The sequence below is a fragment of the Myodes glareolus genome, chromosome 23 (assembly GCF_982192425.1).
Source record: "Myodes glareolus chromosome 23, mMyoGla1.1, whole genome shotgun sequence".
Classification (NCBI taxonomy): Eukaryota; Metazoa; Chordata; class Mammalia; order Rodentia; family Cricetidae; genus Myodes; species Myodes glareolus.
The window spans coordinates 56,112,877-56,400,600 of NC_142048.1; the positions used below are offsets into that span (position 1 = coordinate 56,112,877).

General features: G+C 47.7%; 2 protein-coding genes and 5 long non-coding RNA genes across 11 annotated transcripts; 3 read left to right on the top strand and 4 right to left on the bottom strand.

Moving 5' to 3' along the window:
* The first annotated feature begins 6,452 nt into the window (after positions 1 to 6,452).
* On the top strand, positions 6,453 to 80,992 carry Tubgcp3 (tubulin gamma complex component 3). 2 transcript variants are annotated; one of them, XM_048456195.3, is made up of 22 exons: positions 6,453 to 6,623; positions 12,607 to 12,714; positions 16,819 to 16,886; positions 20,641 to 20,718; positions 21,378 to 21,589; positions 23,379 to 23,551; positions 25,157 to 25,275; positions 25,902 to 26,027; positions 29,085 to 29,153; positions 29,483 to 29,615; positions 30,791 to 30,957; positions 39,116 to 39,226; positions 39,516 to 39,624; positions 40,820 to 41,009; positions 43,212 to 43,347; positions 43,977 to 44,045; positions 49,226 to 49,361; positions 57,250 to 57,338; positions 57,440 to 57,571; positions 61,477 to 61,617; positions 65,508 to 65,624; positions 78,657 to 80,992. In XM_048456195.3, the coding sequence occupies exons 1-22, from the start codon at positions 6,548 to 6,550 to the stop codon at positions 78,729 to 78,731; spliced, it is 2,634 nt and encodes an 877-aa protein (XP_048312152.1). In that variant the 5' UTR covers positions 6,453 to 6,547; the 3' UTR covers positions 78,732 to 80,992. The 2 variants fall into 2 exon arrangements, with proteins under 2 accessions (XP_048312152.1, XP_048312150.1); XM_048456193.3 differs by lacking the exon at positions 78,657 to 80,992 and adding an exon at positions 66,360 to 67,411.
* A 1,386-nt stretch (positions 80,993 to 82,378) lies between these two features.
* On the bottom strand, positions 82,379 to 105,666 carry Spaca7 (sperm acrosome associated 7). 3 transcript variants are annotated; one of them, XM_087900799.1, is made up of 8 exons: positions 105,484 to 105,666; positions 104,992 to 105,178; positions 97,968 to 98,054; positions 92,878 to 92,988; positions 91,914 to 92,021; positions 89,962 to 90,033; positions 83,747 to 83,845; positions 82,379 to 82,545 (listed from the first exon to the last, which is right to left on the bottom strand). In XM_087900799.1, exons 2-8 carry the CDS (start codon positions 105,089 to 105,091, stop codon positions 82,532 to 82,534), a joined length of 591 nt encoding a protein of 196 aa, XP_087756925.1. In that variant the 5' UTR covers positions 105,092 to 105,178; positions 105,484 to 105,666; the 3' UTR covers positions 82,379 to 82,531. The 3 variants fall into 3 exon arrangements, with proteins under 3 accessions (XP_087756925.1, XP_087756924.1, XP_048312595.3); XM_087900798.1 differs by having other exon boundaries at positions 105,460 to 105,666; XM_048456638.3 differs by having other exon boundaries at positions 97,998 to 98,054; positions 105,460 to 105,662.
* A 14,267-nt stretch (positions 105,667 to 119,933) lies between these two features.
* On the bottom strand, positions 119,934 to 123,097 carry LOC148118367 (uncharacterized). Its single transcript, XR_015736165.1, has 2 exons — positions 122,674 to 123,097; positions 119,934 to 120,849 (listed from the first exon to the last, which is right to left on the bottom strand). It is a non-coding gene; the product is annotated as an uncharacterized LOC148118367 (long non-coding RNA).
* Positions 123,098 to 184,215: 61,118 nt separating this feature from the next.
* Positions 184,216 to 185,954, bottom strand: LOC146890531 (uncharacterized). The gene is made up of 2 exons (XR_014998612.2): positions 185,791 to 185,954; positions 184,216 to 184,450 (listed from the first exon to the last, which is right to left on the bottom strand). It is a non-coding gene; the product is annotated as an uncharacterized LOC146890531 (long non-coding RNA).
* Positions 185,955 to 189,653: 3,699 nt separating this feature from the next.
* On the top strand, positions 189,654 to 196,631 carry LOC146890530 (uncharacterized). Its single transcript, XR_014998675.2, has 3 exons — positions 189,654 to 189,997; positions 191,444 to 192,421; positions 194,383 to 196,631. It is a non-coding gene; the product is annotated as an uncharacterized LOC146890530 (long non-coding RNA).
* Positions 196,632 to 214,337: 17,706 nt separating this feature from the next.
* LOC125414329 (uncharacterized) lies at positions 214,338 to 221,535 on the top strand. Of its 2 annotated transcripts, XR_014998674.2 has the most exons (4): positions 214,339 to 214,673; positions 214,778 to 215,637; positions 216,327 to 218,473; positions 220,295 to 221,535. It is a non-coding gene; the product is annotated as an uncharacterized LOC125414329 (long non-coding RNA). The 2 variants fall into 2 exon arrangements; XR_007236223.3 differs by having other exon boundaries at positions 214,338 to 214,673; positions 216,327 to 221,535.
* A 40,925-nt stretch (positions 221,536 to 262,460) lies between these two features.
* LOC125414556 (uncharacterized) lies at positions 262,461 to 273,415 on the bottom strand. The gene is made up of 7 exons (XR_015736133.1): positions 273,110 to 273,415; positions 271,578 to 271,644; positions 270,839 to 270,905; positions 270,055 to 270,151; positions 268,409 to 269,269; positions 267,332 to 268,296; positions 262,461 to 267,090 (listed from the first exon to the last, which is right to left on the bottom strand). It is a non-coding gene; the product is annotated as an uncharacterized LOC125414556 (long non-coding RNA).
* Between the last annotated feature and the right edge of the window lie 14,309 nt (positions 273,416 to 287,724).

Genomic DNA, 287,724 nt, shown 5'->3' on the forward strand with positions numbered 1-287,724 from the left:
GCAGGAGTTTGCTTCTCAGAGAGAGAACACACAGAGTTCTGAATCCTCAGACGACCTTGCCCCAGAGACCGGGGCTGAGACAAAGATGGGCCAGTGATGGGCAGAACCACACCTTGGTCAGGACTACTTAGTCATGTGTACCTCTGCCTGCTTAAAACTAAAACCTATGCCAGGGCCCTGAAGATAGACTGGGGGGCTGGGTGACACCAAACCCCTTGTTTGTCTTCCCCATATGGACACACTGAATAAATCTTCTCTGATTTTTGTCATTGCTTGTCTCTTTAATTGGTATACCGGACACAGTCTCGTTTAGACTTTCAGAGCCCAGGCTTTGAGTCTGAAAACTTCTGTAACAAAATTTTAATAAACTTATCCTGCAATTTAGAGGTTATTCCATTTCTTTATTTACAGCTGCTATTCCTAAATGTCTGCAGGCAGTTTTAGATATCTAGTGTGTGTGTGTGTGTGTGTGTGCGCGTGCGCGCGCGCGCGCGCGTACACACGCTCGGATCTCTACTGACTGTAAAGAGGTTTCTCTGGTGATGGTTGGTAGCTACTTACACACCTCACTGGCACTTTTTAAAAATTAACACTCATCCTCTCACAATTCTGTAAGGCAAACACGCTCACTTATGTTTTAAAGATGACAAAAACCTGAGTCTCAAAGCAGTTCTCTGCTGGGAGTTTTGCCTCTGATGGAAAGATTTGAAGGGCTCCTTGGAACGCCATCACTTCCTGCTCTCCCTGCCGGTTGCAGAGGGGTAGGGCCTTATAGACTTTCTGAGAACTAGACAGTTTCCTAACCTTAGCTTTTATTCAGTAAGACTCATTTGCATAAGCATGAGAACTCCTTAACAATCCCTTCTTACCAGGTTTCCCTACAGTCAGCTGGCTCCAATTCCAGGTCTCTGGTCTTAGAGTAGCCGTTTAGCAGCACTGGCCGGCAGAGGGCAGCACAGGCCAGCTGACGGATGGCTTCTCCTAGGCTAGCATTGGCCTCAGCCGCCAGCGTGAAGCCCGTTGAGTCCAACGCGCTGCTGAACCTCCTCGGGTTGGGTGTCCCCGGGTGCTACAGCTCAGGTTCCAGAAAGAAGTAGGTAATTCTCCCTCTCTTCTGTCGTACTCTGGCGACGCTACAAAAGTCGAGAAGATTCTGGACCACAGGTAGATTTTTTTTTTTCCCTCTAGCACCTCGCTAGAGACACCTAGCGACGTGTTATAATAACTGGAGTATGGGGTTTTTCCTGCGTGAACTGTATTAAAGAACATCTTTCCAAAATAGTTTTGACCATGGCAAGGCTTTTAGTTGGCTTCCTGGGATCCATGAAACGGTCACAGGGGCCAGGTGGTGATGATGGTGCACGCCCTTAATCCCAGTGACTCAGGAGGCAGAGGCACAGGCAGGCAGATCTCTGTGAGTTTGAGGCCAGCCTGGCCTATCAAGTGAGTTCCAGGACAACTAGGGATACACAATGAAAACCTGTTGTGAAAAACCAACCAGACAAACAAACACACAAAAAAACCAACCAAAAAAAAAAAAGTTACAGGAAACTTGAATGTCCTTGCAGCACCCCAGGGGCTTTGTGACGATCAGATACTACTGGTTAGAGAACTCCGAGGATCACACACTGTACTCTGGGTTGTGGGAGAGGTCACCAGGTGAGGATTTTTTTAAATTAAAAATTCAGCTTGATATAGATTTTTTTTAGCTCCTAACTTATTAATAATGTGTTAAAAGGAGAAGCCCTGATGTATGTTATAGTCAATCATGACTTTAGTGCAGACTTTAGAATTAAACTCTTGTTGCCAAGGTTCATGTTTGCGTCACAGTGCCCATTGGGGGGCATGCTGTGGTGGTAACCTGACCAATTGAGAAGTCCAGCTCTGAAGATGGGCCCTGTAGCAGGAACTTCAGCAAAGCCCCTCCTCCCTACAGGCCAGTCCCGTGGCCAGGAGGCTGTTGTTTCCATTTGCTGAGAGAAATGTCCTCTCCTTTAGGTCTTACCCAGGGAGGAAAGCATTCAAAAGTGGACTCTTGGGTTACTGGAGTGCAGTTCCCAGCAACTTTGGGTAGGTCTCAGACTCCCCCTCTCACGGTACTGGCGGTAGTCACTCGGCAGCTCTGTTAGCTGTGCTTCAGAGTGCTCACACCCATTGTGTTGAACTGTACCACTGCGCTGAACAAACAAACAAACAAACAAACAGAACCTTTCTCCTATAGTTGCTACAGCCAGGATATTTCATCATAGCGATGACATAATTAAGATACCCATCAATAGAGTTAATAGCTTCATGGGCTATTGGGGGTGGAGCCTATTAGAGGAAGTATGTCACTGCTGGTGCCTTTCAGGATGCATTTTCCCTCTCAGACTCTTCCTCTCTCCTGCTCTGCTTCCTGGACACCATAAAGAGAGCAGTCTTCCGCTATAATCTGCTATTTCCTGCCATGTCTCTCGTCTGGGCGACAACATCAACCAAATCCTGCCCAGATTATTCTTATGTGTCTGGAGGGAAGCATGGGGATTAACAAAGAGGAAAGAAAGAAAGAGACAGACGAGAGACAACTGATAGAGTCGGGAGGGCATCCAGTAAGTACTGAGATTCGCCTTGCGTTTCTCATTGGCTTTATGTAACCCAATTAAAAGAGGAGGGGGAAGGCAAGAGGCTTCTTTACCAAGATACAAAGAACAAATAAATACCTTCTCAATACCCAAAGCATCAAGTAACCACATCCTAGGTCAGAACACGCTGTTAGTCGTCATACCTTAGGTCAAATCTCCTGTGATATAGTCTTGAAGGAGCAAGAAGAGGTCTGAACTCTCTGAGCGTCAGTCAAGGGGGAATGGGTCCACTTCTGTGGGCTCCCACACTTTCTGGGCCTCAAACCCAACTGGACTAAGCGACCTTAGGCTGAAATCCCTGAAACCATGAGCCCCAACATTTTTTCCTCTTTTAAAATTATTGCTTTCAGGTTTATTATGAGCAGTGGAAAGCGAATTCAAATATTCATGTCATCCAAAGAAACACCCACCGTGATGAACCCAGTCATGCTAACCAACAAATGCTGACAGCACAGTGTTGTCTGAGCAAGCAGTCCTGACAGCAGACTGAAGTATCTGGGGTTTCCCAACAAGCCTTTCTTCTCTGGCATGGCTTTGAACCACATGTCCTTTGGCAGTGTCTTGACTGTGGGCCAGCTCTGACCACCAGTCCTCACTGATTGGTTCTTGAGCTGGGCTGAGGCAGCCAGCCACAAGGGCTGCTGGTGGAGATAATATCTCCACTTATTTTATATATTTTACCTGCATGTATGTAAGAGCACCATGTGCATGCCTGGTGGCTCAGGTAGTTAGATGGTATCAGATCTGCTGAAACTGCAGTTACAGGTGGTTGTGAGCTGTTCCGTGGGCGCTGGGAACTGAACCCAGGTCCTCTGAAAGTGCGGCTAGTGTGCTTAACTACTGACCCATCTCCCCAACCAGTTATTATTATTGAGGAAGTTAGCTCTGGCTGCCTACAGACTCACTATGTAGATGACCTTGCCTTTAACAGAGACCACCTGCCTATTCCCCCAAAATGCTGGGATTCAGGGCATGTGCCACCATGCCTGGCCTTTGAGTGCTTTTTTATCATTGGCCAAGTTGTTTTACAATCATGACTTGATTGACTTGGAAAGTATGTGGAGGGTTTGATGATAGCTTCATCCAGTTACGTCCAGAAAGGTCTCAGATATATGCAAAGCCCTGAGGTCACAGACTCTGGAAAGTCCTTTGCTTCTGCTGTGGCCTTGCATGTTTGTCACTGACATCTTTCTCTGGTACCTGGCATGGTGTGAACAGGTGTGGGGAGATCCCCACTGCCTGTAATGCAGTGAGTTTATCTCATGCAAACATCCCGTTCTACTGGGCGTTTTCACCTGTGTACTATTATGATGATTGCTTCCTAAGCTGTATTATCAAATTGATAATTATAATGTTAGTTTAAATGGAGTTTTGATGATAAAAAATAAAACAAGAATGTGCCACACAGCTAGAGCACATGGTTTCTATTCAAGCTATTCTTCCTGAATTGAGGAGGTTAATAATTAAGAAAAACAATTGAGTCCCAATAGCGCAACGAGCTTAAATTCTTTAACCTTAATGCTGGGAGAACGTAGGTGCAACGTAGCTGAAACAAAGCTTTGAGAACAACTTAAGGTTAGACTAGATGTTTTTGTGAAAATAGCTTTGAGGTGAAAAACTCAAGAAGACAATCTAGTTTTAGAAAGGCACATGGCTGAGTGAGGGACTTGTTAAGGTCAGGGAACAAACACAAAGCAGCCCAATTATTATTAGTTGATGTACTTTTCTCGCTAGGATTGGTTAATGACCAAGGGTGATGATTAATTCCTTATACTCATTTCTGTCCTCGATTTTCTGATATATATATATATATATATATATATGTATATATATATATCAAACTTAAGGGTTTTAAAAAGTAGATCTGACTGATTCTTTTTTATATACAAAAGTTTAGAATTGTGATTTAAGATTCCTTATAAGATGATCTTTCAAGATAATAAAGCAACTGGCCCTTTCTTTGTATCTTCAAAATGCAGCCTGTCAGTAGAAGACCTGACTGAGAAGAATAGCTTGCTTGCCCACACAGTTAATCTATAACAAGTTGCTTGGGTATGAATGTATGTGGGTTCTTGGAATAATCTGTTTTTCACCAGTAATACATAAAATGTTTAATTATGTAAGGGAGATGAAAACCATTTTTTTCCTGTATCCATTATAATCATTCACTTGAAATATAGAATGTAACCACATTATAATTCCTATATTGCCTGAAAAAACCTTGTTGCAGTATATAAGCTATAGAAAAAAAAAGTATACAGTAGGAAGAACACAAGAATACAGGAAGAACACAAAAGAATAGAGAATAAAGAAGGAAACCATCAAGAGAGTGTGTCTTTTTTCCTAACCCCCTCAGATAGAAAAGTCTAGTATGTGCCGACACTGGATTTCCCTTTGAGCCCTGTGCTGTCCTGAGGCAGGCCTCCCAGGCAGCAATAATTACTAGGCAGGCACACACACACATTTATATTTTCCTAGTGGGTCAAACTTTTTGTTATTATGGTATGTGTTTACGACTTAGTATAGATTTTTAAAATTCCTTTTGTGGGGGTGTGAGCACACATATGGAGGTCAGAGGACCAGCTGGGGAGTTGTTCCTCTTCATACACCATGTGAGTCCCAGGGGCACACAAGTCATCGGGTATGACTTGTCCTCAAAACTGTCCTCAAAACCATGTTACAATCCAAACACTTGCCTGGACCAGCTACTTAACTTTCGATATGTTGCTATCAGCTGGCCCTTTACTTCAAACACCCACACACTCGGGATTTTCCTGGCTCATTGGCTGCCCTCACCTGATTGTCAACAAGTGGATTAGATGTTTGAGTATTCAATTCAGTCTAGAAAGCCATCTTAAGACTTCTTGCTGGGATCACTCCTATTACCAAGGATAGTGCTAGGACCCGGTCAGCAAAACAAGTCATGGGGATTGAAGATGAAGAACTAGCTACTTGGGTGATAGAAACTGACGTGGAACCCGGGGCGGGGGGCAGTAGGAATGGGTGATGTCAGTTGCCATAGCCATATTCTAGACCTTCTGTTGTGGTGTGGCTGGCACAAAGTATGTTGGTGCTATGAAGAATGGGGCTGACGGCAGAGGCGTTGACAGAGTCGCAATGAGTCAAGGGGGCTGAAATCGGGAGTCTCCGCTGGCAGTTTTCCACCGTTGGCTTCCATCGGCTGAGCCTCCGCCTCCAGGCACCATTTGTCCAGGGAGCTTGTCGGCTTTCTGTACACCACAGAGCAGGCAGGAAGGGTGGCTACGTGATCCGCGAGCAAAACACGAATAAGGCCATGCCTTCCTTTAAGACATGAGCCCCATTGCCATCACAGACCTGGCTGGCCAAGAAGGCCACTGTGCCTTCATCTGTTGACCACTGTGCATCCCGGCAGGAGCTGCGGGGCTGGGCTCTGTCCTTCTTGAGTGTTCCAGGGACACCACGGAGCTCTTTGGGCCGGCATCCCGGTTCCCAGGACTACCTCCCGGTGACGTCAAGGGGCAGAAGTTCCAGACCCGTGAGAAGTCACTTCCGAGAGCTCAGCACTGGAGCCTTGCCGCCGACGGCGCCCCTGTCACCGTCCTAGGGTTCACGAACTCTCGGACTCCGCATCCAGATGTGACTCCAACCTGGGCCGTTCACAAAGCAGCGCTCAGACCGCAAGCTGCGGAAGTGTACTGCCGCCAGGACCCGACGTTACCGCGAACAGCACACAGCTACACCGCTTTGCGGGACGCTGCCACTTGTACCCCACGGAGAGGCGGGGGGTGTGTCGTCGCCTAGAAGGCGCTTGCGCGCATCGCGCGGGAAGCGGTGCATTATGGGAGGCGCGCGCTTTTGCCGCTTCCGCGAATATGGCGGCGCCGTAGTCCGGGTGCGGGATCCTGGGGTACGGGGAGGCTACGGTACGCAGTCCGGGCGCGGTAATGGCGACCCCGGATCAGAAGTCGCCCAACGTCCTGCTGCAGAACCTGTGCTGCCGGATCCTGGGCCGGAGCGAAGGTACGCGTGGCGGGGCTCAGGGCATGGAGGCTCAACGCCATGACCCCGGGCGGCCGGGTAGCTGTTATCCCTGGCCCCGGCAAAGGGAAGGGGTGCGGCTCGCGGGCTTTCCCTGGCCTGGGAACCGATGCCCGCGGGGCTTGGTGTTCGCTCCCAGGTCCGAACTGCATCGCGGCCTGCAGCTCGGCCTCTGCGCGCTTCTCACTCTGCTGTCACCTCTGCCTCTGGGGTGATGCTCGCTTATTCCAGCGTAGTTCGAGTAGCGGATGACGCTCCTGAGTAGCCAGACTTCAGGGCAGTTCTGCCTACTTTACCCGTGCTGGAGCCGTGGTAGTCGGGGGAAAAAAGGTCAAGGATCTCGTCTCTTGAAGCTTCTTTTTGGAGATGAGTGGGGACGCGTCATGAGGGAACAGTTTTGTAATTCACATGACTGGATTACTTGCTCCTATGTCTCAGAATGTAAGAGATAATTCGCGCAGGTTGTAAAGGAAGACTTTAAACACAATTGCATTTTAAGAACTGAGAGGGCCTTTTGATCGTCCATGATTTGTAACAACATTTGTAACAACTTGTCAACAAGGGCAGAGGATGAATTACTATGTGTCACTGATAAACTATTAACACAGTTCTTTATACCTTGCCGTGTTGTTTATTCATTTAAAATTTATTGATATAAAAAATCCTTCTGTGCGAAATGTGACTAGTGTTTTGGTGGGCAGATGGTGTTTGTGCGTGATAAGCGCTATGGGAAACGGTAGGGTAAGCCCATAGAAGTGGAGGGGAAAGTAAGTCTCCGGGAACTAAAGCCGCTATCCCAGCGACCCAGTGAGAGTGGGTGAGGGTCGTTCCAGCGTCTGGGGAGAGTGTGAGTTGAGGGACAGTTTACCTTTCTGGTTGAGTGTCCCAGACATAGGTGAAATCATATATCCAAGGTTATTAGTTATGACTTAATGCACCCTAACATCATTTTTCCTTTATTGCATGGGGTCTAAAATTTTACCTTCCAGAAAGAACCTTATAGTCGTAACTGGATTTTGAAGTTATTCATTATGAATTTCTAAATTTGAATTTTTTATATAAAAAGGTCCCTTTTGATTGATAGAAGTTTTACAGCTTACAGGTGGTTTTTAGCAAATACTCTCCCATCCTCCCCTATTTATGATTACATCTGAGTTGGGAGTCACTGGTTTCTCAGAGATACAGGGTAAAATACTGTGCACAGCTCGTTAAAGATGACACTGGCTCTCTGTGGATGGAGTGGAGGGTTGCCGAGGGGCCTAACTTCTCCGTTCTCACACACTTTGTTGGAGTTTTATCCTGGTCTGACAGGTGTGTGGCAGTAGCTTGTCCTTGGTGCTGTGGAGCAACTTTTCGTGACTTCTTTCTAATGGACATTCTAATGCTGTGTGTGGTACCTTTCTAATGCTGTGTGTGATTCTTTTTGTTTTCTCCCCAGCATCTGCTATGTCCTTGCTGAGCTGCTTCTTCCACCCTTAAAGTTTTGAGTGTTCTCTATGTTTCGCCGACGAGACCTTTGTTTAGTGCTCTGAAAATGTTTTTTCCCAGCATTTTAACCCTTAACAGTTTTTTTTGCAGAGCAATAATTTTCACGTTTCTAAAGTTTTTGAGATTAAAAGATGTGTATAGGTATTTTACCTGCACATCTGTTTGTGCATCATGTATACGTGCGATCTGCAGAGGCAGAGGAGGGTGCAGGAGCTCCCGGAACTGGAGTTGCTGATGGTTGTGAGCCCATATGTGGGTGCTGTAAATTGGATCCTGGTCTTTTGGAAAAGCAATCAGTGCTCTGAACTGTTGAGCTATCTTTCTAGCCTCCAAGTCTTGATGAATTTCAGTTTATCTGTATCAGAAAGGGGAGGGGCAGGGAGGTAGCTCCGCAGGTAAAAGCACTTGCTCTGCCGTCTCCAGAGCCATGTAAAAGCCTTGCATGGTGGCATGCGTTTGTAATAACAGCACTATTAGGGCAACGTGGGAGGCATAGATGGGAGAATCATCTGGAAGCCCAGCAGCCAGCTGGTCTGGAGTTTGCTGCTGCTGCTGAGTGATAAGAACAGCAAGAGAGACTGCTTCCTTAGGAAGGTGGAGGGCAAGGCAAGGACTGAGTCCAGAAGATAGCCCTTTGATTTCTGCATGGGTGCTACCCTCAGTCCCATAAATAAGAGGAAAATATTTAAAAATGATCATGATTTTTGTACCATGTGAAGAACTGTTACCAAGTCCAAAATCATAAAGATTTCTTTCTTTTCATCTTTTCCCCTAGGAGAGGCTATATTATATTTGTTAAGTGTGTTATGACTTAGATTTTTACTATATGGTACAAGTCAAGATTCAGTTTTGAGTTTACCAAAGGAACCCCTCCCCCATCCACACTTGCTTCATTCTTGTCTTGAAGACTGAAGGTGTTGAAATCGAACCTTAAAGAATGATAGTGTGGGCTGCGCCAGACCAGTTAAAGCCAACATTTGCGAAGGAAAGGGCCCCATGTCAGGATGGTTTTTAAAGCACCTAATGTTCCAGAAAGGTTTAGATGTACAAGAGAATTGCACACACACAGTCCTCATTTGCCCAGCACCGTCTCTTTTTGCTTTGGCGTCTTGCTTCTTGAGGTGTACCGTCACAACCAGTAGTAATACAGTGATGCTGCTGACATAGAATCACAGCTCCCGCTTCAAAGGGAGTAAGAGACAGCTTATGCTGGAGCCAGACATAAGTGACTGTGATCTGGGAACACAGATTCGGGTCACCCCTAGTGCCTTGTCCCAACATGTTCACAGTTTCATGAGGTTTAGTAACAATAAAATTTAGTAACAATAAAGTACCATCAGTTGAGGTACTTTTCGAGTATATTGGAGTGAACAGGTGGGTTACAGCAAAGCGGGGAATCTGCTATTGGCTCAGGCACTATTTGATGACATTCTCATCTTAGGGTTGGTGGGGCTGGGGTTCCCTGCATTCCAAGACACTTACCTACTAATCACAAGGATGGCCTTTAAGAGGGCCCGAAGGATAGATGGCCTTTAAGACAGCTTAGCTGCAGACTCACACCTTACCTGTGCAGTCACAGACGTTCTAATTCATCATCTTTGTAGAATCTTTACTTTTTTAGGCTTACTTAGGTGTTGCTTCATACTTACACTTCCTTATAGCTTGAGGCTCCTTCTTCTTACTCTTCAGATCTTCTTGGGCTCCTCTGGACTTGGGTCTTTCTTGATTTTTGTTTTTTGGTGAGCTTGGCAAGTTAAAAGTTTATTTTGTAGGCTTGTTTGATATATTTCCCATGATTAGATGGGATTCTATTTTGGGAATAAAAACCATAGAGCAGAAGTACCATTTTCATCATGTAGTGGCCTTGACTGCCAGGCTGGGGCTTCTCTCTCACTGACCAAGGAGAGTCTGGCCGTTATGCCTGGAGTGTGTGTTTCCAGATGAATATTAATATCAGATCTTTCAAGTTTCTGCAGCCTCAGTGCCACTGTCCCCTCTTAGTTTATTATTTCTTAATGCAGACTTATAGTTTAGTTGTTCTGTTTTGAAGATTTTATTGTATAAACTAAGATTATTGATTTCAAGTCTGTCTACTATATCATATTTTCATTAAATTTATTTTCAGGTTTTAAAATTTTCTTGGCATATGTATTATGAATCGATTGTTTCCAAGCAGTTGTGTGCTAGATAGTTCTGTGTCAGCCTGACATATGCTACAGTTGTTTGAGAGTAGGGAATCTTGATTGAAAAAGAAATGCCACCCTAAGGTCCAGCTATAGAGCATCTTAATTAATGATTGATGGGGGAGCATCCATCCCGCTGTAGGTGGTGTCATCCTTAGACTGGTGGTTCTGGGTTCTATTAAAAGCAGACTGAGCAAGCCAGTAAGCAGCACTTCTCTGTGGCCTCTGCATCAACTCCTGCCTCCAGATTCTTGCCCTGCTTGAGTTCCTGCCCTGACTTCCTTCTGTGACGGACAGTGATGTGGAAGTGTGAGCCAAATCAATCCTTTCCTCCCCACCTTGCTTTTGGTCATGGTGTTTCTTTACAGTCATAGAAACCTTAAGACACTTGGTGATTTTTCAGATTTAATACTGATTTTTGGTTTAATTCGGTTAGTGTTGAAGAATATATGATTGCTAATTGCAGTTTCTTTTATAAAAATCTGTGTGTGTATGGGGGAGGGAGAGCAAGAGCGCTAGTACACGTGTTCATTCATGTACGAGAGTGAGAGCACACACATGTGCAGACAGAGGACAGCCTCTGGTTCCAGTTCTCACCTTCCTCTCTTCGAAACAGAATCTCTTGTCGCCTTTCCCTCTTTTTGACACAGAACCTCTTGTTTGCTTCTATCTGTTAACCAGGCTAGTTGGCCCAGTTTTTCCCCTCCCCCTCCTCTCTGTATGCAGCTTTGTTTTGTTCTGTATGTTGTCCTCAAATGTCTGATGATATTTAAGCATGAAGATGTCAGTGCAACATTTGCCAGGTGCTATGCTTTTTCATGGAAGAATTGTTGGGGACCTCGCTGCTTGCTGGGAGTATCACCTGCCATTGTCTTTTCTCTTGACTTCTCTAGTCTCTGAGGTCATCCTCTGACTTTCATCACTACTCTTTGATGATTTGCTGTGTGTGCTGTATCCTTTGAGGTTTGCCTGGATGGGGATCAGTGCTTGTCAGGAGGATTGGGGTTTGGGGAAGCTTTGACTCTCCCTCCACATCTGAAGCTCCTTCCCTTGGTATCCATGTGTGTGTCTCTAGAATATATATGTATGTTTATAATATTGTATGGGAGAAGGAGCTAAGAGTTCTACATCTGGATCCACTGGCAACAGGAGTGAGAGCCACTGTGCCTGGCTTGGACTTCTGAAACCTCAAAGCCCACCTCCAGTGACATACTTCTTTCAACAAGACCATACCTCCTAATCCCTCTCAATAAGCTCCACTCTCTAATGACCAAGCTCTCAAATCTATGAGTTGAGGTGTGTGTGTGTGTGGGGGGGGTCATTTCTATTCCAACCACCACAGAGGATGAGACTTTTGGTGACAAACAGCAGAAAGATATGGCTTAAAGTGACATGTTTGTCAAGTTGACAAGAGGCGAAATTGTGAATAGTCTTAATTATCACCGTAATTCATTATAGACCCCCCTGAAAAGGCAGTCTCAATGAGAGATTGTCCAGGTTGGCCTGGTGGAATGTCCATAGGGAATTATCTTGATTTGTGGGCAGTCTTGCTGTGGCTGTCACCATCACCTAGGCTGAGGATCTTGGCTCTATGAGAGTGGAGACAGGGAGCTGGCTGCCTGCATATAGTCTTCAGGTCGTTACTTTCTTGACTGCATGGAATGTGACCAGCTGGTTCAGGTCACTGCCCTTTGACTTCCTACGGTGATGGACTGTAACTTAGAGTTGTGAGTCAAATGAGCCCGTTCCTGCGTGAGTTGCTTGTCAGAGTTTCTAGCATCACAGCTCAGAAAGGGAAGATGGTTCCCACTTCCCTTGCCATCCTGTCCTTGCAGACATTGGCTGCCAGTGTCATCCTGGAAGGAGTGCCACGTACCTATTGCTCTGGTGAATTTATGTCCTCCTTATTTCAGCTGTGTTAGTCTCAGTTTTATGTATTTCTTTAAGGAAGCAGAGACAACAACCTATGTTGTAACATAGACTGTAGAAGTATGTGCATAAATCCTGCCCCTTTCTTCCTGGAGCTGCTCAGAGATCTTGGCCAGGCTTACTTTTCTGAGTTCCTTGTCTGGGCTGTGACTTTAATCACTCCTTTTAAAATGGCTGTCTGTCCAGTTTGGTTTTCTTTCAGGACTTTTCTGTATATCTGCTATCTTTCCCAAAGTTTACAGAACTCTTTCGCTCAGTCGTTGATGTCATTATGGCTTTTCTGTCCTTTCAGTTAGGACAGGGCAGAGTGGCTGTGCCCATGAAAACTGTCCTGCTGTAACTTGCACCCTTTGCTCCCCTTCCAGCTGATGTCGCCCAGCAGTTCCAGTTTGCTGTGAGAGTCATCGGCAGCAACTTTGCTCCAACTGTTGAGAGAGATGAATTTCTAGTAGCTGAAAAAATCAAGAAAGAACGTATGTATTTTTGTTAACTATTATGTGTTGGATTATGAAACTTGTGAGAATTTAAGAAACTATGTGACATGTGTATGTGCATGCTTATGTGTGTTTGCATGTGTTTAGACATGTATCTAAGTGTATTTGTATGTGTGGTCACATGTGTGTGTGGATACATGTATATACAGTATACATGACTGTGTTTATGTATGCACATGTGTATGCATGTGCATGAGTATATACTTTTCTCAAGCATGTTTTAATTATAGGTACCATTAGAAATAAGGACAGTTTAATTTTGTCTTGGCATTAAAATGTTTAAAATATAGTGAAAGTTTATTTTAAACGTGTCACAATACTTCTTTTGTTTTAGGATACAAATGCCTCTCTGGTGTCCAGTATCTAATATAACATGACAGTAGCCTCTCTCTGTTGTTGCTGTTAGAGTTTCAGCATTTCAGAACTGTGTGAGCATTTTACTTCTGCGGTGGCCCTTACGGCCCTCTCAAGCGGTGACGCCCTGGAGAAGAAGGTTCTCCACTCATGACCCTTGGTTTGGTAACAGTAGTTGAGTTGGCTGAGGTTGGTTCCGCCACCCGCTCAGCCTGTGGAGTGCTTTCTGGCGTCTAGGCTCTCAGAGGCAGGCAGTCTCCTGCAGTCGTGGGAGAGCTGCTTGGTCCTGGTGGGGAGTTTTTTGCTGGTGTGCTGGCCTGCTGCAGGGGGCCTTCCGTGGGACTGAAGAACCTGCCTTTGCTATTAGCAGATTCTTCCTACTGAGGCCTATTGTTAAACTGCCAAATGAAGTGGGCTTTGATTTTGTTTCTAAATGTTTGCAGTCTGGCAATGGCACTCCCAGGAAGTCAATCTGTATGGCATGGATTCCTGCCCCAAGATGCTGTATTAAGAACCGCATGGACTGGCAGTCTGTGTGGCTGTCCTTTCAGGACTGTAACACGGAGCCGGGAGTGTTGGCTGGTGACAGATCTGAGGCTGTGGCTCTGGAGGGATTGTGTCTAGTGCCTCTGCCTACTGAGGACTTGAGCAGTGTGACTCCTTAAGGCCTCAGCGGCTAGAATGGCAGCCTTGCTGTGACACTCAGTGGTCACACCTACAGAGTGCACCTGCGGTGGTCCTCTGTCAGCTGCTTCACTGTCTTGGGTTTAAGTTACCCGTGGCCAACTATGGGTGCAAAATAGTGGTGGAAAAAATACATCCCTGAAACAAATGATGTGTAAGTTAAATGATCTGCCATCTTAAGGAGTGTGTTGAAGTCTGATGCCGCTCCATTCCTTCCTGCCTGGCCTAGTAGCCAGTGGCCTAGTGGCCTCTTTGTTTAGTCTGTCTGTGCTGTGTGTGCTGCCCACCTTGTCTCATTAGTCGTGGAGCTGCCTTCTCTGTCACCAGAGTGAGGGTTGTGTTAGCAGTGACCTGTGCTTCTCATGGTCCTGGCTGCCCTCAAACTTGCCATCCTTCTGTCTCACTTCTCGAAAAGCTAGGCTAATAAGCATGTATCACCATACTGAGCCACCTTATTTTCTTAGTGGCCCCAAAGCATAAGGGTGCTGAACCCTGTAAATCAGATATGCTGAAGAAAGTCAGAGCGCTTCCTGAGAGGTATTGGAGATTTCAGACATCCCCCAGGGCTCTAGGACCCTACCTCACTAGTTAAGTAAGCAGAAGAATAGCAGGGGAGGGGTTCTGGCCTGTTACTAAATATTGAAGCTTACTTTCTTCTCATGTCTGTTTAGTGCCTTGTGTCAATGTGAGCTCTTTCCATGAGCTCCAAACTGCTTGCATTCTAGATTACCACCCAAAGCCCTGCCTAATGTGTGCCCCGTAAACATAATTTCCCTTATGGATTTGATTTTATGGGCTTCTGGTGAGCTCATTGCCAGTGTATGACATAGTTATGTTATTCATAACTATAGATCTTCAGGAAGTCACATAAGTTGTTTATTCTTGTGGAAACTAGTGCACAGCTTCCTCTGTGAACGATGAACGTATATGTTGCTGGTTTAGCACTGTGCATGTGTATGCTACCAGCAAGTGTCCTTTTGCTGTTCTTGTCCTCTTTGGTGACACTGTTCTCACTGCCTGTGATCCTCTTGTTGTTGGCCTGTCCATATCATCATTCTCCAGCATTTGAAACTGACTATGGTTGTTGGCATCCTCTAGAACATTACAGGAAATTCATTTCCATGGCTGACTTCAGTTGTAAATATCAGTAAGTTTTGGGTTGACACCCATTCCAGAGCAGTCACGCAGGGGAGGGTTCCGTCAGTCTCCTCGCCTCTCACATTGGCAAAGTGGAGTGCTTTGTAAGTCAGGACTCTACCTTTGCTAGTGACTTAGCAGGGAAAGCGGTGCTTGCTTGTGAATGCTCAGTTGCTGACTGTGTGACTGTCCTGTAACTAACAGTTTTCAGCTTCACAACGAGCATCAATTCCTCAGTGTTATGGCCACCTTTGTTTGGAGTCTGTTTTTGTTTTTTTGTTTTTCAGGACAGTATTTCTTTGTATAACAGTTCTGGCTGTCCTGGAACTCACTTTGTAGACCAGGCTGGCCTCGAACTCACAGAGATCCATCCGCTTGACTCTGCCTCTGAATACTGGGATTAAAGGTGCATGCCGCTACCTCCCAGCCATTTCAGTTGTAACAGCTGTGTTACATTTCACTAGGATTGGTTTTATTGGTCTCCATGGTTAGCTGTGTTTTCTGTAGGAAGCTGAACAGCAGCTGTGGCTGGTTCATTGTCTTTGTGTGCAGAGCACCAGGGTCAGATCCATTCCTGTGTATATGTGGTTAATTGGGTTAATGCTGGGTACTAGGGTTAGAGTCATTCCTGTCTCTATATGTAATTTGCCAAGCATGGTGGTACAGGCCTTAATTCCAGCACTTTGGGAGGCACAGTTCAAGGCCAGTCTGGTCTACATAGTGAGCTCCAGGCCAGCTAGAACTACATAGTGAGTACTTTTCTCAAAACTCAAATTAACAAGCAAGAGTTCTATGTTTAGTTCGTGGTTAGTGCAGGAGCCAGAGTCAGCTCCATCCTGTGTCTGCTGCATGGTTAGAGCAGGAGCCGGGGTCAGGTGGCTAGAATTCACTATGCAGCTTAGCCTGACTTCAAACTCTTACTGCCTCAGTGGTCTGATTATAGGATTATGTGCCCAACATTCTCAGCTTCTGAGTTGGCTTTAAATGTGGTGCTTTGTCTACTAGCAGTGCCGTTTCCTCTGTGTGCAGTGTGTTCCTCAGGGGAGTCATGTCTGGTGTGCATCTTGTGCTGCATTGGGGACAGAGCATAGAGTGAGTTTGCCATTGGCTACCGCTGCTCATGATGATTTGTGCGCAGAGCTGGAATATCTAGACAATTTATTAATAAAAGGAAAACTGATAAAATTAATTATTAGTGAAATAACAACAATAAAAGAATAATAAAAATATTGAAAATAAATTAATAATAATAAATAAACCGGTATTTAGTTTGAAACAGTAAGCGGTTATTTTTATGCTGAAGCAAGATGGAATACTGCTGCACATCTTAGCAGAATGTTAGAATGGGACTTTTTTTGAGACAAGGTCTCGTCCCTATGTGCCTTGGCTGGTCAGCAAGGCTGGCCTTGAACTTGCAGAGATCTCCTGCCCCTGTCTTCTGAGTGCTAGGATTAAAGACATGCAACCACCACACCTGGCTAGAATGTGGCTTTTTAAATCAGATGAACTAATGTATGGTGAGATTATGAATTACTGATTTCCTAGATAACTCCTTGTTCTTCCCCCACTTCCTCCTGCCCTCCTGTCCTCCCTCCCTTCCTCCCTCCCCCCTCTCTCCCTCCCTTTCTCTCACCCTCCCAGTAGCTGTTATTAACTAGTAGAGTTGATGATAGTTGGCTTCACTGTGGGTCAGTCAGTATTGGTAGACAGACCTTTCCTTATCCCAGCCTGCTAGTCTCCATGCTTTACATACACAGGCGGTCAGACTGATGCTGATAAAAGTTTCTCGTCCTATTCTTTGGATTCTTCCCAGCACTTCCAAGTCTGTTAGCACAGAGGACATGATTTCCTAACATTGAATCTTGGTGTGTGCAACTAATAGACTCAATTCCTTTTCTAAATTTTCAGTTATTCGACAAAGGAGAGAAGCAGACGCCGCGTTGTTTTCCGAGCTGCACAGAAAGCTTCATTCACAGGTGCGGTGAAATATTTTGGATGTTGAAATGGAGGATGACTTGGGAATGCGTGGATGTCCTTGGGTGATATCTTTTGAAACTCCCCTGTTTTGGCCATTAGTGTAGGTAGCACTTCTTCTTTCGAGGGCCCGTGTCAGAACCATTAGGTGAACTGCTGATGTGTGCTTTTGAGTAGGAATTGGATTCTCCAGTTTGCACTCTAATTGCTTTGATGACATTGCCAAGAGTAGGTGCGCTGGTGGATGTCCAGGCCTGTCCCCACCACAGCCGACGCTTCCATGGCTGATCTCAGGTATATGAGCAACTCATTTAATTGCTGCAAAGGGAAAGAAAGTTTTGAACCCTTTATAATTAGATACGGATACTTGAAAATTGTCCTAATCTAATATTTTGATAAAGTCCTGTCAACCTCTGTCTAAAGGCTGCTTGTTCCCCAAGGTGAGATTTTGTGGTTTCTGACTGCAAGGAACCAAGTTCACCCAGGTCTTTTCTTCCTTCTGTAGAGCGGCCTAAGGACCCAGAGTTCAGTGTTTGCTCTACAGCTCTGTCAGCCTGAGACAGTGCCAGGGGGGCCAGGACTGTGGAGCCTGAGCTTGTTTACGGTTCTCCAGTTCTGGCCTCTTTGTGCCCTGGAGTGAGCTTACTGCCTGTTTGCAGAGTCGATTCCTTAGTGCAGCTTATTGACTTGGTTCACTGTCTGTGGAGCATCTCTCCATCTCAGACAGTGCTTACGAAGTAAGAAATGAGAGCTTTGTGTGCAGTCTGCCTCTCATGGGGGAGTGGTTTCCAACTGCAGTATCACTTTTGGTTTTCAGTCAGCCGTTGTTCCCCTGGGAATGACTTCTGCTCCTCAAGTGTGACAAAGGGGTTTGATGCGCTGTGGTTAGGGAGCTGCTTGGCCTTGCTGGGATCACAGAGATAGTTTTCTGCAGCAAAACCTGTTGTGTCGACTGCCACTGGGCCGAGGTGCGCTTGGGAAACTGAAGGTTGTTTTCTAAAAGTTTATTTGAAACTCTGTTTATTCCTATGCTTCCTTGATTACCTGTCTATCATCTGTCTATCTACCTATCTACTTAACATCTATCATCTGTCTGTCTGTCTATCTATCTATCTAATCTATCTATCAATCATCTATTTACTTATCATCTACCTGTCTGTCTGTCTGTCTATCTATCTATCTATCTATCTATGTTTTTTGAGATGGTCTTTAACTTTCTAACTACGCTGTGCTGAATCTCCCTGCGTGGCCCACGTCGGCTTTGAGCTCACAGCAGTCCTCCTGCTTCAGTGTTCCTTGTTCTGGGATTACAGGTCTAAGCCACCTCACCTGGTTCCTAAACACTGTTGTAAATGGTAGCTGGCTTTCCCCAATTCATAACAATGCACAGCTAGCCCACAAAACCAGCCTAGTTGAATTTTCCATTCTGAAGATGAACTGTGTTTTAAAACTTAGGAGACAGTGGCCTAATTAATACTAAAGCAGGAAATATGCCCAGATAAGTAGCCATTCCTTCTTTTTGATTAAAAAAAAAATCCAACTTTTCAAAGAACAGAGGTCATTGATACTATTTTGTCCTGTTTTCTGATCAGTGAGGGTGTCTCATCTGTTGTGTGTGTCCCAGGGCGCCCTGGGAGGAAGGGTTCAGGGTGCACACTGTTTTCAGAGCTAGAGCAGGGAGGGTCCAGGTGTGATATAAGGCAGTGGGTTCTGAACTGAGTTCCAGTGTGGCTGGTAGCGGGGCAGTGGCTTGTCTGGGGACAGAAGTGCAGCGCGCAGCTGGGAGTGACTGACAAGATGGGCAATGGTGCAGTAAGCCCAGCAGCCCCTGCGTGTGTGTGAAGGGTCACATGCCATGCGCAGCTCCCACTAAGCACGCACTCCTCAGAAACCTTTGTTTTCATGGTCCTCCACTTTTGGATGTTGTTTGTCCACACTTAAAATCCAGTTGACATCCAGTGCATGAAGCTGTGTGTCTGTGTCAAGGCCCTTACCTGGTAGGAATCTGAGGGTTGGCTGTGGTGAGCTCAGCCCTCAGCACTTTGTTTACCCAGGCTGATTGCTTGCGCTCTGCCTGGGCTTCCTCTGGAGCTGGCTGTAGTGCCGGTGAGGTCGCTGGGTGGGGAGGGTAGAGACTGAGGGTGAGCAGTGGCTCCTGGTGGCCATGCAGCGCTGCATCTTGATGTGTTGTGCCCTTCTGCGTCCTGGCGATGCCATCTTGCCTTCTTGGATGATACTGGCTGCTGCAGCTTCTCGTTTTCCTGTTCCTCTCTGTACCTCAGTGCACTCTGAAAGCTCTTAAGTAAACCCCTCACTGGTGGTTAATAGCTGCTCCCTGTGTTGTGGTTAAAAAAGAAAAGGATAGGACTCGCTTTCTAACATGTCACTGATGGATTTCTGTATGCGCCCCCTTCCCCCAACCCCGCCACTTCTCCCCAGTCACACCCTTTCTGAAGTGAGCGCTGGGTTTCTGGTCTTCACTTTATCACAGAGAGAGGTCTTCCTACCATTTTTCCACTCCTACATGCCTTAGGGAACTCCCATTGGGGCACGAAGCCTGGCATCCTCTGAGCTAATTTTTCAATTTGTGTCTCTGTGTATCCACACACGTGTATAGGCAGCCTGCCTCCCCTTTTGTGTTCATTGCCGTCCTGACTCCTCTCAGCAGACCTTCTGTCTGCTGTCCACTGGGTGTTGAAGCTGGGCAGCCAGGTTTGAGTCCTGTTACCCACCCAGCATTGTGAATGTTTGCTCTCCTTTCCTTTGTGGATAAAGAGTCAGTCTGATGTCAGGAAGTGGTCATTATAGAATGCTTGGCCCTGGGGATGTTTCTGAATGACAGCTGCTACAGTTGACTGACTGAGACGCGGATGAGAGAGACGGGGGGGGGGGGGAGAGAGAGGGAGGGAGAGAGACAGAGGTGGGGGCACTGTGTGGGGCTTGACTGCTGGCCCAGGGCCTGGCTAATTCACTGACCCTGAGAGGCCTGGCTCCTTTCCAGACTGCTGCAGTCTTCCTTCTGTCCTCCAGCCACTGCTGCTGGTGAAGCGCTGTGTCCTGAGGAGCACAACTTGGGCTCTCAGCCCCTACCTCATATGTGCAGGGCCTGGGTGCCCAGTTTTAGTCCATGGTCTGTTTATGCTTTCTGCTCCTCATGGCAGAATCCCTGGAGATTCCTCTCCAGTTGTGTGATTTGCCCACATATCTGTTTCTACCAGAGCAGTTAGGGGCTCACCAGGGCGAGGCTCTTTCCATCCTTGTCTTCTCTTCTTCATAGCGTTCCTTTCTGCTCTAAATGGGACACTAATCAAGAAAAGCAGTTCATCCCCCCCCCCCAAAGTCACAATCAATATATGTGCTTGGCTGGCCTGAAATTCACTGTTGATGAGGCTGGGCTTGAACCCACAGAGATCCACTTGTCTCTGGGTCCTGAGTGCTGGGATTAAAGGTGTGTGCTACCACACCCAGCTTAATCCTCAGCTTTTGATAATATTTCTTTTACCAACTTTGTGTTAAGTTTTATTAATCAAAGTCAGGGTAAGTTCAGGATTTGCTTTCAGGGAGTTAAGAACCTGTGGTTGCTGGTTACAGGGTCTGGCTTCCCGCTTTCTGAGGGTAGTGCCATTTGTGACTCATGAAGGGAGCTCAGATTACATGTCAACAGGTTGGTTTTAAAATGTATGCCTATGCTGGAAATAAGTATAAACAATAAAACAGGTAATAACTCTTGTAATATTATTTTTAATCTATAAACAGGGAGTTTTGAAAAATAAATGGTCAATCCTCTACCTCCTGCTGAACCTCAGTGAGGACCCTCGCAAGCAGGCCAGCAAGGTGGGTGAGCGCACCTCAGCAGTGTCCCATGGGATGCATCTACCGTGTTTTCATAGGAGGGAGGTTAATAGGAGAAAAGCAAAAGGCCCACCAAGCCTAGGAGTCAAGTTACTTCTTCTTTTCCAAGGGCAGTTTCTAGAAGATGTGTTTACAAGTTGTGTTATTCTGATGTAACAATGTGCACTGAACAGCCCGAGTTGTTAAAGAATTGACACTGTGAAATAGGACCATCCTGAGCTGGGAAGCCGAGGGGGCTCATGTTCTTCCAGGTGTGGGGAGCACTTGTCATTGTCATATCAGCAGGCTTCCTGCTGTAAATCCCTGTGCTCGTCCCTGATGTACAGTCTAATACAATAGAATGTTCTGCAGGCATTTGGCTGACAAGAAGCTGAGGAGTGTGGGCGGAGGATTTGTTCCAACCTCCTTGTTAGGTAGCAGTGATAGACTTGTAAACTTGTTTGTGTTTTCTGTCGGAGTTTAGAGAACACCTAATACTGTCAATTATAACAGTTCTAAAGTATCTCCACTGGCTTGCTTGAATAAGTGTGAAATTCAAATCCAGTTCCAGAAATAGCATGGGGATGGGAATATAAAGGTCCTGTGGTTGGGCAAGGTCCTGCAATTTCTTACCTGTGTGTTTTCAATGTACTTCATTTCAGGTAACTAGCTATGCTTCATTATTTGCACAAGCATTACCAAGAGATGCTCACTCAACGCCTTACTACTATGCCAGGCCTCAGACCCTCCCCTTGAACTACCAGGACCGCAGCACACAGGCACAGAGCTCTGGCAGCTTGGGCAGCAGTGGCATCAGCAGCATCGGCATGTGTGGTCTCAGTGGCCCCACACCTGTGCAGCCTTTCCTCCCTGGGTAACTTGAGCTCACATACATGTAAACACACACACACACACACACGACATGATAGAACCAGCGGCATCCAGGGGCTTATGTGTGTCTTGCCCATGTTCCTAGGGTGTTGTGTCTGTCTCGGTGTTGGAGGTCTGTCCCCAGGTTTTCAGCTAGGCTCTTTTAAGAAGCAGCAGGGTGAACTGTCTTCAGGCTGTGATTTTCAGACTCACAGTTAATGCTGTGGGCAGAGGATGGAAACCTGAAATGTGCAGCTAGGACAAGGCAGTGTGGGCTTTCAGCTTTCTCTCCAGTCTGCTTATGCTGAGATAGCATTCAGGGCTGAGAGGAAAGCAGGTCTCTATGCAGTTAATGGACATCAGATTCTTTTCTGTTAAGTACACGTTTTGTGTGTAGGTAATCAGATGGCTTAGCTTCTTACCTTCGTCATTCCTGGTGATCTCAGTATCACAAGGTTGAGCTGGATAATTTTCCAGAGGAGCAGTGGTCAGAGAATAGGCATCAAAAGCATGCTGTATTCCATGTGAGCACAGTGGAGTCACAAGTCACTTTGACTTATAAAGTGGTACAGAGGGTATTGAATGTGGATTGCGTGGACCACACACAGGTTGCTCTGTGATGAGCCTGTGACATTTGCCAATAGCACTTAACAGCTGGCCCAAAGCCCATATTTGGCTGAAAGAGTCTCATGTGTGACCTTGGAACTTAGAGTGGTTATTGTTGTCATGAAAAAGTGACATAGACAGTTTTGAGCTGAACTAGGCTTTTAGTTTACATTTACAATGCTTTTTAGATGTGTAGTATTGCTGAGCCTGTCTCCACTGAGGGCAGTGCAGGGCAAGAATGGCAGTGCTCCTCATCCTGAGGGCAGTGCAGGAGGGGCGTGGTGGTGCTCCTCATCCTGGGGGCAGTGCAAGACGGGCGTGGTGGTGCTCCTCATCCTGGGGGCAGTGCAAGACGGGCGTGGTGGTGCTCCTCATCCTGGGGGCAGTGCAAGATGGGCGTGGTGGTGCTCCTCATCCTGGAGGCAGTGCAGGAGGAGCGTGGTGGTGCTCCTCATCCTGGGGGCAGTGCAGGAGGCGCGTGGTGGTGCTCCTCATCCTGGGGGCAGTGGAAGACGGGCGTGGTGGTGCTCCTCATCCTGGGGGCAGTGCAGGATGAGAATGACTGTCACACAGCACCCTGAGGGCAGCAGGTGCAATTGAGAGCCCTATGGCTCCTCCAGTCTTCCAAGAAGCAGTGGTTTTGTTACAGTTGTCTCTGGAAATCAACATCAGGTTCTTAGATTTTCATGGAGCAACTGTGATATGTTTTCCAGGTTACTTTGCCGCGCATTTTATGTATTTGTATATTTTTCAAATGAATTAAAGCTGAAAGATCTCTTTTCATAGTGTGCCTGCAAATGGTGGGGGTGGGGGCTGGTGGCCAGCAGCTGAGACAGGGTCCAGGTGTTGAGTGAATGAAAGGCTCTGATGATCTTGATGTTAAAACTACTTTAGAATTTCAAACTGCTTAGGTGTGGGTATATGTATGCTGTGTGTTTGCTGATAACTCAAGTAGGGTAGAGAAGCATGGAGAGCAGGAAGAGGTGTTACCTGGAGTAGGTCTACATGCTGAGTCTGCATCTGGACAGTGCGGGGGGGGGGGGAGCGGGGGCTGGAGCTGATTGTGTGGGCTCTGTGGTTTAGGAGACTCTGCACTAGTGTAGGAACACAAGGACAGTTCCTGGCATGTTTCTGTCTCTGGTGGACAGTCTGGTTGTCTGAAGCCGAAATGTCTCTTTTTTCTCTAGGCAGTCTCATCAAGCTCCGGGAGTCGGTGATGGCCTTCGGCAGCAGCTGGGGCCGCGTCTGGCGTGGACACTGAGTGCAAGTCAGTCTTCTTCACAAACGCCTACCTCCAAGGGTTTACCGAACGCCCTTTCTCGCAGCATGACGAGGTCAAGGAGAGACGGAGACCCAAGTGGTAAGATGTGTTTTGGTATTTAGAAGCCATTTTACTCTCGTCTTAAAGCTGGAACCTCACATGCAGTGATTCCTTAGTTTTCATATGATAAAACCCAGAATCTCTGCTGCGTCCTGCTACCTGCCCCCTCTTGGCCATCTGTCTGATTGATTTGTTGCCTCTGTTGTAGTCTGCCTTTTTGTCCCAGTCCCCTCCCCATCTCATTCTATTGTCCTTCCTGGGAAGTCACTCAGAGCTTCAGGAAGATCACTTCTTATGCCCAAATCCAAGCTCTGTGGAGGATGGCATCCCCTGGGTCATGGTACTGTGCTTAGCATGGTGCCGGTAATGTGAAGGAAACACACTGGCGTTTCTGTGCTGGGGAGAGGAAGACCTCTTTAAGGGTTTTTTTGTTTGTTTGTTTGTTTTGTTTTGAATTTGTTTTTTATTTTTAATTTTTTTCTTTATTTTACATTCCAACCACATATGCTACCTTCTCAACTACATTATTCTACTGTGTGTAAGGTGGGAACTCAGAGGGTGATGCTTACTTACCCTTGTGTGGAGCAAGCCTGTGCAGTGCACTGTCCTCAGCCTGCAGACCTGTTTCCCCGCGTAGCCAGAGGGGACCTGAAAGTAGATGAGAGTAAGGAGGAGCAGTGGGTAGGTAGGGACAGTAGTGGTTTCGCTGCTTTAACCTGGCGCACTTGCTGAGGCATAAATACTTACCTTCAGCGACAGTTTTAAAAACAGTAACAGTCTGAGTAGTTCTTGCTGCTTCCAAGAGATGCAGTTTAAGAGGATTGCAAATAGGTTAAAATAAGTGGTTGGATAGATGATTGTAAAGCGAACCACAGAGGAGAGAGGTGCCTCTGTCAGCATAGACTTCAAGTAGCCAGATGGAGGTGGGCCTTATGGACAGCCAAGGTCTGCTCCAGAGTCTGTCCGCACTAGGAGAGTTTACTCCTGCTCATGTCAAGGTGGACAGAAGAAGAAAGAAAGAGCAGGAAGCCATGTCTCACAGCTGGCTGTTAGCTGCTTCTTTGTAAGGACACGGTTAGCCTGATGGATGACTGCAGCCATCCTGCGCTCAGCCAGGGGTGTGCTCCAGCTGCACTCCGTGTGGTGCCTCTGCATCTGACTGCTTCCGAGTCTCCCTGGGTCTCCTCGGCATCCTGGGGTTCTGGGTGTTGCTCTTCTCGCCCTCATTTTTAACACCTTAAGTTTCTTGTAGCATTTGTTCAGAAGACCTGAGAAAACTGATGTCTTTTCTAGCCGCACACTCCATTTCTACTGTAGTTCACCTTGCAGTGAGCTGTTATTACCCAACCCCCTATCCTGTGACTACTTCCTATGGTTGGTTTGTGCTGTTGTTACCTGTCTGATGGTCATAGGGAGGCTTGTCTTCAAAGACTTCAGAGGGGACATTCCAGGAGCCCCACCCCTCTCTGAGAGACCATACTTTCTGTCTTACATTTCTCTTGCTTCTTGAGCTCACTTACATTCACACACCTCGGTAGAGTTGATATATGTGGTCTGGGAGCAAATGTATAACACAGCTAAATAGTCCTGCAGCTCATTTTACATGGAGAGTGTTCCTTACTGTCTTTTAAAAATCCTTTGCAGGCACTTTGGAAGTTACTGAAGCAGCACTTGTAAGAGATATTCTCTACGTATTCCAGGGCATCGATGGCAAAAATATCAAAATGAGCCACTCTGAAAACTGTTACAAAGTGGAAGGAAAGGTATGGGAACTGGATCCTGCCTGCAGTGTTCAGAGATGAGAACGCTCAGTGGGGTCCAGATGTCAAGCTTCTCACTGACTGCTCACTGACTGACATTCCTGAGTCTTAGTAGACTTGGCGTCTGATGAGTTTCACAGCTGGATGTGGTTCTTGCCCTGCCCATTTGTGGCTGATATGATCTGTCACAGGTCCTCTGTGGTAGTGCTTGCTTCCCCCATGAGTCCACTGATGGGGTTGCTGTAGTGAAGGTGGGGACCCAAGGAACAGAGGCCATTGTGGTGCCCAGTCCTGGACACAGCATTCCAATGCCGTCTTTCCACATCCCTGCTCCCGTTCTTGGCTTTTCTCAGCAGGACAAGGGTCATCGCTCCTTGTGTCTCTGAGGATTGTCAAGGTCCCTGGTGGGCACGCCCCAGAATGGTATCCCAGGGTGACACAGCAGGAGTCTGGTGTCCTCTCACTGTGTCCTCTCTGTTGCCATGCTTTCTCTCTTGGTGGTGTGGTAGTCTCTTCAGACTTTCTTGTGCTGGGTGATTAAGGTTAGACTCTTAGAACAGTGCCTGGGGCTGATGATGGGTTCTAGCGTTCACTTTTGAGTTTTGATTTCTGGTGTGTTTACTTTTCAGGCAAACTTAAATAAATCTTTGAGGGACACGGCAGTCCGGCTTGCGGAGTTGGGATGGCTACATAACAAAATCAGAAAATATGCTGACCAGAGAAGTCTGGACCGCTCTTTTGGACTTGTGGGTCAGGTATGTTCATCACTGTTAGGTTTGAAGTGCCTGATATCTTTAAGGTTTGAGTCAGAGCTCTTGTTCAGGACAGTCCTTGGTGACGGATGACGCTGTTAGTCAGGGTCTGCTGAGAAGATGCAACTCTGGGAGCTGGTGAACGGGTAACAGATGGAGGTCAGAGGAAAGAGCTCCAGCCGCCCTGGAGGATAAGGAATGCCCCACATTGCTAGTGCTACAGTCATGGGAAGTGGGAACCTGCTGCTGTCACTCCCAGATGCCCATGGCTGAGTCACTGATGGACCTGCATGTCCCTTGAAGCAGCTACCTGCTCCGACTGCTGGATCTTGAGGGGAGCAGCAGATAGAAAAGTGTGTGCAGGAGTTCTTCCAAAATCCCAGCCTCTTGCATAGGTTTGGTGTGTGAGCTTTTGGTCTCGGTTGCATTCTTAGGCAGTAGTTGTTGCCAGTGATATCTACAGAAATGTCTGGAGAGGATCACAGGCAGCACAGAGAGGTGCTGGAGTGTGGCTGGTGGCCAGGAGCATGGCAGGGGCAGCGTGGCTGGTGGCCAGGAATGTAACAGGGGCAGTGTGGCTGGTAGCCATGAGTGTTACAGAGGCAGTGTGACTCGTTGCCAGGAGTGTTACAGGGGCAGCGTGGTTAGTGGCCAGAAACTCAGCTGGAGTGTAGCTGGTGGTCAGAGAATGGGAGGGGCAGCTTGGCTAGTGGCTTGGAGTGTAACAAGGGCAGTGTGGGTGGTTGCCAGGAGTTGGACTCTGAAGTGAGACCTCCGAGATGGGGCTCAGCTTCAGTCTGTCACTTGGCATAGGTTCTGTCTATTCTTCATAGTTTCCTTCTGTAATAGGAAGGTGAAGAGGGAGTGCATAGTTAGCTGCTGGTCCCGAGCCTGCCAATGTCCTCTGGTACTGTCTGCTGTCCAGGGATTGGCCAGCTGACCACTGCCCTTCTTCCTGAGGGCTGACACTAGAAACAAGCCTAGCCGGGGCCAGAGCCTTTACTGACTTCACCTTTCATCCTGTCTGCGATGACAGTTCCTTTTTTCTGACTGAGCGGAATTCAGCGGCATTTCTCTATCAGCTGCTGTGAATAGTGCTACAGTGGTGGACACAGCACGGCTCTGCCCTCAGCATGCTGACCCTGCGTCCTTTCAACATGCTGACCCCGCGTCCTTTGGACACAAGCCCTGTGGTGTGGTGCTGGCATCTGGAAATTGTAATTTTTAATTATGTGAGGGGCCTCTGCATAACCCTGCCCCCAGTTCCGGTTTCTTGTCTCCATTCCTGACAATGGCGGCTCTTCCTGGAGTCAGGCTGCTTCTCAGGTTTTGGTCTACATGTCCCTGGTGCCCATTTTTTTTTCAGGTACCCATTGGCTGTGTCTTGAGAAATGTTCAATTCTCTCCTTTAAGATTCAGACTGAGTCTCTTCACCTTTGTGCATTCTGGGTACTGATGTTTGCCAGCTGTGTATCTTAGACATCTTATCACTGCAGTGTCATGAGAATCTTACAGTATTTACATCTTGTTCTCCTATTGAATTGATTACCCTGACAGTCTCTGAAATCAGCAAGCTGGTATTCATTCACTGATTCTGCAGAAGCAGAAGTTGTTCTACTGAAGTTTATCTTGACATGTTCTGACAGTGGGAGGCAGCCGCATGTAACTCCTGAAAGTGACTTTCCATCTCATTTCCTGCTGTGAAGTCAAGAAGTTATGGCTGACCACATTAGATTTGTTGAGTGCTCTTGTTGGGGTGATCTGCACCCCTGTTGGGTGGCTCTGTGTCTGTTGCCCTGGGTAGTAACTGTGCATGTTCTCTCTGAAGCCTCAGAAGAGCTCATCTCACTTCCAGTATGGTTCTCAGCATCCCTTCTCTCTGGCAAGCCCAGGCAGCCCAGCCCAGCTAACCACGCACTCTCTCTGGCTGTAGATGACAGTGCTCATGGAACCCTGCTATATGGACGTTTAGATATAGAGCTACCTGTAATTTCAGCTGTGTAGTCTGCAGGTTTGCATTCTCTATGCAATACTGCAGCTTGAAAGCTCTTGATCAGTTGATGAAACTGTTTATGTTTTAACCTTATATTTGCTTGTGGTTCTGCCCTCTTAGAAGATGGGGTGGCAGTTTTGTAGAACATGGTGATGTGCCTGAGCAAATTCCACACTGCTGTCTCTGGGAGCACTAGGGAGACTAGTAGTCTAGTAAGGACTTCTGTGCCCCTGTGCAGATTATTTCCTTATATAGAACAGTGCGTGTGCACAATGATGGGAGATGTGGAGGGTCGCCCTTCGTTGGGAACCCAGGCTTTCACCCCAAGGTCCGTGTTCCCTCGGTTGGGGCAGTTCATCTTACCAGTCTGACTTCAGAAGTGCTGTGTCTGCAAAGTTGGCATGCTTATCTTTAAAACTATAGAAGTTTAAAATGTGCATTTTTTGTTCATCTTTAGCTGAAAGGGCATTTTATTCCTCTGTTTGTTAAAATAAACCCATATTTTATGAGGTTGTGAATCACATTAAGGTGTGTGGGAAACCATGGAACTGCATATTTATTTAAAGAGGATAGATCTTAGCCTTTGCTGATGTGTTTATGGTAGCTTGTCTTACAACACAGACTTTGGGCTGAGTGCTCTGTTGATAGCCTTGGGTTCATGCCAGGAGGGTCTTATCATTATACTGTAGGCCAGTGGGGATATTCTTTACTGCTTCTGAGAGTGTTCAGGCTGGAGATGCAAAGAGAAGTGCTCAGTACACTGAGTGGGAATGTGAACCACGTCCAAGCTGGGGCTTCTAGAAGTTCCTCATGCTTCAAAGAGCATTTCAGGAACTCTGGCTCTAAAACTTAAAGGGCCATCCTCCAAGCTGACCACACCTATAGCTTCATGAGAAAAAGCCACATCCCCATTTCTCTTCACAAGGCTCGTGCTTCTGTTATTGGAACAGAGGCTGCAGGTCCAGGATTTCTGTTCTGCTGAGCTTCGTGGGGAGGTGTCTCCTCTCTCAGAGAGAGCCATTGTGTGTGCATGGCCATGCTTTAACCTCTTCATCCCTCCCATACAGAGCTTTTGTGCTGCCTTGCATCAAGAGCTCAAAGAATACTACAGGCTCCTCTCTGTTCTGCACTCCCAGGTAAGTGCTTCCCATGGAATCCTTCCAGTTCTCAAGGGTTAGAACATTGATGCTCTAGAGGGGATTTTGTTACTTCATACATATACAAGAGTAACCATTTCCATAATGCAAGATTTGTTCATTGCATCTTAGAGCCAATTAATTGCTCCTTTCAGGGTCCTGTCTACTGTATGAAGTCTTAGTTGTATGCAGTACGAAAGCGCTGTAGTGTTACAACGGGACCTTTGACTTTGTCGTTAGAATAGTTATGGCTTGTTTTCACTGTGTGGCTTAAGGGCTTATGGGATGTTCTCAGCTACTTCTGTTTAACCTCTCTCTGTTGTTTTCAGCTCCAGCTAGAGGACGACCAGGGTGTGAATTTGGGACTGGAGAGTAGCCTCACACTGCGGCGCCTCCTGGTTTGGACATATGACCCTAAAATAAGACTAAAGACCCTTGCTGCGCTGGTAGATCACTGCCAAGGTCTTCTGAGTTCCTTTTTTCTGTGCTTCTAGACTTTAGTGCAAAACTTGTTTGTAGGTGGGGCCCGAGATTCTGCTCGGCTGGAGGGTACACTCAGTGAGCAGATAATAGATATGGGCTCACGGGGAAAGTCACCCTGTACCAGTGTTGTCTGCTTATTAACCTGAGCCACTCAGGGTGCCACCGGGAGGAAACTGGGAAGGAGCTGCATCTGGTGACCAGGGCCTACCTGTGCTCCTACCTGCTCGCTTTACCTGGCAGCCTTCCCTGCCTTCCCATGCTCTCCACTCTTTGCTGCTCTCCCCCACTGAGTTGCCCAGGACCCGAACTTACACGCACCTGAGTCCAAGTTTACAACAGACTCTCCAGGGTAGCCTCCCTCACTTGTGCTAATTCTGTGAAACAGAGAGAAGTGGAACAAAACTAAGCCACTCCTCCATCCCTTCTCATACCACACCTCTGCCAGCTGGGCCCCTGCTGCCATCCATCTTTCCTGTGGCATCTTCACCTCTTTAGTAGCTAGTTGGTCACCAAAGCCTTGTAGCTGTCTTATCTGTCCTGTTTGGACTTTGGCAGATGTTGTTAAAGGAACTGCTCCTGGGTCCTAGGTGTCTGCTTATCGGCCCCTCTGCATGCACCCCAGAGCAGTCTGTGTAAGACTCAGGGCCACGTAAAACCCTCAGCTTCTAATACAACACTGATAATTGTGCTTGCATTGCTGGAAGCCATTCTGCCACTTCTGCCCTTCCACAGAGGTTCTGCTGGGCCCTAGCTGCCTATAAATGTCAGGTTGCACTGCCACTGGCAGGGAGCAGGACCTTGTGTGCCACACCCCACGTCTTGTCATTATTGCTCCTTAGACCCTTTGCTTTTCATGGATACTTAGGTGTGTACTAAACTGCAGTGTGAAATGGGAAGTTCAAGTGTCTAGACTGGGCAGCTGGTCACTTTTATAACTGAGAAACTCCTTGGCTGACTCCTGCTTGAGTGTGTGCAGAGCCTGGGCCTTTCTCATTGCATGCTGCTGCTAAATGTAAGGAGTCCTTAGTAACGGAGGGGAGCAGATGCACATTGTCTCTGCTACTTGACTCTTTTGTTTAATGTTAAGTGATTGGTTTATGTCATGAATTCAAATTTGGATATTTATTTCTGTGTGCGTTTCCTCATTCCCCTAGGACGGAAAGGGGGTGAGCTGGCCTCTGCTGTTCATGCCTACACAAAGACAGGAGACCCCTACATGAAGTCCCTTGTGCAGCACATTCTGAGCCTAGTGTCTCACCCTATCCTCAGCTTCCTCTACCGATGGATATATGATGGGGAGTTGGAGGACACTTACCATGAAGTAAGTACCAAGACTTGGGGTTAAGGGCTGTGAGCACTGCCTTGTCCAGTAATGTGACTTATCTCAACCATTTCATTTCCTCTGAACAGGACTGTGCCTGTACCTCATTTGAAGGCCATTCACATTGGGCATTGTGCCTTATTACATGGTTAGTGGTAAGCTGTTCTCTCAGGATCACTGCTGGGAGCTCAGCAAGGTGCACGTCAAGGCTCACTGGCTGACTGACCAGAGCGGCCTGGCCTCCCTGGGGCCTGGTGGCACAGCTTGGGAGGTGTCTCTTCACTTGGCCTCTTTATAAGCTTGATCAGCTGTGCTGCTGATGGTTTGAGTGAAGCAAGCTGACGGATGTGCTTGTCTCCTTCTGCAGTACAGTAGTTACGGTGTGAGGCAGCACGCAGAGCCATGCAGCAAACAGGACTTGGCAGTTGCTGGGGAACAGGCTAGGGACATCACACTCAAGCGTGTTGTCAGTGGCACTCAGAAGTGGAACGGCAGACATCTGATAAAAGTTGTATCATATACTAACACATACTAAGACGTTAAGAAATAAACAGATGCCACGCTAAATACAGCATTCATCATAAAACTGCCAATGTTTACCATGTAAGTGAGTGCAGGAGAGGTATTTTTCAGGGAAAGGGAAGGTTGAATTTAGGCCACATGCTTGCTAGACAAATGCTCCACCCCTAACCTGTGCCACCACCCTTCTTTCTGGAGTTCTGAAATGTGTGGTACAGACACTGACTTCTTGTGATTTAGGACGGTACGCACTTGGGTGTTCTTTTGAGGACACCTTGCTGCTGGGAATGTAAGACTTTAGGCCTTGACTTATTGTGTGCCTATATGTGCATGCGTGTGTGCGTGCGTGTGTGCGTGCGTGTGTGCGTGTGTAAGCCAGAAGTTAGTCTCATGTATTGCTCTTCAGGCACTTCCACCCTCACTCCTGAGACAGGGTCTCTTACTGACCTGGAAGTTGCTGAGCAGACCGGGCTGGCCATCCAACATGCCCCAGGAACTGGCCTGTCTGTGTCTCTAGAATTCAATTTACAATTACATGCCAATGCATCCAGGGTTTGTTTTAATGGTATTGTTATTTTTTTTCTATGTTTTTTCATATAATATTCTGATTATGGTTTCCCCTCTCTCAACTCCTCACAGGTCCTCCCTACTTCCCCGTCCATACCCAAATCCATACCCATTCTCTGTCACTAGAAAACAAATGAGCATCTAGAAAATAATAAAATATGATAAAGTAAAAACAAATTTGTCAGAATAGTACAAAACAAATGAATAAACAAAAGAAAAAGAGACAAAGGAAAGGCACAAGAACTATACATACAGAAACACACAGAGAAATCCCATAAAAACACAAAATTGGAAACTATATATCTATATTTGTCTATATCTAGATATGTAGATATATCTATTTTGGAAAACATATCTATCTAAATTGGAAACTATATATATATGTACTATATGTACTACAGAAACTATGTCTATCTCTATCTATCTATCTATCTATCTATCTATCTATCTATCTATCTATCTATCTATCTATCATCTATCTGTCTGTCTATCTATCTATCGTTTCCAATATCTATATATAGAAAAAAAAAGGACCTTATCTTATTTGAAATTGCACATGTTTAAGGATAGTGCCCAGAGTCCAGAAAAGGACTTTGACTCCTCTGGAGCTGGAGTTAGTAGGAAGCTGTGAGCCACCAAGTATGGGTGGTGAGAATCAAGCTTTCGTTCTCTGCAATTGCAGTACCTGCTCTCTCCAGCCCTGCCCAGGCTTTGTTTTCCTTCACCCACTGAACCGGCTCTCCAGATCTCAGTTTTGTGAGTTGCTAAGCGAGCGTCTTTGTTGAGTGCAGTAGAATTGGTTCATCTCGTCACTCAACAAACAACCCCAGTTCTTATTCTTCTCATGCTTTTCTGTTTACTTAATTTAAAATTCCTAGAAAAGTCCCACAAGTTCTGCAGACACCCCTGGGTCCTCCCCAGGGTTACCCGAGACCCAGCATGCCAGTACAGTGTCTCATTAGTATTCTTACCCATCCTCACCCCCAAAGGCTCTACAGTCGGATGCTAATGCAGCACCCCTGAATTTACACAGGGCACCTGCATGGCCAAGGCCCTTAGTTGTTTGTCTGCCAGTTCCTTGCCCAGTGACCCTTTGTTGGTGAGTGATGACTGACAGGTAGCAGTGCCTTCTGAGGTTGGGGCAGCGTGGTCTTTGCGAGGGTTGCTGCGCTTGCCCCTGCAGTTCGCTTTACCATGACTAAAAGCCGCTCCGTCACTGCTGGGTCTACCTCACTCAGCCTTCCCTCTCACCTGGATCTGTAAAGGTCGGGCCTGTTCAGGGCATTCTGTGGACTAGTGTAGGACACGCCGCAGGGGGCAAGATTCGCCCAAGCCTGTTTCAGTCTGGAATATTGGGTGACATTTGGCCATTTTCTGTCCCTGAGTATAGGACCCTGATGTCCTTCATTGTCTGGTGAATTCTATAAATAATTTTTATTTAAGTTTTAAGTTGCTTCTGGCAAGATTTTCCTTAAAAGTCAGTAGCTTAGAGAATTACATTGTGCATTTGATTACTGTGTAATGAAAATTTGAGGACTTTGCCTCTTTAGTTCCTATAATTCTTCCTTGGCATGGCTAAAGTGAGTTATAATTTGGTTGTGAAGCTGACTTTCTTTAAGTGCTGACTGAGTGGCTGTGTGTGAGCTGTGCAGTCACGGATCTCGTGTGGTGTATGGACTGTCTGCAGAGGAAGTGCTTCTTCAGCAAAGAGAACTGGAAAAGGAGCCAACTAGAACCTGTGAGCTGAAACCCCTGGCTGCTGTGGTCAGCCTGAGTGCCTCACAGTGCCTGCTGAGCAGTCAGTCACCCCGTGTGTCTGAGAAGAGGAGTCCGGCGAGGACTAGTCCGTCAGATGTGAACAACAGCACCCGAGAGCGGGCTGGGGGCCCAGACTCAACAAGAGGGAAGAGAGAAAGCCAGGGAGGGTGGCATCCTCTGCTCTGCACGCTGCCTGCCACTGCGGGCCTCATCTCTGAACCATGACCGACAGACACCTCCCTTTCTTCAGTGTGCTGTCCCCACAGCAGCAAATGGTCTGACTGCTCTACTGCAGACTTAGCAGAGAAGAGACACACCCACTCCTGGAAGTGAGATGAGGCCGCCCCAGTGTGACATACGGGGAGAACAAGGAAGGGAGGGAAAAGACAGCTTGAGCCTGTGGCATGGAGCTGATGAGCAAAATCATTTATTATCCGTGTTCAGTCGATGAGAACCATATCGAGAGGTCCACAGAGAGCAGTGAGGCATGTTAGAACAGGTCTGCAGAGAGCCAGGGACAGGGGCACCGTCTTCCACTGCTTGCTGTTGAGCTCAGCAGCTGCCTTTCCATGAGAAAGCCAGGAGGTGGCGGGTGCATGGAGTAACATCACTGGGAATTCTGCAGCCAGTGAAAGTCTCGTGCAGAAATGGAGAAAAGAGAGACTTAAGTAAAACCTGAGAGTGTTCTCAGAATGCAGAATTTCTCAGATGGATTTCCAGAGAAACAGGAATGTGCTCAGACCTCCAGGAGCCCTGTCGGTCTGTCAGTGATGGAGATAATCCCTGGGGAAAGGCCATGCTGTGATGCTTGTTCAGTGAGTCTGGTACAGATTCACCACCAGGCCTTCTTGCACTTCAGGAAGTACAATAGGAGGGAACATGGAGTCTGTTTTATGAGGCCACTATAGCACCACACAAGACAAATACGTGGCCACATCCCTTAGGACTATAAATGTGGAAAGCTTCCACTCAGTACCAGGACACAGAATTCAGGAGCATATTTAAATTCTGCCTTATAGCAAGGGAATTTATCTCCATAATAGAGAGGTATGAGCCATGGCTAGAATGTGGGAACAGTCTGCTCTGTTGATGCTAACATCCAGCACAATTTGATGATAAAATACTGAACCTTGATCAGAAAGGAACTTTTTTCTGGAACAGTAACAGCTAATGCCTGGCTGGTGAGAGGCCATCTGCCTTTTCACTGGATGAAGATCAAGACAAGGTATCGGCCATCACGACTCCTACTCCGCATTGTGCTGCACGCTAGCCAGACAGACGTGAAGAGGAATCCAGCTGAGTAGAAAAGAAAGGAAGAAATAAGCTTTCCTCATTCCAGATGACATGCTCTTACATACAGAAAAGCCCAGCATGCACTGTGTAGGTGTGCACTGGGAAGGGGGGTACACCTGTATCTGATACTAGGGTTCTCAAACTAACAACCCTGCTAGTCAGTGACAAAGACCCCGTGTGCTTCTCTGTACTTGGTAAATTGTAAACCGAGGCACCAGGAGGCAAAATAGCTCCACTTAACATCACACATGATGCAACATGATTTCTAATTGGTGATAATAATAAAACCAGGAGTTATATATTAGGGAGTGAAAGTTGAAGGATCAGATCAGCAGATCAGCTAGGCACTAGTTCTCACCTCTGCGAGATCCTCAGACCAAATGGAATGTCCTGTCTCTGTAAGTCCTCAGACTGAGTCCTGAGCTCGTCTCCTCCTGTCTTATATTCCTCTCTTTGCCCAGCCATATCACTCTGTCTCCACTTCCCTAGTGCTGGGATTAAAGGTGTGAGCCACCATTGCTTGGCTCTGTTTCTCTTTTAGACAGATTTAGTCTAGTGTAGCCCAAGGTGACCTTGAACTCACAGAGAGTTCTGACTCTGTCTCCTGAGTTCTGGGATTAAAGGTGTGTGCCACCACTGTCTGACCTCTATGGCTAGCTCCATACTCTGATCTTCAGGCAAGTTTTATTTGTTAAAACATAAACAAAATATCATCACACGTATTGAATACTTAGGGGTAAGTTCAGGCAAGGACCAGTCTGGTGCCTTTTGAAATACTAGAATTGAAGTTTGCCTGGTCCATGACCTTCGTGACACAAGGAGCTGACTGAATTGTGCCCCGTTGAAAGTGCTGTGAGCTCTTAAGTACTAAGTTGGAGTCCCGTCTGCAATAGCAGGCACTTTGGTGTGGGAGCTGTTGTGGTCTGTGCTGATGTATAGGATTCCTAGGAACTAAGTTGCGTGCTAAGAAAATGTCCCCTTTGCTCCTGTTTTTGGGGTGGGGAGTGTACATTTGTCTAGCAGTTAATGAGAAATCAAGGTACAATGACTTTTTTTTTCACTAGATTCTTTCTGTGTTTGACATAATGGTAGAAATTAAAGGACCTTGAGGGGAAAATACATCAATATAATGAAGGCTTATTGCAATTATATTCTGACCTTGGTTCTTTCCTCTGCCACCATATATGTCTCACAGAGTTCATTATATTCTAAAGAGGAGTGCAGCCTTTGTGCGCACTCCTAGCTGCTCTAGAGTGACTGCACGCTCCCGTGCACTAGATGAAGCACTGTGTTCATGACTTCCGAAGGTGACTGAATTGCCTGGGAGTTTTTTATGGTTTAAATTAAAATTTCTTATTGTTCACGCTGATAGAAACCCAGCTGCACTCCAGCTATCAGGATAAATTGGTGTGCTGTCTATAAAAACTAGCTCTTGTGTTTAAGTGAATAACAGAGAAATATAATTTATATGCAGTTAATCTAATCTATTGAATGACAAGCCAAAGGGCAGTCATAGCACAGCTATGGTAACCGGAGAGATGTTCACGGTGGGTTTGTAACGTTTTCTTGCTTCTCTCAGGGTTAATTTCAGTACATGTTGCACTGTAACCTCAGCAGAGTGGAGACTTGGCTGTATATTTTCAGTTACAAAGGTAACATACAGTAAAAGAGTGTAAGGTAGGTTCGTTAGTTGGAAGCAAATGACTCTTTCTCTGTGGTTACAAGAATGCCAGCATTCGTAAGCTTGGCCTACAGAGTCAAGCGGGGACCTCCTCATCACTGACAGTTACACAGCTTGGCTGGATTTCTACAGAAGAAAAACTGTTAATTGCTCTGGGAGAATAATGCTGTCTTAAAATACAACAGAATGTTTAACTGGTATCAATTATTAAAGCTTTTCTGATTTACAAATTATATGTGCAATTTAAAAGTTCTGATAGTTATAAATGCGTCCAGCAGAGAGTTGGGATTTTGTTAGTAATCTGATCATGACGGGTGATATTTGTGTGTACTCGGTTCCAACTGGACTGTGTATTACGTCATGCATAATGTTTTCTTAGAAATAGATAATGAGTGTCTTTTCCTTTAAATTATTTGCAAGTTTTTAAAATGTTCTTTGAAATCCTGACTAGCTATTAGTCTGACTTGTGTTTGTAAATGCACATTTGCATTTTGTTTTTCCTGGAAAGATTAGTGGTTTTCCTCAAATCCTTGGAGATCTATGACAATTAGTAAGTAACTTCATTTTTAATGATTGCATGATCATTATAGATTATGACATATTCATTTGGTTTTTGAATTTTTTTTTCAACAAAGCTGGCTTTAATCATCAATTGTGTGATTGTCTAAATGGAAAGCCCAAGAAAAACCACCGTTAGAACTAATGAATCTAATAGTTTCAACTTTTGAGTTACATTGTTTTGTGTGTCTATTTTTGAGGTAGGATCTTACTATGTAGACCAGGCTGGCCTCGATACTTGCAGTAACCTACCTACCTCCCAGCTGCCAGCATTAAAGACATGCACCACCACCCCAGATAGTCTCTGACATTTTAATAACATGTCAAAAATATAAAAAACTTCTATAAAAAAGATTTTACTGGGCTGGAGAGATGGTTCAGCTGTTAAGAGCACTGACTGCTCTTCCAGAGGACCTGGGTTCAACTTGTGACACTCACATGGCAGCTCACAACTGTCTGTAACTCCAGTTTCAGGGGACCCGAAACTTCCCATGGTAAAATACCAATGGACATAAAAATAAATAAATAAATAAAAGGAAAAATTTTACTAATAAAGGATAATATTTTATTTAGAATAACATGATAGAAATAGCAAAGCAATAAAAATAAAGTGGTAAAATATATTTCTGTATCTGAAAATGGGAAGATCGTATGAGAGTTGGGAAGCCCAAAGCTGCAACAACAACAACAAACAGAATAGGACAAACAAAAACATGGAGCATTCTGCAAACACTGGGAAGTGTTTAACTCTGGAAGCTGAATCTGTAACATGCAGTGATTCCCAGTTTTAAATGTGTAATGCCTGAAGAATCTGTGTACTAATAAAAATCGAAATAGAAGGGTAGGCTAAAGACAGAAAAGGCAGTTCACAAGAAGAAAACAGGAAAGGGAGTTGGCAGTATGGCAGTATGCTAAACTTTATTTAGCTAAGGGTACAGAATGCAGGGTACCCTGCTTGTGGGGGTGCCAGCAGCATGGGCGTTGAAGGTGTGTGACGTCATACGTACAAACTGAACATCCCTCTCCCATCAGTTCTGCTTCCAGAAAGCAAGGTAGCAGGGATCAGAGCAGTGGTACTAAGCCTTATCTACACTCCAGTTTATAGTGTAGGTAAACTGGGGCGGTGGCAGCTGGGTCTTTCCCTGCTACAGAAAGTCCTTCCTGCGATGTGGGTGTAGGAGGGGAGATGACCTGGGACTTGGATGAGAGTGACATGAGGGTCTCTTCCTCTAGTGCCCTTGGCTAGCTGGTTGTAGTCAGCCTTGGTGTAAGAGGTCCTGTGTGCTGTGGGCACTGCTGCAGGTGGCAGTGTGTGTGCTGTGTGCATGCTTAGGTGGTGCTGACCCCGCCTGCTGTGTGGCGCTCTAAATGGAGGAGGTCAGGAGCTCTTAAACCCAGGGCAACTGGCATGAGCGCTAAGAATGCTGTTGAATTCCATGTTGAAACCACGTTCAGAACTCCACGAGCAGGCAGAAGTCCTGAGAACACGGGTCCTGGAGGCTCTGGGGGGCTTCAATGGTATCCATGCTGAGACAAGCTCCTGAGTCTCCACAGAAAGGCGCAGCTTGTTCTTGTTGTAATTGGATTATAAATGTCTGGAAAGATGATCAACTTACAAGAGCTTTCTGTCCAGAATGCTTTGCCAAACAAGTTTGTTTTATAAACGAGTGGACTCCTGGTGTCTGAGTAACTTACTTATAGAATAATTATAATAATATTTTGTTACTAGTAGCTAGTATTTTTCACAAATATTTCTAATGCTCAGTGTTCCTTTACTCTTAGTTTTTCGTGGCATCAGATCCGACTGTTAAAACTGATCGTCTGTGGCATGACAAGTACACATTGAGAAAGTCTATGATCCCTTCCTTCATGACGATGGACCAGTCTAGAAAGGTAGGGCTGGGCTGGAAGACACTTTGCCATTGTCTGTTGTCATTACTCAGAATGCGTGAACTACGTGACAGCAAACTGAGTTCCAGTTAAAGCAGTTTTCTTGTGTCTTGCTAATGGAGATGTATGTTTATCCACGTGTTTTCTTGAGCACCAAGAACTCACTTGATAGAGATCCAGTGCTCATATCTTGTGTTTTTAAATCAATAGCTAATAATATGTAATTTATGAATATTTGGATGTTTAGATCACTAACTTTGTATGAAGGTAATCAGCTTATTTTCCTTTTTAGGTCCTTTTGATAGGAAAGTCAATAAATTTCTTGCACCAAGTTTGTCACGATCAGACACCAACTACAAAAATGATAGCTGTGACTAAGCCTGCAGAGTCCCCTGGTGATGGTATGGCTCTTGATGCTGGTGATGGGAGGGATGGGGATAGTGATCGTGGCTGTGATGGTGTGGGACAGTGGGAGCGACACCGGTGGTGACATGTTGCTCAAAACTCTTTACTCCGTAGCGTGCATAGGTAACCTGGATCATACACAGCATATATGTACTTCCGGGAAATAATCTATTGCTATGTGGGTGTTCAGTTTTTTAAAATATGGAGTTAACATTGGAGTAGCATTGACCATTTCCTCCTTAGTATTTTGCATTACTTTATTCTCCTTCATAACAAAAAGATAGTGAATAAATACAGCCAATGAGAAGGCAGTGTTAGCCTCATGACTCGGCTTCTTCAGAGGTTGGTTTCATTGTGTAGGTTCCCGTCAGCTGGTAGAAATCTGTTCCTCTTCCCTCTTTGATTTCTCTCCTTGCTGCCTGACTCAGCCTCCATGCTCCCCTTTCGGGGTATTTCCAGCCTCCCAGTACCCTTGCCATCTTGGTTCTCTTACTTTGCATAAGATGTTGTGTTGGCAGTGGTGCATGAAAACTCCAGCGAAAGGCTGGGGCAGAATTTAGAGAATTGGGGAGCGCCTGTCTCTCCACGATGGCTAAGGGCAAGGCCATTCTGAGGGCTTCTAAGGTTAGGAGGCAGCCTGTGCAATTCCTGAGAGCCACAGCATCTCACACAAGTAGCTTGTGTTCAGACTTCCATTTATTTTATGGGTAGTCCTGGGAGAAAGAGGGGATCGGAGCCAACTTGGGGGAAGATAACTGTGATTAAGAGATGGAAGAGGAGTCGGTAGACTGTTTGTAGTGCTGGAGTTAAGATCTTTCTATCATGTTAGAACATACAAGAGGTGTAGGTGGACTCCTGGAGTCTCCTAGTCCTATTGGGATTCTGATGCTCGGATGTGGCTGTGAGACGAGTTAGTGAGACTTACGTTAGTTACAGCCTGCACTGTGATCCTTGAGCTTACAGGCAGTGAAATCAGGTGCCAGCATCTGCTCTTGGTGAGGGGGACCCTGACCTTTCAGTCTCAGGACTGCCTTGCCTTCCCCGACTGGCTGTCTGGGGTCTGCACAGATGGGTTGGCTCTGGGTCCATGTATGCCCTAACTGTCCTTGTTAAGATGCACATTACACATGGGTGTGTACCTTTCCCTGTTGTTACACATGGGTGTGTACCTTTCCCTTTTGTTCTCTACAGCTGCAGATTTAGTCACAGATTTAGAAAATGCATTTCAAGGGAAAATTGATGCTGCTTATTTTGAAACCAGCAAATATCTACTGGATGTCCTCAATAAGAAGTACAGCTTGCTGGAACACATGCAGGCCATGCGGCGGTACCTGCTTCTCGGCCAAGGAGACTTCATAAGGCACCTAATGGATTTGCTGAAGTGAGAAACTCCGTCTTTAAAGGATGCAGTATCTTTAACATGATAAACACCTGGTGATTTTTCTTTAAAGGAATAATGGTTTCAGGAGACAATGAATTGAATTTTTAGAAAGTCTGTGTTTAAAACAAACTACATAGATACTATTTTCGTGGGTTAAATTCTACTTTCTTCTTTGGTTGCCAGAAGACTGTCAGATGTGTGCCTTGCTGAGTTCATGGGCACACCCCCTGTCCCCCTGAGCACCTTGACATGTGTAGTAGCTCCCTGAGTGGGTGGAGTTAGTCACAGTTACTGTGGCTTCAGTTTGAAACTAATTTGATAATTACATATTTTAAATTGACTTTTAGTTGATATGTTTTATGCAGCTTGACAAAGCATTGCCCGTCTCTCTGTGCTGCCTGCTGTCCTCTTCCTTGTTGCAGCATCTGTACCTGGTGCAGCTCAGGGCTCCAGACAGGGCTGTTGATGAATGGGCCACATGTGGTCACAGCACTGAGGCCTTTGTAGGGTGTTGCCACTTGCCGTGAGTCAGTGTTCCCTTTAGGATACACATTTAAACTTCCCTCTTAGGATGAAAAGGGAATGAGTTACCATTACACCTTGCTTGTGCTAATGAAGCTGAACCGAAAAGCATGCATTCAGCTTTTCATCAACACCGTTTAAGTGTTTCACGGCAGGACCTCTTAAAGGAGCTACAAAGTTTTGCAGCTAAAGCTGAATCAGGAAGCATCTAAGAGCATTTGCTTGCCTCTAGCAAGCAGAGCAGACCCGAGAAATTGCTGCTACCAAGAAAACATGCTTTACTCTATTCTTTCCCAAGCTTTCTCAAGCTTTCTGTGGATTCAGGTATCCACGTTGGGCACCATCTGTAGTGAGGGGCTGCGGGCAGGCCTGCTTTTCGCCTCACCCGGCTCCCGCACGGCTAGCTTAGTCCCAGAAATAACAACACACAAATTGTATTCATTTAAGCACTGCCTGGCCCATTATCTCTAGAGAGTTAGTTACTGACTAACTCTCATATCTTGATATTAACCCATTTCTAATAATCTGTATAGCACCACAAGGTGGTGGCTTACCGGAAAAGATACAGCATGTCTGACCTGGTGGTTGGCTCCATGGCATCTGCCTCATTGCCCTCTTCCCAGCATTCTGTTCTGTTTACTCCGCCTACCTAATTTTCTGTCCTATCAAGGGGCCAAGGCAGTCTCTTTATTGACCAATGAAAATAACACAATAGACAGATAACCCTCCTCCATCAGGTGTGCGTGGTGCACATGTGTGAGGGCAGCATGGAGTGTGGGTGTGCGTGGTGCACATGTGTGCAGGCATCCTCACCAGGCAGCATGGAATTAGCCATCTGGAGAGCATTGCAGATGCCGTCTTCACAGGCCCTCCCTGCCCCTCCTGGAGTGTCATCTGACAGTGCTGTCTTCTCTTCTCAGAAGTGGGATTTAAGTGTAAGGGGAGAACTCCCATTCTCTCCTGCTTTCCCCTTGTCTCTGCCTAGCACTGCATAGGCACACCTGAGATGATCACCATCTCTTGATCAGAAGAGTGGGCGCCTCATGTTTGTAAACACAGCCCTTAGCACTGAAGTGTGATGGTGTGGCTCCTCTGGGCCCTTTTGAACTATATCTGTACTTGTGTAGACATTTTATCTTCATAGGAAGTTATAATAATCCTACCCTTAGGCCAGTCATAATTTGAAAATTTCATCAAAATATATAGCATTGTAAGTACTTTCAGCCTAAGCTGAATGAAAATTAATGTTTTTTAATATTTTGAAGAACTATGCTTTCTACAACCCTGTATGCAATTGATGTCATGAAGCTTTTTTTTTTTTTGATGAAACAGTGTTAGAGAGTTTGTTAAAGGTATTTTAATAGCTATTAAGTACAGAGGTAAGAAAAAGAAGCACTTAGAAGACAGTGAAACATTCCAGATCATGGTGTGTGTGCTCAGAATGGCTCGCTTGGTTGTCTTTACAGTGAGCAACACAGGGTTTTGGTGCTAAACTCTTTAAAAGGCTTCTAAGAAACCTGCCTAAGACCACAGGGTGATTGCTGGGGGCACCATAATGAGTTTATAGCTACATTTATACCCTTCCCATTGTCTTCTCAGTTTTTGTACTTTTACTTTTTTAATTCATAATTTTTAAAAATTCAAATAACAATAACTTTAATTTTGAACACATTTCTTAAGACCAGAACTTGTTCGCCCAGCGACGACTTTATATCAACATAACTTGACGGGGATTCTTGAAACTGCTGTTAGAGCCACCAATGCCCAGTTTGACAGCCCGGAGATCCTTAGGAGGCTGGATGTGAGGCTGCTGGAGGTATGTGAGGCTGCCGGGGGCGTGTGTGGGGCAGTTGAGTCTAGTGTCCTCTCCAGTATCTTCCTGTTGGGTCAAGCACTAGTCTGGTTGGTCGTTCCTGGAAACTAAGCATCCTGGGTGTGCTCCGCCCTGTATTAGAGGAGGCAAGTTCTTCTTAAGTCACATCATCCTTCTAAGGGGACAGCTTCCAAATTGGATGCTGTGCATGAAACAGGTTCCACAGAGCATGGGGACATCATGGATGCTTAGTGAAGTGAACCACACTTAATGGTAAATTGGAGGTGATGCGCATGGTCCGCAGGCAGGGACCACTGGTGTCTGGAGGTGCGGCTGTGAATGAGAGTCTCACTGACTGCGTCACTGCTAGAACCCGTGCTTTTCTTGAAATGCAGGCTTTGGGGGTTTTGTCCACAGCGGTGCTGTAGTGTTTGCAGAGCGCATGTGACGTGCCTTTCTTCTCACCACTGTGGGCGCTGGCGCTGAGGAGGCAGATCTCTGTTGTACAGCAGAGCATTAGTGACTTAAAGCCCACCCATTATTTTACTGCCTTTTTTAAGAGCAGTTACCAGGCTCTTCAGCAGTAAGAACAAGCCTTTCGGTCACTCATTGTTTTGTTTTACTACTGTTAGGTCTCTCCAGGTGACACCGGATGGGATGTCTTCAGCCTGGATTACCACGTTGATGGACCGATTGCCACCGTAAGATCATTCTGTGCACTTGTGTGTGATCTTCACAGCTGTTTGGATTGCTGGCATTTTATTGTTTCAAACTGACTTCTTGTCTAAAAACTAAGGTTCAAAGTAATTGTACCGTTAGGGTTTACCCACTGAATGAGTTGCTTAAGCCAAGACTGTGTTTCAGATAATTATTAATGAGAGCTGAAATGCTCTATTATTTTAAGAATTCTTAGAAATATCATTTGTTCTGTCACAGATTTCAGCAAGTGCTTAATAAATGCATTGTTCGTTTTATGCCATTATTCTTAGACTGTAGCAACTAATTTAGGATAATTTGAAAGGAAGCATAAAGTATATTTTCGGGGAATCACATTTTCCTTCTCAGATGAAATTTGATATTAGCATTGATTTAAAGCTGATGAGTCCATAGCTATTGAGTTGTTCACAGCTCTTTCACCCATGTTGAGAAAGAAGGGCTGCGTCTCCTACCACAGCACAGAAGCTTGAGGTTCACCTTTACATGTCTGACTTTAGGACTGAGTCAGTCCTCCTAACCACAGAACCTCTGACGCCTAGTCATTTCTGTATCTGAAATGCTGGGGAACTACATTGTATTTCTTTTTATTGTTGGGGCTGTTTGCTAAGTATGGTCTGATTGGGCTCTAAAATCATTTCTCTAGTGCTTGGTGCAGAGTGACTTCTTGACTGTCCCTTCTGTGGGTTAAATCATGCCCTTGTTATGATGATTATGAAAGCCACATTCACAGAATGCCATGTGTCTAAAGTCCAGTGTGGCCCGAGAGCTGTTAGGGAGGTTTCTTTGTCTCACGAATCTCATATTTGGCTTTGATCAAGTCAGAGCTACTGGTCTAAATGCACAACTATTCTTCAGTTTACTCTTTCGCCATATTCATAGTGGCCTTTCTCCTTGGCTTGTGTCCTGAGTACTGGTCTAAGTAGCGGTTAGTGTGCAAAACCGTGTAGTATTTCAGCAAGTTATTTAGGACTTCATATTATCTGCTTTGTTAGTTTATGTGCATTATGTATTTTCATTCATGAAGGATACAATAACAAGGCCCAGGATGTAGTTCAGGGCTGGAGAGTACTTACTTATGAGTCAGGTCCTGAGTTCCCTCTGGGGCCCCAGAGCCAAGGATCCCTTAGTAAAGATAATTGCATTGGTTGTTGAGGAAGTGGAAGGGCTGTGAGGAGGAGGGAGGAGTGTGGTCCAGGTGTGTCATGTCAGCGTTCCATTGTGTTCTGGGTACGGCTAAGACTCAGGTTCTGAATACAGCTTTAGCAGGACTGAAGAACAGTTTATACCACAGCTTTCTTTTAACCACGCTTCTGTGACAGCTCTTCATGGCCCACAGGATCAATCGTAGGTCAGCTGTGTTGTTGTGACAGCAGCCTGGGCTGCCAGATGGAGAAAGAAGAAAGGACTCTGGGGTTGTTTGGTAGCTCAGCCAGGAATAAGTGTGGGAGTGCTCTCCTGCATGACTTTTGCTTTTCTGTTTGTGGGTGGCAAAATTTTATCAATTGCCCTAACTATAGGCATATTAGTACACAAGCACACGTGCTCAAACTAGTATTAGACACTGTTTGTCAGATATAATGGTACCCAGAAGTCTCTGAGATGTAGGAGGGCAGGGAGCTGGCTGCCCAAGCTCAAGGACTGTAGCTCAGATCTCCAGCTCTCATGCTGAGTGCCCGTGGCAGCCCTCCCGCCATCCCAGTCATAGATGGTGTGCAAATTCTGATTGGTCTCAATAATAAAAACCCAAGTCAAACTTAGGGGTGGGCACTGAAAGATCAGAGCAGAGAGCAGCGGCACCAGTTCTTCTTTCCTCAGGTCTTGTCTTTTTCTGCTTCCCATGTAGATTAGATCCATGTACATCTCTTAGGATCCTCTTTGTTGTCTAGGTTCTCTGGGATTGTGAATTGTAGGCTGGATTTCTTTGCTTTATGTCTGGCAGCCACTTAAGAGTGAGTACATATGATATTTGTCTTTCTGGGTCTCGGTTACCTCACTCAGTATGATGTTTTCTAGATCCATTGATTTGTCCACAAATATTAAGATGCCATTATTTTTTTCCTGCTGTGTAGTACTCCATTGTGTAAATGTACCACACTTTCCTTATCCATTCTTCAGTCAAGGGGCATTTAGGTTGATTCCAGGTTCTCAGCCACTAGTTCTTAACCTCTACTCAATCTTCAGACCAAAGTGACGATCCTGTTTCTAGGAATCCACAGACTGAATACTTGTAGTTCCTGTCTCCTTCTGCCTTATATTCCTCTCTCTGCCCAGCCATATCCCTTCCTATCTCCACCTTCCTAGTACTAGAATTAAAGGTGTGTGACTCCTGAGTGCTGGGATTAAAGGTGTGTGCCATCACTGCCTGGCCTCTATGGCTAACTAGTGGCTAGCTCTGCACTCTGATCTTTAGGGTAAGCTCTATTTGTTAGATCACAAACAAAATATCACCACATATAGGAAGCAGAAATGGGAGATTACCCAGAATAAACTGACTGGCTGGAGTAGTTGAATTATTGAGCTCTGGGTTCAAATAAGAGACTGAGTCAATACTAGGGGGAGAACAATTGAAGACATCTGCATGCACATGCAGCCATAATACACACACATGCAATTGAAGACATCTGCATGCACATGCACCGATAGTACACACATATGCAATTGAAGACATCTGCGTGCACATGCGCCCATAATACACACACATGCAATTGAAGACATCTGCATGCACATGTGCCCATAACACACACACATGCAAAAAGAAAAACATGAAAGACAAAAGGGAAGCCTATTTTATAAACACAGTTTTTTTTTCCTGCTTTTCCCTTGGTTAATTTGTGTGTTACCTGTTTCCGTTCTATTCTCATTAATTGAGGTTGTCATTTTTGAACAGAATTTAATTATAGTAGGAATATATCTTGTAGCAATCATATAATTACATCTTGTATAATAGCAATGTTAGCTTCTTTAATTCTAAGATATAAAATGTCAGTGAAATTTTGGATAAGTCTAATTTGGGACATTGTAAAATTCACAACCCAAGTTACTGAGGAACACATTAGCTAAATGCAACTCATTAACTATGTAAAGTACTTCTGGTTGACCTTGCTTTTCACTAGCCACAAATTATTTGCGGTAAAGCCCATCCAGATCTAAGTGTGGTGAGGTCACTGAATCTTGATTCCGGTTTCAGGAGGCTGATTTGGAGGACTTGGGGCCATGCTATGTGCTAGCATCCGAGGTTGGTGAGGAAGGCTGGGAATGGGGCCTCATCAGGGCTACTTGTTCCCACACTGAACAGGATGGAGACTTGCTTGTTGTTGAGATCTCTGCAGATGTGGAGTCTGGAGTTTGCTATATTTCTGGACCATAGTCTCCCTTAGGTGAGCAGTGTAGCCAGATGGTAAAACTCTTATGGGTGGCACCTGCTTCCAGGTCAAAGCTGATTGTGTTCCTTTTATATAGTCAGTACTTGAAAGATTATGGCTTAGATGAATTTTTAAAATCAATGAGAATAAGGTACTTCAAATACCACTTTATGATGTATTGTGTATATAGAGAAGAATCCAGTAATTGACTCATGGCATCTAACTCAACCATGTTTAATCTCTGTTATCACAGAGTGATAATTAATAGTGTAGGAAACCAGTGGTACACAGATAATGCCCTAGACTCTTGGGTTGATTTTTGAGTTACTTGAGAGTAGTTTCAGTCCTGTGTGTCATTGTTTCCTTGTCCTCCATCATCATCACCATCATCATCATCACCATCACCACCACTACCACCATCGTCATCATTGTTGTCATCATTGAGTGCTTTCCAGAGCCTGCCATTGAGTGGCATAGGAGGGAATGAATAGGCAGTCCTTGTGACTTAGATGTGCAAAGGACACAAGATAAGTTGGCTTGCAGTTAGAGTTCTGTGCACTGAAGTGTAAGGAACAAGGATAAAGTTCCAGGTGACTCAGGAGACATCCTGGCCTGGAGTATAAATGGACCGGTGGTGAGAAGAAAAGGTAGGCTGAGCACCACAGGGTCTCAGGTAGTCAGAGGACAGGCACGGACAAGGCCAGGGTTTTTGATACCAGAGCCCTCTCCGAGAAGAGTGTGACCTTCTTCCAATGCTGAAGACGTGTCCTGTGCCTCAGAGTCGGTGAGGCAGCTGTGACGGAGGGTGCATGTATGTGCTTCCTCTGGTGGTTCTTACTTTAACTAAATTGTGTGAGGTTTGCCTAATGTTTAGGTATGACTGGATAGCCTGGCTTTTTATTTGTGAAACCTAGCCAGTGCAGGAGTTCTGACAGGAGGTGGGCTTAAGGTGCTTGCTTGGGCAGCTACATCATGGTACCAAAAAGAGGTATTAGGACAGAGTAAGTAAGCCTGTAATGATGACCTCAGCATGGAGATGCTGCTGGGCTTGCCTCTACTGTCATCACCAAAGCAAGTGAGCCCGCTGTCAGTGTCTCTTAGAATTTGGGGGTTACAGTCAAGGGTCCACATTTAGACCGATAGGGGCTTGGTTTAAAGTTTGGTCAAGTTACGGCTAGGGATGGCTCAGTGATTAAGAACACTTGCTGCTCTTCTAGAGGACCCACGTTCTACTCCCAGTACCTAGACAGTGACTCACAACCTGTAGCTACAGTCCTGGGGATCCAATGCCCTTTTCTGGCCTTCAGGGGCACAAGGCATGCCCATGGTGCACAGACATACATGTTGGCAAAACATAAAGAATAAAATAATTTTTAAAAAAAGCTGGATGTGGTGGTGCACACCTTTAATCTTAGCACTTGGGGGCAGAGGCTGGTGAGTCTCTTGGGTTTGAGACCAGCCTGGTCTACATGGGGAGTTCCAGGACAGAGAAACCTGGTTTTGACAACCAGAGAGTTAGGAAAAGTCCTGGTGATCTGTCTTCCTGTCACACTACCCTCACCCTGTGCCCAGCTCCAAGACTAACATACACGTACTGTTGCTGCTGTTAGAGTCTGCCTGCCTGGCCTGTGAGGGAGCAGGTGGCTGTTGTTGCACTCTGGTTCCTCTGAAGTCCACTGCCTTTCTTACCTCTGTACCACAAAGAACATGCTGGATCCTGTGTGTGCTGATGGTGGGAAGGTGAGGGCCTGGACTAGGAGATTCTTTGCGCAAGAGCCAAGCCCTGTCTTTTGCCTCTGTAGGTGTTCACACGAGAATGCATGAGCCACTACCTGAGAGTGTTTAACTTCCTGTGGAGGGCCAAGCGCATGGAATACATCCTCACGGACATACGGAAAGGACACATGTGCAATGCGAAACTCCTAAGGAACATGCCAGGTAAAGCCGGGGTCCAGCTGAGTCTGCGCTGCCACACTGCCATTCTTTTGGAGCTGTGCTAAAAGACCTCGCTCTTGGGCATTGGGTTGGAGCATTAGGTCTTGACTTCATTAGAGAGTAAGAGAAATTAAGTCATAGTGGATTTTTTTCCATACCATGAAGATTCTTTTAAAATCATACTTGTGTGTTTTTTTTAAACTAATGTTCATGTTTAATTTAAAAAATCGTAAAAAATAAAAAATGTCTGTGAGTGTCTGAGTCTGTGTATGTGCACCATGTGTGCTTGGTACACACGGAGACCAGAAGAGGGTGTTGGATCCTCTGGAATTGGCATTGCAGATGATTGGGAGCTGCTATGTGGGTCCTGGTCATCTGACCAGATTCTCTGAAGGAGCAGACAGTGCCCTTAATCACTGAGCCGTCTTCCCAGCCCTGACTTTCTTTAGTCACTAATTTTCAAGGAAGAAAAACCTTTCAATAGGTCCTTGGCTTATTTAAATTCACTTGGTGCCTTAATTATATTCTCTTTGAGGTGTTAAATTTTATTTTGACCATAAACCAGGATGTGGACATGTTTTATATTTTATAATTTAGAGCTATAGTTATGATACTTAGGCCTTTAGTCTAGATTTTGTTCATGTTATAATATTAAATTACTTCAGTTATGAATAATTTTGAGTTCATTATGTTGAAATTGATTATGAAAACATTTCATAAACCTCCCTAAAGAATAACTAAGCTGAATCTCCCCTCTGATTAGTAAAATTAATCATAAATAAGATGGTGGTTGTTGGAAAGAAGAGGTTTCCTCATCGCTGCTGTGGTTGTCTGGCTCTAGACAGTGATGGCTGCAGCGGGTTACAGGCATCCTGGCCACCCAAGTGTGGCCATAGGAAAGAGTGGCCTTTACCAGGGCTCTCAACACAGCTGTCTAGTCCTTGATGGTGGTTCCTGGCTCCTGGTTGGTGGCCGAGAAGAAAGTAAAAGGAGGTGTGGAGGGTCAGCTTGTCTTCTTCACAGCCTTCTCTCTCTCTCTCTCTCTTTCTCTCTCTCTCTCTCTCTGTCTGTCTCTCTCTCTCACACACACACACACGGGGGGGGGGCTCTTAGGCCCTCTAGGAGGAAGAGCAGTGACTTTGTGCAGAGCTGAGGCTAGACTTGTGCAGTAAGGTGTCTTGTCTTCTCCACGTACCCAAGTCTGACCCTGCAATTGTATTTCCTTTCATTTAAGCTGTTTGCTTACTCATTGAGATGCAAAATGATGTTTACACATTGGGCTTTTAGGAGTGTTAATCCTCTGGTAGTGTTGGCAACAAAGCACACTGGTTGGTGGCATTGCAGTCTGTTATGTGTAAGATAGTAAAGCTCTCTGAAATGTAAGTAAGTGGCTGGAGAGCCGGCTTAGTGGTTTAGAGTACTTGCTGCTCTTGCTGAAGACTGAGGTTCAATTTCTAACACCCACATGATGGTTACAACCACCTATTACTCCAACCCTAGAGGAATCGATGCCCTCTTCTAATAGGCTCTGGCACTAACCTACATGTAGTACATATACATACATGCAGGCAAACTGACAGCCTCTGACGCCAGCATGCATGCTGTGCATATGTGTATACGCAGGCAAACTGACAGCCTTTGACACCAGCATACATGAAATGCATATGCATACATGCAGACAAACTGACAACCTCTGACACCAGCATGCATGCTGTGCATATGTGTATACGCAGGCAAACTGACAGCCTTTGATACCAGCATGCATGCTGTGCATATGCATACATGCAAGCAAACTGACAGCCTCTGACACCAGCATGCATACCTTGCATATGCATACATGCAGGCAAAACACTCATACAATAATAAAACAAATACTACTTTATCATAAAATAGTAAAAACAACTATAAAGAAATATAAGTAATAATTCTGTTTGAAATTAGTGTGTTTGAAGTACCACATTATCCCTGGACTAAAATGGTAACATTCTGCTTTTCTCTGGCCTTTCTGACTCCCGAGTAGGACTGCTCCTGCTGGTTGGTGTCTGCAGTGAGGCCATGCACCCTGCTGAGTGCGGTGTCTGGTCTGGAGGCACCCTTTCAGGTGCATCAGTCACCAGTCCGTCACAAAATCTCTCTGGAGGCATTGTGGAGACCTTATTGTCACATGTCCTTCCCTCCAGTGGAGAACAGTCCAAGACTGAGTGAGGGAAGTGGTTGGCCCAGGATTCTTTAATTGCGTGTCTGTTCTTGGGTTGACTCTTAACTGTATTGGAAGGCAAAAATGGAAGCCTTGGAGAAAATGAGTCAAGAACAAACTGAAATGAATCAAAGATGGAAGGCTTTGTGGAGGAACCCAAATTTCTTTCAGTACAGAAGCCATGGAGGAACTTGGAAGGAGGCATAGATGACAGTTTTCTGGTCACTGCATTATAGGAAGCTTTGGTGACAAGAGGTTGGGATGGGTGCTGAGGAGTTAGCCTCCTCCTGTGTCACAGCCTCACTTGCCATGCTGCTCACTGCTCCTTGCTCAGCCTGTGCCTGCAGTAGACAGGGAAGGTGGGAGGCCGAGCCCGCTCACTGTCTACTGAAAAATCCTGGGAACCAAGGGTTAGCTTTCTGCAGTCATTCCATTGGTTTTCCTTAACCACACGTTATCACTTCTGAAGTCAGCATGTTCCTCTGTCTCGACTCTTCAGGGTGTCCGAAGCTGCTGAGCTGCAGCAATCAGTGACCGCATTGCCTGCATGTATGTCAGCCACAGCCTTGGTTGGGTTGCCTTTGGAAAGATGGCCCGGTGGTTCTGGACAGAGCTGTAGGAGGGCAGTGTGCATTACTAATCACTGTAGGGAGAGGGGCAGGCACTGAGACGTGACTTGGGCCTACAGGCTGATGGGCAGTGCAGGCCGTCTGCTTGGCAGCTGTTTGCTTTGTGGTGATATAGTTAATAATGATGCATCTTACAAAGATGGTACCTTAGATGCCTTCCTCTTCCAAACCTGTGTCCGGGTAACTTGATGTTAGTGATCAGATGAGTCCTTGTGACCAGCAGTGAGACTGCTCTCTGCCTGCCTTGGGTTTGACTACATAGTCGCGGGACTAAATTTGCAAACAAGTCCTCAGAACTGCACACAGCTTGAGCTCAACAGTGGGTTGTTGTCTTTGTGAGTGACACTTGCCTGTAATCCTCAAGACCGAATGATGTTAGGGGGACATGAGGGCAACTGGAATGTTGAACAAAGACATGGAGAAAAATGCCGGTTCCTAAAACCCTTTAAGTCCCAAGTGTTGGAAAATGAATCAGATAGGTATTTGATTGAGCCACCTTAAACAGCAGAACCAAGGAAGTGCAAGTTGGGGAGGAACTTTAAAAAGAAATCTTGGACTTAGGGAGGTGTCCCTGCTGTAGGAGTGTCTGCCTGGAGCAAGGAGCTGCTCATACAGCTCACACTGAAGATCTTCGAGTAGCCTTTAGAGGGCAGTAGACAACCAGGAATGAGTCTGTCTACCTGGTGTTAGGTAAGCCCAGGGAAGGATGGGCATTAAAAAGACATCTGAGTATTTCCCTGCATATGCTTATGTGCACCGTGTATGTACACCATGTGTATGCCTGGTGTCTTCAGAGCCAGAAGAGGGTGTTGGGTCTCCTGAAATTGGCATTACTACAGTTGTGAGCTGTTATGTGGGTACTGAGAAACTCTGCAAGAACAGGAAATGCTCTTAACCGCCAAGCCATCTCTCCAGCCCCCAGTAGACATTCCTAACTCTGTGTGTAAAACTAGGAGTTAGCCCAGCAGTGTTCATTGCACCACAGTGCTGGTGTTGCACCGAGACCGCTCTCGTGGCTGGGCTGGTTCTTCTGGACCAATCATAAAACATACTTTAAGCATGTATTTTGTATTCATTTTCAGGGTACTGGGTAGAGATCCAAGGGGTAGCAGGTGCGGGTTATATTTCCAGGTATAAAGGAATATGCTGTGCTTTTGAGTAAAGGCCATATAATCCTTAGAGCCTCACAGCAGCTGGTAGACTGTTTTGATTCCTTGGCCAGGAAGGACAGCCATGAGGGTAACAGATTTCAGTTGTGCCGGGAGGGGTTGTGTTCTCAGCTTCATTTTCCAATAGCCAGCGACCTCATATCAGTGGTCACTACAGAAGAGTATCTCTTTCACAAGACAAAGTGACAGGTTTTCCTAGAAAGAAAGCTACATATGTCATGTAATGGGAACTGGAGAAAGATGGTCTATGTTAACGCTGACCCAGGTGGCCCTGGGCTTGCAGTGGAACTGGAGAAAGACAGTTTGTGTTAACACTGACCCAGGTGGCCCTGGGCTTGCAGGTCTTGGGGGCAGGATGTGAGTACTGGGATGAAAGTGAATCCCTGGAGGCTGTTTCAGAAAGTACTCAGTGTGCGCACATGTATGTATGTGAGGAAGCATACCTTAGTAGACATGGGTGTTTTAGTGTGTACTGCTGTGTTCCAGGGAGGATCCCCAGAACATATACCATCATGGTGGGAGAGGTGGAGCCTTTTCGTTCTAGCTCTGGTGAAAACCTGCAGTAGATCTACAGAGTATTTTCTTCTGAGGGTACAGCCATGGGTAACTGAGTGCCTCTCGACAAAGGAAGGTTTTGTCCTCAGCATGGAAATCAGAAGTCAAATTGTGTGACTAGACAGCTAGGTTAGCTAGCCTGATATCAGAAGAGAACCCACTCTGTTATAGGCCTTCAGGAGGACTGGAAAGCATAGCATTCTTGTCAGATGTGTGTTCGCCATTGTGTGACTTTTGCTGGGGAGATGTGAACAGACTCTGCTCGCTCCAGACAGGGACCCAAGGCAGACCACAGTAGTGACCTCCCTGAAGTTCAGCTCTGCACACCAGTGAGTTCATTGGGGTGAGGAGTATTGGTAAGGGGCTACTTGAAAGAGCACATGTGACTCAAAGGCAGCTGCGTCATCAAAAAACCCACCATGGCTTGGGTACAGCTAACCCTAGCTGTGTCTCTGAAGCTCTGCACCCCTGTAGATGCGCAGGCAGCTCAACAGGTTAGCAGGTCATTTCCTGGCAGTCGTCCCTGCTCCTGTATAAAAGATGAGCCTGCAGATTCTCTTGACTAGGGAGGTTTATATTAACTGGTTCACAAACCTCCCTTTGTCTGGTGGGACTGTTTCAATTCAAAGAAAATGACTATGTAACAGCTGTATTCATGGATACAGATTTCAAACTGTGGGGGAGACCTATGGAGTGTGGTACTCTTCTGATGGTCTTTTGCTGGATGCTGGTTAGGCACATTCCTAGTTGACGGATGCTAATAGTCATAAAGGAAGTGGCACCTGTGGTGTGGACACATAGTTCTCTTCAATTATCTGGGATCCTAATGGAAGCAGTAAGAACTCTCTGGTGTTTTGTAAGGAAGATAAAGATGTATTTCAAACAAACAAGTTGTGACTTCTAGCCAGAGAAGCATGGGAACCCTGGGGCCTGTCCCTGTAGATTTCTTGGGCTGACGACTTTTGCACAAAAATCCCTGGTGCCTGACACTCTCTGAGGAGTTTGTATTCAGCCTAGATAGGGAAGGCAACAGCAGAATTCCACCCCAATCTAGGTCTGTGATCCAGTAAATTTAATTGGGATCACTCATAGGACTAAGGGTAACTTCTTTGTGGCTAAACCACGAAAGAATTTCCTTCTTCCCTAGCAATTGATAATTGCTTGTGTATCCTGGAGAAGGGCTGATAAATCTCATGCAGTGTGTCCATGAGGCTGTTAGTGGGCTCAGCCTGGGAGAGTCTGCAATAATCACAAGGTCCTCTGATTTGAAGATGTGCTGTCCATGTCTTGACCAGAGGGCAGTTTTACAATATCCTGGTTTGGTTTGCTTACTCCCAGGCCCTTGCCTGTGTCAGTGCCTTCTCCTTTCAAAGAGTAACTCAGGGCTCTACCAGTTCTCTTTGCATTAAAAAAAGCTCTAAACAGTACTTGTTTCATTTTATTTGGATTTATTTATTTATGGGATGTGTGTGTGTGTGTGCGCACGCGTGCAAAAGACAGGCCAGCTCTGGGGAGTTGTTTTTACACTACTCCCATGTTGGTTCAGGGCTTGAGCACAGGGTGTTAGAATTGTGGCAAAGCCCCTTTACCTGCTCTTGAAAAATTTTAAGAGTCTTTTGTTATTGCCAAACATGAGTTATATAGGATTTGTTGACGGAGGTTTCTGTCCTGCCTGATCACGCAGCTGTTCAGTCCCAAAGAAACACACAGAGGCCTACATTAATTATAAACTGGTTGGCCTATTAGTTCAGGCTTCTTATTAATTAGCTCTTACATCTTACATTAACCCATAATTCTTGTCTGTGTTAGCCATGTGGCTTGGTACTTTTTATCAGTGAGGCATTCTTATCCTGCATCCTCTGCATCTGAGTGACAATTGCAGATTAAGCCTTTCCATTTTTCAGAATTCTCCTGTTCTGGTCGCCCAGCCTGTACTTCCGGCCTGGCTACTGGCCAATCAGCATTCTTTTCTATTAAACCAATACAAGTGACAGATCTTTACAGGGTACAATACCATTGTCTTATAGCAAGGATTTATACCTTTTTTTTTCCTTTCTCATGAAAGAAATGGTTACGTATCTTCATGTGGGTCAAGTTGGTGACTGTGTGTCAGGAGTGCCAGCCCTCCCTTGGCGTGAACCCTCAGCAGGCGACCCTTCTGTGTTTTCCATCTCACTCCAGAGGCATGCTTCCTCAACCCCTCATCAGGTTCATTAGGGTCACACTTGCCACTGCCTGCTCGTGTGACTACTTGCACACATGTGCACAGTCTATATGGACACACTGATTTATATTTATGCACTGGACTACGTTAATTATTTGTTGAAGAATTTTAATTTTCTTTTAAACTTGGGATCATGTTTCCGTCTTTTCTCTCTTGATTAAATGTGTCCACTGCATCAGAACAGCATTGGCACATGGTCTGTAGCCATTGAGGTGTGTCTTTGATGTCATGCTCTCGCTAGGACCCACAGTCCTACAGCGGCCCTTACCTGTCACTTAGCATTCCTTTGTTGGGACTGCTGTAGTTTTTAGGGCCCATCACCACAAGCTGGGTCACTTAAAACATCAACTGTAGGTAAGAAATCCAAAATGAAGGCTCAATCAGTCCCCGCTCTGCTCCCTCTGAAACCTAGGGAGGCCTCTCCTGCTTTCTCTTGCTGCCAGCTCTGGAGTCCCTGCCTTTTCTTCCTACTGAGTTAGGACAGCACCTGAGGCTACCCACCCTGCAGCTGTCCTGTCCCCAGATGACTAGGGGAAGTAACTAGTCTGTGTGTGGTGGATGGACCAGTCACAGAGAAGACATAAAATAAGGCTCTATTTATGCACAATGTTCACTTCCATAAAATAAACTTTTATACTTAGCTGTGTGGTGTGCCCATGACCAAGCACAGAGACCAGAAGAGGACATCTAGGGTTCTTCTCTGTCTCTTTGCACCTCACTCCCTAGGCTGTCATTCAGTCAGTCCCTGACCCTCCAGTTCTGGCATGCACAGCCATGCCCAGACTTTACATGGGTACCGGGGATCTGAAATCACGTCCATATGCTTGCAAGGCGAGTGCTCCTACCACCAAGCCCTCTCCCTATCTCCGTACTTACCTGTTAAATATGGTTGTATCTTGTTTATGCTGTTCCTCCTCAGGCCTTATCTTCAGTAAAGTAATATGTTTCTCCTGGATTGTGTAGCCAGGTCCTTTAGCTAAAGCACAGAAGTGGGTGGAGAGCTTGTTTCCTGCTTGGGAGTCTGGAATAAGACTTGTGACTTCATGAGAGGGCAGCATACAGGCAGGGGTCCGTGCTGTCATCAGCCCCTCCCCCAATGACGCTCTGTCCCTTGCAGAGTTCTCCGGGGTTCTGCACCAGTGTCACATCCTGGCCTCCGAGATGGTCCACTTCATTCATCAAATGCAGTACTACATTACCTTTGAGGTAAGCTGCTTCCTGCCCCGAGCAGTGTGGCTCGGTGGTGTGATGGGTGGGGCTACCTTGAGAAGAATAGGCCTTCCCAAAGTCTCATCTCGTCCTTTTAGGTTCTCGAGTGTTCCTGGGATGAGCTTTGGAACAGAGTGCAACAGGCCCAGGACTTGGACCACATCATCGCAGCACACGAAGCATTCCTGGACACCATCACCTCCCGCTGTCTCCTGGACAGCGACTCCAGGGTGGGTCTTCACGCCTACAAACCAGGGCTGAAACTGTAAATACAGCAGCTTGGAAATTGGCAGATACTGCTGCATCAGCGATTATTGAGAAAGGTTTATTAAACTAGGTGTTTGAGGGTCACATTCTGAGGAGAATTGTAATAAAACTGGTGAAATGAGAGCGTATTCCACCATCTGATGTGGCTGGACAGCAGCAGTGAGCAGCAGTGCGCTGTTGATGGTGTAGGAACAGCAGAATTCGTCCCTCGGACCCCAGCAAGGCATCTGGTTATTAAAACAAGTGGTGGCGTTGATGAAAGCCCCAAAGGATGCAGATATACCCTAGACCGTGCACCCCCATCTGGTGTCATGTTCTTAGTCTAGGGATAGTGGGGTTTCAGTCAATGGTGTATGGCTGCGTGAAATTATACAGACTGTGCAGAGCTATGAGCATTCCCTGGCCCAGGTTGTTTTGCTGAACTCCTTTCTTGTAGAGGCCCTGTTCCAGGAAGGTGCTGAGTAGCAAGGTTCTGGAGTTCTGGTTTCATTTAAAGAGATTGAGAAAGAACATGTCCTGAGCGTGAATCCGGGAAACCGCATCTGGGTGAAGCCTCCAGAGCATTCTTTACAGTGTGCACTGCTTGAGACATCCCAGGCCTGCAGGGAGCGCTGCTGCCCATGCTCTACCAAGTCTTTTGTGTTCTGTTCATCTACATTAGCCTACTGTGGTGGAGAAAGTATTGGATAAACTGAATTGTTAATGAGTGTGCAACAAATAGTGACCCAAGGCACTGTGGAATTTGCTTTCTACATAACTGAAGCAATGGCATTAGAAGTGCTTAAATACTTGAGCATACTTAGTAACTCAGGAAATGTACATCTGGAGTGGTCTGGGGTCCTGTTGAGCATTTCCACTAAGTCCAGTCTCTGTGAGGTTGATATTGCAGTGGGTGTCTGTCACACCTATGTTTGTTATGAAGGTGTCCTCAGACATTCTCTGTGATGTGCCATAGACATAGAGCACTCACTCGTGGGCCAGAGTCAATGTTCAAACTGGTGACAGGCTCTTCTCGTGACTCCAGGCTTCTTCTGTTTTCAGAGGCACAGTGTAAAGTTGTGGGAATTAAATAATATGATTCACCATGGTAACCATGTAGATGTCTGTGCTACCCTTTTCAGACTGTTTCATGTTGTTTTGCATAGGTTAAACAGGTGCGAAGTCACTAGATTTAATGTTGGAATTGCTAAGGACTACACCCACACAGGCAGCCTACTAAGTGTGCTCTCCACGGCTGTGTGAACATGGGCGCTGAGCCATAGGAGGATGGGAAGTGCCTGACACAAACTGAGTCACCCTAACTCTTGCCTTTGTAGACTAGCTGTGGGTATGAGCAAAGTCCAGAGAGTCTGCTGCTGCCTGCCTCTAGGGCAGTGGTCACGGGGGTGTTTGGGGTGGGTTCCAACCAGCTTCACTGAAGGAGCTCTGCCTTAGGCTCCAGCGGGCCTGGAGCTGTGCCTTCATGGGTGCTCGTTGTTAGTTTGCTTTAGAACAGGGTCCTGCTATGTAGCTCAGACTGGCCTGGAACTTGTGATCCTCCTGCCTCAGCCTCCAATGTGTTGAGATTGGAGGTGTAAATGGAGATTGCACTTTTATTTCCCTGCCACCCAGACTCCAATAATGACACAAAAACTATATTACCACACTGTTTGGCCAATGGCTCAGGCCTATTCCTAGCTAACTCTTACATCTTAAATTAACCCATTTCTATTATTTTACATTTTACCGTAAGTCTTGTGGTTTGTTACCTCACATGTTGCATCTTGAGCTGCTACATGGTGTCTGTCTGACTCTGCCTTCTTTCTCCCTGCATTCAGTTTAGTTTTCCCACCTAGGTCTATTCTGCCCTGCCATAGGCCAAAGAAACTTTTAACCAATAGTAATAAAACATATTCATAGCATACAGAGGGGAGTCCCACATCATGTGAGCAACCACACCTGACTCGGGGGATTTTGTCATTGTTTGTTCCTAAGAAAGAAATGTATCATATAAAACAGAGTAAGGTGATTTGTTGTGGACATACTAATTTCAAGTGTGGTACTTTCATTATCCCTTGGTGGAAAAGTCAGTGATACACAGAGCTAGTAGTAAGGGGGGGTGGTCCAGATAATGTGTGTCTTATCCTTTGTGCAGTCCAGGGAGAAGGTGCAGGCTGGGGGCAGCTTGGAGTGTGCAGTTGCAGATTGATGAAGTAGACGAGTGCCACAGTGCACACTTCACTTAAAGGAAGCATCAATTAGTGACCTCAAGATTCCAAAACTGTTTTTTTTTTTTTTACATGACTGCAATAGAGAAACAAACTAGGGAACTACATCCTTATTAAAATTTAAATGGAACCATCTCCATTCTTTGTTTTCTAGTTTTGTCATAAAAATAAAATTCTGACAAGAACAGGATGATGCTTGAACCTGTGGTCAGCAACAGCCATGTGGCTGCCTGTCAGGAATGGCGTCACCTGATCAGGTCCTTTTGGCTCTCTGCATTGCTGTGTGCTTTGAAGACCCTGTTTCACATGAGTGCACTGTAGTAAATGAGAACCAGGGATCGTTCATTTTCAGTGTCTGTTCTCAGAATTGCTCAGGAAGGGCTCCAGTTCTGTTTCACTCCACAGTTAGCTCAGCTCAGTGGTGCCACCTGACGTCTCAGCAGGATGCAGTGCTCCACCCAGAGATGGGCAATGAGGGTAGCTTCATTAACTGTGGAGTGGGAGTGGGATGTCTGCTTCTCTCCAGCCAGGCTGGAGTACGCCTTCCAACGTGTGATGGTTTGAATGAGCATTGCTTCTGTGTTTGAATGCTTAGTCCCCAGTTAGTGGAACTGTTTGGCAAGGATGAGGAGGTGTGGCCTTGTTGGAGGAGCTGTGTCACTGGGGCTGAGCTTTGGGGTTTCAAAAGCCCATGCCAGATCCTGTGGATGTAAGTTTCTGTCCCACCCAATCCTGCAACTGTTCAGTCCCAAAGAAACACACAGAGATTTATATTAATTATAAACTGTTTGGCCTTTTAGCTCAGGCTTTATTATTAACTTGTTCTTATAATTTAAATTAACCCATAATTCTTGTCTCTATCTAGCCACACGGCCTAGTACCTTTTCTCAGTAAGGCATTCTCATCTTGCTTCCTTTGAGTCTGACTGGTGACTGTGTCTTCATCTTTCCTCTTCCCAGAATTTTCCTAGTCTGGTCACCCCACCTATACTTCCTGCCTGGCTACTGGCCAGTCAGTGTTTTTATTAAACCAATATGAGTGACAAATATTTACAGTGTACAAGAGCATTATCCCACAGCAAGGCCCAGTGTCTCTTTGCCTGCTGCCCGCGGATCAGACTATAAAGCTTCCAGGTACTGGTCCAGTGCCATACCTGTCTGCTTCCCACCATGATCTTGGGCTAACCTTCAGAAACTGTAGGCAAAACCCCCAATTAAATGCTTTCTTTATGAGTTGCCTTGGTCATGGTGTCCCATCACAGCAATAGAATAGTAACTAAGACACTAAAGCAAGGACTAGGAGAATCTGGCTCATTCTTCTGTTTGTATAGTCCTGGCTTTGGAGATGTGTGCATATATCTAGACACACAGAAAGCGCACATGTGGTATTTAGTGTGTGTTCACACTTTGTACAGTAGATGTTAGGTTAAACAGTCCATTCTCAAGTCAGTTCAGCCCTGTGGGAATCCAGGAGCCCCCGTGACAGCATTGACTGCTTTGGCAGGGTAGAGGCCTCGTGACCCAAACTCCTCCAGCATGGTTATCCTGGGGACCAGTGTCTCAGGGTTAGAGGGGACAAAGCTCTAGTGTCACATCTTTATGTGGAAACACTTTGCTGGCATGTTGAGGGTCCGCTCATTTAAAAATGCCATGTCTTTTCAGGTACTTTTAAATCAACTCAGAGCTGTGTTTGATCAAATTATTGAACTTCAAAACGCCCAAGATGCAATGTACAGAGCCGCTCTGGAAGAATTACAGAGGCGGCTACAGTTTGAAGAGAAAAAGAAACAGCGTGAAATTGAGGTATTGCGTGAAACTCATGCTTTTGCTGTTGGGCCAGTCACCATGGGTGGCAGCAACAGCTTTTCTGCTGAATCTCTGTGTATGCTGAGGTGGCCTGTAGTCTACTCTAGGTCAGGGGAAGTTCTAACTGCTGTCAAATTGAGTGATGTCCCGGTGTCCAAACTTGACGCTGCCTGTACTGTTATCTCCAGAGTCAGCCTGGTGCTGTGTCACTGACATGAAGCTGAGTGATCCGGCACCTGGCCTCTTTACTGATGCATGAGCTAGGTTTCCTTAGGGCATTTCTGTTCCCAGTGGCCGAAAGTGAGGAAGACCATTACACAAGTCAGGCTGGTGCCAGGGTTTCTTCTTCTTCCTGGCCTGGACGGTCTGCTCTTTCGAGGTGCTTGTCTTGGGTAACGAAAGGCAGGTTGTTTAGTCAGCATTTAGGTTGATTTTACTTTTGAGTTTTTCCTGGAAAGCTCACGTGAGGGGCCTGGCAACCATGTCACAGGCACTGAGGTGTGGTAGAGTTGGGAAGCAGGAGAATGTGTCCTTTTGGTGCTACTGGGTTATCTCCTGGCTGCAGTGCTTTTTGGGTAATTCTGAAGAGCCATGAGATTTGTACATACATAAGACCGAGCAGCCTGTGTGTGACTGACAGACACAGGATTCCACCTTAGCCACCTCTGTGCCGTTGGTAGAGTTGTCATGGCTTGACTTGTAAAGTAATCATAATACTGTGACCTCGGTGTCCGGTTTTCACAGGTGGTGGGCATAGCACTTACCCAACACCAGTCAGCTTCAGTCCTGCTGGCCAGCTCCCTTCTGAGCCCACCCTCTGGGAAGCTGTTCTATGTGCCACCTCACCCTGAAATCAGTCTTTAAGAGTTTACTGGTCCAGACAGGCGTGGTGGCACACACCTTTAATCCCACCACTCAGGAGGTAAAGGCAGGTGGATCTCTGAATTCAAGGCCAGCCTGGTCTGCAGAGTGAGTTTCAGAACAGCCAGGGCTATATAGTAAGACCCTGTCTCGAAAAAAAAAAAAAACAAACCAAAAATCAAACAAACAAAAAAAGATTTATCATTCTGACAATAGCATTGTGCAAGTGGTGGTCTCACCAGATGTCAGCTACCAGCCACAGAAGGGCCACGGGCACATAGTCAGTGGGGGCATACTGGGTATGTTTTGGAGGCACTTGATCATCTAGGGAGAGCTGTAATGCTGAAACTGCCTGCAAAATTTATTGAAATCCAAAAGGTAAAATAATTTTGCAGCAGTCAGTCAGATGTGGTCCACTGGATCTGTGAGAGGTGGGACTGGCTCCTGAAAGGGTTTCGGCATCTCCAGTGCCTTGCTGCGGAGGTTGGCTTCCGCGTTCTGTCATGTCGCTGCTAGGTGGAGCAGTCCCAGAGGTCCTTCCTTCTGCAATTCATGGCTCCTCCCTACTCTCTTCCCACTTTTCTTCTCAAAACCCCTTCTGTTATTATGATATTTCCAATTCAAATTTAGGATTGAAGGGCTTTTACTTCTTTTAGTTTTAAAAACTACATTTTACACATTGACACTCCTGGATTCTAGCATTAGCATACTTACTTCCTGCTGCCTGCGACTCCCACACTTCTGTACACACCCGTGTTCAGTGAGATTCTGGGACTCTATGACTTCCCTGAGGGTCTGTCCCACTAGGCAAGAGCATTCAAAGTCACGCTGTCCTGGACCGTGAAGTGCCATCTCAGTGCGGATTAACTGACTTCATTTCTTCTGCTCTCTGTGTAGCAGAATGTGGATGTGACGCTCCAAAATTTTTATTAGTTGATGCACCAAATGGAAAGTATGTCACAGAATGTTTGAGATCATTCCAAGAATACAGAGCTCTGTATTGGTTTAATAAAATTACAATAACTCACTTTTGCAAAATAAAAGAAAAAATAATTAATCCAAAGTAAAATCTGATTAAAGATCTGTGTGGCAGATCTGTCCATTCATGAACTCTGAGAGCTTCGTAGGTGAGAATGAGACTAGGCACTGATGGTCCCCCAGTGTGAGCATGGCAGGGAAATAGGGCAGAGAAAGCAGGTTCTTTTGCAGAAGTGCTTGGCATCAAATCCAAGATAACCCTGAGGTGAATTATTGGAATGAATGAGTGAGTTTGTCCAGCTGTCTAGAAAAAAAATTAATCTGCAGCAGTCAGTTTTCTTTCTCTCAGTGGCAGTTGGGATGAACGTTTAAAAAAATACCATTAAAATAAGTGTAATGTGCACATTTCGATAAGGAACTCTTTTCGACAACTTGACTTTCTTGAATTCTTGGTATCCAGCAAGTCTCGGGGAGTCAGTGCCCTATGCTGATGTTCTTCCAACTGTAACAAAGTATCCTGATGAAGCAGCCTAGAGGAGAGAGGGTTTGTTTCTGTTCACAATTCAGGTTCCTGTATACAGTGGCAGACGTTTGAGGAGCTGTATCTGCCATCAGGAGAGCAAAGAGTGACGTATGCCAGGGCTCAGCACTCTTTCCTTTTCATCCTCCAGGGCCCAGCACATGGCTGGTGTTGTCACAGTCGAGGTGGGTCCTTCTGCCTCAGTTAACAAGGTTTAGAAAATCCCTCAAGGTTGCCTATAGGCCAGCCTATAGTCTAGGCAAGTCTTCACTGACACTCTTCCCAGGTAATTATACATTTTATCAATTTGATAAGTAAAATTAATCATTACAACTTCCTGCTTTGTCTACTTGACACATGAATACATTACTCTTAAGCCACACCCTTCTGTCTTAGTTAGGGTTTCTATTGCTGTAATGAAACATTGTGGCCAAAAGTAAGTTGGAGAGGAAAGGGTTTATTTATTTGGTTTACACTTCCACATTGGAGTCCATCACTGAAGGAAGTCAGGGCAGGAACTCAAGCAGACAGGAACCTGGAGGCAGAAGCTGATGCAGAGGTCATGAAGGAGTGTTGCTTACTGACTTGATCCCCATGGCTTGTTCAACCTGCTTTCTTAGAGAATCCAGGACCAGCAGCCCAGGGTTAGCACCACTCACGATGGGCCAGGCCCTCCCCCATCAGTTGCTAACCAAGAAAATGCACCACAGGTTTGATTACTGCACAATCTCATGGAGACATTTTCTCAACCGAGGGCCCCTTCTCTCAGGTCACTATAGCTTGTGTCAGGCTGACGTAAATTGGTCAGTACACCTTCTGTCCCTTGTCCCCAAAGTCTCTTGCTACTCTCCTAATGTAAAGTACAGTCCCATTTTAAAGTCCCAGTGCTGTAGACGTTCAGTGACTCTATCCTGTGAACTCCTATAGATCAGAAGCAGCTCACTTCCAACATATAATGGCATAGAATAGACTTTCCTGTTTATTCAAAATGAAACAATCAAGGACATGGCAAGGAATAATCAGACCCAAACCTCAGACCCAGCAGTGCTAACACCACACCCTGCTGCTCTTTCTGTGCCCAGCATCTGGGCTCACGATGAAGCTGGCAGGACTCCAGAGGATTCGGCAGCCCCATCCCTTCAGCCCTTCCACTGGTGGCAGCCACAGCTTCTCTCTCAGGCTTAGGCCAATCCACTTCATGCACACATTTTCAGGTGTGGACTACAATGCATGTGTGGCTGAAAATGACCTTTTAGAATGAGAGTAAATGGATGTGTCTCTAGGGAGACACCTTAGTCCAAGGGAGACTGAGAGGAGATCCCCCCTGGAGTCAGGAGTGCCAGCACTCGGAGCTGACTGTTCTCCTTAGCCTACTGTCTGAATGAGGGACCATGGACGGACACAGGGCCACCTCTGCCATGGCGCACAGAGAGGGAGTGGGTCTCAAAGTGGCGTGCTCAGCATGTGGTCCTGTTGGTACTACATCAGCAGGCATCCAGCAGTTGAACTGGCTGCTTTAATTACCCAGGGCCAGTGGGGAGTGACGGCGGCAGAGGAAGAGGAGGAGAACAGGAGGATCCGAGAATTCCAGGACTCCATACCAAAAATGTGTTCACAGCTGCGAATACTGACACACTTCTACCAGGTGCGTATAAGTACAAGCCAGAGTGCCCTCTTCCATGACTGCGCTTGCTTTCAGATGATGGAGATCTAGCTCATCCTTGTCACAGGACCGGCATTCAGGGTGGTGTGCCTCGGGAGCTGCTGGTCCCCCTGAGAATTCATCCTCTCTGGGCTCTCCTCGGGGCAACTGTCCAGCTCGGAGGATGAGAGCCTTGATGGGTGATTGGCACTGGGAACCTGTGACTTCCCATGCTCTTCAGAGTGACTGCACTGAGTGTCATTGCCTTGGAAGGTGCAGGCAGAGTGGACTTGTTGAGAGATCTAAGCCATGACTACTCATAGGGACTTTGCTACATCAGCATCTGACAGACCTTGTGTCCTACAGGAAGGCTGCCTCTCACACTGGTGTGGAGCCCCAGTAGTGGTTTCGAGCTTGAATCCGTTCCCCTGTAGAGTGATGACCCAGCATGCATTTGTAAGCCAGTGAGCTGCGAGAGAGAACCTGTGGAACCCTGAGCTCTATGCTCACCACAGAATAAGATGCCTTAGCATCTGTGATTCTGCTTATTCCTGTGGAGTGAGTGCAGATGGGATGTCAGGTGGCCAGGTGCTCTTGCACAGAATGTGTGCATTGCCTGTCTAACTGATGGGAGCGACACGGGCTGAGGGATTCCTGCTAGAGGCTTGTTGGTGCAGTGGCACTGGGAGGGCCTACTGGACAAGGTGTTCCAACTGACTCCTGCGGTTTCCATCCTAGGGTGTTGTGCAGCAGTTTCTGGTGCTGCTGACGACCAGCTCTGATGAAAGTCTCCGGTTTCTCAGCTTCAGGTTGGACTTCAATGAACATTACAAAGCCAGAGAACCCAGGCTCCGGGTTTCTCTGGTCGGTAGGGGGCGACGCAGTTCCCACACGTGAGACTTTTGCGGGGTTATTAGATGCCCACTCAAGCCCAGACCCTCCAGGCAGCTGGAGCTGCAGGTGCCCCGTCTGCACACAGGCCACAGTGTTTCAGCACTATGTCTGCTGGAAGAAGTCGCGTTACCCTCTGGACTTGAGTGTAATGTTGCTGAGTTCAGCAGGCTGCGCACCTACAACGTAGTCTTCGTAGTTGAAAGACGCTGTGATGTGTTGGAGCATCTTATTTCCATCACGTAATTTATATTTGTCACTTTAAAAAACAACAGTTTCTTGCCAAAACAAAACAGAAAACCTAGGACAGTGGTGTGTTCCTAAACTAAGAGTAACGTCATGCTATTTTTTAGCATCCTTTGTAGAGACAGTTTTGTTACCATGATCACACTAAGTTGGAACGTGTCTCTAAGAAAATGCATACATGTTTTACTTTGGTTTCAGTGTTTGAGACACTAGCCTGCGTAAGGACATCGATACCCAAGCATCGCCTTTACACACTTGTTCTTACTTTCTCTTCCAAAGTTTACATTTTTATATTTAGTTTGCTATTTCAGATAACTTGTAAAACAGTACAAAAAACAAGGCCATGTGAGGCAGGGGTGGCTTGGCTGGCAGCGCCCAGCTGTGCAGGCCACCAGCTGAGCAGCGTGGGTGCAAGTCAAGCAAGGCAGAATTGTTTTATTTTCAAATTGTGATAAGTGTCGGAAAGAAATCGACTTGGATATTGGAGGTTTCCCTTCTCCTTGCCTATTTTTTCATTGTAAATATTTATATACTACTGACCAGATGATGAAGGGAACTGTTTTTTTGTAAAAATGTCCTATCCGATCACATAATTATGCCTTTTTTATGTTACATAAGTGAGAACTTAGAGAATTAAAAACCATTATCTTTCAGATGTTGTGTGTGTTTCTTGAGTAGTCTGGAAAAACTGGCCGCTTGCTGGGTCTGTGAGTTGGAGCTGCTGGAATTTGATTAACTATGTTATAGTTCACGTTTAGTTGTGAAACTCATAGACCACTTGGAGTTCAGAACTCGAGAGAGAAAGCGAGCGTCCCTCTGCCTGGTCCCTTCCAGCAGACGGCTCCCCCTGCTCTGTTTAAACACACTGGGGAGTCCTGGCATCGCAGAAGTGAATCCACGGTGATGGCCAGAAGTTCTTGGTATATAACTTTAACTTAATTTTACCTAAAGCTGAGTGTAGTGGTGCGTGCCTGTAACCTCTATCTGAATGGGTAGAGGAAGGAGGACCAGAAGTTCAGGGTCATCCTTTGCTACACAGGGAGGGTGAACCCCCTTGGGATATACAAGCCCCCCCCCAAAAAAAAAAGTTCATAAAATCAGAACTTTGAAGCAAGTTTCCCTCCCATAAGACTTTGCAGCAATTCTGGTGTGTGATATATTTCCAAGAGACATCTCCAGTGTCACTTGATCATGGGCACTGCTTTGTCTTGTTCTGGTCCCAGTTGCTCCAGGGTTAGTCCTTTGTAGAAGCCCAATAACCAGCTCTAGTGGCTCTTTTCTCAGGGGCAACAGACTAGGGAGAGGCTGGCCGACCTGGGCCTCGCCGTGCACGGCAAGCTTTCCTGAGAGCTGAAGGAACACACTCCTTCACCATACAGAAGGGGGGCGTGGGAGAGGTGTGCATTTCCCGTGGGACACAAACAGGACCACCAGTGACCTCATGGTTGCATGGCAGGGGGACAGCTATGCAACAGGCACTTCATCTTAGCAAAAGATAACTGCAAAAGAGAAAAAAACCTGCCAATCTTGTTTGTGGTGGCAGATGGCACTGTGAGTAAGCCGCTGGGCAGATACTCAAAACCACGGAAACACTGCACCCGCCTCTCCTGGGTAGATGCTACAAATGATGTTTTGACAGTGAACGAGGAGATAAACACCTCTCAAAAGACGCGCATCTGTGCGAAAACATTTTGAAGATGGGTTTTCGGAAATGTTATAAAATTTTATGATTTCGTCAGTAAGGGTGATGTGTGTTTCTGCTTCTCTTTGTCTCAAACACTTAAGAAATTCGGAAATGCGGTTTTAAGATTCGTTCCAAATGTTCAAGGCAGTGAAGTTTTGGTAGCTGCTCCCACTTGTCAAAATTCTCAGTTGAGAACATTTACCCCAGAGCATGGGTACTTGCTGGTCCGACTGGAACAGAAGCGTGGCAGTTTGTTGTCCAGCTGGTGAGGAGGCATGTCTCCAGCCTGCCTTCTGACCTGCTGCAGTCAGTCCTTCTAGGGAGCTGTCTTCTTCAGGCATTGCAGTCATAGGAGCTGAGGTGGCATAGAGGCGTCGCTTCCCATCATGCAATGCAGTGTTAAGCCAAGTGCTTCAGAGGTAGGAAAGCCTCTCCAAGCCCAGCTGGTGTGGGAGAATTGTCTGTATTCTGTCAATCATGTTTTAAATAAGCACCGATTGGCCAGGCAGGAAGTATAGGTGGGTCAACCAGATAGAAAGTAGAGGTGGGGCGATGAGAACAGAAGTATTCTGGGAAGAAGGAAGCTCTCCTCAGAGTCCTGCCCAGACTACACCGTAAGGATGTGACCTGCCCCGTTGAAAAAGGTACTGAGCCATGTGGCTAACATAGATAAGAATAATGAGTTAATATAAGCTACAAGAGCTAATACAAAGCCTGAGCTAATGGGCCAATCAGTTTGCCACAGGGGCAGCATGACCGCATGACTTGAGCCAGGGAGAGCCAGAAGCACATGGAACCCTCCCTATGCTGTGCAGCCTGAGCAGAGCTGTCCCCAGGGAGCCCTTTCTTGACATTGCCCAAACGCTCTTCGAGGGACAGAGATGGGGTGACTTATCTGGGAGATGAGGGAAGCTTGGGTGGTGGTGCCCATTGTGTGTCTTTGCTGGAAGAGAGCATCAGATCCCGCAGCCGGGATGCCTGTGCAATTGCTATCAAAGTCAGTTACCTGCCGGCCTGCATTCCAACCCTGGGATCTTTGAGGGATGCTATACGGAGATGCTATTTCCTAATATTGTTAGGATGCTGTATTGACCCACTTGCCCTGTGGGATAATTCATCGAGATTTTGCCAAGTCTGAGCAGTCAAACTTTAACTGCTCCTACCGGCAGCCCCTGCAGAGCGTACATTGACCAAGGGCTGGGCCAGGCACTGGGGCCAGGCAAAACATCACTCAGCAAGCAAGGAAGCAGCAGCTTCAAACTAGATTTCTGCTAGCTATGTGTCTGACATTCAGAATACACCAAGAACTCAAAACAAACAGAACAAACGGCAACCAAAACAACTCAGTAAGAAATGGGCTAATGAAGAGTTCTCATAAGGAGAAATGTAAACAACCAATAGACACGAAAGACGTTCAACCCCATGCTATTGGAGAATAAAGTCAGAAGGACATTGAGGTTCTGTCTCACTGGTCACAATGACAGCTGCTCAGGAAGCAGCAAACGCTGATAAAGATGTGGACGAAGGGAACCATCTACTGTTGGCTCTGCTGTGGGAATCAGTGTAGAGCCTCCTCCAGACGCCAAAGGAGGACGCACTGTGTGACCAGATAGGCCCACTGCGTGGCCCAGATAGGCCACTCCTGGATGGTAATCCAGACTCCAAGTTCGCACATCCCAGAGACACCTGCCCATCAGGGTCTAAAACTACTCATAAGGCTAAGCAGTGGAACCGAGGGAGGTGTCTTGTGGTCTATCACATAGACACAGATGCCTGACCATAAAGAATCAAGTTAAATTGTCGGTAGGAAAATGGATGCAACAGGAGATTAATCACGTTAAATGAATTAAGGCAATCTCTGGACAAACACATATGTGAGTTTTTTCCTCTCTAGATGTTAAAGATGTATAAAATTGTGGATGATGTGAGAGTAGAAGACAGAGCATCTAGGGGAACAGAGACTAATAGAGAAGAAGAAAGAGGACACAGGTCTATAAAAGGAAGTATGTTTAAAGCATTTGCATAAACTTGGACAAAAGTAGCCTTTGTCACCTATTATCACTATTTAATCTTTATAAGCCAAGCTCAGGTAGTAGGTTGGTGTCCACCGTTGCTATGGAGCCTCTGCCCTTGGGAAAGAAGTGAGTTTGGCTGGCGTCATGGGATGTGTCCAACTGGTGATGCCCCCGCTGAACCGCTGCCCCCGCCGAACTGCTGCCCCTGCCGGGCTGCCCCACTCCACAGGTCATCTCACGCCCTCCCTGCAGTGGCTCAAAGGGTCTCTTGGGGTACTTTGCACACTTAATTTTCTGTGAAGCAGAGAGTGGCCAGGCGTCTCCGAGAGAGCCTTGTGAGTCTGCGCTGCTGTGTGGCTCTCCAGGCTTGGGGCTCGGAGACCGAATTCTTTTGTCGCCAGACACTCAGCATTCGGCTTCCCTCTCAAGGGTTGGATCAGGTGAGGTGGAGAATCTGGTCTTGTCCCTAGGATCTGTGCCATGCTGTGCTCAGACTGGATTTCACAAGGACAAGTGGAGCAGACCATGGGAACACCTAGTCTGGAGGAACTCAGGAGGACAGCTTATGGGATGGATGTGGAGTGTCCACTTTCACTTCTTTCAGTTGGGCGCCACTGAGATGCCAGGATGGGGCAGCCTGAAGCTAGTGCCCGGGGCCCAGGGTGAAGGCGCACGCTCCCCTCATGCCAGCAGCTCTGCAATGGGGCTGGACCTGCACTCCTTCCCTCTGTGGGGAGTCAGGCTCCTGGGTACCCTCTAATCAGGCCTGATCTGTTTTCCCTGCTTAGAGTCCAGTCCTAGAGGCATCAGGGCTAAGGAATGGGGCTGTGGCCATCTATGTCTCTCTCTCAGCCAGCCCTCCTCAGCTCAGTACACCAGTGGGAATGAGCCTCATTCTTACTTCTGTCAACCCCACATTTACCTCAGGCCAAAGACCTGTTCAGTGCTGCTGGAGCTAGTGTGAAACTCTAGACTGGGATGCTATGACCAGCGAAGACCTCACCCAGTCACTGTCTCCCCCCCCCCTTCCCTCTCTGCCTGCTGCCTGCTCTAAATCCTGCTCTAAGTCTGGGACTCCGCTGTTCCGGAGCAAGGCCCTTCTCTCTGGTGAATTCTAAACGGAAGTCACACAGCTGGCTAGTAAATCAAATTTGATAAATAAACAAGCCGTTCTTTCGAGTATTGTCCTTAGGTCTTATTTCTCTTGTCTCCCTTCATTAGAGGTTTTGATTGTCATCTCTGTGGCTCAACAGACAGTACAATCTGCCCTGTTAATTTTGTAATTGAGGTCTGTGCAAACATATTGCCACAGCCCCGGGGAATGTTTACCCATCCTCAGCTGAGCACACAGTACAGTGCGTTGAATAAGATCCGACTGAAAAGGCACAAATCAAGCATTTAAAAATAGAACAAGGACTCGGAGCGCCGAGTGTCAATATCCCCATCAAGTATCGAGTGATGGCAAGTGTGGGGGGGGGCTGGTTCCGTGGCTCCTCGTGGCTCCTGGGGTCTCGTCCCCAAAGATACCGTCTGTTGAGCAGACAGCAATGCGCAGCATGGCTCGGCTGAGGAGACCAAACAGTTGCCTTTCTCTTTAACTCAAAGCTGACACTTGTTGCTATGGGTTCTCGTGTCTCTGAGGAGTGGAAACCTTCGCTCTGGTAGGCTTGGGGGCCAGGTTGATGAATGAGACCCTGAAGAACCACGAGGCTCAGAGCAGACCCTCCCGAGAAGGACAGTGCTCAAACTTAATGGACCCTGAGGCGAATGACACAGTACCCTGCGGTCGGCCCCAGTCCCCGGAGGTCTGTGCGTATGCAGGGTTAGGGTAGGGTCCCCACAGCCTGGGTTGGCCTGTGGGACCTGGAAGCAGCAGCAAACCTACATGCTCCTCTGTTCCCTCACTGCAGCACCAGGCAGAGATGCATGTGTGTGTGCAACCTGACTGTCTTTAACACATCGGCAAGCATCTAAGTTGTCAAGTCGGGGGAACCCAGCATCCTTTAACTGTGACGGCACTTTAGCAGGTCTCTGCTCTGATTCACTGGCTCTTCACTCTTAAATTTTCATTTGCGTGTTAAGCTCCTTGGGGTCACAGACCGTTAGCTGCTGACCTGAAGGCGGCAGGACTACCCGAACCTCAAATCCAAGTCCCCGTCTGAGGGGAAGGAGAAATGCTCGACCTGAGCTGGGAGGGGCTCGAGCTGTGACCGAAAGCTTGTGCACAGGGCCTGTGGTGAGCACGTCTGCGCAGGGACAAATAGGGAAAGCCCTGTATGCTAAAGGGCCCGTGATTCATGTCAGAGACAAGAGCCTTCAGGTGGGGATGTGGGAGAGGACCTGGTGGGCAGTGGCCCTCTAGTGGCCTCCAGTCGGCTAGGACCTCCCTGATTGGCCAGGTGGCTGCTGTTTTTGGAGGATCCATGGGGAGGCAGTGCAGGACAGTGGTTGTGGTTCTGGACCAGGGCAGCAAGGGGATCAGCAGCAGAATGCTGACCTGTGTCTCCCAGGCAACAGCAGGGCGGTGTGATGGTTCATCTGCCAGCATGGCTAGCTCTGAGCATCCACATTTTTCTGATCCCGGCTGGGTGTCCCAAAGTTAACAATGCACTAGACAGAGAAGGCGAGGGAAAGACTGTCATCCTCAGGAACGGGGACGTCCTCCTTTCTATCTTGTCTGAGCCTGCAGCCTGGCTGTTTGTGTCCCCCCATGTCTGACTTGCTGGTCCTAATGATCATTGAGTCAGCGGGCCAATTTTCCTACTAGTTCTGACGATCATGTCTTCGAAGTTGTCACCTCTGTTTTCCAGTCTACATCAGTTTTCACAGCCACAGCTGTCACTTCCAGTTCGGAGGAAAGACAGACTCTGCTCCAAGGTCACCATGGTGGTCAGGCAGGCAGGTCACACCGTGGGGGAGCTGGGGCTGCCTTGAGGGCCCCTGCCAGCCACGCCCTGCCTATCTATCCACCTGCCTGAGGCCTGTGTTTGCTCACGGGTGTGTGTGTGTGTGTGCATGTATGTGATACAGGACTGCAGAGCCACCCTTTGTAATGCTCCATTGCCTGTGACTGTAATTGAGCTGACTAGTGTCACATGGGGACTTCAACTAGAAAACATTTCTCAGTCACTTTGAACAGAATGGCTTTTTAACCCGCCTCACTGGCCCGACATTTCCAGCCTTGGAGACGCGGATGAAAATTTGCTCCGTAGGGAAACAGGGCAGCTACTTCTGCTGTCAGGGAGTTCTGAGGATGGGAGACACAACTGCAAACATCTGGTATGGTGGACGCGGTGCGTGTCCTGGGAGAGCTGTGGGATCTACGAGGTACAGCAGTTGCCTGGAGATGGTAGGCAGTATTGACACTGAAAGCAGAGCTCCTATGCCAAAAGACAGCAGGCTTATTCTGGAACCAAACATGAGTGACCATGGACCAGAAGCCCCCAAGCACCGTGTTCCAACATGATAACTGTTGTGTGAAAGTTTTACAGAAACAGAACCTCGAAGACTGCAGAGAGGGTGCAGAGGTTAGGGTGAGCACTGCTCTCACCGAGAACCCAGGTTCTGTTCCCACCGCCCCCCAATCAGGGGGCTCACAGCTACTGTAACTTCAGCTCCTGAGGATTCAAGTGCCCTTCTTCTGGTCTCTGTGTGCACTATACCCACATGAGCAAACCCACAGACAGACCAACATCTGCATATGTATGTTTTCAATATTAAAATTAAGTGTGCTGGCAAGTGATATGTCAACTTGACACAAGCTAAACCTATCTGAGAGGAGGGAACCTCAATTGAAAATAACCTCCGTGAGATGAGGCTGTAGGCAAGCCTGTAAGAAGGGGCTGTCAGCAAGCCTGTAGGGCATTTTCTCAGTGATCCACAGAGGAGGGCCCAGGGCATTGAATGTGGGTGGAACCATCCCGGGCTGATTATCCTGAGCTCTATAAGAAAGGCTGAGAAAGCTATAAAAAGCAAGCCAGTAAGCAGCATTCCTCCATGGCCTCTGCATCAGTTCCTGCCTCCAGGTTCCAGCCCTGTTTAAGTTCTTGCCTTGACTTTCCTCAATGGACTATGGCTGAATATGTAAGCCAAATAAAGCCTTTCCTCCCAAACTTGCTTTTGGGTGTGGTGTTTCATCATAGCCATAATATCTCTACTAGGACAGAAATTGGTATCAGGACAGTGGGGTGTTGCTGTGACAGACCTGACCATGTTATTTGTGGGAGGACAGTGGAATGACTTGGGAACTTTGAACTAGCAAAGCCATTGGGTACTGAGAACTCGGTGAGCTATGTCCTGTGGGAGCTTAGAAGATAGGAATGTCCAGGGCAATGCAGGTGGAGGCCTGGCTTGTGAATTTTCAGAGGGAAGCAAAGACTACCAGGCCTTTTGTGTGAAGAATCTGTGGTGTCAGGTCAGCTGGGGCTGATCAGCTGTGATTAACAAGAGGTCAGAGCCACTGAAGTAAAACCTTTGTGTTACGTGGACAATGGATGCTAGTCAGCTGGAGCTGAGAAATTAGCGGTGATTAAGAGACCAGCATCGTTGGTGAAGTCTCCTGAGAAGTGTTTCCTGAGAGTCGGCACATTGAAGCCATGTTCCAGGGCAGCCTCGTGCTGGAAGCTGAACGAGGTACTGGTTTTGAAAGCATGAAGGGTTTGGGGAGAGCAGCTGAGGCGTGGCCTTGTGAGAAGCTACAAGACTATTGGTGAAGGAGCAGGTGGAGTGGCAGTTGAAGCCCCAGGATTCTGGGGGTCATGAAGAAAAACAGAGCCTTTGCACCATGAAGAGAGTCTAGGAGAGGCCAATGGTGAAACCGCAGCCCGGTTTCAGCAGAGGACCCCAGCATTTTGGAGATGCCAGTACCACAGGATGATCACCAAGAACAGTAGCAGCTGTGGAGCGGAGCCAGCCGGAGCCTGGCAGACAAGCTGTGTGTGCTGCAGAGGGCGGAACCCGAGACGTGACCCGAGCCCGCTGGAGGAGCCCGGAAGATCGCGAGCGGATCCCAGACATCAAACACTGAGTTATTTACACTGTTGGAGTTTGGTTTTTCTTTCTTCAGTTTGTGACTGCTCCCTGGTTCTTCTCTCTCGAAGTAGGAAAATAATTTAGTTTTGATTTTGTAGAAGCCCACAGGTGAGAGATTTCAAACTTAAAAAAAAAGAGGGATTTGGGAGTTTTACATGACTTTTGATTTTAAAAGAGACTAGCTATTTTTAAAGAGATAACTATCAAGGTGTTTGAATTTACAAAGTTGTAGGACTTGGTTTATAAAATATTTCGTAGTATGATGTCTTTATTAGTGTGTGATCTTGGGGATGAACAAGAAAGGAAATGTTCTATCTTAACAGAGATGTGCTTGTGTGTCGTGATGTGGGATTCCCCTCTGTATGCTATGAATATGTTTTATAACCATTGGTTATTAAAGAAACTGCTTTGGCCAATGGCCTAGTAGAGTAAAGCCAGGCAGGAAATCTGAACAGAGATATAGAAAGTAGGCTGAGTAGAGGAGACACCGTGTAGCTGCCAACAGAAAATGCTTCCAGCTGCAGCCAGAACCTTACCAGTAGGCTACAGCCTCATGGTGATACATAGATTAATAGAAATGGGTTAATTTAAGATGTCAGAGTTAGCTAGAAATATGCCTAAGCTATTGGCCAAACAGTGTTGATATGGTTTCTGTGTTATTATTCGGGTCAAGTTGACAGAAGGTCAGTTGTGCTGGCCAGTGTTATATCCACTTGGCTCAAAGTAAAGTCACCCGAGAAAAGGTGAGACTTTCTCAACTTCAGTTGAGAAAATGCCTCTACAAGATGGGGCTGTAGGCAAGCCTGTAGGGCATTCTTTTTATGATCCACAGAGGAGGGTCCAGACTTTTTATTATTATTATTATTATTATAATAAAAAAGCAGGCTGAGCAAGCCATGAGGAGCAAGCCAGTAAACAATACTTCTCCAAGGCCTCTGCATCAGCTCCTGCCTCCAGGTCAGGTTCCAGGCCAGTTTGAGTTCCTGCCTTGGCTTCCCTCAGTGAACTGTAACTCTAGAACTGGAAGCCAAATGAACCCTTTCCTCCCAATGCTGCTTGTTTCTCGTGCTGTTTCACCACTCAATCACAACCCTAAATGAAGAAAAAAATAGTAAATTAAGACACTAAAAAACAGAGTGGTGGGGGCAGGGGCCGGAGAGACGGCTCGGAGATTAAGAGCGCCTGTTACTCTGGCAGAGGATTGAGTCCAAGTGTCCAGCTAGCAGCTCACAACAGTCTAAGTCCAGTTCCAAGGGATTTGATACACTCTTCTGGCCTATGCATGACACATATACATGAAGTGTAAATATCCGTACATTTAAAGTTAATAATAAAAAATGTGAAACACACTCGTGGAAACGCTGATAGGTGGGCTCCAGAAGCGAGGAAGTTTCCACTGTAGGCCTCAGATGCTATCTGATGACATCATTAGCCTATGAATTGGTGGAATTCAGGGTCAGTATGTTCTAGGATTTACCTAACGGTCACATGGCTATTATATCAGACACAGAAGTGGACAATTAAGGGGACTGAGGATAATTTGGCTCCCAACCTGTAACATTCCAGCTCTCCACAGTCAACCCATCAGCCTAGCAGCATGTTTAGCATAGGTAAGCCCCCAAAACATCAGTTATAGCAGCTGGTAAGCAACTAACCGTATTGGATACTGAAATATTAAAGTTGTGTACTGCTAAAGCATCTGCTCTGCGGACTCACACACGTGAAGTGCTCAAAAAACAGTTTAAAGTCCCTGTACAGATCTAGGCATTTTGTTTATCTGAGCCAGTTCATGGACTCCGTGTTAGAGCTGGGCAAGCCCGCAGCCCCTGCCCCAGTGTGCCTAAACAGAGCCTATCAGACACAGACATGCTCATCTCTGTCCTGCCCATAGCTGTTTGCACTGTAATCCCAGACTGAGCTGCGGAGTCAGACATGACCTTGATCTGACCTTTCAGAATGCTTTGCTGAGCCTGGCTCTGCACAGGGCATGTCTGTGAGGACCTGAGATGGTGTCACACCAAGGCTGCCCTTGGATCGGCCACAGAGGATTTGTGGGTGCTGGCCTCCTGAGAAGTCTGGGAGGGCGTGTGTGCCACAGGAGAGAGCACGGTGGGGTCTGTTCATGAACAAGGCACAGAGTGTGCAGGCAGGGAGTGTGCACATTAAGCCGTGCATTAACACATATGTAGGGTGTGTTTCCAGTCAGATTAAAGAAGCCCTCCCTAGGGCAGCAACAGGGCAGGCTGAGATGCCACTGGGCTGCCTGGGGACAGTGAAAGTGAAGACTGGGGTGCCACTGGGCTCCCTGGGGCAGGAACAGGACAGGCTGGGGCACCACTGGGCTCCCTGGGGCAGGGACAGGACAGGCTGGGGCACCACTGGGCTCCCTGGGGCAGGGACAGGACAGGCTGGGGCACCACTGGGCTCCCTGGGGCAGGGACAGGACAGGCTGGGGCACCACTGGGCTCCCTGGGGCAGGGACAGGACAGGCTGAGATGCCACTGGGCTGCCTGGGGGCAGTGAAAGTGCAGACTGGGGTGCCACTGGGCTCCCTGGGGCAGGGACAGGACAGGCTGGGGCACCACTGGGCTCCCTGGGGGCAGGGACAAGGCAGGCTGGGGTGCCACTGGGTTCCCCGGGGCAGTGATAGGACAGGCTGGGGGCACCACTGGGCATGTCTTTTAATCCTGAAAAAGGGAGGGTTGGGAGCACAGTGAGAAGGGTCTTCCCAGAAAGAGGTCGTGAGCACTTCAGTGAGACCCAGGAACAGAATGCCTCCCATCCCCACCCAGCCCCAATGATGGATTTGTCTCTGTGGGGGTTGTTTCCAGGTCCCCGGAGATGCCCAAACTCCAGAACATGAGAAAATTACATTTGAAGTAAAAGGGTAAGGGCATCCGGGACTCGGCACCCACCTGTCCCAAGCAGCAGCCTTCTTTAAAGACCTCACAAAAGATACCTGCGTATTCCCCAGGTACTGGTGGGCACCCTTTCCAGCCACAATGGCAGGAGCCAACTGGCCGCATTGCATCCAGAGAGAGATGTGTGCTGGTGTTTAGTTCACTTCCTTCTGTCCGGTCCAGGCCTCTATCCCAGGGCATGGTGCTGCCCACCTTTAGAGGGAATCTTGCTTCTCCACTGAAGGCTTTTCTTGAAACACCCTTGCAGATATATCCAGAGCTGTGTTTCCATGGTGATTCTCAATCCAGTCTAGTTGACAAAGATGAACTGCCACAACCGTGAGGACATGGAAACCCACCCAGACCTGTAATCATCCATGAAGCTAAACAGACCTGGCAAAGCCGCTGCCCATGCAGCCTGGACACTTGGTTTGCAAAGGAATTGCTACATGCCCTTGTGGTAAATGAATGTGTGCAGCTAAGCATTGTGAGTGAGGCTTTGCTGGTGGGAGGAGCTTAGCCCTGGAAACGCCATTGTATCTGCATGTCATCGGGAGAGGCTTTAATTGGTAAAGGCACATATCCTGATGGTTTTGAACTTAGAATGTTTTGAGTTTATGATACACACCCAGCAAGAACTGTATCTTGAGTTTTGGTGTTTTCCCAGGATGGTAATACACAGTACAACTCTCTAGAGGCACGGGGACAATGGGACCCTGATATCAGAGCCCACAGTGCTGTGCCCCGTCTTGCTCAGCTGTGCTGTGCAGGAGGTAGATTCGTCTTCCCTGACTAAGGATGGTTTGGGAGACGGAACATGCCCTAAGTAAATCTTGTAGTTCAGCGTTCTCAACCAACCGTTTTGCTGCCTTTAAAAAGAGCTGGTTAAGCTGAGTGGTGGTGGCGCATGCCTTTAATCCCATCACTCTGGAGGCAGAGGCAGGTGGATCTCTGTGAGTTCGAGGCCAACCTGGTCTACAAAGTGAGTTCCAGGACAGCCAGAGCAGTTATGCAGAGAAAGCCTGTCTTGAGAAACCAAAAGCCAAGAAGAGCCATTTGGAATCCATTCATACAGTTAAAGGAGAAACCTAAAATAATGTCATCACACGGGGCCTTTTGATCCGATTTTCCTGGGAATCACGTGTCTTGCTCCAGGGCGGGAGAGGAAATCTCCCTCTGCCTCTGCGTGGCTCCCACCGTCATTCCTAGGGGATGTCGGTGTCAGTGACAAATTCCCAGCAAAGCAAGTGGCATCAGGTCCTCCACTGCTCTGAGCTGCCACTTCCCGCCCTGTTCAGCTCTCCCCGCCTTGTCAGCTTGACCTGAAGGGGCAGCACAGGTAAGGGTGCCCTTCCCTTCTTACCCTTGGCACACCTGGCCTGGATTTCAGCCACTGCAGCCTCAGGAAGCTTGAGGCTGATAGCTGCTGCTCTACGAGGAGCTCTTGGTCCACCGTGGGCAGTCAGTGAAAACCCCGGGAAATCTCTTCCCCTTTAAGAGGTGATTTAGGGCTTTATGTGTGCCAGATAAAAAAGAGCATCATTAACAAGAGGGACTCTCTTCTCTTGGTGCTCTCTGCCCCCACCCACTAGGTGTGGAAACAGCCAGGCCTCATGAGTTGTCCTTTGAACACTTTTTCTTTCATTATCTGTATTATTCTAGCTACTAGGCCAATATAGCGTTCCATGTCTGGAATGGTGGACTGGCTTGCAGCTTAGTTATTCTGCTGAAAACAGAATCTGTCTGTCTGTTCTCACACATTAGGAAACTATCAAGACAAAACACAAAGGGTCAAGACTCAGACAGGCAGGGAATTTACTGATAAAGGCTCGGCACTGGGCCCACCACCTGAGTGTTCTCTAGATCAGTGCCCATGTGCTAGGGAGCTAGCAGCACTTCCCTAGGCAGGGGTGGGGGTGGGGAATGTGATTAAAGCTTGTTTGAGTTCAGGATTCCAGGTGCCAGGATCTCAAAAGAAAGAGTGTGTGAAGTGACACCTGCCACCCGGTCTGCCTGTCCTCTTCGGATGTTTAAGAGTCCCTAGTTGTCATCTTGAGTGAAGGTGAGCAGAAATGGGTGACCTCGAGACCAAGGCCCAAATACGGACATACATCCTGTGCAGGAGGACAGTAGGCACACCAGGCTCATCATGGTAATGGGCTGGGTGAAAATGAAGAGTCAAAAAGATCCCACTGCCACAGGGGTCTAACACTACGTACAGTCTGTGACGGCAGACTGTGAGACAGAGATGGTGGGGCTTGGGTAGTGATGGGAACACTGCAGAAACACACCTATCTCTACACCCAGTGCAAATGTTACTCAGAAAGAGAAGATAAAACAAACGTTTCCAGATACCCCAAACTCGGAGGATCTTCCTGGTGGACCCACAGTAGATGCTAAAAGGATCCTTTGGTTGCAGGGACACACACAACTCAGGAGTGTCAAGTGTGTGTGCGGAGTGAAGGGGAACAAAAACCCAGGCCTGTGGAAAGTTTACAAGACAAAGAAGTGCATAAACAATAATTTAGGGGGTATTTAAAAGATATGCATTGCTAAAATGTGAGAAAATGTTGCAAAGCTGTTATTAAATGGAATTAAGCATTCTGTCTGCATAAATCCTTCATTGTGTTGTTAGTTATATAGTTTATCGTTATTCTGAAGGTTGTGCTAGGTGCTAGTGAGTCAGGCATGTACACTGTATTCTCTTACACAATCTTCAAAATAGCCATAAAATATCTAATTAATGACGTAATGAAGAGGACTGGTATAAGAGACTTGCCTAATCAAAGTGAGATAAATGACGGGGAAAATCAGGTGTGTGGTACAATTGACATGCCATCAACACAAACATATCCAGGATGGAATCACATTAAATATAAATGGCCTGCATATTTATATAAGGAGAGAGGGGGGAGAGAGAAGAGAGAGGGGGGAGACAGGAAGAGAGGGAGGGAGAGGGAGAGAGGGAGAGAGGGAGGGAGGGAGAGAGAGAGAGAGATAGAGAGAGATGGAGAGAGAGGGAGAGAGAGAGAGAGAGAGAGAGAGAGAGAGAGAAAGAGAGAGGAGAGAGGGAGAGAGAACAGGGATACAGGACTAGGCTACATTCCTAGATGCAGGACAAGATGAAGCCCAACAGACAGAAGAGGGACACTGTGCAGAAATAAAGGCTTAAATTCACCCAGGAGAGCAGACACACTGGCAGAACTAAGGAGTGGACATCTCTGTGAACTCTGACACACTTTTGTTGGTGACAGGAAAACAAACTATCAGTGCTTGAACTGCGTGATTAATGAACTGTGACTGACCCTGTAGGACAGTGTGGCCAACTGTAGAACTCGCTTTTCATGCTTCAAGAGGAAAATCTGCCACATGTCCATGAAGTAAATATCAAAACAAACAAACAAACAAAACCCGCTGCAATCATACTTTTCAACATCTTCCCCAGACTGTGGCTTGTGACAAGGGGTCAGTCCAGCTGCAGTTCACGTCTAGGGTAGCAGTGCCCATAAGTGCCCCGCCATGTCTGTACCCCTGTGTGACACTGTCCAGTCAGGTCCGGTGCCAGCGAAGGCTTTTCACCCATCAGATGCACATTTTACACGGACTGCCCATACCCAGCCCATCTCTTGCATTTTGCTAGCTGACACTAAAATCTTTGGTTTTTCAAGACAGGGTTTCTCTGTCTCTTTGGAGCCTGCCCTGGAATGTTAGTTTTTAACTCCATGTGAATGCCCCCCAAGAGGAAGAGCTGTGCGTCTCTACAGCTCTCAGGGGATGCCCGAGAATAACCAAGTTTTAATAACACCAAGATGCAACATTTTGCCCTGTCACTGCAGAGAGACTGATGGGGTCGAAGGGCTTTCTCCTTTCGGTGACAGCTATAATCTGCTGTGATTAGAGCGCAGGCGTGGAAAGCGAGAAGACGGTCTGTGGCAACTTACGAACCAGGCAGAACCCTGCAAACCCCACATAACTCAATGTAGGCTTGCGTGGAAAAAACAATTGTCTTTTATGAATGGATAACAATGAATGTGTGCATTTCCTAAGCACGAGTGGTGTGGAGCTCGCCAGTGGCTCCACGCATTTCTAACAAGCTCAGGAGCGCCTGCGCCATGCCGTCCTCCTGGGCTTGGTCCTCTTCTTCTAAAAGATGCTTTCTGTTTGGAAAGAGGAGATTTTCCTAAGCAGCTGTGTGTGCCTGTCATCCCTACTGCTCCATATCCCACGGCTCGTGGGCGAGACTGAAAACAAACAGCCCGAGCTTTCCACGTGGGTGACCAGCTATAGGAAAAGAATTTCTGGGCAGGCAGGGTCTCCACTTGCAGAATCAGAAGCTTTGCAATCTTCTAGGGGCCACTCTGGGGCTCTCAGGGATGTACAGCAACCAGATGGCCATCCTCCCTGCCTGCCACTCAACTATCCTTGGCTTATAACCAGATTGAGGGACCCCCATGGGTTATGGGCCCCTATGTTGGAAGGATTGGGGTTTCTTGACAGAAACCCATGACTTTGGGGTTCTGTGGTACCCTTTGTCAAGGGTGATGTTTATGAAGCTGGAGGAGGCCTGTGAGGGGCTTTAGGGGTTCTGATGGAAGAAGTTGCTGGAGACATCAAGTCTCTCCAAAGCTATTGCAAAGTCCAATTGAGCCCCAGAGACTCTAGTATAAGGGACAGGGCCTTACAGGCCCTGTGGGAATTGACCAAGTCCAAGAGACTCTGTTGGCTTGTGGAGTTAGTTAAGTGGGTATTTGGATATCCACCAACCCTCATCACCTCCCTCTGGCTGTTATCAGATGTGGCCCTCCCTCAGGAACAGGCAAATAGGACCCGAGAGCCACCCTGGAGCCAGGCTCTGGCTTGTGCCTTGCAAGATCACTAACTCTTGACACCCAGAAGGGAGCTGAAGTTGCACCACGTTGAGTGCCCAGAGCTACAGCTCAGGGATCGGACCACCGGCCAACATCTATGTAAGGTCCTCATCATGACCACGCTGGGACTCAAACCCAGGCTGTGCCATTCCCACTATCAGGCCAATTCCTCTCCCCATGAGAAGGCCCAGCAGATGTGCTGGTCACGAATGGGACAGGCGTGGTGGTTGGGACCATGGTAAGGGTGACAAGCACTCTGAGGTCCTAACTGTTTCTGGGAGAGGGAGAACCACACTTGTGCTTTGGTTGAGGTGGGAACCCTTCAATGACTTGGCCTAGGACCCCTTAATTTGGTCTCATCCAGGCAAATACCCATGCAACCCCCTCCCCCTCGGCTTATCCAAGAGCTGCTAGGAAAAGCCTCACTGGCAAGTGGTGTTCTTAGTTCAGCTCCGCCCAGCAGGGGACCTGCAGATTCGGGGCCACTTGCCTCTTAGTTCCAGGCTGTCTTCATATCTTCCTATGTTTTGAAGGATTCTGTCCAGAATGGACACTTTCCTGTTCTTATCATTGTTCGAACTCTTCTTTTCTGTGGGGAAAAATATACCGTGATCAAACTTTGATTAAAAAAAAAAAAGCAGAGTGTGGTGCCCTTTCTCCTTAACCTCAGAGACCGAACACAGGCTGAGTATTGAGTTCACTGGCAGAGTCCTTGCCTAGCGTTAATGAGGCTCTAGATTTGATCGGTAGCAACGTGGAACAACAATTTAAATAAAAACTTAACTCCTAAGACCCTGTGAGAAGAATGAGAAAAACCACGGCGGTCCAAGAGCCTGGGTGCTGACTCTGTAATCTATAGCATGACCTCCTAGAAACAGGGTCTTTGCAGATATAAGAGATTAGAGTGAAGCATGCCCCGGAGCTCTGCATGCCCCTCAGTGTGAGTGCTCATTCATTCATTCATTCATTCAGCCTGTCAACCACACCCGTGCTGTGTCAGGGACTCAGACAGCAAGGAAGGGCTTCCTGCTCCCATAGAAGCCATTTTCACAATGGACATACACACACCTGACAGTGGCCGGCTCATTCCTGTCTCCAGGAATCCAGTGGCCCTGACTTCCACCTGACAGCTCTCTTTTAATTTTTAGGAACAAGCTAAATTAGGAGCTGTCTTACTGTTTCCATTTAGCTTCTTCTAAAAATTACAAGGTGTGACTCAGGCTGTGGGAGGTAGGGGAGCCATAGTGATCGCCAATGCTGGGCTCAAGGAAAGCTCCAGATGGGACTGAAGGCTCTGTCTCTTTGTCTCTCTTCCACGAAGGAGGGTGTGGACCACAAGGTCAATTTCCTTTCTGTTTTAATGCTCCCTCCAACCCCTGGTGTCACTGGGCATGTGGCAGCCCTGTGACCTTCTGTCATTTCAGTCTTAATGAAAACAGTCATCCCCTGAGCTGTCCAAACACCCAAGAGTCTGGCATTTCATACCTCTAGATGGACCACCAAGTCTCTCTGGGCTAAAGGAGAGGAAAGCCATGGCTTTGGAAGCAGAAAGTCTTGCCTTAGACCAGAGGGAAAGAACAGTAGACTATCTGCCTTCAGGTTTTGCAGAAGAGTGGTTCCTGGATGCCAATTGATACCCAGGCCCAAAGATGCTCGTGTGACACTGTGTACAACCTGGTGGGGTTCTCTTGACTCTTGGAAGACATCCAGATGATTTATAAGCAATAATACATTACAAATGTTATGAAAATACTTTGCTGTATTGATGAGGCAATCAGGACAAGAAAAGGGCATGTGAGTGTTCAGTACAGAGGACATTTGAGGGAGGGGATATTTTTGATCCCCAGTTGGTTGAATCCGCTGATGTGGAGTCTGAGGCCCAAGGATGAGGAGAACATTATAATGAATAAAACAGTGGCTGAGAATCAAGGGGCAATCTCGCCTAGCCACACTGCCACAGGCTGTTGCGGGGACAACTTTGTGTGATCACTTTATCTGGGGGAATCCTTGTTAGGGTATGTCCCCGGATCCACTGCGTCTTTCCTCATCTCTGCATCTCCTCTCACCTTCTCATTCTTCCTCCGCCACTGACAAAACTTCTGGGTGCTGGGGACTCTTCCTCAGACCACACTTAGAGGACACACTTCAGCCGGGCTGTCATTCTAAGTCAGCCGCTCTGTTTTCTTCACTGCACTACCTTGATATTTTATGTCTTCATTTCTTTTCTCACATGTGTGAATGATTTCAAACATTTTAGTGCAAACATTTAATGCTATAACTTTTCACAGAAGCCCTGATTTCTCTCCCACAAATTTCAGCATGACTTTTCATTTTTTACTCAATTAAAAATATTTCCAAATTCCTCTTTTGACTTCTTTGCACAGTGGGTCACTGAGAAGTGTGCTGTGTAAATTAGCAAATATTTAGAAAATATATCCCATGTCGCTTTACATCGCTGACTTCTCATTTATTTCTGTCGTAGATGGAGAATGTTTTTGGTTTGCTTTTAATTGTTCTAAATTGTTTGCTGCTGGTTTCATAGCTGAGACGCCACATGTGCTGGTGAGTGTCCCATTTGCAGCTGTGAAAAATGAGATACTAAAGTCAGAGAGAAAAATCAGACAAGGACTATTGGTGCTTGGATTTGTGGCTGCCAGCCTGCTGCTTGCTTTGTATTTGCCTGATTTTGCCTTCCTTCTCTTCCTCCTCTTCACCTCCTCTTTCCTTTCTCCTCTTCCTCCTCCTTTTCCTAGTCGTTGTCCTCCTCCTTCTCTTCTTCCCTGTCCCTGAATTGTTTGTTTATGGTTCGATTTAATCTGACTTGTTATAGATGCCTTGGACCGTTGGTGCTGACTTGGACTTTCTGATCCATCGCTAACTCACTCCTACCTGCCTTGATGCAGTTATTGTCCTTCCGTGTGCTAGGACCTTAAAATGGTTTGTTGCTGCTCCCTGGTGCTGCTGGGGACATGCATTTGTTTTGAATATTGGTTACTTTTACACATTTCCTCCCTCCATCCCTCTCTTCCTTCCTTCTTCCCAGCCCCTCCATCCCACTTCCTTCTCTCTCCAACTTTTCTTCCCCGCTTTGGCGATAGAGTGCTATATTAGAGTGCTTGTAAGTAACAGACACCATGTGTCTTTCCAGCTACATTTATCTATCTATTTTTGACGCTTTCATATCTGTGCAATCCACAGCTCAGCCTCCCTCTCATTATTTCTAATTCCACAGACCTGCAGACGATGCTTATTTTGGCTTTCATTGTCTTGAAAAACCGAAAGATGCTGTCATTGGGCACAGAATTCACATTTCCATGTTTCAGTGACACTAGCCCAGCATTTCCCAGAGAGTGTGATTTCTGACAGGAAGTTTGGTATGCTCGTACAGAAGCACAGTGAGCCCACCCAACACACATGCCACATCATGGCCGAGCTGTGTGCAGTCATCAGTCACACCGCGAGAGAAACGGCTTGTTAATTTATCCTCAAAATGGTTTCCATGGAATGTAAGGCCCGTGAGCATGCTCTGTTCTCAAAGAGACGCTGAGCAGTTTAAAAAGACACGCATACACCCATTGTGCTTATTGCTTGTCAGTGGGGACTCTAGCTGCTCCTACAGTTAAGTGGTGGTGAGCTGTGGTTTTGTGAACGTGGGTGTGCAGAAACACCTTCCAGATTGCTCAGTTCTTTTGAGTGCATGCACAGAAGTGTAATTGTGGCACCATACGACACATGGCTCACATCCTGAACGTCTTCTGAAGGGCAGCACTGTTTCCCACTCCCAGTTCACAGACAAGGCAGACTGTTCCTTTCCTCTACATCTTTACCCACACTTGCTGCTGTTCACCATGTTGGTGGCAAAGATGACACCTTGTTGAAATTTGAAGGAAATAATTATTTATATAGTGAACACACTTGTAAGGTTCCAGTGCCTGAAATAGGTCCACAGGTAGAACCAACTCTTCCTATAGGACAGAGTGTGCTATAATCACAAGCCGGTTCTGAGTTCTGCGCCATTGTGCAAGAGCAGTCTTTCTTACTGTCCTGCACATGGGCCAAACACGTGCTGGCAGGCGAACATTCGTGAGCTTTCAGGGCTTTCCAGAATGGCTCGGTTGCTAGAAGAGCACCCCCCTACACACACCCCAGGTCTGAACTTGCAAGTTACTCCTGTCCTCTGAAAGATGGATCCTAGTGTGAGGACAAGATTCCACGTCTGGGTTCTTCACAATCATGAACTGTGGAGAATTTCCTAGGGTCGAATGCTCCTTGTAAAATATGAGTGCCAGACACTGAGCATCCATTCCAGCTGCCTGGACCATTTCCTCCCACCTTCAGCCACTGAGGTCTTCCCATGTCCTTCTCTTCATCCCCAGCTCCTCCTCATCAGGTGGCAGCTTCCATACCAGGCAGTGCTGGCGAGGAGGAGCCTCCTTCCCACATTACCCTACCGCAGATCTGTTCCCCACGTCCTGATAACTGGAGGTCGTGGTGTCTTTGCTAGTAGCTGCTGCCTACTGGTGTGTTTTCTTTGGAGAATTGTATACGCAAGTCCTTCGGAAGTCTTGGATTGGGCAGCTTGCTTATGCTATGTTTTAATTCTCTGAATGTTTTAGAAATTACCCCTTTAGAGGGGATACGACCTGGAAGTTATTCGGCCTTAAAAAGGAAGAAGATTATTTAGTCTAGAGCAACACTGATTACTAAGTACAGTATGGTGAAGAAGAAGACAAATCTGTGTGAGTCCACTTATCCGGACACCCTCGTAGAGACAGAAAGTAGAGCAGTGGTTCCAAAGGGCGGGGGAGGGGAATCAAGGGGTTACTATGGAGACAGTAGTGGTGCTGGGTGTGCATTTGAACTGCAATACCCCTGAAGTGCACAGATAAAAGGCAAATTCCACTATGGATGTATTTTTAATGAGCAAAAAGGCAAATGGATGAAAATGTGGGAGAATGAACAAAAATTTCACAAGTAAAACAATCATAAAGTAGGAAGAACAAGACTTATGTCAGAGAAAGTAAGGTGCAGTCCCTAAAGCTTCAAACGCAAAGCAGGCTCTTTTTAGTCTTGAGCGCTGAAAGTCATAATGAATATAAAACATCCGTAAAAATCTATGTGTCAAATAATAGACATCACTCTTAGGAAGTAAAAATCTACAAAAGTGTATCGAGACATGTGCAGAAGACATTTGTAACAGGATAACAATATAACACTCTCAATAGAAGAGTCAGAGAACAAAATAGTGTGGCCGACACAATAGAAGCCACAAACACGCGTTGAGTTCCCGAGGCTGGTGACAGTAGGGTGCAAATCTTTGTTATCACTGTTCACGGGACATTCGTAAAATTCATCACGCGCTTGATGCCCATGGGGGAATTCATACGGTGGTACTGTTACAAACGATGCTCTCTAAACACGATATGATGAAACTGTAAGTTATTTTTAAAGCAACATTAAAAGACATTTTTATTAGAAAGCAAGTAATCCCAAAAGTAAAGCCTAAAACAGGTAAAGAAATCTCAACATCATAAAGGGTCAGTTCTTTCCTAAATAATCTTATAAAATGTCATACAATAATAGAAAACATACAAGCTAAATCATCTTATAAAATGCCATACAATAATAGGAAACATACAAACTAAATCATCTTATAAAATGCCATACAATAATAGGAAACATACAAGCTTTTTAAAAGGGAAATTAGACACAAAAATAGAAGAATAATCAGGAAAAAGTGGGAGGTGGGGAGAGATCAGAGGGTATGTACCTCTGAAGCTAGCATACACCTTTATGAAACCCTGTGGCACCAAGATATTAACTTGTTGCACAAGTCAGAAAAAAAAAACCCGCCACACATCTGGGGGTTTGGTGTATTTTAAGTGTAGGTCTGCAAATCAAGGGGATGAGATGGTCTTTGAGTAGGTCATGCTATAACATATGTGTAGCCATATTTAAAGAGATGAAATTAAGAGGATGTTATCCCGATAAATCCTAAAGCAGTTAGAGACCCCATGGGGAAGAGCAGAGGGGATGGTAGCTTCTCTTTAGCGCTGACTCTGGTTTACGCTATATTAAAAACAAGACTGTTTATTATGACAGAACAAAAGTGACAGGGTTTTTTTTTTTCATGAAAGAAATAAAAGTATCCTCAAAAGTAACCCAATCAGGGCTGGGGAGGTGGCTCGGCAGTTAAGAGGGATTACTGCTCCTGCTAAGGGCCCAGGCTCAACTCCCAGCACACACCGCAGCTCACAATCACCTGTAACCCCCCGGTCCAGTGGAAACAATGCCCTTCTCCAGACTCCAGGGACTTCCCCACACATGCAGGCAAAACACAATACGTATGGATAAAATAAATCTTAAAAATAAAGCCGACTGACAAATTTGAAAAACTCATTTACAATGAGTATCACAGACTTGGTTTTGTTTACATGTTTAACTGTCCTTTAAAAAAATCACACTTCAAATTTGGAGAGGAAAAAAAACTCAAGAAATTGACAAAAATGAGACAATAATATGAACAGATTTCCAACAACAACCGGAGAGCAGACTTTAAACAGGAAACAAAAAGCCATATTCATAACCAGAGAATCGCAAATGAAAAGCAACCTTGAAGCCGCACCCCTGCCTCCCACGCATGCTGTCTCCCCATGTGGCTCCCGTGTGGCAGGGAAGGGCAGTTACTGTGGGTTTTGTTCTCACCATTAAAAGAGATGTGTGGCTCAATCTTGGTCCGAGAACTGTGTTCGTGGAGGTTCTCGACGGTACTTCTGTCTTTAAAGAAGAACATGAAAAAAAAGGGGAGGGGGAGAACATTTTCTGAATGATCCACTGGCAGACACCAGGAGTGCTTGTTTTAAACACTGAATGCAATGCTACCACTATTCCTGAGTTTTATCTGAAAATGAGCTAAGAAGCCACCATGTGAAAACCGTACATTCTCCCCTCCATCTTTTGACTCCTCCATGCCTGGTTAAGAGTTGGTCCCACAAATACATTTCCGAGGTATGAAAATCCCTACGCTTCAGACTGTTCACCACAGCTATTATCTGCTTGCAAATACCCTGCCTGCAGAGGCCTGAGGTTGTGTGAACTAAGGGGAGAAAGGCAAAGGGAGAGAAATGACGGAATGGATCCAAAGTTGTACATGGATGTGTCACCAAGCCTCCTGGCTTGCTTGCTGAGCAGTGTTGCCATCCCTGGCTCTCGGTCTTTTAGGGGAACTTAACCTAGCAAAAAGGAGCTAGGCATGGGCAGGGAGTCACCAGATAAGCCCCGAGCACCTCGGGGGGTGGGCAATGAACATGGGAACGGCACTCAAGACCAAAAACAGAAGAACGAGGTCAGCACAGAAGAAATGGCTGTAGCATCAGCTACCGTCAGCATTAGTGCCCAGCATTAGTGACTGTGTGAGGACTGTGAGGAAATCGGGTAGCCAAGCAAATGTGGCTATGGCTTAGATCATAGTCCTAATTACTCAATGATACTAAGTAAATGTAGAATTATTGTTCGGCAAACACTGTGCCAAACCATCAGGCAATTTGCACAAACCTCCGAGTGGGACACACTTGGGATTGGTCAACACTCATTTTAAATAGGATCATGTTTGTGTTTACACGAAACTATTCCTTCGGTCTGTTCCAACACCAGAGGCCAGGCCTTGGAGGATCTGTGTGGGGCGTGGATTGTAAATCCAGGACCCAGGGCCCAAACAGCTGTATAGCGGGTCCAGGGGTGTGTGTTGATGAATTCCCCTGCCCCATGCCAGGAGCCACCATGCTTTGGAGCCTTGGTCTTGTTCTGTATTAGAGTCACACTTCAGAGCACTACATCTAAGTCTTACACGCTGTACAGACTCTTTTCCTAGTCCTAACCCTAATGTGATCTAAGCTTTAGGGTAAAACAACAACAACAACAACAACAAACCACTCTGTCAGACCTGAACATCAAACTTCTAGAGCCACAGTGCACTGGTTCTGCTAGAGGGAGGCTTTTCCTGACTCCCAGGGCCATGGAGTCTTGCTCGCTCCTTCTGCCACAGAGGAGAGGTGCATTGGCTGGAAGCTTGCAGAGAGGCCTCTCTTCCACTCCTGACTTCCACAGACCTGGGCAGAGACATTTCTGCTGGCTGTGGACGGTGAAGTCCAGGGCAGAGCTAAGGAACCAGGGGACCCTCAGCCTCAGCACCAGGTACTTAGCTCAGGTGGAGCAGTCATCAAATGCTGTAGTGATAGTTCATTTGTATTTTAATAATTAAAGCTTACCTGAAGATCAGGGAGTAAAACAGCCTCACTGGTCACCCTTACAGACCAGGCGGTGGAGACACACACTTTTAATCCCAGCAGCCACACTAGTTTGCCATAGAAACTGGGCAGTAGTGGTGCACGCTTTTAATCCCAGCGCTCGAGAGGATTATAAAACGGGAGAGGGCAGCTCTCAGACACAGTCTCTTTCTGAGATTCCTGGCTCAGGATCACCATTTGGGACTGAGGGAGAGGAAAGAACCAGTGGCTGGCTGTTTTGCTTTTCTGACCTTCAGGTTGAACCCCAATTTCTGTCTCTGGGTTTTTATTATTAGTGCTACAAAGTGCATCAGATGCTGGCTCCCTGGTAGTCTCTGAGCTCAGCAGGGGAGATGGCTAGATCATACTTACCATAACTCTCGGTTTTATCCTTGCTCACAGTCGAGGAGTCTACGTTCTCCAGTAACTCATGGTAATTCTCGGAGCCATCTTCTTGGTAGTTTTCATCAATACCCATGTCTTGGATGAAGAGGATGAAAAGAAACAGGGAAGGGTTTGCTTGTTACACACTTGTTTTGGGGGTGCTGTGGGCACTAAGCCCTATTTTACCATGCTGCGCTGGAAGGATAGCCCAGTGTTCAATTCCTAGTTGAAAATGTGTGTTGGGGAAATTAGTGTTTCACTAGTCAGGTGTTATCTAACTACTGGGAGCCCAGTGGTTTATGTCTAGGCAGATGTGGAGTGAACAAACTCTTACAATCTCGTCACATCTGAACATTAAAAATCAACAACAACAACAACCACCTCCAAGGGCATGTTGAACCCTCCTGCCTTTGAGTGCATTTCCCACAGAGCCTCGGGGCTTCTTAGCCCCAGGCCTCTCCTTGCCACTGTCCGTCACTCTATCTGTCTGCACAATCGTGCAGTGTGGAAGCTGTACTTTGCAAAGCATATACTTCGTCTCTGCCTGCTGCACTTCTTGGTTTGGGGCACGGCATATACTGACCTTGGTTTTATCTCAGCCCCAGGGCATAGCAGAAGAGCTGTGTACCCCTTGGAAGCTGTCGGTGAGCGTGCTGTGGGATGGGGTGTGTTAAACTGTAACAACCTGGCTCGTCTGTAAGCCTGTGTTCCTGCAGTGACTGGACGTCATGGACATGCTGAGCCCCAGGGTACGCATGGATGTGACTCAGAGATCACCTCAGAGTGAAGCAAGACACCCTGCCTCAGAGGGGACTCCCTCCTTGGTCTTAGGCCACAGCTGCTCTTGTGTTTCCAAAGCTGGTTCCGGTAAATGCTGACATAAAGTCACACCATCAGCCCCTCAGATCTCTCTGAGTACAAGCACATAGAGGGGTGAGAAAGGTATACTTGCTTTTGTCCTTGGTTTGTGCTGTGGTTTGTGTGGATACTTTTGTTGTTCCTGATGTTTCAGACACTGCCGATGATGTGTTTGGCTCCAGAATCTCTTGGGCTAGAATTTCATCTTGAGAAAGTACAGAAGAACATGTTAGAGCCTACGGTAAGGCGGGCTGCATGGCTTGTGCAGTTAGCACTTGAGGCGCCCTGTGAACACTGTAGCTAGAAAAAAGAACCCGAGGAAGAGGTGGACCCTCTACAGAACCTTGCATGGGATGGTCACTGCCTCCCTAAATGATTTCAGAGAAGTGGGTTCCATCTGGATATCTTCTAAACCGCGCCCCAATCTGTTGAATGGCCCCACATCCATTTTTAGTTAGTTCTGTTGTCTGAACGTCCCTATGTCCATGTTTTAATTAGTGTTTTCACCTCTGTGACCCACTACCCGAGGTGCAACATAAGGGGGAAGAGGGTAATTTTGCTTCCAGCTTCAGCAGTTTCGGTCCATTGTGGCATGCACGAAACTGCTTGCATGATGGCAGCCAGGAAGCAGAGTGAAGATCATTTGGAAGGAACTCGGCAAAGAGACATTCCTTAAATTCTTGTAACTCAATCTCATCTTCCACAGCACAGTTCCATCACATCTTAACAATCAATTCAAATTTGGAATCTACCGGCAGATTAAACCAGTCATCCTGCCACAGCCTTAGTGAGCTCACCATCTCTGGAAATGCCCTCTGACACACAATACACAGAGCTGTGCTTCAGTAATCCCCCAGGAATCCTCTGTAAGGTGCAGCCCTCCCAACAAAGCATCTGATGAGGCCACCATCTTCATGAGTCCTGCTTTCTAGGGGCCATTGCTCGGACTTGTTGATTATTGACACTCCCTCACGGAAAGACAGGGTGGGAAGAGTCACTACACTCTTGCCTCTGTATCAGCCACCGTTTGCGCGCAATTCAGCCCTAATTGCACATGGCCTCCGGAATCCTGGGGAAGGCATAGAGTATAAAGCCAAGGGAAGGTACAGAAGGGGCCTCCATCTGAACAGGAGAAGCCACCATCCATGCTGGGTGAAGACTTTCCAGTCCTGCCTCACAGTCCCCAGGGACTCCTGCTAGTAACCCCTCCCCCATGCTCCATAAGCAAACTCACTCCACTCATTCATTCTCCAGGGTGAACTTTAATAGAACAGAGCTTTAGTGTGTGGGGGAACCTTATGAGAAAGGGTTAGACACTGTCTACCAGGAAAAGGAATATTCATAACAGCCTCAATCAAGTCAATCTGACAGTTAAGATTACCCATAGCCAATAAATCCCTTTGTCAACTTTACACACAAACACACCTCCTTAAGTCACAGTGTTCCATGGTTGACCTGGCTCATGTCGGTCTCCTGACCGCGAATTACAGCGGTCTGGCTCCTAAGTCCCCATAATCTTTTCAGTTTCAACATGTCTAAAGTCTGAACGCAAAGACTCTCTGAAGGCTGCAGGCAAGTGTCATCTAAGTCTCCACAAAAAGGGGCAAAGTTGCTTCCACATGCAGTATCACAGAGTACACATTTCCATTCCCAAAGAACAGCAAGAAAAAGTGCACCAAAGCAAGACCAACATCTAGCAGGGAAACACCAAGTCCAGTAGATCCATGTCTGGCACGGGGGCAACTTGTGCTAGGTGAGCTCAAAAGAGCTTGGTTGTCTTGTCCCTATGGCTTGGCTGTTTGCAGTCTGCATGGCTCCTTTCTGGGGCGGTGTGTATTCGTTGTCTATGGCTTTCATTGACAAATATTCCATGTCCCTGGGTCTCTATTGCAGCTTAACGTTTATAATCTCCTTTGCCCTCTTACATGGAATTTGACCCTGCTATACACTTCCCCAGCTTCTCAATCTTTCCTTCAAAATAGGGTTGGAAGCTTCTATGGAACTGCAACTCTTCCATTCCATGTGCCTACAAAGCCTCACCAGGGAGAGCAGACCAATGTGAGCAATATCCGGGTCCACGTGGATCCTGGCTACATTGGCGTCTTAGGGTTAGGTGATGGAGCACTGTGAAAATAATACTGGGTAGTAACTTCTCAGGCAGCCCCAAGGTGAACAGTGTGCCCCAGGGGCATTATTTTCTCCAGAGGAAAAACGTTTCAGTGAAGTTTGCCCTGTAAACCGTGAGCACATGTTGGATCTGGACAACTTCCACAAGGTGTTCGATGCATCAGGGGACCTTGGTTTCTTTTTGATAGTCGTACTCTTTTCGGAAACCATGTCTTCCTTAGCCCCCACTTAACACAGGCTTTTCTGATTAGCTTGCAAACTTTTCATGTCTTTCTGCTCTGCCCCCCCCCCCCGCCCCCGGCTTTCACTGGAAACTTGTCTGAAAGCATCCAGTAGTAGCCATGCCATAGCCTAAAAGTGAGACTGATGTACAGTTCTCTCAGCTGGGTTAATTAGTTCATTACCTTTAACCCAGTTTCCCATAGAGCTGCAAGTCATGCATAAAAGGCAGATAAGTTCTTGATGAGAATGTGGACGACTCCAGGGCAATTCTCAACAGGCTCTTCATATCAACATGAAGCTTCATAAACCTGGTGTCTTGTTAGGGTTTCTAACTTTGCTATGATGTAACACCATGACCAAAAGTCGCCTGGGGAGGAAAGGGTTTATTCCACTTCCACATTAGAGTCCCTCCCTGAAGGAAGTCAGGACAGGAACTCAAGCAGGGCAGGGACCTGAAGGCAGGAGCTGATACAGAGGCCATGGAGGGGTGCTGCTTAGTGTCTTGCTCCCCATGGCTTGCTCAGCCTGTTTTCTTATAGAACCCAGGACCACAGCCCAGGGGTGGCTCCATTCGTAATGGGCTGGGCCCCTTCACATTAATTACTAGTTAAAAAAATGCCCGGAGCTCCCCAAATCCAGCTGGACTGGGTCTGAATGAGCATGTGATCAAACCGAACTCTCTGATTGTGGCTGACAATGGGTCTGACTGAGAAGCCATTGATAAAGGCACTGGGACTTGTTTTTACAGCATGCTCTGGCTTTTTGGGACCCAAGTTTATATGGATGCACAGCTCCCTAGACCTGGATGTAGGGAGGAGGGCTTGGACTTCTCACAGGGCAGGATTCCCTGCCCTCTCTCAAGCAGGGTGGGAGAGGGAGGAGGGGGTATGGGGGAGTGGGAGGGGATTGGGAGGAGGGAAGGAAGTGTAAATAATTGAATGGAAAAATAAAATTAAAGAAAAGAAAATGCCCTAGAGGATTGAGCACGGCCTGATGTTATGGAGGCATTTTCTTAGTGGAAGTTCCCCTCTCTCAGAGGACCTTAGCTTGTGTCAGGCCGACTTGAAAGCACCCTTGAAAGCATTCCTGACCCCCACCACCTACATTCCTATTGCACCCTGGTATTCTGACCTCCCAACAGAATCATCCATTTAGCCCAGTTTATGTTATCCTAAGCTTTCTCTAGTTGACATCTTCAACCTTTCCAATTTTTCCCCCACACCAGTTCCAGAGGCTAAGGAATTAACCACCAAGGTTTGTCATAGCAGTGGCCCCATGCCATTGATACCAATTTTCTGCCTTAGATTTTGTTCCTGGGACAAGTTACCCAACACACATGACTTAAGAGGGCAATGTATCAGTCTGTAGCTTTTGACACCATTCATTCTGGGCCTTTGGTGAGGCCAACTCTTATGATGGTTGGGAGCACGTGGAAGGAGCCACTTGTGTGGTGCCAACAGAAAGCAAATTAGAGCAGCAGCAAGGGGCGAAGGACACATAATAATAACATATTTCCTCCAACGAGTCCCATATCCCAGAATTCTGCCTGCCCCTAATAGTCTATTCAGGTTTAGAATCCATCTGCAGATTAAATCATTCGTTAATCAGAGCATCCGTGATCCATTTGTTTTGGGAATCCCTTCACAGGCACACCTAAAAGTGTGCTGTCCTCAGCACCTAGGTACCCCTTCCTCTCCTTCAGTAGAGCATCAGGAGTAGCCATCATTACTCATGTGTTAGAGACTTGGTTGCCAGAGTGACACCATTGTGAAGTGATTGAGCCTTTGGGGGATGTGTAATAGGAGGCCTTTAGGTCAGTGGGGGCGTGGCCTCTTTTCCCCTGGTGTGCCCTGAGTATTTTGCTTCACTACACATATATCCAGGACACATGGGCTTCCGCTACAGGACCAAGCATCCAGGCTAAGCAGCCCAAGCATTTGGGCTCCAAAAACTGAGCCCAAAGAATCCCTGTTCTTCTCATAAGTTTGTCACCTCAGATACTTTGTCACAGTGTTGGAAAACTGATTACTACACCCCCCACAACCAAGGGTAGAAAATCTGGCTCCAGGCATGGTCATGGTTATCCCTATTGTAACTTGGTCCCATCTCTGTCCCCTCATATGAGAGAGCATCGTGTCTTACCTAAACTGTGTTTTATTGACTATTCTCTTCCTGTTTCTCCTGTGAAGCCTCCAACTTAAGAGCCCTGGACATAAAACCTCAGACTCGGTCTGATGCTCTTCTCAGTCAGATAGAATCTCGGGTGATTTTCTTCATCTCTGACCTTCAGTGACCCCTTCTGTAAAATCGGGGTTAAGCTTCTCTCATGGCTTTTATAAGGTACCATGTATGGGTGTGGGACCACAGTGGGAGCTAAAACAAGCAAGCATCTGGAAGCAGCCTCCATCTCGGTAGCGTGATGCTTTTTGGGACCAGGGACAGTGCTGGGGAGCCACCTGGAGCCCAGGGTGGACCTGCTTATTCTAGCATCAGGAACCTGGTCCAGACAGACTGCAGTTAGAGTTGGTGTCCTTGTCATAGTCTTTGGGATATGGATGCCAGAAAGTGTAGCAGTTTATGTGCACCCGCGCTCCATCTCTGTGGGACGGTGCTGGCCAGACCAACGGTACTCACACTGTATGTAGGTAAATCTGCCTCTGATGTTGGCACTAAAGCTGCAGGAGAGGAGAGCCTGACTCAGGACTCAGAGCAAGTCACCCCGACGTCTGCAGCTGGTGACAGGTTATTTGGGGAAGGTCCCAGTCTCTCACTACATACCGGGTTCTGTATGGGGAATCCTTACCAAAAACTTCAGGTATGCATGGGAATCCTTACCAAAAACTTCAGGTGCATGGGAATCCTTACCAAAAACTTCAGGTATGTCTTCTGTTGTTGAATTGAGCACATCTTCAGTAAGTGGACCTGGGAGTGGAGGGGGAGAAGAAAAATGTCTATAGTTTAATAGCATCCACTGATTTTTTTTTTCATCCACGTCTCTGTGACAGGTAGTTGTAAGGGATGGGCCCAGCCTGCTGGAGAGGAAAGATCCCACAGGGAGTGCTGCTTCCCCATGTGTGCTGAGGGAAGCCTCTGGGACTTGAGTTTCTCACTTGGAAAATGGGAATGGTATTACCCATGGGACAGCTGTGTGGGTGGAATTCATGATTTCCCCAAGTGCCCCGATTAGTGACTCTTGGTCACTAGAGTATCCTTGTGGATGGTAAGACAGTGTCCACGCTCAGGGACAACTCAGCTCTCTCACAGAGACAAAGAAGGAAGAGGGTCGTGTGCTCTGTTGTAGGAGGCAATGCTTTGTCTCCTACATGGCTGGTGATGCTATCTGGGCGGCCACCAGGCTGGGGAACTCCATCCTGGGATCCCATCTGAGCAGCCCAAAGCCCAGCTTGGCACACAGGGAGAAGCAGCCCTTGCCCTGCCTCTGACTAAGACTTTCCATGTTGCTTTGTCCTGTGACGAGAAAACACCTCACAAGTGTTTTTCTCTGAGCCCCAGGTGACCCTGCACGCTCTCTTGTGCTACCTGAGGTTCTCTCGGGGGAGGGGAGGCCAGAGGCTGGTCACCTCCTTCCTCCTGTGTGAGCAGAGCCCTCCAGGGGGTCTGTCTGCTGGTAAGAAGTGGAGTCCCTGGTTAGTGAACTGAAGAGTTCTGGATGGCAGTTGTCTCCAGGGCTGTCTTATCTGTGATGTCTGCTTCCTGAAGGACAGGAGCAGCTGGGCTGGGCGTATAGGGTCTGGCTCTATCTGGGCACTGTGGGAATTCTGAGGACCAGTTTCTCCTCTGCAGCGTCCAGCACACACTTCCTCCTTCCGACGTGACCTCTGTTTATCTCGGGGTCTGTGCTGTCTCTTGATCTGATACATCCCTTAAGTTTGAGCTCAGGGTTGGCCTCTTCTTCCAGCTCCCAGGTCCTGGGCCCCAAAGATGGCAAACAGGGCCACCGTCCCTTCTCTTTCTGAGGCACAGAGCTGTCTGGGAGAACTAAAGTTGCAGTTAAACCAATGACAAAGCTGTTCTCAAAGGCTTTAATGATGGACAATCTGCATCCCAATGTGCTCATCTGCACGGCTCAGAACAATGGGAAATATGTAAGGAGGTCTGTGCCGGTGATGACAATTGCTTCCCAGTGTGCTGACCTCGGTAAACCAAACAAACAGTACAGTTCTCTCCGCATGAGACATTAATGGATCATTACGAACGGGTACAGCTGCGCAGCGCCAGCACTTTGTTAAAAATATTCTTTTCATCTTGTGTCTGTCCCGTAATCACAATGGAAGCATTGTGCAAGTCAGCCGTGCGCACATGCGTGGTATGTATGCGCATGTTGTCCATGCCTGTTAACGTGCATTGTCAAGTGTAGCTGCTCTACCGTGCTTTTCCTGTTGCCACCTCCTCCGGAGAGTTGCAGCTTCCAGACAGCACACATCCCCAAGGTCAGGACACTATGATGTCTTCTCAGTGCCCACGCCAACATTCCAGCTCCATGAAGTCCGTTGTTGCTTTCCGAGTTCACTCAGGTTAATTGAGTGAATGTGAGCGAGCCCTTCTCCGTTACAAGGGTTTTATCAACTTCTGTCCCTCCTCTCAGTGGCCAGCACGCCCCTGCATGGGACCCACACACTGTAGCACACACAGCTCCTCTCCTGCCAAGCAATGGGAATATCTCGGATGAGAGTAGTCTACCTGTGTCTCTCTTGGAGCAATGTGAAAACTGCTCTTTCATCGGCCCCTCAACTGAAGACCTAGAGTATCACATGGGGTAATAACCAGGTCTCAAGCTGTGAGGATCTTGAGATTCACCTGGATTCTATCCAGGTCATAAACTGGTTAAAAAGAAAAATCTTAGAAGTCACCTGGGTTAAATCTGGATCTGAAGCTGGAGAAGATATTGGGTGTGGTCAGCCACAACAGCAGCAGTACAAGCTCCTCAACACACACCTGCTGAGCATTCTCTGGGACAAGCAAGAGCTGGGTTTGGCAGCTAGACATAGGCATGGACATGTGGCAGTTGCAGAGACATTGGTAAGGGTGTGTGTGCTAAGCCAGCCTCAGACCCGCCCAGCCCCAGTACCTCATAACACTTTGCTAGTGCGCTCACATCTTAAGGAAAAGGAAACTGGTAATGCTGGGATATTTCGTGCCACCGTTGGGCCATGGAGACCTTCCTGAGAAATGGAGCTGGGGACCCTAGTTGGGCTCATTTCGTGACTGTTGGTCCTTGATTATCTCCGAGGAAGGCTGATGAGGAGGAAGGATGTGGCTTGAGTGTGTTCAGAAGTGTGTCCGAACAAGAGTCACATGGGGCCCTGCTTGGGCTTGACTTCAGCTGTCCTAAAGGGCGTTCTGAAACAGTGGATATACTTCAGTGTGGATTGGGTATCTCAAGGCAGGATAGAAAGACAGAGAAAATTGGGGGGGGGCATGAGAAAAACAAAGAGCCCCCCTACCTCTGGATTTTGTTTAGGAACCACAGAAATGACTGATCCAGTTATCCGCAAAGAATAATGCTCCTTTTTCTAAGTGAGAAATGGTGCGGAGACGGCTGAAAGCTGAAGTGTCTGGGATCTTTTGAGCTCACCCTCATTATTCTCCCTAAGCAACAAACTGCTCCTCTGAGCAAAGTCTCACAAACAAGCTCATCCACATTTATAGTCCAAACTATGCCTAGATGCCCAAGGCAACTATTGGTAGAAATTCCTTAGTCTTCTTGGTTCCTGTTATGACCAGCTATCTTGTCAGCCTGTAGGTCTGTCTAGTGTACCCCAGAGCACCTTGTGATCTCATGTACTAATGCAAAATCCATAGAGGAAAACAAAGACAGATGACAACCTTTGGATGGTGTAACTGGAAAACTCACCAGGGTCATATATATAGCCAAGGTTAAGATACTTTTAAAAACATTTTGTTTTAAAAAACATTATGTGAACTGGTGTTTCCTGCATGTATGTCTCTGTGTTGGGTGCCCTAGAGCCGGAGTTACAGTTGTGTGTTGCTGAGTGGGCTCTGGGATTTGAACCTGGGTCCTCTGGAAGAACGGTCAGTGCTTTTGACCACTGAGCCATCTTTCCGGTCCTTGGTTAAGACCCAAACGATCCTGTCTTGAGAAGCTTGCACTCCCTCTTGTGTGTGTGTGTGTGTGTGTGTGTGTGCACCATTCTATTTTTGAAGCGTCTCTCTCAACACTCAGTGAGTTCTGTGGCTTGTGGGGCTGTGTGAACACCCGAACCTCCCCAGCCTGGGCTCTGGGTGCTGAGAGAAAGCAAGAAGCGATTTAGAGGCAATTTCTAACCTTGCTAGGGCCACCACAATTAGTAGGACTGTATAGAACTTGTAAGTCACCTAAGCTAAGATCTAAGACACTTGCTGTTAGGAACGAGCTTGCTTTTGCACGCTTGTCTTCCTGCTCCTTCCAGAGAGGGACTAACTGCCTTGGGTCTGTTAATAAGCCTGCTGCTTCTGCTGCATTGTCGGTGGTAGGCTGAGGAGGTGGGTTACTTCTTCCTCTGCAAGTGTGAGGGCTTGAATTCAGATCCCCTCAGAAGCCAGAAAAAGCCAGGCATGGTGGCATGCACCTACAAGCTCCAGCATCGCATTGAGGGAGAGCAGAGACAGGCTGATTCCTCCGAGCCTGCGGGCCAGCCCTTGAGGCTGACCTCTGACCTTTACATGCCTGTGCACACACGTGCACATGTACAGACACTTCTACACAAATGCACACACCCGCACCCACTAAAATAATACAGTCACAACTCTAAGCTGTGTAAGATGGAAGTTCAGGAAACTTGCCCCCCACTATGGTGACCGATAATTCATAGTCTCTAAGTTTTCTCTGTTCAAATTACTCCTTATGCGTGTAATTAAAACTCCCGTGACCCAGGAAGGAGAGACAGACTTTGCAAGCAGGCTTCGGCCCAAGTGATCTGTGTTTCATCAGGGAAGCCGCGAGACATAAAGGATGGATCTTTGTTAAAGAGAGAAGAAAGTCATTTTTTCATAAATAGTTTAAAAGTTATTTAATAAAGAAGAGGGGGAAAGAAGGGAACAAAAAGCCCCTAAGTGGGTAGGGTAAGGTGTGAGGATCTATGAGAAAAAAGAGAAATCTAATCTCCCATGGCTGGACTGGGTAAATGGACAGCCATTGTCAGGTTCTGAAATGAGCTCTGGTATCAGGCGTGCGGCCATGTGGAACGGCCTCGGCTTCTCTCTGTGCTGAAAGGGCAGAGTCCTTGGCCTGTTAGCCTCCTCTTCATAAGAGAGTACAAGTGTTTTCTTTACCTGTTGAGAAGCCTCCCATATAGACAAAGGCTCCGTTCTTACCAAAATAATTTCCTGTGCTTCGTGTTGTCTTTTCAAACTTTTTATTACTTAAGAATGTGGAACCCTCTCAATATTGAGAGAGTGAGAGTAGGTTATTTCCCCCCTTTAACCACTATCTACCTCCTCCCTTTCCCTGAAAAGCGCTGTCCTTTAAGTTAGCTGGGAAGCTAAGCACTGTTCCATAGAAGACATGAGCTCAGTCAACTCTTCAAAGCGCTTGGCATTTTTTTGACACCTCTGAATTAAATTCTAAATTCAGTCTTTCTGACCTCAAGCTAACTTTGAAATTTCCCAGAGGCCCCTGGAAAGTCTCCGGGGATTTGTTCTGTCATCGTGTGAAAGACAGCTCTTCAGCTAATTAGTGACTGAAATCATACAGGAAAGCTCCGTGGAGTAACGTAGCATGGAATCCTTTGAGTCCCACCTTTGTGGAGGTATGTCAGGTGCCAGCAGCTGTCTGAGAGTTCCAGAGGTTTGCCTTGCCTTTACTAGCCGCGATAGGTCCATGGACCGTGTGATTGGCCATCGTGTAAAACACTGGCTGCTGTGAGAATGACCACCTCCTCCTTCTGACCTCAGAATGGTGGGCACGCAGCAGGTTTGAGAGCCTAGGTTCTCTGCAGACACTCCTTGTTTTTCCTGGATGCCTTTCTGAAAGCAGGTGTACTCAGCTACAGTCCAAGCGTGTCTGCAGGGAGTCTCGGGACACTGACTAAGAGGCCAGAATTCGCCTGCCGATATTTCCAAGAGTGTCTACTGGCCTTTGGGGTCCTCATGGACCCAGGGAGGAGAAGAGGGGTTGTTGAAGTGTACAGACTGTGGCCTGTTGGAGCAGCGCCAAGTGGCTATGCTCTTGGAGCCTTTGTCTGGAGCATCATTGGTGTGTTATCCACTAACTCTGAGAAACTTTGAAATTACCCTTGTTTTTGTTTTGATTTTTTTGTTTTTGGAGGTAGGGTCTCTTCACAGCCCTGTCTGTTCTGGGGCTCACTAAGTCGACCAGGCTGCTGGCCTTGAACTCACAGAGTCCTGCCTCTGCCTCCTGAGTGCTGGAATTAAGGATGTGCACCACCAAACCCAGGTTGAAATTGTACTTTTTAAAGCATATTTATTCTTTTTTAAAGATTTATTACTTGTTTCTGTGTGGGTGACTGTGTGTTCTGTGTGTGTGTGTGTGTGTGTGTGTGTGTGTGTGTGTGTGTGTGTATGCACACACATACACCTATGGAGATCAGAAGAAGGTGTTGGATCCTCTGGAGCTAGACTTATATATAGCTGGTTGTGAGCCATCCAACCTGGGTGCTGGGAAGCAACGTCTACTCCTATGTAAGAGCAACAGCAAATCCCATAAGGGGAATCACAAAACTAACTGTACTGTTCAAAAGGCAAAGGATGAGGAGGGACTGACTGGGAACTGCTTCTGGTCGATCTTTCTCACTCAGTCTGCCTGACCTAGGCTCTGATTTAGCCTCCTCAGGTGTGCCACACCCACACCCACACCCACGGAAGTCCTCACCAGTGTCTGATCACCTGTTCCTGAGCCCCAGCACCTTCCCTACTGATCATTTCTGTCTGCCCACAGTGATAACCCCTAGGTCAGTCAGGAAAGAATTCCTCAACCTCCTAGCACCCTCCATCCACCACTGCCTAGTCCCAGGCTGCGGATCTTTCTGTCCTTCCTGGGACATGAGCCTCACTCCCTCTATGACCATCCAAAGTATTATCCACCGTGGCTAAAGTAGTCCCAGATGGCCTAGATGCCCCTGCCCCTGCTTCCCAGCGCTGGGATTAAAGGCATATACGACCACCTCTGGCTACCTGACCATCATTAAGAAGCACCAGGAATATTGTATCTTTCACTGGTATTGGGTGGAATAAAGGATTCTGTTGACTTTGCTAGCGTGACAAGGATGGCCGGTGCTGACCAGTGTGCCTCCTCTGCCCTCACCTGTGGTCTCAGACTTTAATGGTCTCTTTCCCAGAAATGGTTTTATGACATAAGAGACCTTGGCCACAGAGGAAGGCAGTGCTTCATACTGTGTGCACAGAACAGATCCAGAATTCATATGTCCTTTTAAAGTAATCTTTGGGTATATTTTACCCACTTCACAGAGTCATAAGTTACTGGGACAGTGCTGATTGCTCCCCAAAAGAAGGATATGTGTGTGTGTGCACGCACACACATGCTCATCTGGTGTGTATATGTATGTGTCTATATATGTATTGTATGGTGCATACAGATGTGTGTATAAAAAGTTGGGAAATGTGCAGTTATTAAATCTGAGGATGGACACACGGTAGTTTGTGACATTATTCCTCTCTCTTGGGATACGTTAGAACATTCCCGTTAAGTTAATATTTAGCGGCTCCCTGGCATTCCTGTTTGAAAGATATTCAAAGATGGAAAACCTTCCAGTTCTCTTTCTTCCCCAAGTTCCCAGGAAAGAAGAGGGCACAAAGGAGAAGGGCCACTCCCACGGCATCCAGGCCGAAGTTCTGTCCACCCACCTCCGTGCGGCCCTACCTGAAGTCGAATTGGAGTTGATCGGCTGTAGATCACTTCCATACCAGCAGCACAGCAGGAAGACAGATAAGAAGGTCTCTACTCCCCTATTCACTGCCATGGTCCCTCCAGTCACCGGAGGACGCCCTTCCCTGCAGTCTTCAGCTTCCTCAGCCTTGGTCTCCTGGATACACGGAATGTCCGGGACCTGTGACATCACCACCAAGAAGTGATCTGGGTTCTTTCCCCATTACAGAGTGTGTGCTATGTCATGGACTTGTGACGGAATGGTTAGGAAATGAACTGAGGTCCTGTCCTGCGTGGGGTTCATTTCCCTGTGTGGTGCTGTTGACCCATTCACACCCCTAAACACCCCTCGTGGGCCCTCCCTGTGGGTCTACTTTCACAAGCCTTAGTAGCTCTTGTGACCTGCCAGGAGCCTACCCATGGCCGTAGCCCAGCAGCTAGAATCAAGGGGCAGGAACTGACCTGGTCACACAAGGCCAACCGTACCTTCCAGATTCAGTGCAGACCCTAGGATGGCTGCCACCAGTAACTCTCGGCTCTTTATTGTTGGTGTAAGGAGTTGGCCTGTGAGGCTTTCTTGGGTAGACGTAATCAATCAACCTCAGAGAATGAGAGTGAGGAATTTAGCTTTTGTGGTAGCCCCAAAGACACAGAGCACTGTGGACCACACAGGTGTCATGATCTGAGCCCTCTGAGCTAATAAAGGATCTGAATAGGACCCGGGCATGTGACCACAGCTCTCCAGGTGTAACTCAGTTCAGTGACTGAAGACAAAGGGACATGGCCAGGCCCTGGTATGGTAGTGAACCCCTCTATGCTGGCCCAGCAGGATGTAGGACCCAGCCTCGCAGAGAAGATTCACCCCAAAAGATAATCTGTATGGTCATCCCCAAACCTGGTCTCCTAAAGTAACCAGTGTGTCCTGTCATCTGTAACTGTGGATTAGAATCTGCAGGGCTGATTCGTCCAGCGGTCCAGTGTGACTTCACGCCTCTAACTTGCCGTATCCTGCTTCTTGTTCTCTTGTGGTTCACTGAGCTTGGCCACTGCTGGGGAGACAGCACACCACTAGAGTCAAGCCCTTCCTGTATCACATTTGCTAACCCATTGGCCAGACTCGAGAGAGCTGCTCAGAGACGGTATCTGAGCTGCTCAGGCCACAGAGCTCTTACTGCCTGTTTGCAGAGACACTGGGTTTATCGGATGGAGGCAATGGGGTATCAGGGTACCAGTTGCTTCCTGGGATTCCAGTTTATAGATAGTCTCCCAAATTTTCCTCTGGTTTTTGCTACCTGTTAGCAAGAATTATATACAACTGCCCCTTTGCATGGATTTTTTAAAGTATTAAAATAAGGAGGGAATTCAGAATATTGATCCATTGGCAGTCATTTTATTGAAAGCAGACTTTAGCTCACTGGCATATCTGGCTTGGGACAAGTAGATACCCATCCTTGCTGCACTCTCAGTGGACTGGCATGAGTCCCAGGCATTTGGTTCCTGTGTCTTCTGAGAAGGTTCCAGGAGGAAGAGGCAAATACTGTTGTTGTTGTTGTTTAAATAACTTTAATTTTAAAAATATTGGTGGGGGTTGGAGAGATGGTTCAGCAGTTAAGAGCACTGACTGTTCTTCCAGAGGACCTGGGTTCGCTTCCCAGCGCCCATATGACAGCTCACAACTGTCTGTAACTCCAGTTCCAGGGAACCCAACAGGCTCACACAGATATGCATGCAGGGAAAACACCAATGCACATAAAATAAAAATAAGTAAAAATTTAGAGACAGGGTCTCATGTATGCCATCTTGACCCTGAACTCAGTGTGTAGCCAAGAATGGCTGAGTTCCTGATTCTACCTCCCAAGTGATGGAGTCACAAGTGTGGACTGCCATGCTCATGCTATTGGGCCTTTTCAAAGAATGATTTGTGTGGGTGTTTTGAATACATGGATGTAGGCGCACCACAGAAGAGGGTGTCAAATTCCCTAGAACTGGAGTTATAGACTGTTGTTAGCCCTCATCTAGGTGCTGGGACCTGAACCCAGAGACTCTGGACAAACAGCCAGTGCTCTTAACCATCGAGCCATCTCTCTAGCCCCATAGCACTTTTTTTTTAAAAAAAAAAAATAAGCAGACTTTCCTTAATGTTTTGACTTTTGGATATGTATGAATTCAGAAAGGTTATAAGAGCAGTCATCCTCATTTCTGGAGTTTAGCACCCACGACACCTTGGAACATTCCATTGTTAAGAGTAAATACCGTGACACATACTTACCATGGAGAATTCAAGTGATAGAAACACAAGAGGGTAACTGTTTAGAAAATATCTCAGTTCCTGCAGCAGGTCGTGACCTGTGGCTGTGGAACCAGCATCCTACAGAATGTTCCTGGGGATCCCAGCTGCTTCCTGCCTCGCTCTGGGTTCTGAAGCTTGCTTAGGCTCCTTTTGTGCACAGCACTTACGGGAGAAGAGCAAAGTAGTTTCCCTCCTGTAGAAATTCCTTCCTGCTTACAATGCTCCTGGGAAAATGTCTCAAGTCTAGTGGCACTCTGGACGGGCCATGTTCACTGTGATCAAGGCTCCTGAGTGGTCAGATTGCATGATTTATTTCCTGGCCCAGCCACGAATCAATTAGTGGTCTGGACACGTCACTTGTTCTGAACCTCAGTGTCCTCTTTGTCCAACCACCACAGTTTCTCTGGGTGAGCCACGGCTTCCTCCTAACAGGCTAAGATTTCTGAGAAGCTCAGTGTTAAGAATGGCTGGCATCTCTTCAGTCCGTGGGCTCTCCCTCTGTGGGGCTCAGTGGGACAGTCTGAATCTGGGCTGGGCTGAGCTATTCTCAAGCACTCTGGCCATTGTCCTCTCTCAGCTGGGGTGACATGGATGACCTGTTTCTCAAGGTTGGTTCTGGTATATTCTCATGATCTTGCCAGAAGAGGATTAAGGGTAAGCCAGGCCAAAAGCCCAGCAGGGTCTCTCTGCCTTCCGGGTGCCCCTTGGTGAATGCAGGACAGCTGAGCATGGGATGCCCTTTACCCCGCAGACCCTCAGGTCAGAGACTCCCAGCTGAAGATCCTTCCCAAAGCCCTTTTGTGTTGTTTTCACTTATGAAAATATCCCACAGACCCATAATTTGGCAATATACATACAACCAATTGTTTTAAAAACAGAAGTGATGCCGGCTATTATAATGTAAACTGTTTTCTAAATGAAAGAATTAAAGGAATGTAATTGGAGAAGCATACAAACAGTGGTTAAGACGCTGCCTCTGGGAAGACATAGTACAAGTTATAATCTTCCTCTATGGGTGTGCGTTGTTGGTGTCTAATCAGGCATGTGAATGGATTCAGGTGTTCCGTCCTATTAGCTGGAAATTGCTCTGCTATTTGCCGAACTGTTTGTGTTACATTGTTACTGGCTCTGAGTTTCTCTTTCTCTGGAGCTCCTTCCTCTGGCCCCTGCAATCTATATAATTGTCTTCCTCACTTTTGTCTTTAGGAAGCTTTAAATAGAGCTCCCTGGATGATGTGTGGTATCTGAGGGAGCATTCTGGAGCCGCACAGAAGAACCCTAGAGCTGCGGAGCTGTGACAGATACTGCAGCAAGCAGAAAGGACCACTTCCATCTCACAGGGCCACCATGGGTCTGCCACCAATAGCCTGTTCCCTCTAGTGAGGGTCACAGGGGAATCCCTGCGGACCAGCCTCTGTAGTGAGGGTTTGACCTCAGTCCACCATGATTGCTCTCTGTTCCACGGATTCTTGGACTGAGGGGTTAGTGGCAGAAACACCAAGGGAAACTTGCCTTTTCTGGGGAAGCAACAGCGAAAAGTTTGTTGGGTAAGGAAAGCCTTCCACATCTTTCTGCCTTCATTCCCTCACTGGTTTTCCTCTCTCTCCCTCTCATGGAGTGTGCTTCCTGGCAGGCTCGGGGCTCCGCACTGACATTCCTGGACATCAGACTACTGGTCAGTTTCTCCAGTTCAACACCCCCAACATGTGCTGGAGCCGGCAGTCAGGGCCACTAGTACGGGAGCTGCTCCAAACACAGGGCCCTGCAACCTGGCAGGTTCCCTCATGGTGGTCAAGCCCATGCTCTCCAGTGTGCCAGCCTTTTGGATTCAAAGGAATCCAACAGTACCGTAAGAAGAAACTTCCACAAAATCAAATGAAGTCACTGCCCACACACTTCTCCTGGGTGAAGTGAGACAGACAACTGCATTGTGGTGTGGCCATTAGAGAGTCCTTATGCAAACTATGGATCCTAAGGCGACAGAACCTCCTGCCACCTCTGTCACATCCACAGCCTGTCCTTGACCACAACACGGAGCATGACTCACAGGTGTGCAATGAACAATGGAGCAGTTGTGCAAGAGCGGTTCTGCCGGAAGCGAAGACATCACTGAGAGAACCCAGTGATAACTGGGAAGCTGGGAGGGATGTAGGAGAGAGAAGAAGAGCTGTCAGAGACAATCACTCAGGGGCAGGGGCACGGTCACTCAGGGGCGGGGGCATGGTCACACAGGGGCGGGGGTACAGTCACTCAGGAGCTGGGGGCATGGTCACTCAGGGGCAGGGGCACAGTCACGCAGGGGCGGGGGTACAGGGGCAGGGTCACTCAGAGGCAGGGGCACAGTCACTCAGGGGCAGGGGCACGGTCACTCAGGGGCAGAGGTACAGTCACTCAGGGGCTGGGGGCACAGCTCATTTGCTAAAGTGCTTGCTTTGAATGAGAGGTTGAGTTCCATTCCCCAGAACCCATCTTGAAAACAACAAACGAAAACCCGTGCAGGCTCATACTTGTAATTCCAGCACTAGGAAGGAGGCAGAGACAGGTGGGTCACTGGTGTTTACTGACCAGCTATCCTGACCTCTTCAGTGAGGGGCACTGACTCAAAAAAACAACACACAAACAAACAAACAGTGGATGGGACCTGAGGAATGACATGAGCAGCCGAGGTTGTGCTCTGGCTTACAATACACACGCACGGGCACACAGTACACACGCACGGGCACACACATATCTACACACACGTTTTCTCAGACAACTGGTTATTTGTAAAATACTACTATAGAGGAAGCTTCTGTTAGCAGAACTTAAACTCAGTTTTCTTGTATGTATGTATGAATGTATGTATGTGCATGTGTGCATGCTTGTGCATGTGTGTGCAAGTATGCGTGTGCATGTATGTGCACACATGTGCACACCTGCATATATGGGGGCCAGAGACTGGCACCGTGTGTTCTCAGTTATCCTCTACCTTCCATTTATGCATCAGGGCCTCTCCCAGAACCAGAGCCTCCCTGCCTTGGCCAGACAGACCAGAGCTCCAGCAGTCTCTCATCCCTGTCTTCCCTGGGCTGAGATGATTATAGAGGAGAGCATAGAGCCTGTGACTGCTGAGATTACAGACGAGTGCCATGGAGCCTTTAACTGTGGAGATCTGAACCCACAGCTTCACACTTTCGCTGTGAGCACTTAGCTGACCGAGCCGTCTCCCCAGTCCCCAGCTTTCTTCTTTCAAGAGCATCATTAACGGGAAGGACAGAGTTCAAGAGACTGACAGCGAAGTGCTTGCTCACAGAGCTCCAGCTGAGAGAGTTGTGACACCTCTCCCACAGCCCTGCAACGGAGGGGTGCAGGACTTAAGCTCCTCAGATGTCCTCTGTGGGGTGCAGCATCTGCTCCCAGTGTCAGGCCTCCAGTTATTTGGGGCTAGTAGTGACTGAGGGCAAGACTGGATGCTGGGGAGACAGCTCAGTTGATAAAGTGCACGCAGAGGGGCCATGCACAATTTGGTCCACCAGAGCCCAAGTTTAGAAAGCTGGGCATGGTGATATGTGCTTGTAATCACAAACCTTACATATGTAAGGTTTGTGAGATTAGGGACAGGCAGATCACTGAAGCTTGCTGGTCAGCCAGTCCATTGTAACTGGTGAACTCTAAGTCCTAGTTAAAGACCCTGTCTAAAGACAATAATAACAGCAACAAAGGTGAAAGTTGCCTAAAGCCCTACACCGGATGCTGCATCTGATCTCCACATGCACATGCACATGCACATGCATACACGTATGTGCCCTTACACACACAAGAATACACATATACTCAATGTGTGACGTTTTAAGGTTTAGTTTTTATTTATGTGTATATGTATGAGCCTGGATGAGTTTGTGTACATCAGAAGCCCAAGAAGGCCAGACAAGGGGGTCCATAGATCTAGGTAGTTATGAGCTACCCAACATAGATGCTGAAAACCAAACCTGGCTCCTCTGTGAGTGCAGCAAGCAGTTAGCTGCTAAGCCACCTCTCCAGCCTGTGAAGAACATTTTAAATTTAAATCCACACCTTACAGTAGGTTTTCTAGGTTTTCTTTCCCCATACAACGTGTAACTGTTTCCTGGACAAGCAGATCTGGCAGTGGCTGGCTCCGAGTGGCTACCCTGACTGGGGCTCATGGCCATGGAAGCAAAGCTTAGGGGCCCCCTCGGGGCAGAGTAGGGTGAGCAGCTGCCGAGGGCCTCTCATTGCCAGACTGCTCTGGGAAGGGGGATAGTGTTGGCAAATGACAAAGAAGAGAAAATTGGTGTTACACCCCATAGTTAACGTGACAACACGCAGCTAATGAGACTTAATGATGCCTCCCTGCTCATTTTTGTCACCCCTTGAGAACGTCACTTGTTTTATACTTAGCCTTACAGTGTAGGATTAGCTTTCCGCTAAAGTGAATTAGTCAAGGCTCTTTAAAACTTAGAACAAAGGTGCTGGAAGTGTGTGGGGCTAAGAGGAGGCTGAGCCGTGTGCGCCCGCAGGCCGAGCCTCACCGGCAGACAGGAGCTTGGACTAAGGCATGCCAACTGGGACTAAAGTTTTATGTCACACTTAGAGAGACCCTCACCTTACATGGGATGTGTCCTTCTACCTGAAGTTGTCATGGAAGAGATGACAAGCTTGTCGGCGTTCTCAAGACACAAAGATCCCAACCCCAGAGGAAGAACAGTGTTCCGAACATCTTATATTTCAAAACACAGAGAGCCAGTCATTTGTCACATACACAGAGATACAAACACACATGTTCATTCATACATACACAGGCATAGATACTCAATACGTATACACATGTGCATGCACACAGACTTCTCCATACATATACACATACACATATGTGCATTCATACATGCTTGGGTATGCATGTGCAAATAAATCCATAACCCATACACATATGTGCACACACATGCTTGTGTGAGCATGTGCAAACACACACATGCACATGTCACAGGCATACATACACACATGTGCATATTTCATACCCTTTCTTTCTTGCCTGGCATCTCAGTTCCTTTCATCTCCCCTCGCAGCTCTTTCCCTCTCCTCGGGTGACATCATCCAACTCCAGGGCTTCAGGGAAGAGGTAGAATCTGCTCTTTTCCTCTCTAAGGTCAAATGTTGTTCTCAGTGACTCAAATGGTCCCAAGAGGAGATTGGGAGAGTCTCATGGTGAGCGGAGGCTAACTTCGCAGGATGACAGGGTGGTTCTGTGCTCCCTTCTTTCTGAAACCATGCCCAATACGACCCACTCCTCCTTGAGCATCCAGAGGACCTATTCCTACAACAGTGCAGAAGAACATGAGCCTGCAGCCTCGGAACTAGAGGGCTGCCTGGGAGGTACCAGCAATGTGTTTAGAATTGTCTGCCCTGGCTCCGGCTGACCTGACTGCAAACCCAGCTGGGACTCTGCAGTTCACAGAACCAACCATAGATGTCGACACAGTACACAGCTCTTTGAGATCTGGCCTTTTTCATTGGCTCAGGTGGCTGAAGTTTCACCATTAATTAGACTTTTTCCTTTGCTTGAAATAGTTGTTTGTGTGGGACCACTTGAAAGCCATGTGCTCAGTGGATAGAACACTGTCTTGCCAGTGAGAGGGCTGCAGTTTGGAACCCCAGAACCCAGGTAAAGCCTGCCCAGGTGGGACACTTGATAAATAGCAGTTGGGAATTCCGTGGTAGACCATCTGGAATCAGTGCCCTCTGGGTTCAGTGAGACACCTTACTCAATTTTTTAAAAAGTGGAGAAAAACTGAAGAAGGCAATTGAGAGCGACTTTGGATCTCTATACACACATGTACCTGCACACTTGTGCCTGCACACGTTTGAACATTTATACACACAGACACACAAATACACAAAACGGGGAAATTATATGCTTTGGAAAAAGGTAGCAATCAATAATGGGTCAGCCTTGATGTTAAAGGATGAATTAATTTAGGAAATAGGTTTCCATGGCAATGCGTTTGCGCGCGTGCGTGTGTGTGTGTGTGTGTGTGTGTCTGTGTATTTGTAGGATGGACAGATATAAAGGAATGGGGAAAGAGAGAGTGTAACACAAGCCGCTAGGGTCCCACAGGTTTGCTGCACCCTGGTGCACACACAGAAGCCAGCTCCTAACGTTGTTGCATCCGGTGCCACGCCTCTACGGTTTCCTTTGGGTGGTCTCACTGTCTCAGTGGGGCTGAGGGCTCTGTGTAGTTAAACCTCACACAGACAAAGATATGAGGCAAGGGATTCTGGGGATAGTCACATCCCTAGCACCTTCATTTGAAACTGGACATTCAATGAGGCTGTTTCTTCATTCGGATATCTGGGCACTCTGGGAGGGGAGCAGGCCAGACTGCAATTCCATTGTAATAAACCTTACCTTTGCCCTCTGCTCTCAAAGGCTGCTTCATCCATTAGTGCGCCTGACCCAGCCACATGGAGCTGGAAGTCTCCAAGTGGGCAACGGCTCCATGCAAACTTGTCTTGCCCAGGGTGATTTGTAAAAACAAGCCAGCCTTGGGGTTTTGATTTCCTTTCCATCGATTTACACTCGCAGATTTAATTCTCTGTCTTGGAGATGGCTATTCAATTGAAGCTCTGTAGTGAGGAAGCCATTAAGACAGGAGTGGTAGGGCTGCTCCTATCCCAGTGGGATGAGGAACATCGGGTTAATTTCATTTCAAGATCTCCTCGGTGCCCAGAGCTTAGCAGGATACAGACCAAGGCCGAGTGTCAGCGCTTGCATAGAGCCTGGGATGCAGGCCTTCTTCTTGCTCCTGAGCCTACTTGGGCAGAACCTGGGATGCTAAGGCTACAGGAAACCCAAGGCCGTGGGACTTGTGTGCTGTCCTCATCTAACAGTGGAGAGGCCCCGAAAGCTTTGCATGCCCTCGTTCACTTTTATTTAGACTAATTGCATGCAATTTTAAAAATTAATTTTGGTCTTCAAAGTGTCACCGTTCTTCACGTTAGAACCAGGGTGAACGCAGCGCTGGCCGGGGCAGGGCAAGTGTTCAAAGTGCATGTGTTGCTTGTCTTTGTTCATAGGGAAGGTGTGTGTCCTCTGCAGATGGCCAGCGTGGTTCTGTGCTGTGCAGGCCTGTCCTTAGGGAGAGAAATGACATAAGGAGATAAACTTGCTGAAACCCAAACTGGTGTAAATAATTTAAAAAAAAAATTCAAAGTTTTCAAATCTTATTTTGCTTTAAAAAGAATTAAATGCCATCACAGTTTGTTCTGGGCTCTTTCCAGGAGTTTTTCTCTGCCATGAGAATTTATCATGATGATGATATGCCATTCCAGGAATACCCAGTACCCCTAGGGCAGTGTTTCACCACCTTCCAAATGCTGCGACCCTCTAACACAGATCCTCATGTTGTGCTGACCCCAACCATAATATTATCTCCATTGCTACTTCAAAACTGTCATTTTGCTACTGTCATAAATTTTAATGTAAATGTCTGTGTTTTCTGATGATCTTGGGTGACCCTGAAGGGGTCCCAGCCCACAGGGTGAGAACCACCAGTCTATACCTTTATAGCATCTTTGCATGGCCCCTCTCTTGTCTGATGAGGCAGTAATACCCTCAGATGATGAAGGTGTGCAGAAACAAGGCCCTCAAAGGAGATGAGGTAAGGAAGGTTAAGGGAAGGTAGTGGAACTTGCTGCTTCATGGTTCTACCAAGTAGCCCAGGGAATGTCAGCAGGGCAGGAGGTGGGTGTTGATGTTGAATTCGGAGTGGGTTTTTATCCAGGGTCAAACACAAGGGAGGAGTTGAATGCCTTTCTCCTATAGTCTTTGGGAGACCTTGGCCTCAGGAACCTGGGAGAGAGCCGCAGAAGGTGGGACCCTGGTCACCACCACTTGAAAGATGCTGTTCTGGCTGTACAGCGAGCCAGGGCTGCTCTCCATATACCCTGACATCTACAAATGGAGCTTCACTGTCCCCACGGCCATTCTTCTCACCCTCTAGGCACAGACCTCAGACCTCTAGGTGGCGTCTTGTCTCAGTTTTGGTAACTACTGCAAGTAGTTACCCCCCCCCCCCCATACCCACCTGTTGTGGGAGTATGTTGTGTTGGTCTCGGCTGCTGCTCCCGGCTCCTGCTCCAGCGACTAGGCTCCCTTCCTGACGGTTTATGGTGTATGTAAGTTTTACCCCCCGCCAAATAAATAACCCCTTAAAACATAACTGGTGTGGGATTGATTCGTTAATACCCACCCACCCCGAGGACTTGGGGCCCCTTTCCCCATGATTCCACCCTGGATACCTGCAGAGAGGAACCTTACAGCAGTCCTGGTCTTACATGACTGAGGGTTTGTATGCTCTTACTCCCGCGAGAAACTGGTTTCTGCTAAGCCTGTTGCTTCTTCAGCTGACTAAAGGAATGCGGAGTGCTTTAGCCAGTCCTGAAGCCCCATCTGGGAAGGCCTCAGGGTGCGCATTCACGACTGCTGGAGATCACAAAGGAGCCTATTTGTATTCTTGGGGAGTCCGCTCCTTCCATCCTTTCTGTCTTCTCACCCACAGACATGAGTCACCTGAAAGCATTTGAAGGTTTTAGTCTTCTGAAAACTGAATCTACATCTTTGCACAATGGGCTCTGATGGCCAGGCAGGATCCTCCTGCCCCTGAGGGAGAGGCAAGTCGGGAGAAGCAGCAGTATACTTTAGAGGGCTACCCAATATGAATTTCTGAAATAGCTCTAATTCTTTGGGGGAAACAAGTATGTTGATGATGCATCAGGCTTGGTGCCCTCTCGGAAAGCCCGTGGTCCTCATGCTGTGGTGCGGGGCATCTCAGGCACGCTCCGTGACTCTGTGGATAAAGACCCTAGGTCAATTCTCCTTCCACATCCCCAAGAGTGCCCTATCCTCACGGTACTTGTGCTAAAAGTCAAACTCCTGGGTATTTGCTGTGTTTAGATGATGACGTCAGAGCACAGGAACTTGCCGGCTCTGTGGAGCTGGTGCCTGAGGGAGTCGTGGGTGCCCCATTGCCTCAGCTGAGGGCTGTTTATGCATTTGTTACCAGAACCCTGGGTTTCCTAGAGAGATATGGAGCACTTTGCTTGCCCTCCGAAGCTGCAGTTTCCAGATGTGATGGTTTGAATGAGATGTTCTGGAATGTTTGGTCCTCAGTTCATGGTGTTGTTGGGTGAGGTTTAAAAGGTGCGGCCTTGCTGAAGGAAGTGTTTCATTGGGGGCAGGCTTTGAGGTTCAAAAGATTTGCCTTTTCTCTCTCTCTCTCTCTATCTCTCTCTCTCTCTCTCTCTCTCTCTGTGTGTGTGTGTGTGTGTTTGTGTGTGTGTGTGAGAGAGAGAGAGAGAGAGAGTGCTCATGTGTGTGTGTGTGTGAGTGCTCATGTGTGTGCTGGTGCGTGTTTCCCACTTTCCTACTTCTGGCTCCAGATGTTAGGTCTCAGCTGTTCCAGCCAACCACACCCTGCTTCTGTCACACTTCCCTGCCTCGATGGTGCTGGCCTCTCATCCCTCTGGGACCTTAAGTCTAGATAAACCCTCCCTCCTATAGGTTGCCTTGGTCATGGTGTCCATCACAGCAACAGAAAGGTGACTGACACATGGGCTGTGTCCCACATAGACGGCACCACTGTCATTCACAAATGTCACAATTCCCTTTACCTGGGCTGAAGGTCACAACTGGTTAACTCGTCAACACACCTGAAAATGCTTTAAAATTAACATGGGAAGGTAACCCAAATAAACCGTAATAAAAATGAATTCCAAAACATGTTTCAGCATGCAAGCATCCAATATAGCCACAGGCACCCAGAAGATTATAATTTAAGTAAGTAAAGGCCACGCTTGCTGACCGTCACTGGCACTTCATGTTATATGTGTTAAAGGAGCGATTCACAGACTGTGTTCCTGCACACATAGTGGAGTGGAAGGATCCCTCAGGAGGCCACATATGTGGACGTGTAATGTCTCTACATAGATACAGTGGTAGGGACGTCCATATGTCAGATATGAATGACTTTTCTTGGCTAGGCTGTGGTTTTCCTAAATGATCAACTGTTTTGTAAGATTTTGAGGAAAGAAAGAACGAACTGGTCTTAATTTACAGGGACTCATTACTTGGCTGGAAATCTAGGAGTTGCTGAAACCGTGTGTCAGAGTTCTTCTGGTGACAGACAAAGCACACTCACCTTTGGCAGATGTGAGCAGCGTGTTGCCTCGAGGGTCGTTCTGAGAAAGGACCAAGGCCAGCTTGGTCTATACATGAGGGCTTTCTCTTAGGAGTAGGACACATTGAGTAGGTGGTGTCATATGTGCGGAACAACCAAGAGATAAGGAGACAAGACCGGGTTGGAGTGCCATAGGGGCTCCCTGTCCTGGCTGCTTTGGCTTGGATGTGGCCCCAGGGGCGCCAGGTGGAAGGAGGCAGAGGAAATGTAACCATAGCAGGGTGGTCAGGACCAGGATAGCCCAGGATGGCCCTTAGGAGGGTCCAATCCCACCTCCAGCACATCTTTCCAGTGCCTGAGAAGTGAGCAATGACTCTGTGGTCCTGAACTCAGTGGTGTTAGACAGATAGCCTGCCTGCCAGGGAGGGGATGTCGGATCCTGTGGTCCGGCCAGCAGACCAGGGAAGCCACGTTCAGAAAACCATTCTCCTCTTGTCCATCACGGAGGAGCATCTGCAGTGCACTGTGCTGGCAGGACTTGGAGACCCCTGATGCACCCACCCCTTGCCAAGATGCTGGTGTGCCGGCTCAGAGGAAAGTACAAGACCCATGGTTCCCTGGACTCAACTCTGGGCCGTGGCCTATGAATCACACTCTCAGCCAAGATCCATGCTGGTGAGGACCTCAGGACCGGCTAGTCATGACTGCTGCCCGGCCAGTTTCCCAGGTCATACACAAAATGCCAACATCATGCAGCCCCCAAGCTTCCAGAGTGCAGAAGTGATGCCCATTCCTCTCTGTCTGGAGCATGAGCAGGGGCCAGTTGCTGGCTGGCAGAGGGCACATACTAAATACTCTGAGTGCCTCCAGAAAACAAAGGGTGGTCACCTGGTCTTCTGGAGTCACCGCTGAAATTCACAGGATGAAGTCTGAGGACAGTGGCCGCCTAGCAAAGGGGTTATACATTTTGGTCATGACCTCCTTGCATGTGTGTGTAGAGGGGCTGTATGTGTTTATGTATGTGCACACATGTGTGCACATGGGCAGAAGTTAACCACTGAGTGTCCTCCTCAGGGTCTAGTTTGGAACCAGAAGCTGGTAGGCCACTGAGCTCCAGAGATCTGCCTATTCCGGCCCCTTCTAGCATTGGGGTTACCTGTGTGTCCTGGATTTTTACATAGATTTGGGGGGATCAAACTTTCATCTTCATGCTTGTACAGTGAAATTTATCCATCGAGCCATGTGCTTGTTCTCCAGCCACAATCTCCTAACTTTACTCCCTTTGCTTCTGAGTATTCTAGGGGGTGAAATCTGCTTTGGTTTGATCTGTCTGACTTGTCCAAGTAGCACTGCCCACATGTTCATGGGTGTATGATCATCTTCTGGAGCATGGCCATCCTACTACATGTTCAGAATAGAGTGGTTCTCCCTCCTCCAGCAGCTATTCACTGCTAACAGTTCTTCGGTAAGGTGTGGGGCCAGATTAATCTTCTGCAGGTAACTAGAGCTGTTTTGTGTTTGTGAGTGTGATAATTATTGCAGGTCAAGAGGGTTGCGGTGCACGACACACCTTCCCATCCTCCCCATCCTCCCCATCCTCCCCGTCCTCTCTGTCCTCATCATCCTTCCCATCCTCCCCATCCTCCCTGTCCTCCTCATCCTCCCCATTCTCCCCATCCTGTCCCATGCTTCCTCTCGCCTGCAAGAACCACGCGGGACACAGGATTCTTCTGCAGTAAAGCTTTAATGCCCCTTGGGAGAGAGGGCATCAGCCAACATGGCGGAGACCCAGATAAGATGGAACCCATCCCTTATATAGGAAACAGACCCTGCTTTGGACGTGTCACTCTTGGATAGGTCCATTGTTCCCAGTCCCAGGTGATGCCTCGGGAGTAGGCGGGGACTCAGTGGGAAATTACCGAGCACATGTGCGTTCATCTGGCGGTGAAGCCGGATGTCAGCGCCATCTTGATAATGGAGAATGTGGCTGCGGCCTTCTACATCTCCCCCTAATTTTACTTCTTTGCAGAAAGGCAACTCCCTAGGAAGGTAAAGATAGAGGTCGCACTTCCCAAAATGAAAACATTAAAATGGGCTTACACGGAAACTGTCCCTAGGCTCATGACACCTGGAGCCTATCCGGCCTGCCCTCTGCCAATTTTCTGGGAAAGGGAATATACGGCAGAAAACCCTTAAGCAAAGCGACTTATCTCTCAGAGAGGGCCATTCTCTGTGCGATGCTCTTCAGCTCAACAACCTTCAGGGCTAGCTAAGCCAAGCATTCCACCCTGTGCAATGGACCACAGTCCTAGGGGTGCAGGAGCTGGTTGGCTTAAACCTTACTGCTTTAACATAGATAGCCACATATCAGTAGAGGCCCCCTGTTCCAGGGCAGCCAGCGCTTGTGCAATAACCACTTTGTCCCTACGATTTTGGGATTTGAGTCAGCAGACCATCCAGAGGAGAAACACTAATCCATAGCATAGGACTGTTCCAAAACATTTCCATCCCCACCCATTCTTTGAAGTAGGGGAATGAGAGACATGGCCCAGGACTGGAGTCCTACGGCCAAGCTTATAAATCATCTCTAGGACGGTAGGGGGAGGGGACCCAGAGTCATATTGGTTGTAGAAAGTCAAGGAAACACCGCCATCCTATGGCTGACTGGTAACAGCTTCGGGAAAGCTGAGAGTGTCCTCCATCGGTGCTCTGTCATCCATCTGCAAAATGGCAGGAGGAACAGCAGCCAGGTCCTCAGGCGAATCCGTGTGTTGTGGATCATTTTTCACTGTTCGGGTCAATCGCTCTGGCAGCCAGAATGGGCTTTCTTGATCCTGTGGGAAGACACAAACAGCTCCCCTGGATCTCAATAAGATGGGATCCGGGCCTTTCCATTCATTAGAAAGCACATCTTTCCACTTAACCAAATCTTTGGGCCGCTGCGGATCCGAACAATGTCGTGTTGTAGCATTTTGGCCATTATCATCCAGATTTAAAAAATTTATGGTGAACAGAGCCATGGCGATGGCCATTCTTGGCATTGGGGGCAGTTCCTTTATTATTTCCCCCCTTTTTGTTTAAATAGATATTTATCCAATTTTTAATTTAAATAACCATGGCATTTTGTAACCTATCTTGAAGATACCCATAGTGTTTAGCAGAAATAACTGACAGGATAAGGGAAACTGATAGCAAGCAATAGTACAGCAACAATAACATTGCAATGTACAGCAACAACAGCATAGCAATAACTGACAGACCAAGGGCAGGAGCTGGACCATCCCTCAGGAACCCGCCAGCTCCGCAGCAATCAGGCCAGACAGCTCCATAGCAGAGGCTTTGTCCTCAGGTCTCTGGACAGATGAATCCACAGCATGAATAGTAGCATTTCTAGAAAAAAAAAACATAAACTCTTCTCCCAAAATAACATTTAAGAGTATTAAAAAACTCAGTGTAAAAATTTAGCACAGTCAGTACTGGAAGTAGGCTGGTCTTGAACTTAGAGACCTATAGGTCTCTGTTCTAAAGAGCAATCTTGTTTGGCTGTGTCATTATAGTAGGCCTTAGAATTAAACCATTTTAAATCTGGCACAGATGAGATTATTGTTTCAAAAATATGAGAAAACCGTTTTCCTGTTTCCAGCCTGGAGTCCTAAGATAACGTGGCCATTGGGGAACCCATATGGGGATCTCTGTTTTTTACGGTATGGGCCGTGTTGCCCCAGTGGCGCCTAGGAAAAACCCAGGCCCTGTTTGTAGATATTAGATTTAAGATTTATTGGCTCCCGTATTTCTTGCTGGTACGGTGGCCTTGGGTTCCAGAGCCCGCCATCCAAGGGCTGTGCGCGGCCCTGGGCCTGCTCGCTGTGCGGATCCCCGTGTCCCAGGCCAGGAAGTGGTGGCTCCACCCCCAGGCGCCCCTGCCTTCCCCGCGGGGCTAGCCTAGTTCTCTGAGGCTGTGTTGGTGGGGGAGTGTGGCGGGAGCCGACACTCAGACCGTGGCGGCACAGGCAGCAACATCTCAAGGTCCGCGCCAGAGCCGCTGTGGCTCAAGGGGCCGCTGGGAGAGGCGGCGAACAGGGCCGCTTTCCTACTAGCCAACTCTCAACACCTGTGCCACAGCAAAAGCAGCTGTAAACAAACTTTCATAGACCCAGCCAATAACCCAATCATTTTAAAAATCTAAGGGCCCTTCGCATCCACCTCCCTGCGGATCCTGAAACACCAGACAAGCCAAGCGTATACACAGTAATCTTTTAGGAGGACTTGAGTTCTTAAAATGCTAAGCAGTTCTTAAAAACTTAAGTCATACTATGTAGATGTAATACGGTACTGTCTGTTTACTGCATTTAAACCTTAATTGCGCTTTTATTATGATAAATACGACCAGCCCTGCCTGAAGTCAGCATCGTTTAGCATAGCCAAATGGAATCAGAGCCATTTTACCCTCAGAGACCCTCACAGTTTTAGGTACATTGCAAGCCTTTTGGCCCGGCTGCCTGTGGCACCGCTGTGACATCCTCCAGGCCAGGCACCAACCGAGCCGCCCCAATTGAGCCAGCGCAACGTGCTCCCCACCATAGCCATAGAGCAAAGCTCTGCTCCAGCCGCCCTCCAGCCCCAGCTGCACCCACTCCGCGCCCAAACCGGTGCATGGAGCAAAGCTGAACTCAGAGAAGCAGGCTTGAAAGGACCTCATTTAAACTTTTAGGGAATTTGGGCGTCGTTAGTCTCTTGGCTGCTTCCTGCTGTTATTGGGCCGTTGCATTCTTAGGGGTATACACTACAACATTTCAGGAGGTCTCGGTGATTCAAACCACATAAATCCCAAGTACACCCTTAGGCTCTCCTTTTCTGTGGAGACGAAAACAGAACCTCTTTTCCAAAACATCATATCCTTAGCAGTTTCTAAGTTTAAATATCTTTCTCCTATCCAGTACACAAAAGACAACACATATAACATAACATAAAGCTTTTGACCTTGTAAATCAGCCTTCTCCCCCATCTCCACTCTCCCAAAATCACCGGGAGGTCCTTTTTAACTTATTTTCTTTTCTGTCTCCCCCATTCTTTACCGGAGGGTCCTTTTTAACTTATTTTCTTTTCTGTCTCCCCCATTCTTTACCGGGGGGTCCTTTTTAACTTATCTGGGTGCGCGCACAACCTCCCACTGCTGCTCAGTTTCTGATATGCTCTCTGGACTTTAGAACGTACCTCTCTGAGCACGCATGCCTACAGTTCTGAATCCTCCTTGTGTCCAAGGGGTCTCCGGTGGTGCAAAGTTCTTCTTTTTCTTCTTCTTCCCGGGTATCAGCACCAGATGTCCCATGCTTCCTCTCGCCTGCAAGAACCACGCGGGACACAGGATTCTTCTGCAGTAAAGCTTTAATGCCCCTTGGGAGAGAGGGCATCAGCCAACATGGCGGAGACCCAGATAAGATGGAACCCATCCCTTATATAGGAAACAGACCCTGCTTTGGACGTGTCACTCTTGGATAGGTCCATTGTTCCCAGTCCCAGGTGATGCCTCGGGAGTAGGCGGGGACTCAGTGGGAAATTACCGAGCACATGTGCGTTCATCTGGCGGTGAAGCCGGATGTCAGCGCCATCTTGATAATGGAGAATGTGGCTGCGGCCTTCTACACCATCCTCCCCATCCTCCCCGTCCTCTCCATCCTCCTCATCCTTCCCATCCTCCCCATCCTCCCCATCCTCTCCATCCTCCCCATCCTTTCCATCCTCCCCATCCTCTCCGTCCTCCTCATCCTTCCCATTCTCCCCATCCTCCCCATCCTCCCCGTCCTCTCCATCCTCCCCATCCTTTCCATCCTCCCCATCCTCTCCGTCCTCCTCATCCTTCCCATTCTCCCCATCCTCCCCATCCTCCCTGTCCTCTCCATCCTCCCCATCCTTTCCATCCTCCCCATCCTCTCCGTCCTCCTCATCCTTCCCATTCTCCCCATCCTCCCCATCCTCCCCATCCTCTCCGTCCTCTCCATCCTCCCCATCCTTTCCATCCTCCCCATCCTCTGTCCTCCTCATCCTTCCCATCCTCCCCATCCTCCCCATCTTCTCCATCCTCCTCGTCCTCCCCATCCTCTCTGTCCTCCCCATCCTCCCCGTCCTCTCCATCCTCCAGCTTTTACATTCTTTCCTCCTCCTCTGTGTTCTCTAAACCTAAGCCAGTGAGAGAAGGTCCCATTAGGGATGAGCCCTCTCTCTCTCGTTCTTCACTCTTAGATGAGATTTCAAAAGTAAGTTGCTCAGATTCCCTAATGGTCACTGCATGTGAGTTAATGAAGTGGGTGGCTTTAGGGCATTTTCCTTCCGAGTCCTGAAGATCATTCTCCAGGTGTGAGCAGACTGTGTAAGACTGGGTCGAGGTTACTCATTTTCCCATCAGTGTAGGAAACACTGTGGTTTATTTCAACGGTGATGTCTCTAAACACCCACTTCTACAGCCAGAGAAAACTCTCTTTCGGATCTGCCCCGTCAGGCAGGAGTTGTGAGCTGTAGGTCTTTGGTGGGCGGAGATGGGCCCAGCCACAGTCAAACACATACATCTACCACGCTTCTATCTAACACCCAGACTTAGCAGACCCTTTTGAAGAGAAAACACACATATACAAGAGCAATTCATTTGCAAATTTCTAGCTTTCTAACACTGGTACCAATGGCTGTACCTGTGTTATGTGATAATTATATATTCATTGGCTCTGGCTTGCTCTGCCTCCATTTGAATAAGAACCAAAGAATGTTCCTTACTGCATCGACCCAATTCACATAATAGCATATTATAGAACAGTGTATACCTTTAATGTTCCCATTTGAACTTAAAGTTTGCTTTTGACCAACCCAGAGTGGTTGGTTATCCCTCCACACGAGTCAGCTAGGATGTGCAGTGTCACCTGTGTCCTTCATTGACCAGAGAGGACCCGGAAGCCTCTAAATTGTGCCTCACATCTTCGGTTTGCTTGTGGATTCACATCATCACTGCAGTGTGATAGAGCACAGGGCGTGCCTGCGCCTGGAACCACAGCTGCTTCCCTGGTTTAGGGTGCAGAGCCTTTTGCCACAGCCTTGCACCCCCCCCATACACTGTGTCCAGTAACCATCCAGAAATGCATGCCCCAGAGAAACTCAGGGCTTTCATGCAGGGTCAACAGGATCAATGCAGAGAAAAGAGAAGGGTAATGACGATTGTGTCCCGGGGAGGGACCCTCGGAAATTAACTATGAAATGATGGCATTGAACATGGGCTCTTTTGTTCCCAAAAAACGCAGAAAGCACCAAGAAGTTGCCTATTTTGTCTTGCGGCACAAGCTCTCCGAGGAAGCATTAATGACTCTTCCACAAGGCATCTGCTGGCTGCCTGCTAGAGGCCCCAGGGCTAACTTCTGTGGAAGGTTAAGCGGTATGTTCCGCTCTGGATTACCACTGCCATTCAACTCATTAAAAGAGTTTATGGACTTACAATATGTCTGTAATTTATAGCCTGCTTACTGACAAAGCTCCATGCTAACGTGTGTCTAATTTGCCAAGGTTATCTTGAGTTCCATTCATCTCCCCCACTAACAATGTACCTCTGATTCCATGCTTCCCGGATGAGGTACATGCAGTTTCATATTTAGCGCTATCAATCACAGGTAATTACCTCCAGCTCCCCCAGCTTAGGGTGGAGAGTGGCTTCTCTGTAGCCCTTGGTGACAGCTGGCAGGGCTACACCGCCAGAGGAGGGCACCATGCCTCAGCCTCCCCAGAAGGGGCCTGTTTCTGTGGCCTTGGAACTCACCATGTAACCCAGAAGAAATGCAGTCACCAGGGACTCAAGGTTTCCCTGTTGCTTACCGTGGTTTCTGTGGGGAAGGAAAGGATGCTGTTGTCTGGGTCCTGTCTGGGATCTGGTGAATGTGGCCAGGTGTCATCCAATGTGACAACTCCTGGCACAATCTGAATGCCTGGCTTGACCAGCCTTTCCCTGTCTGTGTAGAGCTGTGCCATGGACCTCCCAAACTCTTATAGAACCCGGCTGTGAGAAGGGCCTGGGGCAGTGGGATTGTGGGATTTTGGTGTGTGCAACCATGACCTGAAGACTTGGCGCTGCTTGCCAAGTCTCTGCTGGGGATGCACAGCCAAAACTGAGGGCTGGGCTACTGGCCCGGAACAAAGCAGGCTACCTATCCAACCTCATTTTCCTAAAGAAGTGACCTTACTGCCTGCTTTGACCCTGTGTGAGCATGTGTGAGTGCGTGTGTGTGTGTGTGTGTGCACATGCATACACGCATGTATGTATGTGTGCATGTGCATGTAGATATGCACACATATATGGAGGAGTTGGTCTTCAAGAGCTTTCCTTCTTGTTTTTTGAGTCAGGGTATCTCATTGGTCTAGAATTCAGTGAGTAGGTTGGGTGGCTGGCCAGAAAGTCCCAGGCATCCATCCCCCTGTCTCTCTCTCCTTGGCACTGGGATTACAAACAGGTGACATCACACCTGGATTTTCACACGGGTTCTGGGTGCTGAGGTTAGCTCTCCATTCTCACAAGGCAAGCCCTTTGAGCCGTGCTGTCTCACCGGCTTGTACTTTGTGGATTTCTTGGTGAAAAATACCAACCTCTCAACATGAGAAGCATAAACTGAAGCTACAAATACTCTCCGTTCCATTGCTCCCCCTGGACCAGGTTTTCTCTGCCTGCCTGTTCCTGAAGTTGTTTATGAAATAACCACTCTGAGGCTTAATACTAATTATGCAATCTTTGGCCTATTAGCTCAGGCTTCTTATTAACTAACTCTTACATCTTAAGTTAACCCATTTCTATTATTTTATATTTTACCACGAAGCTCATGGTTTGTTCTTGCTTTTTGGGTGGCTACATGGCATCTCTTTTAAGCTTTAAGCTCTGTTAGCCCTGTTAAGTTTCCTTTGTTTCCGAGTTACATGACTTTGGAGAAGTCAGACAGATTCTCTGCCCTCTCTGGTTGAAGAATGTGAGCAGACTCATGACCTTTGCTTCATTTAGAGAAGCATTTTCTCGGTGCCACGCCCAAGTGTCCTAGTGCTAACTTCTGAGAGGATAGACACTGCAGTGTCTGTGGTGGTGTGACTAAAAGCAGCCCCCATAGGCCCACAGGGATAGGCACTATTTGGAGGTGTGGCCTTGTTGGAGGAAGCATGTCACTAGGGGGAGGGCTTTAAGGCCTCAGACTCTGGAACCTGGTCAATGTGCCTCAATTCATAGCCTGCGGCCTGCAGATCAGGATGTAGAACCCTCAGCTCCTTCTCCAGCACCATGTCTGCTTGCATGCCTCCATGCTTCCCCACCATGGAGAAAATGGACTGAATCTCTGAACTGTAGGCCAACTCCAATTAAATGTTTTCCTTTTTAAGAGTTGCTATGGTCATGGTGTCTCTTCACAGCAGTAAAACCCCAACTAGGACAGAATCTAACACTGTATCTGAGATAATGTCTTACCATGTTATTCTTGCCATCTTAGATATGGAGAAGCACCTTTGCCAGCATGCTGGGCTGTGCAGGGTTTCCAAATATTGGTGTGTGCTGCTGTGCAACACTAAGTCATCCATTGACATCACCCTGGCCTTGTTGGGAAAGTCTATAGGAATTAGTTTGCCAGGTTTTGGGTAATAGATTCACATTTTGTATGTGACCTTGAAAGTTCCAGCTTCATCATTGACAGCAATTTCTGTTGCAATTGCTCTTTATGGGGAAGATTGATGCTATCATTTCAGGAGAAACTATCTGTGTCTGAAGCGCATCTGTGAAAATGTGGCCAGTTTAGCTGGTAACTCACCTCTGACCTCCTTCCCCCACCCTGGACATAGTCATACCTGACTATGTAGCGGAGGTATTTTTCTTTCTCTATGTGGTACTGGGGTGGAAGCTGGGGTCTTGGGCAGACTACACAAGTGCTATGCCAATCAGCTACATCCCAAACCTGGGGGGGAGGAATATATAGAGATTACCAATTTCATTTTTTCCTAAGGAACACTGATCTATACTTTATAATATGAACATTCTCATTTGATAGTGAAAACATTGTAGACTGAGAGTAGTCAAAATGAGGCCGCTTACTTCATGACTTTGTAAAGCCAGACATTGACCTGAAAGGCAAGCAAGCTGATTGAGTGCAGGGAACAATTTAAGAACGCTAACACGTGACTCTCCAATTGAGGGAACAATTTTCCATGCCATCTAGGCCTTATCTCAGTCCCTGCAGCTTAGGTTTGTTTTTTCACCCAAAACCCTGTGTGAATTTGTCATGACTATTCCATAGCCCATCAGCTGCATGACCTTGCAGGCCAGCTTGGCTCTTTGGTAATTTCATACTTTACATTTCTAGTTTGGGTATCCTTGATCGTTTGGAGGGACAGCTAGGCTAACAAGCGTTAACAGGGGTCTCATATTTTCTCTCCATTTGTATCTGACCTAAGCTGGGTCAAAGCACCTCTGAAAATGAACCATCTGGCGTGTGACCAGCTGCCTGAGTAGGTGGAGTCAGTCTGAGGGGCAAACACAGCACACCCTAGCAAGATACAAAGGAGACTCTGAACTTCTACCAGCGGAACCTTCACCAAGGCAGCCCAGATGAGCATGAGGGCACAGCCTATGCCCAGAGATCCTGTTCTGCCAAGACTCACAGGCTGGGAATGAAGCTTGGAACTTTTACTGTTTTGCCAACCTGCTTCTCCTTCTCCTCTTCCTTCCTCTTGGTCCTCTGGAAGAGCAGCAAGACCTCTTAACGGCTCAGTCATCTCTCCAGCCCCTATTTTATTTCTAAATTGCCCTACCAGCATGTATTATATGCTGAACACATTCCCACCAATAACCTACAAGCCTTTTCTTGCTTCTCCTCCATGTAAGTCTCCACATCCCCTTAGACTAGTCTGTGTTATATATGCACACATGATTTTATGTATTCTTGTAAAATCTTGAAACCATGCTTGAGAAGAACCATACTGTGTTTGCCTTTCTCAATCTGATGCTCCTGCCTCTGCCTTCCGAGTACTGAGGCTACAGCCGTGTGCCACCATGCCCAGCTCCTAGGAGACAGGCTCTTTTGCATGCCCAGTTTCTAGCAATTTATTTTTGAGACAGGTTCTCTTATATCCCAGGCTGGCCTCCAACTCACTATGTAGCTGAGGATGACCTTGAACTTCGAATTCTCCTGCCTCTACCTCTTGACTACTAGGATGGCAGGCGTGGACCACTATGCCAGGTTTATTCGGTGTTGGGGATGGAACCCTGGGTGTGAAACCCAGGGCTTTGTGCACGTACACCAGCAGGTATTTTTATCCACTGAGCTACATCTCTGGCCCTAGTACACATGCTTAAAAACAACAGCGAAAACTCAGGCTTTTTTGCTTTCCATAAAACACCCAGGACCAGGCATGGTGGTCCCACTAGGTCAGAGTGGGGTTTTCCTGGCTCCATCTGCCCCTTGACTCAGCTGCCTTGGCTGTTCTGCAGGCCACGTGCATAGGTGTCCTTCTTTCTACTTCAATCAATTCCTTGGCATTGTTTTTGGATGCAAAGAAATTAATAACCCAGGGTGTGCTTCTAAACTTAGACCATCCCATCCTTAAAAGTCAGGAAAGTCTATGAATTTGAGGAATGGGTCAAGGGAGTCATTTACGCATTCATTCATTCATTCATTCATTCATTCATTCGTTTGTTCGTTGAAACTGGGTCTCATGGTACAGGTTGGCCTTCAAATTCCCAGGTAGCTGAAGCTGACCTTTAGCCTCTATTGCTCTGTGTGCTGGGGTTAGAAGTGTGCTAGACCTGGGAGTTCCCACAAAGCAGCCCTGTGGGAACCTGGACTGTCATACAACTTGTCCCGGGAACAGGTTGTGGTTGTCCCTTCTGTGAACCTCCCTGCCACCTCCCTCCCCTCCCAGGAACTCACCCTACCTCCCTGCACACAAAAGGCTGCACACTTAAGGCCCTCTCCGCAGACTTCTTTTTAAAAAGACATCTCTCATTTATGCCGGAGCAGGGAGAAGATTCATTAAAAAGAAAAAGATAAAAAAAAAAAAAAAAAGCCCCCATCCCAGGCTTGATGACAAAGGGCACCTCCCTGTTTGGCTCTCCCCAATGGTGGGACCTAATTACCAGCGGCCCTGGCGGGCTGGGCCTGGGCTGCCAGCTCTGCAGAGTGCAGCTCCTTTAATTACACACACATTTCCCTGCTCTGGGCTCTCTGGCAGCCCCATGGCCGGCACCTGTGCTCTCAGACCTGGGGCCCGGGTCGTCCTGCAGATGTCGAGGCTCCTTTGTTGATTTCCTATTAGAGGCACTTAATAGGCAGGGGCTGGGGACAGCTTTGCCGAGCGCCTGGCAATGGACGGCAAACATTGTTCCCTCGGTGGGTAAAGGGTCAAATGGTCTCTCCCCTGCCCAGGCTCAGCTGGATAATTGCTGGTGATTAGCAATTTTAATTACCAGGTGCGAGGGGTCGCCCCTCCCCCATAATTGGGCAGGTTCTTAATAGTCCTGTGGCTGCAACCAGGGAGTGCCTTTTACCAATATGCTCTGGGCCTTTTAAAGTTAATTAAATTAAAGCCCCCGAAACCACCAGAGATGGGTTGGGGATCTTCCGTTCCAGATACCAGGTTTCCAGTAACATGCCTCTTACGGATGAACGTGAACACAGCTCTGAGAGCAGAGATTAACCTCTGGTAAGCAGTGTGCTCCCCTGTGCCTGCAACCGTGGTGGCCCTGGAAGCCTTCTCTTGACTGTCTTGGATGGCAGCCCTAAGACACCCCAGCGTGCTAGTTTCAACCTGATTTTTGGGGGCATTACAGGATTCCTGATTTTTTCCTGACCCAGGGCACAGCCTCAGTCTCTCCAAATGGGTCTCACTTACATTTAACCAACACAAGTATTTATTTCAGTTAAGCAAATGCTTCCCAGGGCCAGAAGCTTGACAATTCTGGTCAGAGGAGAAGAAGGAGGAAGGGAGGAGCGAAATGAGGAAGATCGAGGAGGGGATGGAAGATGAGGAGGAAAGGAAGGAGAGAGGGAGGAAGGGTAGGCGAGAGGGAGAGAGTAGAGGAGGAGAAGGAAGAGGTGGTGGGAACACACAGCCCTGGTTGATCTCTAAGTCCCAGTTTCTTCTGTGGGACATGCTTTGGGAGCACTTTAGCTGGTAACTTGGGAGCACAGTGGAGCCTGAGGAGAGATGGAGGGAGGGCAGATACACATAGGCGAGGGGCTGAGAACAAGAGTGAAGACCTTGTTTTCAATGGTGCCTCTTCCTGCTGGGGGAAGATGACCTGGGCTGGAAACCCTCCCAGAAGGCCCTTGACCCACAGCTGGCCCCACACCAGTGGCATGCAGGAGGCAGATGAGCTATGGCCACGTTCTGCCTTAACCTTGGTTTCTCTGGCCCTGCGTTTAGCAGCTTTAATTAAAATTAACAGCTCCCTGAGGAGCATTCAGACAACTCTGTGTCCCCGAGATTAGATTCTGCCATAGCCTGTGCCTCAGAAGCCTTCCTTGACTATAGCAGTGTCCAGTCCCACTTCGGGTTCCCACAATCCCCTGAGGGCTGTGAGGCTATCAGAGTGCCTAATCACGGGCCAAAGCCTGGGGAGCTTCTGGTGTGAACACTGTGAGAATGAGGGCAGGGAGCAGCAGGGGGCCAACTGGGCCCAGGTGTTAGGTCCTGCAGGCTCACAGGCATGATCACGAGGACACACAGGAGGTTGTCTAGGTGAGTGTAAAAGTGAGTCACCACCCAGACATGGAGTCCATCACCCAGTAACTTGTGATTAAAATTTATCCATGTCTCCCCTGCTCCACCTGTTGACTTCCTGCTTCCTGTCCACTGCGTCGTGGGTGAATACCAGGTTCCACTCACATGAGTGACGATATAGAGCCCTGTCCTATTTCTGCCCACGGTCTATCTTCTGCTCTTCTACTGAACTGGGAATCTGGGGACCTGTGCAGACCCTAAATCCCTCTGCCTCCCCCGTCAAGGTGGTATGTGCTGTGTTCCGCTCTTCATTAGGTAGCCCAGCCTTGGAGGACGCTGGGTACCTGGATCTCACAGGGCCTGGACAGCAGCTAGAAGCCTTGGTTTTCCCCAGCACCACAGCATCACCATTCCTTCTAGGCACTAGGATAACTGGTTCCCCCCAGAGACATCACAGTGGCCCCTATTTGAAGACACTAATGAGTAGGGCAGCTTACTGTGGCCCCTTTGTCTGTGGCAGGTCCTGGTATGGCAGCAGGCTGAAGGCTCTCACTAGCAGTACAAGGGAGACCTGCTGGCACATAGGCAAACATAATGTGGGTGTATGTGAAGTCTTGACTAGCAGGCAAACAGCACATTGCTCTGGGTTTTGTGTCTGCTTTTAAAAAAATCATTATGCAGCACTTGCTGGCACATGCCTGAATCCCGGTACTTGGGAGGCTGAGGCAGGCAAATCTCTGTGAGTTCAGGGCCAGCCTGTTCTACACAGCCCATTCCGGGACAGCCAGGACTACAGAGAGAGAGAGACCTTATCTCAAAAACAACAACAACAACAACAACAACATTCACCATGTGGGTCCCAGTAATAAAACTTTATGTCATAAAGCTTGGCAGCAGCGACTTTTAGGCAGAGCCATCTCACTGGCCTTAGTGGGCACTTGACTCTTGCAGAGTGACCATGTAGGTTAAGATCTGAAGATGGGTTATCTGGAGGGCAAAATACACCCGAAGATTACATTAAAAGGACATATGAATTCTGTGTCTGTTCTGTGCACACAGTATGAAGCACTGCCTTCCTATGTGGCCAAGGGCTCTTAGTCATAAAACTATTTCTGGGAAAGAGACTATTAAAGTCTGAGACCACAGGTGAGGGCAGAGGAGGCTTACTGGCCAGCACCAGCCTCAGGGAGGTGTGCAGAGAGGGGAGCCCAGAGAGAGGGAGAGAGGGAGGGGAAGGAAAGGAGGAGGAAGAGGAGACAAAAAGGGCGAGGGAGAAGGAAGTAGAAAGGGAAAGAGATGGAGAGGGGAAGCAGGGGAGTAGGGGAGGGAGAAGGGGAGAAGAAGGAGACAGAGAGGGAAGAAGAAGAAGAAGAAGAAGAAGAAGAAGAAGAAGAAGAAGAAGAAGAAGAAGAAGAAGAAGAAGAAGAAAGAGAGAGAGAGAGAGATCCTGCCAGTGACCTCCTAAGTGACGCCCACTGTGCCACTGTTAGCCAGCTTGCTCTTGTCCCAAAGGAAGCCTGGCTTTCTTCGGTACCTCAGTGGTCACTAAGCTCCGGAAGCTCCGGTGCTGATGACAGAGGTGAGGGCTGCTCTCCACACCCACCTGGGAAGTTTGTCCTTGAGCTACAAGGGAGACTTAGGCTTACCTCAGTTTTCTGTGCTGACTTCAGCCATGACTCTGCTACCTGAAGACAAGCCTGGCGGTTCTATTGCCATCCATCACCTGCGGTGCCTCTCTATACTGTGGACTGTCTCCAAGCGGACTTCCTTGCTGTGCTCTGAGAACACAGGTATTGTGCCCTGAATTATGATCTTGCTGTGATAATACACTGTATTGATTCAATAGAATGACTTGCCTATTCTGTCTTCTCTCCCCCAGCTCTGAGAAGGGAGGCTGGCAATCAGGAACAGAAATATTTTGGACTTTGCATCTTGTGGCATGAAGATGATTTTCTAACAAGTTCGGTAATTGAAAAAAAATGTCTTTTTTTTTTTTTTAAACAGGGAAACGTGGCTCTGTCTGAACCAGGACGTTGAACTTCATGAAGCCCTTGTTCCAGAGTGATGTTAAATTCTGAGTGTCTGGGTTCCAGAGCAGGAGAAAGCTGACAGTGTCGTCCTGAAGTTATGGTCGCGCAGATGGGACTATGAAGAAGCTGCTGCCTGGGTCCTGGGGGTTTGTGCTTCAAAAATAAAAGGATATGCTTCCTTCTCTGTACTGCTTTGCTGTCTTCCAGTCTCTGGGCCCTAAGCGTTCTGACGTCGCTGCAGAAGGTCTAAAGTCACCCGTATCACGCAAGTTTGCTTTCCCATATATCCACACCCATGGAAGCAGGCTGGATTCCAGAGGGACACCTGGCAGGTGTAAGCGAACATTTGTACAAGGCACCCCAGGTCGCTGGGGCTATTTTCATTAATAGGTACTTTTGTAAGCCAATAGGAAGTTATTTTCCTTCAAAACAGTTCCAGCCAGGTCTCACTAGCCGCACCCACCTCTGCGCCATGAGGCCAGCGATGATTTGAGGTTTCACAGCTGCTGTCCCCGTCGGTCTGACAAGCAGAGGCTGTTGTGAAGGACGAGGGCAGCGCTAAGCTTCTGTTCCTCCTGCTCGGCTTGCACGGGGTGCAGACAGCCCTGCAAATACAGGACCCTTGCCGGTGTGCTTCTCCACCCAGATTCCCCTTTACCATGCGGTTTTTCTTCCTAAGGTCAGGGTCACGCCATCTGGGGTGGTTTCGCCTTGGCCAGGAACATCAGCAGAGGTACTCACAGGTATCTCGGGCCTGGATGCAGGTGTGTCTTTCGGGGACTCAGTTCACTTCAGGAAAGCAGTTGCCAACAGTTGCTCAGACCCAAGAGAACCCACCACACTGGGCATAGGCTTGCTGCTTCTGCCCCACATGCCTCAGAGACCCAGATACAAGAGTGGGAACTCGGGCTGACCGCCGTTTCCATGGTTCCACATTGTTTCCATCTAAAACCTGCCCAGGAAGGCTAGTGGAGGGCTTTTCCACAGGAAAGCCTGAGTACAGATGAGCTGGGAGCTTCTAGCAATGTGAAGACGAAGGACCAGGGTACTTATGGCCAGTGTCCACAGCTCAAGCAGGGCCCGGCGTGTCCTGTGTGTGCCCACTGTCGGTCACGAAACTTCAGTTGGTCTGCAAGAGTCACTCCCCATAAAAATATCTTTGTTCTGAATTTGTGATTAGTCTTCTAGGAGATTTACTAGCTGGATGGTGAGTTAAATACCTGTCTTTCCTCTAGGATTTAAATGGGAAAAAGATTTTTAAAAAATTGTTATAATACACATATAACATAAAATACATATAGTAAAATATAATATAAAATACCCATATTAAATCAAGTATAGACATACATCTATACATATATAATATATAGACACAGACATATCCACACAGATAGGTATAGTTATAATGGGCATTCATGTATGTATGTACTTGAGCACACAAATATACATATATGAAAAACATCCATACACTATATCTACAACATAAAATAGATAAATATGCACTCATAGCATGTACATGTATATATATAAATATATGCATGTGTGTATAATACAAATTGCGCACATATGTATTTGCATATAATATGCATTTATATCAAATGCACATTTGTTTTGTATACACACACATATATGGAGCATACAATGTGCACACACTTGAACATGGCATATGTGTATAATTGAGCACATAATACATATATGCAAACACAGAAGCATACACTTCTGAACCATCTAAGAGTCAGGCATTCCGTAGCCTTGGAGACACTGTCAGGCCATCTCTATGTTCATCCTGTATGGACAACTGAAGATGCCATTGTTGTAAAGTACTAGACTCCAACTATGCTCCTAGTTTGACTTTGTCAAGCTACCTTGCTGCAGGAGCTCCTTCCACTCCTTCAGCCAATAGCTGCTGAGATACCAGCCCATTGGGGCGTGGTCTTTCTCTCTTTAAAAAAACAGCGGCTGTCCTCCACTCTCTCTCTGGCTTCCAGCTCCACTTCCGGCTCCTAGACTCCTTTCCTGATCGCGCAGAGGGACTGTTGTTTGGGACAGTAATCTATAAGTTTTTTCCCCTTTGAATAAATAACCATTCTATTAATCATAATTCAAAACTGGTGTGGGATTGTTTGTGACTTACGCCTTCACTACCTGATACTGGGGTACAATGAAAGTCCTGTGGACTAGGAACTGGGTTCCAGGCATCGCCAGCAGAGCAGAAGTCCCCGGGGTGGAGACGAGCAGGTGAAGCTTCAGCAGAAGCCTCTGCTTACTGCTTTCTTCCTCCCTTAGCTACGGCTGAGGATGTGTCTCTCTGAGCTGCTGCATCCGCATCCCACTCACAGATCCTGCATCCAGAAAGGATGCTCTGATCAATGGTTGCTGCATGCCAGCTGGACCAAGAAGGGTAGTAGCTCCTCCCACCCACATCCAACCTGGATACATACCAAGATCAGGCCAAGGGCTTATCCTGCTACCTCTGCTGCTAAAATTCTAACAGATGTCATCTGTCCCATGCCCCCGGTCCCTTTCTCTGTATTTTCATCCTCACAGCACCTGGGCTGCCCCTCAATAATGGGCCTTCCCAGGATGCAACTCACCTGGAGTTTCTAGCAGTGTCTAGTACCAGGAAGGCCTTCTTCAGGGACCGTCTTATGAAGACAGGAGGTGTGACTCAGCCTGTCTGGGGATGCTCAGATGTTTCCAGTCCTGCTGGTCACTAGGGTCATAATTCCTAAATGACCTTTATCTTGTATGGGGTGTGGTTCATCGAAAACACCGGCCATTTAAAGAGACAGGAGAAAGGAAGAAAGGAAGAAAGGGTCTCCAGTTTCAAAACGGGAAGTCCTATGTGTCCTTTAAGGAATGAGCTGTGAGGATGATCCTGTCCCTCCAGCCTGAGTGACTGCCTTGTTACAAGTCTGTGGTCAGAGACGGGCATCAGCTCAAGCTGGCAGAGTCACAAGGGTGTCTGAGGGGAGGGAGAGGTCTGAGGTGCTGGGGAGCAATGGCTTGCACTGGTTGTGGGCCACAGGTGCAGACTGGTTTGTAACCTATGTTTTCCATAAAGAGTTGGGAAGCCAGATTGTTTCTGAGCAAGCTCTTCCTGAGCACAGCTGGGCTCTGGATGTGCCCAGGATGGGCATGAGCATGGGAAAAGGGGGCATCATCCATTCTGGAGATGTGTGTCCCAGGCAGTGGTAGTCCCCTGCTGTGGTTGTTGAGAGCGGTGTGCTCTGCTTTTCTTTCTAAAGGAGGAGATGTCAGGCCTGCTTTGCCTTGCTGGGTTGTGATCTGCCTTTATGATTCTTGCCCTTGGGGCTGTTGTAAAAATCCACACACAGTTAAGGTCAGGTGAGGATATCATCCCAGTGTGCTCAGGGAGTTAATATCTGAAACACAAGTCTGTGTTTTGCCTTTTGCTTTTACTCTTGAAAGGGTAGGGTTACCTAGGACAAGGGCAAACTTGTTGCTCCTGTAGGTAGAGAAAATAAACCCTGTGTGCACTTGGATTAGAGTCCCTGACACTATGGTACATCTTCTCTGTGAGTGAGCAAAGGTATGTATGAGTGTGAGACTGTATGAATACAACTGTGTGATGTGTGCAAACATATGTGGACATGTGTGTGAGCATGTGTGAGAGACTGTATGAATGCAGCTATGTGCATGTATGCAATTGTTGTGGACATGTGTATATGTGAGCATGTGTGTGAGTGCATGAATGCATCTTTTGGTGTGATATATAGTTCTGTGTGTGCACGCCTGTGTGTGTGCACGCGCATGCACATGACCCCTAATCATGAAAAACAAGCGGAGAAAGGTGAGCAGCGAGCTTTGGCAAGAGAGGGACCCACAGCCTTGCCACCCTGATGAGAACATACCATTTTTATTTTGACACACATCTGTGGGAAGAGACCATTTTGAACCACAGCAGCGGAAACTGTACGTACAGCCGCCTCCTACGGAACAGCCTGGAGTTCTTAAAGAAATAATGAAATTCCTTTAGATATCTTTTGTTTCTTGAATTTTAATGAAAAGATTGATTTCTGGTCATTATTTATCTATTGTCAACTTTAACAAACAGCTGTAGTGATAATTGCTGGATTTCCACTCTGTGTTTAGAGGGAACTGTCAGTTCACAAACATGGAATTGGGCTATTATCTATGTCTACAGCGCTTTTCTGTAAATATACAGACTTACTGCTGGTTCTCAATAAGTACACAAAGATGCTAATTACCACTATAACTGTGTTAACACACCAAAATACATTAAAATAAATAACAAAAATGCGATTTTTTTGTTAGAAATTCAAAAATGCTCGTTTTGAGGCAGCTTGTGACACACTATCTTGGAAGTGGCCCCACCGTCAGGTCTGTTTTCTGGCCCTCACTGTAGGCCTTGCCTGGATACTTCCCTATTCTCGGTGGTTACATCTCTAGGATGCCTGGCCTTCGAATGTCGCTGGTTTTGAACTCCTATAGGCACTGGGTCCTTGTGACACACTCCTCGGAAAAGGAGCAGAGCGCCAACTGAGGAGATGCTGAGTTGTTGGCATGGGTGTGTGAGCTCCTCTAAGGAAATCTGATTTGGGAGACAGTGCTGGTCAGGAAGTACAGCTTCGCGCTGTCTCTGGTCTTGATGCTAAGCTGGAAGCGGCCCTCTTAAAAGATAAACACTTTCTCCTTTTATTGGATGCCACCATGCTAAGAGTCCTTCAGGGTGGGCTGTAGGTCTTGAGGGGTCTAAATGTTTGACGGGAGCATCTGAAAAGGGAGCCGCTGTTTGGTCACTCCTCTGGAGACAATTGTCTTCACCTTGCTGAGTTTCTGACTGAAGTAATGCATGTGGCTATGGCATGGTTGAGGGTGTGTGTGGTAGCACATGTGTGTTTTAACACGTGGATGCATGTCTGTACTTCATGACCAAGGTTTCTACAGTAGACAATTAGATTCTAGCAAGGAACCAAAATATATATCTACCCAGTATCACCTGGGAACAGAATCAATAGGATACATATAGGGTAAACTGATATATAAATACATCATATATATATATATATATGTATACACAGATACATATTTATATGCTGTGTATGTGTTATATACACACAATGGGGAGAGAGAGACTTTTAAAAAATAAGTTTTATGTGTGTTTTACCTATATGTCTGCCTATGTAACACATGTATCTGGTGCCCATGGAGGCTAAAAAATAGTCTTGGAACCCCTGGTTGTGAGCTGCCACGTGAGGGTGAGGACTGGAGCCTGGGTCTTCTGAAAGAGCAGTCCATGTTCTTACTGAGAATTTTTATTTTCATACACAATTATGAAGACCAACGAAGCCCTATATTATGCAGTGAGTACAGCAGTCGGAAGAATGGCAGATGGCACAGCAGTAGTCTCAGAGTCAATAAAGTAACACAAGTCTGAAAGCCAGTTGGATGGAGACCCCGGAGAGCTGAGGTTCCAATTACTAAAAGCAAAGAAAAACAAAACATGAAAGGGGCATAATGACAAAGTCAGTAGATTAAGGTAAAATACAGAAAATTTCAAGTAATTAAAGAAACAAATTAGAGATATCAAGAGAGCATAGATAAGCAAAAATCAAAATTGTGATAGTAGTATAATATACAAACATATCAATGGTGCATTAAATATGATCAGTCTAAACTCACCAGTATTTCAGATTGGGGTAGCCACAGGAACTCAACTATATGCTGTCAACAAGAAACCCACTTTAAGGTGAATAAACAAGCCCAAAGTGAAAGAATCAGAACAGATTAGATTGCAAATAGGGGGCCAGAGAGATGGCTTAACCTATAAAGGCACCTGCTGCCAAGCCTGAGTTCAATCCCCACAGCCCACATGGTGGAGGGAAAGAACCAATTCATGGGCTGTCCTCTGACCGCCACACAAGGACTGTGGCATGTGTGCACACCCCCATCTACACACATGCATATACACAATATTAAAAAGACTCAAATGTGATAGGGAAGGAAGTCTGATTGCTTGTGCAATATCAAATGAAGTAGACTATACAACAAGAATGAAGACCAGGAATGGAGAAGCAGCTGGTCATCCATATGGCACAATAAAACACACATGAATTTAAAAGAAGAACTCCAGAATTTACAAAGCAAAACACATGTCTGGAAAAGGCCAATAATCAAACCCACAGCCATAAGTGGATTTTTCTTGGCCCTCCTCTATAGCGGACACAGTAAGTTAGTAGAGACAGTACCTTTGGTCACTGCTGCTGCGATGGAACACCAAGGTCAAAAGCAACTTGGGAAGAAAAGGATTCATTTGGCTTAGCTCCATATCACCTTTCATCATCAAAGGAAGTCAGGGCAGGAACTCAAACAGGGCAGGAACCTGAAGGCAGGAGCTGATGGCAGAGGCCATGGAGGGGTGCTGCTTACTGACTTCCTCCCCGACTTTCTCAACCTGCTTTCTTATAGAATCCAGGACCACCAGCCCAGGGATGGCACCACAGTGGACTGGGCCCTCCCCCATCAATAATTAATTAATTAACGATTAATTAATTAACGATTAATTAATGATTAATGCCCTACAGGATTGCTCACAGCCCGATATTCTGGAGGCATTTCCTCAGTTGAGGTTCCCTCCTCTCAGAGGACTGTAACTTGGGTTCAGTTGTCAGCACAGACAACAAGGGCAGAGATGACCTAAGGGGTGCAACTGGACAGGCAGATTTGATTGATGCATCTGACCCTGTCCCCAACCAGCAGGGTCTATCTTCTTTCCAAGTGAATGTGGAATATCCACTAAGATAAAGCACATTCTATGACTTAGAACAAAGTTTCAAGTTTTTTTTAATATGACTTATTCAAAGCATGTTCTCTGTACATAATAAAATAGAATAACAACAAAGTAACACTGAAACAATCTACAAATACTTGAAAGTTGAATAAGATACTTGTAATTTTGTTAAGGGTGGGCACTGTTGGAGAGATGGCTCAGAGGTTAAGACTGCTTTTCGCTCTTGCAGAGGATTCAAATTCAGTTTCTAGCACCTATATCATGTGACTCACAGCCATCTATAACTTTAACTCCGGCGATCTACTGTCCTCTTCTGGTCTCCAGAGGCACCTTCCGTCATGCACATACTCACACAAATATGCACAGATACAGTTAAAAAAATAAAACAAATACAAGAATAAGAATGAAGCGGAAATAGTATGAGCTGAATTAAAACAAAAGTATGCTATACTGAAGTTTGTGGGAAGCATTTAACCAAAGAGGAGAGGAGATTCGTTCAAAACATAAACAGAGAGATCGGCAGCATTGGTGTGGGAGAATTGTCTGTATTCTGTCAATCATATTTTAATAAAACGCTGATTGGCCAGGCAGGCAGTATAGGCGGGAAAACCAGACAGGAAGTAGGGGTGGAGCAAAGAGACTGGGAGTATTCTGGGCAAACAGGAAGCTCCCTCCGCCAGTTCTGCCCAGACCACCAGAGAGGAAAGATGTAAGCTGCCCCGCTGGAAAAGGTACTGAGCCGCGTGGCTAACATAGATAAGGATAATGGGGTAACATAAGTTATAAGAGCTAATAAGTAGCCTGACCTAATGGACCAATCAGTTTATAATCTTATGGAATCCTGTGTGTGATTTTCCTTGGGAGTTGCCGGTTGTGGGGTACTGGGTGGGACAGAAATCCCAACAAACCGGCCCTCAATGTTACACAGCATGAAATACTTTTGTTAGAAAGCAATAAAACTTACAAATCAGAAATCTGATCTTTTGCATCTGGGAACCGAGCAAAGCATACGTCAACCCCAAGTAAGCAAGAGAGAAAACAAAGACAAGGAACCAAGTTAAGTTGAGAGCAGAAAAACAACAGGGAAAAAAAATCAATCCAAGAGCCGGTTCTTTGAAAAGATGAAACTAATAAACTGCTAGTGAGGGCAGCTGCTGTAAGAAGAAAGAAGACAGTGCTGTGTTTTGAAGAGGGACTGTCCTCCCACCTCCATCCCCGGTGGGTTCCATGCTTGAACACTTGATCCCTGGCTATTGGTCTGTTTTAACAGGCTCCAAAATTTTTAGATGAAATCTGATGGAAGGAAGTGGGTCCCTTAGGGTGAACCTTGAGATTTTATAGCTTTCCCTACTTCCTGTTCACCCTCTGCTTCCTGTCCCACCTAGTGGTGGATGTGAGGGTCCTAGCTACATACTTCTGCTACCATGGAGCTTCTTGCACTGTTCCATGAGACAGCCTGTGTGCCCTTGAACCACGAGGCAATATAAATTCTGCCTCCCTTAGCTGCTTACCCCACCACCCCCACCACGTGGGCTGGGGGGGGGGGGCGGAGAAAGGTATATACAACAACAGAATCTGGAAATGCCATGTGTACATGGCAGGTTCTTCCCTCTGACCTAGAGCTTTTCCAGCGGTAGCCCCTGCTGCTCAGGTTCCTCCAGGGATGTGGTGTGCGTTGCTTACCCTGTCCATCCCAGGCTAAGTCTGTGTTAGATAGGGCTGCCTCTCCACCGCATCCCCCAGGGGAAGCTGAGGCAACGTTCGGCTTGATCGCCTTCCCTTATTCAGAGAGTATCTGTGAGGTCATCCCTGCCAGAACCCATGTGGTTGTCACAGCCTCCGGGCCCTCTGCCCGTCCTGCTCCCCTCTTTGAAGAGGCAGAGAAAGATGGAGAGAACTGGGGAGATATAGGAAGGGGAAGGAGTCGCTCATCAGCTAAGAAGCAAGGATTCTGGCAGGTGCTGGACAGAAAGAGTTTGCCACCCAGAGATACAAGCCTGATGACCTGAATTCAACCCCCCAGAGCCTGTTTCCCAGCAGCCCCAGCCGTCCCAGTGAGGATGGTGTGGTGACCTTCTCCAGGCGTCTGTCTTCTTCCTTCAGAGTAATGGCATGTGTTGACCTGACTGGACGTGAGGCCCTGGATCAGTGCAGGCAGAATGGGAGGCAGAGAAGTAGGCATGTAGCACTACTTAGCACCTCACAATTCTCAGCCAGTTAGGGTCTGGCTTCCCCATCTGTAAACTGGTCTCTCCAGGGAAATCTGGAGGTTATAGAAGGAGTTCCTATACAAATCCCACCTCTCCTTGCTAACATTACAGGGATATTATGATTATTATCATCATATATTGACCTTTGACCAGAAATCAGGACTCAGAGGAAGACAGAACGTGGTAGGGAACCGACAGAGCCAACAGGAAGTACTCTCTATCCTGCCAAGCTTATTAGGGGCGAGCAAAGCCTCTTTAGTAACTGATAGAGATGTGGGACTCAGCCTGGACGTTCAGTCATCACTATCGAGAGGCCAACAATTCCATACAGATGGCAGCCAGGTCCCTGGCACAGGGCAGACAGATCCCAGCGCACACCAGCTTAAGACGCGATTAGTGTGGAGCACGGAGGACCTGGCGAGTCTGCATGGGTGAGATAAGGAAGCTGAAGCAGCAGAGAGGCCTGTGCTACCCAGGCTCCCCACAGAGGGAGCTGGGCAGGGGCTGGAACCCGTCGCAGTGGACGCCTTTGGAACATCTGCTGTGTCACCTAGCCTGCAGGGGCTGTGGAAGAAATACATAAAGCATTTACAGCACAGGAAACTCCCGAAATGCGTGTGAATTCATCTGATATACAGTTTACAGGTTTTTATGCCAGAGGAGGCAGAGGAAGACAGCAGAAGCAGTCTGGGAACTTCTTGCCTCTGTGCCTCCGTCTTTGAGGACCAAGTTCCTCTGATGCCTCCACTGCCTCCTGGGTTCTCACATACTGCCTGCTCTTTGTTCTTGCCTTGCTGCCTCTGCCACGGCCACGCCACTCCTTCCTTACCTTTTCATTCTGTTCTAGTGTGTTCACTTGTTCTAGTGCGAACAGACACTGGCCAGACGCGGCTGATCACCAAAAGGCGGAAGGGAGAACTTCAAGTGTGGTTGTGAGCAGGACTTTACAAACGTGAACCAACTCAGCCAGGTACTTCCAGGCTGTGAGAGTGGAGGACTCCATGAGCAATGCACACCAACATCACACATTTGTGTAAGTGCACAGTTTCCACAGAAACGCCAGCCAGCCAACCCAGTGACTCATCTTGCGTGCATGTTGGTCCAATGCCAGAGAACTGTAAATATTTCCTCTCCTCACCGATGGAAGGAAGAAAAGAACCCTATGCTCTTCTCAAAACTCGCAGAATATATGCGAGCACATATTCTTGATGTCTTGTTAAAATAAGAACAGAGGAACTTTTTTTTTCTCCTGAAAAGATTAAAATGACAACAAACAAAAACCAAAGCAAAGGGGAAGAAACCCTATGTGGTAAATCTCTTTGTCAACAGAAATGTGGACTCCCAGTATCTTACTCAACACTGAAAAAGATGAATGTGAAATTTTAGGTGTGATGATCATCTCATTAGATGCAAAAACGGCCTTTGACAAAACCCAACACTCCTTCATGAGAGAAGTCCTGGAAAGAGTAGGGATACAAGGGCTGTACCTAAACATAATAAAGACAATTTACAGCAAGCCTACAGCCAACATCAAATGAAATGGAGAGAAACTCAAGGCAATTCCACTAAAATCAGGAACAAGACAAGGCTGTCCACTCTCTCCATAGCTATTCAATATAGTGCTTGAGGTTCTAGAGCAATAAGACAACAAAAGGAGATTGAATGGATACAATTAGAAAGGAAGAAGTTAAAGTATCATTATTTGCAGATGATGTGATGCTATACATAAGTGACCCTAAAAATTCCACTGGGGACTCGCACAGCTGATAACCATGTTCAGCAATGTGGCAGGACACAAGATTAATGAAGAAAATCAGTAATCCTCCTAATACAAATGACTCATGAGAAAGAAATCAGAGAAAAAACACCTTTCACAATAGCCTCAAATAATATAAAGGATCTTTGGGGTAACTCTAACCAAGCAAGTGAAAGACGTGCATGATAAGAACTTTGGGTCACTGAAGAAAGAAAGGGAAGAAAATATCAGAAGATGGAAAGATCTTCCATGCTCATGGGTCAGTAGGATTGACATAGTAAAAATGGACATCCTATCAAAAGCAATCTATAGATTCAATGCAATCCCCATTAAAAATTCCAACAAAATTCTTTATAAACCTTGAAAAGACAATTCTTAACTTCATATGAGAAACTAACAAACCCAGGATAGCTAAAACAATTCTGAACAACAAAACAATAAAAGAACTGTTGGAGGTCTCACCACCCTCATTTCAAGCTGTGCAGAGCTACAGTGATAACAACCACACAGTATTGATATACAGACAGACACATTGATTGGTGGAATCAAATTGAAGACCCAGATACAAATCCAAACACATATGGATACCTGACTTTTGATAAAGAAGCCAGAAATGCATAATGGAAAAAAGAAAGCATCTTCAACAACTGGTGCTGGTCTAACTGGATATCTGCATGCGGAAAAATGCTAATAGATCCACATTTATCACCCTGCACTAAATTCAAGTCCAAGTAGAACAAAAAACCTCGACATAAGTCCAGTTACACTGAACCCTACAAGAGAGAAAGAGGGGAACAGTCTTGAGTGCATTGGCACAGGAGGAGACTTTCTGAACAGAACACCAGTAATGCGGGCACCACGATCAACAATTAATAAATGGGGCCCCATGAAGCGGGAAAGCTTCTGTAAGGCAAAGGACACCATCAATAGGACAAAGCAGCAGTCTACAATATGGAAAAATAGTTTTACAAACTCCACATCCAATAGAGGGCTAATATCCAAAATATGTAAAGAACTCAAGAAACTAGATGTCAAAAAAACCCAAATAATCTAATTTTAAGATGAGATACAAAACTAAACAGAGAATTCCCAATTGAGGAATAGCAAACAGTTGAGGGACACTTAAAAAAATGCTCCACATCCTCAGCCATCAGGGAAATGCAAATCAGAACTACTTTGTGACTCCATCTTACACCTGTCAGAATGGCTAAGAGCAATAACCACTGTTGGGCATGTACCCAAAAGACACAACATCCAACCACAAGGACACTTGCTCAGCCATGTTGATTGCTGCTTTATTCTTAATAGCCAGAAACTGGAAACAACCTAAATGTCCTCCAACAGAAGACTAGGTAAAGAAAAGGTGGTACATTAATACAATTGTGAAATTTGCAGACAAATAGATGGAACTAGAAAAAAAAATCATCCTTAGTGAGGTAACCCAGAACCAGAAAGACAAATATGTATTTACTGAGTAAGGGGATATTAGCTGTTAGATGATAACCAAGGTACAATTCTTAGACCTAGAGAGGTTAGGTACAGAGGAGAGGTCTAGGGAGGACGCATTGATCTCCTTGGAAAGGGAAAAGAGAATAGATTTTACAGAGGACCTGGGTGGGTGGGGACAGGAGTGACAGGGGTCAAGTGATGGGGGAGATGGGATGGAGGGGGAGAATGCATGGAGAGATGGCTGGAATTGGGGGCATTTGGTAATGGTGTAGAGAGACGGCTGGAGTCAGGGGGCATTTGGTGAGTGGTGTGGAGAGATAGCTGGAATCGGGGGGCATTTGGTGGTAATGGGGTGTGGAGAGATGGCTGGACTCTGGGGGCATTTGGTGGTGGTGTGGAGAGATGACTGGAATCAGGGCATTTGGTGGTGGTGTGGAGAGATGGCTGGAGTCAGGGGGCATTTGGTGGGTGGTGTGGAGAGGTGGCTGGAATCAGGAGCATTTTGTGGGTGGTGTGGAGAGATGGCTGGAATCCGGGGGCATTTGGCGGGTGGTGTGGAGAGGTGGCTGGAATCAGGGGGCATTTGGTGGGTGGTGTGGCAACCTAATACAATGGAAACCTCCTTGAATCAATGAAGGTGATCCTGATGAGCTGATGAGGACTTGTAATGGGGCGTACCCTCAACTGGCCATGTCTTGCAGCCAAGAAAGGTTTCCAGTGGGAGGACTGGGCTTCATCCCATTGAGATTTTGCCAAGAGATTCCCACAGAAATCCCAAACAATCAGACTGATGTCGAGACAAAGGGTTACTCTCCACAAACTAACAGTGGAGGCACCATTATCAAAGACAGCATCCACACAGCTTATTGAACATGGAGAAGTCAAGCTGGTACCCACACGGAGCCTTCACCCCTAAGTTCCAGTCTCTTGGTGCAGGAAGGTACTCTGCGGGCTGCTGAAATAGAAATATGTACACCAACCCAGCCACAAAACCTTTGACCTACAATTAGTTCTTGCTGCAAAATACTCTAGAGCATTGGTGGTTCAGAACTTGTGGGCGTGGACAACCAATGTCTGATGTGACTTAAGTGCCACACAAGAAGAAACCCATACCTGACACTCCTTGGATGACCAAAAAACAGAGACTAGACAGCCCAGAGACCTAGGGTAAAACCAAACATGATTGCTCTAAAAAAATCGACAAAATGTCCCTAATGGTATTCTGCTATACCCATAGATCAGTGTCTTATTTATCATCAGAGAGGCTTCCTCTAACGGCAAATGGGAACAGATGCAGAGACCCACAGCCAGACATTACATGGAGAGAGAGTCTAAGTGGGAGATCTCCATCACTTTTCTCCTCTCCGAGCTCAGGAAGCCCCCAGAAAGAGAAGGCAGAAAGATTGTAAGAGCCAGAGGCAATGGAGGACACCAAGACAAGGCCCTCTGGATCGGCTAAGCAAGGCACACGTGAGCTCACAAAGACGGAAGCAGCAAGCACAGGAACCTACCTGGGTCTGCACTAGGTCCTCTGAGAATTCGCTATAGCTGTTAGCTTAATGTTTTTATGGGACTCCTGACTGTGAGAAGGAGTGGGTCTCTACTCTCATGCCTGCTCTTGGGACTCTTTCCCTCCTGTTAGGTTGCTGTGTCCACCTTCAATAGGCAAGTTTTTGCTTTATCTTATTATGGTTTACCATGCTTGGTTGTTATCTCTCAGAAGCCTGTTCTTTGCTAATGCGAGACAGAAGGGGAATGGATCCAGAGGGGAGGGGAGGGGAGGCTGGGAGGATGGGGAGGAGTAGAGGGAGGTGAAACTATAATTAAGGTATATTGTATGAGAAAAGAATCTGCTCTCAATTTTAAAAAGAGTTAATAAAAAAAAAGAGTTGTTAAGGTGTGTAAGGACAGAAGCACAGCAGCCAAACCCTGTCATTATTTGGATGAGTAGGTTACGAAGAGCCCTCCCCGAACCGTAAACACTGGGTAAATGCTTTGGGATCCGGAAAGTGTTTATATTTGTTGAGTAGCACGTGTCAGTCAACAAAGCTTAAGTTCTGCCCACTGCCTTGTGAAGGGTTTAATTTAGAAGTCAGTTGGAGCCTATCTGAGGTCAGTATGGAACAGCGGTGCTAACTGAAGCCTTGGACGGCTAGTTTTATGTCAACTTGACACAGAGTGGAGCCATCGGAGAGGAGGGAACCTCAATTGAGCAAGTGGCTCCTTAAGACCAGGCTGTAGGCAAGCCTGTAGGGCTTTCTCTTAATTAGTAATTGATGGGGAAGATCCAGCCCATTGTGGTGGGGCCATCCCTGGGCTGTGGTCCTGGGTTCTATAAGAAAACAGGCTGAGCACGCCTTGGGGAACAAGCCAGGAAGCAGCTCCTGGCTCCAGGTCTTCCTGGGTGGAGTTCTTGCCTTGCTTTCCCTCAAAGGACTATGACTTGGGATGTGTAAGCCAAGCAAACCCCTTCCTCCCCAAGTTGTGTCACTGCAACAACAGAAACCCTAAAGCAAGCCTCCAGACGGAAACAAGTAAAGCCCGACAAATCTAGAGGAAACCCTGGGTTGTGTCATTGACTATAAGGTTTACTATTTCTTTAAAATTACATTTTTATGTTTTATGCTAAGTTCATATTCAAACTCAGTTTTCACTTTCATGAACAGTTTTGGGGAAAGCCTTTTTACATGTGCATGTTCTTGGTGTGTGTGTGTATGTGTGTATGTGTGTGTGCAGGAGTATAGGTGCACTTGCCTGGGCTCCTGTGGAGGCAGAGGGTGACTTTGTCTTCTATCACTTTTTACTTTTGGAGTCAGGATCTCTCACTGAATTTCTCCTTAGATGAATCCATAGGATCTGCCTGTCTCTGTCTCCCTAACACTGGAGTCACAGATGCACGCCACCACACCACACCACTCTGGGGATCCAAATTCAGGTCTTCGTGTTCATTCAGTGAATTAATCAGAGTTCCCCAAATGAACAGAATTGATAGAACTCATATACATTAGAAGAAAGTCTACTAGAGTGGCTTACAGGCTGCGGTCCAGGGGTTGCAACAATGGCTGCGTTGTGCTCGAAAGCCGAGAATCCAGTTGTTGATCGGTCCTCTAGGCTAGATGTCTCTGCAGTCCCAGTCTGGTGCCAGAGACCTGGATGCCCAAGAGAGGCTGGTTTTCATCCTACACTGGAGTCCTGGAGAAGTTAGACTTAGTACTGGACACAACGGCAGGGTAGGCAAACTCGCCAGCAAGAGTGGAGGCAAGCAGGCAAAAAGCTAAACTTTCTTCTCTCATATCTTTTCATGTGGGCTGCCACCAGAAGGTGTGGCCTAGGGGCCGGTCTTCCTTCTTCAAATAATCTGATTAATTAAATCCATCCCCCACAGGGGTGCCCAATAGCTTGAGCTTAGGTTGATTCCAGATATAATCATGTTGACAACCAAAATTAGACATCACACTCAGTAGCCACTTTACAAACTGAGCCCTATTCCCAGCCACCAAACATACCTATTCTGGATTTTAGGATGATTTAACTGATTGCTCCTTATCTCAAGAGAGAACTGAGAGACACCCAGATCGTGTGTCTGCAAGGTGTTTCCAGAGATGATTGGCACATGAATCACAGAGCAGAGGCCCGCCCTGAATGTGGGGAGCACATGCCAAGAGGGTGGGGAACCCAGAAGGTACTGAAAGTGTCTGAGGGGGAGCCATCCAGCATGAAGGCCCCACTCTTCCTGGAGGCTCTCGTCTACTGCTATAGACAGCAGACTCCACCTTCACCCAGCTTTCAACATAAACCCGTACCAGATGTTCTCCAAAGGCCTTTCTAGGCCTTCAGCCTCTGACTGAGGCTGTATCCTTGGTAAATCTTGTCCTGAGGTTTCCAGCTCTACCCACAAAGTAGCTGCTGGGTCCCTTGCTCTCCAACCTATGGATGGCTGCAGTGGGACCAGTCAGCCTCTGGGGTCATGTGGGCCTATTTAGTAGGTCCCTCTAAAATTACAGATGATTCCTACTGGTTCTGTTTCTGTGGAGCGCTGTAGCACTGTTTGGACCTTAAGAGGATGTTCATATGATGCACACTTTTTTTTTTTTAAACCACGAAACTCGACAAACATGGCTTCACTGAGATTTATCACTTAGAGTTACTGGGCAACTTCCCACCGTGATTTTCAGAGTGTAGGTCCTACTGCAACTCAGGGATATCTTGCCTGGAGCCTAGCCTATATTATGGAGAGCAAGTTCTGTCTCACGGCCACTCATGTTTATAAGAATCCACAAGACACAGCAACCTCAGTATCTCCAGGTATCAGGAGACAACTTGATCCTTACACCCAGTCCCTGAGGAACACACCCTGGACTGGGAGCAGCCACGTCCACAGAAAGTAGCCCTTGCCACTCTTTTTTGTTTGTTTGTTTTTGTTTTGCTTTTTGAGACTGGGTTTCTCTGTAGCTTTGGAGTCTGTCCTGGAACTAGCTCTTGTAGACCAGGCTGGCCTCAAACTCACAGAGATCTGTCTGCTTCTGCCGAGTGCTGGGGTTAAAGACTTGGGCTGCTACCACCCGGCAAGAAAGGCATTTTCTATCAAAACCGAGTAACCACCCCACACATCCCAACTCCCCGTGGAAGTTTCAGAACTTTACTTTCCACGGTTCTATTCACCCCTGTGCCATCCACTGCATCTCTGTGGCAAGAACACCCAATGACTGAAGGGAGAGGTCTTTTGTTTGGCTCAGTTTCAGGGGGCTGTGGGTCATCGTTACAGAGAAGGCACATGGAGGTTGTAGCAGAGAGAGTATGCATGTGGCACAGGCAAAGGAATCAGAGAAGGTTCTGGAAGCTGTGACCAGATTACAAGCTGCAAAGGCCTGCCCCTAGTGACTCACTTCTACCAGCTAAGCCCTGCCTCCCAAAGGCTCCCACAGCCTCTCAAAATGACACCACTCACCAAGGAGAGCAAAGGCTCGAGACATGAGCCCATGTGTGGGGATGGTTCGGGTTTCACGGCACAAGTCTAATATTGAAAGCCTTTCCCCTCTGGAGCTGTTGAGGTGGCTTGGTTTGTAAAGATCCCTGCTGCCACCCTAATGCCTGAGTTCCATCCCTTGGGATACATGTGGTAGAAGGAGAGACCAGATTTCTACACATTGACCTCTGACTTCCACTGATGAACACACACATGCATATACACCACTCACAATACACACTCATCTCCCCATATAGACACACATAAAGCTGTCATTTTTAATTTTAAAAAATTCCCTCTAAATTCTGCTTGTGACTTACTGGATTGACTTCAGTAAGTCAATTCAACAACAGTCACTGTGTGTTGTCTATTGAGATTTCAGTGGAAGGGATGAAAGGGGGAGCCAGGAAAGCCAGCTTGATCTCTGGGTTCACTGGTGTCCAGTGACTCCCTGTCCAGTGTCCATATACTGTCACCATACGGGGAGCCAGCTCTGCAGAGCCAGACAAGCCATTTCCCTTTCCCCTCTGACATCACGGTAGCTTCTCTCTGGAGCGGTAACAGGCGTGTCGGGCTTCACTGCAAAGTGCTCACTGTATACTGTTGACAGGGATGCAGAGCTGCTTGCTGGGACTCTGTGCACAGAGGTGTTTAAGCTCGGTTTATGCTGTATTTTTGCAATATATAGACATTAGCATGCAGCAACATGGCACCTAAAATCACATGTCAATGCAGAAGGAGAATGTTTCTGATCTCTGGCGGCTAAGTGCTGTGTCTATTCCATTATAGCGTGGCACAGTGAGCGTGAACATCACGAGGCTGTCGGGGACAAACCTTTTAATACTTACCAGCCTTAAACTGAAGGAAGCAAGTATCCAGACACTGGAGGCACAAAGGAGAGCTCTCGAGCCAGTGTGGCACAGCGATTTTCATTCATGATAGGATGAAAAGGTCATGCAGGATAATCTTTGCTTAGGAAAGGGACATGGCACTGTATCTGTGTATGTGTGAGTGTGTGTGTGTGTATTTGTGTTCCCGCCTGTGTGTGCACATACGTGTGCATATGTTCTCAGTGTCTACTGTGTGCCAGTGCACCTACTTTTGTGTACATGTTGTGTGCACATATGTTTTCAGTGTGTATTATGTGCATATGTACACATGCCCGTGTGTACATGGTATGTGCATTGTTTTCAGTGTGTGCTGTGTGAATGTATGTAGCAGCAGCACATATGTTCTCTTGTTTTGTTTTAGACAGAGTCTCACTATGTAGCCCCGACTGTCCTAGAACTCACTCTGTAGATCAGGCTGGCCTCATACTCACAGAGATCCACTGCCTCCCAAGTGCTGGGATTAAAGTCATGTACAACCATGTCCAGCTTTTTCTTCTTTCCTCTGAGACAGGGTCTCAGTATGTAGTTATGAAATAGAAACTCACTGTGTAGAGCAGGTTGCAGTAGCATATATGTGTGCCGTGACAGCTTTCCTCTAGCCAGGATCCAACTCAAAGTATCTCGTGAACTGTGCCTGTCCAGGGTGCTGCCCTTGGGTCCTGCCTTGCCTGAGTTTTGCTTGGCTTTGCAGAGGGACTGACCTATGGAGGCTGACCTCTGAACCCTCCACCTCCTGCTGTCTGCGGGAAGAAGCCAGGCTTCTCTTTCTCCTGAGCACTGTATGGTCAGCTGGGTCTCCTCTGTGTGACAATACCCCAGCTAGCCCTTTCCTACTAAACCCAAACTTGGTGGAACCCCAGCTGACACTTCTCTGTCTCTCTGGTTTGTATTCTCTCAGTCACATGGACCACAGTTGCCCTGTGTTTCTATAGGATCTACGGCTGACACAGCCTCCCTGTCCCCCCTTGCCAGTGTGTGAGCACACACACACAGACACACAGAGACACATAGACACACACAGACACACACACATAGACACACACACAGACACACATACACAGACACACATACAGACACACACACACAGACACAGACACACAGAGACACATAGACACACACAGACACACACACACATAGACACACACACAGACACACAGAGACACATAGACACACACAGACACACACACAGACACACATACACAGACACACACACAGACACACATACAGACACATACAGACACAGACACACAGAGACACATAGACACACACAGACACACACACATAGACACACACACAGACATACATACAGACAGACACACACAGAGACACACATTCAGACACATACACACACACACAGACACACATACAGACACACACACAGACACACAGAGACACATAGACACACACAGACACACACACACATAGACACACACACAGACACACATACACAGACACACATACAGACACACACACACAGACACACACACACAGACACACATACACAGACACACATACAGACACACACACACAGACACACAGAGACACATAGACACACACAGACACACACACACATAGACACACACACAGACACACATACACAGACACACATACAGACACACACACACAGACACACACACAGACACACATACACAGACACACATACAGACACACACACACAGACACACACACACACAGACACACAGAGACACATAGACACACACAGACACACACACACATAGACACACACACAGACACACATACAGACAGACACACACACAGACACACACAGAGACACACACACAGACAGACACACACACAGGCACACACACAGACACACATACAGACACAGATACACACACAGACACACACACAGACACACATACAGACACACACACAGACACACACACACACAGGCACACACACACAGACACACATACAGACACACACACAGACACACACACACACAGGCACACACACACACACACACTGTCCATAGACGCCCTCCTCCAGGCAGATACATCACAGACAGGACTGTCCTCCATCCTTCCTGAGCAGCACACCTTGAAGTCGGGCCTGGTGCCCATGGCACTAACATCCCATGGTGACCTGTACATGCAAACCGTGGCACCCAGGGCCACACGGCAGTGCTGGCTTCTCACGGATGTCCCTGGAATGACCCTGAGTTCCCATTCGCTGGTGCATAGGAAGGCCCTGCAGCATTCCCGGGACACTGCACGAGCAGGGCCCTCAGTCTCCACCACAGCCGGCAGAGGCTGGCAAAGGAGGGCGTGGTGAGGAGCGACTTCAAGGTCACCCGCGGAGGGCGCAGTCGAGCTGAGCTTTACCCCCACTGCTGCCTCCCGAGGAGTCTTTACAGCACACATGAATTCTAACTGCATGATGTCTGCTAGTGACACCCGATTCCATGTGCTGCATGTTGCACATTACATGCTTCCGTCAGTGTGCCTGCCACACAAGACCACGAACCTGGTGTGAAGACTGGAAGTCAGACCTGGAAGGCAGGGGTTGATTCTGCACCAGGACCAAGTAGGTGTTGGTTGAATGGGTGAAGGATTAAACAGAAGAGCCACTGGGACTGAGTCCTGCTGCAAGTAGCTGAAGCCTGGCTAGTGTGACATCAGCCCTGCTTCCCCGTGAGATGTCCCCACAGAATGGTGATGGGTCAGGACATCTCTGGAGTAGGCCCAGTGTTCAGATAACAGCCTCACTTGTAGCCAGTAGCCTCCATAGTGGCCAGTGCTATTAATGGGAATGAAAGAGTTAGCAGTCCAGAGTTAGTATTGTGCGAGAACAGACCAAAGCCACAAATAGTGATATTTCTGAAATGAGCATTTGACACCCCTAACAACAGCCTGAGGAGTCGCGGGTGGGGGATACTGATGCGGGTAGGGGTGGGGATGGGGGTAGGGGTGGGGATGGGTGTAAGGATGGGGATGGGTGAGTGAGCATTAGTCACAACCTGACAACCACTGATGGAGCAGCTCCACCAGCCTCAGTTGTCTGGCCTGGGAGGAGAGAGATTACAGGTTAGGGATACTCAGCTAATCAAGGCCTCTGATTGGCCGAGCAGTCTTAAGTATGTCCTAATTGTGCTGGGAGCGAGTACTGTGGCTTTGTGCCAGCTAAGGTTCACTGTTTTCAACTGTGTCACGCAATTTGAAAGGACGGCTCTCGGTCCTCCTCCTTAACCCTTGCATTATGTAAATTGTTAAGACCTTTGAGTTTCCCTAAGTTCCTGACTGTTTTAAAATTCCATTTCAAAAAAAAAAGTAAGAGAAGGAGAAGAAGAAAAAGTAAATATGCCTGTTTCTGGCGGACAAACACTGCGAGAGGCTCGGAGCAGTGTCCCAAACCCTGATGTTTTCTGAGCTGGAGAAGTCTAGCTAATGGCTCCCACTATGCAGGCCTAGCATATGCAAGGGCTCTTGAAAGATCAATATTTGTCACGGTATGGGATTTGGGTGGCTCCTCTGGTCTTGCCCTCTAGAAGGGAGCCAGAGCCAGGTCATTAGGAAACTTGGAACACCTATCCCTCAGAGAAGATAGTGAGATCTGCCCCTCAGCCTCTCAGATGTTAGCCTCTCTGATGACCAGCCTGTTTCTCAGAAGGACTCCACTCCCAGGCTCCTCAGCCTAGAGGTCCCTGGCTCTGATGCAACGACACCTGGTGCCCTCAAGCCATTGACCAGGGGACATTGCTGTAGTATTTTGTGACAGTTTGTGCATGCAGGTCCTCATAGGGGCCAGAAGAGGGCATCAGATCCTCCGGAGCTGGAGTTTTAGGTGACGCTGAGCTGACTGGTGAGCAGCAAAGGCCCTTAGTTTCCCCTCATTCATCTCTCCAGCCACTGCCAGGAGATCTTTAGCCAGCTGCTGGAACGCCCATCTCTCTTGACAGAAACCCTCAAGTCCCTGACTCCCGCTTATTTAGTAACTCCGGTGGGTCCTGAAATTAGTACGTAGAAAGTGATGTGAACAGACCAGAATATAGTTTAAAGGACATCACACTTACTAGACAAGCCGCCGACTCAGACTCCTGCTGAGATACCTTCCTTATTTTCAACAGAGTCGTCCTAAAGTTCTAAGGAGATCTTTGTTTTCTTTTACTAGCAGCTTTGATACTTTCCCTTCTCCTTCAAGTCCCTCCCACAGGTCTCTCTAAGATAGAAACTCACACCACATCCCAGGCTGAGTCCAAACTCATGGAAGCCTCCTGCCTCAGCCTCCCGAGTGCTACTGGCATTCCAGACATGAGTCACCACACCTATTTTACACGCCATTGGCCCACTTAGTGGATTTTGGATTAACCAATGGGCACTGTGGAATGGCCTAGCTGCTGCTCAGTCACCCCGCTTCAGGTTCTCATGAGCCTCATACATTTCTACTTTTTCTGGTTCAGTTATTTGCACATCCAGGGTTTTGTCTGGTCACCGAGATGCTCAGAATGGCATACCTGAGTACTCCCACACCCTCTGTGTGGAATGTTGGAGACTCAGAGGCCAGAGTTTGGTGAGCATATCCTCCATCCTTACTCCCACTATGTCCCAGGCCAACCCATCCAGGATCTGCTGCCTGAACTGGGTGATATATGGGCAGAGCCATTGGTACTCAGTGTAACCATTGGGCTCAGGCCCCTGTGGTCTCAATAAGCACCAGGTGCTATCAATTTTCTCATAGCTGCCAGGAGCATGGAAGCTACCCGGCTTTTGGTGAAGCGGGCGGCCCCATCTCTGAGCCTAAAAGCAGTTCCTGGAAGGAAGGCAATCTACTTTCAGCCTGGAGCATGGCTTCTGGATGGAGCTAGCAGCCTGTGGACATCAGCCCCACACAACCCAACATAACCCCATGGGCTGGATAACTAAGCAAGCCAACAAAGTAGCCCTTGTGGTTGCTCCTGGAAGGCCCTGTTCACCACAAGGTTTAATTTCTCCTTTCCTGCGTTCACCACTACTGCTTATACAGAACGGCACCCTATGGTAGAGGGTTCAGCACTGAAGATTAAAGGCAGGCAGAGAGAAAGTGTGTGGGTGCAAAGAAGATGCCTTGTGGGTGTGGTCCTGGGCCAGCCTGGGTATTTTATTCTCACGCTTAGAACGTCTGATGAGATGTGTGACCTGCATTGAAGGGGTGTCTCAGCAGTCAAAGTCACACGTCACTCTGAAGGTGCGCAAGTGGGCACGTGGAGTTTTGACAAAGTGTGCGTATTCTATAAGGATCGCCGTGGTGTTGTGACATAAAGTCTAAAATTAAATTATGGCAAGGAGCATGCTTATAAAAGAGCTCAGAAAATATTTTCTCTCTTAGAGGTTAACTGTCATGCATTGCAGAGTGTGGAAAAAAATATGAAAAAGAGAAGGTGAGTTTGGAGAGATTGCTCAAGAGCTGAGCAGCAGACAGGAGAGATGGCTCGGTAGCCAAGAGCACTTGCTGCTCTCCCAGAGGACCGAAGTTTGCTTCCCAGCACTACCTTTGGGTGCTTCACAGCTGCCTCTAACTCTAGTTCCGGGGAATATAATGCCCTGTGACCCCCTTGGGCACACACATGACATACACTCACACAGACACAAAAAACAAATAAAAAGTTAATTCTTTAGAAAGAGTTCAACAAGATGGAACAGATTTTAGAATGAGGTGGGAAAAAAAAGTCAAAAGAAAAGAAAAGGAAAACGTTTTCCTTGTTGAGGCTGTGTACGGCCTCTTTCAACTTGATTGGCTGCGCCACGTCTGCCCTTGGCATAGGGAACGCGACTGTGGCACCAAGTGAGAGTTTCTCGGAGCTTTGGTTAGCCACGGTGTGGCTTCAGAACAAGACGAGAGCCATCAGATGCAGCAGTAGGACGTTGCCAGTGAGGCCGCCTTCCATACCAGGACGCCAGAGAATTCAGAGAGGCCAAGTCCCATCTGAGGGGCAGAAGCAAGTTGCTGTTGTCCAGAGGAGAGATGCAGGAAGTACTAGGGGCAAGAACTTGGAAGAAAGAGAGGCCACCAGGAAAGGCAGCAGCAGCTGGGGATAATTTGGGATCCTCTACATCGACCTGCCTGTGACCACATAGCTCTTCTCCAGCCAGCACAGCCAGGCTGTCGCCTGTGGAAACTAGAAGCAAGAACAACAGGAGAGGGGTCATGGAGTCACCAGTGTTCTGCCAGATCACTGCTCCCACCCAGCTTCCTCTCAGGTCTGCAGTGAACATGGAGCAAAGCTTGCCTTCCTTTCCTTTCTGTCTTCCCTGGTCTTGTAGCATTAGAGCCTGGAGAAGTTAGAGGGAAAAGACGTGACCCCTGGGGAAGGGATCCAAACAACCAAGTCCCCAAGGCTTTCACCTGTCACTTGGGGATTATGGTTGGGGGTCTTGAAGAACTTCCCTCGTCTGTGGTCCTCCTCACAGCCCTCGGCAGAAGCCACAAACCTTTGTGGTCACCAGTCAGGCTGGTGTGGACACTGCTGGATCCACCAGAGCCCGAAGTGCACCGATTAGCCTGGAGAAGGGAGAAGGAGATGAAGAAGAGAAGATGGAGGAGGAGGAGAGCCAGTTAGGCTCGGGGAGTGTCAACTGCTCAGGAGGGATTTCTATCTCAGCTGGATGTGTCTTCTTCGAGGTCAGTTTCACCGTAGGTTCCCAGGCAGATGACCGCACCATCCCTGCCTGTCTGCAGTGAGGTGACAGGTGGCCCAGCAATTGACTAAAGATGGCGGAGCGGGGTGGGAAATGAGGTGGCAGCAGACCGGGTCTGGCTCAGCACTAGGTGGCGAATGTGCTCCTGTAGCAGGTACTACTCAACCTTGCTATGGGACAGCCATGGTAAGGATGGTGCTGGAAGCCTGGTCTTGGTGAGTGCCGATTGGCACTCTTGGCAGCATAGCTCACGTGACATGAGGCACAGAAGGACTGGTTTACACAGATTTCTGCTTCCTTCTGGATTGCTGCCCTCCCTCCCCCATCCCTCTGACCTCTCTTCTCCCTCCTCCCTCCTCTGCCCCAATAAGATACTTCTCCCTTAATTTCACTATGCAGAGGTCTCCGACTCTTTTCCACCAGAGCCTCTTGGACACTGGGAAAGACCTCTGTGCCTGGAGCTCTGCTGGCCTTGCAGTGCCAGTGAGCCATGGCTGCCTGCTGCAAAGGGGCTGTAGTACGGGACAGGTGGGGTGGGCTCAGAACAGTCACCAGGCCACGGTCCTAGGGTTTGCTTTCTTCCCAGGCCTCAGCCCTTCTCTGCTCTGTGACTTTAGCCATGAAATGTCACTTCCCTGCCAACAGGACAGGAAATTGCTTTATTATTACGCTGAACTGCCACCTTGTTTGGATATGAGGAATGGTAATGAAAACGATTGCTTTGTAGCATTGCAGAAGACAAAGTGCTAAGAAACACTCAGTCAACAGCCTCCATAATTGGTGCAGTTATTAGGGACAATTTGTGACTTTTTACAAGTCGAGTGGGTCCAAATGTCAGAGGAAGAAAACACTAGCTAAAGCAGCCAGGATTGACGAGTTTAGAGAAGAAAAAAAAATCCAAAAAGCTTCAAACATTCCGGTGTTAATCATTCTGTCCCTAGAACGGACGCCCTTGTGCCCTGCGGTACCAGCCGATTGGCTCTCTGCCACAAAAGTGCCCCCCCCCCCGCTCAAATCAGTACACCCAGGGGAAAGTCCTTTCCCCCGACCCCCCAAAAAGGTGTCACGGTCCTCATTTTCAGCTCTCTGTCCTGCTAGAATCCCCTGCTAAAGCACAAATAGGGTTGAAAAATGGTTGAGATGTCAACGGGCTCAGAAAGGTCTAGACAAGAACGTAGAGGGCTTAAACGTTTCTGTTTGGAAATGGATACGAAGTAGAAGATGGGAGAATCTGAGGACTCGAGTCCCTCTGGCTTCAGAAGGCAGGTGCTCCGCCTGCTGAGGAACACGCTGTTCTCACTCACTCATTATTAGCTCTCTGAGAATGCAGTGGGGGGGCTCAGACGTGAGCTCTCGGGATGACCTCAGTGTCCCAGCGGCCTGTTTACAAAGTCCACTTACTACCTGAGTCCAAATTGTAAGCATTTGTGAAACTAAAAGAACAATAAAGTACTTTAATTTCATTTCCAAATTCTACACTTTCTTTTGAATGGCATGCACGGATCTGTCTGGGAATTAGAACCCCAGGGTGCTGGAGTAAGAGTAGGGAGGCCATGTTCTTGAGCTATCCAAGGCCAAGTTCTCACGTGAGAGTTGGCCCTCTGCTCCTACAGGCTACACATCTACAGGGCCCAGCTACCAACAGGTGAAAAAATATATTGCATTGTTCATGTATGTTCATGTCCTACTGACGACAGGCTTTTTTCCCTCACTATTCCTTAATGAGTAGAGAACCCAATCCATAGCACACCCATCATACAGCAGTGTTTGTAAGTATTGTAGAGATGAAGTAAAGCACACGGGAGAGTGTGCTTATTTGTGTGCAAACGCTGCACGCTGTGGATAAAGGACATCTGTGCGCCCTGGCACGTGCCCGGAATGTCCCCCTTGGATGCCCGGGGCTGGCTGGCTATAGTTGGCTTTTATCAAAGCAATTGCTGCAAGGCCAGCTTTGTGAAAACATGATGTCACCAGAGGAATGGAGGACTGGAACAGCGAGCCGTGGTACATGGCAGCAGACTGCTTGTTCCTGGGCAAACACGGCTGCACATCCCTTGAAAATGGAGACAACCGCGAGGTACTCTGGCGGTTCCCAGTGGTTCAAAGCTCGGAAGCGTTTTTCCTGATTTCACATCTCATCCATTTTTCCTCGGATTGTAGCTTGCTCTGAATATATTTCTGCTTCTCATTTTTTTAGTAATTTATTTTTGTTTTGTTTTACAAAGTAGAACTGTCAACAGATTGCGGTGGAAACAAACTGGCTACCTCCGCAGAGACAGCCAGAGAAACAGTCTTAAAGGTCAGTTAAAGATAAACAAATCAAGACAATATCAACAACAACAAAAAAGATAAGACATAAATACAAATGATTCCCACAATATGAAATTATGAAGTGCGTAGCATTGTGATTTGATCAATACTACTAAGTTCAGCAGTTTAAAACACCGCAAATGCCCAGTTTGCAAAAAAGTGAATCTGTTTTGCGTGACCTGGGATGTTTGTTTAATCTTTGGAAACATGACAGAAAGATTATTGTACCGTAAGAAGAAATATCTGTTTCATTGCATAAAATAAATGAGCATGGTACTGATCTGCCTTTCCCCGTGATTAGCAGAGCTTCCTTGTGTATCACCCCACCCCATCCTCTACCCTCTACCCTCCACCCTCACCATGCCCCTCCTTGTCCCCTTTCCTTCCTGTCTCCACATCCTTTCTTTTCTGGTTCTACAAACCTTGGGAGCAGACACTCAGCTCTGTCCTCCAGATTTTGAAATCCCTGGATTTCCATTTCATAATTTAAGGCTCCCTTTGGACTATCCCTAACAGACTAAGTCACCAAGTAATTTTTAAATCTTTATTGTGTGTTTGGAACACAGAACCCTGACTCTTTAATGTGCTTCAACGACTGTGTAAGGAAAGAAGAAAGAAAGAAAACCACAACCAATCGCCCCCTCCCAAAACCAAAAACTCAAAACAACAGCAACAACAAACCCACCCAGACTGTTGAAACCATCGTTTCTTGTCGCATTCACTAATTGGAGTATAGATGCTAGAGAAACTTAGAAATCAGAAATTTTCACGGAATTTAGACTTGGCTTTGCCAGAAGAAATTATGCAGAGTGTAATTAATTTATCCTCAGCTTGTTGTGATGGCTCCTAATCTCATCTGGTGCTGACCAGCGAAGCGCGATGAAGCAGAGGGGGAGAGAAAATTCTGAACCAGTGGCGCAGGGAGTGGATTCCTTTAATAAGAAAAGAAAAAGTGCCTGGATTGTTACAAAGCTGTTTTCTGAAAGTGAAGTGTGTCGGGGAGAGTGGAATCTGATGGAGGAGAGGAGTGGAGCCCCTCTTGGCAACGGGGCTCCTCTCTGAAGAGGGTGCTGTGACTTCCTTCCAGCTCCAGTAAGAGCTCTGTGTGTCCAGGAGAAATCGCCAATCTCTGCACCCCTTTCTCTCTCCACTGAAGGCTTGTGCTGTAGATAGCTTGTGAGAGGAAAGTAGGAAAGATAATGATTATGGTGCCTGATGTCCAGGAGTGCCTGAGGGTTGTAAGTTTTAAAAGTCTGTGCAGGCAGGAAAAACCTTCCAAAATAAAATGGGTGGCCAGGCGAGTGTGTGCACACGTGAGAATGGCCTTTTACACCTCTACCAATTCTTACAGTGCTAGCCTTTCAGTCCCAACACCCCACGAAAAGTTCTCCATGTTTAGTCATTAAGAAAGAAGAATCTAAATTCCTTAGGACCTTAATCTCACTTGCAACCAGGTTTCATTCCGATTTTGTGAGCCTCTCAGTAAGAGAAATTCAATGTCAAAGACCAAATCCATTTTCAGCAAAAGAGAGCAGGCACATTCTGAGGTTGGTACCATGTTCTTTTTTTTTTTTTTTTTTTTTTTTTTAGCACACCCTGGAAGGTGAACTTTTTCTTGCTTCTATTCTAGGCTGGGAATCTGTTTGTGTTTTGTATTTGATTTTTGTTTTTTTTTTTTTAATGCCTGGACTGGTGTGATGGCTCATGCCTGTAATCTTGGAACTTGGGAGGTAAAAATGGGAGGATTTTGAGTTAAAGTTATGTGACTCTTGGTCACGTAGCTAGTTGGAAGTCAACCAAGGCTACAGTAAGATCTTGTCTCAAACCAAATAAACAAGGACAAGAAGTGACAAATTAGCAAATGTACTACTGTTTTCTTTCAGAACCTTTCATATAGTTCAGTTCAGTGATAGAGTTCATTCAAATCTGCTTTGAGGTCAGAGGTAATTAAATAAAATTACCTCGTGTGATTTTTTTCATGCTAAACATTAAAACATTATTCTCTAGTTCAAAATGGAATTTTTGTCAGCAACTAACATTATAGTTAGTCACATGGAAATAAAAATAATGAAAATGCCAAGATGATACTCGCTCACTTAGAAAAACAAAACAAACTATGTAAACTGGGCATGATGGTAGAGACTTGTCATCCCAGCCCTCGGGAAGCTGAGGTAAGGGGGTTGCCAGAAATTTCACAGTGAGTCAGTCTCAAAACAAACAAATAAGAAAAACAAAGAGGTGGGTAGCTGCCCAGTCAGTAAACACCTGCCACACAAGCAGCAGGACCTGAGCCTGGATCTCTGACATCCGTGTATAAAAGCCAGGCACTGTGCTGTCCCAGGACGAGAATCTCAGAAGCAGAGACAGGGTTCTGGAGCTCAATGGCCAGATGCTCTAGGTGGGCTGGAGAGATCTAGGTCCAGTGAGAGACCTTGTCTACTCGACATTTGAGTTCTGGCCTCCACACGCCAGCACATACATGCTTGTTCATGTACATATCTACCTGCATAGCCACATACACCCAAAATAGTGCAATTGCATGCACAAGTGCATGTGCATGCATGTGCACACACACACACACACACACACACACACACGCAAGCAAAAACAAGAGTAACATGCAAGTAGTTTTGAAGTCAGAAAAGGAAGCAGAAGCAACAGCTTGTTGGGTAAGCTCTATCAGTCGGCCATGATGTGCCAAGACCATCAAGCCAGTCCCTGCCGCAGCCAGGCCTCTACATGGTCCCCCACCTCACACCTGTGCCTGCGGAGGTACAGAGGCTCTGCCTGGCAGGCAGTTTTGATGCAGGCCTTCTTTCTCAACAGCCTTCACCATCCTCAAGTGTCTTCTGATCGTTGTTTGTTCTTTGTTCAGGAGACCTGATTCAGCTGTTGCACACTCTGAACAATTCAATACATGGTCAGGAAGATTTAACAGAATCAGAATTTTAAATCCAGAAAGTATTATAGAAATGACCTATGCTCTTTATTGTACATAGAAAAAAACCGAGAGCCCCCAGGGAGTGACTTCCCCATTCATACCAAACGAAGTCATCTTTACCTGTGTATCTTTCCTCCATGGCCCGAAAGCTCATGCTTTGTGGGGCCCTATCAGTCACCACCAGGGTCCCTCACCGACATCTGTTATGAAACAGACGCAGAATCTTGTCATTGGGGTGACTTAGACTCTCCGGGGTGGATGAGACTTGTATCGGGGTTATTTTTCTAACTACCAAAGGTCAGCCAGTATCATTCGCTGGGCACAAAACCCGAGTAGCTCCAATCCAGAAACGTGTACAGTCAAACTCCTTCATGGCTATGTGGTGTCTGACTCAGGAACTCAAGAGAACCGTCACCTCTACAGACAAAGAGAAGGGCATGGTCATTATAGCAGAGTAGGAGACTCATTGACAACGAGGTAGCATTTGGTAATGATTGACCTTCTTAAACTGCCAGCAGGAAGGGCTTTTCTTATCCCCAGTTGGGGCCTATCCCAAAGCCTTCAGTGATTTCCTTTCTCAGTAAAGGAAGGGACAAATGGGAACGACAGATACCACCACCTGTGCTTTGCTTGCTCGGTGTAGACGGATGGGTAAAGAAAGATGAAAACATTGATAAGAAAAATGCTTTTGTTTGCTTTTTTGAGACAGGGTCTCACTATGGAGCTATTGCCTGGCCTGAATTTCACTGTGTAGTCTAGACTGGTTCAAACTCACAGAGATCCTCCTGCCTCTGCCCCCTGAGTGCTGGGATTAAAGGCATGGGTCACCACACCCAGCTAGAAAATTAGCAAAACGTACAATTATTTATATTTAATAATGGAGAATCAAGGTCACAGAACAAAAGACAATGCCATTTCTGTGGTTAAAAATGTGTCATTTGGAGGTTGGAGATAGATGACCCAGTGGTTTAGAGCACTGGCTGTTCTTCGGGAGGACCAGAGTTCAGTTCCTAGCACCTATATGGAGGCTCACCTGTTTGTAATTCAAGTTCCAGGGGGTCCAACAACCTCATACAGGCATACATGCAGGAAAAAACCAATACACATAAAATAATAAAAATAAACCATAAAAATTTTAAACTTACAGTTTTCAAGATACTTTTGAAATTACACAGCAAAATAATGAATTTGTGGGTTCCCAATATGGCTCAGTAGCTAAAGATACTACTGCTAGGAGCTATGGCTTCAGTTTGATCCTAGGAGTCATAAAGTAGAAGGAGGAAACTGACCACTGCGAGTCATTCTCTGACTACACACACACACACACACACACACATACATACACACACACAAACCAAATAAACAAAACAAAAAAAACAGGGATTGGAGAGATGGCTCAGCAGTTAAGAGCACTGGTTGTTCTTCGAGAGGTCCTGAGTTCAATTCCAAGGAATTACATGGTGATTCACAACCATCTGTAATGAGATCTGATGCTTTTTTCTGCCATGCAGGCATACATGCAGACAGAACACTGGGTACGTAATAAATAAACAAATAAAAATGTAAGAGGTCTTGTCTTGTTTTGTTTTGTTTTTTTATTCAAATGGTGAATTTGCATAGCAGTTGCAATATTCACCAGTTAGTTACAATTTGTCTCTCAGGCACACAGGAGGGTGGTGCATGTCCATCCCTGAACCCAAGTGCAGGCAGGCAATCAGAAGCTTCTAGTGTATAGGTGATACACAGGTGTAGTTCTCATCCACCACGGTGACACTGACACACCAGCTGCCCACTAGCCAGCTGCCAGATGGCAGAGTTGGCATTCCCTCTTGCTCCCTTCACCAGAAGGAATAAAGGGCAAACATTTGAGAGCTCTGATGTCAGGCAGTTGTTTGTTACTGCAGCAAAATATATTCTTATCCTGACTAGCCTAGAAATTGGTACCAGAAGTGGGGTTCTGCAGCTCAAAAAGGACCCTAGACTATTTGCCCTCATCTCAGCATTCAGTCAATGAGAAGAAAGGAAAAGGTTAGTGGGGCTAAAGTGTGGATCTTTGTTATACTAGATAAAGCTCCAGAGAATTCTTCTTCCAAAGCTGGTGTCTTAGTTTGGGCTATTGTGATGATGAAAGACCATTACCAAAGCAACTTGGGGAGGGAAGGGTTTATTTGGTTTGCACTTCTACATCATTGTTCATTCTTGAAGGATGTTGGGACAGGAGCCTGGAGGCAGGGACTGATGCAGAGGCCATAGAAGGTGCTGTTCCTCTCTTGTTTCTCATGGCCCGTCCAAACTGCTTTTTTCTATAGAACTCAGGACTGAGAGGCCACTGTAGCTCCCGGACCAGGCTTCTCCTGGCCCCAGCCTCTCGCAGGCCTGAGTTCCCCTTAGTTTCTCTTTCCGTGTTTCTGTACTCTGTTAAAGCAGGAAGAGGAGCCCCAGCCAATCAGGATCAGGATGACCTAATTCCCCCTCCTGGCTGCCTATAAAAGGAGCCTATCAGCCCTGTTTGGGATCACAGCCATTTTGTTGTTTGGCTGGCAGACTCCAGCATGCTGGCATAAACAGTGCTCTTGCTGATTGCACATGTGAGTGGCTGTCTTCGTTTTGTGGGATGTTCCGTGGACCCTAACAGGACCACCAGCTCAGGGATGGCACCACCCCCAGCAGGCTGTGCCCTCCCCTTTTAATCACTAATTAAGAAAATGCTCTACAGGCTTGCCCACAGCCTGGTCTTACAGCGGTTCCCTTCCCTGAGATAGATGACCACAGCTTCTGTCAAGCTGACATGAAGACCAGCTGGCGCAACTGGGGAATTAGGTTTTGATTGCCACATGTCTACAGGGGAGTAAGTCCCCAGCTAGACATTTGTACGGGGGCAGCCACAACAAAATTACCATAGCTGTCACTTGAAAAATAGTTTGCTCTCTGGTGGTTTTGAAGGTCAGAGGACCAACCAAAGCTCATGTGTGGGCAGCAAAGCTGCTTGGAGGCTTCCCTTCCTTACCCCTGGTAGCTTTCCATCCTTGTCATTGCTTGGTTTGTGACCTCACACCTGTGTCTGCTTCATTTTCCCATGATGTTCCCCTATGACTATCTTTATCTTGTGTGACCTCTTCCCCCTTGGTGTCTCTGACTCCCTGCTCACAAGGACTGCAATGATAGGGTTTAGGATCCCTAACCCACAATGAGCTCGTTTTAACTAGGGTTCACCTCAAGACGTGGTTCCTCAAATAGACCACATGGACAGACGTGGAGAATTACAGCGTCCACATTTCCTTTGGAGGAACCTGATCCAGGCTCAACAGTGGGCATTGTCTGTGGCTGGCAAAGCAGCACGAGGAAGAGCGAAGCCCAGAAAATCACTGGTTAATTTGCAAGTACAAATGAAGGAATAGAAGCAGCCAGTCCAGGCACTTGTCAGCCTAGAACAACAGTGGCTTCTCCACTCCGGCGAGCAAGAAGTAACTTGAAAATGCTTCGAACTATAGCGACAGTTTGGAGCTCAGCCTTCCGGCCATGCCAGTGAAGGATATGGTCCTTCAGTACAAGTACTGCTAAAGCCTCTTACTAGACCAGTGTGGAGGGAGATGACTAGGCTACCTCAGTCAGTGGTGCCTTAGAGTAGACAGAGTGGCTCCTGAAACAGGAAGCGGCGTTGCTTCTCCAGCAAGCATCTCAGCAGATAGGCCAGTGCGGGGAGCACAGGCCAGAAAGGGAAGGTCAGAGGGTGACAGGGTAGCACTCGGTAAATTTGACTCTGGAGGCCAACTCCAGAGTGATAGCTGGTTAAGTTTTTGTACACGTGTCCCAGAAACTGCCCATCTTGGCTTTGAGAAAGGGGAATGTTGGCGCTCATCTTCCTTCTCCTTCTGTGTTTACTTTTTATTTAACTGGGACCCTAGCCTATGGGATGGTGTTGTCTATACACAGGGCAGGTCTCATCTCAGTTATCCTTTCTTGGAAACACCCTTATGCACCCCCAACGGTTTGCCTCATGAATGCCCCCAAAGTCCCTTAGTCCTGTTGTGTTCATCCATAGTAACCATCATGATGGGGTATATAGCGAAAGAAAGGGGATCTCTACGCTTGATGTCCCTGAGTGTTCCTGTGCAGAGGCTATGACAGCATGACCTAGCCTGACCAACATAGAACAACCCCTAAGATCTAAGGAGCACCAGTGTGAAATACAGCAGGAAAGGCTCATTGGGCCAGTCGACCAATCACTGTCAAAATGAAGGTGAATTTTCTATTTTTTAATTGTTTTTATTGAGCTATACATTTTTTCTCCGCTCCCTTCCCTTCCTCTCCCGTCCCCTTCTATCCTCTCCCATAGCCCCAATGCTCCCACTTTATTCAGGAGATCTTGTCTTTCTCTGCTTCCCTTGTAGTTTAGATCATGTATGTCTTTCTTAGAGTCCTCATTGTTGTTTAGGTTCTCTGGGATTATGAATTGTAGGCTGGTTTTTCTCTGCTTTATGTCTAAAAGCCACTTATGGGTGACTATATATTATATTTGTCTTTCTGGGTCTGGTTTACCTCACTCAATATGATGTTTTCTAGATCTAAAATGCCCACAAATTTCAAGATGTCGTTATTTTTTCTGCTGTATAGTACTCCATTGTGTAAATGTACCACGTTTTCCTTATCCATTCTTCAGCCGAGGGGTTTTTAGGTTTTTTCCAGATTCTGACTATGACAAACAAAGCTGCTATGAACATAGTTGAGCACATGTCCCTGTGGCATGATTAAGCTTCCTTTGGATATATACCCAAAAGTGATATTGCTGGGTCTTGAGGTAGGTTGTTTCCTAATTTTCTGAGAAATTGCCACGCTGACATCCAAAGGGGCTATAACATCTTGCACACCCACCAGCAATGGAGGAGTGTTCCCTTTACCCCACATCCTCTCCAGCATAAATTGTCATTAGTGTTTTTGACCTTGGCCATTCTTAACAAGTATAAGATGGATTCTCAGAGTTGTTTTGATTTGCATTTTTCTGATGACTAAGGATGTTGAACATTTCCTTAAGTGTCTTTCAGCCATTTTAGATTCCTCTGTTGAGAGTTCTCTGTTTAGGTCTGTACCCCATTTTTTATTGAATTACTTGGTTTTTTAACGACCAATTTTTTTGAGTTCTTTGTATATTTTAAAGATCAGTTTTCTGTTCAGTATGGGGTTGGTGAAGATCTTTTCCCATTCTGTAGGCTGTCGTTTTGTCTTGTTGATCGTGTTCTTTGCTTTACAGAAGCTTTTCATTTTCAGGAGGTCCCAGTTATTAATTGTTTCTCTCAGTGTCTGTGCTGCTGGGGCTATATTTAGGAAGTGACTTCCTGTGCCAATGCATTCAAGTGTACTTCCCACTTTCTCTTCTATGAGGTTCAGTGTGGCTGGCTTTATGTTGAGGTCTTTGATCCATTTGGACTTGAGTTTTGTGCATGGCGATAGATATGGATCTATTTTCACTCTTCTACATGTTGATACTCAGTTATGCCAGCAGAAGGTAATTTTTCTTGAGTAGCCTTACCAGACATCAAGATGAGTGAACTAATGAGAGCCTTGTGAAATACACATACCAAAGAATTTGTTAGTTGGTAATTCGGGGAAGAACTGAGAGAATCTGAGTCCATAGGACAGTCACTGACCAGAGTGCCTGATTCACTTACCCAGTGGGTGCTCTTTGGGGCAGATGGACCTATCCCCTGTGTTCAGGGTTCTTTAAGGAAGCCCCTCATGTGACTTTTCTTCTCTAAGTAACACAATCTTGACTCTGAATGAGGGGGTCCTCCCAATCTTGGTTATGATCTTTTTTATTGTGGAGCGTCAATTGCTCAAGTCCTTGTAACTTCAGGCTTGCATAGGGAAGACAATTTTGTCATGCATGAAAATAATTGCTAGTAATAGATTGACTGCTTGTGTACATGGTACCCAGATGCTCCCCCACGGGATGATGATGTCATTGCTCTTCATCAGGCGCAAGGGCAATGTGAAGCGCATGCTAACAAGGAAGGCGGCAGTAGTATAAGACAGCATACCCTCTGAAGTCCAAGATGCTTCTAGAAGTCATTAGCCAATGCTGATCTGAGCGAGGTGAATTGAACAGGAGAGACTAGGTAAGAAACTGGCCTGGGGACTCTTCTAAACAGATGACTGTAACTCAAAAGCTGAAGGAACTCCAGAAAACCTGAAGAAGCCCTTCTTTTGTATTTCTAATCATTTGACCATAAAGCAAAAGCAAATCAGATATCCAGGTAGTGTACATAGCTGCTTCATACCTTCATTAGAAAAAAAATCATATGCAAGATATATACATATATGCTTATTTAATTGATGTTTTGGCTAAGAATTGATAGGTGAATTTTTATGTCTTATTAAAGTCAGCCTTCTTATAAAATTACACTTCCTTTTACCAAGCTGAGAGCCTTAGATAATGTGTTTCGTAGCTCTCCATAGAGTTTAAAGGGCCTACTGAGATTGTTCTCAGAACTAATCCTTCTCAGATAGTGTGTAGAGTGTCACAGGGCCCTTTGTCAGGGACGGAGCCATTCTCTGCAGTGAAAGCCACACTTGAAAGGTATAAAGGAGAAGACATGAGGGTTCGTCTATCCGTGGACAGCCCCTCCCTAGAAAACAATGGTGAAATCCCTCCACCCATATCCAGTCCTTCCTGGGTCATAGACAGGTCTACACTGTGGCCTCGAGGCACAGGCAATGCAGGCCTTTGCTGTCTTTCTTGAAGGCACCATCCCTTCGCTTACCTCGGTGTACATCAACAGTGTACATCAACAGAAACTCTACCTCACATCAGAGGTAGAGTCACTTTCTCCTGCCTTCTGGACGGAAGCACTTCCTGTGCAACACCTTTAAACTTCCTGTGCAACACCTTTAAACTTCCTGGGCAACACCTTTAAACTTCCTGGGCAACCGACTCAGGGTGTCGTAACTTGATTGCTGCTGATGGAACAGGCCGTGGTGACATTGTGGGTGATGTTGCTGTCCCAAGAGGCCAGTTCAAACCAGTCAGCCCCACGGGGCAGAAAGCAAAGCTGGCCTCAGGAGGTCAGCTAGCATGGCTGCTGGTTTATGTTTCAGGTGTCTCTGGGCTGGTGCCTTGACTGACGATGAGCCAAGTGAGGGGGAGGGGCCAGAAAGGACAGGACAACGTGTGGCAGATGCCATTGGCTGGGCTTGGGCAGGGCTCATCACTGGCGGGTGCTCACAGACGAGCTTCAGGGACTTTTTGCGGAGGTCCAAGTGGGGGGTCTTTCCTCACGCTCCAACAGAGCACCCAGGCTCGGGCACAGGAAGGGCATGACCAGGGTGTGTCAGCAGCCTGGTTTGGAACTAGAGCTCCAGCTGGCCCTACCCGAGTGGCAGGCACCAATGACTGAGCACACTCAGATGGCTGATCTGTGATGTGGTCAGCTATAGCCCGAGTTAGCAATCCCTCCAGAAACCCCTCTTATCTGTCATGGGACATTCGGTTATTTTGGAGGGTAGAATATCTAGGAAGTTGTTAGCTGCCTGCCTGGCAAGATGCCTTGTCTTACAATGAGGGGAGGGAGTGGTGCAGAATCAGAGACCCTGGAGCTGGGCATCTGTCATTAATATATTACATTCTCACGCAGGCCACTGGTAGTGTGGTCTGCTCAGAGGGGCAGGGAGACATCCTGGCTGCGATACAATCCTGGGCTCTTCCTGTGACCCTGTCCTGACATATTTCATCCCGTGGGTCCTAGAAGGACCTCACACAACTGGACTAAGGTCGCTTCTCTTATGGAAAACAGAGTGGATTTTTGTCCGCTCTGTAGGGGTACAACAATAAAAATTTTGACTGGAATATTGAGGGCACCTCTGGTTGTACCTGTTGAAGTTCTGCTTCAAGTGATTACCACAGGGTCCCAAGCTACTTCAAAAACACATAGAGCCAGGAAGGGTATCATATACCTATAATCCCAGCTCTTGGGAATCTGGGGCAGGAATTGCTATGAGTTCAAGGCCCGTCTGGGCTACATAGAAAACCTTGTTTCAAAGAGAAAGAAAATAAATTAAAGATAAAGAAAATAATTTAAAAGTACGATTGGTGTGTACCTACCCTTTGAAGTCTGATCTCATTAGGTGAGGGGAATCTGCCAGCTGGCATTGGCATGCCTGCAGGGTTTTAGGCTTCGGTACTGGCATAGAGATCAGGGCCAAACAGAGTGTTTGTTCACTGGCATTTTTGTTTATTTGTTTTGGTTTTGGCTTTTTGCTTTCAAGGTAAGGTTTCTCTGTGTAGTCCTGACTATACTGGAACTCATTTTGTAGTCCAGGCTGTTCTTGAACTCACAGAGATCTGCCTGCTTCTGCCTCCCGAGTACTGGAATTAAAGGCGTGTGCTGCCACCATCCCCTGGCTTGTTCACTGTGTTTCAAAGCTTTATGCTACTGACATGTGCTACAGCCAGCTTGACTGGACCACCTCATCAAGCATCTCCCATGACCAGTTGGGTGCGCTGTCCCTATACCTCCCTTATTTTAAACTGTTTTATTTATTGTCATTGAGTTCGGGGTGGGGTGGGGGCTGTCATCCTGTAGCCAGTTCTCCTCTTCCACCGTGTTGTGGGATCCGGGGATTAAACCCAGGTCATCAGGCGTGTGAGGTAAGTTCTTCACCTCCGAGCCGTCTCACCAGGCAGGGACACAACTGACCGCTATTTACAAAGGAGGAAATTAGACCTAAAGTTCATAATCGTGTCACTCAGTTACAGACGTTTTCAGGCCCACAGCTGAGGATGCCTCAGTCGCCCCTCTCCTGTCTGTGCCTCAAGGAGAATCCGTCCCTTCGGAGTCTTTATCAATCCCCGCTTTCATAAAAGGCTGCCTTGTGTCGGCTCCCCAAGAGTTAAGAGAGATAGCATGTTCCCACTTCCTCAGGGAGGAGACTGCAAGGAAGGGGGTTATGAGGGTCACAGGGTGAGGCGGTCTGAGACCAGCCCTGTGGGATCTGGGTGTATTCCTAAATTCCACTGTGGTATGTCAGAACCACAGCAACCTGAAGTGGTAGGAGACTAAGTCACAGGCAGGCCTTGGAAATGAGTGTGCGGTTTGAGCGTTAAGACAGACAAAAATCATACAGACATACACATAACTGCACACATGTGTACACACAGGTATACATATGCACACATGAGTGGAAACAGACACATACCTATACATATATACATACACACATGCAAACAGGTATGAGTGTACATAGGCATATACTCATGCATACATGTATGTATACACACACACACACACCTGCATCAACATGTACACAGGTACTCAAGAATTACACAACCACACACACGCGCGCATATGCACGTGCACAGACATATCACTGGCATACATACATGTGCAGTGCAGTGCATGTAAGTTCACACGCTCACACGGGCCTTCAGTGATGTAGCCAATGGGTGCTAATTGCAGGGGCCTGTGGACACAAGCGACTGGTTTTCAGTTCGCAGAGGTAAACACAGCTTCTACAGGAAACAGGCAGAAGACACAGTGTAGTTAGTATCTAGGACATTCCTCATGTTGACAAAATGTGGCGCGAGCTGTCTCTCTTCACAGGGTCCTCCTGACTACAGTAGCTCATCAAGAGCGTGAGGGTTGCCTGCACCTCAGAGCACTGGGAATCCAGGCAAGCAGCACCACACCCAGCATGGTTATCTGTAAAAGGAGCGTTGGACTGCGTTCTCGCTAGGATCCCGGCTCCCTGGCTAGTTTACACCTGAAATAATTACACGGAAACGGTATTCATCTAAACACTGCCTGGCCCATTATCTACAGCCTCTTATTGGCTAACTCTATCATCTTGACTAACCCTTTTCTAATAATCTGTATGTCACCACGAGGTCGTGGCTTACCGGCATGAGTCTAGCCAGCATCCGCCTCGGGAAGGGGAATCATGGCGTCTGCCTGACTCTGCTTTCTTTCTCCCAGCCTTCTGTTCAGTCTACTTCACCTATCTGCATTCTGCCCTATCAAAAAGCCAAGGCAGTTTCTTTATTAACCAATGAAAGTAACACATAGACAGAAGACCCTCCTACATCAGTTATCAGTATTGCTTTCTTCAGAAGAGTGACCCATGTTGCCCAGACCGCCATAGAGTAGAGAGGCTCTGTGTCGGTATAGACAACCGAGCAGAGGCTGTCCCAGAGTGACCATGTCTAGAATGAGGAAGAAGATGCGCTGGCAGCAGCCTCACTGACAGCTGCTCCAGCCTCTTGCTGTCCAGGGACCCCGCCCCCCCCAGCCCTCTCCCACAGACATCCTTTTCTGCGGGAAGAAAGGAAGTAGAGCGCACCCCTTGCTCTTCCAGTTGATCTGAATTTATGTTTAATTGCTCTCTAAAAGAAAAAAAAAAACAACGTTCTTTTTACTTTGCAAACTTTGGTATACACCCCAAATTTGTTAAGGATTGTACAAAAACTCAAGGAGACACTCTGTCAGGTTTCTCTGAAATAGACGCTGGAGGATTTAGGGGGGAGTTAAGTTTACTGTGCCGTAAGGAACCCTGACTCTTCCTGGAAGTGATGTCACTTGTCACCCAACCTGATGTCAGTGCATCAAGGGTCTTATGAGGCTCTCCTGGAAGTAACCTATGGCCCTAAAGGCTGTGGCTCACTAATGTGGCACCACCGTGGCTGGGCCATCAAGCCCCACCTGGCACAGGACAAGTGACACACAGCAGGGCTGGGACAAGAAAAGGCAGAATCCCGTCAACACTCCTCCTTGTGACTTGTCCAGGCAACCATGCGGACAAGCGTGCACTCTTACCCAAGCGCTGGACAGAGTCCATAAGCTCAGCTCCACCAACTTCATGATAGATGTAGCCCTGGGCTACAGTGACGTGGAACCCAGGGCATTCCCCAGCAGGATGGCAGGGCCTATCCTCCGAATTTCCTCTCACCTACCCTGAGCCTGAGTAGGACTTCAGGCCAGTTCTGAAGGCCATGGAGTCAGAATTTGACCTACCTCACCCTGTGTTGTGGGGAGAACATCAGAGCTGCAATGGATGGACACCCAAAGTAGTCTTTCCCTCCTGGGAGGACACCAGAGTTCCAAGGGCAGCAGAGGCTGGGGGGACAGATCAGGATGGAGGTGAGGACGGCCTGCCTCTGTCCTGTGCAGCCACCCTCCTGCACAGCTGTGTGCTTTAAGATAAGTGAGGAGCTGTGACTTGTTGGTCTTTGGCAACGCTGACCTTAACCGTGTTAACCACCAATCAGACGTGAATTCTGCCCCCAGGGAGTGGCGCTATGCCAGTAGCAATGCACTGGGGCAGCAGAAGACCACCGGAGGGCAGAGACAGCATGCACCTGGGTGCACTCCTGGCATTAGTTGGGAGCATGCTCCCTGTTCTCTACTCAAGGTTCACATGATCTGTGCAAATGGAAAAAGCACAAAGGAAACAGAGTTCTGCCCGGATCATGTGATGTGCATGCAGGAGTTGGCACACATCACACCAAGGCACATACCACGCCACACCAAGGAGCCCTTATCCAACCAAGCTCGCATTGGTCCTCATGGGTGATGTCACTTTGCTTCCAGGAGAGCCAAGCAGGCCACTGTTGTGTGGGGACAATCTTTCCACACCCCTGTTTTCTTTGGATCTGAGATTCAACAACAGATTTCAAAATCTCCTTGGTGAGTTAGTGAGGACAAACAGTTCGTGACAGCAGGGACAGATACACTGTAGGAAACAGGGGCTGGGGTCAAGGACCGAAAATGCTGGATTACAGACCTTAAAGGACTTGCTCAGGCCAAGCCAGCAGATTAAGGCAGCCAGTGCACCCTTTCTGGGGCATCCAACTGATTTCCAGTGTGAGGTCAGTCAGCAAATAGGTACGGCAGTGTTGAGAACGACAGCTTGACCCCCCCCCCCCATGCCTCTGAATAATGAGGTTATAGCTCACGATAGTGGTGGATTTGACTTTGACATTATGGAATATGAAGCAATGAGAGAGAGAGAGAGAGAGAGAGAGAGAGAGAGAGAGAGAGAGAGAGAGAGAGCGCAAAAGGAAGCAGTGGTCATTCATATTAATTCCAGCACAGAAATGGACAGTTGCGATAAGGAAAATTGAATCCGAAATTAACATTCCAAGCAATGATTAATATTTCAGTCCTTGGAGAAGAAGGGTGCAAAAATACCTTGAGCATTTCAGGAGACTATTTTCCTCATATAAAGCTTATTCTTATAATATTACTGCATTTCAAAAAATACAATTTTTGAAAAAAAAATGAACTATAGCTTTTTTTTTCCGTGATAGGCGACAGGTCAGAAAAGCATTTCAGAATAATTTTACACCTTTTAACCTTAAAAAATACTTTGCTGACAATTGAGAAAGGGCCTTAAAAGAAGCGCTGATAGGCAGTCTCCCAGCGGGTTGCCGCGTCCCATCACCGAGCCAGAGCTGCTGCATAATGCATCCCATAATAAGGAGTGTACCGCGATCACAAAGGTTGAGTAGCGGTTTTACGAGAGCAATCCTTGGCAAGAGAGGCTATTAGTCATGACACTGAAAGTTTGTTACATAAAACTCTTGGGACGGCATAAAGGAGGTAAAACTGCTTAAAATTTTGATTTGAGCCGAGAAATGACTTTGTCACAGAGTCTCTTCCGTATATAAGGGTGTATTTAGTATTCTCTGTTTTTCATTTCTGTTCATGCTTGGACAGTTTCGCTAAATGAAAACTGTAGACTATTTAGTTAAATGAATGTTGCTTCCGCGGTGGTAACGGGACCCATTATAACAGTTACTGGTAATGAGTAGGAAAACTAATGCCATGCCCGTGGACCTGTTTTCAGGAGTTCGAGATTTCACTGGAGCAAAAAAAAAAAAAAAATCCATTCAGGCAAGATTCCCTCTGAGCTCCTGTTTCAGTGTAGACTAGAAACAAGAAGGGTGCTGGAGGGGGTGGTGGGGGAGGGGTGACCCTAGGGAAGTGGGGAGAAAGAGGAGTATCCTGGGGCTTCTTGTGATTCCATCCAGAAGACTTTTTGTTGAGAAGCCGGCAGCCGGCAGCCATGCCAAGGTGCCCCCGTCCCCCACCCCCGACTGAGGTCACTGCCATCTAGAATGGAGCTGGGTGCTTCAGTCCTGCGCAGGGATAAGCTGAGGAAAGAAATGACCACCATTCTTCACCCTCCATGGTTCTGTCTTAGAGGGAGACAGGGACATCACACCTCCTTCTTCCCTTCCCTCCAGCTCAGATGGTGGTGTCCCTCTGACGCCATAGAGAAGACACTCTTCTGCTGGCCTCACGGGGGCACTGAGCACTAACCTCTGAAAACTTTGTGTCCTCGCAGACACCTTTCTGGGTTCTTTCCAAAACGAGTTCTACCAGCCATATTGCGAGGTATTGTGTTTTAATATTCTCTATCATTAAGTTTTATATTTTGTGGACAGACATGGACATTTGTCTCAGGATTGTGACAGTTAAGTGAGTGGGCGTTTCCAGTGGTGCTGGGACTATGTCGATACCATCCCAACGGGCAAGCTCTGGCCCTAAGGCTGGGACAGAAAGCGACATTCAAATAGAGCGGTCTTCAAACTCATTGTCCCTGCGGCTCAGGAATAATCCACTTGTTTCACTTGTCCTGTCTGGAGATAGGCACACATACACACGGGTTTACATACACATGTACACGCAGTCATGCACACACATGTACCTGCATACATGCTGTCCACACACACACACAAACACATGAAGTTTTTTCCTCATTACTGTGGCAGGAGTCACGTAGGGGAGAGGGGTTATTTTAGTGCGCAGTTTTCAGTAGGGAGGGCACTGCAGCTGGAACAGGACGTGAAGAAGGCACCAACACTCAGAAGGACAGAACCAGTCTGATTCCTTGGCTGCTCTTCCTGAAATAAGTCCCCACCATGCTACACCCCCTTTAAGTTCCCCCACGTCCCATGAGTGAGACTGAGGAGAGATTTTGCTTCTCGTAAGGGGGAAGGATCTGGGGTACTCTGGGATTTCTGGGATGGTTTATTGGCTGATAGCATGGGACCTTGTCTGCATTGTTTGGCTGAGCAGCTGATATAAGGGAGACCTTCCCAGCAGTGCCCGTGGGTACAATCAGTGAATTGCCTGTGTTTCCTGTTTGACTCTTCTTTCCCCTTCCTTAGAATGCCAAGGCATGTGAATGTTTTTTTCCATTATTACACACACACACACACACACACACACACACACACACACACACTTTGCTGTTTTCCCAAATATTTTTTTAAAGGGCATCTCTTACTTTTTAGTTTCCAAGATTTTTAATTGAAGAAAACATGCCAAGGCTGAGGAAGTAGTTTAGTTGGTGGAGTGTTTTGTGGTATGCACCAAGCGCTGGGTTCAGTGTCCAGCTCTTCACCAATTGGGTGTGGCAGGGCATACCTATAATCCCTGCCTCTGGGGTCTGATGGTAGTCCCCCTGGGATGGGGTTTCGTTTCAAAGGCCTTACATGTTGATTTTGCTCTGTGGGTTTCAAAGGTCCATGGAGTTCCCGTTTTAGGGAACTGATCCTGTCCTGAAGCCTGCTCACTACCTCAGCCCAGCTCTGCAGACACTAGGCGTATCCTCCACGTTCCTGGGAAACCTGCCCTCCTCAGAGAGTCTCTCTTCATTCCTGGGAGCAGCATGTCCAGCTTGGTGACAGCTGGGAACAGCATGTCGAGCTGAGAGTGACGGTTTAGTCACATGTAAAACTGCAGATGCTGTCTGACCCTGCCACTCAGGAAGTGGGCCTGGGGCCTCGGCATCTTGGCCTTTAAGGGGAGTATATGCCACTCCTCTTAGGGTAGTATAGATGTGTGGTCCCACAGCGGATCGTGGCCTCTTTCTGGGGCCTCATCTGGGACCCTGAAGAATCCTGCCAGTAGCAGGCAGGATTGTGCCCCCGCCCCACCACTCATGCAACTGAGAAGGAAGAGTCCAAGAGATTGTTTACAGAGTGTAGAAGGGCCCTGGGCGTTTAACTCTCAGGAAAATACAATGCACCACATTTAAACACTATTCAGCATATGCCTACATCCATGTATCCATGCTCCTAAGTATGTGCTAAGTTCTGTGCACCTATAATCCCATGCAGGGGCAGGTTTTAGGTTCTGCTAATTAAGACCACACAGGAGGGTATAGGGCAGGCCATTGTAAAGATCTCCAGCACTTCAATGGGGTCTTACATCTCATCTCTGCTTGGAGTGGGGAATGAATCTAGGTAATGGGTGGGGGCTGGCCTTCAAGAGGCCTGGGGAGTCCCAGCCTACCCCTGCAGGTCGCTTCTAAAGACTACACTCAGGCTCCCACAGACTGTTGCTGGAGTGTGTGGTGGAATCATCTCTTTCCTTTCTGGGGTGGGGGCTAATGAGAGGAGCAGAGCTCAGACTGCATATGCCATGGGGGAGGAGCCATGACTGAGAACCTGTCTGTAGAAGTCACTCTCACCAGGGCTGTGTGGGTTGCACCAGCTTAACAGGTCCAAAGGAATGAGGCCGTGCAGGGTGATGTGCCCTACACCTGGGCGCTTTGTGGGGCATCTGATCACGTCATTCATCCGAAACTGTGCTCCAATCAATGCTATTTACACATATCCTGAGAGCTATTGAGGAAGGTGTCTGCACCTTTCCGAAGAGCGCCGGTGACGAGGGCTAATTATTGGTGGGGAAATGTCACCCTTTTCAAGCAGCAGAATCAAAGCTCTCTGGGTCTCCAAGCCACATCCACACAGCTTTGTGCTGCAAGAAAAGGGGTGATGGTGAGGAGCGTCTCCTCGTTCCTGAACGTGAGCTCAGGACCACTTCCACACAAAGTATGACTCACTGAGCCGGAGATTTGAGATGCCCTGCTCCCCGACCCGGCTCTACGAGCTCACGCCATAGGCGGGAATGGATACCGTGTCCCCGACGAATTACATCCAAGCAGGAAACCACCCTCAGAGCACTGAACACTTGTCCAACCCAAAGCTTAGGTGCCCAAATTCTCCAGAACCCATTTGAAAAGAGTGAGCAACTTCCGTAGTTGCTCAGGTTACGTGGTTTCCCGAGCCCCTGCTAACTGGGTGCTGAGCATCACATCCCAGTTTGTAGCTGGCAGGAGCTGCGTAATTATAACATCATGATGGAGAGCGGGCTGCATGGGCCATTGAAGCACGCACAGGGGGCTGTCTGCAGCCTGAAAGGAGGTATGGCGGCAGGATCCTGCCCGTGTGTTGAACATGCTCGACATCCATCTGTTAGACAAATATTTACCAAAATTATGATGTATCCTGATCATCAGATGCAAACCTTCTGGGTAAGATGTCTCTAAAGATGCACCGAGGAGTGACCCCTAGGGAGCAAAGTGGGTGGGAACCGGAGGTCCACAGCACCCTGAATCTACAAAGATGTGCTATGCAGGTATGAGTTGGGGAGCCATGGGTCACACCCACGTGTGTGACTGTGTGGCTGTCGCAGCAACAGCAAGCAGAGCAAAGGTGAATGACCAAACTACCTGAACCCCATCATGGGGGCCGCTAGGTCAACTAGGTTTATTCCAACCGCCAGATGTGGCAGAGGACCCAGCAGTTCCATATCCCTCCTGGGGCCTGAACAGCATCTTGCCATTTCCATAGGAGCTAAGGAGATGCCACAGGTGTGTGAAGTAGGGGTAAAAATGACAATAGCAGATGGAGGCTGAGCAGAAGTTTGAAATCGTCTCTTAGAGAGGGAAGGAGGAATTAGGACTGAGGGGTCAAGACAGAGATTAGGCTGTTCTCAGACTTTGCTGTTCTGTAGGGACCAGGATGGTGTGAAGTTTCTAGAAGTCTGTCCTCATGACCTGCAAATGTTCAGTAAGCTCTCACATACACCTTCACTTTGGTAGCTTTAGAGGGTCCTTCTCCCAAACCCACCACTGGTTTCATTGTCAGATTTTGGCTTTGGAGCTATCTAAATATTGTTCATAATTATATAACAAAACTAAAATTTAGAAATTTCTAGAAATCGAAAAGCAAGTGCCAGGGTCACTCATGTTGTAGTCACCAAGTGTCTCTGCCAAGTGACTCTGAGATGAGGTCTCCCGAAGCCAGGCGTGACCATGCACACTTGCCGTGACCACGCACACCTGCCGTGACTGTGCGCACCTGCTGTGACCACGCACACCTGCTGTGACTGTGCGCACCTGCTGTGACCACGCACACCTGCTGTGACTGTGCACACCTGCCGTGACCACACACACCTTCCGTGACCACACACACCTGCCGTGACCACACACACCTGCCGTGACAGTGCACACCTGCCGTGACCGCGCACACCTGCCGTGACCACGCACACCTGCTGTGACCACGCACACCTGCCGTGACTACGCACACCTGCCGTAACCGCGCACACCTGCCGTGACCGCGCACACCTACTGTGACCACGCACACCTGCCGTGACCGCACACACCTGCCGTGACCGTGCACACCTGCCGTGACCACACACACCTGCTGTGACCGTGCACCATGCACACCTGCCATCCTAGAACTGGGTGTGGGGGATCTAGAGTTCAAGGGTAGCTTGAACTGCACAGTGACATTTTGTCTCCAACACAAAACCCCTCGTCATTGGCTACAGCAAACCCATAGGCTCTATCCTCACACAAATAGAAGGACAAAGACAGGGTTTCTGTGTGGCCCTGGCTGTCCTGGAAGTCATTCTATAGACCAGACTGACCTCAAACTCAGAGATCAACCTGCCTCTGCCTCCTGAGTGCTAGGATTAAAGGCGTGCACCACTGTGCCCAGCTAGGACAAAACTGTCTTAAATCACAGCTCAAATGGTCAAACTGCAGACGTTGCCTTCTGAGGGTTCCCATCTAGAGACACAGACTATGACACTGTGGGGAATAGTGTGGGGAAGGAGATCTGCAGTTGTCACCTTTGTGTTGTGACTGAAATGCCCGACAGAAACAACCCGAGGAAAGGTTCTCTTTGGCTCACAGTTTCAGAAGGTCACTACATTCTGGTAGGCGAGGCATGGTGGAACTCAAGGTTTTGGGAATACGTGGCGTGAGCTCTTGCCTCAGCATCACAGAGAACGGAACAGCAGAGTGGAGAGAAGCTAAGGTCCGCAAAACCTTCAAAGGCCTACCCGAGGCTCCACAGCCTCCTCACATAGCACAACCAGCTGAAGAGCAGGCGTTGAAGAAATGAACTGCTGGGGGACATTTTAGACTTGAAACACAGACTTCCCTAAATAATCAGGGGTGATGTGGTGGTTTGAAGGACGCTGGCTCCCATAGGCTCATGTGTTTGAATGCTTGGTCCTCAGCTGGTGGAACTGTTTGGGAAGGATAGGAGGTGTGGCCTTGTTGGAGGAAGTGAGTCACTAGGGGTGGGCTTTGAGGTTTTGAAAGCCCACACCAGGTCCAATCTCTCTCTCTTTCTCTCTCTCTCTCTCTCTCTCTCTCTCTCTCTCTCTCTCTTTCTCTCTCTCTCTCCTCCATCTTGCATATCAGATGTAAGCTCTCCATGTAAGATCTAGTTCTAGTTCTAGTACTATGCCTGCCTGCTGCTGCCACGATGATCATGAACTAACCTTCATTAGCAAGCCACCAATGAAATGCTTTCTTTTTTAAGTTTCCTTGGTCACAATGTCTCTTCGTAGCAATAGAACAGTAACTAAGTCAAAGGATTGGGGGAGAGGTGGGGTGAGTAATGCATGAAACAGTCCCACACCAGTTTGGATTCAAAGGGGATATTCATTTTAGGGGAAAACTTACAGAACACTGTCAGTCAGGAAAAGAGTCTCGTCACTGGAGCAAGAGCGGGAACCAAGAGAGAGAGCAGAGGGCTGCCGCTCTTTTTTAAAGAGAAATAGACCAACGCCCCAGTGGGCTGGTATTTCAGCGACTAATGGCTGGAGGAGCCGAAGGTGCTCCTGCAGCAGGTGAGTGTTGTTGGCATGCAGGGAAGGCAGCAAGGTGGTGCTCAACACAGTCATTAAGCTTACAAGATAAAAAACAACTGTTGCCTCTTAAATGAGGGTAAGTTTGCCTCTCAAGTTGGTTTTTCCTTTAGAGAAGGCTCTTGAGAGTAACTCACAAGGAACCAGTCCACATCCCTCGCCACCTTTTTAAGGTAACCTAGAGCAAGGTTTGCTCCTTATAATATCATTCTCCATGGAGGGGTGTTTTGTCTGCTTTGTATGAAGAGGCATGATGTGAAGCAGCCTGCTTCAGGATGCTGCTCTCGTGTATGATCCGTCTCTCTGCATGGATGTGCATGAGCTCTCCCCATGAGCGATAACATCTTCTGAAGTCACTCTAGTATAGTGTTTTGCTGTCCATCCAAGGAGTTGACAGGGCTGGCTCCCAGGGGAGTCTCTACGGAAGACCATCCCAATCATCTCCTGGTTTCTGGGTGTCACCTGCCACGCTTGGCTTTAGAGTGTGTCAGTCTCATCTCTGCCTTCATCCGGGTCTTTCCAGCACCCCGCTTTCTAGAAGAACCCCAGTTATGCTGGCTCACTGTGACCTCATCTCAACCAGCCACACATGTCAAACGCTGTACACAGTGCAGCCACATTCTGAACTGCTTGGGTTAGAAGTTCAGCAAACGAGTTAGGGAGGAACTCCCATTCAGACTCTAAGACAAGGTTGCTTGTGAAGATGCCCTTGGGGAAGTGGTGGAGGTCAAGGACAGAAGTTCTGCAGTGTGGTGCAGGCTTACTTCCAAAGATGCCCCAGGCCCTAGGACACAGACAGGAGTCTGGAGTGCACACGGGCACACTCCTCCACGAGTGTGAACAATTCTTCAAGTGAGACCTGCTTAACAAAGCTAAATTAACCATGCCTTTTCTTAGAGTATGTTAAGCTATTTTCTGCCCATTTATGATCACTCTGTCAAAAGCCCCAGGCCCAATATTAATAGGCACAGGCTTGAGTCCAGAGGAGCAGAGGCTGGAGTCCCCAGGTTTTTGTGGCCCGATGAATTGGACACATGGATTGTTACAGGAAATGAAATAGTTTATGGAGACAGATGCTGATGGTCACGGCCTTGCTTTTCTTGTGGTCTATCTTCCTCACATGAGGCCCAGGTGAGGAAAGGCTTCTAATCTCCTCTGAAAACTGACCTGAGCAGGCTCCGTTTGTGATATGAAGCCTGGTGGAGAAGGCTTCCGGTCCTACCCTGTTACTGCCTTTTCTGTGATTTCCTGAATTTCCTCCTCTACTTAATTCCCCAGTCTCCGACTTCCCCAGAAGGCCCGTCAGGCATCTGTGTCTCCTGACCCACCTTACCAGCTCAAGAGACAGGTGAGGGAGAAAATTATTCGAAGTGGCTGCATATTCTAGCGACCCCATGATGTCTTCAGTGTGCTGAGGGGGAGCTTTGGGCTTAAACAGGAGAACGGTAAGCAGGGTCAAGAGCTACGCATAATTAAGCGGTCCTGGCCAAGTCCTTCCGTTGATCTGGGTTCTCTCTAGTCTGGCCACTTTGGTCCGGGTCTTTCCCTGTCTCCTTCTGTGGTCCACGTGGTTTTCATCCTCGACAACCTTTCGGGGCAACTGGGTAAGGAGCAAACACGACAATGTTGATAGACTCTGCCCATATGGATAAATATAAAATAAAATGAAAATTTCAAAAGCTGATGTAAGCCATAAACTATGTCAGCTGTCTGCATACGGACATCGGAGCATCCCTGGGAGAGGTGTTAGCAGTCCCCAAGGTGCAATACTGTGCCCAGCTGTGTCTCTAGCGATTGGTGGATGAGTGGGCACAAAACCAGGCTAGCGTGAGGATGAGAACCTGTGCTTTCCCCAAGCTCCAACAGAGCTTCCCAACCAGCGGCTTGTGGGTGGGATCTGGGCCTGTGGGTCCCTTCCCCCCTCCCCCCACACACACTTGGCAGGACTTAAAACTGGCTTTCAACAACTCCAGTGGTGAAATCTCAAGGCTCAGTCGCGGCAAGCAGTGAAAAGCAGGGCGCTTTTCTCTCCGAGGCAGGAAGGTGCGTGAGGAAATGCACCAGCCAATGCTAGCATTTGCATGTGAAAAGGAGGAAACCGTGTGATTAATAAAAGACTCATCAAGCATGGTGCATCTTACTGCTCGCTTTTATTTTCCTATTTTCCTTTCTCTGCCGTTCCGAACATGTTTTCTGCTACACGGTGAGCACCCAGAACACTGAAATTCTAACGGGTTCTCCTTATGAAAACATCCAGCAGGGAAAAAAACCATGAGAAGTGTTGGCAGTTCTAGCTTAAAGTGGGCTGGAAAGATTTATGGCTCATCTCTTCCATCTTCTTAGAAGAGGCCAGTCTGAGAAATTACCTTTAGAAAAAAAAAAAGATTAATTGTTTTTTTTTTAAAAGGAGAAGTGTAAACGACCTGTTTGTAAAACCTCACGGAACTGAGTTGTTACAGAACACTTCCCGTGTTTTACATTTAAGCTCCCCTAGCCTGAAATCTTAAAGATAATTTTCTAGAAAATACGGTAGATAATCGCCTTTCTCCTTTTGTTACAAATTAGAAGTGACTAAACAAAACCTTAAATATTGTCACTGTAGAAGAAGGGTGTGGAAGAGAGTGCAGTATAAAACAGAATAACATTTTTTTTTTGGTTAAAATAACTTAGAGTCTTTCTTTCTTTTCATATACAAAATAAAGTGTGAACTGGAGATCCGTCTGACCACGATGCTCCCTGGCACACATCTGGAAGAAAACACCTTGCTTTTTTTGTAACTCAATTTCTGTCCGAATTGTACCCGAAAGCAGGCTGGCATTGTGCTGTTTATCAGCTACACAAAGAACGTTCCTCGCGGAGCAGGCCGGCCCTTGAAGTGCAGCGACTCTCTGCAAGGGGCTGGGGCCTTACCGTTCCAGGGGAGAGCGGAATACTAATCACTCCTTCTCTCCCAGACCGGCTCCAGGCCTGACTACCCTGCTCAGGAACCCTGGGCCAGGACTGCTGGCTTCTCATCTCTTAAAATAAAGCACAGCATAGTTTTTGTGTTTTCAGGGGAAGAAGGACATGTTGCTGTCGAATACGCAAAGAGCTAGCTCCATTAATTAATTCAGAGGTTTCCATGGCTCTGCCCGGATAAATTGCTTTTTAAAAAATTACTCTCTCAAATACATGAATACAAACGCACAAATTGCTAATTGAAGTCCCAACATACGTTCCTGGAAGTAGACGCTTCGCCAAGCAAAGATGGATGTGCCGCGTGGCCGCCCCTCCTTCCATTAGTCTGTGGGAACAGGTGCTGCTCCTGGGTTGAGGCACTTTCAGGCCCGAGGCCACCTGTCTGTCCTGAACTTCCTGAGGGGCTGATGCAGGGCCAGCCCAGGGGGCACCTTGCAGAGCCAGCCCTGGAAGGGCTGCAACTCCCTAGCTGCGGCAGCGCCCTCTAAAGTTGGGTGGGTCTCTAGTCAGTAGAGTTTCATGTTCTCATGGAAGAAAATTTTATTACAAATCAAATGAGTCTGCCGAACAAGTGGAGGCCCCAGTTGGGCAACGCACCCATCCTACTGTGAGATGCAAGCCCTTTCAATCCACCTCCACCTTAATGCCAAGCAGGCCTGAGCAACGGCTGACTCTGGTAGAGAGAATTTTCCTTTCGGCCAGCTCAGCTCAGTTTTCCCAAGGCATGCTTTAACATCGAAACACTTACTTCTCAAATAAACACAGGCAAGCACCCCCATTCTCTGCTAGGGGTGGCTCTGCCAACAACCCCATTGTCCTCATTTGCAAAGCGTGCAGGGCTGGAGGGGCTGGAGCAGGGTGGAGGTGTTCGATGATGTCAGAATATCCGCCGCCGAAGAATGTCAACTCTCCCGCGGGCTGGGCTGGCGGGTGGCCCAGCGCGGGGCGGCCACTGGTGCTTTCTAACTCCGCCCTACATTCTTCTGGTCCGGTTCCCACCGACAGACAGGGCGAGGGAGGTCAGAGTGGCCAGGACAAAAGAGACCCCCTGCTGCCGGGCTTGGCTGGGCTGTCAGCACCACTAATTCAGGAGTTCACCTTTCATCTTCTAGATCCATTAGGGGTTAAAGAGAGACCCATTTTACAGCTGACAGGCTTGAAGGGGTGGAGGAGGGGGGGACGCAAAGCACCCTAAAATTTATAGCATTCAAGCCATCTGCTAAAAATAGAGCCGTGCAGGTTCTCCTTTCATCCAGCCCCATATAATGGGGTATGTATCTGTGAGACAGCATAATAAACAGGCAATTCTTGGTCGAGGGATATTTTCATATTGTGTGGTGAGGAGAGGAAGGAGGGAGGAACCCGAGAAAATGAATGCAAAACAGAGCCTCTTGCTCCTCAGAAGGGCGTGCGGGGATCAGCAGCTCACCTGCAAGCCTGCATCAGCCCTGCAGGCAAGGCGAACCCAGCGGCTTTACTCTCTAGTGTGGGAAAAGATCTGTCTGGTGACAGTGTACCAGTCTGCTTGCGTGCATGCATGAGATCCATGTGTATGCAGGCAGTACTGACGGGAGAGAGGATGGAAAGACCAGAGAAAGAAGCAAGACGGGTCTTTTAAGGAATCTTCATGTGTAGCAGGCTTTTCCCCAGCGGTTCCCAATCTGTCTTTTCTGAAACCAGTAAATGAATCAAAATGAATTAATTTAAAGTGTTTTAGCTGATGATGGACAATATGTCTCCCCAAATAATTCCGTCTAATTTCCTTTTAATCGGCATGACCATCACCTTCTGTAAGGAAGAATTTCTAACTACACTTAGACGGTATTGAAAAGGAAATTAGGAAGCCGTTTTTCTCCCTGTGAAGTGACATTCATAAATCAGAGGGTGTCATGGTGTACCATGTGTGTGGGTACACGTAGCTTCTGTGTGTGTGTGTTCTCTGCATGTGCATGCCTATGCACCTGGGTGTGCTTGTGTGTGATGTGTTTATGTGCTCTTGTGCCCAGGAGTGTTTATGTACAAGTATGTGAGTATTGTGTATATAATATACACATGAGGCTTTGTGTGCACATGTGTGTGTAAATACATGAGGCCCTTTTGAGAATGTAGTTGTGTGTGCACATGTGTGTATATATACCTGAGGCTCTTGTGAGGATGTAGTTGTGCGTGCACATGTGTGTGTATATACACGAGGCCCTTGTGAGGAAGTAGTTGTGTGTGCACATGTGTGTGTATACATGAGGCCTTTGTAAGGATGTAGTTGTGTGTGGAGGCACCTGTACTTGTGCATGTGTTGCTTTGGGTGCATGCGTTGCCTTGTGGGTAACTGTATATGTTTGCCCTCATGCGTGTGTCTGCATATGCACATGTGTGCATACATGTGTATGTGCTCATGTGTGTTGGAATGGGCAGTTCTGCTCAGGGCGGTGTGAAAGGAATAGCTGCAGATTTGGGTTTGCAGTGGGCATGGGGCGCTATTGGAAGATCTACCTTCCGAATGCTCTCAGCTGGTATGACCAGCCAAAGAAAGCAGCCCAGGGGCTTGGGAGGTGCCTCAGGTATTTGATTCCCAAGACCCACATTAATAAATTAATTAAGACCCACATTAATAAATAAGCCTCGCACTGGGGGAGGGAGAGACAGAGTCCCTGGATCTGGATGGGGAAAGAATGGCTTGGTGAATTCCGGCCTAGTAGGAGAAAAAAGGTTGTCGCCCCCTGAGAAAAGACGGTCAGCACTGTTCTCTGGCCTCTAGGGGAATGCACGCACATGCACACACATGCATGCATGCACACACACGCACCTAGAGGCCTGCCCCTGGAGTCTGGTGTACTTTAAGACAATGGGATGTTTTTAAAAGCAGGATTTTTTTTTTTTAAAAAAAAAAAGGTACTATAGGCACTTGTTAATCCCTTGGTCATCCTGGCTCCACCCCCAGAACCTGTGTTCCCTTTTGCATGTGTTTCTTTTAGCCTGGTTAGTGGCTAATTCTTCCATCCTCCTGGTCTGTGGGGATGGAGCAGGCACACGATATGGAGCACCATAGGCTGGGCCTGTTCTCTATGGACCGCATCCTCCCAGAACCAGGATCCTGCATCCTTTCCCAGGGGCTGTTCCACAAACTCCCATCCCAGCAGACTCTGGCATCTCCAGATCAAAGTTCTGGCGGTGTTTGGACCGGAGTGACTGCAGCTTGCCAGAGAGGGTACACATATGTGTTGGTGGGTCTTGGTCAGGCGGGAGTCACAGCGGAGTGAGGAGGGGGTATTCCAGACCAGTGCCCTCGCTGCCACACACAGCCTCCAGGTCCAACTCTGACAGCTCTGACCAGGCAGTCCTTCCAGCAGCTCCATTGTCCTGAAGTGGAGGGCGTGGGATGATGCACCTTCCCTGGGCTGCCTCCTTTTGTGACCAGGAAGTCCTCGGGGTTGCTGAGGGAGGTTATTTTCAGGGGTGAGTGCCCAGGGCACAGATTTGGGAGCCAGAGAAGGAAGATCAAAGAAACCCCTGCTGTGGGTATCTCCTGTACGAGTCTGGGAGTTAAAATCCCACCTCCACTCTCCTCTCTGCACTGAGTTCTCAGGGCCGCCAAGGCCCAGACTGCTGGAGGCTTGAGCCACGTGCTCACCGGGGACGTGAGCATCAAACGATGCTCTGAAGAACTGCTTCCTAGAGCCTCAGAGGCCACACAGCCACAGCCTCGGAGGCAGATGAAGGGCTGCTCACACATGGGGTGGAAGGCTGAGGGTCCTTAGGGATAGGAAGGAATCCCCCAGCCAGTCTTCCCATGAGCTGGTGTCCAGTGAACGCCTAGTATATCCTCCCTCTGCCCTTCCTGGAGAATTCTCTTAGCTTTTCAAACACTTGTCTTTTGCTTGTGGTGACAAATGACTTCCTTGCCTGTGAGGGAACACACGTGTGTTGGAGGTTTTTGGTAAGCAGAGAGTCACAGAGGAGCGAGGAGGAGGTATTCCAGACCAATTCCCTAGCTGCCACACACTAAGATGAACTCCTAATTCTATAGCTAAAAAAGAAATTTAGTTCTAGCCTCTCTCTACAGGTGGGGAAACTGAGGACTAGGGAAGTGAAGAGCCTTAATTCCCCAGTGGCTGAAAAGCATGCTCCTGTATCCACAGCTTGCCCCTCCCTCCAAGAGTGCCTTCCCTGAAGAGGGTCAGATAAAAGCCACCAGGAACCTACCACAAATTGGAGGAACGGCCTCCACTGCAAATACAGGAAGACATTTAAACTTTATGTAGTCGGTTCTGAGATGTAGCAGGACTCCTTGAACCACAGTGTTACTAGGGAGATGTCCACTGGGGCAGACAGATGAATAAGCCCCGGGAAGAAATGTGGACATGGATGTATCCTGTCATCTCCAAAGGCAGCTAAGGAGCAGCCAGGGTTCTGCCAGATTGTCTAGGAGACTCCCAGTTAGAGGGACACTGAGGCCGCCCTTGCCTATGGAAGCACTAGGCACAGCTGGCCCTCTCTAGTGCCATGGTCTCTAAATCATGTGCCCCTAAATCTAAGAGCAAGTGTGCTAGTGTTAAAAGGCAGGGCCTCTGGGGGAAGTGATTGAGTCCTGAAGTTTCTCTCCTGTGTCTCACCAGAGGGTGATGGGCATGCCCTTCGTCCTTCCGCCGTTAGAGGACACAAGAACGGGAAGCAGAGACTGGGCCTTCTGGGCGCTGCCAACCTACACTGCCGCTGCCAGTAATCTCGGTCTTCCCAGCCTGGACACTGAGCTACAGCGGTGAAACAGGAGATTCCTCGTCCCTGGCCCTGCCTGCCGCTGAAAGCTGAGCTGCTCTGTCAATCTGCAGGCTGACTTCAGGCTCTCCCATCCTGAGCTGCCGCAGTTTATGTTTATACCCCCTCAGCTGGACCCAGCAGGGACTCCTGACAGCCTCTTCAAGGAAGACAATAAGGGTTTCCTAATGCCCAGGACTCAAGTAGGTCACTGCATGCTTGGGGTTTTTTCTTGGGAAATTCTTGAATGCACTTTCTAAAAGCTCTCTCTCTCTCTCTCTCTCTCTCTCTCTCTCTCTCTCTCTCTTGTTCTCCCTTCTTCCCTCTCTCTGTATCTCTCTCTTTTCCATACATGTACATACATGTACAAACCACTGTTGGTGAACTCTGATGCCTGCAGCCACTGGGACTAAGCATGCTCGGTAGCCCAGGGGGGTCCTGAGTGACACTGCAGGTGGAGCTGGGCCTCTGTGCTCTTGGTTCTAGACAGGTTGAAAAAGCAGCTGTGGTTTCCACCAGCAGCTAGGCTTGAGCGGATGGGGGCTTGTTCTCGCTGAGAACTGGTGACCTGGAGTCAGACGTGGCCTGGCGTGATGGAACTTACCTCCCCACGGCACATTTTATGTTTCTGTGCTCCAGAATGGTGAACCAGGCAGTCTCGAGGCAAATGGTTCAGTTTATTGACATTTCCTTCATCACCTCTCTGACAGGAAAAAGACGACTTGATTCCCGTTTGTTTCCCTTGCCAAAATAATGAGGACTGTGATGAATGTTTGTATTAATACCAATCCTCTCTCCTCAGGAGAAGGAAGCAAAGCAGGGGAGGAGGGCACAACAGTTACCTAGGGATGAGTGGAGGGAGGGGCGGCTACAGAGAGAGACAGGATCAGGGCTGGGAGTAGGGAGGAAGGGAAGGAGAGAGAGAAAGAGAGAGAGAGAGAGAGAGAGAGAGAGAGAGAGAGAGAGAGAGATTAGAACTAAGAGGAAAAAAGGGAAGGAAGGAAGATGGAAGGGAAGTAGAGAGGGGGATGGAGGAAGGGAGAGTGGAGAGAGTGAGAGGATTTTTCCTTCATTTGCGTTGTCTACCAGTAAATTCCTCCTAGTGAGAGGACCGGAGGTGTGGGGCAGAGGGTACATTCCTCTGTATGAATTCCTGAATGAATTCCTTCGGTTCATTCCTGAGTGGGGACAGGCTATGTGTAGCCAGGAGGAGATCTGGAATAAATGGGAAGAGCAGAAAATTAGGAGGGGGAGAAATAGTCCCCTCCCCTCCCCCTCTTCCTCCTTAAGCTAAACTCGGAGCAGTTAGGCACCCATTTTCACCTTTGTTCACCTTTGTGCCCCCTTTCCGTGGGGCACCCTGCACCTCGCATTTCCAGTTTCTGAGATTTCTGGTCTCTGCAACACGCGTGTGGAAACTAGTAATGGGCTTTGATGGACTTCTTGATTCTCTCACTGCTGGAACACACTGTCCAGTTCCATGAGCAGGGACAGAAGTGGACACGAGGTGTCACAGTCCTTCTCTTGGGATGCCAGTGGTGAGGGAATCAGAATGGCTGGCCTCTGGCCCTGGGATGCTAAGGGCGCCTTACCAGGATGCTCGGGGCGTGGTACCATTTTTTTTTTTTTTTACTTTTTTATTTTTGCAGGGTTTAGAAAAAGTCTTTCAGCCCTCGATTGCGCAGGAGCCTCCTCTGATTCCTACTGATTCTCCTTCAAGTGAAATAATATCCACTTAGAAAAAAAGCCAGATGGAAAGCCAAGGACCCCTGCTGGCTACACGAAGCCTGGATGTGGGCTCTTCAGTCTGAGTCTGCCCTGCTTGGGGAGGGGGATGTGGTCCATGGCCAGTCAGGGTCACAAGACAGAAAGAGGACTATAGGATTCCAGTGTACGGGGCATGGTCAGTCAGAGGGTGTATGCTCTAGGTATGTTCACCAGCAAGATCTATACCATCTTTGAAACCAGGGACCATGTATGGGTATCAGGAAGGAACCCGCATGCTGTGGGTCCCAGTTTTTGTGTGTTTGGAGGGCTGTGAAGATACTGATTAACTTCCAGATCTGCAAAATTAAATCTTAGAAAATTTTAGAATAAGCACAGAATGGGTTACATAATGCTAATGCTTAGGAAAGAAACAAATCAGCTGAAGACAAAAAGGACAATAGCAAGTGCAATTCAACAACCCGCATAGCCGAGGCTGACCACGCCAGCTTGCTCCTCAGCTGTGGGCATTGGCTTCCAGGTGGACTTTAAAATGAAAACGCAGGGGGTGCACACCTGTGACCCTAGCACCGGGGAAACTGAGCGGGAGGACTACTGCAGACTGAGACCAGCCTGGATGACAGAGAGAGATCCTGGCTCTAGATAAACGAACTTAATTAAAAACCCGGATATAGGCTCGTTGCAAAGAGCACACAACTGAATATTGATGTCATGAATATGATGAGGAAAGGGAACCGGGAAGCAGCAGGAGCATGTCACTGTGTGAGCTGCTCTTCTCAGCCACTGCCAAGTCTTCTGTGGTGTGATCTGTGGTGTGATTACCCCATAGCTCTCGCTCACCCCTCAGCTTTCCTGGCTGGTCACAGCGGCAGGTGCCTGCGACAGCAGTATTCAGGAGACAGGTGGGTTTCTGGTTCAAAGGCAGTTAGGGTTACATATAGAGATTAAGTTACATACACACACTAATAAAAAACAAAACACAGTACACGTATGCACACACGCAGCCAACAGACTGCCCTGAAGATCTGTACAAAAGCATTTGCGGGAGCACAGGTGTCCATTGGGCATGGGTAGTGTGAATTGTCAACTTGAAAAAAATCTAGAGTCACCTGGGGGATGGGCCTCTGAGCAGGTCTGTGTGTGTGTGTGTGTGTGTGTGTTTGTATGTCTGTGTATGTCTGTGTGTATGTGTGTGTCTTGTCCGTGTATATGTGTATGTGTCTATGCATATGTGTCTGTGCCTGTGTGTCTATGTGTATGTGTCTATGTGTGTATCTTGTCTGTGTATATGTGTGTGTGTCTGTGTGTATGTGTCTTGTCTGCATGTGTGTGTGTGTGTGTGTGTGTGTGTGTGTGTGTGTGTATGTGTCTGTGTGTCTCTGTGTGCGGGGGAATCTTGATTGCATTAGTTGAGATGGGAAGACACATCTATTGCACTATTCCTTAGGCAGGAGATCCTGAACTGTGTAAGATTGGGGGAAGTAAGCTGAGTGCCCTTCTTCACTTCCTGGTCCTGATTATGCAGGCCCTATGACCAGCTCCCTCAGGCTCCTGCCACTGCGACTCCAGCTGTGACAGGCTGGATGGAAGCTGGATCCACGAGCAGAAATCAGTCCTTTCTCCCTTAGGTGCTTTCGTGAGGGTATTTTTTAACCACAGGACAAGAAATGAAACTAAGGCTGATCTTGGACACACAGACAGAGGAGTGGCGTCATCGTCTGGCTTGTGTGTAGCTGATTTATGAAGGAACTGCCACCACATCTCCAGAGTGGTGGGACAGGCCCTTTTGCTCACAGCCCTGCCCTGTGCATTTCCTGCTTCCAGGGAGTGTAAACGGTGCAGCTCTAGAGGCAAAGGTGCCCTGGCCGTCGGGAGCCAGGGAAAACCACAAACACTGCACAGAAAACCTCACACAAGTGATTTATTCGGAAAGACACAGGAGGCCGGCGGCAAGGAACTGAGCAGGGGACAGGCTTATCTAGGGTTGGGGGGACAACGACAGAGTTTTCTAGGATGGGGATTAGTGGGATTTCAAGCTCAGGGACTGGTGGGTTCTCAAACCCAGAAGTGAGCTTGGACCTTTCTCCCCATAGGAAGAGGCACTACTTGGCCTATTTAGGGATAGCTACTTTGTTAACTTCGGTTTCGGAAACTCTGGGTTTATTTCACATGGTGTACTGGTGCTATAAGCACTTTCTGATTCTGACATCGAGTGCCTTGTCCTCTAGACACCCCAGTCCAGCTGCCAGTGAGACATGGTATGAGGTGACCACAGGCTTGCAGCCAGAACCTCCCAGACCGTGTGTTTCCACATTGCATTCCCCATAGGGTCCTCTGTTGTATAAATGCATGGAAGCCACAGTCCTATGAGCCCCCTTGTGTGACAAGTCTTTCCCCAGGGAGACACAACATATGTGTCTTTTCACTCCAGAAAGTGATCTAAGGACAGACCCAAATTCAATTTGGTGAAGAGATGAGTTTATGGAGGTTGTATACTTGCGGGAGCAGGAATGACGGAAAGACAGCTGCACCATGAAAGCCCACCCCAGCGTGGGTGACAGCTCACGAAAGCTGGGAACCCGGAGCACACTGCACAGCCTGGAGGGTGCACACTGCACAGATTGGAGCGTGTCCTCTGCACATGACTCAGCTAGTTTAACCCTCTTTCCAGTGGCTACCCTGGTTTCTGCTTCTGCCCAGCAGCAGGTCTGGTCTCAGTTGTGGTCACTCGCTTACCAGAGAGACACTCTCAGACTTCTGGGTTTGGTCTTCGGAGGGAGGGGTCTAATGAATCCGGTCAGTTTCAGGGACTTCCTGAAGCTATTTTGAGTTGTTTACCTCCTGTGGTTTTGCTTCTTTGCAGGACCAAATGTTTCAGTCTTAGAAGAAACTGCTGCACAGTGCCCTGACTTCCCTGGGATGCATCCTCAAGGTTTCCCCATCTTAGCAGCTGTCTGTGAGATAGCTGTTCCTCCTGTATACAGTGTATATTGGGGGGCTCCTTCCACCCCTCAACCTCTGGGCAGGTCTCCTTGGCCCTCCCCTACGGCTGTTCTCCCAGGCCCCTTAGTTCTTCTCAGTCTGCTGGGGAGATACCCAGCCTCCAGAGACCATGAGTCCTGGGTGCATCCTGGGAATTAGCACCTCAGGAGCCAGAGCATAGGGAGTTTAAGATCAGATTTTCTTAGATGGAGGACTCTCCAGGGTGTTGTTACATCTTTCCATTTCTACCATATGAACATGCACATCTCTGGACCCTCTTCCAACCAATGGTGATGGGATTAGGGGAGGGATAATTACAATTTTGGCAAAGCTAATGGCCACACATCCCATCAGGAGCAGAGGTAAGCTGGAGAGCCGATCCCCTAGGGAAGGTTTAAGCAGACACTGGAAAATAACTCAAGCCCCAGCAGTCCCAGCCTGTGGCCCCAGCTAATGAGAATACCGAAGCCACTTTCTGTTTCCGCGAGTGGGGACTTCTCCACAGAGCAGCGTAGCAAGTGAATGGTTAAAGAGGTCTTGGCAGCAAAGCTGTGTGGCCAGAGCCTGTCTGTAGGTGAATTCTAGAAACTTCCCTGCCTGGCATTGGCATCAGCTGTGTTTAGACAGCTGCATACTTCCTGGGAATTGGGCTCTTTTGTTCCAGGAGCAAAGTCTAGCCCAGAGTCTCTTCCCTGGGGCCCCAGGGCCCAGCTCTCTCCTCAGAGGTGTTCCCCTCCCACGGGGTGTGGTAGGCGTGGAGACTTGTCAAGTGGTCTCCACACACACCAGCTCACAGACTTGAAGCCAGTGAGGCAGACGCTGGGCTCAGCCCCTTCAGGAACTACTCACTGCATTCCAGTGTGCACAGACCTCGGCTCCTGTAGTTACACCATCTGCCCTAACAACAGGCACCACGTCCAAGATTTTCTCTGAAAGGAGAATGGTCTCTATAAAACTGCAAGTGGGGCTGTCAAGATGGGTACAATGGGTCCAGATCCTTGCTGCGGGACCCTGATGACCTGAACTTGATCCACAAAACCCGTGCAAAGGTGGACAGAGAGAACCAACCAACTCCACAAAACTGTCCTCTGACCTCACACAGTAATAATGTAATCTAATAATAATAATAACTCAATAAATAGACTGTAAGCATATAAAGGAAACAAAATACTGGAAATAGAGAAGCCCAGAAGGTAGTGAAACTAATCCAGAGGTTCTCGAATATCTCGTGTGACCATCAGCAGAGAGAAACATCTGGGGTATGGCCTTATGGATGCACTCCTCTGTGCAGACAGCAGAGCTACACTCACCTCTCTGTGGTGGGTTTGTTATATTCTATTCTGTCTGGGAAAATGTTGGCCACCAACCCTCGTATGGTGGTCAAGACGGGTCAGTAGTTTGCTGCCTGCTTTACAGGCACAGATAAGTGTGTGGAAGAACTCACACGTGTCCACACGTGGCATACACTTGCCTGTGCACACTTGCTGACTTAGATGTAAAATCTATCACTACCCTACCAGAATGGCAGCTGTGAGGCGCAGGGATGAACACGGAGCTTGGCTTGTGTTGCAGTTAGTGCCTGACACAACCTAGGATTATCGGGGAAAGAATCTCAGTACAGATTCTAGACTGGTTGGCCTCTGGGCACATAGGTGATGTGGGAGGTCCTTCTGGATATGTGTTGCTTTTATTGATTAATGAATAAAGCTGCTTTGGCCTATGATAGGGCAGAATATAGCCAGGCTAGAAGAGATATATAAAGAGAGTAGGCGCAGTGAAAGAGACTCCATGTAGCTACCGAAGGAAGACATGGCAGAACCTTACCGGTAGGCCACAGCCTCGTGGCAATACATAGATTAATAGAAATGGGTTAATTTAAGATGTAAGAGTCAATAAGAATCCTGAGCTAATAGGCCAAATGGTGTTATAATTAATATAGTTTCTGTGTGATTATTCGGGTCTGAGCTGCCAGGAGCAAAAGAGCAGTTTCTGCTCACACGTAGGGGATTGTCTTGGTTGATAATTGATATGAGAGGAGCAAGCCCCCTGTAGGTAGCACTATTCCTTAGGCTGGTAGTCCTGAACTGTATTAAAAAGCAGGTATAAGCCTGCCTGCCACCCAGCAAGCCACCTTCTCTGTGGTTTCTGCCTCATCTCTTCAGCTCTGAAGCGAGTTTCCTGGTTGAAGACGCAGCCAGAAGTACAAAACAGTGTGAAACTGGCACTTAGACCTTTGGATCTTAGTTCCCGTCAGCTGCCCACAGGAGGCTTCTACAACTGTATAGTAAGCACATGCAGTATACAGAATATTTAGGACCATGTGGGACAGTCCTTGTCTTCATTCCTGGATGTTCCTGGGTGAGGACCGTTCAGGGAAATCTTATCCTGCCTTGGGATCTGAGGCAGGAGAGTTGTCATTAGCTTTGGTGGGCTGGGTTCCATGCTGACACACTAGCTATGTGAGATTCTAGCTTTTGGGGATCTTGGTATGAAGAGCTCTAGAACAAATCTCCCCAGTGACACGTGGGTTTCTGTGTTTACCTCACTAACTCTGCCCATCCCCAAGTGCCCACGGAGATGCGGTTACTCTAGTGATGAGAGGACTGGAGTGGAGGCCAGAGGAGGCAGGAGCAGTTAAGGTCACGTCTCTCACCCTCCCTTCTTCCAAGGCTCCACCACTGAGTACAGGGATGCAGGGGAGAAATGGCAGATAGAAAGAGCTTGAGAAAGGTGGAGAGAGGGTCTTTTCTGGAAGGTTTGGCCCCTGTGTGGAAAACCTCTCATCTTGGAAACATGTTATGTCATTATAATTGTGTGCATGCTTGACGAATGTGTGTGGGTATACATGCCAAGCTTGGATATAGAACATGGAGGTTAACTGTGTGGAATTACTTTTCTTTTACTTTTATATGGGTTCTGAGGTTTCAACTCAGGCCACCTGGCTTGTGCCAAAAGGACCTTCACCTGTTGAGCCATCTTTCTGGTCCTTCTCTCACCATTAAATCTGTTTGCACCCACCTCTGATCACACTATAACTCCATTCACACCTAATTCACACCCCATTTATGTCCACTTACCACCCTTCCTCATAACCCTTTCTCATAATTCCTGTTCACACCATTCCCCCATATATACATGCCCCATTCACACCCTTTTTCCATTTATATACCTCATCCCTGGTCACACCTCACCACTATTCACACTCATCCCTCTTCACACCTCTCCATTCATACCCTACCCTTGTTATAAGGAGGCTTATGTACTTGTATCCAACACTATGACTTGTTTAGAGGTCTTTTCTATCTGGATTTGTCTTTATTGCATGTCTGTAATCCTTTTCTGACCAGAACAGCTTCTTAAAATGCTAAGCCCTTCTTAAAAAACTAAACAGCAGCCTTGCTTGGGCAAGCAAGGCCCTGCCTGCTTGCTCTATCCAGCCCAGCATGGCGGAACTGTTTGCTGCCTCTGAAAGCATTGCTCACAGCCCCATTTTTAAGCACACAGCCAGTCTCTGTTGTCATTAAACAAGTTGTAGCACTCTGCTTAAAAACCCCATTTAAATGCTTCATAGCTGGAGCTCCCAAAAGAGCCAGTGCCATCTGTGCTGGCTAACCAGGAAGCCGCAGTTTTGAAACCGCACTTTTTTTTTCTCTGCTATCACTGAATCAGGAAGACCTCTCTTAAGGGAGCTGTGGCAAGCTGCTAGCTGAAAAAAAAATGTGGCTAAACTTTGTTTTTTTGTGTCTAGAGTTCCCTTCCAAGTTTTCTCAGGTTTAATGTGGGTATACTTGACCATGTTGGAGCGCCAATTTGTTGTAAGGAGGCTGCTTATTTGTTTCCCTGCTGCCCAGACTCCCGAAATAACCACATAGAACGGTATTAATTAAATCACTGCTTGACAAATTACTTAAGTATATTGCTAGTTAGCTCTTGCATCTAGAATTAACCCATCTCCATTATTTTATATTTTACCACGATGTCGTGGTCTATGGCAAGGTTTCAGCGTGTCTGTCTCTGGTGTCAGCGCCATGGCTTCTCCCCTGACTCCTCCTTTCTTCCAGCATTCAGTTTGTTTTCCCCACCTAGCTCTGCTCTACCCTATCACAGGCCCAAGACAGTTTCTTTATTAAGCAATGGTATTCACAGCATACAGAGGGGAATCCCACATCATACCCTCATTCGCACCCCACCCCTGCTTACACCTTGCAGCCATTTACACTTCACTGCCATTCACACCCTACCCCTGCTCACACTTCAGCCCATTCATACTCCACTGCCATTCACACCCTACCCCTGCTCACACTTCAGCCCATTCACACTCCCCTGCCATTTACACCCTACCCCTGCTCACACTTCAGCCCATTAACACCCCACCACTTTCACACTCCATCTCCATTCACATCAAGACCCCATTCACACCATATCCTCATTTATAGTGTGCCCCATTCACACCCCACTTGTTCATAGCATGCCCCATTCACACCCCCATCCCGTCATTCATGACCCAATCACCCCTTCCCTGCCAGCTACCTTCACATCACCAAAGCTTACACTTTTAATTCTTAAATCTGTGTGTGGAAGCTCCAGGCCAACGCGTGGGAACAGAAGAATCTCGTAAAACTGGCTCCTCATGTGGAGTCAGCTTCACTCTCAGGGCTGCTTCCCCTTGGCTGTTGGCCCAAAAAGTTATTTATAATCTGATAAAAATGAGCAGGACTCAGGAAGAGCTGAGGCACTCATTATATCAATAATGTTGATTCTTGTTCCTTCTGAAAATTCTGAATATAGAGTCGTTCCCTCTACCAAGAACCTGGCACACTCTTAGCTAGGTGTGGAGCCCCCTCTACAGAGAACCCCATGCTCATAGCTAGGTGTGAAGCCCTCTCTACAGAGAACCCCATGCTCATAGCTAGGTGTGGAGCCCCCTCTACGGAGAACCCCATGCTCTTAGCTAGGTGTGGAGCCCTCTCTACAGAGAACCCCATGCTCTTAGCTAGGTGTAGAGCCCCCTCTATGGAGACCCTGGCTAGAACAGAGCCCTTCCCACTTCAGGAAACCTGGCATGTTCACAGCTACAAGGAACCCATTTTTATCCAACATTTCATATTCATTGTCTAGCCTAGCACTGTGCCTAGGACCTAGGGGACCCCAACAAGCATTCTCAGAACAAAGCATAAGGAGCAAGCTGACCAAATATGCTTGCCTCTGCACTACGAGGCACAGCATCCCGTACACAAAATGAGTGGAACTCCCAGGCATCTCACGGTTCACTCACTTGCATTCATTCATTGATTCACCCAGTCATTCATCCATCTGCACTCACTCATCACTGCTTGTATTCAATGGTTTGTTCTCATTCTGCTCATTCATTTCTTCACTCATCAATTCACTCACTCATTCACACTGATTCAAAACAGCTGTCAAAACAGAGATGAGGGACTTCATAGCTCCATCCACCAGAGACCAGCCCTGGGGATGCATGGGAAGGGCCAGTCCCTGTGTGCACAAGGGGGTGACTGGTTCCTGGGACATGGGGGGTACATCATCCTCACGCACTCAGGAATGACTGCTTTCTGGGGATACTTAGGGGTGACTTGTCTCATCTGGAGGTGATTGGTCCCTGGGGACATACAGAGTAACCATTTTCTAAGATATATGGGGGTGACCAGTCCAGTGTGACCTCGCGTTAACTATACCTGTGGCAACATCTGAGCACCCCACCTGTCTTAGCTTCTGCCCCTGCTGCTGTGATAGAATGTAGCTGAACTTCCTTGGGTTGCCAGCTCCCTAATAATGATACGGAGACTTTTTATTATTCTGAATTAAGCTTGTTCCTAACTAGTTTTTATAACTTAAATTAGCCAGTATTTTTTAATCTACATTCTTTTATGTGCTTTAATACCTTTACTCTGGACTGTCCATCCCGCTTCTTCTGCGTCTGGCTGGCGACTCTGCCTTCCTTCTTCCCAGAATCCCCAGAAGCCCTGCCTTAAACCAATCACAGAGACACATCTTCACACAAAGGAGTGTTCCCCGACAATAGACTGCCCTGACAAAAGGGTTTACTCACCTCACAGTACAAGGCACAGTCAGTCACGGCAGGTGGGGAGTCACGAAACCTGAGAGAGTGAAGCAGTTGGTCACATGACATCCACAGCTGGTAACAGAAGGCGTGCTGCTGCTCCCCTCCCCCTCTCCACTTTTACAGGCCAGGATCCCAGCCGGGGAACAGCGGCACCCACAGCAGATCGTAAGCTACAACCGAGATAATTTCCCATAGGTATGCTCAGAGGCCCATCCCCCATGTGTTTCTAGAGTCTGTCAGTTTGGCTGTTAACGCTGCCGCATCAGCTTAATTCAGGGAAGACATTTTGGCTCCTGATTTCGGAGGTTTTGGTCTTAAAACCCCTGGGGTCTATGGTTGCAGACCAACAGGGAGGCAGCAGGTCACAGCAGAAAAAAATCTGCTTACCCTATGGCACAGGAAGTTGGTGGTGTGTGAAGGGACAAGGACAGAAGAGACCCTCCCGGGGCATTTCACCAGCTTCCTCCAGTCGAGTGCCATGTCCTGGTGCCTGCCCTTCTTAATAGTTCCTCACATCGCGAACCTGTCGACGATGGACTAAGCTACTGAAGAGGTCAGGCTCTTGAGCCAATCTCTTCCCAGAGTGGATCAGCTCTGAGCCAAGCCCTCGGTGTGCACGTGCCTTCAGGTCCAAACAACCCAGTAGGAAGCTAGGAAGCGGGGCTGCGGTGTTCTGGTGCTGGCTCGTTGAGGTTAACTTGACACAAGCTAGAGTTGTTGGGGAAGACAGAACACTTTTTTCCCCCTTGACAAAGTGGTAAAATGCTTCTCAGTTTGGCCTCTGGGCAAGTGTGTGGGGCGTTTTCTTGATTGACGATTGATGTGGGCGGGCCCAGCTCGCAGTGGGCGGTGCCACCACTGGGTGGGTGGTTTTGAGTGCCGTGTGACAGTCAATTAACAGGAATGGAGAGATGGCTCAGCCATTAAAAGGACCTGGTGCTCTTGCAGGGGACCCAGGTTCAACTCCCAGCACCTGCGGGATGGCTCAAAACCATCTGTAATTCTAGCTTCACAATGACCCCTTCTTATCTGTTCAGGTGCCGGGACAGCATGTGGTACACATACGCCAAGGCAGAACACTCACATATGTAAAAATAAAATACATAGAACTTTAAAAGCAAAGAAGGCAGGCTGAGAAAGCAAAGAGGAATAAGCCTTAAGCAACTCCTCTCCATGGCTTCTGCATCAGGCCCTGCCTTCAGGCCCCTGCCCTGTTTGCATCCTGACCCTGTCTTCTCTCAGTGATGAACTGTGGTCCGGTAACTATACGCTGAAATAAATCCTTTCCTCCTTAGTTTATTTTTGCTTACGGTGTGTTATCACAGCAATAGAAACACAACGCTCTTGCAGAGGACTCAAGCTCGGTTCCCATCACACATACTGGGCAGCTCCAAGGGATATGGTGTCTTCCTCTGGAACCCATGGGGACATGCGCTCACATGTGCACATATACAGAGACACATATACATAAGTAATTTTTAAAAATGAACATTATTATTCATTTTTTTTAAAGGAAAAAGTAAAATTCAGAATATCGATTCTGTGGAGACTCAAAGTGACGATTTGAAACTGGGTCTAATACAGCTAGGTGGGTCTCAAGCTGGCCGAGGCTACAGCCCGTGCCTCAGGGGTGGATGGGACCACACTGCAGGCTCATGTGCATGTAGCTTTTGTTATCTCATTTTAGGCGGTGCTGAAACTAAACCCAGGGCCTCTGGTATCCTAGGCCAGCCCTCTACTCACTGAGATAGGTCCCTGAATTTAAAGCTAATACAGCTGGGCGGTGGTGGCGCACACCTTTAATCCCAGCACTTGGGAGGCAGAGGCAGAGGCAGGCAGATCTCTGTGAGTTTGAGGCCAGCCTGGTTTCAGAGCGAGTTCCAAGACAGCTAAGGCTATAGAGAGAATCCTTGTCTTGAAACCCCTTCCCCCAGAAGCCAGTGTCACTGAGTTTTGGCTTCTTCACTCCATTTCTCACTCTTCCTCTCCTACCTACCGTGCATATAGCCTGGGTTACACTGGCTCATTTTGTCTGCTTTCAGATCACAGCTGCTACACCTGCTACTGCAGATGCCTCAGATGGTCTGAATGCTCTCTGCTCCTTGGGGAGTCTGTTCTTGGGATCCTATGTCTCCCTCAGTGCCTTGCTCAGGAAAGCACAGGGGACAGTAGTAGAAGCATCTCATAGCGGTGACATTGTCATTCTGGGTCAGTCTGAGCACTCGGGTCACGATCACACCCAGACGCCAAAAGAACATACTTCCATCTTTCTTCTGTCCTGGAGAGCTACTTCACATTTTTGTCACTGTTGGGTTTGTTGTTTGTTTTTCACTTTTTAAAAGACACACAAATAGGTTTTAGCTGTTGGTCAAACCCAGGGTGCCTTGATGAATCTTTGGGTGGCTTCTAGGCTATGTGGTCACCCACAGTGATATGAGGAAGAAGAAACCAAAGCTGTGAACTTTTTCCCTAGAGTCTGATCGGTCCCTGTCTTCTTCCCTCCTGTCACCTCTTTGCCTTCAATATTGTCATTTTCTCCTGTCTTCAGCATTCGGAGAGGGGTCCCATCCAGCATCCACCTAACTGAGATAGTCCGTGTGGATGGCTTGTGTCTCTGCGGGGTCTGCACTGTTGGTCATGTCTAGTATAACCCGGACTATAATCAGAAACCCAGTCTGCTTTGGGGAGAATTAACAGAAGGAAGTGACTCTTTAGCAAATTATGCTGTCCTTGTCCTGGCAGCCATGTTTGCAAGAACCCTTTTCTTCTCAGCGTGAGTGATGGGGAAGTGGCTAATTAAAAGCCCTCCCTGTTCAACCTCAATCTGCAGGGCTGGGCCCGCTGTAAAATGCTGGCAGTGTTAGCGGTGCCTCCCCCCACAAGGGCTGAGAGTCATTTCCATCGTAAAGGACACCCATTCCTGCCACATCTCCACATTGCTGGCTGGGTGGAGAATGCCGATCCAGCTGTTCTGTTTCCTTCGTGCTGAGCCGGTGGATGCATTTTTGAGCAATTATCTGGCTTGTGTTTTTGTTTTAACGAGTTCCCGGTAGCTCCTTGGATATTTTTTTCTCAGTTAATTGCTTGCTTCTCATCACGTTTATCCAGGACTTCAGGGGGTGGAGCACTCTAGAGCCACCTGTCCATGGTCCTTGTAGTGAGGACATTCCTTAAGACAGGAGAGGAAGGGAGCATTGCCTGGCAGCCTTGGCTGTTGGTTCCGCCTCTCCGCCCTAAGGTCTGTGAAGTCTTGGCGGTCGGTGGTTCTCCCCAACACTCACCCCTCAATCAGCCCTCTCCCTCACAAGGACAGACTGGGGCTGGAATACCTCAACCACACCGACCTCACATGAACCTGAGTGGGGCAGGACCAGGGTAGAGAAGATAGGGCAGCTCTTTGCCACTTAAGAAGAAGCCAGCGGTGTGTGGGTTCTCTCAGGAGCCACGCCATAGATGCACCCCGCACGTCTGGTCTGTCCCTTTGCCCTTGAGTTGCCTGGCAGGGGTGGCAGCTTTTCTGACCATGTGAGCTGGCAAAGCCGTGGCTGTCTCTCTGTGTGGTCCTTTTATTGTCTGTCTGCCCGGGATATGCTCCAAACCTCAACTGTAGCCCAAGATGTCCAAAGTCCAAAACGCTGACTGATCCAGGCAGCCGAGGAAGTAAACAGTTTTTCATGAACCTCACAATGGGCCCAAACAAGGGCTCTGCAGCCTGAGCGAGCCTCCGAGAGGGCTCAGCGAGAGCATCTGCTCTGCGGTCCTGGCAGAGAGAAACTGGGAGCTTTGTTTCCCGGTTGAATAAGCCTCTAAAAAGCAGATTGGACCGTGCCTGGCTCCAAAGTAGGCTGAAGTCCTACAACCCCAGCTCCTCAAGCAAATGACCTTATTTGGTGATGGGGTCACTCAATGCAGATACAACTGGTAAAGCTGAAATGAGGTCACATTGGAGTGTGTGTGTGTGTGGGGGTTAACCTATCATAACTGGGTCCCTAAGAATGCATGGAGTCTGGGTGCAGGCTGGGACACCGGGACACAGGTAAAGACAGGAGGGAGGAAGACAGAGATGGAGGGGGAAAGCGAAGAGAGACAGAGGGAGGAGACAATCACCAAGGCAGATGAGGAGGCCAAGGTTCAGATTTCAGATCTGGACAGGCCCAGGGCAGATCCCCTCAAGCAGAGTCCTGACTGCACCACCCTTGGGCTTCTTCTCGGGTCTTAAGGCCACGTAGGGCACTGTGCAGGGGGAAGCGCCAGGACGTGGATCCAAGAAGACAGACTAAGCAGGCTGTAGGAAGAGGGACTTTCCCTTTACTTTGAGAGCTGCAGAATTCCCTCCCGTGTCCTGTGGATCTCACTGCACCCACTCGCCATGGCTGCCATGAAGGCTCCTCTCCCAAGTGCCCAGCTGGCTACCTTGGGACCATCAGCCCCCCTCCTTGCCACTTTCCCATCTGAGGATTCTTGGGATCGCTTGTCTATCTTCACTTGTGTCTCTGATCTTCCAGGGCCTCCCTGTCTCTGGCCTCAGTGACAACTTCTTTGTATCAGTGCCAGTATTAGTGTCTAAAATCTTAGGCCCGCCTGGGCTCACCTTCCCCTGGAATCTGCTGTGGCTCCCATCAGCTTTCTGTAGATTCATTTCCTAGACTCGAGCCCAGGCTGGAAGTCTCACCTTCGACCTGGGACCCACACACCTGCTTCTCCACCCAGCCCCCTTTGCTGTGCTGCTGGTCCTTGTCATTTCCTGGGCTCTTTTACAAACCCTGCCTCACGCTCACCTCAGTCCTCCACCCTGTGAGCGTTGCCGACTCTCTTTTCTGTAGAGTTCTTGTCTCTCACAGATGTAGGATGATACACAGAAAGCAGAGCGTGAGACAGGCAAGGATTTATTAAGCAGAGGAAAAAGTTCTCAGCGTTCTCGGCAAGAGACTTTGTCTAGGGATTTCTAAGTGGGTTGTAAAAGAGGCCATGAGTTTTGACTGGTCCTTGTACATGTGAAGCAGGGGAGCAAGCAAGGACCAATCAGGGGAGAACCCACCAATCACGGAAGGGTTCTCAGTTAAATCTGTGGTCCTCCCCAGCCCCTTGGTGTTACCGAGGATGTGGGTAGGAGCAGGGTGCCAGGGAGAGCACGTCCCTTTGCATTTTACCCTAGAGAGGCTATACAATCTCCTGCTTGTCTCAGGCAGGGTCCTGACTTCCCTGTCGGTCACATCGACTCCTCCAATTGCACACACCACACCTTCTGCAGAAATATTTTCTCCTTCTCTGACAACGTAAGTATTTACAGCAGCCTGGCTGCCCTGGTTGGAACTTTCTAGAAGGAAAGCTGCACCCCAGGTACCTGTCCTAAAGGCAGAACATGCTCTGGGCCGGCGGAGGAATGCTCCAGGATTTGAGGGATTTTCCTTCCCAAGGATGGAGCTCTTGTGGTGTTTTTAGAACATGGCAGGGGACCCCTCCTCTGTCTGCCCATTTTCTAACAGTCTTTGATCTGCCAGGATCTGCCAGGGATGCTCAGAAAACTGAAGACCTGGTCTACATACTCAAGCATGGCAGTGCTGAAGGACTATGGTTGTCACCTCCTAAAAATGATGCCCCTGGTGTGTGGGGGGGGAGTTCTCTTCTGTCCCCCTCAGGTCATCTAAGCAGCTGGATTCAGGCCAGGGCCTCCATTCCTCAGTGTTTGTCTTCTGCAGAGGAGCTGCTCAGTGAATGCCTGGGCAAGCCCTTAGCTGCTCTGGAACCCCCGCTGCAGCTCATGCTAACCTCAGCCACAGTAACAACAGCACAGCTGCCTGCAGGGCGTGGGGTCGAGGGCCTGGGCCTGCACACTCTGGACAGGGTACTTGGTCTTTCACACTGTGTGTGGTCTACAGAGGGGCGGCCATGGAGGCATGTCTTCCTGTATGTTCCCTTCTTTCGGCCCCTTCCTCAAGTCGTACCTCAGCCCTGGCCTTTGTCCAACCTGAATCTTGCTCCTCCCAGCCACCATATTGTCTGGGAATCTTGTGGGAAGGTTCTAGAGCGAAGGGCCGTGACTCACAAGACAGTTTCTGCAGGTGACCTTAAATAGTTCAGGGATTCCCCTGTGGAGGTGGGGCTTATATGCTCTTGGTGAGGCCAGACATTAGCCTAGGAGAGTCCAGAGTGGAGGCTATTGTTGGAACAACTTTCTGAGCCTGGGCACTCAAGTTGTTATGGCTTCAGGAGGCCAAATATGTTAATTTGGGTAAATATGATCCAAATGACCACCCACTTTTTTTGCATGAACGTATGCATGTGCATACATGTAGAGGACAGAGTTGAAGTCAGGTCTCTTCCTCAATCACCCTCCCTTAATTCTGGAGGCAGCGTCTCTCACTGAACCTGAAGCCCACAGATTAGGCCGGGCTGGCTGGCCAGTGAGCTCTAATTGTCCGGCTGCTGCTTGTCAGCACCTCCCCAGCTCAGGCAGCACATTCGTGCCAACACATCCCACCTTTCACGTGGGTGCCGGGGGATCAAACTTGGATCCTCCTACTCGGGCAATAAACACTTTACCAATGGAGCTGCCTCTCTAGCCCCAAACATCCACTTTAAAATGAGCGTCTTGAATCACTGGGTAACAGAATTAGGCTAGTCTTCTGGGACAATCTAGAGGGCGAAATTACCTGGCGCCAGTGAGAAGGAAACACGGAACACACAACAAACCTGCTTAGGAGTTTATTAGAGAGGGCATGTACAGGCCTGGGGAAGTCAGTGTGCAGAGAGAGAGAGAGAGGAAGATGGCAGGTCCAGCTTTTTAAAAGCTGCCTAGACCATGTGCATAGCGGGTTGATGTGGCTATGTCATACACAGATGACAGGGTTCATGCTTGCATGCAAGAGCTTAGCTGAGTCATATGTGGATGATGCAACCACGCATGTGTACAAGGGCTTAGCTGAGTCACATGTGGATGATGTCATCCATGCCACACATGGGTCATGCAGGGCCCTTTAACATCCCCGGAGGCTATTAGGCACTTCTGCCTGAGGGCTTGTCTGTCCCTGCATGGCTTCTAGAACCTGGAAGTATCAGCCTTAGGTGGCTGAAATCATTACAGAGGGAGATAGGGATTGAAAGAAAGGACAATACCAGTGAACTTGGGTTCAAGTCACTTGAGTTCCAGAGGAGCAAGTAAGGACTAGAAGATGCCCTGCTAGATGCTCGGAACTTGACAAGGTCCTGTGTGCCTCAGGAACCCTGGCTGGTGGACCACAGTCATAAAGCGTAGTAAAGGGACAGCTTAGATAAGTGTACACCATGACCTTTGCCACCTCACACAGTAGAGGTCAAACCCTGCCACCTCCGAAACACTGAGTCATTTACCGGCGTTGGCAGTGTGAGCCTCTAGTGTCCTTATTTACACGGTAGCACGGAAGGAAGAAAACCCACGTATGAAGCACATAGAGGCCCTTTCAGTCACATCTTGGGGAACTAATTTCAAATAATTATACAAACAGTTCCCACTTCACCTGGCAACTGGGAGAGGTGCTCCCCTCCTCACCCGCTGAACTTTCCATGACCCCTCCTTGTTTGCACGTCGCATGGAGAGCTGCTAGTGCGTGAGGCACTTCTGAGCATCCTCTGCAAAGGGCTGGAGACACCCACATCTCATGTGGTCCTTAGGGTTTGCCAAAGAGAACCCTGCGCAGGAACACTGTGGACGGGCAGACTTGCACTGGCTTAGGTAAACCAATGTCTAACCATCATTGGGAGATTTCTCCCAAAGCCCCAGAGGCGGCTGCCTAGACGGGGGAACAGTGTGAACTCCTGGGGAGACTAGGCTTTTCCCAGTTGTGTGTCCCCACACTGAAGCTCAACTTATAAATCAGGCACAGAGGCAGATTAATAAAGACTAATAAGAAGACAGAACGACTGGAACAACATACTACAGAGAGGTCTCTGGCACTGTCTCTCTCCGTTGCTCCCTCTTCCCTGTTTTCTCTCAGGAAGAAACCTGAGAAACTTGGAAGCACCTACGGCTGCTCTCGGCCACACCCATGTTAACAGCAACCCCCCTCCCCGCCACCCCATGTAAGTAAGATAAGGGTCACTTTGGCAGAAACCCTAGTCAACCGGATGGTTAAGGTGGCTCCCGAGTGACCACCAGGAGGACAGCAAGAAGATGCTGGACTGAGGAACACCTTGCAAGATGAGTGGGGTGCCAAGAGCCCCGAGATTCACCATGCCATTCGATGGAAGGTTAGGAATTTCTACCTCTAGAATTTTTCTACTTAACATTTTTTTTAAAAAAAAAAACTGGGAAGGAGACCTCACAGGAGAGGAGACTACAGTCTAAGCTAAGACCCCAAAGCAGATATTTGCTGGGGCAGGTCTATGTTCACCCACCCTCCGTGTTTGACTCCCAGGGCCCTCACTAGCCCGCAGACTTGTTGGAGTTGCTTCATAGGCCATCTGAGACACCACCTGTTAATCTCCCAGTGGTTGACCAAAATAAGGCAACTCATATGGAGCACTCAGGGTGGAGAACTCTGGGTGGAGCACTCAGAGTGGCGCACACAGAGTGGAGCACACAGAGTGGAACACTCAGGGTGGAGCACTCAGAGAGGAGCACACATAGTGGAGTACCCAGAGTGGAGCACACAGAGTGGAGCACTCAGGGTGGAGCACACAGAGTGGAGCACACAGTGGAGCACACAGAGTGGAGCATCCAGAGTGGAGCACTCAGAGTTGAGCACTCAGAGTGGAGCACACAGAGTGGAGCAATCAGAATGGAGCATTCAGAGTGGAGCACACGGAATGGAGCATTCAGAGTGGAGCACACAGAGTAGAACACACAGAGTGGAGCACTCAGAGTGGAGCTCCCAGAGTGGAGCACTCAGACTAAAACACACAGAGTGGAGCACTTGGAGTGGAGCACACAGAAGCACAGGAGGGTCTTCCATCCCTTTCGTGTAGGTACTTCAACCTTTGATGTAAGCTTACTCTCCAGTTCTAGAATGAACATTGAGCCAGGCTTCTGCAAGTAGCCTGATCTCACAAAGGGCTGAAAGAGAGAAACAGACTCAGGCCGAGAGAGAGAAGGGCAGATTTTGCTCAAACATTTCAACTTGGCTCTGCGGTCTGCACCTCGAGCTGGAATCCAGCAGATCTCACAGCCCACGTTCGCAGCTATGTTCACAGTGCTGCGAGGTCCTTTCAGCTGAACGAACTAGTGACACGTGAAATCTAATTAAAGGGCAATTTATACATTTGCAGCTTTTCACATTCTGTGCGAACAATGATCGTCCACAAGCCACACAGTTAACTACAGTTTGCATTAAAGTCCCCCCCACTTGGGGGACATGTGACTAATTATTGTAATCACTTCCGTTAATATGCATGCCTAGCCTTTTGTGTCATGCAAATGTGACACCAAGCCAGCATGAGGAAGTTACCGGAAATCACTGACAGACAAAGACAAGCCATTGTGAGCACATTTAATTTTGAGCATAAAGACCCTCAACTTTTGAGACTGTGCTGTGCCCCCAAAGTCTGCGGGCCGCTTTCCTTGGAAAGGCTCAGAGCAATCGCTAGGAGGTTTGTTCTAGAAACCGAGGCTCTGGTGGGCACAGGGCTGGAAGGCTGTGAACAGCTCCCCTGGCCAAGACTTCTGCAACAACGGTGTGTTTATGTGGTCCCTGCAGGACTTCTCGTTCTTCCTCCAAGAAGCTATTTTATCCTATCTTTTCCCCTCGTGTGAAAATTTTCCCCCCACAGTAAAAACTATCTTTCATTACTTTGAGTTAGGTGCAATGTGAGGCATTATGTGAGCTGTCTTCCCTCCAGCAGGAAAACACCATTATTATCCCCATTTTTCAGATAATAAAAATAGAATATGGTAAAATAAAACGTGGAAAGGAAAAGCTGGGGGATTTAATGCAATATTTGTCTCTAGTTCAGATACACAATTGTTGCCCTGTCTTCCTGTTTTGTTTTGTTTTTTTCTTTTCCTTGTAATTCTTCTTAAACCCAGGCAGAGGTTTTCAGCAGCCAGAGGGGCTTTCAGCTCTGCTATCTGAGGTGGGTTTATTTTGCTTGGGTTTAAAGTTTGGTGCCCCTGGCTCAATACCTGAGGTTGTAGAGTCCAAGAATGGGGGGGAGGGGCGCCACACTCTGTGTCCAAATCCTATTCCTGGTGATTCTCCCAATGTGGAGGACATTCAGGATGGCATGCCCAGGCCTTCTAATGGTCATTTCTCTGTCTTTGGAAGGCGGAAACATCCTGGCTTCTGTTGACACTGCTGCCACACTGAGCCGTCTGCCAGGTCTCCACTTACTGGCTGGCCATATTGAGCCAGCCTGGAGCGTATCCTGTAAAGCGACGATCGGTAGAAGGCTAGAAGGCGACTTGGGCCATTCCACGGCCTTGCGCTTCTCTCAAAACTTCAGTCATTTACAAGTCAGACCGGATTCCTGAAATGACTTTCGAAGAAAGTGTTTAGTGAGAGTCAGAAATCACACACTTCCTGGAGGAGACCCTCCTCTGCATGCTTGGTGCCGGGTGGGACAAGGGTTGCCTCTTCGGGTTTTCACACAGAACCTAGAACCTCTGGAGAGTGTACCAGCCACATTCGCCTGCATCCCTAAGGCCTGGTCAGCAGCCCTGTAAAGTCCCTGAGCAGAGTGTGCTCACTTTCTGTTCTGGCCTAGTGCAGTTGTCTGCCTGGTTTGCATCTCTGCCATCTCAGCTGTGGCCCTTCCTGCTGACTGATCTCTTGGTTGCTGTTTGTTTTGCTGTGAATAATTAGATCCATCTTGCTGCCTCTGTGGGTGGAGTATCTGGTGTCAGAACATACACAGCCCAGGTGTTAGGGTTGAAGTAAAAATGCTGCAGGTCCCCGAGTGGCTGCAGCAGGCAGCGGGCAGCGGGCCATGAGACCACCACGCGGCTCCCTGCCTGGGACTCACTGCCCCTCGTGGCCCACTGCAGTCATTTGGGGAACTGCCTGGGACTGGCTTCTCGGGACCTGCTGCCCGCTGCCTGTCGCCACTTCGGGTACCTGCGGCATTGTCTCATGGCCCGCTGCCCACTGCAGCCACTTGGGGATCCAACAGCATTTTACTTTTACCTTTACACCAGGCCACTGCAGTCCATATCAGGGCAGGACAGAGATGGTGCGGGAGCTTTTGTGACTCAAAGTGGGATATAGGACAAAAAAATACATAACTGAAAACTTAGGGGGGGGTCTCATCTGGGGTACCACATGTTAGCAGAGGAATTGGGTTTCCTTGTTAGAGTTCTTAGTCTGTTAGTAAAAAAAATTTAAGAATGGACTCACGGGGGAGACTTGAGGGCAACTTTATTTCAGTTTCAAAGCAAAACCAAAGGGCAGACCATCTGTGAGAACGGAGAAGAGAGAGCAGACCGAAGCACAAGCAGCCGCGGTGAAGGAGCTGCACACGGGCTACCTCCTCAGAAAAAGAGGGAGCTCCCAGTGTTTGGACAAGCATATCCAATCTTTGGCAAATATCCAACATAATGAAAAAGAGATTAAGGAGAAAAAGCAAAAGTCATGCTTTTCTGAGTGAATTAGAAAAGTGATCAGGTTTAAGCTATGCCCGCATGGCTGTAACTCCATGGACCACTGCACAGAGAACAGGGATTCTAGAAAGAAAGTAGGCGACCTCATTAAGGGAGTGATTAGTCCTCCCTTCTCTTTAGCAGGATTTAGGGTGAATCCCTCTTCCTGAGGAGAGGTCCCTTGACCAGGTGATTGACTTGCTGGACTGGATTAACTCCAGAGATGACTACAGTACACACGTCCATCCAGAGGCAGACTCTACTCTTTCCTCTAAAGGCCGTTGATGATTGCCTTTCTCTTCAACTCCTGTGTCTTTAAGCCTGAGGCCCAGCTTCTCTGTTTAAGAGACTTGAGTCTAGGTGAACTTACAAGGTCTAGGGAAGAGAGAGTAAAACATATTCCCTTCAGAACAGGAAGGGAGGCTCAATGAAGGCTGGCTTCCTGGAGGGACTTGTCACCTCAGTCAGGGCAGCTTCTAAAAGGTGGCCAGGCCAAATGGAGTCCAGCTGACTCTCTGACGAACCAGGCACTCCTGGTCCTAGGCCCAGCCCGCTGCTGGAAACAGGGTGTGTGATCACACACACACACACACACACACACGCACACACGCACGCACACGCACGCACGCATGCACCACACCACTCACAACTTCTTCCTTCCTTCTTTCCTTCCTTCCTTCTTTCTTTCTTTCTTTCTTTCTTTCTTTCGTTCGTTCGTTCGTTCGTTCTTTCTTTCTTTCTGAGACAGGGTTTCTCTGTAGTTTTGGAGCCTGTTCTAGAACTAGCTCTTGTAGACCAGGCTGGCCTCAAACTCACAGAGATCTGCCTGCCTCTGCCTCCTGAGTGCTGGGATTAAAGGAGTGCACTACCACTGCTTGGCTTTACACACAATTTCTTTTTATTATTTTGTCCCTTGGCCATTTTGTTCCTTTTAAAAAAGAAGTTTCTTATTTAAAAAAGAGTTGAACTTTTCTTTTTTTTCTTTTCTTTCCTTTTTCTTTTTTTAAAGGGTTGGTACACACACTGAATTATAAAACTAGTATTCTCATCTTTTGGAATATATATGTTTTTTGGAATACACACACACACAGAGCAAATGACATTGGTACAGGTGGGAACAGCTCGAGGTTACACTGCTGCGAAACCCTCATAAGTCTTTGGTATTTTGGGGTGGGCAAACACGCAAGTCTTAAATCAGTGTATGAAAAGCTGACATCCGGGGATCTTGTTTCCCAAATATGTCTGAAATCTGTCATATCTGCCTTCTCTGGGACAATACAGAAGTGGTTCCCGGCCCTGCATCGCTATCCGTTTCCAGATAAAGGTTATCTGATTATAGTCAATATAGAATTTTCAAATTTCGAAACATTTTATTACTACAATAATGGCTATTACCGTTTCTTACAGACATCCTATCAGAAGGTTTAAAAAATGTATGCTTTGGTTCGTGGGGGAGGAAAAAAAAAGGTCAAAACTTTTAAAATGTCACTACTTCTGCAGTTTTTGCATAGAAAATACACCGGACCAGTGGGAGGCCTCCCTGCCCATAGAAATGGCGGCAGCAAAGAATGTCTCCCCGCAGCTGAGTTTCCACTTTCGCCGCAGCTGCGGGCTGCGTAGAAAAGCACGGTGGGAGCCCATTGTTGCCCAGCTGGGTAACAGTTTTCTTATTTTTACAGTCAGCATCCGAGGGGGGTTGGGTGTCTCCTAAAGTGCCTGAAAAATAATCTATCTGCTGCAAATAGACCGCATTCTCCCTCCTCCTGGAGGAGCGGGAAATCTATAAATTGCGTCCTTCATTTGGACCTAGCCGTGTAATTAAACATGGCAAGCAAAAGCCACCCCAAACGCGGGCCGCAGATTCCGCGTGCTTTCCTAACCGACCTGGGATTTCGGGAACGGCGCTTGCAGGGGGCCCCCCAGAGATTGTGGCAACAATTGCGTTCTCGTCTACCGTCAGCCAACTGTTCCCTACTTGAAGGTCACCTGCCATAAGGCTGAAGAACGACAAACTAAAAATTTAATTTCAAGGGTTTGCAGCAGGCAGCGTCCCAGGCAGCGGTTCTCCCGGGCATCTGAATCCAGCCATTGTTTCCTGTGCCAGTTTGTGAGTTTGTACAAATCCGTGGTCGGTGATGCGGCATGCCCAGGGCTCAGGAGAGCGCGCGCGCACGCGCCCCTGGCCTCTGACTTGTTTTCTTTTGTTGTTTTGTTTTGAACTGTGAATGGTCTCTGAGGTTTTGGTTGCCGTGGAAACTCACTTTTTAAAGGTGAAGAGTCACAGACCTTTGGCCACTCTCTGGCAGGTGAAGCAGTGGCGTCTTCACGTGACTCTAATCTCCAGGCTGGATGGCGCAAGGGGGATGGCCGCACTCTGTAAAACCCGTCTGTTTGTAAACCAGCCAGGTGTAGAGACCAAAGGAAGTTGTGCTGGCGTCTTACCCTCCTTGGAGGTGGCCTGACCGGGAGATGCTTGTTGGGAATCTGGAAGTGGATCCTTTGGGACACTAGTGGTGAGCAACCCAGGGTGCGCTGGCAGGTATGAGACTCCTTAGCCAGGAGACCCATCTGGGGAGGTTCTTCTCATTATAGGGAGTAGACATGGCCTGGATGCAGTTTACTTAGTGCTTGCCTCACTTGCAGGAGGCCCCGGATTCCACCCTGTGCACGGAGAAAGCAAGTGGCTAAACAGTTGGCCTAGTCTCCTCAGGACGAAGAGCAGGACCCTGGACTCATCTTCAGAGAGCTGCCTCCAAAGCCCCTAGCTGGGAACACTCCAAGTGTGGACAGAACAGCAGCTCTTCCCCAAGGAGCAACCTTTGCTACAGTGGAGGCCTGGGGACATTTGAGGGACTGTCTTAGTTAGGGTTTCAATTGTCGTGCTGATACACCATGGTTAAACGGAAGTTGGGGAGAAATTGATTTATTTGGCTACTCTTCCACACTGTAGTCTCTCACTGAAGGAAGTCAGGGGAGGAACTCAAACTCGACAGGCACCTGGAGGCAGGAACTGATGCAGAGGCCGTGGAGGGGAGCTTCTGGCTTGCCCCTCATGGCTTGCTCAGCCTTTGATAGAGAACCCAGGGCCATCTGCCCAGAAGTGGCACCACCCACCATAGGCTGGGCCCTCCCCATCAATCACTAATTAAGTAAATACCTTACAGCTGGATCTTATGGAGGCATTTTCTCCTTTGAGGTTCCCTCCTCTCAGACGACTCTAGCTTGTGTCGAGTTGATATAAAAGTAAGCAGGACCCTGTCCCCTGCTTGTGTTCTTCATTCTCAGACTGTTTCTCTGATTGCTTGACAATGTTGGTCTAAAGAAAGATTTTTTTTTTTAACCAGCATCTCCTGTGTCTCAGGCTGGTCTCAAATGTAGCCAAGTATGACCTTCAGAAACTCCTGATCGTCCTGTCTCCACTTCCTGAGCGCTGGGATTACATGTATGCTTCTTCATGCTGCTTGTGGTTCTGAGGATGGAACCAAGGGCCTTGTATATGCTAGGTAAGCATGCTACCACCTGAACCATGTGCCCAGCCTGAGAAAAAGATTCTTTACATGAGAGCCTGGCTCCAGAGGGATAGACACAGCAAAGCCAAGCAGAGAGGTTCAGTTTTTCTGGACCACGTGATAGGCCTTGGAATGACCAAGGGATTGAACTTGTTCCAAGCCAAGTATGAGAGAGGAACAGCCTCTACCAGACACCAGTATTTCCGGGTGTGTGTGTGTGTGTGTGTGTGTGAGAGAGAGAGAGAGAGAGAGAGAGAGAGAGAGAGAGAGAGAGAGAGAGAGAGAGACACTGGACTGATTATTCCCACCTTCCTGGAACGGTAGAAGTAAAGCCAACTTGCTTTTCTACATTGACCTTTGACCTGGATTTGTGGCTCTCTGGGTACAAGCCTGGATGCAGATGGTGAGGTGCCTGCTGCTGCCTGCCCACACCCTGAGCACCCTGAGGCATGGGGCTTCAGTGCCCGTTGTGGCTCTGGAAAGAGCAGGGACACAGCTTGGGATGAGGGAAGCGAGCTGAGTGTGGGAGATGGCACCTTCAGAAGGGGCAGGTTCTGAGATCTCTGGAGGTTCTCTCATCTGGGTTCCTGGGCCAGTGCGCCTGCTGCTGACCCTGCTCAGAAAGCCGTGGGGAATGGACGATGCACATGAAGAATCTAATCCAGGCTTTCCCTTCACCCTAGGTATTTGGGAGATGAAGAAAAGAAACACTGGGGACCCCTTTCGCAGCCCCTCTTGCTAATCCCACCCTACTGCTCTCTTCTCCGCACGCACCCCTACATTCCTAAAGACACGCAGAATTCTTGAAAGATGAGTGTCCGCTCTGAAGACGTAATCCTGAGAGACTAACGAAAGGAAATGATTTCAAAGAAACCCGGTGTTTCTTCTCCACTGGGTTGATGTACGTTTCCCTAGAATCAGCATCTGCGCGTCATTCTCCTCCATGATCATATCAAGATGACAGCCTCTTTCACTGACATTCACCCTCAAGGTATCCTTGTGGACAAACTGGGAGACCTGGTCACCCAGGAAACGGAAACATCGGGAGCCCGAGTTGAACTCAGGAGTCTGGACCATGCCTTAGGGTGTTTGCTGTTCCTGACTCATAGCTAAATCATAGTTACTAGGGGACAGTTACAAGGTGCTCATCTGTCCTAGTTTCCCAGCATTTCCTGGGTTAGCCTCTAGGTTTCTAGGACTCCATGGCAGCCCAGGCAAGACCGAGGCCTTCACATCCCACCCTCAGTTCAAGGCAAGTCACCTGAACTTAAAAACATTGTAACATGATGGGCTGGCTTGTTGTGGTTTCTATTCTGCCCGGTTCCCACAACTGTTTAGCATCAAAGAAAATCACACAGTGGCCTCCATAAGCTATAAAGCTGATTGGCCCATTAGCTCAGGTTTCTTATTAGCTCTCATGACTTATATTAACCCATTATTCTGATCTATTTTAGCCATATGGCTCTGATCTTTTTCAGCTGGCAAGTCACATCCCGCTGCTTTGGTGGTCTGGGCAGGAGTGGGAGGAATCAGTTTCCCCTTCCCAGAATTCTCCTGTTCTCCTTGCATCACCTCTACTTCCTCTCTGGTTTTCTTGCCTGTACTTCCTGTCTGGCCAATCAGCGTTTATTAAAAACATGATTGACAGAATACAGACAATTCTCCCGCACCAAAACATAATTAGTAGAGGGACAGCCATAAGATTTGTCTCAAGGACTAGGAACGGGAATACTGGTAATAAACCCTGGCACAGTGCGAGGTCGGGCAAAGCCAGCACAGACTCAGACACAAATGAAAGGATGCCCCTGGGATACAGCAAGCTGGACGGACTCCAGGGATCCCTCTCGTAATGTCTCCAGTTGGTCGGATACAACGGTGTTGCTTTATCTCATTTTTATTATAAAATTGCACCCACATTTCCACTTAGAGAATAAGGAAAAGATAAACTTGAATGTCAATCTTCCACCTGTTGCCTACTTCAGAAGGGGAAAACGTAAGCCAAAGAAGAGACATGGATGGCAGTGAGCTCTGTGGCGCTGAGCTCATCCTAATTAAAAATAATGAAGTTGGAGATTTGCAGTGAGAGGGATGTGGCGTGTGTCAGTGGGATGTCTACTCAGCCCTCTGAACTGGAGATGTTGAAGAATCTTAGGCTGCCGGGGAGTTAAAGGAGGGTGCAGCAGAGCTGCAGGGTGCTTGCTTTGTAGGAGGGAAAGCCTGGAGGAGAAGGGCACCTTTGTTTCATCTAGCCATTAAATGTCTGTTTCTAGCATGAGCACAGAGCACAGCCACTAGTTACACGGAGAGGTGCAGAAATTCAACGTGAACAGAGAAAAAAAAAATGGAGATAAATGCCATGGAGCTCAAACAGTCCGAAGTGAGAAGAGAGGAAAAGATACTATGTAATGAATAAGAACCATAGGGTAAGACAAGGAAGAAAACTTCAGGCACATCCGTTACTACACTAAATGTGAACAAGATAAATTTCCCAAGTGAACTCGAGAGGTTGTCAGATTTGGTTTCAAGAAGAATACAGACTCATGCTTGCCTTTCCAATATCCCTCTAACTGTGCGGAGAAAAGCTGCCAATGACTAAGGGGTAAACAGATAATGAACAAATGAAATTGGGAACATAGTGATGATCATACCAGCGAACTTAGGGGCCATGGCTTTGAACAGCATGCAGTTGAAACTCAGTCTGCCAAGATGGGTCAGTGACCAAGGGCAGATGGACACAGTGACAAGGTGGGAACAAAGACAGGAGGACAACTCCCACTGCAGAAACTAAAGCACCCCGGGATATGAAGCCCCATGCAGTTTGTGCCAACGGGTAAGGGACTTCAGTGAGAAACTAACTAGAACTTAGTGAGCTGTTCCTCGCATCCGTGTGTGAATGACACCATCGTGGGCTTCTCAGGTATCATGGAAAGTACCCAGTGGTAATAGAGGTCCCAGGCAGCTCATTCTGCACGAGGCCCATTCGCCGGCTGACTTGCTCAGGGTGAAGTGCAGAGAGCCACCGTGTTGAAGTCCTGAAGACTGGCAGGAGAGTCCCTAAACTTCAGAGCAATTTCTCCTGCTCACGAGAGAAAGGGCCATCGCTAGCTGTATTCTTAAATAAGTGTGGGGCTCTTTGTCTCCGTAGACGTTACCTGCCTTCATGCATAGTCATGTTTGCGAGTTTTATGTAAATTCAATCCCATTTTCCAGTTGACTAGCTGGCCATTTCTATTTGTTTTTTTTTCTGTTTTGATTGATTCTCCATTGACAGTGGTGCTTACATTCCAGCTCTGTCTCTCCCTAGCCTTTCTACTGGAGCATTAACTATCACTAAACAAGTGATTAGCTCCACTTGGAGACAACGGCTTAAAGCAACAGTGAGCCCTGTGACACACCCTTTGTTAAGTGAAGGCTGCTTCGCTGTCAGCAGTAACCCATAATTTACCTGCTAGGACGCTGTGATGCTGTTCTCTTCTGGAAAGAGCTGCCTTTTTCACTCCTAGCCCTGTGGTTCCAGATCTCATTCCAGACCCCATCCAGGAGACCGAGGCAGTGACAGCGGAGTCATGCGTGGCACCAAGGACCCCAGCAGTGGAGAGCTTGGGACACTCTTTCAGGGCCAGATTGGTATCCAAGCCTGACCTTGGCTTCTAGGAAGAACACGCTGCTTACCACATCATATGCTTGCTGCAACAAACCTTGGGAGAGCAGTGGGCTATGCACACATCACACACTTTCTAGTTAAGCATGAGTCTTGGGAGCTGCAGGTACATTCGGCCATTGCCAGTCTCCAGGGTCAGCAATTTCCAAAGTTTGGCAACTGTCTGCAGATGGCGCCTCATGAACAGGGAATTCTGGTTCACAGAACTGGTACCCCCGATGCCATCCACCATGATACTCCTTCACTCCATGCCTACCTTGGGAAAATACCCTATCCCTAGAGACCAGCAGACCCTTAGGGGTTCAGTTCTGGGTTTCTACCTGGATAATAGGCAGTAGCCTCTCTGCTTCCTCCTTTGACCTAACTCGTTCTCAGATTGGGTCATTGACCTCAATCCGGGGTGAGTTAAATGTCTCTGGGAATGGCCTTTTGCATGAGAAAAAAGAGTTCCATCAGAGACTCTGATCCAATTGACCTGAGATCGGAGTTCTTAAAGGTTCCAGGGGACTCTGGTGCTCAGCTATGTCTGAGATTCCCTGGATTCAGGAGAGACCCTGGTCGGTCTCCTGGTGGCTAAAGCTTTGAGTCTCTCCAAACTTTTATAGTCACATCTCTCAGCAATTCCATTAGTTACTTTTCTGGATCCTGTGACACATGCGTACAAAAGCAACTTAGGGAAAGAAGGAAGCATTGATTTTGGTTTGAGAAGGCAGTTGGTTGTGCTGGGGCTGTCCTGGAGCGGGGAGCAGGGACAGCTGGTGTTAGGTGTACGGTCTCTAAGAAGCAGAGAGAGATGACAGCTTAGTACAATTTGGCTTCTTCCCTTCTTCCTTTTCACTCAGTTCCAGATACCAGGGTGCAGTATGGTACCACTCACCTTTGCGGTGGGTTCTTCCTCCTTCAGAGGATTGTCTCCTAGGCGACTCCAGACCTAGTCCAGCTGACGGTGAAGGGTGATCCTTACAGCAATGTCTTTCTCCTTGTTCACAGGCGTGGTGCCATCTGTGTGAGAGTCAGTTTGTAACACACAAGAGAACTCCTTGTAGGACACAGCACTACAGGTGACAACATCACGGAAAGGCCACAGTAGAGACACATGCCAGGCACAGAAGCCAAGAAGAGAGGCTCCTGAGGTGACTGTGGGCAGCAGGGAGTTGACCCTGTGGGGATGGAGATGCCACTGCACAGGCTGCCCAGGAAGGAACACTTCATCTTCTATGTTTGACTTTAATTACCCAGCCTCCTTATCTGGAAGCATATAGAAGCTCAGAGAAGGCAACCAAACCTTCTCTGACAACCTCCAGCCAGGCAGGCAGCATATTTCAACCTGGGGATTCTCCTTCCCAGTGTGGTAACTGGTAAGCTTTACAGCAGATGCCAGATCTAGAAGAAAGGCCTGTCAGTTACTTGCTGAAATCTCAAACTTCCAGAATGCTAAGGTCTCAGCTGTGTCTCTCCAACAAGATGTGAAGTCCTGACCACGGCAGCTCCGTCTGCAGTCTCATTTGCAAATGGGTTTGGGGTATTTGGAGTAGGGTTCTCTGATCCTTTCATAAGGATGCTGTCCTTCCGGATGGTTCAAGGCTGGGGCTGCCTTAGTTGTCCCTTGGTGTATCCAGGCGACTCTTTACATATCTTGGTAGCCTTTGGTGTCCTTTGGTGACTCTGGATGTCCTTTGTCAACTTTCGGTACTCTGGTGGTATCTATTGGTGACACTTGTGCCTGTTGAAGACCTTTGGCATTCCTTGATGACCTTTAGTGTCCCGAAGCAACCTTTGGTGCCCCTTGGCATCCCTTGACTTCCCTCAGTGACCCCTGGTGGCTCTCGGAAACCCTTGGCTGCAGTACTCACTCTGCTTTGTGTCATCACATGGAATTTCCCTTTTGTGTGTCTCATCTCATCATCCACCATGGACTAGAGCCCCCACTCCACGTCTACTGCAAACCCACCTCCAAAGAAGGCTGCGGTTGCAGATGGAGGTGCTGTGGTCTGGACTTCACATCTTATTGGAGAGACTCAGTTGAGACCTTAGTGTTGGGATTAACGAGGCCTGGCCTTCAGTTGGATGTTGGGACTAATGAGTTCTGGCCTTCAGCTGCTCTTTCCTCCTAGAACTTTCTAATTAAAGTTACTAGAAACTGTGCCTAGTTTAGAGGCTCAGAGGATGGGATTATCACCTGTTGGCCATTGACTGCAGTGCATTTAAGCCTACATGGTGTTAATAAAGGGGACTTTCTGAACCAGCGTTTGGAGGTCTGTGTGTCGGTCTGTCTCTGTATATGTCAGTTTGTCTCTGCATGTGTATTCTCAACCTCCAGCACCTTGCCCGAAGCTTGCGAACTGGGTTCTAGTGCACAGAGCACAGACACGGAGGTGTGGTGTGCGGCACCTTAGCATTCAGGAGGTTTGAGATTTCTGTGAGTAGCTGATGGGCCTTTCTTCTAGATCTGGCATCTGCCATAAAGCTCCCCAGCTACCACCCGGGGAAGGAGACTTCCCAGGGTGAAACATACTGCATGCCTGGCTGGAGGTTGTCAATACCAGTTCCTTCCACCAGAGGCTGAGATCTGAACACCCTGCCTGTATTCTCTGTTCTTAGAGGACACAGATGACCTCTGCCCAGAAAGAGAAACCTTTGGACATTATTCTAGGGCCAATGACAACTTAAAGTCAAGTGTTAGATCCAAGGTCTTTGTGTTCTGTTGTCTCACTCTACTGGCCGGACAGTGCAGGGGGTGGGGGGGTGGGAGGGCAGCAGGCACTTAAGAGGTATTTCCAGCTCTTCCATTACCTTGATGGTGACCTTGTGAAAGCTCCCCCCAACACCCCAAATGATTTCATCTTTGCCTTTAAAGTGCAGGTGGCTGTCACACAGATTTGTTTGCTCAGGTCTGGTTTTGTAAATCTCATCTCGCAGGGAAAGTGCCAGGCAGCTGTGGAGCATTGTCTTATTAATAACCTCACGTTGGCACACGCTCACCCACGTCTCCTACTTCCTATGAATATTCTACCGGAGGGAAGGAGCATGTACAGTCACAGTGTCTGCTCTCCTCTGTCTTCCCTGTGGTCACATTGTCCCCGGGGCAGCCCACACTTTCCTCCTTCCGGGTCAGAGCCGAGCCTGGCTGTGACATCATACAGAAGCGTCTCTCCCTGTTGTTGTGGTCAGCTTAGGATGGAGGGCTTAAATCACAGGCATTTACTATTCCTCAGTTCTCCAGGATGAAAGTCTAAGACCGCACCAGTCAGCTCTTTCTGGCCAATGAATGACCACCTTCCAGTTGCGTATGTGTGGCCGAGAGTGCTGGAGAGACAGAAGACACCAGTAAGCCCTGTCTCTTTTTACATGTACTCCATCAGGAGGACCCCACCCTCACGTGACCTCACCTCAGCCTGATCATCTCTCAAAGGCCCTGCCATCACATGCCGTTCCTTGGAAGCTGGGCTGCCCATGTGCAGACCTGAAGGGGATGTAGGCGCTGGTCAGTGAACTTCCTAAGCCTAGGATTGCTTTGTACCAACCTGCCTAAAAGCACTGCTACCCCTTTTGGTGGCTGCTGGGGTCTCTGAGGCAGACCTAGGGACATTAAGATAACTGCCCTTTTGTCACCCCTGGTTCCTAGGGTTGGACACCTGGTATGGACACAGCTCAGAGCTTTGGAGTCCAGTACTGGGCAGTAAAAGGTAAGAGCTAGGCCTGCCTATGTCTGGCCTGGCTTATCAACTGCATTCTCAACACAGTAGAGGCCATGAGGGGTCCTGGCTAGGTGAACAGAAGGCCCTGGGCCTCTGTCCAGGCCTGTTCTGAGTCAGAATGGGGTATAGTGCACTCCACATTGTCGCTGAGACCCCAGCATAAGGGAGCCTCAGGAGGTAGCCCTGCCCCCTCCCTTACACCAACATCTTTGTCTAATTCATGTTCCTCACACAACTCTCTTGCCATCTTGGGGACAAACAAAAGCATCTCTTACCAATGTCATACTTGTTCACTGTATCCCAGGACCCAGACAGCATCCATACCTCGTATCCTTGGACAGACAGCAGCCTCAGGACTCAGCCTCTTCCCAAAGCACTGACAGCCAGTGCCCCGTGGTTCCTGGCAGTACATAGTGCCAGTTTTACATACTGCAAACCTATATCACTCAGACAATTAGACTTCTTAAACCCTGTGCTTCCCACTTTGCAGTGGTTAAAGCACAAAGATGGGCAGGCACACTCTGGAGCCCTCCAATAAAAGAAACAGCCCTCTGCCAACCATCTACGGATGCCGACTCCCTTCTACTCCATTGCACTGTTTCTGTAGCTGCCTACCCCGGCGTGAGAGAGCCGGTAGCTGCTTCAGGTCCTGTCCTTCCACCCTCCAAGTCTGGTAGCATTTAATTCTTGACGTTGGATCTCTTGGACAAGATCAAATGCAACAGAGTTGAAAGGAAAATCGGATGTCTTGGGAACTTTTCCTAATAGAGGTATTCACACCGTCCCCATACCCCCTGTAAAACTCAGCCAATAATTCACTCAGCCTTCCCCAGTATGTTCCACAGCCCTTACAGAACATTAAATGGTGCTTGGTGCCGATGTATTCTAGATTATGAGGAGCCCAGTTTTGCACCCCAGAAGATGTAGAGCAGTCCTGGAAAGCTTTGACTCTGAGGGATGGAGTTCCTCCATCACACATCCCAGCGATCGAGAAGCAGATGGCTTTTTAAGTGTGATGTTCTCAGGGAAGGGGCTCAAGGGTTAATTTGGTGCTTGACCCATTGAAACTGCTGAGTGCAAGGAGAACCCTGCGCTGATCAGATGATTATTCTCGCAAGAGCAGCAGCTGAAAGCTGATCTGGCCCACCAGGTAATCAGGGGAAGCCGGAGCCTCGAAGAGCAGAACGGCTCCACGAGATTCTATTACTTGTCGTCTTTCAAGCATTAGAATGAGATTATAGTAACCCTAAACTGACTGAAAACAGAAATCTGGCTGGCTGTCAAGTTCATTGTGTGTGGCTTTGTCACAATCCAGATCCAGTTCCCCTGAACCTGCGGCAGCAGCGATGTGGGAAGAAGGTTTCAAAGAACGCTGAACAAACCTCTGGGGCAAGCACTCACAAGCACACTTGCCTGACCGCTGCGCCCTGTTCGCTTGGGGAAACTTTCGAGGTTCGTTCCTTGCCACGTGGAATTTTGAACCTTGTGAAATGATGTTGCCCCAGTTTTCCCGCCCCCATCAGCAGCAGACTTTCCGTGCATCCAGGATGCACACTATACATTCTGAGACGGTCACTCTCACGGCACCACACTGGCCTGCGCCATGAAAATGCAAGCAACGATTTGGGGGAAGCCTCGGCTCCAAATGGTAGCGTGGAAAACTTGATCCTTTTTTGTAGGTTTACTTTTATTGTTTTTGATTCTGTGCAGAGACATGTCTGTCTGTGGGTATGTGCATGTGTGTGCAGGCACCTGTGGAGGCCAGAAGCATAGGATCCCCTGGGCCTGGAGTCACAGGCAGTTGTGAGCTACCCAGCAGTGGGTGCTGGAACAGAACTCAGGTACTCTGGAAGAGCATCAAGTGCTCTTCACTGCTGGCCATCGCTTCAGCCCCTCCGTCACTCTTGTCCCACCTGAAAGGTGTCTTTCTCCTTGCTCCAGTTGGGTCGCTTGTTCTAGTTGGCTGTGTAGTCGCCATATGGTTGGTTTAAGTGGGAGCTGCTCCTTCGTATACCCCACCTGCTGTCTATTGAGCACATTTAGGTGCTCCTCCTGTGATTTTCTTTGGCATCTATCTCAATGGCTTTCATGAAAGCATGCTCCCAAGGACTGCTTTAGAGACTGGAAAGTAAAAAAAAGAGGCTCCCCAGATTCCTGTGCCAGGAGGTACCCTGGGGCCTGCCTTTGAGCCACAGCGGGCTCTGAGCATGACACTGCTCCACTGTGTCAGCTGGGTCTCATGCTGGAGTGGCTGTTCTCCTCAGCAAGGAGGATGGCAAACCCAGTCTTGCAAACTCTTTGGTCTTTAGGAACTGGCTTCACATAACCTTTGACCTCTGCTCTCAGGGACCTCTCCTATGAGGGCCATCTAACATCTTCAAGTCTTTCTAGTTCAGAGGCTGTTTGTTTACTTACACTCTGAATGATGCTGGCTGCCTCTAGAACAAGTGTCAAGGGGCTCAGACCCTCCTGATGCATGAACCCATGCTATGGTCTCAGTCTTCCCGAGGGACCGAGAGACTCCAGGAGCTTGGGAAGTGAAGGCCTCTTGGGTCTGGATGGCACCTCTTTTCCAGGAGAGGAGACCTGTCATTCATACTACTAGACCCTAGGAGGAGGTGAGGTGAGCTGAGACGGCTAGGACTGTGGCGACCTTTTTAGAACTTTCTCTCAGGCAAGGACTTGCAAGGACCTGCACTTTGGCATGCTATCTGTGAAATGTGAACAAGCCCCACTATCTTGTCCTATCCCCTGGTCCTCATTATCTTGCTAGATATCCAGTTCCTCAAAGGAGACAGTGCCTGAGGAGCCACTCTGCCTGGGTGCACAGGACCACAGTGCCTGAGGAGCCACTCTGCCTGGTGCACAGGACCACAGTTCCCGAGGAGCCACTCTGCGTGGGTGCACAGGACCGCAGTGCCCGAGGAGCCACTCTGCGTGGGTGCACAGGACCGCAGTGCCCGAGGAGCCACTCTGCGTGGGTGCACAGGACCATGCCTGGTGCACAGGACCGCAGTGCCCGAGGAGCCACTCTGCGTGGGTGCACAGGACCGCAGTGCCCGAGGAGCCACTCTGCGTGGGTGCACAGGACCATGCCTGGTGCACAGGACCACAGTGCCCGAGGAGCCGCTCTGCCTGGGTGCACAGGACCGCAGTGCCCGAAGAGCCACTCTGCGTGGGTGCACAGGACCGCAGTGCCTGAGGAGCCACTCTGCGTGGGTGCATTAGAACTGCAGGAGGACACACTCCCACTGACCTCCCTGGAGCACGAGTCTGTTGCTGAGCTGGAGGGAGTCCAGGCTCAGAGCAAGTGTCCGCACCCACTTACTAATATCAGTGACTCTTCCTAGTGGGAGGGGGCAGCAGAGTGGGGGAAGGGGAGGGGTTTGGTTGGGCAGGACAAGGCTTGGTATCTGATTAGGTCTGCCTCCACCCCTGCTGTCCTTCGGGAAAGGCCACCAACAGGGTAGGTGATAGATTCCAGTTTTCCTGCCCAGCTTTCTTCACCTTGGTGTCTGAAGAGTTGGCAGCTGCTTTCCACTCCCCACTGATGGGGCGCAGTGAGGAGAAGCCTCAGGAACCTCCCTCAGTGTCTGAAGAAGTAGGGTCTTTAAAGAGGTTTCCCTCTGCCACTGGCTGCTCTCCTGGCTCCACGTGAAGATCTCCTCTGGGCCCTGAGGAACTACTGCTTTTATTGACTCCATGACACCTCCAGTGGGTGTCCAGGGCAGGGCAGAGGAGCAGTGAAGTGAGGCATGGCCTCTCCCCAGCCCCTCTGTGCCTCACTGGCTAATTAATAAATGCCCTGTTACTACCACTCAGAACAACAATGGCAATTCTGTTGACTTCCTCACATCTCTGCCCACCGCCCAGCAGTACAACAGTGACCCTCTCTCTTCTGTGGGGAGCACGGGCCACCTTGTAAACGTGGCACCGTGAAATCATGGCTTCCATGGCTAACCACCCAGCTGTTAGCCATGGAAATACAGGGACAGTTGTCCAGATTTCCTTTTCCACGTAGAATGGCCACTCAGGTGCCTTTGTCTCCCAGGAGAAGCCAGGGGAGCATCCCATGGTGAACTGGCAGAGCCTTTGTCTCCCAGGAGAAGCCAGGGGAGCATCCCATGGTGAACTGGCAGAGCTGGCAGCTCTGCTCTCTCCACAACTGCCAGCATCCTGCCCTAGCGGAATCTCACTCGGTCCCACAGTGTGTGGTATTGTGACCTATAGCAGAACTCAAGGGCCCACAAATACCCAGTGTGGAGCACAGTGTGAACCCCACCCCAGCTGTGGGGAGGAGCCTCATGGAGCATGAGCCTGGCAGGGGATGGAGTCGTCCTGAGGGAAGCCTCTCAGAACTCTGGGCCCTGGACAGGATAGGCCTGCACAAATGTGGGATGCGGGTTTGTGGCGGGAGGTTGGACAGGGTGTGAAACCACGGCAAGACAGGCTGCTTGGGGGACTGCTCTCTGGGGAACGAAGCCACAGAGCCCCAAGGGATGCAGGAGGGTAGAAGGTGATCAGGCTACTTGGAGGACCAAGAGTATGCTTTCATAGCAGAGCAGCCTGAGGAGCTAGCCTGGCCTGTGTGGCCACCCACCGAGCTGGCCGGCATCATTTAGACGCAGCAGCCCAGCAGTGAGGAGCCCCTTCCTCTTGTAGACTGCACCTGCCCTATGGAGTTTCTTCCCAATGGGCCTTACTCACTCTGGCAGGAAAATTTTCAGCTCCCATGACCCAAGGCAGAACACCACTGGGGAAGACTGCTCTAGACTCAAAAGGTTTGGGGCATCCAAACAGAATCCAGCACTTGGACATGGTGTCTGGGTCATTACATCCCCATGCCCTTAAGTTAGTGACAGAAATATTACGTTAGATGAGGCCATTTTGCCCTGTCAGCAGCTCATCCAGTAACATAGGTTCTGTTACATTGATTGTGAAGTAACTCTCTACTGAGATGCTAACATCAGCATGCCTGTGGTCCATTCGGTGACAAGCGGTGGTTGCAGCCTTGTGTGTACTTTCTGAAGTCCTAATAGAGGGAGGTTAACTACAGATACATGCATGTGGGTGTGGCTGCCCATGATCAGACAGCAGTGTCAGGCATGACTCAGTCATGGAGAAGCAGTACTACAGAGAGGCTGGAGGTGGACAAGCAGAACAGAGATGTTTGTCCCGCCCACCCGTAGTGACAGGCAGACTCCAGCAAGCTTTGGACGGCCAGGAGCAGACAATTTGATTATCAGAGTGTAGCTGCAGCAATTGCAACTCAATGCATAGGTTTAAATCCATGAGTTCTTAATTAAACTGAAAAATAGTTGGTGCCAATGGAAGACGCTAATGAATGATTCATTATCTTAACAACTAGTAAATAAAGAGACGATATCAACTACTTACCCCGCCTCCCCAATACAAACTGCACAACTCCGTAACCAGACTCAAAATATAGGGAAAATTTTCCTCTTAAGGGGTGTGTCCAGCTGGTTAGTGGAGGAGAGAAGGTGGTGGCCTTAGGGTCTGGCCTTGCTAAAACCTATTATGTCATCATGTGTCCCAAGATGCTGAGCCTGAGGGCATTCCCAGTAGGGAAGGGAAGGGGCATTGCAGAACCCGGCAGGAAGTCTTCCTACCCTCTCCACCCCCAACAGTATCTGACCAGCCCCAGACCCCCATCCAATCACAGCTCAGAGGAAACCCAGGGGAGTAGAGGCTGGAGGCACTAGGGAAAGCGAGCTGTGGGTGCCTGGCCTTGAGGATGGCTGATGGGTGGATGGCTGCTTCCCAGCAGTCATCAGAAGGAGACAGGTAGAGCCAAGGAACGGCAAGCGAGACCTGCAACTTCAAAGTCAGGAAACATTTGGAAGCACAGTCGTGCGAGTCTTATTTTTATCTTGACTCGAGTTAAAAGGCAAATTGAAAGGGGAAAAAAAGTATTATCAGCAATATGACAGTTGACAGAGAAACAAGCCAGTGCTGATTAGGTATTCCGTGGTGCTAGTGAATTAGTGTTAATTTTCACATAATCTTAATTTTAAAGAGAGAATCCTTTTTTGAAGATTCATTCTGAATTCTTTATGTACAGTCTTATACATTTGGGGTTTGCTGGGGATGGTGTATGGAATCAGCTAGAACTGCTGGTTGTTGACACTGGCCAGTAGGTACAAGGCCGCTCATCCGCAGAGTCCTCTTCACGGTTGTAGGCTTGACTGAGTTTTTAAATGAAACACACACACACACACACACACACACACACACATGCACAAACGCTTGGACACACATGTATATATACACAGGCAGTTACAGGCTCACAGGCTCAGACAATAGATTACTTCCACAGCAAGACTTTTCTGAATGTTCAGAGTTCTGGAGTACACACATGCTCGACATAAACACACCCAGGTATAGAGTCGGCTCATGTCCTTAGGCATACACGCTCTGATAGTGAGACCCACGATATGATTGTTTTCCCTGGTGAAGCTAAAGCACTCGGGAGCCAGCGAGTAAAAAACACGAAGCGCAAAGTTGTGCTGCGAAGTTTAGGAAACTTTCGGAGGTTACATTTTGACACGCTCGGATCTTGCCTTTAACAATGACAGAACGCTACACAAAAACACGGCGCTTCCTCCGGTATTGGGTCTTTATCTTGTCTTGACAGATTATTGCTGGTTAAATTGTAGAGCTGACTTAAAGGCAGGACTCTTCAACGGAGTCAGAAATTAAGGCTTCACCAAATGGTAATAAAGCTATTAAAAATGCAAACAGCAAACAGCTACCCTGTGCAGGTTAGACAGCTAATCCAAACTAGCAGTTTAAAAAGCAGAGCAATTACACTTTTATTTAAATGCAAGGAATATGAGCAAGAATAGAATGAGGAGCCTTGTTTAAATGCATTCTTTTGAATATTTATTAGAAATAATACATGTAGTTAAGCCACTTATCTGATTTCAACGAACAAGTAAAATGCAAAAGATCAATTTTCATAATTATAGCAAAGAAGTCTGTCTTTCATAAAAATCTCATTAATAACACCATTATTACTGAAAAAAATATCTTGGTATTATTATTGTTATTCTAATTATCAGCAAAATGCTACTGATAATGTTGTCATAAAATTTCCTTTTAGTATCCTATTAAGAGAGACCGACTAAGTAGTGGTTTAAGTTCAATCTAGACCCTAAGTGGCAGCATAAAGATCTTCTTTGTGTGTTTGGGAAATACATTCTGTGTATAATTACAGAAATCACTATGAGTTTGGCAAACAGGGCCTTGTGAGGATGTATAGGTCCGAACGTGGTTGTGTAGCCACACGCCTGTGCAGATGTGCACATCCTCCATGCTGTGCTGTGCGGTGCGGTGCGGTGCGGTGCGGTGCGGTGCGGTGCTGTGCTGTGCTGTGCGGGATGGTGGTGGGCGCTTGTGGGGTCCGTGCCATCATCCTTCAACAAGACATTTCTGCTGAGTGGCCGAGAGGGGAAGGTGCCATGGACGTTAATGTGTGTGTGTGAGTTTTCGCCTCATTGCTAGGTCATGTTTGGGCTTTTCTGACATGTTATCAGGGGACAGGCCCCCGATAGTGCGGGAAAAGTTCTGTGGCAGTGGCAGGCTCCTGTGGTCCAGGGTTCCCTCTCAGGGTCCCACCGGAGGAGGCTGCACTCACTCCTTGATTGCTGACAGTTTAGCTTAAGTGAGACAATGGCTAGACCAAATCTTGGCAAACATTGCTTCAACAACACAAAATACAGCAGGAAGATTCCGAGGCTTCTGTGTGCATAATGAGAAGTATGAAATAGGGGGAAGGATTTGAAGCAAAATTAACTATGTGGTTATTGTTGAGATTGTTCTCAGTTCCCACACCAAAGGAAAAAAAAAACAGCAAAAAACAAAAACAAAAAACCATAATGCCACAAACTCCAGTGTCTTTGTTTCCTCCCACCCAGCTCTTGGGTGCATGGGCAGGGGACGGAGGAGTACATTGCCCTGCCTCTTGACAGGAGCGCCTTCGTTCTTCCTGTCGGGAGACCCACAAAGAAGCTGGTGATGCCTCCTGAGCTCGCCAGCACTGGGGGATGCTACAGTTGACTGATGAAACAAACAAAAAGTAAAGCACTTAATTTAATACCTGTGTGCGAGCATATTTAAATATCACTGTGCTGGCATGAATAAAGGCTTATGAATACGTAAAGCAGCCAAATGCTGAGCCCTGTTTGGAGTCAAAGCTAAAGGATTGCTTTGAATCGGAACAAATAATAATTTTTGACAAATGTAAAGGAGTGAAAATAGCCACAATGAAGGAAAAGCCTTATTTTTAACTTTCCTGTTTGTGTGTCAGCTCACAGCTGAATACATTAAAAAAATATTCTGGAAAGAAGAGGTCACCTTGGGTTTCTACAAGGCCTGTCATGGCCACTCTGGGTGTAGCGGTAAGGAAGCATCAGAGGCCTCCACCTTTGGGGGGATGTGTGCAATTTCCGGGTATAGATTGGTTGAGTCTGCAGAAGACATTCTTCTCTAGAGGAAGGTAGCTCCTCTCAGAAGCTTCCAGAACTCTCCTTGTTAATATGAGCAGAGGGGACCTCAGTGGGTGAGACAAGGGATCTCCTTATTCCTGGGACAATAAAGCCAGGGGCAGCCTTCCACCCTGCCAGGGTCTCCTACATAGAGCTCAGCTGCAAGGGACTCTTGGCCTGAGAAAACACCATAGACAGTTGCATGGTAGGATAAAGATTTCCTGGATCCCAAGAGGAAGCAGGTACCCCCATGTATGCCTAATGACCCTAGATCAACCAGTCAGCCCCCCAGAACCGGCCAAATCCAGGACTCATGAACTCTGAGCAAGCCGCTCTTTGTGGCCTCCTGCTCTACAGGCCAAGCTCCCATCTCTGCTCGTGGAAGGAGAGATGTGGATGCTACAAACAGTGCAGGAGACTGTACTGCCGCAGGATCCGCTCTGGGCTGGGGATCCTGGGTGGATGGATAACCTGAAGGAGGGTGTGGGGGTCAGCTAAGACCTGAGGGACGAGGACTCAGTCTGATTTGGGGAAAAGGAGCCTAAGGCAGCTGGGAAGCCTCTCTGGAAGGCCCCTCCTGGTCTGTCCCAGGGAAAGCAAACAGGGGAGGTAGTCTGGGAGGAACCCGGTGACCAGGAGGTATGAAGGTTGTGGAAACCAGGCAGAAGAAGAAAGGCTGGTGGGAGCAACCCAAATGCTGAGACCTGGGTAGGGGAACTGGGGTTGAGATCCACGGTAGCAATGCAGTTTGACGGCACTGAAACACGGGCCAGACAGCAAGGGAAACAGCCGAGGCAGGCGTGCTGAGGAGCTTAGCTTCGCCGTCAACATGTGCTCAGTGAAAGCAACTCCACGTCCTCACACCTGGCACTGGGTGGTGGGCACTTCTGTAGACCAAACACAGCTTCTGAGGCCATGGCTTCTGTAGCTGGTGGGGAGGGAAAGATGGCCTTCTGATGGCTCTCTGCCACACACACCAGATGGCCACAGGTCTTTGTGGCAGTTGTCCCATATGGTAGTATCCAAGACAGCTGTAAAGGATTGGGGAAAGGGCCTGAGCGTTCTATGGTGCCCTAGAGGAATGCTAGCTAAGCAAGAACAGGAACACTAAATGGGAAAGCTGGTTTCTGCTCTGGGATGGACCCAAAGGAACCGATACGTTGAAGGCTTGAGGTCTCAGGGTATTGCTATTGTAGTTGGTAGAACCTTTAAGAGGTATGGGCTAGTGTTAGGTCTTAAGTCAATGGGAGCGTGTCTTCAAGGTGATATTGGAAGCCCAGTTTTCCTCTTTCAGCTTCCTGGCCACCATGCAGTGAGCAGCTGTGTTCTACCGTGTGTTCTACTCTGACCATGATGCTTTTTGCTTTGCCAGAAGCCCAAACCTACAGACCAACTGACCATGGGTCAATACCTCTGAAACTATGGGCCAGAATAAGTCCTTTAGGTTGATTTTCTCCAGCCTGCTATAGCAATACTTGAACACAGAAAGGTAACCAACCCATTTCTCTCGTCTTCTTTTAAAAATAGCTTACAAATCATTTCAATCAGTGCTGTTGAACTGGTTTGTCTCTGTGCCTGGCATCAACAGTCTGTGGCCCCAGTTCCTGTCTGTCATGGAATGATGGTTCTCCGAAGGGCATGGGAAAACAAATGACTAAAAAAAGCAAAAATGATCCAAGCTTGGCTGTCTTTGCCAGCTGAGTTGGCGTATATTGTTATCTATTTATTAGTATTTACTTGAGAGATTGCTCTAGACACCTGGAGTTCTTCGTGTCAGAGTCTACCTGTTTCCCTGTGTGGGATTCTTCAGTCTGAGGAGCAGGCTAACTGCAAGGAAGATATGAGCCAGGCAGAGCCTGGTGGTAGCTGGGATACATTCTGCTTGGCAGGCCGTCATGCTATGAATATGTTCAGTATTGACTGGCAAGAGAGGCTCATTTCTGCTTTTGGTCACCCAGTGTTCCCAAGACTACCTACAGCACTGGGACACCTTCATTTACACCCTGACACCAAAATGCCACTGTGCTCCTCATACATGGTTACTGGGACATTCAGTATATATAGAGAGGATATAGTTAATACTCCTCTTGGGGCATTAATGTCAGAGGAAGATGGATTCAGGCTGCTCACCTTGGCCAATGGCTGTGGAAAGTTCCTCAAGAATCTGACCAGCTGTGACTCCCTTGGCATTAAACCAACATTTTATCTGTCCCTGGGAAGTTATACTAGCAAACACTAGTGGCATTTTTACTGAGAGAGGTTGTTTTTTTGTTTTGTTTTGTTTTTTGTCTTGCTAGGTACCTCAAGCAGGTCTCAAACTCTCTATAAAACCTGCCAACCCTCCCAACACACACACACACACACACACACACACACACACACACACACACCACTCTCCAAGCAATGTACCTAGCAACCTTGGACAATGGCCCCACCCCCACTTATTCTGACTATTTGTGCACCCTCTTGAACAATAGTAAGAGTCTATTCTTTCCTAGTAACGACCAAACTTGGTGTGTATTCAAATATATTATCTACATATGCAGGTATGAAGACCAGAGGGTCAGTTCAGCCTGAGCTGGTCTTGGCTATGTGTGCGGAAAGACAAACTGTTCCCAAGGTGAACTTAATCATCTTGTGTTTATAGTCTCATGAATCAGATGCCTTATGGGAAAGGTCACATAACAAAGGTCTCCATGATCTAAACTTGTCAATCAGAATGGAGAACCCACTCCGTAAGATGGCTCAGCAGATCAAGTATTTGCTGCCAAGTCTGACGACCTGATTTGGCTGCAAGTTGTCCTTTGACCTCCACATCCTCATGGGGACACACCTGAATCCCAACATACAAACATACTCAAGTACACTCAAAATAAATAAATGCAAAAAAAAAAATAAAATCTACTTTAAAAAGTCACTCTTTCTTTTGACCCTTATAAAAGGAAACTGCAAACAATGATCAGGGCCTTTGAATCTCTCCACTCATATGCCCATTCCACTTAACTTTTCTTCTTTTTTCATTTTTTTGATTCAGTATTTCTCTGTGCATAGCTCTGGCGGTCCTGGAGCTCACTCTGTAGACCTGTCTTGCCTCAAACTCACAGGGATCCGCTGGGATTAAAGGTGTGTGCCCACCTTCATCCAACTGGCTGAGATTTTTTTCTATGGCTTTGATCTAACTGAAATTCCCTTCTACTTTGGCAAATCCATGTTAACCTTTATTTGGATTCCTTGAGAAAGAGGCTATGAACTTGGAAACCCCCGGAAGAGCGATAACCGGAGAGAGGCCTTTGAAAACCCTCAAAGACCAGAGGAACGACTTTGTTTCATTTCTCCTGTGTTCATGCACAGAGACGTCTCCAGGTGTCTCCTGGCCCACCAGCAGAATGGCCCAAGAAGACCTTGGAGAAACACTTTTAAAGGTAGCTTGGGACTGGTTGTAGGGCAGAACTCTCTTAACTGCTACTGCTGCTGTTGCCTCTGCTTCCCCCACTCCTTCACCCTCCTTCACCCTCACTCCCCCTCCTTCCCCCTCCTTCTCTTCTTCTCCTCACTGCCCTTGTTATTTGAGGGCTCCAACTGAGCTGCAACCTGGTCACATTGGTGCTTGCAAGTTGGATCCTACACACACCTCATCTTTCCCAGTTCAGTGTGTTTATGGGTGTGGCCGTGTGCTCAGGCAATGGACTTCCTTTGCACAGCAAAGACATTGGAGCAATGTCTTGCATTAAGACAAGGGACCATGGTGGTTTTGCTGGCTTTACCGAACAGCCTAGCTGACCACGGAAAGACCAATGTTGCAAACAGCCTGTGTGTCCATGGTAACAAGCGGTTCAACATTAACTTTTCAGGATCTAAAGGAGGTAATTACTTTCTTCTCTACATTTGTATAGTTCATAATAGCAATAATACTGCTCTACCTCTAGGTCAGACAACTCCTGGTGACTAATGACCAAGCGGCCATTTTCATTTATATGTTTTTTTTCTTAAGGGCCTTTGATTTCACCCCGGGATTTTAGACTCCTCTGGCCGCTTGTTAACTGCCAGAAAAAAAAAAAAAGTCCCTGTAGGTCACGACTGCCTCCACACTCTGGGTTTTAAAACAAAGAGCATCCTGCTGTCCTGCTGTGTGGCCCAGGCCTGCTCCCTGTGTTTATGAGGCTGACTTAAGCACCTCTGAGAGACAGCATGCCATGTGGCAGACAACAAGAAAGGAGTAAGACCACGGGGCTTGCCTGCATTGCGGTGATGTTGGCCTTCCGATTCCACAGTCAAAACCGGGAGCACCTTCTCAGGGCTCATCCATCACCCATAATGTACAAGGTAATTTCAACTCTCTGACCACACGTGGAGCATGGACCACCATCAAGTGTGTGCCAAATGCGGAGCCAGGGGGATGCCTTCCTTCATCAAGAAGGCTGTGTACCGTGATGAGGTACACACTCCTCTACTGGACTGAGACAGTGCCTGACATATGCTTGCAGTCTTTGGAAGGAAGCCACCAGAATGGCAAGGAATGGAGAATCCTGTTGCTGAGCCTACAGAATCCTGCAGAATATCGTCTGCACAGGTACAGAGATCCTGAGACTGGCTGGATTTTTTTTTTTTTTAATCTCCCAACGCAGTCTACACTGCTCTCTTTCTCTCTTTCTGCCCCTGCCTGCGCAGGACGCTCCCCCCAGACTCCTTAAGCTGCTGGAAAGGTCAGGGTTGCTGTCCACTTGCAGATAAACCTCGGATAAACCTCGAGGGAGCTGGAGCAGCTAGCACTCCCCTGAGCAGACCCCTGGGAGAGCGGCAGCTCTTGTCTTCCCGTTAAAAAGAGCCTGAGTCTTTGAGGCTGACAGTGAGCCAGGTAAACCTCCTGACTCCCAGCAGGGTTTGAGATGGTTTGAATATGAAGTGTCCCCTACAGGCTCAGGAGTTGAATGCTCGGTCTCTAGCTGGTGGCACTATTTTGGGAGGTGGTAGAATCTTCAGGTGGTAGGGACTAGTTGGAGGAAGTAGGCCTTCAGAGGTTCTTCCTGTTCCTGGGTCTTCCTTTTTCTTTGCATCCTGTCTGTCAAGATGTGAGCCACATGTTCCTGCAACACATTCTGCCTCACCACAGGCTGAGAACCAAGATCCAAATATTAGGACCCAAATCTCCAAGCCATGAGCAAAAACAAACAGTTCTGTCATTTGGATCGTCTCTGTCAGGACTTTTGTCACAGCCATGAAAGCAAAGGAGGGCACTCCATCACACAGGTCCATGAGTCCGGGGTGGAGGAGGGTGTGGGAAAGGAGCACTCTCCTTCACACAGGTCCATGATTCCGGGGTGGAGGAGGGTGTGCATTTGTCCGGCCTCTGACCTCTGGGTAGATTGGTGGAATAGTTCTGGGCCATGGGTAAACTCAGAAAACATGCTCTTTTGTACAGTTGATCCTTAGAGATTTTTCAGCTTGTCACACAGGAATCTCTTCCTGTGAACCTGAAGGAGCAGCATACACCAAGAGGAGAGAGACAGGTGACAGGTGCTCCTATGTGGGAGCCCATAGAAGTGGCTCCACTCCATCTTGCCTTATGGCTAGAGAGTTCAAGCTTGTTTTGCTCCTTCAAGGTCAGACAACAGGCCTAAGGTGAAGACATTGTGCAGTTTGCCTAGATAACAGGATGTTTGGTTCCTCAATGTGTTTTGAACTCTTGTTTGCTCCTGGTGTCAGGATAAAAGGTCTTTTTGCGCCCCCCCTTTGACTTGGGGTATAAAAGTGCTATGAAAACTTAACTCGGGGCTACAGTATTCACTGGCTGCCCTCCCGATTCTACCCGATGTCTGTTTCTTCTGTCTCTGCTGTTTCTACCTGCAGTTTCTCAGTCCACACACCTCCCTCCAAGCAAGAATGAGCAAGCGGGGCAGGAACCAGCGGTAAATGTCATTGCCCAGTCTCGGGCTACACTAGGTCAGCACTTAGTCCTCGGGCGACATAAAGGAGTTTTCAAGTGCCAATTATAATGTTGTAGAAGCTGCACCTACCTAGTTACTGGGTTTACCCTCGGTAACTAGTTCTTACTCGGTGCCAGTGGTCATACTCAGAATGAGGTGGTGAAAGACATGGCTTCCAGATCTTTCTTTTATCTATTCATCTGCTGTTGAACAGTCAGCTGATTCCAAACCTGAGCTGCAGTTGCTAACCAAGGGTGAGCCGTTAGTGTCTCTTTAACACACTGCTTTTCTGGATGCTCTAGTAATGTTTCTAATGTTTCACAGGACCACGTGTAAGGTATTTTCTATAGCAGCTGTTTGCATTCTGCCAACTACAGACAAGAGGTTACCCCTCCAACAGTTCCTGCTCTGCTTTCATGTTCTCCTCACTTCCTAGGTAGCATTTTAATTTATTACGAGGTTTTTTTTTAGAGCATTAATAAGGCATACCAGTTTGTTTAAACAGAAAATAGGAGGCTAGTCTAAATAATGTGTATCAGTGTTGTTGGCAGAGCAGTGGGGACAAAGTTTTCATTTGGAGAGCAATGGGGACAAAGAATGTGTTTGGAGAAAGGGAAGGGGGTTAGAGAAGGCAGAGAAGGAGCAGTGGGACTGGCAAGTGGAAGGAAGACAAGGAAGCAAGGGAGAAGGAAAGTGAAGAACACTCCTGACAGTCACTGAGCCATGCCCTGACTGCACCTTGAAGTCTGAAGTCCTGTCTCCACCACATTTGGAGACCCCACAGTCCAACTCAGTACAGTAACAAACTACAGGATTCATACCCATGAACAAGGGGATGGTTTGTTACTGGGACAACTGGAAAGGAAACAGAAAGGATGAGTGGGTGGACTGTCCCCAGCTGCTTCAAGGCCTCTTGCTCCATGTCCTGTTGCCCAAGGTTAAGCAGGGTGTTTGGGGCCTCTTTAGTCCAGTCTTCCTGAGGCTGGGGTGCAGAGATGGGAGTCCAGCATGTCGGTAAGTCATCACTGTCCTCATTATATAGTGCTTTGTGAGCATACCAACAGCACACTCCACATCAGCATCTTCTGTGTGTGCCTTGAGGGCACAGCATCACAGCATCCTGCCTATGGGGAGGGTCTTGCTGACAAGGAGCCAGCTCAGAGGGGTTAGGATGAGAAGCAGGGAAATATACATGAACTGGAACAATGCCTCCTGTGTTTCTGCAGGCACCAACCAGTGAGGGATATGGTCAGGATACAGAGGGGCAGGGCAGTCTGTGTTCCTGTCGGGTGACTAGTGGTTAAGCAGTGGTCAAGGGCTGTCCACAGAGAGTAACTCTCCTGCGGTGGCTGTAACATTCTATATGCAAAGGAGAGGTGGCTAGAGAAACTAGATTCTCAAAGGGGAGAAAAGAAATTGGAAGAAATTGACCAGGCTGAGAGGTCAGACAGGGACCCACACATCCCAGAGCTGGAGCATTGTCCTGGCATTCCCGCCCCTACACAGTGGCACATTGAGATCTAACATGGAGAGCTTTCTAGGCAAGGTTTTGTTTGTTTGTTTGTTTGTTTTAAAGATGCTTTAAAGTACTATGTTTCTGTACTACCTTTTCTGAAAGCAGAAAGTAGAAATAAGGCCACACACACATTTTAATAAAAGAGACAGCATAGATAAATAGAACATAAACAGAAATGTCTATCTAGTGATCTTCTAGCAGACATCCATTGGAGGAGGGGTGAGTTTCCTCCTGGCCCAAGGGCTTCGGCTAGGAGGAATTCAGACTTTCCCCACCCCCCCCTCAACTTTCTGGTCGCCCTGCAGTGGTGGCTCCACCCTGCGGAGCTCTCCCCGAATCCCATCCCAGCCTTCATCCAGGTACACCTCCCTCTCTTTCTCCCTTCCCCCTGGGGCCACAAGATCTCCCCAGAGCTGCTCCCTGGCACTCTGAGCCTGGGCTGTGGGCTCAGCCGGGCAGGGGCAGTTCCTGTGCTTTGAGAGCCTGCCTTATAGGCAGGCCCTGAATCACCTCAGCCACATTCCTGGCCAGCAAGAGACAGTGATCTTCTAGCAGACATCCATTGGAGGAGGGGTGAGTTTCCTCCTGGCCCGAGGGCTTCGGCTGGGAGGAATTCAGATTTTCCCCACCCCCCTTGACTTTCTGGTCACCCTGCAGTGGTGGCTCCACCCTGCGGAGCTCTCCCCGAATCCCATCCCAGCCTTCATCCAGGTACACCTTCCTCTATTCCCCCTTCCCCCTGGGGCCACAAGATCTCCCCAGAGCAGCTCCCTTGCACGCTGGGCCAGGGCTGTGAGTGCAACCCGGCAGGAGGGAGTGTCTGTGTTTCAATAGACTGCCTGAGGAAAGGTAGACCTTCTGTCAGTGAAGTCCCTGCCCAACAAGGGAACCTGACCTGGTACCAGAAGATCCAATATAGAGCAGTTGAAGGAAGAGATGGGCAGATGCCAAGGCAAGAACTCCTTCAACAATCTAAAAAACAACATGAAATCACCAGATCCCAACGACCCTACAATAGAAGGACTTGAACCTCTTAATTCAGAAGAATTGGAAAAAACTGCCATGATGAAAGCAATAGAGTCCCTTAAACAGGATATGAATAATTCCCTTAAAGAACTGGATGAGAAGTACAACAAAAGGATTGAAGAAATGAGTAAAGAAATGGATGAGAAGTATAACAAAAAGTTTGAAGAAATGAGTAAATCCATGAATGATACACTGGGAAACCAAGAAAAAACAATCAAACAGGTAATGGAAACAGTTCAAGAACTGAAAACTGAAATGGAGGCAATGAAGAAAACACAAAACAAGGGCCAGCTGGATATGGAAAATCTAGGTTAAACGAACAGAGACTACAGAATCAAGCATAACCAATAGGATACAAGAGATGGAAGAACGAATCTCAGAGTCTGAAGATACCATAGAGAAAATAAATGCTCAGATCAAAGAAAACAGCAAATCCAACAAATTCTCATCACAAAACATTCAAGAAATCTGGGACACAATAAAAAAAACCAAATCTAAGAATAATAGGGATTGAAGAAGGAGAAGAACTGCAGATCAAAGGCCCAGAAAATATATTCAACAAAATTATAGAAGAAAACTTTCCCAACCTAAAGAATGATATTCCTATGAAGGTTCAAGAAGCATACAGAACACCGAATAGACTTGATAAAAAAAAATCCCCTCGCCATATAATAATCAAAACACAAAACATACAGATTAAAGAAAGAATATTAAGAGCTGCAAAGGAAAAAGGTCAAGTAACTTATAAAGGTAAGCCTATCAGACTTACACCAGACTTCTCTATGGAAACCATGAAAGCCAGAAGGTCCTGGATAGAGGTACTGCAGAAACTAAGAGACTATGGATGCAAACCCAGACTACTATTCCCAGCCAAGCTATCATTCACTATCAATGGAGAAAACAAAATATTCCAGGATAAGAACAAATTTAAACAATTCGTAGCCACAAACCCAGCATTACAGAAAGTAATAGAAGGAAAATCGCAACTCAAGGAATTCAACATTGCCAACACTGCCTACAATAACTCAGACATCTAGCGACCCTTCATGAGCTTAACTCAAAGAAGGGACACATACAAACTCTATTAAACAAACAAACAAAAAATAATAATAACCAGAGTCAACAACCACTGGTCATTAATATCACTTAATATTAATGGACTCAATTCACCTATAAAAAGGCACAGACTAAGAGATTGGGTATGAAAACAGGATCCAACATTCTGCTGTTTACAAGAAACACACCTCAACCACAAAGACAGACATCTACTCAGAGTAAAGGGTTGGGAAAAGGTTTTTCCAGCAAACGGACCTAAGAAAAAAGCAGGTGTGGCCATTCTAATTAACAACAAAATTGACTTCAAACTAAAATCAATCAGAAGAGATGGAGACGGACATTTTATACTCATAACAGGAACAATTCACCAGGAGGAAGTCTCAATCCTGAATATCTATGCCCCTAATATAAAGCCTCCTACTTATGTAAAAGAAACACTTCTAGAACTCAAAGCAGTCATCAATCCACAGACACTAATAGTAGGAGACTTCAACACTCCTCTCTCACCAATGGACAGGTCAATCAGACAGAAACCTAACAGAGAAATAAGAGAATTATTGGAGGTATTGAATCAAATGGACTTAACAGACATCTATAGAACGTTCCACCCAAATAGGAAAGAATATACCTTCTTCTCTGCTGCCCATGGAACCTTCTCAAAAATTGACCACATACTTGGTAACAAAGCAAACTTCCACAGATACAAAAAAATATTAGTAACCACCTGTGTCTTGTCAGACCACCGTGGATTAAAGTTAGAATTCAACAACAGTGCTACCCCCAGGAAGCCAACAAATTCATGGAAGTTGAACAGTCAACTACTGAATCACCCCTGGGTCAAGGAAGAAAGAAAGAAAGAAATTAAAGTCTTCCTTGAATTTAATGAAAATAAAGACACAACATACTCAAACCTATGGGACACTATGAAAGCAGTGCTAAGAGGAAAGTTCATAGCACTAAGTGCCCAATTAAAGAAAACGAAGAAAGCACACATTGGAGACTTAACAGCACACTTGAAAGCTCTAGAAAAAAAAGAAGCTGATACACCCAGGAGGAGTAGAAGACTGGAAATAATCAAACTGAGGGCTGAAATCAACAAAATAGAAACACAGAAAACAATCCAAAGAATCAATGAATCAAAAAGCTGGTTCTTGGAGAAAATCAACAAGATTGACAAACCCCTATCCAAACCAATCAAACGGCAGAGAGAGAACATGCAAATTAATAAGATCAGAAATGAAAAGGGGGACATAACCACAGACACAGAGGAAATTCAGAGAATCATTAGATCTTACTACGAAAATTTATATGCCACAAAGTTGGAAAATGTAAAAGAAATGGACATTTTTTTAGATAAGTACCATATACCAAAGTTGAACCAAGACCAGGTGAACAATCTAAATAGACCTGTCAGTCGTAAAGAATTAGAAGCTGTTATCAAAAATCTCCCTACCAAAAAAAGTCCTGGACCAGATGGTTTCAATGCAGAATTCTACCAGAATTTCCAGGAAGAGCTAATACCTATACTCCTTAATGTATTTCACAATATAGAAACAGAAGAATCATTGCCAAACTCTTTTTATGAAGCTCCGGTTACTCTGATACCAAAACCACACAAAGACACAACCAAGAAAGAGAATTACAGACCAATCTCACTCATGAACATTGACGCAAAAATACTCAATAAAATACTGGCAAACCGAATCCAAGAATACATTAGAAAAATCATCCATTATGATCAAGTGGGTTTCATCCCAGAGATGCAGGGTTGGTTCAACATATGCAAATCTATCAATGTAATCCATCATATAAATAAACTGAAAGAAAAAAATCATATGATCATTTCATTGGATGCTGAAAAAGCATTTGACAAAATTCAACACCCCTTTATGATAAGGGTGTTGGAGAGATTGGGTTTACGAGGATCATACCTGAATATAATAAAAGCAATATATAGCAAGCCGACAGCTAACATCAAATTGAATGGAGAGAAACTCAAAGCCATTCCACTAAAATCAGGAACACGACAAGGCTGTCCACTCTCTCCATACCTCTTCAATATAGTGCTTGAAGTTCTAGCAATAGCAATAAGACAACATAAGGGGATCAAGGGGATTCGAATTGGAAAGGATGAAGTTAAACTTTCGTTATTTGCAGATGATATGATAGTGTACATAAGCAACCCCAAAAACTCTACCAAAGAACTCCTACAGTTGATAAACACCTTTAGTAATGTGGCAGGATACAAGATCAACTCCAAAAAATCGGTTGCCCTCCTATACACAAAGGACAAAGAAGCAGAGAGGGAAATCAGAGAAACATCACCTTTCATGATAGCCACAAATAGCATAAAATATCTTGGGGTTACTCTAACCAAGGAAGTGAAAGACCTATTTGACAAGAACTTTAAGTCCTTGAAGAAAGAAATTGAGGAGGATACCAGAAAATGGAAAGACCTCCCCTGCTCTTGGATTGGGAGACTCAACATAGTAAAAATGGTAATTCTACCAAAAGCAATCTATAGATTCAATGCAATTCCCATCAAAATCCCACCAAACTTCTTCACAGACCTTGAGAGAACAATAATCAAGTTTATATGGCAAAACAAAAAACTCAGGATAGCCAAAACAATCTTATACAATAAAGGAACTTCTGGAGGCATTACCATCCCTGACTTCAAACTCTATTACAGAGCAACAGTGTTAAAAACAGCTTGGTATTGGCATAACAACAGAGAAGTCGACCTATGGAATCTAATAGAAGACCCAGGTATTAACCCACAAACTTATGAACACCTGATTTTTGACAAGGGAGCTAAAGGTATACAATGGAAGAAGGATAGCATCTTTAACAAATGGTGCTGGCATAACTGGATGTCAACCTGTAGAAAAATGAAAATAGATCCATATCTATCACCATGCACAAAACTCAGGTCCAAATGGATTAAAGACATCAACATTAATCTGACCACTTTGAACCTGATAGAAGAAAAAGTGGGAAGTAGTCTACAAGATATAGGCACAGGAGACCACTTCCTAAGCAGAACCCCAGGAGTGCAGACAATAAGAGAAACAATGAATAAATGGGACCTACTGAAACTGAGAAGCTTCTGTAAAGCAAAGGACACTGTCAGTAAGACAAAAAGGCTACCTTCCGACTGGGAGAAGATCTTCACAAACCCCTCATCAGACAAAGGTCTGATCTCCAAAATATACAAAGAACTCAAGAAACTAGACACTAAAACCCTAATTAACCCAATTAAAAAAATGGGGTACTGATCTGAACAGAGAATTCACAACAGATGAACTTCGAATGGCCAAAAGGCACTTAAGGTCATGCTCAACCTCCTTAGCGATCAGGGAAATGCAAATCAAAACAACTTTGAGATATCATCTTACACCTGTCAGAATAGCCAAACTCAAAAACACCAATGATAGCCTATGCTGGAGAGGATGTGGAATGAGGGGAACACTCATCCATTGTTGGTGGGAATGCAAACTTGTGCAGCCATTGTGGAAATCAGTGTGGTGGTTTCTCAGGAAACTGGGAGTCAACCTCCCTCAGGACCCAGCAATTCCACTCTTGGGAATATACCCTAGAGATTCCCTAACATACTACAAAAGCATTTGTTCAACTATGTTCATAGCAGCACTATTTGTAATAGCCAGAAACTGGAAGCAGCCTAGGTGCCCCTCAATAGAAGAATGGTTAAAAAAGGTGTGGAACATATACACATTAGAGTTTTACTCAGTGGTAAAAAACAATGACATCTTGAATTTTGCATGCAAATGGATGGAAATAGAAAACGCTTTACTGAGTGAGGTAAGCCAGACCCAAAAAGAGGAACACGGTATGTATTCACTCATAAGTGGATTCTAACCATAATTAAAGGTCTTTGAGCCTATTATTCGTGATCCTAGAGAAGCTAAATAAGAAGATGAACCTGATGAAGATTATTTAGCTATCCGCCAGGAGGTAGGAAATAGACAAGAGTCCCAGGTAACCTCGGGTGCATGGGGGGGGGGTGGGTGGGAGGGTTGTTGGAAGGGGAGAGGGTTAGAGAGACGGGAGTAGGGGAGGAATGGGGAAAGCTCGGTGGACCGGGATGGGGGGAGGGAGGAAGGATGAATATGGGATCAGGGAAGAATATATTTCAACTAAGGGAGTCATTTTAGGGTTTACAGGAGACTTGATTATATATGGGATCCCAGGTCCAAGGAGAGATCCCCAGATTGTTCTCTGGACAGAGGAGAGGGTGCCTGAACCGGCCTTGGCCCATAACCATACTGATGAATATTTTGCTTATCACCATAGATCCTTCATCTGGCGATGGATGGCGATACAGACGGAGACCCACATTGGAGCACCAGACTGAGCCCCCCAAGGTCCAAATGAGGAGCAGAAGGACGAAGAAAATGAAAAAGGAAATAAGGACTGCGAGGGATGCTATCACCCACTGATACAAGGGGACGGATCTAATGAGAGTTTACCAAGGCCAGTTGGACTGGGACTGAACGAGGACGTGATCCAACCAGATTCTCTGAATGTGGCCGGATTCTCTGAATGTGGCTAGCCCGGAGTCTTTCTGAAAAGCCATTGACAATGACACTGGGACTTGTTTCCTCTGAATATACTGGATTTTGGGGATCCAGTCTGTTTGGATACTCACCTTCCTGGACCTGGAGGGAGGGGGGAGGAACTTGAACTTCCCATAGGTCAGGAAACCCTGACTGCCCTTAGGGACGAAGAGGGAGGAGGAGAGGGAATGGGGGGAGTGGGAGGGTGTTGGGAGGAGGTGCGGAAATGGAAACTTTTATAATTTAATAAAATTACTTTCAAAAAAAAAGGAAATGTCTATCTACTGTGGCAGGTGGACGACAGGGCTGTATGATGGTCACTCTTTTCTGTCAACTTGATGGCATTTGGAATCACCATGGAAACACACATGTGGGTGGACCTGTGCTTTAGTTGAAATGACTGTGGCCGCTACAAAACACCACAACCAAAAACAACTTGGAGAGGAAAGTGTTTGTCTCATTTAGACTTCCTATCACAATTTATCCTGGAAGAAGTCAGGACAGGAACGCAAGCAGGGCAGGAACAGGAAGGCAGGAGCTGGTGCAGAGGCCACGGAGGGGTGCTGTTTCCTGGCTTGCTCCTCATGGCTTGCTTACCCTGATTTCTTTTAGAACCCAGGACCCCCAGCCTAGGGATGACTCCGCCCACCATGGGCTGGGCCCTCTCCCATCAATCACTAATCAAGAAACCTCCTACAGCTGGATCTTATGGCAGCATCTTCTTCACTGCGGTTCCCTCCTCTCAGGTGACTCCAGCCTGAGCCCTGGCAGTCTGCGAGGGTGTTTTCAGGCAGATCAACTGAGAAAGACCTACTGAGAAGACCTACTCTGAGCATGCTCGGTGCCCTCTGGGATCCTAGAGTGAGTAACTAGGAGGCAGCCGATGGAGCATGCCTGCAGATGCAACATGGCCAGCAGCCTCATATGCCCTGTGGTTACCCTCAGGATCATTTATGCAAGCCGAAAGGACTTCTCCCTTCCTTCCTTCCTTCCTTCCTTCCTTCCTTCCTTCCTTCCTTCCTTCCTTCCTTCCTTCCTTTGTTAGACATTTGGTCCCAGCAGGGAAAAGAAGTGATGATATAAGTGGAAACTAGAAGAAAGGGATGGAAGAGAAGGGAAGTCTCTTGGGTATCTTTTCTTTCTAAAATAAGTGTTTGTTATTCTATGTGCATGTGAGTCTATGCATCACTCATCCATGCTGCTGCTGCTCCATACAAAAGCTGGCATGGCTGTCGTAGCAGAGGCTGGGGAAGCCCTTGGCCAAATGCACTGAACCCTGATAGAAACGTCAGCAAACAAAGATTTTTTTCCCCCCACAAAACCAATCTGTCCCACAAGCCTGCAGCCATCCTCCTGCGGGCACTGGAAGACTAACTTTGAAGACTGGGAATGAGTGGGAAGCACATGCCTGTAACGTCAGCATGGGGGACACCAAAGCCAGGAGATTAGTATGCATTCAATGCCAATCCAGGCTGTACAGCAAGATCCTGTCTTAAAAATTAGTAATAATTAAAAGACAACAAACAAATCATACAAGACTAGAGCAAGGTAAGGCATTTAACCTGACTACTGTTTCTACTCAATATCATATAAGAGTCTTTCCCCATGAAAATAGATAAAGGAAAGAGGAAAACATACATAGACTGTGAAGAGACTACACATCTCTTTACTACTACACACAAATATCATGTGATCCTGCAGAATCTACATAAAATGTCCTAAAGCTAACACGTTCATTTAACAAGATCATACATAGCAACGTGAAAGACGTGCATATATGTATTAGCAAAAAACAACTGGGATTAGCTTTTACATATCCTTTCAACCAGATCATAAAAATGAAATATGTAGATGTTTATATCACAGGATAGAGGACAGAACATGTGTGTTAAAAATCATGGCATGATGAAGAAGTAAGTCCTGCACATAGAGTTCAGAATCTCTGTGTGGATCAGAAGATGAGATCAGCTTGTCACCTCTGTGGAAACCCATCTGCAGACAGGAGGCTGGCTCTGATCAATCCCTGGCAGGATTCCTTTGCGACGGACAAGCAGGTTTGAAAATTTACATGGAAAGAGAAGTTACTAGAGTCATAAAAATGGTTTTGAAAAAGCACAGAGCTAAGACTACCTGATCCCCGAACCCAGTTATGCAGCCCACAACAATCAAGACAATGCTCCGCTGGCAACAAGACAGACAGGGATCGATTCAGGAGGATGGATGGAGTCTAGAAAGAGATGCAGGCAATTGATTTTTGACAGGAGTACAAAGATAAAGGGAGAAGAGAAGGTCCTGCCAGCCAGAGGCTCCTCAGCCACTGGACGCTGCACAGAAAATAAACCCTCCATCTCCAGTTGAAAATTGATCACAGACATAAATGTAAAATACAAGCAATTTTAGGAGAAATGTAGGAGAAAAAAAGCATTGTGTCTTTGGCTGGATAAATTGTACTTAAATATGATGTGAAAATCATAATCTATAAAGGAAAACATTAAAATTATCAAAATTAAAAAGTTTGTCTCTGCTCAAATAACTACTAACAGAAAACGGGGAGAGATGCAGATAATCCCAAGATGTTTTTAAATTACTGCCCTGACAAACAGCTTATGCAAGGTGTAGAAAGAATTGTCAAAATCCGTCAATAAGACCGAGCTGCCTGGGGGTGAAGTCAGCTAAATACTTAAAGACACACTTACCAAAGAAGAGTCAGAAGAGCAAGCCACACCTACACAACATTCGGGTACCGCTCTTTGGTGAAGTGTGGCTGCGTCTGCTACTCAGAGTCTGCTTACTGGTGGTGAACTTTCTCCATTGTAGTTCTAAATGTTGGTGGGGTTGTGATGTGATCAGAATTCTCACACAATGCAAAATGCGTCTTGAAAACACTTTCCAGAATTCTTCTGAAATTAAAATTAATCTTGTAAGAGCTTGTGGTCTCAAAACTACATAGTTAACCAGAAAAAGTAAGGCTATGTATACACACACATAATCGCTTTTACAAATGTTTGTTGTAGGGAGCTGCATAGTTCCACGCCTTAAAGATGGCGCTGGTTTCCGCTTTCCACCTCCCCGAAGGTAAGCACTCTCTGGCACAAACAACTCCAAATAAGGCTAAGGCTAAAGATGTGGCTTGTTTCCATGTATCTGGACCTATCTGCATTCCCAGGGTTGGCTACCCAGAGGCTATTTAAGCTGTGGGCTGGCTTTTCCCCCAGGGCGATAGGGTCAGAAGATTGTTCAAGGTTTCTGAATAAACCACAGAAAGAAGAGTTGGGTGTTGCATCTCCCTTGCTGGTCGAGGCGGGGTGGCGACAGTTTGTGATAACTTTTTAAAATTTTTGGTTTTTGAGACTGTCTGCCTCTACCTCTCAAGTGCTGGGGTTAAAGGAGTGCACCACCACAGCCAACAGATTTAAAATCTTTTCTAATATTCCCAAATGGGGAAATTTTAGGAAAAATGTAGAAAAAACAAACATTGTTGTAACATGAGGGCCAGCTGTGGGAATTTCCGTCCCCCCCCCCCCCCGCCAGTACCTCACAGCTGGCAAGTCCCAACAAAAATCACATGGAGTCTACATTAGGTTATAAACTGATTGGCCCATAGGTCAGGCTACTTATTAGCTCTTATAACACATATTACCCCATTATCCTTATCTACGTTAGCCACATGGCTCAGTACCTTTTCTAGCTGGGCAGCTCACATGCTGCTTCTCTGTGATCTGGGCAGGAATGGGAGGAATCAGCTTTCTCCTTCCCAGAATTCTCCTGCTCTCCTTACATCATTTCCACTTCCTATCTGGTTTTCCTGCCTACACCTCCTACGTGGCCAATCAGCATTTATTTAAAACATGATTGACAGAATGCAGACAATTCTCCCGCACCACATTGTGTTCTTGCTTAGATAAAATGTTCTTAAACACAAAATAAAAATCATATTCTATAAAGAAAAAGGCTGTTCACATACCCCACACATGTGTGTGTGTATGTGTGCACAAGTATGCATGAGTGTGTGTCTGTGTATATATGTGTGTGTCCTCTGAGATGAAACATTCCATCTTGGAGGGAAGCCATTAAGACTCAGGATGTTTAAAGGGAGGCTCATTAGACATGGGGAGTAAACAACTCAGAAGTTTCAGGAAGTCCCTGAAGCTGAGCGGAACATTTAGACACACATCCCCCCAAGCCTATGTATGTGGTAGGGACTACTTGGAGACATTCTCAGACAAGTCCATCTTCATGGAGGACTCATTCTCCAACCTGAGCTGCCTGTAGACCATATGGCGAGCTCTACGACTCAAGCTTTCATGAGCTGTCACCGTTCCAGAGCATGCTTTGGCCATGTGGCTGTCTTTGAGTCACTTCTGCTTCTGTAAGTCACCCATCACCGATGCTTCCGTGAAGAATCACAATAAACCCACTGGTTCACTGTGTTGGGTGTTGCAGTCATCATCACCTTGGCCTATCATTGGTGCCTGTCCTACTTTGTGTTCTAGCGCTGTGATGAAACATGACCTAAATCAACTTGGGGAGGAAAGGGTTTATTTCAGCTTACAATGTATAGTCCACCTTGAAGGAAAGCCATGGAAGGAACCCAGGGCAGGAACTGAAGCAGATGCTTTCTTGTATCTCCCAGGACCCCCTGCCCATGGCTGGCACTACTCACAATGGACTGGGTCTTCCCAGAACCATCGTTAATCAAGAAAATGCCTCACAGACTTGCCTACATGCCAGTCTGATGGAGGCAATTTCTTAATTGAGCTTTTCTCTTCTCAGATACATCTAGGTTTGTGTCAATTTGGCAAGAACCAAACGTCATAGTTCCCTATGTAGGTGAGACGATGTTTCTTCTCATTCCTCCGGGAATTACTCCCCAGTGGTGAGAATCTTGATTTCAGCATGCTCACATCCAAGCACACTCACAGAAATATGTGCTTGCTGACACAGTCCATTGTTCCCATTCACCTACACCACACACACACACACACACACACACACACACACACACACTTGCTCTGGCACAGAACAAAGCTTGCGTTTTTGGAATTGTCATGAGAATATGTCATATCCATCATTTCTTTCTGCTATTTCCTAAAACAGCTGCAAAATGAACTCTGTGTTGCTTAATGCAAATACCCAGAAGCCAGGAGCAACTACACGGCACTTCCACATGCCTTGAAGTGAGCTTGATCAAAGAGCGCCATGGTTCTATTTCTTCCTAAGTAAATGTTTTCAGGGAATCTAACAATGATTGTGAAAATCTTTGCACTGGGTGTGGGGGTAGGGGTTCTAGAACAATCACAGTCCCTGTGGCACCTGTGTGGCGTAGAATGGTGATTGGCGACTGAACACGTGAAAGAGATGTCAATTAGTGATGGAGAAGCAATAGAAAACAAACAAAAAAAATCCCAGGACCCCTCCATCTTCAAAATCTTTGGCTACACATGTCACTTATCCTCTGTGGAAGGCCCACTGAAGCACAATTAATAAACAAACACTCAGAGAGAGAAATTGGGGTTCAACCTGAAGACCAGAAAAGCAAAACAGCAGCCACTATCTCTTACTTCTACCTCAGTCTGAAAATGGTGATCTCAGAATGAGACTGTGACTGACAGCTGTCTCCTCCCTAGGGCTGGGGTTAAAAGTATGCATCACTGCAATTAAAGGCATGCACCTCCCAGTTTCTATAGCAACTAGTGTGGCACCTGGGATTACAGGAAGGTGTGAGCTCTCACTGCCTGGACTGTAAGGCTGACCAATGGGGCTATTTTACTCTCTTTTCTTGATGCAAGCTTTATTCATTAAAATACAAATGAAATGCCACTACATTTACCCTTCTTGTCTAAAATAAAAAAGAAGGCTATAACTAATACAAGAAAAACTATATACAGTAAGTACAATAACTATATACAATACATACAGGCAATACATCAACAATGTCTAGTTCATTTGCATTTGACAGAGTCACATACTCCATATCTATCCTATCTTAGTGAGTCCAAAGTCTTGTACCTAATTATTTTCTAGCATAACTTGCTTTCTGTGTCAGGTAAACAAGAAAAACTATAACTATCTAGTCTTCAACTCCCTCAGATACTCAAGAAGGAAATAATATTAAGTGAGTAACTTGTAACCAACACACTAAACAAAGACAAACATCCATAATCCATTTTTTGGGGAAATGTGGGTGTAGTTTTCTAGGCTACTTCCTACTGATTGGGGCACTGATTTTCTTATGGGGATCCAAAGAAAATTTAGGATTATGCTCAAGTTCTGACTGGAGTATTATGTGAGGCTGGATCATCTCAGCCAGCAGTCTTGAGGATGCTCTGAACTCAGAGGAAACTCCAACAGAGGTGCTCTAAAACATTGGATCATCTGGGCCATCTGCTCCTATTGAAGATTTTTCAGGAGTCTTCCTTGATCAAACCTTATTTTTCTTTACCCAGAACGAATCCACAGCCTCTCACTTCCTGTGAAAACAAAATCAAAACCTCTTCTCCAAAGTAACATATCTTTTGACTGAAGTTTTGAAGTCAGGGCATTTTCAAAATATATAGTTGGATTAATCCAGCAGCATTTATAATCAAATGTCTTTTAGCAGCTGCTGCTCCTTCCTCAGCAGTCAAACATTCAAAGACAACACAATCACCCACAGTATCCAGCTTCCCTGTGTATTTTCCATCTGTACATGGGAGCTAAGCCTGGGGCAGATGGGAGCTGGGAGTGCTGGTTTTTCTCCTGAACCCAGGTATCTAGGTTTGGGTCCAGCTTTGGCCTATGCTATGTTGGTGGCTAAAAAGTCTCAGGCAAACGGCATATATATATATATATAATTGTATATATATTGTAATTATATATATTTGTGTATATATACAATTATATAATAACATATAATAATTGTATATATATAAATAAATATATATAAATATATATATATAAATAATTTGTGCCCCTAAAGCTGGGTGCCAAATGAAGTGTGATTAATAAAAACTCAGAGAGAGAGAGAAACTGGGCTTCAACCTGAAGACCTGAAAAGCAAAACAGCCAGTCACTGGCTCTTACCTCGATCTCAGCCTGAAAATGGTGATCCTGCCTCCGGAATCTCAGAATGAGACTGGGACTGAGAGCTGTCTCCTGCTATTTTATAAATCTCTCTAGGACTGGGATTAAAGGCATGCACCGTCTGGTTTCTATGGCAACTAGTGTGGCTACTGGGATTAAAGGTGTGTGTTACCACAGTAAGGCTGACCAGTGGGACTGTTTTACTCTCTTTATTTATTAAAATCCAAAGGAAAAGCCACTACAGCCCATCTCCTCTATGCAATGACCGTGGAGTCAGGACTCCCATAGATGACCCATATCTCCTCTATGCAATGACCGTGGAGTCAGGACTCCCATAGATGACTCATGACCTCGAGTCAAGCTCTTTGCACCACACTTGCCGTGTGGATTTATGCTGAGACTTCAAGGGCTGGAGAGTTGACTCATTGCTTACGAGAGTTTGCTGTTCTTCCAGAGGATGCAGCCTCGTGGCGGCACACAACTGTATCGTTCCGTGTTTATCTGACACCCTCTTCTGACCTTCCTGGGCATTGGGCAAGCACATGGCCAAGCACATTCATTTGTGCAAGCAAATGCTCACACACTAAGTAAATCTAAAAAAAAAAATCTAAAAATCTAACTCTTTTAGAACACAGACTTTCTAGCTCTTGGCTCCAGCGTCACGGATGAGAAGGTAGTTCCTGCCTACTACAAATGCAGGTCCGTGGATGAAGGTAGAGTTTATTTGTAACATGAGAAGGCCGGGCCTGCTTGTTTGTGTTTCTGTCCTGCCCTGCCCCCCAACTGTTTAGTCCCAAAGAAAAATCACACTGAGATCTCTATAAGTTATAAAGCTGATTGGCCCATTAGGTCAGGCTACTTATTAGCTAACTCTCACATCTTGATTAACCCATTTTTCTGATCTATGTTAGCCATGTGGCTCAGTACCTTTTTCAGTGGGGCAGCTCACATCCTGCTGCTTCAGTGGCCTGGGCAGGAGTGGGAGGAATCAACTTCCTCTTCCCCAGAATTCTCCTGCTCTCCTTGCATCACTTCCACTTCCTGTCTGGTTTTCCCACCTACACCTCCTGCCTGGCCAATCAGCGTTTATTTAAAACATGATTGACAGAATAGAGACAATTCTCCCACACCATTTATTTTTCCCCAAAACATTGACAAAGTGAATGCACTGCTTTTTCAAGTTCACAGACCCTATATTTGCCTGCCTGCGTGCCTGCCTGCCTGTCTGCATACCTGTATAGTTAGGCTTAAAGCAGGCTTGTACATGTCCTATGGTACCAGGTAGACCCCTTGGAGTCTCACCCCTAAAATAAGACGTGTTTCTTTATTTCTTAGAGAATGCAAGTGAAGGATGGCAAAACCAAAAATCATTTTACCATCAGGGCTTCTCACAGGTTGTGCCCAGCAGCCCTGGGAACTGGGGTTGGCCTTCTGTGGGGGAGATACATCTGTAAGGTATTTGGTGTGCCTTGCAGAAACTGCCGGGTGACCCTGGGTGGTCAGGTCCGACCTATGCATACCACCTCTTCCAAGTCCCCAACATCTGAGACCCTGTAGCACCCTTTGGAGAAGGGCCTGATCTGTCTCCAACATTGTAAGACAGAAACCAAAAGCCACTATTGGCATATTTCGGATTTAGTTTCCTTTCTAGTCTTTGCTTTCCTTGGTTTCCCTATCTTCCTCCCCCCATTCCCTCGTTCCCTTCCCCTTTTTCCCTCCCTCCCTTCCCCCTTTTCCCTCTCTCTCTTCTTTCCCTCCTCTCCTCCCTTCATTCAATTTCCTCTCCCCTTCCTTCCTCCCCTTCTCCCCCTTTCTCCCTTCTCCCTCTTCCTTGCCCTCTTCCTCTCCCCTCTCTCCCTTCTTAAGGTCTCTCTCCCTTTTTACTCGCACAGCCAAGTGCACCATGCTGTACAGAGCACCGCCCTCAGTGTGGGAGACACAAGTCACCTTAAGACACGGGTCCTGCATGTCCACACGAGTCAGAGAGACAGAAAGAACCCATGCTCACTCCGTTTGACAAATCCTGGGGAAGGCAGTCAGAGGCTTTAAATGGGTCAAGTGAAAGCCAGAAGCAAAGACCCTGTCATAGGTCTGAACACGGAGCAAGAAGACAGACCACATAGGCTCGACCATCACAGGCAGGAGCAGAGTCCAGCTGCCGTGCGCTGTCCCTGCTGTGTGCTCCCCAAAGTCACTCTTGCCACTTGAGTTTTCATAACCAGATTGCCCATTTTGAAGCGTGTCTCCATAGATCTATTTAAAGTCCCGTCTGCTGTGCAGTTCGCATTTGATATACGAGGAGTTTTGATTTCGTGGCTCATTTATTAGCCTTCATATTCAAATTCAGAGTGTGTGATTTCACTCCGAGATCTGCGGAGGACTGTGAGTGCAACAGGGACGCCTCTCACCTCAGGTGGTGTCCCAGTCTGAACCCATTGGAAGACCAGGCAGATGTGGCCAGCAGCAGCCCCTAGGCCCGCAGCCAGCCCTGGTGCTATGGTGTCAGCCGAGTCTTGAGTCTGCAGCTGATGTCAGCTCATTAAGAACCCCGAGGTCCTCCTGGCCTCCCCTGCAATCTCAGGAAGGGGCAGCTTCCCAAGAGGCCCCTGATTGGGGCTCGCAGGGCCCAGCAGGGGTCCAGTGGCTCAGTGTGACAATGCAGGGGTTTCTCTGCCTTGCTGCTCTGTGAGTGGCGGGCTCAGGGTCTGAGTGGCAGTAGCCAGTGCTGCCTGCTCCGGATGACTCCAAGGTGGGGCTGCCCATGATGCAGTTCTGAATCTCATCTCTTTCGCCTGATTGGCAATTACACTGCCCTGCTTGCTGCAATCAGATCTGAAATCAGCTCTGCCTGTCACCGAGTTGCCTGGCACCCCTGGAGCAGCGGCCCGCGATGCGCCAGAACGGAGGGCTTAGAATAGGTGGCCCATTCTGTCCAATTTATTCTAAAAGCCCACCACCAAGGAATGACGACAAAGTCGGAGGGTCAGGAGCTGAAGTTTTACCTGCTGGCTCAGGGTACGAGGAAAGGGTGTTGATGCTATGTGTAGATGCAAATACAGTAAGTACTGAAAGCTACAAGCTTTCTGTCATCAAAGATACCTCCCCTTTCCCTCCCCTTCCTTAGTTCCTCCTTCCCTCCTGTATCCCAGAATGGCCTAGAACTCACTAAGTGGCTTAAGGTGACCTTGAACACCTGGGATTACAGGTGTGTGTTGCCTGGCTCTAGACAGTGCTGAGCCTGGACTTCATGAGCCCCAAATGCCTGTGCAGAGTTTCTTAAAGCCTCTTGAATGGTGAACTTCAGAGTCCTCGCTGCTTCTGTATGGGTGCTCAGGGTGGTGGTGGGCCATCCTCCCTAGCTCACCCACATTGCCTGCTAAAGACCTTTTCTCAAAGGTGAATTGGGGCATTGCACACTGTCTGCATCCCCCAGGGCAACACCTAGGTGCAGTTGGCGTGGAGGTGTGCCCTGCCATCACTGCAGAGACTTCAGGCCTGCAGTTCAGCCTCTCATCCAGTAGGGAAGGACGTCAGCCTACCTGAGATCTCCCTGCCCAGGAACTTCAGCCAGGTGTGATTTGGGGGACATCTCACTGGCAGGTTGTAGGGTTGAAGCCAGTTATCCGCTTCTTCACAAGCCACTTCTCTCAGGCTTGAGTCTTGACACACAGCTCCTTTCTGTCCTGGAAACCCTGGCCTAGGCATTGAGTGTCCCACCCCTGCCTCTATTCCTGGAGACAATCTCCCTGCCCTCACCCTGCTGCCCCGCAGCCTCCCTGCAATGCCCTTTTTAAAGGTGCTACCTGCTCTCTGTGGCTCTTTTTCTCTTTGGGGCTCTGAGTCAGTGTCTGTGGCTACCCCAGCCTAGCGCTGCCAGCCCACAGTACTGATTCCGGATCTTCACCATTCTGGGAGTTAAAAGCTTAGCTTAGGGGGACAAAGCCAGGCCTTCATGCATCTGGCAAGGTGTCTTGCTGGCCTCCAAACACCATTCTTGCTTTGCAGGCAGTTTCTGGCTTTCTAGTCTCCCCCAGCCGCTACCCTCACACAATCTTCTGTGCCCTTAAGTGCATCCCGGCTCTCATTCTTAAGATGTCAGTCATGCTGGGTTCTGCGCTGCCTGCTAGGAAGGGACCACATCTCACCTAGACTAATCACAACTATAGGGGTGGTGTTAATAGGGACACCCCACCCCCACCTCCACACAGGGTTCTCTGTGTTGTTTTGGAGCCTGTCCTGGAACTAGCTCTTGTAGACCAGGTTGGCCTCGAACTCACAGAGATCCACCTGCCTCTGCCTCCCGAGTCTGAGTGTGGAACACTCAACCTGGAAGTATGCCGCCCTGTCAGTCAAAGCTCCAAGGCCAGCCCGCCCTTTTCTCTGCTGCTCTCTTAGTTCCAAGCCTGGAAGTCCTTTCTTGTGTGAGAAAGTCCCTGGTCCTCACAGCGCACTCATGAACATTGCCCAAGCTTCACCTTCCCCCCCGCTTCCCCTCCTTTTAGGGTTGTCCCTACATGGAGCTGATCCTGAGTCAGGAATAGAGAGGCAGGGTTTGTGTCTGGATGAAACAGCTTGGTGGGGGGGGGGGGAACTGGGGCAGGGCTCTGGTTGGTGCTGGCATAGTAGGGCTGAGAAAATCAGCGTCGAGGAAGGGAAATCATGCAGCTCCTGATCTCAATGTTTTCAGCCCAAGGCCACTCGGTTCTGTTGATCCTGGGCCTGTGGTCAGGCTGAGCATCGTGGCCGTGGTGCGGAGTAGTAGACAAAGAGAGATGCTCAGCTATGGGCAGCCAGAAAGCAGAGAAAGAGGAACGTGCCAGGAACAAGGACACCCTTGCCACGACCTACTCTGCCCAGGTGGATCTGACTGTCTAAGTTTCCACCCCCTTCTAATAGACGATACCATCAGCTAAACAACCAAACATGGAATTGTGGGTCTCCCCCAGAACCAAACCAGAACGCCCTTATTCCACCTCACTGAAAAACTCGAATTTCAGTGGCCCCTTCTCTCAATATCTGTGTTTATTAAGGACAAAAATATCCATGTATTTATTTATTATGCAGACAGGGTCTCGTGGAGCTCAGGCTGACCCCAAACTTATGTAACTGAAGATGACCTTGAAAGATGGACCTGACCCTCTGCCCCTGTCTCCCAAGGGCTGAGATCACAGGCGTGTGCGGCCATACGCAGCCCCACCACTTATGTATGTTTGTACACACGTACATCGTTCTGATACCACATATTTCAAATCATCTCTCCGTGTGTACTTCAGAGACGTTGCAGCCTGGAGGGAGACCACTGTGAAGAGGTGAATTTGGCGGTAAAGAAATCTTCATGCAATGTTTTGGTTTCCCGGTGTATAGAGCACCTGTTTACACCGCAAGTGTGCAACAGCAACCGTGTCTTTAAAACAGAGCTGGGTGAAGCTTCATCCGAATATCCTACAGCTAGGACGTGCCGGCCATCAGCTGAGCTTTCAGAAAGATGGCAGACCTTCTCAAAGCACGCCAGTCACAGGCCTTCTGTTTGTAGGCAGCAAATAAAATAAACAATAAAATGAAGTGCAGGAGAAAGGGGTCTCCTGGGCAGAGGGACTGGGGAGATGACTCAGTCAGCAAAATACTTGCCAACCAATATATGGTTCCATCTCAGAACATAGGTGAGAAATCAGGCATGGTGGTACACACCAATCAGGAGGCTCACAGCCCACCACTTCAGCCAGTCAGTGAGACTCAGATTCAATGAGAGACCCTGTCTCAAAAAATAACGTGGCTAGTGATTGAGGAGGACACTCAGTGTTGACCCAAGACTACCACAAACATGCACACACATACACACTCACACACAGACACACACATTCACAGAAACACAGACACAGACACACACAGACACACAGACACACACACACATACACACTCACACACAGACACACACATTCACAGAAACACAGACACAGACACAGACACACACACACACACACACACACACACACACACACGCCAGGAGCAAAGACCTGTTCTTGGTTATAATCCAGCCATCTTAGTTCACAAGTTAAGTAAGCTGTTCAGAAACCTCCATTTCTCTCCTCCAGGGTCCGGATACCCGATTCGCGCTCCGCTGGTCAAGACAAACACACACACTAACACACGCATGGACAAAAATCAACAAAAATATGTGAATATTAAAACACAAATTACACATTTGTGTTTTAGTGCCAGTGTTTTAATTTAAACCCCATCACGGTGGGAGAAGCACTTTATTTTACCAAGATAATCACCTTGGTAATCAATGTTTTCATTGAAAGCCTGGAAAGCACTTCTGAAGCAGCGTGGCACACTCGTGCGTGCCCCACCCTCCCACAGAAGTACTTCAGCAAACAGAATCACGTTCAATCAGCCAGTCCCGTCTTTGAGACGCCTCGTCAAGTCTGTCACGTCCGTGCACACGGGGGTCGCTGTATCGTGCGCTCTCACAGGCTCCCTCCTGACCTGGCACCCACGAGTGTGCACACTGTTCCACACCGTCCTTGTCAAGCCTGACTTCTTTACATCCTTCCTCCATCAAATGGATCAAGACAGGCAGCCTCTATGAGTCTCCATCTATTCAGCAGCATGAGGTCCGATCCCTTTCCCGTGCTCAACCAGCCCCTTCCAGAGAGACTGGCTGTCTTTTCCATTCCATTCTCTGGCTTTGTGCTTTAGGGTCAGGCCCTGCACAAACACAGCCTATCTTGCTGCCTGGCTGCAGCCCTGCCCAGTGACCCCTCCCTCCCAGGCTTCTTCATGCTTGTCTTCCTGCCCTCCTACCTGCTAACAGCTTCCTGCAGACTCCTTGCTGGTCCATGCCTCCTACCTGGGATGACTTCCTTTATCTGGTCCTGCTTGGTTGAGATTCCCGGAGCTGCCATGTTCCCAGGACAAGGTGACCATGCTCCTCCTAGCCTCCCACAGAAATGCTCGTTATTAGAGCTGTTCCGGTGTCCCTTAACCCGCATCTTCTCCTGTCTTATCAAGATGAAAACAAGCATGGGGGAAGGTACAGAGAGCCCTTCAGACTGGGGACCAGAAGCCTGCAAAGCTTCAGCAGAGGCATGAATAGCCTGGATGAAGCCCACTGCCCTGTGCCTACTTCTTAGACAAAGTCCTGGTTTTGCTGCATGCAGTGGACCAACTGGGAGGTTGCAAGATGGCTTATGAAGGGTCAGGCCCGTGAAGGGCAGAAAGGACAGCAAAGGCCTTGATTCTAGGCACACCTCTGAGAGCTCTAGGATCCATCTCCTGAAGATGTGACTTTCTTCACAATGCTTAATTTGCAGTAACTAAGAAGAAAGGCTTTATGCCAGCTCCTGTCTCACAGACCCGCTGATCCCCCATGTGTGAGGGGCACAGGTGGCTAAGCACAGGCATCTAGACACCTCAGTAGCCCCAGAAGAGACGCTCGGTTTCCTAAGGACACGGGCTCTCTGAAGCTAGCTCACAGCAGACAGGAAAAAAGAGGCCTTCAAGCCTAGCTTGGGTGACTTTTAACTGTCCATCTCTTTTCTTTGGAAATTGGGTGCTCTAAGTTTTAAACGTTCTTTATTCCAGACCCCAGCCTCCAGCGTCTTTGTTGTCTATTTCTGTCTTGGCAGCTGTTTCAGCAGCATCCGCACCCACTGCAGCTGTGGCTAGCCGCTCCTCTAGCCTTCCGGCAGTGCTGCAGCTCAGCCGCCTCCCCAGGAGGCGCATCTTCTCCAGCGCCAGCTCCTTAGATCTCATTGCACGTTCAAATGTCGCCTTCCCATCCGAAACCCGGTTTGGACCCGAAGGGGAAGATCATCGTGGTTAGCGCCACTTAGTCACACAGTGCCATCCTCCTCCAGGGTCCTAAGCTTCCTGGCTACCTGAAAGTGTTCTTGACATATTCTCACTGAGACCTGTTGTGTGGATGTCTTGGGAAAGATGATCACCTATGATTGTGAATAATTAAAAGGCCTCTGGAACATGGAGCCAGTTGAGTTTGGTTGGTTGGAGGGCAACAGGGACTAGATCCAGCTGGGGTTACTGGTTTCCCAAAACATTACCAAGAAGCTGGCTAGTGAACAAAGGCCCCTGGCCTCTGACTTCAGCAAACCCAGTCATTGTAGAAAAGCTCAGAGAACACCCTCCCATGCCTATACAACCTGGCCCATTGCAGGGCCTCCTCGGGGGAGGCATTCTGAGACACTCTGATACAGGTGCCATTGATGAGGAGATGCAAGGCCAGGGGGGTTGGCCTATGGGCTCTCCCAGTGATGTTGGCCTCAGTGTCTTGAACAACCTCTTCTAGAAAGAGAACAACTGCCTGGGCGGCGTATCCTGGCTTTGCTGAGGATTCTGCCCTTACATGGAATGTGTCTTGGGGTGGGGAAAACACACATGTGCACGTGTGCGCGCACACACACACTCATTCACTTTCTCACACACATGCAACACATACAAGCTTGGTGAATACCAAAGTATATATAGTTAGAACCACGGGAACTTTAAATATGTCTGGCTTTCCTATGCAATTTATCTTACTTGCAAAAACATTTATAATTTGCTTACTGCCATATTAAAATCTAGATAAGACCCGTTTACAGGAGGCCCTCGTTCCTTTCTTATCTGCTTTTGAGACATCTTGTAATAAGACTTTTCCCCCTGGTCTCTAGTGCTTTTTCAATTTTTCAATCAATGCAGCTGACACCAGATAATTTCAACACAAGGGACATATAACACTGGCCCTATATGAGAGGTGACCTAATTTAGTGAATCTTGGGCTGTTTATCCACAATATCTTGCCTGTGAATATTTGAAAGGGCATAACCATTGTAATCTCCTGGGGTGGGGGGAGGAAAACAGAAGGCTCACGAGAGTCTTCCTTCTCACAGAAGATGCTGAAGCAAACGAGGCCATAATGGTACTCGCTACACAAACAGGAGAATCCGTTCATTGGAATTTTACTATGTGGGATCTGTACACTGTCCCCTCTGGCTCCTTCTCCCTCGATCCTCCCTCCATCCTTGCTCAGCATTCTGGATGCTTTCTATCTTACATGGTTCTGGAAAAGCGGGACAGCAGGATGGTAGGATATCTGGGTGTCTTTCTGGGCAGTTATGTGGGTCAGCGTAAAAGAGAGCAAACACCAGTTGTCACAGACGGAAGAACCTCGTCCAAGGGCACACCAGCCACCTGTGTGTCCAAGGCACCCTGTGGGCTGCTAACAGGAGACTGATGTCCTCAGCAAGACATGGGCCCCATTTGAAAGTATTTCCTTAGCAACGATGAAAAATAGGTAGCGTGGGCTTGGAGTGTAGCTCAGTTGGTAGGGTGCCTGCCTGGCATGCACGAAGCTTTGTGCTGCGTCCCCAGCGCAGCCTTAAGTGGGCACAGTGGAACACACCTATGATCCCAATATTCAGGAGGTGGAGGCAGGGGGACCAGAAAGAACTTCAAGGTCACCCTGAGCCACACCAGCAGGTTAGAATACAACCTGGGATATTTGAGGACCTCTCTCCAGCAAACAAAAATAGACAGACAATGTGATTAGACACGAAGATGCTTCTGTTCATGTCTTACCAGTTAAACAGAAAGTCTCAAGAATGATATTTTGCAAGGAGTGCACTCCCCAAAGAAACCATTATCAATTCATTTACCCATAAAGTCTTGACAATGCTGGGGATTTTATACATTGTCTCTTAGTGACATAGAATTCAGACAAAATCAGAAGAGTAAATGGACATACAAGTAACAGACAACAAGACTGCTCCTTTTATGATGAAAATAATTTGAATTTTATTCAAAATTATCTCCGAAATATTTCCAGTGTTTTGGCATAGTGGACTTAATGTCACATTTTCCTGGGTTATTTCATATTGATTAATATACCCCCAAAATAAATATATTGAATATGTTGTACATACTTCAAGCCTTATGCATGGAAAGCTTTCGTGGTGCATTCTAACAGCATCATATTAAAGACAGTAAGCTTGGAGCAGTTTTTTTCATGTATTATTACCAAATGACAAAACAAAATTTCTAATTTTTATGACTTCACTTCCAGACATCTAGTATCCAAAATATATAGAGTATTTTGATATCTCTAGTATTAAAGTTTACTAGGACTAGCAAGATGGCTCAGCATATAAAGGTGCTTAGTGCCAAGCCTGATGAATTAAGTTAGATCTCTGGAACCCATGGGGGAAGGTAAGAAATGACTGCTGAAGATTATTCTCTGACCTCTGTGTGTGTCATGGCACACACACAAAAATTAATAAATGTAAAATAAAAGTTTACAAAGATGTTTATTGTGGCCTCCTTGGCTGAAGTCTGATTTTCATACAGTTCTAAAACTTCAGCTTAGCCAAGAAAAGAATTTCTAGAAGCGATCCATTCTTGGTTGGGATGGGCTATTTCCACAAAAGGCAAATTCCTGCTCAAAATCCTTGTCTTGTTTGCGAGCCGGCATCTAGACCTGGTGACACATTTGCAGGGCAAAATGTGAGCCGTGAAGTATCCAATGCTGACTAGAAGTTTGGAAATAACAGAGCTGCTCCGTGTAGGGCCATAGAACTTCCATAGCAACTCCGAGAATCAATATTCCTCCACCATCCAGCATTGGTAACAAGGTTCTTTCAAAGTTGTTGCTGGGTTCATGGGCTGCTGGCTAAGATCACAATGTATTTAAACAGAATTATAGCTAAAATAGAAAGAATATTAAGCAATAAGTAGAGTATACAATGTTCCCCTTGCCGCGCTCCCGAAAGCTCGGAAGCTTTGCTTGCTACAAGAGAGACTTTGAAAAGAGTTGGGAGGGGCTCCGGCGGCCCCCTGCTGGGACTCAGGCTCAGTCCTCTTACCCCACTTTTGCTTCTTCTCTTTTCCATTTGCTAGAGGATCCTGGGAAGGACACAGGGCCAGTGAAGAGGAGCTACCAAAGCCACCCTGACTCCCAAGAGCAGTGGCCACTGATGCTCACATTAACAATTCATTTTACTTAATCCAGTACATCTCAAGACAGGCCATTTCTGTAGCCAACATTACAAAGAATCAACGAGTTCTTTCTCATTCCGAATCTTTAAAATCTAGTGTGTGTGACATTCTGAATTCTGGGTGCGTAGGGGCAGTATGTGGTGGCCAGCTACCCTGCTGGATAACACGGAGTCTATGTGACATTCCGAGAGCAATCCAGGAATAAACACGGACCGGAAGTGCAGAACCAGGAAGCCCAGGAAACGGGCTGGCAGGCCAGTCAAGTTGTCCCACCTGGGACAAAACCAGATCCTGAAACAACCTGGACTTTCTGGCCCTTTGACTCACTCACTCTGCCCTGTGTGCCTGGCCCAGGGTTCTTCAAGTTCTGCGGCCTGAAGGTCAGGTACTCAGTCCGGCTGAGCCAATTAGGGTTCAACTGATCGCAGCTGTGGAGCTGGGGAACGTGCTGGGCTTGAGTGTGAATCAGTCACTTGTGAATATAAGGGTCAGTGTCCTTCGCCTGTGTGTGTAAGTGTGCACGAGCATGTAAGGAAGAGCGACCACATGTGTGTGGAAAGGGGAGAGAGGAAGGAAGTCCAGTACGGTCCCCAGAAGTGGGGAGGGAGGGTCCTTTGGCAGAGACAAGTCTCTGGCCACCAGCCCTACCAACTGTCCTAGCAAGGACCTCTGCAGTCCCTCAGTAGCCACCTTGAGCATCTACAGGGAGACAGGTACTGCTGCAAACTGAGAGCCCACCTTGATCGTGGCGCTTACATCCTGCTGGCCTCCCCATGACAGTGGTGTCCAAATGACTGCCCTATAGTCTCCCTGGTTTGGGGCAGTCAGTAATGCCCAGAGAGTCAAACCTGAATAAATAAGCCTCATGGTCCATAGGATCTCTTCTCCATTTGTTTCCTACCGTTTGTTTCTCTTGGGTTTACAAAACAATATTTTACTGAGCTTTACATACATCTGAGCCCTCCCCATTCAGGCTATCGGGATTTGGTGAGGCTCCTTGGGAGGGGTGAGTGCACAGGGAAGGCCTTACCCAGAACAGGGGGACACGCTTGGCATCCTTTCTATGTTGTTTATTGGGAACTTCCTTCACTCATGGAGAAGGCAGAGAGAGAGAGAGAGAGAGAGAGAGAGAGAAAGGACAGCAACAGGTCCTGTGAAGAGGCAGGAAACATGTCAATAGTGCAGGATGGCTCAGGCCTGTGATACTAGCATTCAGTAGGTGGAGACAGGTGGAGTGCATTGAGTTCTAGGCCAGCTTGTATTACAGAGTGAGACCCTGTCTCAAAACAAAACAAATAAAACTAAGACAGAAAGCAAGAAAAAAAGGAAAGAAAGAAAAGAAAGAAAAACGCAATGCATTAGAGGTCCCTGGGACCAGTTATGGAAGGAGAGGCAGGAGCTGCCTTACCTGAAACCTTGGGCCTCCCCAGTCTTCCTGGAGTTCCTCCCCATTAGGTTGTGTGCCTAGAGATCCGAGGGATGTACTCCCAGGTTCTGGCAGCAAGCATACTACAGACCACCCACTGCTGGGTCCCCAGCTCATCTCCCAACCTGGGAACCACCAATCTCTGACCCAAGAACATTCTTATCTGTCCTGGTTGGGGAGGGGTGGGGTGGGTGGCAGGGAGAGAGGATGGAAGTGAAACTACGGGAGCCACTGAGGCTTCTGTGAAGGGACCCTGAGTTGAGGTTGTTTGAGAGCAGAGCGCTGCCCAGCCCAAGCCAGCCAGCCTGCTTGCTTCTCTAGAAAGTGAGACTTGTGGAGTTCAAGCTAAGGATGCCCACACCTGTGGCTGGTACTCTTGCTCCATCCCGATCCTGACACCTTTCCAAGCATTTAAACTTGCAAGCCGAGGAAACAGAAAAGCCTCAAGTTCACAGCTGGTTGAGCCAGATGCCCCAGGTCAGAAGCCCAAGGACAGTTTGTCAAGTTCTCAAATCCCCTAGTTCGAAGTGGCTGCAAACTGGCGCCTGCCCACACCCTCCTCCTGTCCCCAACAACAGAAGCAGCTGAGGACCCTGAGACTTGTGGCAGACAGAAGCCCTCAAGAGAAGGCTGCTCACGAATTCGGGTAGTATAATTTTCAGAGTCTGATGTCTTGCAAGGATGACATGACTGTGGCAGCCACGGGTCCAGGGCAGCAAAGTCTGAGCAGCTGCTGGGGCTTTGAAAAGCCTGGGACAATGGGTGCACTGTTCCCAGGGCAGGCCGCGAGCATTTGCATAGACGGTTCTGCCTGGTTGACCAGGGGCTGTTCTGCTCAGCATTGTCCACAGATCACTTCGAGATGGCAGAGGTGACAGGATTCAGGTGAGAGCTGGGGTGATGTCCAGAGGGCAGGAGGAGGAACTGTCCTGGGAACCTTGGCTTGAGCTAGTTTGCAGGGCTTCACCTATTGGCTTTTGAAGATTTCCTCCAACTGCTGGTGAAGAGGAACACAGACTCTTAAGAGGAGCTTGTAGGGCCCAGTTGGAAGCATCCCGGGGTACCTCCTCTCCTCGTCTAACAATCTAAAAATGTGGGTGTTCGCTCTTGGATGTTTGAGTTACTCTGCCAAAATGAAGACCCCAGGCTGTCACAGTGTGAAATGGTATTTCCTCTTCTCCTGAAATGGCATCTTGAAAAACTGACAGCAAGGTGGGGGTGGGGGTGGGGGTGAGGGCAGCAAAGCTGAAATGTAGGGGGTTTGACTCCAAGTGACTAACCAGTCAGACCAGAGGCGGTGCTTGGTTTCACAAACTGGTGACGGGTTTTGGCGCCTACAAAGGAGTCGCTGCGTTGCAGCACCTTGGACACCAAACGCCTTTCCCCTCAAAACTGAGGCTGAGCCTCCCTGGAGCTTTGGCAGCACAGCCTACCACCTTTAACTCCAGTGGGTAGGAGGAGGGGCTGCAAAACAAGGACTTATGTCCACGCCCACAGTTCCCAAGTAAATATTGCCAGTTCTTTGCTTAGAAGACCAGGATTCTGAAGGAGGACATTCCAGAGGAGGGGCCTACGTCGCAGCGGTGGGTGGGGTAGGGGTGAGGTTGGAACAGCAAGTTGGGAGGGAACATTTTTCTGCAGCTAAATAGGCCACGGTCTGAAGCGTCCGCAGCAACATTTCTGTCAAGTCAAAAGCGGGAATAAACCACAGGCAGTTCTGTGTTTCTTCCAGGCCGGGGTCCCCACAGGTCTGTCGCCTTCTCTCCCACATCCTCTGCGCACATCTGTGCCTGCTCATCCCCACCCGAGCCCAAACAGGTGCTAGCAACGGTGCCGCATTCAGATCTGCAGGGAGCTGACCGGCTGCTGGCACCGCGAGACCCCGGGGGATGATGCTTCCGAGTTCCCATCCGTGTTACACTGCGGATTGCCGCGCCGCTCATCTTGGGAATATAGCGATTAATCCAGCCGCAGGTTTCCAGATAAGTGACTGCGATGGAGACTGTTGGCGAGAAAATAGACAATTATCCGCTGTTAGCTTTACATAAAGATCGCATTAACTCAAATTAGTTATCAGACAAAAGAGCGTCGGCAAGCGCGCCCTGCCCGCCCGCGCCCTGCACGTGGGCACCTCGGGGTGCAGCCGGGCAAACCGTGGGACTGGGCTGAGACCTCGCGACGTGGGGCGGGGAGTGGGAGGACTCAGAGGGGGACTAGACTGGTGTCACTCGTGCTGTGCTGACCTGGCCACGGTGGGAAGAGGCTGCCTACGGGGTGGGATTAGCCCGCCTCTGAACTCCAGCGGTCTCACTTCAGTTGGTCCCGCGCTAGTCCCTTCCGCAAGCTCTATGCCGCCGGGCCAGCCTGTCCCCGCAGCCGGTAGTCCTTTCGTCGCTGGCAGGAATGTTATTTGATTACCCTAGACGTGGCTCCTTATTCTCCACTGCCCTGCTAGGTGCACAGGACTACCTGGTGATCCATTCCTTCACGGTCACTGGCCACTGTCCCTCCCACCGCCCTTTGCGGAGGTCGCTCTCCGTAGGACAGGAAAAACGAAGACGAGTTGTGGGGTGGGTTTCAGGACTTGGAGGTGGGGAGCTGAGAGTGGCCTGCGGCAGGAACAGCTCAATGCAACCTCGATAATCGAAGTTAAGCATCTTCGCCACCTTGGTTCTCCTGTATCCCCCTTAGCGTGGACACCAGCTTTCACGAGCAAGATAGATTTCACGGATCGCTATCGGTGGGAACAAACACAGCGCCCAACATCCCGATGGGCTGCAGCGCCCAGCGGGGTCCCCACTGCCGCGGGCGCACACTGACTGTGGTGCTTGCGCTGGGCCGGCCTCCCTGGCCCCGGGGTCCCGAGCCCCGCTGAATAGGGCGGATAATGACCCCCGGTTCCCAAGGCAGGCTCTCTGCTGCCTGGTGAGCCTTGGATTTGTGTGGTCCAAGCCTTTCCCAGCTTGTCCCATTCTGTCACCGGGATAAGGGGCTCCCTCGGCTCGTTTGCACCTGCGTCGCTTTTGGCTCCTTCAGGAATGCGCTGAAGCTTGTAATCAGCTTTGTGAAGCCATTGAGTGCACGGCTGAGTGAAACTTCCAAAGCTCGAGGAAAACTGGCCGGCTGAATAGGAGCCAGCATGGGGCTGCTCTCCAAGCCTCCGTGCTGCCAAATTCCAGCAGAGCGCCTCACAATCGCCTTCCCCACACTGAGAAAAGTGAGAAAAGAAAAGCGAAAATACCAGTCACCGGGGTTAGCTGTTTGTTCCCAGATTAATGGCAAGCGGCTCCCTCCTACTCCACCCCCTCCACAAAGCTCACCAGTTCAGGAAATATGACAGGGAGGGGAGGGCAGTTATTAATAGCTCCCCAACTGATGTCACTCCCCGGGCGGGGGTCTTCTGGGGCTCTGGAGGGTCCTTCACTCTCAGTTGCTGAGATGAGCTCCAGCGGCCACGTGTGCTTTAGGCCTAGTGGTTGAAGCGCATCTCTGCCTGAGCAGAGCTGTGGATCAAGCCGTTCAGAACTCCCAACCTAGCATGAAGGCTCCTGGGAGAAACCACTAACTGCCTTGGCTCCTTCTACACAGGCCCAGTGGGGCCCTGCCACCCTGGTCCCTCAGCAACAGGTGTCCTGGGCCTCTCTTCAGAGGATCAAGAAGACACACTGCCACTTCCAAGGCTGTGTTCTTGGTGATTCCAGGGACAGAGACGGCTGCAGGGCAGCAGCGGCTGCAGGTGTTTCCCCTCTGCTTCAGGCATCTGTGCTGTGATTTCCTAAGAGTCGAATCCTTCAGACAAGTATCTCCGTGTGCCTCACAGACCCTGGCTCATTCTCCCCCACTCAAGATGAGTGAAGGCTCCTCTCTGGAAAACAAAATCCTTGCCAGCCAACAAAAGACCAGGCCACTTGCAAAGACTCATCCTTCTTGAGGCCCAGGAATACCTGCCTTCTGGGTGGTTGCTCATCTAGCGAGGGCTCTTCCTTGTGTAGGCAAACCAGGTTCTAGAATATCACATGCCATGTTCATGCGGAAGAAGCACAGATACGTGCTTACTGCATGGATGCTGGCTGGTCCGTCTCTGGATGTGGCCTGTGAGGAACCTTCAGGAAGGAAACCTAGAACCCTTCCTCTGGATTGCTCATGAGATCCTTTACTCAGTAAATCTCTGTAGGAATGCACTGGAGAAACAAAAGGAGAGGCCACACTGTGATCTACAGATAAAAACTTGCTTCGTCGTGGCTGTGGTTTTTCTTAGCTAATTAATTCCTTCCCCCCTGCATGGGGAGCACAGTCACACGGTTCGTGTTTGTTCTGAATGTCCATGTATGCCTTCCAGCAAAGAGAAGTTCAGTCCTGTGTGGTTCTTGCTGTAATACCTCGCTTCTGTGGGGGCCTCACGATGTCTGACTGTGGCTCTAAGCTATAAATAGTCCCCTGGTAGATCGAAAGGCTTAATGGGCCTCTTTAAATACCTAACTTATTATAAAGCCCCGGGGAGAATAACATTAGCAGGCAGGGAGGGACGAGAATCACGTTCCCCCTGTAGAAGTCCTATTACGGTGTTCTTGGTTGCATTCTTACAGTGCAGAGTGGGCAGGAATTTTCCTATTTATACACCTTAATGTGCAGTGGGGGGGCTAGAACACACAAGAGACAAGAGACAGCCTGTATGAGCAAGGAGGAAACTGAACTGAAAGAGGTCAAGGGACTGTCCCAGAACGAGGGCTCAACAAGATGGAGCCTCAGCTGGGGCACTGTTCTGCTTTTAAAGACACTTTGTAGGTTGGTGGACTCGCAAAGGAACCCTCTGTTTCAGACAGACCAGGAGAGGCACGATCCCCAAACTTGGCACACCGAGAGTATGTGGGACTCAAAGAGAAGCTAACTGACTCTGAGGACCCAGACGGTATGTGCACACTCCGCAATGCCGAGCTGCTTGAACATCCCAATGCACGCCACCCACCTTGACAGTCAAAGTTTACTTCTTTTATGGAGCAGTTTGACATGATGTTTTCAACAGCACCGCCTTCCAGCCGCTCTCAGTAACAAGTCAGGAGGATCTGCAGCAATTCAGAAATTAGTGAAATTTTATTCCTGGTGGGGGCACTGGATTAAGAGGCCGGGAGAGTGTGAAGCTAGTCAACGTGTAATTGCATGATAAGGCTCTCACGAGGAATTTATTGGCCAAGTTGCTATTTCTATTCCTTCCTAATCTCGTTTAGCACATTCGTTCTCTGCAATCTGTCTTCATAATCTCCTGTAGCAGAATGGCAGCCAATGGAAGCACGCGTGTTTGGAGAGTGGGGGAAATATGCAGAAGTGCGATAAACTGATGCTAATTACCCATATTTAGGACACCGGGTGCAGAAGATCAAGCTTTACAAATAACAAACCAGAGCCAATGATGATGGCTTCCTTGTGTGGAATATATCGGAGGGGACCAGATAAGGGTTTCACGGGCAGCAGGGATTTATTGGTCAAAGGCTGTACCTTCCACTTCCCCACTTTTATATAGCAGTAAATTATTTCGGCTAAATTCGCCAGAACATCACTCTTTCATTTGGCCATGTGCCATGACTTGCTCTCTCTTTGTGTCCGTTCAATGCAAATCCTTGTAGTTTAACATCAGCTGATAAGAAACAAATAATTGAAGTCATAGGTAATTCCCTTTAAATCGCGCCTATAGGAGGGTCCCGGGAAAAACGAGACGAGGTAAAGAGCAGGGGCTGAAATGCAAGCAGCCTCACCTCCAGCCTCAGACCACATGGCTAGCACCACGAGAGCACAGTGTTGGCTTCTGAGTGTGACAACGACCTGCTTGTAGACAAGGAGAACAGTTTCTAACATTGCACCAACAGGGCCAATACTCCTATCTGGAATTCTGATCATATAATGAGGATGATGATGGTGATGATGGTGATGATGGTGACGGTGATGAAGATGGTGTGATGACGATGATGGTGACAATGATGATGACCATCAAATAATATCTCAGTATATATTTCCCCCTTCACAACCTCAGCATTCCTTAGTGTTTGCCACTGGCCCCATTCCCTCTACAGCTCCTGGCTCAGACAGCAGACACAGGAGGGGTCAGGCTGGCAAACTGGTGGCAGGTGGAGGGTCATAGTGAGTTCTTGGCATTGTGGTAGTTGGTTCCTATGGGAGTTAGAGGACACTGGACAGCAATCCACTGCAAACACACAAGACCATTTTACAATTTGTATGTTAACTAAATGCAGCCAATGGCTTACTTCAGTCTTGGAGAAATTCTAGGGGTTTTGTCTGTAGCTCTTTCAGTTGGTGGTAGAGACAGCAAAGGGCATTCTCTGTCAGATACATGTGGCAAAATAGTATTGAAAAAAGGAAGTCATGCTTCAGTTTGGGGATATAATTTTCAACTCCCTGTTAGGAAGATAGCTGATCCTGTCGTAAAATATTTTTCATCCTAGATCACATAAGGACTACAGATGATATCGCGCTTACCTCCATGGGTACACACCTTTCCTCTGCATTCCAGCGAGCCCAGGGTGCGGTTCTATTCCATGTATCCCTGTGAAAGAAAGGAAAACAATGCCAATGACTTGCTGCTGAAAAACAGCGCACTAAGGACGCATCAGTCTCCAGAGAGGGAAAAACGGCTCATAGGTGAATCTTAGAACCCAAGGCCATTAGGACTAGAGGTTTCGTTAACTGAATAAGTGAGTCTATAACGAGTTGCCAAAAAAATAATTTAAAAACATGCCCATTGTTCTGTGAAAGTTAACTTGTCATGAGCTAACAGCTGTGCTAACAAGAGTGTGGTTAGAAGACACGGCATCCATGCTGCTGCAGCATGTGCATCCTAAAATTATTCATTCCGCTGGATATGGTGGCAGGTGCCTTTAATCCTGGTACTTGGGAGGCAGAGGCAGGAGGATTTCTGTGAGTTTGGGAACAGTCTCTTCTATTGCATAGAGAAACCCTATCTCAAATTACCAAACAACAACAAGTTATTCATTGAGGGAAACAAATACACTCCCATCAGCTATAGTCAAGTGGAGGTGGAGGGAGTGTGGGTTCTCTGGAAAACTTGCAGATCACAGAAAGAGCCCAAGGCATGTGATAACTTCGCAGTCTAAGAAGCCCATGGATCACACAAACACAAATCCACGCAGACATCCCTGTGCCAGAGTGAAGCGAGCTACCTGGGATCAAGGTTGGCTTTTGATTTTGACTTAGATCTCCAGAGCCGATGATGTGACATTGTCCCTTGAGGCATCAGCCTTTCGCCCTCATTTACAGGAAGTTAACTCGCAAGTCTGACTAGTGTCCAGTTCTTCCTTGTGTGTATTCTGTGTGCACCTCTGAGACATCTTCTCATTGAGATCACTGGCTGTCTGTGAACGTTAGCAAGCATTATTTTCAACCTATGCTAAGTTCAGAAGACATCAACCAGTCAGACTGTACCAATGGAAGCTAATTTTAAAAATTCTTTTCAGAGAAATGATTTCTTTTTGTGTTCTTGAAGACAGACACAGAGACCAGTTTTGACCTCACAAAGTATCTCTGGGGGAGACATGATAAAGCATAGAGAGAGAAAAGTTATCCAATTATTATTATTATTATTATTATTATTATTTCCCTGCAAGGGTGTGTGCCTCTAACAGTATGATCAGGTGTGGGTGGCTATGAGCATGCATGTGTCCTTGCAGGTATGTTTGTTCATGTAGGCATGGGCAAGTATGTATGTCTGTACAGATGTGGGCACGTGTGTGTGTGTCCTTGAAGGTGCATATAGGTACGTGTGTGTATCCCTGCAGGTTTGTTCGTGCATGCAGGAATGAGCAGGTGTGGGTAGGGGTGTACATGTGTGTATAGCTGCAGGTATGTACAAGTGTGTCTGTGTGCAGACAGTTACCTGTGCAGGCTTGTGTCCCGACAGGTGTGGCAGGTCTTTGGAAAGATGTGTGCATGTGCCCATGGGTGGGTCTGCACTGTAGCAGCCTGCAGCAGACGGAGGCACTTAGTGCTCTTACCTGACTGACACCCAGGTGGAGTGAAACCAGAGACGTGCAGAGAAGGGAAAAACAGAGGAAGGGTCTGGGCTGATGCCTTTCTGGGGACCAACTGCTCCCCCTAAAGCTCCTGAGTGTTCGCGCAGTGCTCAGCCTCCAGGGTTAGGAGTTGGGTGGGCACCCAGGCTGTCCCTCATATACTGCTCTACTGACTTTGCACCTTCAGGAGCCCACATTTCCTCAGCACATTGTTCTCTCTCAGCGGCTTGGTTTTCAGGAACCCTGCTTCCTGCCTCCTGCTGGATCCTCTCCACATGTGCAGAGGAGGCGTTGAATCACAGCCTCATGCCTGCTGACCGCGGATGTCGGGGCATCTGAAAGAGACAGGGAACGCTGGCTAAGAGCTGGTTAGGGATGGCTGCAGAGGACTGCACCAGTGCTTGGAGGGTCGAAACACACAGTCAGCTCCAATGACTCCAGACAGCCTCCAAGGAAAACAAACAAACAGAACAAGGTGGAACTTGCTTGGCATTAATCACCAAGACTACCCACTCCGTGTCATGTCCAGTCGTGTCTCCCGCTTTATTTCTGAAGGAGCAGAAAGCGTCTCACATCTTAGCCTAGCGCGTAGTTGGCCCTCGACTCATTCTGCAACTGCAGGGACCGACAGGTCACCACGGGGTCACCTGCGGACACAAGAAGCTCTCCCTGGGCTGTCTTCATTTAAAAGGAGGAATAAATGCCAGGCTGAACCTCACCCATCGTTATCTCTGAGGTGGTGTGGTGAACAAGCCCGTTGCTTTAGAGACTGTAAATGACAGGGGTTTTACTGTTAGAGTCATTTCTACCTAGTTCCTGTTTGATATGTCAGACCCTCAAATTTGGGAAAAGTCCAGATTTGTCTGCTTGAGCTATTCTAGCATGCTTAGCTGCTGTTTGCCTGGTGTCGGTCTCCACCTGCGGGGTTACCTCTCGAGGCCTCTGGCGGCCCCCAGCCCCGGCTCCAGGCAGCATTCGTAGTTCAGCAACTGAAGTGGGTGATTACTGGCACATTTGCTGCAATTGATAAAAATCACAGGAAGTGACGTTTTTATTAGTCATTGACTCCAAACAAACCCCTACAGTGGATGTTATGACTCCAGATCTATTTCAAAAAAATTATTCTTCCAAAATCAGAACTTCTTGCTAGGCCTTAATTGCATGGATTTATCCAGCCTTATTTTAATGTGCTCAGGGAATTCCTTAGACTTTTTACCTGCTGTGTGGAGTCTCGAATGAGCATCAGGTAAACACGCTCAGAGACTGAGGACAGACATAGATCTGGACAAAATCTGAGAGGCAATGTGGGCAGAGTCCTGGACTCAGGCTGAGGTGTTCTCCTGTAATTTGCTGTGCCTGCTGCCTGGTGCAGACTGGATCACTGAGCCAAGCCACCTGAGCAGATAAAACAGCCTCTGAGAAAGTAAACACAGTCTCCTCCCCAGAAGGCCTTGCTTACCTGTGCACAGATCTAGGCTGAGCCCTATGGGGTGAGCAGTAACTATCTGCATGGACTTGGGCAGAGAAAGAAGGAAGTTGCTCTCAGCCATGGTGTGGGTCATGAAGAAAGGCACTGATGTTGAGAACTTACTGGGCAGCAGGGTCATGGGAGGGGGCTGCATCTCACATGCCAGCAATCCTCCCATAAGAGACCTAGAATGGCACCCTGTAGGTTCAATACTGTCCTGTGAACAGCCCCATGCATATGGAGTCAGGCTTGTCAGTCCGAGGACTTGGGGGCAGCAGGCTGATGAGAAGGAGGGGAAGAAGGCTGAAGCGCACTCTGCACTATGCTGGGGTTGGGTTTCCACAGAGGAGAGAGAAAAATTTCAACATAGACAAAGCAAGAAGGGGGTGGCTTGAAAGACGCTAAGAGATTTGGATGGGAAGGGGTCAGCCATTGTGAAATACCCAGCAGCCAGGTGGGAAAGGCATCTAGTCATGCCCACTGCGGGGCATTAGGAGTTTATAGGGCGCTATGAAATGCCAGGTGGGTCTCCATGTGAGGTAAGGTGAAGCGGGGTGACCTCCATGGCCATGCTGGGCTCTGGCCACGGCTGGGCACTGGTGGATATGAAGGGGGCTTCAGGGTCTGAGAAGCTGGAAGGGGTGGAGAGTGGAGAGGGCAGGATGATGGAGGGCTGGGAAACGGATGAAAGGGATGTGGCAGCTTTGGCTGCTGTTGACTTCACAGACCCTGTCCTTGTCCTTGTCCACATGGACAGCTCTTGCTCACCCTGTGCGACTTAGCCACACAGTGGATTTTCAGCCTTGGACTGGCTCACAGTTCAACCTCCTGTCCTAGTGCTGAGGATCACTGTGAAACCAGGCAGAAGACTCAGGGGAAGATGGAAGGACCCCCTTTCTCTCAGACAGTAGTGGGAGGAGGAGGGTGGAGACATGACTGATCCCCGGCACCAGACACTTTCAGAAGGGCACCAGACACTTTCAGAAGGGTACCAAAACGTTGTTGGACTTTCTTTGGACCACCAGTTCCCAAATAATGACATAGAGATATCTTATTAATTATGAAAGCTTGGCCTTAGCTTAGGAGGCTTGTTCCCAACAAGCCCTTAACACTTAAATTAACCTGTTTATACCTCTTCTCAGTACTGTACATTTGACTTCTTCTGCGTCTTGCTGGTGATTCCCCACCTCAAACTCTCTCCCAGAGTTCCAATCTTTTCCTGGAAGTCCTGCCCATCCTTTCCTGCCTAGCTATTGGTCACTCAGCTCTTTATTAAACCAATCAGAAGACACCTTAGTCAGAGATACCTCTTCACAGTATACAAAAAGATTATCCCACAACAGTGAGATGGAAGGTTCCAGTGTGAGTGTTATCATGAAGGAAGCCACAGTTCTGGAATCAGGACTAATGTACAGACAAGCTCACACAGGACTTCCCACACATGCATTCACTCAAAGGGACTGCTCTCTGCAGAGGCCCAGCCCAGGAGTTGTTCTACACTTGGAAAATTAAAGGGCAGTTTTGAAGGATAAATCTTAAGTCTGAGGAGACGGCTCAGTTGGTAAGGTGCTTGCCATGTACTTATGAAATCTTGAGTTCGAACCCCAGCACCTCTGTAAAATCCAGACAGAGTAGAGAGCAACAGAAAAAGGCCCAGGGCATTGACCTCTGACCTCCACATGTATATGTGTGCAGAAACACCCAGATATACAATACACACACACACACATACACACACACACACACAATCAAGCTAATCAATGCTCCATTAAAAATTCAGACATTCTGTAATGATGTCCACTATGTCCAGCATACAATAAAAAATTATTAGCTATGTCAAGAGACAAAAATGAGAGAATTCTGTCAGAAGTAGCAGACTGAAAAGACAGAGGTGGTGAAGGGGTCGACCACTGTGAGCAGGGTGAGCACCACTGTGAGCAGGGTGAGCACCACTGTGAGCAGGGTGAGCACCACTGTGAGCAGGGTGAGCACCACTGTGAGCAGGGTGAGCACCACTGTGAGCAGGGTGAGCACCACTGTGAGCAGGGTGAGCACCACTGTGAGCAGGGTGAGCACCACTGTAAGGAGAGACAGTGGCTACGAAACCCTGTGAAATTTCAGACCTGAGTGATCCCCATCTGAAACAAGTATCTGTGAATGCACTGCCCACCATGTTCCGGCAGTAAAGACAAGTGTGAGAAGTCGTGTTGCATGTATTCCAGCCTCCTTCCTGTGAGGGAGCTCATAACTTCCCAAGTGGATCCTGGGATGGCTAGTCTTGGTTGTCAGCTTGACAGCATCTGGAGTCAACCTAAACACAAGCCACTGAGCACCCTTGCGAGGGATTTTTGTTTTGTATTTTGAGACAGGGTCTCTCTCTCTGTGTAGCTATGTAGACCAAACTGGCCTCCAACTCAGAGATCTGCCTGTCTCTGCCTCCCAAGTGCTTGCTTTCTCTCTCTCTCTCTCTCTCTCTCTCTCTCTCTCTCTCTCTCTCTCTCTCTTTCTCTCTCTCTCTCTCTTCAGTACAGTGTTTCCATGTACAATCCTGACTATCCTGGAACCAGGTTGTAGACCAGGTTGGTCTTGAACTCACAGATATCCGCCTGCCTCTGCCTCCTGAGTGCTGGGGTTAAAGGCATGCACCGACACCACTTGGCTTCTAAGTGCTGTTTTAATTAGACTATTTTAAACAGGAAGACACACCCTGAATGTGATCCGCACCTTCTGGTGGCAGATAGGACACGAAAGGGACTAGCGAGGAGGCTCGGCAGTTAACAGTGCACACTGCTCCCTGCATTTGCAGAGAACCTGAGTTCAGTTCTCAGCATCCACCGCTGACGGCTCTGCCACGGCTCTGCCTTCCTCCCCTGACACTGGAACTGTCTTCTTCAGGCTTCCAGTGTAGACTGGAGATCAGCAGTGCTGCAGGAAGCCTCCAGGCCTTCCACCGCGGACTGGGACTGCTGAGACATCTGGTCCCACAGACTGAACGATTACCAGATTCTCTGCCTTCCTGTTGGGAAACAGCATCACTGTTGGACTTCCCAGATGTCATCCTGTAAACTGATCTAATAGATGCCTTTTAAATCTATATATTCATTCTGTAAGTTCCGTTTCTTTACAGAACGCCGACTAATACAGACACCAAATGGCACAGCCATAGCGACCTACTGACAATACGTTCACTGTCCGAAACCTGCTGGTAGATCACTGCCTAGTGATCTAGAAGGAGCGAGCAGCCATGTGCAGCCACCAAGTTTTACTCCTGATATCCTCAGCTGCGGCCGTCAATACATTTTGAATGGTCTTAGGATAGCTTGTCATCTTATAGTCAATTTTGTAAAAATCTAACTTTTTTTTAGTCGATCTGAAAGATTTGACTCAACTTCTGGAGTTGACAATGGCTCGGGATTGAAGATGGGAGAGCTGAAGCAGTGGAGAGCTGGGTGGGCTTAGTTTTTCTGTTTTCTTTTTTTAAAGATCTATTTATTTATTAGGTATACAATATTCCTTCCATGTATGCTTGCAGGCCAGAAGAGGGCACCAGATCGCATTATAGATGGCTGTGAGCCACCATATGGTTGCTGGGAATTGAACTCAAAACCTCTGGAAGAGCAGTCAGTGCCCTTAACCTCTGAGCCATCTCTCCAGCCCCTTAGCTTTTCTCCTCTTCATCAGATACGATGATAGGCAGTGTGAGGGCTGTGCCTGTGCACAGAGGCTCTTGGAGCTTCCCGAGTGAGGAACAAGTGAGACCGTTTATTATGTCTACAGAGGGCGGGGCAGGCCCACTCCCTAGTCAGGTGGACAGGCCTGGACATCTGTGCTCCTGGGCAGGAAGCTGTTTTTCCAGAAAGCAGCCTAAATACGCCTAGTGTGCATTCCTCTTGTCGAGAAGGAATTGGGGAAGGAGCACACACCTCAGCCCAATATGACCCTGGTGGGGTGGCTGCCGCACACAGCGGACAGTTCTTCTTGTGCAGTTTGTGCTGTTGCTGGCTCAGTGCTGACCCAGCCTCCACCTGCTGTGTTCCTGTTGGATGTGCAATGACATCCCTCCCCGTTCTTCTTTATTTTATGGAAAGCAAACCATTGGCTCCAAATGTCATGTTTGGCTGGATGTGGAGATGCACGCCTTTAATTCAACTCAGGAGACAGGGGCAGGCAGATCTCTGTGAGCACAAATCCAGCCTGGCCTATATAACAAGTTCCAGACCAGCTAGGGCTGTATAGTATGACCTTGGCAAAACAAACAAACAAACAAACAAACCAAAAACCCACTTGCATTTTAAAAGCCTAGCTGTGGTAGGTACCATTCACTGGTGCAGGAGGGGAACAGGTGGCAGGTGTCTGAGGGACACCTGCTTTAAGCTATGTGCCCTGGGAAATTAATGACATGGGAACCAGGACCCCTGTTCTCAGCTGAGTGCTCCTGGATGGCAAACCCGTCCTGAAGAGATCATCCTGGGTTTGCAGCCTTCCCATCCTTGTAAATAATACAGTCGGGATTTTTCTCACGGTCGCCAGAGCGAGTCCGTGGAGTAACCGAAGAGCCCTCCTTTCACATAAAAGCAGATGCCCTGAGCAGGTCCTGTTCGTGGAGTTCTTTTTTTTTTTTTGAACCAGACTGGGAGGCCCTGGAAAGAATGTCACAAACCTTGTTTGATCTCTGAGCTCCATGCTGACTTAGCAAACGAATTCTTAATCCTATGAGTTCATCTAATCAATTTCTCATTGAACTACTGAGTGCCTGAACTTCAAACTGAAACTCTCCTTGAGGGTTTTTTTTTTTTTAAATCTTTTTGGTTTTTTGAGAAAGGGTTTCTGGCTATTCTGGAACTTGCTCTGTAGACCAGGCTGGCCCCGAACTCAGAGAGATCCAACTGCCTCTGCCTCCTGAAGGCTGGGATTAAAGGCGTGCGCCACCACCACCTGGCTCCTTGTGGGAGATTATGTGACTATGATTTCCAGAACATTTTCCTGATCTCATATTTAACAGGAGCTGTGGTCCTCTTACTTAATTAACCCCCACATCTGAGTCCGCAAGCCAGCCACAGTCGCTCACGCTCTGGCCTTTGTGTGCAGAGACAATATCTGGAAAGTGATGTGCCCATCTGCACATGCCTCTGACACCTGCTCTAGGTTGGGAGTCATCACACGATTACCCCCTCCACCACACACACAGAGACACACACACTCACATTCCATTTGTCATCTTTGTAACAAGACAAATCTGGGGAGTAGTGGAGAATAGTGACTTTTTGGGGGTGCCTGCACCCGTGGATTTTGAGGACAGGACTTTTCCTCTTCTCTATTCAAGTTCTGAACCTTGGACAGTGTCTCGCCATAAAGGACTTCTAAAGCCCTCATTTTAATGCTGAGATCCCTAAGTCCGTACCTTGTTATGATCAAGAGATTTGTGCAGGTCCTTAGCCACAGTTGCTCCTTTTGGCTCTGCTTGCTCTGGAGCCAGCCCTTTTCTCAGGGATGGAGGATGCTGAATCGGCCCTGTGTAGACGCTGTACGGATTTCCACTCTGAAGACGTCAGAATGTGACTCGTGAGTCACTGAAGGTTTTGAGACATCTTTCCATGGTGCTCTCTTGGCCATCTCTCACTGGCTGAGAAGTGAGGGCTCATATCGTGGATGAGCTGGAATGCTTGCATGTAGCCCTCCACCAGTCATGACTGGTTCGTGTCCTTTGGCCGTGGGCTGGCTTGGAAACCTGGCTCCTGCTCCTGTCTCAGTTGCCCACTTGCCCTTTACGGCTCCTGCTGGTGGAGGCAGTGGCATGCTCTGTCACCAGGGTGCTGCTGTCACCATGGTAGTGTCTGTCTCCATGTTTCATCTCTTCTAACTCACCGAGAGGTCCTCTGAGGAGCCCTCCATCACAGGCTGTGCGTTAGTGACAGTTCCCTGGCAGACGTGTTATCATGAGTGCTGGCTGCCACTACACCTGTACTGACACGCCTCCCTTCCTGTCTTATGCCACATGGGTCAAGTCTCCTCACACTGAAGGGGAGAGGTCTGACAACAGGGGTTTAAGCCATGGCACAAACCAAGGGCAATCACGGCTGACATGAAAACTTTGTGACATTTTTTTTAAAAACAGGAATCCTACCGTCCAGGGACCTGAAAATGAACATGTATGGACCTTAGGCTGTCAGTCTAGAGGTGGAAATGAGCAAGTAAGGGTGGCAGACCCAGGACACTTCGCCAAGTCTAGGTGACCTTCGGTGCATGCCGAATACAGTGGCTCCAAACATTCCAGGGGGGTGGACCTCACCTCACAATTTAGCCTTGAGGAGTTCAGATCTTTTCCCTTCTTGCTTGGGTTGGCTGGACCAAAGGACAGTGTGGTGCGGCATGGCAAAGACTGGGGCTTGAAAATGCAGAGGTAGAGAAACTAGAGCCAGCTTGCCTTTCTCGTGAGGAATCAAGAATGTGGGAGACAAAGGGAAAAAGAGAGAGGATGTCTACGACCCAGGAAAAGAGAAAACAGCAATGCAGCCGGCAGTGCAAATCCTTAAGACAGATTACAGGACAAAGACGCCAAACCAGCACAGATGCGCTCTGGACTCCCACCAGGGTGCTGTGGGCAGGACTTGGAAGACGCCTCCTTTAAGACTTGGAAACTGAGCAACTCCTAGCCAAGTTCAGTGGTTTGAAAACTTGGTTCTTTTCTTTCCTTTTCCTTCTCAGAAACACCTTAATATGAGAATTAGGTGGTAAAAGGAAAGAGAGAGGAGGGAGGAGGGGGAGGGGAGAGACCTATGAATGACACACGCTTGGGTATGAGGGATGAGAACGGGTGGGAAGACTTGGGAAAGCCAAGGACAAATGCACAGAATCTCTAGAAACAAACCAGATCTACTGTAGAGCCGGAGGTTGGTCCGGAAGGCCCCTCCCTAGCCTGGTACTGGCAGCTATCCCACCTCCAACACAGCAGGTTTATCTGCATAAAACTAGGCCTAATGGGCAGTAGATGCCGAGGTTGCAGGCACAGGCTGGCGAAAGGGCAAAGACAGAACAAAAACGATGGTTAAGTAAAGTCCACAGACTGAACCGCAGATCCCTCGACACCATGCCACTCGGGACCAAAAATGCCTGTTGGTGAATGCTGAATTCTCTGCAGAATAGGGAGGAATAACCATAAATAGATGATATTGGGTATTCTTACAACAAAACAGTCGTAGGCTGCCGAAGAGCCTCCAGGTGTCTTGTAGCCCAAACCCGAGGCTCCCCCAGACTTTTTGATTGCTTGCTTTAAAATATTAAGACATATTAAAGGTAGCTAGATAGTCACAGAAGGCCTCCATATCTAAAACTAACAAACAAAGGAGATTCAGAGAAGGTAGACTAGGTAATAAAACAAAGTCAGTACAATATTTAAAACAAAAAAAAAAAGACAGAGAAAAAGATCTGGAGTATAAAAGCATGATAACCAAATTAAAATAAATACAGAACAAGGGAAAGGAACGAGGAACTTTGTAATAAAATGAAACCAGAAGAGAAAGAGGAAAAACAGTAGAAAAAACTATGAGAATCAGAAGATGGTACAGAGCTAACACCCTAATGAGAATTTGATAAAGAGAGAACAGAGAAAATGGCCTTTAAAGACATAATTTACACCGATTTCTCAGAATCGGAGTGTATGTTTTTCAAGATTGAAAGAACACCCCAAATTCCCAGCACGACGGGTAAGAAAAGGCTCAAGTCCATTCACCGCACTGCGCAATTTTAAAAAACCAGAAATTAAAGGAATAAAAACCCAGAAAGGCCACGGATTGGATTTTAAACTCAAACAAGAGAAACAAAGCAGGTCACATGCAAAGGGCCAGCATGGCCTGCTTAGCTCCGGCCAACAGGCTTCCACCGAGAACCAGACTCCCGGCTGTGCTCTCCCTCTGACCGCCACACTCCAGCCCACGTGACCACACTAGAAAAAGAATGGGGGGTGGTATCCTCTACCTCAAGTTCAAAAGGAAATAGCTTGGCAAAAATAGGACAAAGGATGCACAAGACTGGTGACCAAAGCCCGCAGAAGATGCCTAAGAACAAAGCGTATTTACACAAGGGGTTAAAAGAGAAACATTGTGAAGGCGGCGATTGCTCCAAAAGTCATCTGTAAGTTATAGGAGCTCTCACCGCTGCAGAGAATACGTGCGATGCTTTTGTCTTTTCAGCCCTAAGGAGTGAACTCGGAGCCTGGTATGTGTCAGACAAACATCCCACCGCTCAACTATGAGCCCCTCTTTGAAGAGAAGTGGGGAGAAAGTCTTGGTAGGTTGGCCAGGTGGGCCTCCTTCCCTCAGCCTCCAGAATGCCTGAGAGCAGAGAAATGAGCATCATGCCTGACCAAGGGAAAGAATTTCTTTACTTACATTTATTTGAGGGGAAAGTTTCAAATTTTACAAGGAAATTCAAAATACATAGAAGAATTAAAACACCTTGGGGGATACAAAATTGGGTAATTTACACTACATGTTTTTGAGACTTACTGAAAACACATACACACCAGGACTTTGCAAAGTTGGCACAAAGACAGATCAATAGATCAATGTTGCAAACTGGCTGATAAAAATAGACCTGGGTACATATAGCCAACTGAATTGGAGGAAGGGGTCTCTCTCTCTCTCTCTCTCTCTCTCTCTCTCTCTCTCTCTCTCTCTCTCTCTGTCTCGACAGGATCTTAGTATGAAGCCCAAGCTAGTTTGAAAAAACAGAAACATCTACTCCCCGACTTCTGATCCTCATGCCTTAGTTCACAGGTGGGGATTATGGGTATGGACCATCACATCTCCAATTGATTTTTTTTAAAAAAATATTTTATTTATTTTTATTTTATGTGTATATGAGTGCTTTGCCTGTATATATGTCTGTGTACCCCATTAGTGTCTGGTGCCCAAAGAGGTCAGAGAGGGGAATCGGATCCCTTGGAAATGGAGCTACAGGTGATTCGTAGCTGCTATGTCAGTACAGAAAAAAAATCTCACCAGGGTCTTCTGCAAGACAAGTGCTCAAAGCCCAAGCTGTCTCCCAGCCCCTGGTCTAATTGATTTTTGACAGACGCTGAGGGAGTGGATGGAGAAAGGATGATGTCTTCAAAACGCCAGGCTTGGACAAGTAATCCTGGGCAGAAGATGCCCCCTTCTCCCACACGACGGACCACTGCATGAGCAGGGACTACCTGAGCGTTGTTTGACAGAAGTTCCTATGAAGTGGCAACTCCCTTTGTGCTGACCACTGGAGAGCCCATTGGCCCACGGGATACCGAGAACTCAAAATATGGCTGCCACGAGGCAGTACTACTTTATTTTATTTGTTTGTTTGTTTGGGGACAGCCCCAGCTCATCCAGAATTCAGCCTGGAAAACAGGCTGGTCTACACTGTATAGTGATTCTCTTGCCTCAGCTTCTTATGCTTTGGGATTATAGTTGTAGCCATGATGCTTTGCTTATTTATTTTAACTGGATAGCTGCTAAGTTAGCTTTTTGTGTTTTGTTTTTAGATTTATTTATTTTATGTGTGGGAGTTTTGCCTGTGGATATTTCTGTGCACAGTGGTGCATGCTGGCCCTCAGAGGCCAGGCAAGATAGTTGGATCCCCTAGAACTGGAGTTACAGATGTGGGTGAGCCATGATATGGGTGACCTAGAACTGGAGTTAGAGAAGCTGGTGAGCTATGATGTGGGTGACCTAGAACTGGATTTACAGATGTGGGTGACCTAGAACTGGATTTACAGATGTGGGTGATCTAGAACTGGAGTTACAGATGTGGGTGATCTAGAACTGGAGTTACAGATGTGGGTGATCTAGAACTGGAGTTACAGATGTGGGTGATCTAAAACTGGAGTTACAGATGTGGGTGATCTAGAACTGGAGTTACAGACGCTGTGAGCCATGATGTGGGTGATGAGAACCAAACCCAGTCTTCTGCAAGAGTAATAGGTGGTCTTAACCATTGAACCATTGCTCCAACTCCCTACACATGAAATTCAAATAGCTGCATGTAACAACTGGCTATTGAATTAGACCACACATCTTGGGGTGAACTTGACAAATAAAACTATAGTAACTTGGAGTTTGGTAAGCATCTCTTAATTATAATACAAAAAGCTTGGAGTAAAAAGGAAATCAGTAAATGAGGTCTTCATCAAAACTGCTTTAAAAATATTTCTTTCTCATAAGGTACAACATCTGCCAGCCAGCTGCCTTGTGTTCAGAATATATAAAATCTCTAGCAAGGTATGATTCACACCTGGAATTTGGGAAGTGGCAGAAGGAGGGGCAAGAGTTCACAGCCAGCCTCAGATACAGTAGAACCTGTCTCAACAAAGTAAAACAAAGTAACTCTTAGCCAGGTGGAGGCGGCAAACACCTTTAATCCCAGCAGGGGCAGCAGAGGCAGGCAGCCTGGTCTATAACGTGAGTTCGAGGCCAACCTGGTCTACAGTGTGAGTTCCAGGACAGTTAAAGTTACACAGAGAAACCCTGTCTCCAAAAACAAACAACAAAAAAGTAACTCTTAAAATTCATACTATAAAAGCAACGCACAAATATGGTTAAAACAGAACAGAAAATTTCCCCCAAGAAGATGTCAGGATGCCTAATGGGCATCTGGAGAGATGATACCAGAGTAAGTGGTAATTAGGAAAAAGAAAATTAAAGCTCCAGTGGGATAAAGCTACACGTTCAGTCATAGAGCTAAGACTAAAAATGAGGGTGGATATGGATGTGGACACATGGACCCTCAGACCTGGCAATGTCACCATGCATCAGTCAGCAGAGTCCTTGCTGAGTATACACAAGGCCTTGGGTTTGATTCCCAGGATACAGAAGAGGTTATATACACTTGAAATCCCAGCACTTGGGAGGTGGAGGCAGGAAGATCAGAAGTTCAAGGTCATCCTCACCCTCATGGGTAGTTTGAAGAAAGCCTGAGTCAGACCCTATCTCAAAACCAGAAATACAAACACTTAAAGCTTTTTGTAATTTAAATTAAACAAACATATCATGGGATCTGCCTTTCCACTCCTATAGGTTAACTGAAAAAAAAATGAAACACATTGTCCTTACTTGAACTTGTATCCAAATTCATAATGTGAAACTGAAAACAAGCGTTCACAGTTGGTGAGTAAACAGATTGAGGTATAGCCATATAGGAGACTATTACTCAACAATTAAAGGAATGAATGAATAAACTCGTTTTGGATGAATCTCAAAATCATTACGGTAAATGAAAGATGCCAGAATTTTTTTTTTTAAAAAAGATGAGAGTTCATAAAATTCCATTTATAGAAATTTCCAGAAATTGCAAAACAAAAGTGATGAAAGGCAGCCTGTGGTTGCCTATGGATGGAAGCATTGAGGGGGGCCGAAGGGAATAAGATAAAACTTGGGGGTGGTAGACAAGCTCATTGTCTTGATTATGGTCTTGTCATTTTGTCAAACTCTTTGAGGCACAGCCTACTTACAAATCAAGTATGCATGAACACACATGTTCATGGTACAGACTTATCTCAAGTAGCACAATAGGTGAGAAGACAAAATCTCAAGAGAATAATCTCATACCAATATTTCACCTTGACTCTTATACCCAGCCAAAATACCACTCCGTGTTGCTGTCATTTAGAAGACATGACCCGGCAAAACAAGCAGGGAAAGCAAAGTGACAAAAACTAAGAGATCCAGTGGGTCTGGGTATGTAGTTCAGCTAGTGCTACCCCCAGCACCACACAGCTCAGAGGTGGTCATACATGCCTGTCACACAAGCACCCAGGAAGGAGAGGCCGTAAGAACAGACTGCCTGAAGATGGTTACCGCTAAGCAGAGAGTGGGAGACCAACGCGAGAGTAGAAGACCCTATCTCAAACAATATCAGCAATGATCCCAGAAATGCATGGTCTACGTGGAAGAGAGATGAACCAGCGTGTGAAGGCTGTGGCCAAGCTTGAAGCAAATAGGTACGTCGTGACCTGGAAGGGCTGGCACCGAGAAACTGAACTATTGGTGTAACTGTTGTTTAGCAGTGTTACTGTGCAAGTAACACAAGAAACTAAGCAGGTGGACGATCTCACAAAACAAGACCGTTAGTAATGCTGGAGAACACAGCCCCACAGGAGAGGTAATCCTATCCTGCTTTACCACGGGCTCAGCCACGAATTGCACCGAATCGCACTGTCTATGCAAAACAAACTCCAAATGCCAATGGAACAAACCAGGGTCCACTTGCTGTGAGAAGGATGGGTGGGGAGGATTGGAAAGAACAGGGCAGACTCTGTTGCGACAGAGGTCTGGCTGGATAACGGCTAAAGCAAGCAGGTCTACACTAGGCAACGCCGGCATGGAATGCAGGAGTATGGCTGCGGCGATGTGGGGGCGATGACCAAAAGGCGGAGGAGTTGCTGCTAGGAAATGCGGCTGAGGTAGGTGGAGCACGGAGCCTCTGGGTGCCCTGAGAGCCTGGCAGTGCTGTCGGCCTTCTGTACAATGTTCACGTGTGTTACATTAGTCATAACTGCTAGACCCTGTCAGCTCTAGGTTCCTTAACGACACGTCCTTTGGTAGATGACTTAACGCCTGGTTTCTTTTGAGGGCCTGGCATAGTTAGGTTTGAAGCTGCACACTTAGCAGGCAGGAGGCCCAGGGTTCAACCCCGGCTTACTGGACTGACTGCTCAGAAGTGTGGGAGGATTGAGGGAAGGCTGGCAACAGTTGTGTGGCATTGTCTCCGCACAAGGCTCCTCCACGGGAGTCAAGGTGATTTTACACTGGCACATGGAATTCCACAAAAGGAACTGGATTAAGAAGAAGAAAAGGTGAGGTAAATCTGGCACTCTGGAGCTGTGCAGTTCCCTGCCTCTGTGACTGCCTCTGAGGGGAGAATTTCACATATGGCGCTGCCCTGACACGGTGACCATCTTTCCCCTCCAGCCTTCTGCTATTCCCACCACACGGGAAGCAGATTATTAACCTGGGTGAGTCAGGTCAGCTAGAGGGCAGCTGCCTAGTGTGTGAAGCGACCCCTGCAGAGACCTGGGAGACACTGCACTGTGTGAGAGCAGCAGACTGGCGTAGCTGTGTTGAGGGGAGATGGACCTCAGAAGGCAGTGTTTACCAGGAGG

Excerpts from the sequence above, each read along its gene's own strand:
- Tubgcp3 (XM_048456193.3), top strand. The coding sequence starts at position 6,548 with ATGGCGACCCCGGATCAGAAGTCGCCCAACGTCCTGCTGCAGAACCTG. Across the intron at positions 39,625-40,819 it reads TGCAGAGTCCCCTGGTGATG|CTGCAGATTTAGTCACAGAT; the intron begins GTATGGCTCTTG and ends TGTTCTCTACAG. Across the intron at positions 61,618-65,507 it reads AGAAACAGCGTGAAATTGAG|GGCCAGTGGGGAGTGACGGC; the intron begins GTATTGCGTGAA and ends TTAATTACCCAG.
- Spaca7 (XM_087900799.1), bottom strand. The coding sequence starts at position 105,091 with ATGGCAGTGAATAGGGGAGTAGAGACCTTCTTATCTGTCTTCCTGCTG. Across the intron at positions 92,022-92,877 it reads AGCACAAACCAAGGACAAAA|ACATGGGTATTGATGAAAAC; the intron begins GCAAGTATACCT and ends TCTTCATCCAAG. Across the intron at positions 83,846-89,961 it reads GCCACACATCTCTTTTAATG|AAAAGAAGAGTTCGAACAAT; the intron begins GTGAGAACAAAA and ends TTTTCCCCACAG.